The sequence below is a fragment of the Ipomoea nil genome, unplaced genomic scaffold (genome assembly GCF_001879475.1).
Source record: "Ipomoea nil cultivar Tokyo-kokei standard unplaced genomic scaffold, Asagao_1.1 scaffold0688, whole genome shotgun sequence".
Classification (NCBI taxonomy): Eukaryota; Viridiplantae; Streptophyta; class Magnoliopsida; order Solanales; family Convolvulaceae; genus Ipomoea; species Ipomoea nil.
In genome coordinates, this window is record NW_017617116.1 from 4,532,813 (window position 1) to 4,807,602 (window position 274,790).

The 274,790-nt window shown below is 34.5% G+C and overlaps 28 protein-coding genes and 1 long non-coding RNA gene across 39 annotated transcripts; 18 read left to right on the forward strand and 11 right to left on the reverse strand.

The window, feature by feature from the left end:
• The first annotated feature begins 512 nt into the window (after positions 1 to 512).
• LOC109176223 (CBL-interacting serine/threonine-protein kinase 1) lies at positions 513 to 4,773 on the forward strand. Its single transcript, XM_019325677.1, has 12 exons — positions 513 to 853; positions 1,251 to 1,313; positions 2,157 to 2,228; positions 2,325 to 2,432; positions 2,590 to 2,670; positions 2,768 to 2,947; positions 3,022 to 3,246; positions 3,329 to 3,436; positions 3,536 to 3,652; positions 4,056 to 4,121; positions 4,216 to 4,290; positions 4,399 to 4,773. Exons 1-12 carry the CDS (start codon positions 611 to 613, stop codon positions 4,510 to 4,512), a joined length of 1,452 nt encoding a protein of 483 aa, XP_019181222.1. The 5' UTR covers positions 513 to 610; the 3' UTR covers positions 4,513 to 4,773.
• A 2,022-nt stretch (positions 4,774 to 6,795) lies between these two features.
• On the forward strand, positions 6,796 to 10,393 carry LOC109175740 (50S ribosomal protein L3-2, chloroplastic). The gene is made up of 5 exons (XM_019325085.1): positions 6,796 to 7,275; positions 7,507 to 7,716; positions 8,072 to 8,176; positions 9,099 to 9,212; positions 9,917 to 10,393. Exons 1-5 carry the CDS (start codon positions 6,967 to 6,969, stop codon positions 10,088 to 10,090), a joined length of 912 nt encoding a protein of 303 aa, XP_019180630.1. The 5' UTR covers positions 6,796 to 6,966; the 3' UTR covers positions 10,091 to 10,393.
• Positions 10,394 to 10,486: 93 nt separating this feature from the next.
• Positions 10,487 to 12,741, reverse strand: LOC109175432 (probable pectinesterase/pectinesterase inhibitor 13). The gene has a single exon (XM_019324693.1). It carries the CDS (start codon positions 12,739 to 12,741, stop codon positions 10,708 to 10,710), a length of 2,034 nt encoding a protein of 677 aa, XP_019180238.1. The 3' UTR covers positions 10,487 to 10,707.
• Positions 12,742 to 14,643: 1,902 nt separating this feature from the next.
• LOC109175742 (rRNA-processing protein fcf2) lies at positions 14,644 to 17,359 on the forward strand. The gene is made up of 5 exons (XM_019325087.1): positions 14,644 to 14,955; positions 15,069 to 15,129; positions 16,558 to 16,635; positions 16,729 to 16,844; positions 17,030 to 17,359. Exons 1-5 carry the CDS (start codon positions 14,723 to 14,725, stop codon positions 17,136 to 17,138), a joined length of 597 nt encoding a protein of 198 aa, XP_019180632.1. The 5' UTR covers positions 14,644 to 14,722; the 3' UTR covers positions 17,139 to 17,359.
• A 155-nt stretch (positions 17,360 to 17,514) lies between these two features.
• Positions 17,515 to 20,197, reverse strand: LOC109175738 (pyruvate dehydrogenase (acetyl-transferring) kinase, mitochondrial). Of its 2 annotated transcripts, none has more exons than XM_019325083.1 (6): positions 19,649 to 20,197; positions 19,065 to 19,323; positions 18,756 to 18,936; positions 18,373 to 18,520; positions 17,981 to 18,203; positions 17,515 to 17,758 (listed from the first exon to the last, which is right to left on the reverse strand). In XM_019325083.1, the coding sequence occupies exons 1-6, from the start codon at positions 19,898 to 19,900 to the stop codon at positions 17,700 to 17,702; spliced, it is 1,122 nt and encodes a 373-aa protein (XP_019180628.1). In that variant the 5' UTR covers positions 19,901 to 20,197; the 3' UTR covers positions 17,515 to 17,699. The 2 variants fall into 2 exon arrangements, with proteins under 2 accessions (XP_019180628.1, XP_019180627.1); XM_019325082.1 differs by having other exon boundaries at positions 17,515 to 17,767.
• Positions 20,198 to 33,721: 13,524 nt separating this feature from the next.
• On the forward strand, positions 33,722 to 38,935 carry LOC109175741 (novel plant SNARE 13). The gene is made up of 10 exons (XM_019325086.1): positions 33,722 to 34,176; positions 35,823 to 35,915; positions 36,276 to 36,369; positions 36,843 to 36,880; positions 37,542 to 37,639; positions 37,773 to 37,852; positions 37,926 to 37,982; positions 38,067 to 38,159; positions 38,245 to 38,319; positions 38,520 to 38,935. Exons 1-10 carry the CDS (start codon positions 34,097 to 34,099, stop codon positions 38,622 to 38,624), a joined length of 813 nt encoding a protein of 270 aa, XP_019180631.1. The 5' UTR covers positions 33,722 to 34,096; the 3' UTR covers positions 38,625 to 38,935.
• Positions 38,936 to 40,133: 1,198 nt separating this feature from the next.
• Positions 40,134 to 43,463, reverse strand: LOC109175739 (pto-interacting protein 1). Its single transcript, XM_019325084.1, has 8 exons — positions 43,173 to 43,463; positions 42,330 to 42,454; positions 41,642 to 41,889; positions 41,434 to 41,560; positions 41,064 to 41,337; positions 40,834 to 40,966; positions 40,664 to 40,750; positions 40,134 to 40,538 (listed from the first exon to the last, which is right to left on the reverse strand). Exons 2-8 carry the CDS (start codon positions 42,412 to 42,414, stop codon positions 40,407 to 40,409), a joined length of 1,086 nt encoding a protein of 361 aa, XP_019180629.1. The 5' UTR covers positions 42,415 to 42,454; positions 43,173 to 43,463; the 3' UTR covers positions 40,134 to 40,406.
• Positions 43,464 to 72,603: 29,140 nt separating this feature from the next.
• On the forward strand, positions 72,604 to 78,478 carry LOC109175985 (squamosa promoter-binding-like protein 1). Of its 2 annotated transcripts, none has more exons than XM_019325382.1 (11): positions 72,604 to 73,907; positions 74,014 to 74,195; positions 74,644 to 74,810; positions 74,883 to 75,290; positions 75,447 to 75,521; positions 75,620 to 75,727; positions 75,906 to 76,023; positions 76,140 to 76,281; positions 76,379 to 76,535; positions 76,612 to 77,229; positions 77,793 to 78,478. In XM_019325382.1, the coding sequence occupies exons 1-11, from the start codon at positions 73,324 to 73,326 to the stop codon at positions 78,216 to 78,218; spliced, it is 2,985 nt and encodes a 994-aa protein (XP_019180927.1). In that variant the 5' UTR covers positions 72,604 to 73,323; the 3' UTR covers positions 78,219 to 78,478. The 2 variants fall into 2 exon arrangements, with proteins under 2 accessions (XP_019180927.1, XP_019180928.1); XM_019325383.1 differs by having other exon boundaries at positions 74,895 to 75,290.
• An 856-nt stretch (positions 78,479 to 79,334) lies between these two features.
• On the forward strand, positions 79,335 to 81,799 carry LOC109175257 (pentatricopeptide repeat-containing protein At3g06430, chloroplastic). The gene is made up of 2 exons (XM_019324493.1): positions 79,335 to 79,744; positions 80,200 to 81,799. Exons 1-2 carry the CDS (start codon positions 79,391 to 79,393, stop codon positions 81,346 to 81,348), a joined length of 1,503 nt encoding a protein of 500 aa, XP_019180038.1. The 5' UTR covers positions 79,335 to 79,390; the 3' UTR covers positions 81,349 to 81,799.
• Positions 81,800 to 83,153: 1,354 nt separating this feature from the next.
• On the reverse strand, positions 83,154 to 85,426 carry LOC109175945 (S-adenosylmethionine synthase 2). The gene is made up of 2 exons (XM_019325330.1): positions 85,319 to 85,426; positions 83,154 to 84,629 (listed from the first exon to the last, which is right to left on the reverse strand). The coding sequence occupies exon 2, from the start codon at positions 84,617 to 84,619 to the stop codon at positions 83,438 to 83,440; it is 1,182 nt and encodes a 393-aa protein (XP_019180875.1). The 5' UTR covers positions 84,620 to 84,629; positions 85,319 to 85,426; the 3' UTR covers positions 83,154 to 83,437.
• Positions 84,614 to 84,894, forward strand: LOC109175946. The gene is made up of 2 exons (XR_002053333.1): positions 84,614 to 84,704; positions 84,805 to 84,894. It is a non-coding gene; the product is annotated as an uncharacterized LOC109175946 (long non-coding RNA).
• A 12,112-nt stretch (positions 85,427 to 97,538) lies between the features above and the next one.
• Positions 97,539 to 99,424, reverse strand: LOC109175516 (ubiquitin carboxyl-terminal hydrolase 13-like). The gene is made up of 5 exons (XM_019324783.1): positions 99,329 to 99,424; positions 99,126 to 99,255; positions 98,874 to 99,043; positions 97,888 to 98,166; positions 97,539 to 97,622 (listed from the first exon to the last, which is right to left on the reverse strand). The coding sequence occupies exons 1-5, from the start codon at positions 99,351 to 99,353 to the stop codon at positions 97,555 to 97,557; spliced, it is 672 nt and encodes a 223-aa protein (XP_019180328.1). The 5' UTR covers positions 99,354 to 99,424; the 3' UTR covers positions 97,539 to 97,554.
• Positions 99,425 to 101,921: 2,497 nt separating this feature from the next.
• On the reverse strand, positions 101,922 to 103,760 carry LOC109175518. Its single transcript, XM_019324785.1, has 6 exons — positions 103,674 to 103,760; positions 103,445 to 103,574; positions 103,168 to 103,337; positions 102,718 to 103,096; positions 102,379 to 102,551; positions 101,922 to 102,252 (listed from the first exon to the last, which is right to left on the reverse strand). The coding sequence occupies exons 1-6, from the start codon at positions 103,693 to 103,695 to the stop codon at positions 102,092 to 102,094; spliced, it is 1,035 nt and encodes a 344-aa protein (XP_019180330.1). The 5' UTR covers positions 103,696 to 103,760; the 3' UTR covers positions 101,922 to 102,091.
• Positions 103,761 to 104,063: 303 nt separating this feature from the next.
• On the forward strand, positions 104,064 to 106,278 carry LOC109175519. Its single transcript, XM_019324786.1, has 6 exons — positions 104,064 to 104,117; positions 104,236 to 104,365; positions 104,749 to 104,918; positions 105,024 to 105,333; positions 105,415 to 105,590; positions 105,861 to 106,278. The coding sequence occupies exons 1-6, from the start codon at positions 104,093 to 104,095 to the stop codon at positions 106,034 to 106,036; spliced, it is 987 nt and encodes a 328-aa protein (XP_019180331.1). The 5' UTR covers positions 104,064 to 104,092; the 3' UTR covers positions 106,037 to 106,278.
• A 690-nt stretch (positions 106,279 to 106,968) lies between these two features.
• LOC109175366 (probable inactive serine/threonine-protein kinase fnkC) lies at positions 106,969 to 109,722 on the reverse strand. Its single transcript, XM_019324627.1, has 6 exons — positions 109,637 to 109,722; positions 109,317 to 109,443; positions 108,791 to 108,960; positions 108,420 to 108,696; positions 107,850 to 108,013; positions 106,969 to 107,483 (listed from the first exon to the last, which is right to left on the reverse strand). The coding sequence occupies exons 1-6, from the start codon at positions 109,659 to 109,661 to the stop codon at positions 107,278 to 107,280; spliced, it is 969 nt and encodes a 322-aa protein (XP_019180172.1). The 5' UTR covers positions 109,662 to 109,722; the 3' UTR covers positions 106,969 to 107,277.
• An 812-nt stretch (positions 109,723 to 110,534) lies between these two features.
• Positions 110,535 to 114,532, forward strand: LOC109175590 (methyltransferase-like protein 13). Of its 4 annotated transcripts, XM_019324872.1 has the most exons (9): positions 110,542 to 110,884; positions 112,467 to 112,580; positions 112,718 to 112,786; positions 112,866 to 112,885; positions 112,962 to 113,014; positions 113,129 to 113,159; positions 113,591 to 113,669; positions 113,931 to 114,067; positions 114,265 to 114,532. In XM_019324872.1, exons 1-9 carry the CDS (start codon positions 110,701 to 110,703, stop codon positions 114,307 to 114,309), a joined length of 732 nt encoding a protein of 243 aa, XP_019180417.1. In that variant the 5' UTR covers positions 110,542 to 110,700; the 3' UTR covers positions 114,310 to 114,532. The 4 variants fall into 4 exon arrangements, 3 of the variants coding, with proteins under 3 accessions (XP_019180419.1, XP_019180417.1, XP_019180418.1); XR_002053287.1 differs by lacking the exon at positions 114,265 to 114,532 and having other exon boundaries at positions 110,535 to 110,884; positions 113,129 to 113,199; positions 113,342 to 113,669; positions 113,931 to 113,969; XM_019324874.1 differs by lacking the exon at positions 112,467 to 112,580 and having other exon boundaries at positions 110,540 to 110,884.
• A 2,068-nt stretch (positions 114,533 to 116,600) lies between these two features.
• On the forward strand, positions 116,601 to 117,257 carry LOC109175591 (ubiquitin-40S ribosomal protein S27a). The gene has a single exon (XM_019324875.1). It carries the CDS (start codon positions 116,641 to 116,643, stop codon positions 117,106 to 117,108), a length of 468 nt encoding a protein of 155 aa, XP_019180420.1. The 5' UTR covers positions 116,601 to 116,640; the 3' UTR covers positions 117,109 to 117,257.
• A 9,612-nt stretch (positions 117,258 to 126,869) lies between these two features.
• Positions 126,870 to 131,868, forward strand: LOC109175585. 4 transcript variants are annotated; one of them, XM_019324866.1, is made up of 8 exons: positions 126,870 to 127,049; positions 127,507 to 127,650; positions 127,735 to 127,805; positions 127,928 to 128,147; positions 128,259 to 128,389; positions 128,679 to 129,212; positions 129,360 to 129,572; positions 130,428 to 131,868. In XM_019324866.1, the coding sequence occupies exons 2-8, from the start codon at positions 127,566 to 127,568 to the stop codon at positions 131,418 to 131,420; spliced, it is 2,247 nt and encodes a 748-aa protein (XP_019180411.1). In that variant the 5' UTR covers positions 126,870 to 127,049; positions 127,507 to 127,565; the 3' UTR covers positions 131,421 to 131,868. The 4 variants fall into 4 exon arrangements, with proteins under 4 accessions (XP_019180411.1, XP_019180412.1, XP_019180409.1 ...); XM_019324867.1 differs by having other exon boundaries at positions 126,870 to 127,003; XM_019324864.1 differs by having other exon boundaries at positions 127,928 to 128,389.
• Positions 131,869 to 132,657: 789 nt separating this feature from the next.
• On the forward strand, positions 132,658 to 136,424 carry LOC109175587 (hydroxyproline O-galactosyltransferase GALT3). The gene is made up of 8 exons (XM_019324868.1): positions 132,658 to 132,829; positions 133,101 to 133,924; positions 134,707 to 134,942; positions 135,050 to 135,328; positions 135,404 to 135,532; positions 135,618 to 135,794; positions 135,876 to 135,983; positions 136,064 to 136,424. The coding sequence occupies exons 2-8, from the start codon at positions 133,141 to 133,143 to the stop codon at positions 136,268 to 136,270; spliced, it is 1,920 nt and encodes a 639-aa protein (XP_019180413.1). The 5' UTR covers positions 132,658 to 132,829; positions 133,101 to 133,140; the 3' UTR covers positions 136,271 to 136,424.
• Positions 136,425 to 142,301: 5,877 nt separating this feature from the next.
• On the forward strand, positions 142,302 to 144,659 carry LOC109175589 (probable protein phosphatase 2C 49). The gene is made up of 2 exons (XM_019324871.1): positions 142,302 to 142,670; positions 143,393 to 144,659. Exons 1-2 carry the CDS (start codon positions 142,470 to 142,472, stop codon positions 144,377 to 144,379), a joined length of 1,188 nt encoding a protein of 395 aa, XP_019180416.1. The 5' UTR covers positions 142,302 to 142,469; the 3' UTR covers positions 144,380 to 144,659.
• Positions 144,660 to 146,492: 1,833 nt separating this feature from the next.
• Positions 146,493 to 149,543, forward strand: LOC109175588 (dihydrolipoyl dehydrogenase, mitochondrial). Its single transcript, XM_019324870.1, has 2 exons — positions 146,493 to 146,876; positions 148,067 to 149,543. The coding sequence occupies exons 1-2, from the start codon at positions 146,607 to 146,609 to the stop codon at positions 149,315 to 149,317; spliced, it is 1,521 nt and encodes a 506-aa protein (XP_019180415.1). The 5' UTR covers positions 146,493 to 146,606; the 3' UTR covers positions 149,318 to 149,543.
• A 1,137-nt stretch (positions 149,544 to 150,680) lies between these two features.
• On the forward strand, positions 150,681 to 151,280 carry LOC109175434 (pectinesterase inhibitor-like). The gene has a single exon (XM_019324694.1). The coding sequence runs from the start codon at positions 150,747 to 150,749 to the stop codon at positions 151,278 to 151,280; it is 534 nt and encodes a 177-aa protein (XP_019180239.1). The 5' UTR covers positions 150,681 to 150,746.
• Positions 151,281 to 155,548: 4,268 nt separating this feature from the next.
• LOC109175435 (pectinesterase inhibitor-like) lies at positions 155,549 to 156,073 on the forward strand. Its single transcript, XM_019324695.1, has one exon. The coding sequence runs from the start codon at positions 155,549 to 155,551 to the stop codon at positions 156,071 to 156,073; it is 525 nt and encodes a 174-aa protein (XP_019180240.1).
• A 2,176-nt stretch (positions 156,074 to 158,249) lies between these two features.
• On the forward strand, positions 158,250 to 158,949 carry LOC109175553 (pectinesterase inhibitor-like). The gene has a single exon (XM_019324826.1). The coding sequence runs from the start codon at positions 158,327 to 158,329 to the stop codon at positions 158,867 to 158,869; it is 543 nt and encodes a 180-aa protein (XP_019180371.1). The 5' UTR covers positions 158,250 to 158,326; the 3' UTR covers positions 158,870 to 158,949.
• Positions 158,950 to 159,756: 807 nt separating this feature from the next.
• Positions 159,757 to 161,080, reverse strand: LOC109175334 (stress-response A/B barrel domain-containing protein HS1). Its single transcript, XM_019324589.1, has 2 exons — positions 160,847 to 161,080; positions 159,757 to 160,153 (listed from the first exon to the last, which is right to left on the reverse strand). Exons 1-2 carry the CDS (start codon positions 160,996 to 160,998, stop codon positions 159,964 to 159,966), a joined length of 342 nt encoding a protein of 113 aa, XP_019180134.1. The 5' UTR covers positions 160,999 to 161,080; the 3' UTR covers positions 159,757 to 159,963.
• A 1,479-nt stretch (positions 161,081 to 162,559) lies between these two features.
• Positions 162,560 to 170,021, reverse strand: LOC109176085 (nuclear export mediator factor Nemf). Its single transcript, XM_019325506.1, has 13 exons — positions 169,676 to 170,021; positions 169,472 to 169,584; positions 168,700 to 168,796; positions 168,487 to 168,611; positions 167,427 to 167,958; positions 167,161 to 167,346; positions 166,630 to 166,923; positions 165,983 to 166,135; positions 165,158 to 165,312; positions 164,669 to 164,774; positions 163,654 to 164,559; positions 163,007 to 163,442; positions 162,560 to 162,894 (listed from the first exon to the last, which is right to left on the reverse strand). The coding sequence occupies exons 1-13, from the start codon at positions 169,778 to 169,780 to the stop codon at positions 162,710 to 162,712; spliced, it is 3,393 nt and encodes a 1,130-aa protein (XP_019181051.1). The 5' UTR covers positions 169,781 to 170,021; the 3' UTR covers positions 162,560 to 162,709.
• A 1,694-nt stretch (positions 170,022 to 171,715) lies between these two features.
• LOC109176075 (E3 ubiquitin-protein ligase UPL6) lies at positions 171,716 to 186,492 on the reverse strand. Its single transcript, XM_019325498.1, has 26 exons — positions 186,120 to 186,492; positions 184,854 to 184,951; positions 184,513 to 184,640; positions 183,813 to 183,924; positions 182,886 to 183,066; positions 182,578 to 182,757; positions 182,040 to 182,219; positions 181,470 to 181,551; positions 181,235 to 181,353; positions 180,824 to 181,128; positions 180,609 to 180,705; positions 179,616 to 179,759; positions 179,388 to 179,471; positions 179,195 to 179,281; positions 178,918 to 179,058; positions 178,683 to 178,808; positions 177,203 to 177,301; positions 175,907 to 175,974; positions 175,664 to 175,730; positions 174,025 to 174,195; positions 173,814 to 173,903; positions 173,211 to 173,291; positions 172,943 to 173,016; positions 172,523 to 172,594; positions 172,291 to 172,380; positions 171,716 to 172,159 (listed from the first exon to the last, which is right to left on the reverse strand). Exons 1-26 carry the CDS (start codon positions 186,276 to 186,278, stop codon positions 172,093 to 172,095), a joined length of 3,102 nt encoding a protein of 1,033 aa, XP_019181043.1. The 5' UTR covers positions 186,279 to 186,492; the 3' UTR covers positions 171,716 to 172,092.
• Positions 186,493 to 224,329: 37,837 nt separating this feature from the next.
• LOC109175272 (transcription factor MYB108-like) lies at positions 224,330 to 226,244 on the forward strand. Its single transcript, XM_019324507.1, has 3 exons — positions 224,330 to 224,704; positions 225,102 to 225,231; positions 225,327 to 226,244. Exons 1-3 carry the CDS (start codon positions 224,530 to 224,532, stop codon positions 226,018 to 226,020), a joined length of 999 nt encoding a protein of 332 aa, XP_019180052.1. The 5' UTR covers positions 224,330 to 224,529; the 3' UTR covers positions 226,021 to 226,244.
• A 36,232-nt stretch (positions 226,245 to 262,476) lies between these two features.
• On the reverse strand, positions 262,477 to 272,377 carry LOC109176274. Of its 3 annotated transcripts, XM_019325738.1 has the most exons (9): positions 272,196 to 272,377; positions 271,448 to 271,546; positions 270,974 to 271,014; positions 264,359 to 264,470; positions 263,829 to 263,930; positions 263,529 to 263,615; positions 263,217 to 263,447; positions 262,999 to 263,121; positions 262,477 to 262,905 (listed from the first exon to the last, which is right to left on the reverse strand). In XM_019325738.1, the coding sequence occupies exons 1-9, from the start codon at positions 272,352 to 272,354 to the stop codon at positions 262,726 to 262,728; spliced, it is 1,134 nt and encodes a 377-aa protein (XP_019181283.1). In that variant the 5' UTR covers positions 272,355 to 272,377; the 3' UTR covers positions 262,477 to 262,725. The 3 variants fall into 3 exon arrangements, 2 of the variants coding, with proteins under 2 accessions (XP_019181283.1, XP_019181282.1); XM_019325737.1 differs by lacking the exon at positions 270,974 to 271,014 and having other exon boundaries at positions 262,481 to 262,905; positions 264,359 to 264,511; XR_002053359.1 differs by lacking the exons at positions 262,477 to 262,905; positions 262,999 to 263,121; positions 263,217 to 263,447; ... (1 more) ...; positions 263,829 to 263,930; positions 264,359 to 264,470 and adding exons at positions 268,669 to 268,912; positions 268,998 to 269,123; positions 269,226 to 269,456; positions 269,535 to 269,618; positions 270,337 to 270,435 and having other exon boundaries at positions 270,868 to 271,014.
• Between the last annotated feature and the right edge of the window lie 2,413 nt (positions 272,378 to 274,790).

Genomic DNA, 274,790 nt, shown 5'->3' on the forward strand with positions numbered 1-274,790 from the left:
TGCCGAGAGCGAGGTCCAATTGACTAGGCCTTAGTACTTTATCCATCGAGCCCCTTGAGATCCAACGTGGCAATGAATAATACAATATTTGTCGAATCAAATAGTATATTCAATGAACTTAAAAGACTAATTAAATTAAATCCAAGTCCTGAAAATAAATGTAAAATTATTATTATAAATGAATGAATATTACATTTACTTTATTTTTATTTTGTAAATTTTGTAAAAGTGTAAAAGTGGGGAAATGGATGAAGGACTAAAACACGCGGGTTGCAACATGCAGAAAAATAGAAGAAACGGGTCCCGGCCTCCCGGGTGGGACCCGGTCCACGTTGCCCGCTTTCCCGCACATTTATATATAACGGGTTCAGATAGGTGAACCATTCTCGTGTATCAGAAAAAACCAGACTCTCCGGCGGAGAGAGTTACAGTTGAAATTGTCTTTTGATCTTTTCTCTCTCTCTCTCTCTCTCACACACATATATATATATATATTATATATATATATATACATATCTTCCTGACAAAAATAACCAGAGAGTGAGGAGATTTGTAGCTCGGGTTCTAGAAGGTTTTGGAGTGATCGGAGAGCGGAATCAGCAGGGAGGGAATGGTGCTAGTGCAAGGCGGTGATGCGAAAGGTCTAGAGAGGCTGCCGGCGGCGAACGGTGGAGTGTCGGCTAAGGCAGCGCCGAATAAAGGAATGCGACTGGGGAGGTACGAACTGGGGAGGACTCTAGGTGAAGGAAACTTTGGAAAAGTCAAGTACGCGCGCCACGTCGACTCCGGCGAGTCCTTTGCCGTTAAAATCCTCGAGAAGAACCGCATCCTTGACCTACGCGTAACCGATCAGGTTCCATTTCGATACCGATACGATTATATGGTTTTTCTCATTTTCTACGGAATTCGTATGCGATAGAGATGAAATTGTGAGGTCGTGATTGGTGAAATGATTAATTAAGTTTATATTTTAACTAATGATTCGTGCTAGTTTCCGAGATTTATGTTTCCCTCTCAATCAAGCAAGGATTAGCCCTTTCTTGTACCATATGGTTCCTACTTGTTCAACGCATATACACTGTTGCTTTTCTTTAAATTCTTTTTCCTGTAAGCTATGCTTTCTTGATTCGGATTCGCATCAATGATCAAAGAATTCGGTTAATATTCCTTTCTTTTAGGTGAAAACTAGAAAATTTTTAATGTAGTTTAAGAACTGTTAATTACAATTCCTTGCCTGCTTGTATTTGCAGATAAAGAGAGAGATCGGGACCTTGAAACTTCTCAAACATCCCAATGTTGTCAGATTGCACGAGGTAAATGTTTTTCTTAGAGCCATACTAATCTATCTTTGTACTGTTCTAGATAGGAATATTAGAGGTGTACACGCTAATGAAAGATAAGAAATATATAATAATGTTTAAAATTCAACTCTCTTTTATTCTACTTTTTCTTTTTGTTGTTTTTTCATGTTTACTTCTAAGACAATGTTTCCAACCCAACTTTTCCATAACTTTTTGTATTCTTCTGCTTTAAAACATATTCAGGCTTATGTGCCTCTTAAATTTTTTAGAGTTGTGAAGTATTAGCAAGAATACATTTTCTACATCTCTGTATGATGAAGTATACCCGGTGCTATTAATACTTCTACTTTATTAGATAAGGATAAAGTTTTTGTTTTGGTTTCTTAAATATTAAAAAATCTGAAATTAATTTTATGGTTGGCATTTTGGATATAATTTCCCTTTCTCAGATCTATTGGGTGGAATAGATTATTTAAATCTAATTTTTTCCAATTATTACCCATCTTTGCCTCTTTGGTCCCTGCGGGCGGCTTCTACTTAGCAATTGATGCCAGAATTGCTGTTGGTCCCACCTCAGCTCTGATAGTGGAAGGTGGGCCATCTTGCCATGAATGAACCAATCACTGAAAACATCACTTTGGTGATTGTATTCAATGGGATCTCCACAGATCCACCAGTAGTTTTTTTTTTTTTTTTTTTTTTGTTGCATAGTGATATTACAATTTTAGCTGTTATGTCCTGTTATGGGGGACTAAGGCCATGTTGCAGCAAACCATGGGATTTTAACATAAGACCTTTGTGTGTAATTTTGTCTGACCAAATGGCCTATTCTCACTCACATCAATGAATAACCAGGTCTTGGCAAGCAAAACCAAGATATGTATGGTCCTAGAATACGTCAATGGGGGAGAATTGTTTGACAGAATTGTAAGTACATTGTTTTTTCTACTAAGTTATAGTGAAGTAAATCTGAGATGTTCCTAATCTTCTTGTGACTAATATTCTCTCTTCTGTTTGCCTTAGGTATCCAAAGGCAAACTGTCTGAGGTAGAAGGCAGGAAGCTCTTCCAGCAATTGATTGATGGTGTCAGCTACTGTCACAGCAAAGGAGTTTTCCACAGAGATCTTAAGGTATTACTTCGTTTTCTAATTGTAAAGCTTTGTTACTTTACACAGTTCAGAAGAACTTCCAGATGATTGCATTATTCACTTCTCATTAATTCTTTGCAATTGTCCTTCAAAGGGTACCTATATATATTATTATCTTGATTCCCTTCTAAAAATGCAGCTAGAAAACGTGCTGGTTGATGAGAATGGGATCATTAAGGTTTCAGATTTTGGCCTCAGTGCATTGCCTCAACATTTTAGGGTATTGTATATGAACTTTAGTCCAGTTTTTTCTTCTTCACTTGCCATTGTTTTTCCTCCATTAAGTTTGCTTACTTGTTTCCTGCATACGAGTATAGGATGATGGGTTGCTGCACACAACATGCGGAAGTCCCAACTATGTTGCACCTGAAATTCTTTCAAACAGAGGATATGATGGTGCCACCTCAGATACCTGGTCAATCGGTGTCATCTTATATGTTATTCTTACAGGGTATTTACCCTTTGATGATAGAAATCTAGCAGTACTGTATCAAAAGGTTGGTACTATTATTTCACATAATTAATTAAGATCTTCCAGGACCTTTAATAACTTTTGAGGGAAATCAATCAGATATTCAAGGGTGATGCTCATATACCAAAGTCACTATCTCCAGGGGCACGGGACCTCATAAAGAGGATACTTGATCCCAACCCTAGTACCCGTATTACAATTTCAGAGATCAAAGAACACCAGTGGTTTAAACCAGGCTACAACCCTGCAAATCCTGATGGAGAAGAAGAAGATGAGGATGATGATGCATATAAAGATAATGAAATCCCAACTGTAAATGAAGTGGTATGGAATTGAACTTAGTTTATTCTTTATGTTGATTTATGTGATTTGTTACACATGACCACTGAAGTTAGTTTTCTTTCAGCCACTCGATGGAGAAAGAAATCCAGAAACACCACCAACACTTATTAATGCTTTTCAGCTGATAGGAATGTCTTCCTGTTTAGATCTTTCTGGATTTTTTGAGAAAGAGGTAAGAGTGATCCTAGGAAGACCAAAATCTTTAATTTTTGTGCTGTAGTATATGGGAACTTAGTTATAAAATGTGGGAACCTTGGTTGATTTGTTTCAGGATGTCTCCGAAAGGAAGATCAGATTTACATCTAACCTTTCACCAAAGGAGTTGCTTGTGAGGATTGAAAATACAGTAACAAATATGGGATTCCAAGTCCAAAGAAAGCATGGAAAGGTTAGTAATTTTCCGCAGATATTCATTATATTTGTAGTGCTTGCATAACATTGTTTTTCCCCCCCAAAAAAATTGATCCTCTTGTACTCCAATTTCAATATTCATATTTAGGACAAGCAACTTTCTTATTGTAATTGAGATAAAGAATACATGTCAGAAATGTATAATCATTTATACAGAGAAAGGAAATTGGGCTTCTATATTAGTCTGATTAATATAACTCAAAAAGAGGTGTGAACCAGAATTGTCTTGAACAGAACTGTTCACATCCAATTTTCAGGATAGTAATCGTAGTGCGGTTGAAAGCATTTATCACTTAGTGATTAAAACTTTTGTTTATACTATCATAATAGAGCAACCTGTGAATTTTCTGCTAAACTGGTTTGTATCTGCATTTATTTAGCTGAAAGTGACCCAAAAGCAGCACAAAGTTCAAAAGTGCCCCGGGAGTCTGTCAGTAGCCGCAGAAGTAAGTAGAATTTGAGAAGTTCATGTTAAATTATGGTTGATGACTAACCTGCAAAATCATGACCATAGTTTTCCCTTTACACAAATCATGGCAGGTCTTTGAAATCAGCCCTTCCTTGTACGTTGTAGAGTTACATAAATCCTATGGTGATGCTGCCGTGTATAGACAGGTACTCCTTAACAACCTTTTCTTCCTTCACTTTCCAGTTGAGTGTTATCATTATTTTTATTTTTTCGTACCATGCACTTAGACACACAAATATTTCATGGTCTTGCAGTTGTGTAAAAAGTTATCCAATGATTTGGGTGTCTCCCGTAGTCAAGAGCTCCTGACAACTGAGTTTAGTACTCAATCAGACGATGCTGAGACAACGGATGGCAGCGACAGCTAAATCTTTTTTTTTTTTTTTCATATAGTTTTGTTAATCCAGAACGATATATATTTTTTATAGAAATGTACAAATGGAATGGGAGCATATATCCATCCAATTATTAGAAAATAGAGAGAAGAGAGCTTTGTATTTAGTTCATTTGATTTGCATATCTCTTGGTAACTTTTGCTACCAGTTGCTAATTGCATATCGAACTGTCATCAAACAATAAATTCAAGCCTGCTATGAATGAAAAGAAAGTATATATTTTATGGAGTTTTTTTTTCTTTTTTTTGGTAATGAATGATATATTGCATTGTGGATTAGGGATGTTTTTGATATTGGAAAGTATAGCTGTGAATTTTCCGACAATTGCGCATAGATATCCTATGTTATCTTTATCCACTTGGGTGGCAAATGGCAATACAATCGAACGTATGTCACTTCTAGTTTACAAAAAGCTTTTGATTGTCCAATATTTTATGCAATCATTACTCTAGATTCTTTGGTTTCCTAGTAAAATATGATTCCCTATTTTACTTCACGAGTATGTTTCACGCAAATCCGGATATGCAGGCCTGCCTGCTTTGGTAATATTGTCAATCAATTCCATAATGAGTGCTGTTTTAGATTATCCACTTGAGCTCCCAGAATAAGTTTGGTTTTTACTCCATAGTGAACAAGGGCTAACAAATATACTTCCTACTCTACTTTAGTTGTTTCAAAAGTATTCATGTTTGTTCAAATTGATGTGTTCACGATTCCCGTTTATGCCAGCTATAGATTGACTTTGAATTTTATATTTTTAATCCAAAAGACTATAATAACAAATATTTTACAATGAATTATTATAATAAAACTCAATATTATATATCAATTATAGCAACTATATATTATACAAATATAAATATATTTAACTTAATTTATAATATTATATTTATAAGAAAATTTTAAAGTGCCGTTTGACCCCTATAACTCTTATATCTTGTGTCGTTTTTAAAGTAAATGGTGGAGGTTTTGAGTTTGTACCACGTACAAAAGACAACATTGTTGTAACATTTTATGACTTTTTTTTTTTTGGTAGAGATTTTTATGACTTATTATTATCCCGCTTCTCAGCGGTCGACATATTATCTCGCTTCTCAATGGTTGACATATTTCTATCCCATTTCTTAGTAGTCTACATCTATCTATCCCATTTCTAAATGGTTAACATATTATTATCCCGCTTCTTAGCGATCAGTCATGTTTCTATCCCGCTTCTCAGCGGTCAGCATATCTTATTCCACTTTGCAGCAATAGATCTTTTTAATCATGTGCAAGAAAGGTGGTAAAGACTAATCACTATGCTATTTGAAAGAGATGATAACCTTTCAGACCATGAGTCAAGACGATCAAGGCGTGCAGAATGTCAGGAGTGTTTATAATATCTTTGCCCGTCAAATACAACAAAAGAAAGTGGAGGACTTATGATGAAGTCATGGGAACCTTGGGGGCCCATAGCCCCATTTTATTGGGAAAGTACTCTTTGACGAACTACCCAAGTGGGGGCAGATTATTCAAATTCTAATTACATAGAGTTTATACCTACGTCGTATAGACTATTTGTTAAGATATAGTCTCTCTCTTTCTCTCTCACACACACACACATATAAACAAGAGTTTGAATCTGAAAGAGATGTAAATTTTCGATTTAATTGAGGAGTAATATAGAAAATAACAACTTTAGGCTATTCTTGAGAACTCAAGAATAACCTAATTCCTAGGGGGCCAAGAATCTCTATTCCCCTTGCAAGGGGAATAGGTCATTCCCAGGCAGAAATATAAGTAAATGAATATGCTTATTATTAAGAATGTTATTTCATTTCAGGCATATTCCACGAAACAAACGTGCCATTAGAGATTAGAGAGTGAACCAGGGATGTGTTTGGGTCGCACATGGGAATCGGAATGAGTATCAAATACTCGGTAATAATAATGAGTTTTGGTGAAAGTATTTTGCACGTTTGATAATATGGTGGAATGAGAATGATCAGCATTGCTGTTTGATTATGTATGATGATGAATAATGAAATGAAACTCTTATTTTATTAAAGAATGAGTTTTTCAAGGGGTAATCAAATTCATAATAGTGTTTTAAAAATCTGTCAACTAAACAATAACAATGACTTTAATACCCGTTCTTGGTAGTTAAACTTGACCAAACCACACCCCGGATATACTCGTAAATGATAGTTACGTGGCATCACACGATGTAGGTTGCATGGTAACACGCAAGAGCAGCGCAACACACAATCATCTGTGCAAAACCCTACACCCTTGGCTTTTGTCACTCCCGCTTCTCCTTTGCTCTGCGCATCGCCATTTCCCAGCAATACTACTACCTTCGCATTTGATTGTACCATGAATCTACTGCACCTGCTATAATACTGCTGCCTATACAATCGGAAAAACAAACAATCGACTATCTCTGTAATGTCGGCGGCTTCGAGAGGAGCTCTCCTTTCTCGTCTCCGGCTGCTCTCGATCGGTCGTCCGCAGCAGCCGTGGAGAGCATTGAGCACCGATGCTGTCGAGGCCGAGGTATCCGGTCGGATTATCGAGGCAAAGCCGCGAGTCATGACTCCCCAATCCAAACGCACCGGCGCCATCGCCATCAAATGTGGAATGACCGCTCTCTGGGATAAATGGGGCGCTCGTGTTCCCATCTCTGTTCTCTGGCTCGATGATAACATCGTTTCGCAGGTGAAAACGCCCGAAAAGGAAGGCATATCAGCTCTCCAGGTTCGCTTCGCGATATACTCTTTTTATATTTGATATTTGAACTGATCGAGCTTATGATGAAGTAGTAGTATGTATAAGAAGGTAGAAAATTTGTTTTCCAGTATTTTGTCTAGCAATTTGAATGAAGTAATACTGCAAATTAAGCACTTTTCATGGCATGTAGAAACAGGGTTAAGTTGCATTTGGTTAGATATGTTGATTGCTCACATTCTAATGCATTGTCTTAACTAGATTGGATGCAGCCACAAGAAGGAGAAGCATTTGACCAAGCCTGAAGTAGGTCACTTTAGAGCTCAAGGTGTGCCCATGAAAAGGAAGTTAAGGGAATTCCCCGTTACTGAGGATGGCCTTCTTCCCGTAGGGACTTCCATTGATGTCCGCCATTTTGTTCCTGGTCAGTATGTTGATGTCACTGGCATTACGAGAGGCAAAGGGTTCCAGGTAAATGGTCATCTTTTATCTGTCTGTTGCACTTGGCATTTATTAAGATTGTTTTCCTCTCTTTGAAAGCAAGATTGAAGCTAAAGCTTACTCATTCTTTTTGTATATCGCATATGGCCATTTCAAGCTGTTTTTGCCTGTTATTTGCTCTGGAATAGTACTACTATTTCTTGCTTACGTTTTGATATGCTTACGAATACTGGCTATTAGTATGCCTTCTTATTTTTCTAAGGACTCTTTGCCCTTGTGATCTGCATAAATGATTATATATTTTTTTCAGAACAAGTGTTTATTATATTCTTCAGGAGGATCAGACCTGTTAAAATGATATTTCTTTTATATGCTCAATATTTAGGGTGGGATGAAAAGGCATGGGTTCAAGGGTATGCCCGCATCTCATGGTGCATCATTATCCCATCGGAGTATAGGGTCTACTGGTCAGAGAGATGCTCCTGGAAAGGTCAGTCACCTTTGTTTACATTATACCTTTCATTTTAGCTTTTACAGTTCTGCACACTGACATATATAGTTATATAGACATATATTCATCTACTGGAACTGTGTTTCGTGATTTCTGGATAGTATTTGAATATCACATTATTGAACTTTTTTCCCATCCTTGAGGGCAATTTATAAAATCCTAAGTTCAAGTGACATTTTTGGATTTAGAGTTACTACCCTACCCACACTTTCATATTTAGTCAATTTATATACCAATTGGGTGTTATCAATACAGTTGAGGGATTTTTTAATGTTATGCCTCCATATTACTTTTGTTTTTTCCCAAATATAAGTGGTAAGTGATGATTTCATAGAAGCCTACACCTGGATTATGCCCTCACTGCATTAACACAAAAAAGTGTTTGGAGGTACCTTAATGAGCAATTTTTAGTTGTAAAAGGTGCTTGCTAATAGTTATCTGAATTAGGTATGGATCAATGAGTGGTATAGGTTGATCAAAAACTGTCATTTCCTACAAGAAAGCAAAATAATCAACCTCCTCCTATTGCCCTTGCCTATTGTGTGTATCTAGAATTGAAGAGAGAGGAAGAGTGAGGGAGGCCGGAGGGTGAGAGACTTTGGAACCTGGGACTTCAATTCTCTCTCCCTAGTGAAAAGAGCTGATACTCTAAGCAGAATTTTTGGTTAGTATTGCAAGGCCATGTTGGTCTAAGTCATTGGCTACATAAGGAGCAGCTGGTCTGTTGGCATTTAGGACATAAGACCTCCATTAGATAAAAGCTCATAAGAATGACCTTTTGCATAACATTGTTGAATAGTCTGCTATTTGAATATTCTAGTTCTTCAGACCTTTGGTTCGGATATACTTTTACAGTTTTACTGTGCAATGTGCTTACTTTTGCCATTTCTTTTCTCAACAGGTATTCAAAGGCAAAAAGATGCCTGGGAGAATGGGTGGAGTGCAAAGAACAGTGAAAAATGTTTGGGTTTACAAAATTGATCCTGCAAGAAACTTGATGTGGGTGAAAGGCCAAGTATGTTTTTCTACATCTTCAATCCTTTATTAAAAGTCTTCAGAACGTAACTTGTTCATTTCTCCTGCATACTTGTGTTCATACTAAATATGATTGATTTTGCACCCCTTTATTATGAATTCTAACCTGCCATGAAAGCTCTCCACACCCACTGTGCTAAAAATCTTCCTAATTCCCAACAGCCCTACCTCTGAAACCTATTTATGTCTTCTCTTCCTCTAGCCCCTAGCCAGCTCACATTTTCTCTGATCACAAGTAATTCCCTCTCAAGGATCACCACAGCTGCCCCTTTCCCTGTTTGTGCTCCCCTTTTTCAATTCTAGGCAGTTGCCACCCCAAAGTGCCATTGAAGTAAATACTTCTTGACAACATAATGCAGATAGTAAACCCCTGAATAGGCATATTTTGAGTTTTTGATCCATTTGATCAATTATCAATTATGACAGTGCATTATGAACCATTAGATCTTGATGTCTCAATGGTGATATGTTTTTAGATGTCAGTTCAGGAAATAGATACCAACTGATTTTCAAAATACAATAGAAGTACTTCTTTGATCATTCCTGAAAACTGTTTATGGGAAATTCCCAAAAGTTCTAAGCGTGCCTTGAAAAAACAAAGCAATTGACACTGATGCCAAAAATGCCTTTTATTTTGGAGTTCTTATCTGGACGATTTTCAGATTTGTTACTTAATTTTTTCAGGTTCCAGGTGCTGAAGGGAACTTTGTTTTTATAAAGGATTCGGTTTTCAAGAAACCAGATATATCCATTCTTCCCTTCCCTACTTACATTACCCCAGAAGATGAAAATCCTGAAGATTTGGAACCATTGATCGCCGACCTTGGTGATGCGGATCCATTCATGGCTGCTGATTGATAGGGAATCTTAGTATTGCGAAAATTTCGGCTTTGTTTCTTTTGGGGTTAAAATAGGAGGCTGAAGTGGTTGTTACTGCAAAACTTTTGTTTCTAATTTGACATATAGAGATGGTTGATTTATAATAGCTCATAAAAATACATGAGGTGATTAGCCCTTACTTCTTTTCTTTTATCACAATGGGTTTAGAGTGGCTATTGCTGAAAATTTACTTCTTTTTGTTGTCCAAAATCAAGGCTTAATTTATCAAGTAGAAACTGAATTCTTGCAGTCATGTTTAATTTGTTTAAGGAATTGTGTTTATAATGCTCCTTTTCCCCAGTCATAGCAGTTGCCCCTATTGTTCTTCTTCTTTGATGGTTTTGAGAATTGTTCTAATCACATGATCACACAAGATTTACATGAGAATACACAGTCGATTTTATTTCAGGAAACTATATTACAACAAAAAACAACACTTCTCAACAACATCGGACAACTCATTGTCTGCCGTCTCAGAGGTCGGAGAAACATACATTATACATACATTCATTCATACAATTAAGCTGGAACTTTCTATATATATACTCTACATTTCTATAGTCTGTCTATACTAGCGATGAAACTTAGCTAGCTTGTTACTTGCCTTTGAAGCCGACGTAGAATGGCGCTCCGGTGGCCGGAAGCCACTCGCTTCCTTGAATAAATGGATCAACGGTGAACTTCATAGCTTCATTGGAGTGCCTGAGCACGTGGTACCCCTTCCAATTCACCCTCCTCGACGTATCCGCCGCCGGGCCGCGGTTCCTGTACTCCGCATAGAAGAGAGTATCGAGCCCTATGGTTCCGGCCCACGGCATCCACCCATCCGGATGGATGAAATCCCCGATCGTCGACTCCATTATCACCGTTCTCGAGTACGGCTTCCACGGCCTCCCCAGGTACGATTTAATCTTCGCCTTCGCCCCTAGCAGGGCTTCCTCCGCCACGATCCGGCAGTTCTGGAGAACCAGCCCCGTCGGCTCCGCGAAATGCGTCCGCCCGTGCGCCGTCACGATGTTCTTCTGGTTGTCCATCGGCTTCCGCACCACGATCGTGCAGTCCTGGATGACCGCCGCCGCGTCGCCGAAGATGAAATCGATCGTGCCGGAGATGACGCAGTTGCTGTAGAATTGACGGTGCGTGTGCGCGTATAGAGTGTCCTGATAGCCGTCCATTCTGCAGTTGTAGAACGCCGACATGTCGGATTGTACTCTCAGCGCCACCGCCTGGTGCCCGTCCGGCCCCGCCGTGTTCTCGAATCCCATCGATTTGCAGATGAAGCCGTTACCGACCACCGAGAAAGGCGCGGTTCGGAACGTGGATACGCCGTCTCGGAAGCACTTTTTGCCAGTTATAACCGTCCTGCGGGGCCCATCTCCGTACATGAAAATATTAGTTTGTTTCTTATTGATAAGGACGTCTTCCTTGTAAACCCCGGCTTTCACGTAGATTACGTGTCTCGTTGAATTATCTTTCTTCTTGGGTTTATACGCCGCCAGAGCTGCGGTGATGGAGGTGAATTGTCCGCTGCCGTCTTTCGCCACCACCGCGTCTGGTTGCAGTTCTCCGCCGCCGCCTCCGCGTCCTCCTCCCTGCCTTGACTTTAATAATCTCCGGTCGGCTCTCGGCATCCATACCGGGAAGTGGTGACCGCCGCCGCCGCCGCCACCCATCGGACCGAAATGGCCGCCGCCGCCACCCATGTGTGGACCGAAATGGCCGCCACCACCCATATGTGGACCGAAATGGCCGCCGCCGCCTCCCACGTTTTGAGCGTACTGTCCTGCGCCGCCGCCACCGCCACCGTTTTGACCGTACTGTGCTCCGCCGCCGCCGCCGCCGCCGGCGTTTCCTCCGAAGTTTACCCCGCCCTGGGCGGCCATGTTTGCTTGGCCTTGGCCTTGGCCGTGGCCGTGGATATTTAAGCCGGCGAGGATCTGGGGGATGACGGTGACGACGGAGAGGGCCTGGCCGGCGTGCATAGTGGAAGCTTGAAGGAATTTGTGAATGGAGGTCTGAAGATTAGGGTTAGTGAACCCATCCATGCAAGTATTGGAGTAAGTGAGGACGGCGCTAAGCCAATTCTTGAGATCAACTAATCTCTGCATCAGAGACTTGATCGGACACTCGTTGACCGACGACAACGATTCCTGGAGCTCATCAATGGCGTCATTCAACAGCTCCTTACAATCATCCACCGCCATTTTATTCAGCGAATCCTCCGCCTGTTTCGACATCTCCGCTACGTTATTTATCGAACCCCTAAACTGCTCCAAAGACACGCGCATAAACGACAGGATATAATCCTTGGGCCTGGGAAGTTTAATGGCGGCTTTAACAATATCCCTATTGTGCTTCGCGAACCCTAAAGGATCCAAAAGATTAAACCCTACCACCGGAAGTCCTCCCTGAGTGGCGCCTCTGCCGCCGGTAAAGTGGGACAGAAGCTTTGAGCTCGTCGTCAGGTTGACGTTTGAGTTTTTGCTTTTGATTTTGCTTTTGCTTTTGTTTTCGCCGCCCTCGGCGGCGGCAGCGGCGGCAGCGGTGGCATCGGCCATGGCCATGGCCATGGTAGCGCCAATTGCCATGCATACAACGAAGAGAAGACTACCATATTTGCCACCCTGCATGTTTAGTTTCTATATATGTAATATATGTTTTGTGATTATTAGGGTTGAATGTTTGATATGATGATTAAGATTGTCTGATCTATCTTATAAGGATGTTTGCATTATATTGGGGGCATGCATGGATGTCCTTTAAGGTAGGAACCCTAATTGAGGTCAATACTAATTGAGCTATTAGCACCAACTGTGTTCTTTTGTGGACTTGAGATGTGTTGCATGCTCGAAACGGAAAACACGGTAATTAATGTCAAACACTTAAGAAAATTAAATAACAAAATTATATAATAATCCTCCACAGTTATTGTACAACATGGATTTTAAGATGTATGTGCCACTGTGCGGGCAGCTCAGTCACACGGTGAAGTTTGAGAAAAATGATTAGAGATCGAGTCTCACAAGTCATAGAGATCGAGTCTCACCAACCATAGATTTTAAGCTCGCTTTTAAATAGTGTAAGAACCTTTAATTTTCATCCAATGTCATTTCATGTTTGTATTCAATAATTGGGTGATAGAATAATTATATTGGCCTAAATTTGAACAATTATTTTTTATGGAATAAGAATATCTTTAACATATTGATCTGATTTAATAAGGTATCAGGTGAGAGGAAAATTGTCAATTATATTATCTTATCTTGTGAGTTACTTTATATGATAGTTTTTTTTTTTTTTTTTTTTTTTTTTTGATACATGAGGAAGGACGAGCGAGTCTGGTGACCAAATTAAACTAGCACTTATATAATAGTTCGTTTAATTTATCATTTAGAAGTCATACTTCCACTATAAAAGGATAAGCAATAATCTTGCAAAGGCAACTACTCTTTCCTAACTCCTTCATTGGGGAACTCTTCATATCTCTCACTTATAAGATTTAGGAGCTCTATGACTATCAATGCAAGGCTTCCTAACAAAGTCCTAATGGTACGTACATGTACATGACTGCTAGCTACAAAATAATAAAAATCCCTTTTAATATTATTTTATCCTGGATCATCAGAGCTCAACTAGTCAACTAACCCACGATAAGTTCATAAGTTTTATTTTGTTAATAGTTGTAAGGTGTAAGATTCGAATCCTATCAATGAAAAGAAAAAATGATGTATAAAAATTTGACTTTGTTTTGGACACGAGGCCTGCAAATTAATTGAGACACAATTCGCGATTTACCTCTCCTACCAATATTTAGGACAAGGCCCTTAAGTTTGGGGTCAACCCTATAAATAAAAAAGTTTGATTTTTTTTTCCCTTCGAGTATTCACCTTAAAAATGTGTCTTTGAAATACATATGAACTTTTTTTTTTAGTACTACTGACTCTATTACAATGTAGTATCTGTTCATATGGGAGAGCCAGAGCCGTTCTATTGAAAATAAGGGCACTGTCTATTTATAAAGACAAAAAAAATAATTTCAAAATACATCTGGAAAATAACAATAGAAAATTTCTATAACTGAGATAATTGAGTCTAAACCTATTTGAACTTTATGTTATTGTATTCTATATAAAAATAAAAAATATAATACAATATTTTGTCTAAATCTAATGTATAAAAATTCAACAACAACAACAACAAAAAATACAATACAAAATTTTATTTAAAAATGACATTTTAGTGCATATTTAAATAAATAAATAAATAAGTTATTTATCAAAATTTCAATATCAATTCTTTCTAAAAATTTATTTTCAATTACAATTAAAATTAGTCTATAATTTCTAAAAACATATTTATCAAATATAAAAATAATGACTTTATATATATAATATTTTCTAAAAAAATAAAAATAAAAAATTGAGCCCCAAAAGTTGGACCAAATTGATTAAACTCACCAATTCCCTAAATAAGGGTACGACTGTAATTCCACTCGGGCCAAAGCAGCAGCAGTGTAGCACAAAATCCATTTGGGGCAAAGCCCTACATTTGGGCGTATAACAAAAAATCAATTCTCTTTCCCTTCTCCCCAGAGCTCTCTCAGGATCTCCCATGGCGGAACCAAACCCTATCATCGGCCTTACATGGGAACCCAAGTTACCTGGCCTTCCAGCATCCGCCGCCAGCAAACAGAAGCCGCATCATTCCCATTCTCCTGAAACCAGCTCCGCCCTCTACAGGCCACGTTCAGAACTCATCGACGGCCTCTATGTGCCGCCCAGTGATCCCAAAAAGCTCAAAAAGTTACTCCGGAAAGAGGTCAAAGACACTGCCGGCAAGAATTGGTATTCCCCTTTCCTTTCCCCCCTACTTTCTCGCTTAGCTCATCGCATACATGGAGTACTAGTTATGATTATGAATAGTCTGAAAGTTAATGCTGGTTTCGATATTGCGATAGGTTTGACATGCCTGCCCCGACCATTACTCCGGAGCTCAAGAAGGATCTCCAACTCTTGAAGGTGCCATCTATTTCTCTGTTTGTTTATTTAATACAGAATGCATTTAATTTTATGGTTATCTTCGTGGTATATTTGTGCCATGGTGAATTTTGCTCTTATCTGATAGGATTACTTAGTAAAATATTTTCAGGCATGAGAGTGTAGATTCTATTGGAGTGCCAATAATTAGGGATTGTCTTTTGGCTCAAATTTGGTTAAAGTATCAATACACTAATGTAAATTGTTGTGTTGGGAGGTGTTTGCAATGATTAAAAGAATAATTCATATATTCATTGTTTTGAATGCTAAATTGCATGGCAAAATCCTTTATACATGGGGATCTGATCAAACTTCCTTTCATTTTTCCATTTATCTAACTTCCATTTTCTGTTTGATTCCCGTTCTTCCTGTCCGTCTATATATCTGTGTGTAATGAGATGTAGGCAAATTTTATTGTTGTGTAGTATTGGAGCACTGCTGTGAAAATTGCACTTTGGTAGATAATCCGTTGACATATTACAAATGAAAGTAAATTATTGTCAAGAATGAAATCTGTACCCTATTACTGTAGTTAGAATTACAGTAAACAAATTGATAAATGTATTAAACATTTGAAGTCCATTGGCTTGTGTAGAAGTGTTGAGTGAAATTGAGTTTAGCATTTTGGTCATGCAGTGTGGCTTGTTTAATCAATTTGATTTGCTTAACAGCTTGTTTGATAAATAATCTTACTGAATGAAGAGGTGTTGGTTATGATCTACAGTCTTGCTTCCTTACATTTGTGTTAACGAGGATCTGCACTAATTTTGACTGTCTTCATTTGCTTATCTGATGACTGCATTAATTGGTCTGTATGACTCACTAATGGTACTTAAAAACTCTTGTAATTCTATTGCTTGTTTGAAGCTGTTTTAGTAACAGAAGTATTACTTTTCTTATCAACCAAAAAATAGTTTCACCTTTGTTAATGAAGAATGGTTAGATCTTCTATTTATGGTCATATTAAAGGAATGTGATGACACCTAGAAGACCTGCCCTTTCACCCTGCGTTCCCTCTCAATCTCTTCAGATCCTCCCAATCGCATTGATCAATTTAATTGTACAGTAATGGATATAACTATGTTAGAGACACATTATAACGAGCAATCCAATGGATAGTATTCTTACCAATAGACGTTAATTTTTAGTCATGTTGCCACAGCTGGACTTGGACAATAAGTTTCCTATTTCTAGTCTTTCCAAATTGTTTCTGAACTCCTGTCTGAGCAGTGAGTACTATAGCCTATAGGGAAACCTCTTGCAAATGTGTGGGTATCGTGTCTCCATCATGGGAAAAGGGCTTGGACAGCGATCTGTACTTTCACAAACTTTTATAATAATTGATTATTCAATTTTTGGAAAATATTGCTTGGATGATTTTTTGAGCTATGATACTTTCTGTGGTTTCAGATGAGGGATGCTTTTGACCCCAAGAGACACTATAAGAAAGGTGATTCAAAATCAAAGACACTTCCCAAGTATTTCCAGGCAAGTGAATGGTTAACGATGCACTCTATATTACCACGCGGATTCTTTATCTTTTGGATGTTACAAATAAACAAGTTGTGTTTGTTGAATCAGGTGGGCGTTGTGATCGAACCAGCTTCAGAATTCTATTCTAGTAGACTTTCTAAGAAGGAGAGAAAGGCAACTCTTGCAGAAGAACTGCTTTCTGATACAAACCTTGTCGAATATAGGTAAGTCGAAAAAATTTGTGTCAAAAGGAATGATAAAAAAACAAGGAGCTCTCAAACCCAAATCAGGGATGCTCTCAACTTGCTAGAACAATTGATGAGATGAATTAAGGCACTTAATCTTGGTTTCAGTTCAAACTAGACGACATGCTATGCCTAATAATGCGTTTAAATTTCGTTGTCCTCAGGAAACGCAAGGTCCGGGAGATTGAAGAACAAAAGCGGCCAGGTGGAGTAGATAAGTGGAAGATAAGAGGCCAACAGTCCAGGAAACGCGCAAAGCATAGAAGACACTGATTGTTACACCCATTGCAAAGCAAAACATCAATGTTCTTTGATTCAGGCCCCTCGAATTGTCAAACCTGCACTGAATCCTCATAGCTTTGATAGATATGGGAGGAATCTCTAGCGCACCATAGTGGCTTATGATATATGTATTTGCCTTCACATGAAACAGTAAAAAATTTTGTGTACTAATGCTACATTTTTCTTTAAAAAAAAGCTTTGTAGTCCATTTTGTAAGTTCGGTGCTTTTCGTCTTTTCATACTAGGTACCGACAACTTTACAATGTTTACATACCAAGTTGTAATAGATATATCTTGCATGATTGTATCGAGTATCGAGTATGATACTTGATTGTAACAGATATATCATGCATGATTGTACCGAATATAAAAACTTATAGTAGGCATAATTTGTGAAGTTGGATATAAGCAACAATTCATACAACAATGAGAAATTGACAATTACAACATTTGAGTTTCCCATGTGAACAAGGGGTTGCAACTTGGTGTCTTAAATAACATATTTACAGCACTTAAATTATGCTAAAAATCCCAGTGTCAGCAGTAGTACTCTTAAGGCAATGGCTCCTGTGAATCACAAAGCCTTGACAAGTGAAGATAAGCATCTGTCCCTGCAAAATATGCAGTTTTTAAGCAAAATCCAAAATCAGGTGAAGTGTATTAATATCGATTAGGCAAAATGTTTGAACACAAACAACTTCATGCTAGTCTAACTATTCTTTGGACAATAAGAATGTCACGTTTATAGTATACCATATCATTTTATGACACAAATAGTTATGCTAAAGTCGGTGGTGAAATGAATGAGATGCGAGGTGTTAAAGCGTGCGTACCATATCCTTCCATGGAGATAATTTGCAGGTCTCCCCCAAAGTAGCGAGCATACAAGCGACTTATTGGCAGCCCATACCCATAACCAGCCAACGGGGACACAGTTGCCAGCTCAGTAGCACCGAGGTCTGATAGCTCATCCAATGGGTTTCTTGCAGTGCTGTAGAGATACGTAAAGATTTTAGGAAGGCCACTTCTTGGTATTCCACCACCTTCATCAGAAACCTATGAGGAAATTAGAACAGTTCAGCACTGGGGTAAAAAGATAAATGCAATTCATCTCCAACATAGTTACGAGACATTCTTTTGTAAACAACAATCGAAGGAGTAAACTGATGTCTCCATATCAAAGTCTCGCAATGAATTGTTTGAAATAAATTAAAAGGGAACCTGCCTTAATCGTAACATCTTCCAAACCATCAGCTACTATTAAGCGAACAGGAGGTGCAACCTTGTCCGAATCCATGTATCGCTCTTGAACAGCACGCAAGGAGTTCTTAACCAATTCAAACACCATCAATTGTAGATGTGTTGGCACATACCTATTATGAAAATAAAAAACAATGTAATTCAAAAGAGATGAGACTTTCTGTGACTTCTTTCCCTGTGTCATTCGTAAAGCTACAGTAGATCTTTAGAACCCAAATAAAATTATGACAGACTATGATTACAAGATTAATACAAAGGAACAAAACCCAGGTTACCAAGGAGAGTTAAAACTTAAAACAATGAACTCCAAGAATGAAAATGAAGAAACATCACAAAAAATTATCTTACGGGAAAGTGAAATTGGGATCTCCATAAATGCTAACTTCAGGTGCACTGCCATACTCTCGGAAACAAACACAACGAGCATCTTCACTGGCATTTCGTGCAACCTCAACTGGTGACATTTTCGTATGTATATACCCAATACAGTCAGGAAGAGGATTGGGATCATGCAAGGCCACATGCTGCCCTGAGATTGGCAGAAATAAGAAACAGGCCCGTAATTTTAGCATAATAAAGAAGTCTGGCATGAAAACTCATTTGAGTTAAGGAATAAAAGAATACAAAGCAGACATAACTAGACACAACTAAACTAACCAATAAGCATTCGAATCCCAATTCTTGACATGTAGAAGCGGTCCAGGAACTGGTGAATTTCGCCAAGGTCCTGATACCCAACCTTAGGATTCAGATCTTTCTTGAGCTGTTGAACTCCCAAAGCCATCATAGGAACCACATTGTTGTGCCTCACCTTGATCATCTTAATCATTTGCGTGAACTCCCTCTCATCATTTTTATTCTTTATGTCAGGGAAGGATCTAAGGTCACGAAAAGACTCCAAATACCAATCTCGCACCTAAACCAACACAGAATCTAAGGGGTAAGCTTCTTTCTTTCAGGGAGTATTAAATTAAATATTTAAATGCTCTGTTCCGTCTTTGGTCTTTGGGCTTTTTAACAAACAGCTAGAATGTTCTCCATACTACTTTTTCAAAAAAACAACAACTTTGAAAGAAGCATGCTGAAAATTGAAAATTACCCAAAGAGGGACGACAAGAAACTAGTGATTAAACAGGAAGTGGAGTAAACTGGAGGTTACTTAGCATGTGTACCATGTGAAGGAAGCATAATTACAGCAAATTAATGGGAATTGAAGAAGAAGAAAGAGCGAAATTCCGTACCTTGAGCACAGCGGGCTTGAGAGAGAGGCCGTAGGGGAGGTTCTGTAGGTCAATAGCACGGCGCGCAATCCGAATAGGGAGCTCTTTGTGGAGGAACTGGGAGGAGATCAACAAATTCCGGTCCGTGGGCCTCGACCCGAACTCCATCATGTACCTAAGACTCACCCCCGTCTGCTTCATGCCGCCCCATCGCTGCACCTCCTCCATCAACCCCTTGCAGATCAGCGATTCGTGCACCTTCTTCGCCGCCATAGAAGAAGAATAATAAGAAGAAGAAGAAGAAGCTCGCCTGCAGTCGTCGCAATTGCCAATTCTCCGGCGTGGTAGGTCTGGTGTAGCCGTCTAGGGCCTGTGTAAAGTTCAAGTGGAAAAGAGAGCGCCGCCGCGACGGAGAAGCGGAGGCTGCGCTGCGGCTTTCATTTCCTCCGCTGCGCTGCAATTGGCAATTGGAGTGAAGCACTATAATAGGCAGTGGAAGGAAATACACGATGATGATGAATACTATGAAATAACTGTTATCCACATTTCCCTTCAACAAAAATATTTCTTGTTTTACTGTAGTATTAGAGCCAAAGCGTGTGATGGCGTGTTGTGAAATGTGATATTCACGCATCTTACCCCCTCCAAATTTATATTATACATTCATTACTCAGTGCAGGTGGGTTCCAAGCAATACCTGGACCGATAAATCCTGATATCAAATTAAAGTATGTGCTCCATCTCAACTAAAAGTCTAAGCTAATAGTTGGATTGCACAGTAATAACTATGTGCTCACAACTACGTCAACAGTCTGCTGTCACTGAAAGGTGCATTCAGGTGAAGCACGTTTTGTGACATTACCTATTTGGTAAATGACTGTTAACTGTTAGTTGATTGAGTTAATTAGATGATATAACTAATTGATAATATTAACTGAGTGTATGAAGGTGTTTGATAAATTAGCTATTTATAAAATTAAATATATTCGTTTAATTTTATCAAATTATATAATGACCTTTTTTTTTTAATATTATCCTTATTATGAATACGTGGTAATTTGTTTATTAGTTTTTTCTTAAAAATTATTATTTTTCTTCTAAAATGATGGCATAGTAACAGGTGTAATTTTTATATTAATAAAAACTAGTATTAAATAATATGACATTTATAAATAATGCAATTAGGTTCACGTGGCAATGAGTGAGCAGTGCCATAGTGCCATCTATGTTTTAGCTTTGGTTTCTCAATGACAAAATTATTGGGTCTGACACCTCTTCTTCCTAGCCTTGTCGTATATGCTTTTCAACGACCCAATTAACAATTTAACAGTACTTTAAGTCTTTAACTAATTACTAAAAAGATTAGGCCAATATTGGAATCAGAATCATAATTGTAATGTATTATCCGAATATATTTTTAGTTTAATTGATTTTTGTTGTATTAATATTCATTAATCTAACTCTAATGAGACTGGTCCCTCTATCGCACTCAAAAAAAAAAAAAAAAAAAGACGAATTATGCTAAGTTGATTTATTCAGTATAATTATATATTTATTTAAATCATACACAAGCATTATATAATAATTATTATATAACACAAAAATAATTATATGTATAATTATGGCCGGTTACTAACAATTAAAATGAAGAGGATAAATTAAGATTGTTAAATATATATTAAAAAAAATGAAGAAGAAATTGTATCAACGAAGAAGATAAATTTAGCGTGGGCCGACAACATTAAAATATAAGAGATGCTGTCTCGGCTAATTCTCTTGTCTCTATCTGCTCTAGTTAGTCTGCTAATCATGAACCAACAACGAACCTAAAACATTCATTCCTTTTACAATATCTACTATACTAATAAAAGCCCAAGAGAGTTAGGCCTATAATGGGTAGAAAAAATGGCGGTCACAGATTTTAATCAAATGAATGGCTCAGATTGATTAAAAGATTGATCAGATTTAAATTTTACACTAAAATTTCCTAAAATACCCACACACCGTTACTAATTCTGTTAAAATTTTAAGAATTGCCGTTAGTTCACCGTTAACTTACTCATTGATTTCAATAAAAAAAAAAGGTCTTGAACCTCATCTCAATCAAAGTTGGCATAATTAGTACTCTATTTTACTCTTATTAAATTATATAAATAATAATTTAGTAGTTACAACAAAAAATAATACATATGCATTTCTTTAATTTAGAATTATGTGTCTACAATGTCTTTATTCAAAAAAAAAAATTATTCATTATCAATAAATTAAATAAGATAAATAATTTTATTAGTTATATTGTCTTTATTTTTCTTCAATATAAAAATTCATTATATTCAAATTTATTAATGGATTATATTCGCTACAAATGTCTTTATTCAGTGAAAAACAAATTATTAATTATCAATAAATTAATTAAAAGAAATATTTTCATTAGTTATATTGTCTTTATTTTTCTCAAATGTAAAAATTTTTACATTCAAATTCATCAATTGATTATATTCACTACATTATCTATTATCTTTTTTGTGCACTATTTTTCTAATTAAATATCAAAATTATAACATAAAATAATGCTATATATTTATTTACCAAGTATTTTATAATATCATGAAAAAAATAAAAAAAAATATAATTAATAAAGCCAACCATATTAACTACTTGAGAGATTTTGTGACAAAGAGAGTATTCAAATCACACAACAAGTTAGAACTACCTCGCAATGTCCTTGTTTGACAATCAGCAGTTAGCAGTTAACGTTAGCGGATTATACAAGCGGATTTGACCAGCGAATTTATTTAATTATTAACATTGGGTAGAAAAAATGACCGCCAAATTATTAAATCAAATGAATGGTTCATATTGTTCAGGTTTTAATTTTTTTTTTACTTTTAAGATTTTCTAATTTATCCTTAATTATATGATTATCCATTTAACTTTTTCGTTAATTCACCGTTAGTCTAATTCTAATATTAAAGTCTAATATAGAATTATAACTACACCATTAATCTAATTCTAATATTAAAGTCTTAATAGAACTTAACCACAAATCCTAATGTCGGAATCTCCTCAAACAATATTAGTATATATTTCATATTTTATGCCCTAATTTTTATTTGTTCTCCCTTATGTCCCGTATTTGGTTTAAATCATACCTATACAATTATTTTATTGACAATTATAATCAATATTGACTATATTATCTTGCATTTGTAAACTTAGAATTACCTATTTAACCTGCACGGGCTTAGCTCAATGGTTTAGTGGATAGTATTTGGGAGAAGAGACCAAGGTTTGAACCTCAGCGGCGGCAATACGTGAATTATGTCTAAAGTGGGCAGATTCCTTGTGCGTACCAGCATTTGGCCCTGTCTGCTGAACCATTGAGTCACCGTGATTTACAACTTCCCACAATGCTCTGTCGGGTCGGAGTGTGGGGGGCCCTTGGGGTTGGGGACTCAACCTTTGGGAGAAGAATTACCTTTTTAAATACGCAAATTCAACCTTCAATTATCTATGCATGAACAATTTCAATATAATCTTGCCTTAATATACTTTAAAGTACTTATTTAAAAAAAAAAAAAAAAAAAAAGCATTAAGCATTATCCCAATCGCGCAATACGCGTAAAAACCTAGTATTCTTATAATTCTTATTCTAAAAGTAACACTTAGCTAAAGGTTGGATATCCTTAAATTTTTACAACAATATCTCAATAAATAAATAAATAAATATTGATACATTCTTCTATGTAACTTCCACTTTCAAGTTTCAAAATATATATTCTTGTAATATGATTTATATTAATTACTCAAAAAAAAAATCATTTTCTACAATTATATTTTTTCTACAATTATGATGTATATATTTTTTCCTTATGTTTATTGATATATTAATTTTTTCATTTATGCCGGACAAAATCTTGAACCTCATGAACATGTCCCAAACTAGATATCTCTCTAACTCGATCAATCATTCTACCATGGACCATGATTCATATTATATGGTGGACCACTAACATATACTTTCATTTACCACACAAGTTGCTCTCTCATATTGGAGGTTGTGGGTTCAAGTCCCAGTGGAAGCGGTATTGACTTTTTGTGCTTCAGTATGTTGAGAAAGTAGTTATGAACAGATACCGTATTGTAATAGAGTTAGTAGTACTCAAGAAAAAGTCAAAAAACATATAGTTTCATTTTTGGTATATTGAATATTCATTTTCAATGCATTACGTGTTCATTTTTTGAAAGTTTATTTTTAGTATATTGCAATAATGCAGCTACGTTTTTAGTATATTACCTAAAAATGAACACATAATACATTATAAATGTGCATTTATTCGTAATCTACCTTGTAATGTGAACTATATATAATCTATAATATATATATTTTCTCTCTAACCTTATAATATAGTAGGTCAATGATAAGTGTATTTTTATAGAGTGAAATTTTTTTGCCACTTGTCATAATTATATTGAAAGAAGAAAAATATATAAATAAAAACTTTTTTTTTTTTTTGCTAAATCAATTAAAATATGTTAGGTGACAACAAATAAAATAAAACATAAAAAAGCAGGGTCACATGTTAGGTATCCTCACGTACATGACTAGAGAGAATACCTCATACCTTATGATAAAAGTAAGAAATTACTTAAAACATTCAGAGCAATGACAAAAAATTAATCAATCTCAAAAAGAGTGGTCAAATAGGTAGAAAATAATTTTTATATTAAGATATTACAAATTCATTTATTTTCATAATTATTCAACTAAACTCATCACACAATATTTCCATAATACAATTTACCTCTCTAATATTACATAAGAACAAAAGTATATGTATACTGTATGAGCTTCCCTCATCACTAAAGAAAGAAAAAAAAAAAAAAATCAATCGCCATCAATCATAAATCATGGGTACAATTGGAAAATGATATGTGTACTCCTATTGAGTATAACTCTCACTTCGCGTACAAATTTTATTATTAAGTAAATAAAAGTGAATGAATAAAAACAGTGACCCACTTTATAATTTAAATCAATCAAAAGATGACACTCCATTAGAGAATAAAACATAATAAAATAGAAAGTAAAAGTATAGATAGTCTATTCTTCTCTTCTTTCAAATAGTGCTCACTGAACCATTGAGCTATAAATAGTCTATTCTTATTTTATTTGTGTGTGGTTTTACTCGTCATTGTCAATGCAGCTTTTGTGAGAGGACCACCACCATTAATTCTCCAACAGGTGTGTTTCACATTTTCTAATAATTTCGTAGTTACTGTCATTTTTATTTTTATTTTTTACTGACTAACATATTTTAATTAATTAAAATCATAAATTTTGTTTATTTGTCTCCTTCTTCAATTAAACAAAATATATGATGAGAAATTGAGAACTTTACTCTCTATAAATATTCTTATCATATTTTTTCCTTCTTTTTTTTTTGCCTTATAACTTGGGTTCTGATTCATGATTTGTCTTGCATTATGTGCTTGGGATTGTAGATTTTAAACATACAATTGCTTAGTAGTGTGGATTTTAGCAATATTTTCAACTCCACAATAAAGAATAAAAAAAAAAAAAAGAAGAAAAGGTAGTCTGTAAATTATTGTGACATAGACATTTTAACTATGTAGTACACGTATTTAACAAAAGTTGTTGTAAGTTTAAATTAATACCCAAATTATATATAAAGAAAAACATGTTATGAACTAAAGCGTAAAACAAGTCTGAGATGAATTTAAACTTAGACAAGCTTGAATTCCGCTCGCTAATTTATTCAAATTATAAAGAAAAAATATGTATTAAATTAGGGATGAAAACGAGTCAAGTTAAATTCAAATTTAGATACTCAAATTCGGCTTTGCTAAATATATGAGGACTAATTATAGTCGATCATCAAGGTTCAATGGTTCATCAATAGTTGAAAATTTTTGTTTAAAAAATATTAATTTTATAATTATCACAAATTTTTAACTCTGTAATATTTATAAAATTGACATCGTCATTTTTTTCCTTATTTTTCAACAACTTATATATATATATATATATATATATATATATATATATATATATATATATATATATATATATTATGGAACGTGTTGTCTAACAAAACATGATTCTAATGGTAATGAGTTTTGTAATTATCTTCATTCGCACCGGCCCAATTAAAGAACAAAGTGCTGGCAGATTGATTTTTCATATAAGAGGGAGTTTAAACTCCCGACCTCTCTTAAAAGATGAGAGTGTCTGGCTACCCACGCCAACCAAACTGGTTAATGAAATATGATTCCTTAAGTATGGCCTATAGAGTATAAGTTTAAAGAATGAACATTAAGAAAATAATCCATTATGAAAATTAGGGGTTTCAGTTACGTCTATCCAATTAGTGGAGCGTTATGCCATGGAACCGTGTTCACCATGACCAACGGTGTTAGTACACCGTTATTTTTTTTTTTCTTAATTAATTGCGTGACTTTTCTTCTTCATTTTCACATTTTGCGGTTTCACTTTAATTTGAGGTGAACAATGATTTCGGACATTCATAAATTATGAATTCATGCATGCACATTCACTTTGGAACCATGCCTACACATTCCCGTCCGAAATCACGGACATTCATAAATTATGAATCCATGCCTGCACATTCACTTTGGAACCATGCCTACACATTCACTTTGGAACTATGAGATTATGAATTTTCTGTTATAAGATTATGAATTTTCAGTTATGAGATTATGAATTTTCAGTTATGAGATTATGAATTTTCTTATGAGATTATGAATTTTCTGTTATGCGATTATGAATTTTCTGTTATGCGATTATGAATTTTCTGTTATGCGATTATGAATTTTCTGTTATGAGATTATGAATTTTATGAAAATTCATAATCTCATAACAGAAAATTCATAATTTGATCAACGCGCGCCGTTAATTCTACATCCACGAAATTTTTTTTTTGCCTAAAAACGATGTCGTTTGGCCTTGTGTTCACCATTCTCGGTGAATACGTTACCAGGGCATAATTTGCTCCAATTAGTTAACTAGTTTCAAATTACAGTTAATATTAGGGATTGAATATGATGGATTATTGGGTGTTGGGCTAGCCCAAATAGCCCAACCAAACAATTGAATAAAGAAGTCCATTTGAGAGACTCAAAGTAGTGGTCCAAGTATGATTACCGTCACGGGCAAATTATTGTGTGGACCATGGTCTACACATTGTTATGTGGACCATAACTAAAACTATATTTTTAATATATTAAATGTACATTATATTTATACTGAATGTACAATATACAAAATAATGTACACATAGTACAAAAATAATGTACATCCTCTGAATACAATGTACATTATTTTTGTAATGAATGTACATTATTTTTGTATTGAATGTACATTATTTTACAATATGTAAAATATAGTTTACACAACTTGTATAGACTATAGCCCGCACAATAATGATTGACCATCACCCTTTAAATATAAATATTTATTTTAATTTTTGTAATTATTTTGTCACTCTAACTCGCCCTAAAATGTGTGTTTTCAGCAGAGTAGGTTGAGCAGCTGTACGCAATTATATGACCACATATAAATTATAATTTAACAAATGACAACATTCCTGTATTGTCATCATAATTCAAATCAAAATATAATGTTAAATCTCTTATTATAATAAAGAGAGGGGATTTTGCCAATGAGATTGCCCCATTCTCCCGCTCAGAGTTTTGGAACTTTATTTCCTTTTCCGATTTTTTTAATTAAAAATTAATGTCTTTAAAAGTTACCAATTTTCAATGTGGGAGATTTTACTTCCCAATGACAGTGACAGATAATTAATTGGTTACACTTAACAATGTGTAACTTTTACAAGTTACAATAAAAACAAGTATGCTACAAATAATCATTACAAATTATGTACACCACGAGAAAGCTTACAAAAATATAATAATTACATATTTTTGAAACTCAATTTTTATGAAATACTGGCTATAAATACTAGATGTTTCATGGTGAAACGCCAGATTTACACTGCAGAACAAGAGAAAGATCAAGAAAGAAGAGGTGATATTTTTCTTTCTATTATTTTAAATGAGCTCCATCTCACAAAACTTCCTGCTTTTAAAAATTTATACAGTGACGCTCATTTGAGTTGAGGAAAGGAGAACCGGGAGAGGCAAAGCCCTGCATAGAAAAAACGTTAGAACCCATTTTTTGAAGGGAATCAACAACATACTAAGGATTCTCATATTGATACCTGAAGTCAAGAGGTAATTTACAGTATGCACTTCTCCCATTTTTTACATTTACCATATGATCAAACTTCCTCCATTTTTAATATTTATGCAGTATAGAAGCTCTTCTTAAAAGGGAGGACTGGGAAAGGCAAAGCTTAGTATGGACACACATTTAGAAACACTTTATCGAAGTCTCAACAGCAGCATACCAAGCAACATGTAATCCTGCATTACCAAGGGATTTCTATGCCATTGAGACCCAAAAACATCAAAACAAAAAAAGTAGGATCATCATAGCAAAAGCTCTTTTGTCAAACCTGTGGGGAACCAAGGGTTAGATATGAGTAAGAAAATCAAAATACAGAGCACAAAAATGAGTAAAGTTGGAAAAAGGAAGCAATTGTAATCTTGCTCAAGTGGATTATGGTGGAAAAGAAGAGATATGAGACCTGTTGCCTCAACCAATGTTATGGTTCAGAAAATCCTTCCTTTGGATAATTGAACCACTTCATCACTTACAAAATCATGTAGCTGTGCTACAAACTACACCCCACCAACAATAACAGAACGAAACATTCTATGCTTCTCTTCATCACTGAGGTTGCAAATTGCAATGTCTTAATCAGAGAAGCTAAACTGGCTGTCACCAAAGTAAATGCAATTTCCAGTGCAAAGAAAAGATACAATGTAACCAATTCTTAGCTCACAAGCAATGCTCATATATTTTGATAAATATAAATGTTGTCATTAAGTTACAACCTGAATGTATTAGAATAGTAACAAGAAATCAAACAGCAAAAGATAAGCACAAGCCGGCTACCCTCTGCGGTAGGGACTAGGGAGCATCACATCTCCAAAGAGACGTAAAATAAAATGTACTCAAGAATATTGCTTGAGATCGAATTCGAATAATACCTCCAACACCGCCCCAACCCAACAGGTAGGACCTCCAGTGGCAAGTCAACGGCTACCGAACAGTCGTCGCCGGAAAGCTAACACCCCCGAAAGATTTTTCCCGACGTCGACCTTGGTGGACTCACTCCGACGCAACCGGACAAATATCGACCCCCACTCAGCCGAGTCTTCGTCAATCTGCACCAGAAAAAACGGGCCAAGAGAGGACAAACAAATAAACAACGAAATCAAAAGGAGGACGATGTAACCTGTCTAGATCCGACAGAAACAGCCGCATGCAATAAGAAACGCTCTTTCTATGTGTCTTCCCGGAGAACGAGCGGATGGTCACCCAAGCCTTTAACCAACTGGATGCCATGGATCTCAACACAGGCCGGATCTTCTTCAAACCTCGGCCAGAGGCGATGGACTCAACGCCAGAAATCTCGCCAAGACGATAGGGTGAAGAATTAATAACGATCAACTATTCCTAAAAAAAAAAAATTACGATTACACTCCTTCAGTCCTTCCCTTATTAATGTTGGAGAGTGTAATCGTTACTTTCTAGAATCTCAATGTCTAGAAAATCTAATACTCCGTAATTTAGTGTGGGCAAAGCATTTTTCATGGGTTGAATTTACAAGTCAGACATGGTTATTATTATTTTATATATCTAATGTCTAATTTATATTTGTAAAATTAATTATTTTGTAATGATGTAGGTTTAACCATATTAAATAGGGCTAATTTGTAATTATTTTAGGAAATTTTGTATTATAACTATAATAGTTGTTAATTTAATTATAAATAAATATACAATCGAATTTATTATTTGGTTAAAACAGATTGAATGTATGTGAAATTATTATTAGTTGTTCATATTAAATATATCATAATAATAATATACTAAATACTGAATTATAATTAAAATAGTTATTAAACGAAAATTTAGTTTTAACAATTGAATAAAAGTGATATCACGCTACAATTGTATTTTTTTATGCAATTACTACACAATTGTTTTTTTAAATTTATGCATCCATAAAATTAGTGGTGAATTATTAATTACTTAACTAAAATAATAATTTTGAAAAAATTATAGTCATTTTATGTATAATTTTAATTATATAATATGATTAATATTAATTTATATGATATGCAATTTATATCAAATTTTTATTCTTTATTCGTATCAAGTATACTGGAATATAATGAAATATAATTTGACTACTTTTGAAATGAATAATTGGTGCTATTTTAATTATTAATGAATATGAATTATAAATTATTTATTTACATTTAGGATTTTCTTTGGGTTATGGCATATAATGCAATAAATGTATTTAAATTTTAAGAGATTTTGATGTTAATATATCTAAAAAAAAAAACATTATGTGTAATATTTTATATAATTTGATATTAATTGTATATGTTTTATGAAATATTGTTGTGCATCACACGGTGACAATATATTACACATTTATAATAAAAACCTATACTTACAGATATTATTTCATTTACAATAAATATTAATATTAACACATAATTATTCATTTTCACTAAATGTTGTATAATTTTAAGAGAAAATATCATTTTCAGTCCCTTAACTATAATACATGTATCAATTTTAGACCTTGACTATTTAAATTTTCAAATTAATTGTATGACTATTTAATTTGTATCACATTTGATTCTTGACTATTAAAATTTTTAAATTAGGTGCATGAATATTTAATATGTATCACATTTGGTCATACCGTTAAATTTTCCGACCAAGTCACCGTTGACTGGCTAATTTATTAAATTTTTATTTTAAAAAGTATTTTAATAAATTTTAAATTAAAAAAAAAAACTAAAATAAAAACGCCGGTCACCCCCACCCTCCTCCTCCGTCTTCGCCAGAGGGCGGAGATGTAGGAGAAGGGGGTTGCCGGCGTTCTCTTCCCCCACCCCCTCATTCTTCGTCTCCGCCGGAGACGTAGGAAGAAAGGAGGGCTCCCTTCCTCCTTCGTTTCCGCCAAAGACGAAAATTTAACGACAGGACCAAATGTGATACATATTGAATAGTCATATACCTAATTTGAAAATGTTAATAGTGAAGGACCAAATGTGATACAAATTGAATAGTCATGCACCTAAATTAAAAATTTTAATAGTCAAGGACTAAAATTGATGTATGTATTATAGTTGAGGGACTAAACATGATATTTTCTCTAATTTTAATTATTTAATATTAATTTATATCAAATTTTTATTTTTAATTCGTATAAAGTATAATGGAATATAATGAACTATAATTTGACTACTTTTGCAATGAATAATTGGTGCTATTTTAATTTTTAATGAATATGAATTATAAATTATTTATTTAAATTTAGGGTTTTCTTTGGGTTATGGCATATAATGCAATAAATGTATTTAAAATTTAAGATATTTTTATGTTAATATATCTAAAAAATAAACATTATGTGTAATATATTACACATTTATAATAAAAACCTATAATTATAGATATTATTTCATGTTTTATAAATATATACGTAATAAATATTAATATTAACACATAATTATTCACAATGTTGTATAAAAATACTATAATTATAGATATTAATTTAATAAATGTTGTATTAAACTTTTAATTTACTTGCTTTCAAAAAAAAAAACTTTTAATTTACTTTTTATTTGTACTAAGAGTTAATACCATTTGAGGTCCTCCGATTATAATAGTTCTGTAACTTTAGTCTAAAATTTTTAAATCCAAGATATGATGCTATTTTTTTAAATTGTCATTATTGATTATTTTACAAAAATTGGAGGGAACAATGAATCAATGATAGCTTAAGTGTAGGCAATTATGTGTATATATTCCCATAAATATCATTATCCACCTTAAATTATGAATTCTTATTTTAATTGTAAATATTTATGTTCATAATTTTATTATAGCAAATCAACATATAATTATTAAATTAAAAAATTAAAAAAATAATCAATTTCGTATTGCCTTTTATATATAAAATTTAATAAAATTAATAAATTTTTAATAATATAACATGATTTAAATATTTCAAATATTTAGTCCGTGCATCGCACGGGTGGCATACTAGTAATATGAATAGACATAAGTAGTTATATATAGTGTGTTGATTTGTTTTGCTCAAAACATAGTTAAGTAGTTAAGTACTAATATTTCACAAGTCTTGTTTATAAAATGCAATGGTGATCGAATTTGTTAAAAGTTGACGGATTATACTTTTTTCTTTTCTCGGTAGAAATTCACAGTCATTATCTAAGTGTGTGCATCAAGTAAACTTCGCTTCTATGTAATAGTTAATAAATCATATGAATTTCACTTAGAAGATCATGTTCGATGCGCTCGACCGATTGAAGATAATTAAACTCATAAATGTTAGTATGAGAATCATATTACACCTATTCAGCCACATCTTTCGGGACGACTAAACTTATTTTGATAATTGACAAAAGGGTTAATAGATAGCCTTAGAAAACTGGTAATTGAAACAACATTTAAAATGCTCTCTCTCTCTATATATAGAGGATATGGTTGAAGAAAAACTTTAAAAATAAAAACCTACAAAGTTAATTAAACTAATATGGACTGGACAATATATGCAAAAATGATAGGCTTCATAGCTTCAAGGGATGATAAAAGTATAAAATCAACACAGGAGATTACATATTTACATAATTATCTCAGTTTCTTACTCACCTACCTACCTAATTATTAAACCTAATAATTTTCCCTTTAATATTTTTAATGTTGAAATACTATTAGTCACTCTAACAAATATATAGATAATTTCTGTTATTTAAATAATTATAATTATAGTAGCATCATCATCATGAAAATAATAGTTAGTGGGTTTAGTCAACCAAAGTATTAAGAAATAATACCCTAAAATGGATGTTAATGAAAAAATATTTTGAGTCAAATAAATTCAATAGCAGGTTTTTAACCTGGAATAACCAGTCAAAAAATTCTGGCGATATTTCCGACTATATTTTCGGCGACAACAAATTTAAAAAAAAAAAAAAACAACTTGCCGGAGAAGGCGACCAGTCCGGTCGTCCTCTCCGGTGGAGAAGTCGACCAGATCTGGCCGCCCTCTCCAGTGGAGAAGACAACCAAACGGTTGTCTTCTCCGGGAAGTTGTTCTTTTTTTTTTTCTTTTTTTTTTTTAATTTGTTGTCGCTGGAAACATGGTCGGAAATATCGTCAGAATTTTTTGACCGGTTATTCCAGGTGAAAAATTTACTATTGGGTTTATTTGACTCAAAATAACAAGTTGAAGGGCCTAATTGCACATTGTCAAAGTTGAAGGGCCTAATTGCTCTTTTGTTTATAGTTTAAGGGTCTATTTGACCCTTTTCCCAAAAAAGAATAATAGGTACCCGTACATAATATTACGTTATCTTTATCAATGCAATACTCTCTCACTTTAAAAAATGAGTCTTATTTCTTAATCATCAAATTTAAAAGAGTTTATAGTGCAAATTTAGATCCCAGTAATATACACAACAACACAAATCCACAACTTTTTACACCATAATCTCATTGCATGACGCTGTCATTTATAGATATTCAAATCAAAAAGTAATATTTATTTAGACTATCATTTTTAAATTAGATATTTAGACTATCAATTTTATAAAATTGCAAACATTTATTTTAGTGACAATTATAATAAATTTCATATATTATATTGCATTCATATACTTTGAATTACCTATTTAAATAAACAAATTCGACATTCAATTACTTAGGTATGAATTTTTTATATATAAATATAATTTTGAGAAATATTTATTTAAATATAAATATTAAGTATCACTATATCAGTCTATTCGTGTAATGCGCGTGTAAAATTAGTAATGAATAGCTAATAAATGCAAAAACATAGGAAAAATATAAATAATATAGAATAGGATTGGCAGGCTGTACTACTCAAGTCTCCGACCCACAACACCGAATGTCAGACTGTCTTTCTCTCTCGTATCTTCACAGCTTTGTCTCTCTTTATCCTTCTTTGATCGAAGAACCCTAAACCATCTCAAATTACAATTTTTTAAAATTTATTTTCTCTTTCTGTTCATCACAATCCTAATTCTCTCCTGCTTCTCGATTGTGCACCACAACCACTCTTCATCAACACAGCGAGAATGGTGTGAGTCACAGGAAACGGCGCAGTTTCTTCTCCTGTGTTAAGGTGTGTGCCGAGTTAGTTTTGATCTGCCGGTGAGGGTTTTCTTACTCCGGCAGTGGGTGCATAGCCGGCCGCGAGCGATTGGAGAAAGAGAGAGACAGCAATCATGGCGAATTTGGAATTGCGGATGAACCCTCAAATGGAGCAGATCCATGGGGAAATCCGGGACAATTTCCGAGCCCTCGCGTGAGTCTCCTTTTCCCTATCCACATTTTGATTGATGCATACATTCCCGTTTCCCGAGTGCCAATTTTGTGTGTGTATTTTTATTTAGAGGATGCGGTTTGATTGTAAATGTCGGATCGTTAACTACCAAGTTAGCATGAAAGTGATTATCTTTCCGGTTAAGCTAGGGATTTTATCTGACCTGCGTTGTAGTCTCTGAATGCAAGCAAATTTTAGTGGCCATATGCAGAAAGTTTGCTTGTATGTCAGTTGAGAACATGTGATGTTGAACATTGTCCAGATTTTCTAACAAAAGAGAAGGAAGCAATGCAAATTTACTTCAGTTCTAGGCTTAGTAACTTGCAAAATCATCAGAAATTGATGTTGAGGATGGTCATATACCGAAATAATTGACGCGTATTGATAAGATGCTTTTTTTATTAGTTATTTTAGTCATTAAGTTTATGCCCATTATCATTTGATTTTATCCATCCTATCTACTCAGAAAAACAGAGAGACCTATTTATCTAAAGCATTTGATTTCTTAACATTATGCATCCGAGGTGAGTTCTCAAAAGAAACATAGGTGAAATTAAAAGATCCTGCACATAATAAAATGGGAAATCCCGGCCTGGAGAATGATGAAGCACTTAAAACCAGCATCTACTGTAGGTCTAAGAGGACAGTCCCAGCCTGGAGGTTAACTTGACCACCAAAAAATATAAACATGAAAAGATATAACTGACAAGTGATAGATTCTGCTAAGGATCAGATCAAACTTCACACTACTGCTGGCATGACACATTGCTTTCTATGAGCTTTCATTTAAATTAATATTTTCACTTTAATTGAGAAGCAAGAGAAGTGAGAAAGGGGGTGTGAGGGACTTGTCACAGTAAAAAATCTGAGTATGCCCAGTAATCAGCAAGGGTTGATGAATCATGGGTGGCTTTGTTGCCAAAGTGAGCAGACTATGAGTTAGAGTCCATGCTGTTAAAAAACTGTGGCAAGTTTTTAAAGTGATGAAGAGATTCCAGATATCCAAAAAAAAAAGACTCCAGAAACTTCCAATCAGTATAACTGTAATGTGAGAAATATATGGGACAAGCACTTTCATCTGACACCCTAAAACAAAAGAATATAATAAATCAGCTTCTCAATTTCTGGCCTTGATCTTAATTCAGAGCAAGTGTAGGAACTAGGAACCAGGTACGGAGTTGGGGGAATTTTGAAAGATTTGGGGAATTTTTCGGATTTCTCTTCTTTCTGGTGCAGAAAAGGCAAGATGGATATTTAAGGTGGCAGAAAGGGAATGATAATAAGAATGAGCAAAATAAGAAGTCAGGAGTAAACAACAATGAGATCTGGAATAACTTGAAAGTGGGTGTCAATTTTGGAAAGGAATAGACAGATTAATCATTCATAATGAGTGATTATAGTTAGTTATCAGGAAAAAAAGAAGAGAATATATTAGTGACTGTTTGTGATTTCATTCCTCTGCTAATTGGACAATCATCCTTGGATTCATGGAGGATGACTGTGTATTGTTCTTTTCTCAATAATGAGTTGCAATGCTTCTCTGTCTATGATTTATGCATGCGCATATCTTGCCAGAATAATTTAGGCCTCTCATAAATCGCTAAACAACTTTTGCACATTGTTTGCAGAAATGGATTTCAAAAGCTTGATAAAATCAAAGACTCTAATAGACAGAGTAAACAGCTTGAGGAGCTTACTGGGAAGATGAGGGAATGTAAAAGGTACATATTTTTCTTCTCTGATTATGATTTTTACTTGGGCATGAAAGTGTTGAAGGACTGTGGGCCTGTCTTATGTGAATATTAGGCTGGCTGCACTGATATTATCCTTTATTAATATATAAAGAAAGAAAATCAAAGTATTAGAATACTTGGTTTTTTTGCAATCCCTAATGTGAGATCAGGCTCCTCTCTGCCTCAAAAACTTTACAACTACCTGTACCAATCAAATCAGTGTCATTTAATTACTAGTTGATTGCTGCTTGAACAAATATATTAACTCAAATAGCAAATAAGTTTTCCTTTTGTTGCGTGTTAGCAATCAGCCAATCTGATAATTTTACTTGACTATGCTCCTTTTAGGTTAATCAAAGAATTTGATCGTGAAATCAAAGACGAGGAGAGTAAAAATCCACCTGAGCTCAACAAGCAACTTAATGATGAGAAGCAATCGATGGTACACTTCTGAAATTTCTATTGTGACAAAATTGGCTTGGAAACTGTCAATTAATTATCAAACTGTTCATTTCCCAGCTCGAATGTCCTATGCTTCTTATCATGCAAAAACTACAGATTAATGTGTATACTTTTTTAATTACATGGTAGCTGAAATGGGAAATCTTAATAATTCCTAATTCTGTCTAGGTCATGTTCACTGAAAATTATATTTACTATAATTGTTTTATCCATGTACTAGATTCATTGGTATTTCATTCCTACTTGTGAAGCACCCATAAGTTGTACATAAGAAGAATGGGTGGGTTACTGGGTAATATCATTTTAATCATTCTGCATTGTCTGCTCAATGTCCTTGATATAGTCAATGTTGGTCCCACAGGACCAATTATCAGACATTTCTGCTAAAATGTGCCCATGCTTGCTGTGTTTACTATTTGTATTCCTGTATTTTAATGGTTTTAAATTTTGCAGATTAAAGAACTAAACTCATATGTTGCCTTGAGGAAAACGTAAGTTAATTCATTTGGTTTGTATTTCTAGATTTGTGCAGTCTCCTATTTAACTATCAGAAATGAACATTACCATTTGACATACAAAACTCTGGTCACAGTAAAATTATAATCTAAATCCAAAATTTTAGTTTGGTCTCTGATAGGCTGATTTGATCATGAATTAGTAATTGTTCTCTGAATAATTCTCTCTAACAAATCAGTAACATGCACACTGAATTTTAGAGTATTTCCACATTTGCAGCAAACAGGCTTCTCTGTCTCTCTGAGCTGATTTGTAAATTGTAATGTTCATTGGGGATCTGTTTTGGTAAATTTCATTATTAGGACTAAAATACAAGCTTGAAACAACAGATGGACTTATTAGCATTGACTCGTGATAAAAAATAAAACTTGGAACTAGATGCCTAATCTAAAAGTAAGCTTTGTATGGGGGATACTGAAGTTTCTAGTACTTGAGACCAAAGTAAGCAAAGTATGGTGTTATAAATTCCTGCATGGAAATACTTTTTATTTTTTATTTTTTTTAAGGTGGTGAATATGATGAAATCTTTTCTTTTTGTCTTGCCTCTAAGCCATAAATCTCTTATTGATGATGTTTTCTTCCCTTTCACTTGCCATCCTTTTTCTCTCTGCTACTAATTATATTGTGTCAATGCAGGTATATGAGTACTCTTGGAAACAAGAAGCTTGAACTCTTCGATATGGGAGCAGGTGGTAGTGAACCAACTGCAGATGAGAATGTTCAACTGGCATCAGGTGGGAGGAGTTCATTATTACAACCTGATTTTTACTTGCAACTGAAGACAATAGATGAAACTTTTGACTCTCTTCAGTTCCTTAAGTGATATTAGACGTGCCTTTTTACCTTCGCATGTTGTCTGTCCTTCAGAAATGTCCAATCAGGAGCTAATTAATGCGGGAATGAAGAAAATGGATGAAACTGACCAGGCCATTGAACGCTCCAAACAGGTGCCATATTTAACGACTTTGACTTTTTACTGCAGAGTTGATTGTATGCTAAACACTATACTAATATATGCAGGTTGTTCACCAAACAATTGAAGTAGGAACACAAACTGCTACTACCTTGAAGGGCCAAGTTAGTATCTCATCTCTGTGCCTTTTTTAAAGAACTGTTTCTGCTTCCAGATGTAACATTGTGACTTTGTGGTTTAATTGTTAGACTGAACAAATGGGCCGCATTGTTAATGAGCTCGACACAATCCAATTCAGCATAAAAAAAGCAACCCAGCTCGTGAAAGAGATCGGTAGGCAGGTTCGTAAACAGAGATTCCTTAGATCGTGGCTTCAACCATCTGTAGTCTCTTTCGTCCTTTGCAACTAAACGTGTTTATTTTCAGGTGGCTACTGATAAATGCATAATGCTTTTCCTTTTCCTCATTGTATGCGGTGTAATTGCAATAATTGTCGTGAAGGTAAGTTTCTCCTCTCTTTCGATCACTACCCTCAACATTCTTTACAGCTACTCTAATTTTCTAGCTAAGCAGACCAATCCATATCGGGATTCTTTAGATATTCTGATTAAGAGTATCACATTGTAGCGTTCTGATATTTTAGCGACATTACACATTGAACAATAAATACTCAAGAGTGCACTATGTTTCTCCCGTGTCAGATTGTGCATCCCAACAACAAAGACATAAGGGACATCCCGGGTCTAGCCCCGCCAGCTCCCGCGAGGAGACTGTTATATGTGAAGCCAGGTCAAGATTTCGAGTAATTTCATTGGACAGAGAGATTGGGGGGGAAGGGACATTTGTGTAACTTTGCAGACAATTTGTTGTATCTCTAGAGAGAAGCTGTGTTTGTTTGTTTGTTTGTATGGGTCCTTAGTCCTTACACATGAGTGTGCATATGGTTTGTGTAAATCACACGTCGGAGTTGTCATTACGTTAAAGCATTTTGGCTTTTGGTTCGGATGCCAGCTTACGCTTTGTTGACTACTGAGAGTGCATAGTTATATTATTGCGAAAAAAGAAAGAAGAAAAAAACAATATATTCATTTGTGCTGGCTATATAGTACATGTAGCATTGTAGTATTGTTTATAGAATAGAGATGAACATGACAGCAGGGACAAGAATGTCGCTTTACATTTGTCATTTGTTGTATTCTGGTGCTGATTGGTTGTCCGGTCCCATCTTTATAATGCGTAAAAGGAAGGTATGCCAGCGGATTATTGTTAGCTGGTGACATATTCAAAAATGCAGATGATAATAATTATTATTTTATAAGGCTTAATAATAATAAAAATAAATATCTTTTTTTTTTTATAATAATAAGCAACTAATAATCAAATAAAAAATTTATAGTAGCCTCCCTAAGAATAAGTTAATTTTTAAAGAAAATTCAGTTATTTTCTTGTCACTATCTATTTGGGTGAGTTCTATTCGGCTGCACCCTACTCTTACAAGAAAAGAGACTAGTGGTGCCTCTGTCATTGTATTTTTATAACCCAAGTTCTTATCTTTATAAACTAAGGGGTCGTTTGGTTCACGGAATGTCAGATTACCTTAGGAATGTTAGATTGTTGGGAATGTTAGATTACTGGGAATGTTAGATTCCTGTGTTTGGTTAAAATTGGGGTATGTAATATAATGATGTTTGGTTTAGGGTTATCTTTTATACACACTATAATATCATTAACATATTTTCATATATTTTAATAAATTTAAAAATTAAAATAAATAAATAAGATAACGGTATCATATATAATTACATAATTTTAAAATATTAACTAAAATCTTATACTTGAGAAACAAAATTATTTTATATGCTAACATAACATAATAAAAATAAAAAATATATATAATTACAAAAATAATTATATTATATATATATATATATATATATATATATATATATATATATATATATATATAATAATAATAATAATAATAATAATAATAATAAACTAACATAACCAAGGTTATCTTACATTACCTAAGATTTTGAAGGGAATCACATTCCCTTCAAAATCCTATGTGGAGGGAATGTGACATTCCCTGGGAATGTTAGATTCCCTAAGATAATATGAACCAAACATCGGAATGTGAGCTTTGGAATGTCACATTCCCTTGGTTATGTTATATAACCTGAACCAAACGCCCCCTAAGTTCTTATCTTTGTCAAACTATATTCTGGACTCTGTGAACCGATTTCAAGACATTAACCATTTGTATACAAGAATAATTAGGAGATAACCAGAAATATGAATACTGAATACAAGGGTTCAATGCTGAGTTGAAACTAATATTATATTTATAAAAATACAATACAATCTGGGAGGAATGACATCAATGCAGTTTTGGTCTTGTGCATCTACATAATAATAATAATAATAATAATAATTATAATTATAATAATTCTATGCATCAAAATGGTGGGGAAGAAAAACCAAACAGAAAGAATTGTCCCTGATTCACATGTTGCAGGATCTTCAAACACTTCATAACAAAATAATCTCAACCCTTAAGGCATTTGGGGTTAAAAAACAGGAGGAATTCACAGGTTTGGCGTGTCGCTGGAATGCCCAGCTCGAGCGTTCAGTAGAGGTTGAAGAGCCTTTACCACGATGCTCATATTTGGTCGGAAATCTGCTTCGTATTGCACGCACAAGGCAGCTACCGCAGCCATCTGTTTAGACAAGTCATATACACGTCTTCAGATTCTGCGTATCTTATCCAATGCAGTGTGTGTGTATCGGGTGAATATAATTGCAATTGTATTGTATTGTGACAACGCCAAAATATTACGTGTACCTTTGCAACTGCCTTGGGAGGGTATTCCCCGTTCAGTCTAGCATCAACGCACTGCTTCACTTTGTCTTCGCTCAACCTCGGTGTCGCCTAATGCCAATTTCAAGTACAAAAAAATGAATTGAAGGAATGCAATGTCCAAATAATGCGTTTAAAGACCAAACGAGCTATACCCATGTTACAAGACTCTGTTGTCCACGAGGCAAAGTGTGATCAACGGGTTTACGGCCAGTTAGTAGTTCAAGGAGAACGACACCAAAGCTGTAAACATCGCTCTTCGAATTCAATTGACCAGTCATTGCATACCTGCCATCCGAGAACGAACAAACAAATTATATCAGCATAGAGTCGTAAACGCTTAGGGTGAAACTACTTAGGTATACAGATTCAGAAAGCGACTTACTCAGGAGCATGATAACCAAAAGTCCCGAGAACACGGGTGGAATGAAGGCGTGCTGCCATGTCAGGGGCTTGGTTTGATAAGTCAAAATCTGCAATCTTAGCAACATCGTCGTCGAAAAGTAAAACATTGCTAGACTTAATATCACGATGAATGATGTGAGGCTGCGTCTTCTCGTGCAAGTATTCTAGTCCCTTTGCAGCACCAACCGCAATCTTCACTCTCTGGGCCCACGACAGCACGGGACCTGGCTGTGCACCTTTCACGCCTTTTCTTCCTGCAAAAAGAAATTCACATTTGACATGCATGCTAGCAATATCAAGCACGCAAATAAGAATTACCGTGAACAAAGAGAGTAAGTGAGATAACTTACCATGAAGAATATCATGAAGAGATCCATTTGGAGCGTACTCGTAGGCTAGTATGCGAAGGCCACCATCCACGCAATAACCAAGTAGCTCAATCACATTTTCATGCTTTAGTCTCGACACCATAGAAACCTGCATCACAAGGGAGGATTTTAAACCTAATTGTGTATGTGATAGGCGCTTGTCAATGTGAAACTAACTAACAGATCTCACCTGTCCTAAAAACTCTCGATCGGGCTGCTTACTGGAGTCCAGCTTCTTTATGGCTGCAGCTCGCCCATTTTTAAGAATACCATAATACACCCTTCCGTATGACCCCTCGCCAATCAATGCCTTTGTGCCAAAATTGTCTGTGACATCTTTTAACTCCTCAACTGGGAGGTCGGGGACAGTGATAGGCTGGATGTTCACAGGCTGTGTTTCTTTTTGTGCACTTTCAGTGGCACGCTGACCAAAAGCACCTACATTTTAAATTTTCAACAAGTTCTTTTTATAATGAAGGTCAAGAAACACTTTATGAACTCTAATTGAAGTTAAGTAGAAAAACTAGGGCACTGTGTTGTTCAAATGAGAACGGCATGGTTCCTATTTTAGTATAGGGTATAAAACCGGGGCAACCCTAGCCAAGTTGGTTAGGCTGTTGACTTGTAAACCATAGGGTTACAAGTTCAACTCCCCGAGAGTGGCCTATTGGCCTTCTTGGTTTGAGCTGGTCAGCTATGAGCAACCTAGACTAGTTTACCTCCTTGTGGTCCTTTCCCGGCTAGGGTAACAAGGCAGGATTTACCCAATGCACACCCTCGGATAGTGGAAATATAGGGTATAAAACAAGGCAGGATTTACCCAATGCACACCCTTTTAATACTCTAAGAAGAATTAGACGATGAAGAGGAAAATTAACCTGCAGAACTATGTGGCATGTAAGGTCCATTATCAGGAGTCTTTCTCATGTCATCTTCATCAGAGCAACATCCAAAGCAACTCATGGTTTGTATTCCCTCTCTTCTTTCCCACTTTCAAGAGATACTGAACAAATCATGAAAATTCACAAAGACACAATCAGTACCCAGTAATGCTCCACAGAGAAAGATGCTCTTTTGAGGAAAAAAAAATCCAGAAAAATAGGCAAGAAGAAGAAGTCCATTTTTGGCAGAAAGATATAAGGGAGTACAGCTCCCCACACATATTTGCATATATTCGCTTTCCTGGTTTCACAGGAAAAAAAAAAATGGCAACAACCATTCACTTTCTCTGTGATCAAAGTGGAAATAAAATTGTCTCTGGTTAATATATGTTAACCTATCAAAACAGAAGCAAAAGCTATGAAATGCAGAAGCCAAATGAAGCTAAAAACATCAGAGAAATTCATCTTTGCCAACATCAACTACTTAGTTAACACCAGAATTTAGTTGATCCACTTCACTTTCCATCAATCAAATAAATTTCCAAACAGGAAATACATAAACAAAACAATAACAACTCAAAACAGCCAAAATCACAACAAAATTCCCAACAAACAGCAAGGAACATCAATTCAAGGAAACACCCAATCAACAGAGAAACCAAAAATCCAAACTTTAATGCCCAAACCCCCCTGGGTATCCAAACAAATCAAAACCCATTACTAAACACTGATAACCCTGAAAGATTGTAGATAAACAAGGCGATCCCCAGTCATCAAAATGAATACAACGATAAACAAAAGAACCCAGAAAAAAAAAATTAAAAAATTGAGAGCCCTCACGTTGTTGAGCTGTATCCAAAACCGTGGCCGCTTTATCCGATCAGCCGCCGGGAGAAAGGGTTGGGGGTAGGGGTTTTGGGTATTGCACCGCTGATCTGAAATCAAGGTGTACTAAAAACCGCCTGAGAGGAAGCGCGTACGTTAGCCCAGTCTTATCTTAGAGCTCAGAATTCTGACCAAATCAGACTGTGACCAGAGAAAAGAGAGAAGTTTGGGAGTAATTACTGGTAGTTTGGCTTAGTTGATCCGTCTCCGTCTTCCCCCTTGACTTGTATTCATATTCTCTCTCATTCATACACACACCTATATACATATAAACGTGTACAGTTTCCGAATACATATATATGAGAATTTTACTGTGTTGCGGTAATGGTAACTGTGTCTTATACGGTTAAAAACAAGAACTCTTTCTTTAATATCTTTGTCAAAGTAAAATCTGAAACTTCATTAAATTACCATACGTTCAGAAAATGGAAGAAAGAAAGAACCAAGTTTTGACCTTTTCTATGGCTTTATTCTTCTTTTTGTCCACCCTGTCAAAAGGGTGAGTCTAGGAAGGTAAAACGGTAAAAGCCTAAGATATTTTTGTGTATTCTCTCACTTGAAGTCTCTAACTCACGAGATCCCCATATCTGATTCGACAAGATTATAAAAGATAAATCAGAGTAATTTATCCGCATTTTAGGTAGAACAATCAATATCGGGTGCTTACAAAGAACTTAACACATTAGACAAAACTTTCACAGTGCAATTATAATGACTCAATCCTGAGTCATCATCCTCAATTTACTACATGAGTATTATCTGAATTGTCCGTATAAACTTTTTTTTTTATTCGTCAAGAGGGAATAAATGTGTTGCAATGTGAGTCAAATAAGCACTTAAGAAAACTGTTGTACTAAATCAATAGTTCAATACGCATAAAAAAATTAAGGCGCCCTTTCATTGAACACGATTGGAGCGCTTTCTTGTACAATTAAAATATAATTCTAGATCGCCTAGTGGCCTTTTGACTCACCCAAAAAAAAAAAAAAAAAACTATAAATATTTACATTTATTACATACTATTATTTGAAATTAAGTTTGAATGGTATAAAGTCAAACTCAATTTCAAACAGTTTTAAGCATTGAAATAATCTTAATTCTTTCACTTCCATGAGATTAATTGAGTTTTTATGTGTTTGAATTTACCATTCTCGAGCTTGAGTTAATATCAATTACACTAGTTGAATTGAAACGACAAGAAAGTTTGAAGGCAGTACTTATATCATTTTGTTATTATACATTAATTAATTTTGATGAAAGTCTAAAATACCTGCACATATTTTATGTGCATGGATAATTAAGGAGGAATGAAATTATTTATAATTTAATTTAGTAATAAATAATCTGTATATATTTAAAAACTGCATAAGTGATTTTATTAAACACAAATTTTTAATCTAACGATTGGAAGAAATTGTTTAAGAAAATAAGTAATGAAAGAACATGCTAGAATTTTACCAAAATTCTTTAAAAATATTTATCTGTTAATTAAACATAATTATGTTGGTTAAAAATTTTATCGATTCAATTAATTAACTTAATTTTTTATCGAATTGTGTAGATCGTTAGATCAAATTATACGCCACGGCAGTCTCATTAGGTATATATATATATATTAATATTAATGATAATAGGTCCGCCGGAGTAAATATGTAATGCAAATATTTGACCGGGTCAACTATGTAAAAAATATAGGTTTTAGGTTGTATAAATGAATAATATTGACCGAGTCGATGAACTAAAAGTTGCATGGAAATGGACATTAGGTTGTGATAGTTTGGCAGCACATGGGGGCGTTTGTTAGAAGTATATAAAGAAATAAAGGATGGAGGTTGAGTTGAAGTGTTTGGACCGAGAAAGGGTGCCACATTATATTCATCCACCATACTTTATTCTATACAAACAACGACCAACAAAAATAATCTCTTTACATTATGGAATATTTATATATATCAAGTCAAATTATTGTCGGTATCATATAATAAGTATTTGAAGGAAATTAAATTATTTACGAGTCATAAATTGTTAAGAAAATCGCTCTTTTTAATTTTTTAATTTTTTTAAAAATACAATAAAAAAATTAAGTCCTAAAATATTATCTGATACAAAATATCTATTTTAGTAGTTTTTGTGTCATAAATAATTATAATAAGTTGAGAAAGTAGCTATGAACAGATACTCCATTGTAACAGAGTCAGTAGTATTCAAATGGAAAGTTATTGGTTCGAGTTTTAGTGGATGCGGTATTGACTCTTTGTGATTCAATAGGTTGAGAAACTTACAACGGTCTCTTTAGGAGAATCAAAACAGTAACTTTAATAGATGATTAAAAAGTACATCTACAATAATACCTTTTATATTTTAAAAGTGAAAATTATCAAACATTTTTTTTTTTTTGAACAAAAAAAATTATCAAGCGTTACTATATAAGCGATTGAAAATATTTCAATGTGATTATATATTTTGATTTCTAAAACATTAGCATTTTATAAATTCAATTCCTCTCGATCTTAATTGATCAAATTTTATGGTAAACTATTTTAATCTCTCATAGTTTCATGTTGCAAAATAGTAATGGTAAAAATAACGAAATAATTTCTTGAAAAATTAATTTAAAAATACATTTGTAACATGATCTTTTTAAAGACTAAATTTATTAAATTTTACTATTTTAGGAAATACAATTTTTTTGTTCATTAAGTAATCATTATAATGATTGCATGTATAGTTGTGAGTAATCATCGTCCATGATTCATCGGCAATGCGCTGGAAATGGCTGGATCTTCCATTCTTTTTCATTCTTTTTACCATTTTATTATTATTTTATTTTAAATATTTGTTAGAAAAAAAAAAAAAACAAACAAACAAACAAACAAATTCGTAATGCATGTTTTTATGCGTGTCCTGTGCTGTGTTACCTGTGTATGTACTCCTCAATTCATAATTTTAACATGGAAGAAATTTCACAATTCGGATATTTTTCTTTCTTTAAAAAATTCCTTGGAGTAGAGTTTCCTAGAAATGATTATGCTTTGCCTAGGTTTTGACGTTCATTGGGTCCGTTTGATTATGAATTGTATGACTACTGTCCGATACATAATTGTAGTTAATGGTAAGCTCACCAACCTGATTATCCCTCTTCATGGCATTAGACAAGGTGACCCACTCTCATTGTACCTCTTTATTTTGTGCGTGAAAGGACTTTCTTATCTTCTACAAAAACATGAAAGAGACGATTTTATTCAGGGCTGAAGAGTGGCAAGGGGGGGCCCGAGTATCTCTCACATCTTTTTCGCCGATGACGCCTTCTGCTATTTAAGACAGAAGAAAAAGAGGCTAGTGCCATCATTACTTGAATACCTACGAAGTTCTGTTTGGCCAAGCAATAAATTTGAATAAATCATACATCTGTTTTAGCTATAAGACGTAGGAGGCCACTAGAGACTTTGTAACCAGTTGCATTGGTGTTATATTGGGGCTTATCGTATACTGGTATTGTTATTAGGTATAGCCGTTGCTTCTTATCTAAACTTCAGACTTTTGCCGACCTGTTAAATACATTAGTAAATCAGTGAATGTGCCAGTTCACACCTTAACTCTCTGATTTTTGTAGCTAGGAGAATTTCCCATCATTATATTTATTCTTTGATTAATTTAGTTGATTTAAAAAAAAAAAAAAACTATTAAAACAACAACAACAACAACAACGTATATCATTTTTTTAATTGAATTATTTTTATCGGATTCATGTTGGAGCGGGTCACAGACTGACCCGTTAACAGCCCGATAAACAAATGACTTATCCCAACAAAGTAGGCCCAAATATTGTGGGCCGACATTGAACCATTTAGTTATGTTTGCCATTTCTGTCGTGTCGGATGTACATGCACTATATATATTTCATTATTTCTGCCTCTTTCGCAAATCCCTCGTTCTATGAGTTCCTACACTTTATATGACAAGATGATAAAGAGTAATCATGGTGGCTTAACGATTTTAGAAGATTAGTGCTTAATATTCACAGAGATTTAATCACATTAGATATAACTCATATACTGAAATGTTTTGGTCTTATGTTTTTACCTATAATTTAGACCTTAAATACTACTGAACTGCTTGTGAGGATATTATTTCTGTGTGTCCCTCTTTTTTATCGAACGCTAGATCGGAGTGGAGAAGTTTTTAAATTGTCATAAATAAGTGGCACTATATTGTCATTCTTTCAAAAAGGTTGAACTCCAACCCTAATGGCCCCCACACCCCCACTCGACAGAACATTTGGGAAGATATAAATCATGGTAACTGAACATGACAACCACAGAAACTAGACCTTTGCTCACTGCACACAAGGAACCTCTCATTATGCACTATATATTGTCATGTATTTAGTGTCGGGACACTAAATGTCATGCTTTTAAAAATAAATAAAGACAATCATAGCCAAGTGTCTTATATTTTTAATGTTGGTTAATTAAAACTTAACTTACATTATAAATTATTATGTAAATTTCTAGCGATTTTGAATGTCATATTTTAAATAACTAGCTAATAACTATTTTTATTTTTCATAACAGATGCTAAGTGCATCTTTTGTTTTTATTTTTTAAAATCATTGTTTAGGACGATTTATAATCACTATTAAACTACGTATAACAACATTAAATAGATTTTATATCGGTTTAACTCGTGTTACATACATTACATTATCGACGCTAAGTCTTTGTTGTTTTTTTTTTTTTTTTTTTTTTTTTTTTTTTTTTTTTTTTGGTTCGAAGCAGTTACTATCGTTTGTCAATTATAATTGATGCTAGATATTCCAAGTTACTATAGAAACTTTGATTATTTTAATTTAACCTGCTTTTTCATAAATATTAATGCTATCAACACACAATATGTATTAATTAAATCCAATATGCAATCGCAATCAATCCAACATTAAACCTCATTGACTAAACTCTAAAGAGTTGGCATATAGATATAAATCTTGTACACCCAATCTAAAATTAAAATGCCATACATTTTCAAAAGCAACTAAATCCAAATATAAATCTGCTCATAATTGTGGTTTATGACTAGCTCTGGAAAGCAATATAAGTTTGAATTTCAAATTTAATGATTTGATCCTCACCGCTCTTGACGTCCATGATAATAATAGAAGACATAAATTACGTGATGTGTTTCAATTGATCACAATCTTGCTGAATTTATATAAACAGAGTATCTTATTTTCTGGCTGAATTCGATCATATATATCTTATTTTTTGTACACTAGTGCCCATTTGGTGAAGATTTTCTTGAAATATAATGCTAGGTGACAGCTTTGCACTTCGTTTTCATGTATATGTTGATTGAAAATACAAAATATATATGACCCAATTCAAAATTAGATGCCTTCACATCTGTCCCCCTATGTTGAGGAAACATGCATGCATATATATATATATATATATATATATATATATATATATATATTATATATTATATATAGTGCCAACTACAATCACCCTTATGGTCCCCGGAACATACAATCCCTCCACAATTGCAAATCCGCCATGGCCTTTAATTAGCTGCAAGCTAGCTTAGGAGTCCTCCTCCATAGGCCGGTAAGCTATCCATTCTATCCCTATCTATCGCCACTTAACGAAACGCTTTTAATACAATAATATTTTTGTGACGCAATATATTTCAGAGGTTCTATTATTATATTCTTTTCGTATACCTGACTGCAGTATTATTATTGTAACACTAGTAAATTAATGAACGAGCTGAGAGTGGTAAAGTTCAGTACAAGTTAAGTTTTTTAACATGCCCCCTGCTTTTTACAGTAGTCAAATTTTTTATACTAGCCCATGCTTAGATTAACTACAGACTCAAAAGCCCCATTAAGTCCAATGAAGTGCTATGTACCGCTCCATATTAATTGCTCGAATTAACTCTTGCTCATGACCGTTACTGTTTGACTATTGCCCTTAATTTGTTTGACTCTTTTGACTGTTTCGAGTTTGACCAAGAGTATTCCAAGTTAGAAGGTGGCTATGGTGGAGGCATATATCTATAGAGTAAATTACACTTTTGGTCCTATGACTATAGGAGGCGTGTTAATTTTGGTACGTGACTTTTAAAACTAACAATTTAGTCCTTTAACTATGATTTTTTTAACAGATTTGGTCCTTCCGGCCAAATTACCGGTGAAAATTGGCCGGAAAAATGTAAACTTTTTAAAATTTTTTATTTATGGGGGGCAAAACGGTCATGTTACATTGTAAAAAAAAAAAAGGAAAATTATTTGTTATCACTGTTACGCTCTGTGTTACGCCCGCCGGCGAATAGGAAGTCCAGTTCGACAGCTCGAACTTGAGACAAGCAATGCTGAGTTGCGCCATGTCACCAGTTTCTAGAAACACAGAGCGTAACAGCAATCGCGATGGCTCGTGGAAATCATCTCAGAATTTTGAATATAGAAACTCGTCGACGTCGGTGAAGATCATCCATGTACACGAGCTATTAGCGTATATTGTGCTTCTTGAGGTGAAGTTCTCACAAATTTGAAGCAAAGATGGTCCTGAAGAAAAACGTAAAAGATAGTCCTTTTTTTTTTTCTTTTTTTACAACATAAAATGACCATTTTGCCCCCATGAATAAAAATTTTAAAAAGTTTACATTTTCCGGCCAATTTTCACCGGTGATTTGGCCAGAAGGATCAAATCTGCTAAAAAAATCATAGTTAAAGGACTAAATTGTTAATTAGTTTTAAAAGTCACGTACTAAAATTAACACGCCCCATATAGTCATAAGACCAAAAGTGTAATTTGCTCTCTCTCTCTCTCTCTCTCTCTATATATATATATATATATATATATATATATATATATATATATATATATATATATATATATATATATATATATATATATTCTGCTTACTTCTTACATGACTTATTTCAATTTGAATCTTGTTGATGCCATTATTCTCTCCATCCCCCCCTTCTAGGAAGCTAAGGCTAATTCCGTCAATTTGATTATTGTGGTAAATTTTGGCATTTTTAATAAACTTTAAGATAAGTGGGGTATTCAACATGACTTGGTCGGACCAGGGGCCCCCTTGAATATGTTGACTAAGAATTGAAGTTGACATACAAGTTGCAAGGCACGAATAAAATAATTGAATGAGGCAGGTATCGTGTCTTTAGCTTTTTAGATTTGTGTCCCTCACTTTATTGTGTGAGACTTTCACTTCAAATTTCAATATTTAATTTTTACTTTGCCTAGTTACCTTTATCTAAAAAATTTGATGAAATAAATCGTGACATATATTTCACTATCTCAAGTTTTATGAAGTATTTATTGTTATTAAAAAAAAAAAAGTCATGAGTTGGAATCATTATAATAATTTGTTATTGAAATGCTGTATGTTAGTGCTTGTGATAGTTGTTTGTAAAATTAATATTAATATTTAAAAATTAAAATATATCCTTGTTTAGAGTAAAAATAATAACAATAACGATAATAATAATTACTCCATATATATATATATATATATATAGCTTCGTGTACCATGATGTATTTTATGTATATCAATGGCTTTTCAATTATTATAATCGATTCCAACTCATGACCTTAGTCACCTTACAAGTTACAACTCATTTTCTTCGATTTGATGAATCAAGTTTTTTTGTTCGATGCTTATAAGAAAAATTCACAACTACAATTTAAAAATGTGTACTTAATAAATTTTGCTTCTACATAATATCGCGTAAACCACATAAGAGAAGTAAATTCAACTAGGTAGGGGTGAGCATCGATAGATTTTTTATTAATAACTCAAATAATCAAAATTTTAACCCGACATTCATAATCGACTAAAAATCGATCAACCAACTACAATAACTGATATAATCATATCGAAACTGGCGATTTTTGATCGAATAAATATAACTGATGTTTTTTTTTTTTTTTTTTGAAAATAGCCGATTTTATTTTATTTATTTGCCTAACGCTAAATGACTAAATTATTAAAGCAAATAAACAATATCTTATTAGTATTTGTAATCCATTAAAATTAACGTCCTGGAGTACAATAGTAGTTTAGTGGAAGGTAAATGGACTATATTTATACATTACATGATTAACAAATGCAATGCAATTCAATAGTTCATTAAAATTAATGTGATGGGCTATGAACTTGCAAAATGTAAATGAGATGATGTTAGAATTTTATTTTTATTTTTTGTTTCTTTAGATTAACTTTCGATTTTTCAATCGACTTTTAATTTTCTCTTGAAAAATCGAAAAAACCAAAAAAAAAAAAATTACCTTAATAACTGAAACTAAATCGAAAACCGAAATATTTAGGTGATTCGGTTTTAGATCGTCGATTTTTCAGTTTGTCCGTTTTTTCTCACACATCTACCACTAGGAAGACCCCGTGCAATGGGCTAGACTAAGAGGGTATTACAAATATAATAATCAAACTCGCGATAAGAGAATATTGACAATAATCAAATTTGTAATTAGAAAGTGTTGACAAGAACCAAATTCATCATCACAACGTTTTAAGACAAGACTTTTGATTATTCGAGTGAAATTTAATATTCAAGACTTGCATTCTTATTCTCTCACCATCAAAGAAAAAAAAATGAGACGGCATAACTCATGAGCCACCCGCGGGCATAGACGACAAAAAAGTAATTAGTCAAAGTGCAATAGGGAGTGGTTGTGATCCCCTTCCCTTGTTTGAAAACTTTATAATAATAATAATAATAATAATAATAATAATAATAATAATAATAATAATAATAATTTACTATACTGCCTGCTCCACAGTCCACACCACTGCATGTGCAATATACTACTATTCATGCCCGAGTCCCGCGGTGGTTTTGACACAAAGTTTTGGTTTTGATTTTAAATTGGCGGCCATTGTTTAAGAATAATTAGAATCAAAAAACATGAATTCTTTGTATTTTAATAAGTTAAGAAATTATGTATAAACAAATACTATATTATAACAAAATCAATAATATAAAAAAAATCAAACTTTATAGAAAAAATCTCAATTAGTTTGACTTCATGAATTCTTGATTCTTAGATTTTTTATAAAAGAAAAAATTATAAACCTCTTTATTATTTCTAATCTTCAAAATTGTAAATTTCAAGTTCCAAATTCAGTGCATGTGCCATGTATTATATATATATATATATATATATATATATATATATATATATATATATATATATAAAGTTTAGATCGAACTATAACTAATTTGTTGTTCCGATTAAAGTTTAATGTGTTTCATGTGTATAGTTTGGCCAGAGTCATGGTCATGTCTAAACCCATATCTTATTAGCTTGTACGGTGGTCTAGTTAGCGGTGAGCATTGGTTCGGTTAAGGTGATATCTGGAGTTTATTTCGAATATTAGAGAACGTTTTAGTTATTTTTAAAACTCGATATCTGAACCAAACTTAATTCAGATATGTTCCGTTAGTTTATGTGGAGTTATTACTAATTTATATGGGTTAGTTTAGATGCACCTGAAAATTTTAGTTTAAATTTTTATTATTTGTACTTTTTTTTTTTATGTACCATCAAACTAAAAATAACACAAAAACATTAAAAAAAATTAATTAAGAGAGGTTTAGAAAAAAAAAAAAAAAAAAAAAAAAAGTAAAGCCCATTATGATATGAACAACAACACTTCATTTCATGAGATAAAAATCAACTTAAATTCGTTGTTGTTGACAAGTAATGAAGCAATGACAGCCGAAGCTCCATAGAAGCCAACAAAACCGAACACTACAAACTTCTGTTACCATACATCACCATCAAGGCATCAATATACTTTTCTATATAGCTTGCTTCCTTAACACGGCGATTTCTTTTAATTTGTTACAATTTGATTGGACACCTTTAGGAGTAAACCAGGGCCACACAATAAGACATTTCTCGGGCAACCGATACATAAATATACACGGGTTATGCGGACAGTGTTTCTCGGGCGACCGATGCAGATTTACCATCAGGTATACATAAATGTATCATACAGTGTTTAGAAATACACGACACACTAAATTCAACATTTAATTTTATTTTTTTAAATGGTTATATCAAATATTTAAACTAAAAATAAACTATAATTTTTTGTTGGTTCTAATTCGATTGCAACGATAGACGGTTTGGTTTGAAATTTCCAATTCGACAACACCTCAATCTGTTCGAGTGTTCGACTTGACTCGTCACTCACATTAGTCTCTCATAAACTCAAAAGGAGAAAAGGAGGTTTATGTCCAAAGCAAATATTGGATTCCACATGTAAAAGTGTAAGAAAAATAAAAAGGGTAACTTTTTGAATTGAAATCAAATAACAGGTGTCCGAAGAATTATAAAGCTCGAGAAAAGGCATTAGTCTCAAACTCTATTGAGACAACTCATTAGAAACACTAAACCCTAACTTTTTTAAGAGGAATAATTAAATAGAACTTTTAAAACATAAGTGTTGAAAATGAAAATAAATCTAGTTTGAATGGACTTCTTATGACTAGTATCGGCCCGTGAAGAATCCATCACACCAATAAAAGAATTTCCTTTGGATTGAGTTATGTTTGACTTGATTTATGTCTGCATCAGTATATCACCTTATTCACGTACAAGTTAAATTGTTTATAGTTACATATGTGGGTGACATTTATTTTGATCATTACAGATATATGTATTTATCGAGAAACCACACAAATTCACATTAAAACATTACAATGTGTCGATAAAAGGCTGCTTATTAATCAAATTGAGATAATTTCAATCTCAATATCATTATTATATTATTCATTTTAATTTTAATAGAATTGTTATTATAACTCTATATAATGCAAAAGAAACAAGCCAAACCCCGTATTGTGCATACCCAACGTCAGTTTTGTGTTAATTAAACAAGATTTGTCATGTTTGTAATTAAATAACGCGATTTATGTTAAACAACATATAAAATGACGCAATAACTCTATTTTCTTTTTATAAAAATGAGAATTAAAATTTATTATCGACCAATCAACAAATGATAAGACGCTTTTTTTTCTTTTTCTTTAAACATTTTTTTTTTTTATAATCTCCTTTAAACATTTGTAGATTGCAAAATAAATTATGAAAAATCATTGTCGTCCTTGCAGATCGAATTAATTTCTTCCTCGAATTTTATGGTCACACGTACGTTATAGCCTAACCGGCCTTGATCATGGATTCATGGGACAACTTCGTTGATAAGTTTGGCATCTTCATAGTAGGACCAAAATGTTTGACAAAACTCCCTTTCCATCTCCATACCTACGTGTCACCTACATATATATATATATATATATATATATATATATATATATATATATATATATATATATATATATAAGTTCTAGTGCAGGTGCACGTTTCTCGTGCGGTTGTGCAGTGAGTAATATGCGTGAGTTTTGTACTTAAGGTATGTGGGTGTGTACTTAAGTAGTTGTTGAATAACTAAAGGTGTGTGAGTTGTTGTACTTAAAGTGCGTGAATTTTGTACTTAAAGGCGTGTAAATCTTGTGCTTAAAGTACGCAAGTCTGTGCTTAAGGTGTGTGAGTTTGTATTGTTGGATAATGCGTACTACTTTCCTCGCCATAATAATAATAATAATAATAATAATAATAATCTAATATATAGTACCTATGCGGTCCTCGTACTATAGTTTTTGTTTAATTTAGTCCTTCTACTTTAATTTTGTTCATATTAGTCCCTATACTTTAAAAATTGAAACAATTAAGGACAATAGCTTATGTGAGCAAATATTTATGTATTTATTTTGGACATATTAATGTAATATATTGGTAGTAAAAGTAATTAATTTTAAATATTTATAAAATAATATATGAGTTGGCATGTAAGTATGATGACATGGCATAGATAATGTCAGCGCTACATAAGCTATTGTCCTTAATTGTTTTACTTTTTAAAGTACAGAGACTAAATTGAACAAAATTAAGATAGAAGGACTAAATTGAACAAAACACAATAGTACAGGGACCTTATAGATACTTTGACCGACATTATATTGTTGATTATAAATGTGTGTATCAATAAGTGTAGCTATCAAAACGTCTTGTGGTTTAGGAGCAATTATCCCTAATCAAAATCAAGCAAGTTGGATTCCATGTGTCAACCTCTGCCGCATACCTTGTTTAATCACAAATTATATTGAATTATTTATTTTTCACATTTATCAAAACACATTATTGTAGGAAAATTATAATCTTATTGGCCTAGATATTTTACTATGACTGGAGTACATTTAATTTGATTATTATGTTTTGATTTTGTTTCATCTCAACCGTTATTGGTTTTGAGAAAATGTTTTGATTAAAAGATTTATAACTTGGATGATGTATTTTTATTTTTATTTTTATTTTTTTACATTTTTTGTAAATTTAAATATCGAAATAATGGATTGTGATATTTTACTAGTAGTGGTGAAGAAGATGAAACTGTGAAAGCCAATACTTTCATTATTATTTATTATTTTTAGAGTAATTTTTATTGCAAACAAAAAAAAAAAAAAAACAAAGACATATATAGTAAATTTGATCCACAAAGAAAAGGGACCAACTCGCAACAAAAATCAACTAATAATAATAAGATTTTGATCTTGATTCTTGGCTTTCTTGTTAATACCCTTTTGATCAAACATGTCGAACAGTGTCTCCTTAATACAGTTTACTTTTAAGATTTGATCTTGATTATTGGCTTTCTTGTGTAATTTTTGAATTGTTGAACATGAAAATAATATTTGATCATCATGTTGTAAATCTTAATTTAAGAGTGTTGCGTATCTAAATTGATATAGGCATTAATTTTAATTTTAGTGTCGCTATATTAATGAAAATACGAATAAAATACACTTAAAAATTCACTCACATGACATCAATCATTAACAAATACATGTATAACTACATAATGTTACTTAGGAGACACTCTCTTCCTTGTCCCATGTTAGCCAAAATGGTTCAAACTTCAAACACTTATTTTTTTTTTATTATTTATTTTTAAGTGTGAGCCACCCCACTAATTCTCCATTATTTGATGAGTGCCCTACAATTCTATAGTAGAGGGAACACGAGTCTCTCTTCTTCCCCCTCATTCGCAGAGCTTTTAGTATTGAAATTGCCTCATAGTTGATTTGATAAGTCTTTTTTATTCAATTCTTGACATTTAATTTTATACTTTATCTTTTTTTTTTTTGTTTAAAATTTATAAATAATATATTTATAGTCGACCCATAACATCTTAAAGACATTTTAATCATGTCCTAGAGAGGGTATTAATCAAGTATGTAAAGTATGATTTTCGTACTTAAAGGTCATGAGTTCGATTCTTACCAGCATTTTTTTGGCTGAACTTGTTGCACGAGGCCTTCTTAATGCATATTTTTCTCAACACACACACAAAAAAAAAAAAAAAAAAAAAAACATTTTAATCATATGATTAGCAATTTATATAAAACAAGATAGAAATTTTAATTAAAAAAAAATGTCAAGATTTGGTGTCAATGGGCGAAGCGACAAGATAATTCAGGGTAATAGAAAATGGATAGTGGTTTGATGTTATGAGAAAAATGTAAGCATTCAATCATTGCGCACTTCATTGGCAATGGCTCCCACCCAACTCAATGGAAACTTTATTCTCATTGCCACATTTTACCTTGTCATGCATGCCAGGTTTCATAATATTATTAGTGTAGTACGAATTGTTGTAACGCATAAAAAGGGTAAACTGCACTAGCTAAGAAGATTTTATGCATGTGATGAGCCCACGACCAAGAGAATATTAACAAGAATTAAATTTATCACTTTCAGCTAGAAAACAATAATCTTATATATATTTGCTACATACCATATTTTTTCTTAATTATGTGGTGTCTATTGTGTACTATTGACTCTGTTATAATACTTTTTCAACTTATCAAAGCATAAAGAGTCAATACTACCCTACTAGGGATCAAATCTGTGACTTCCACGAAAAGCTAAAGCTAGTACCTAATGTTGTCTTTGGAGTACTACTGACTCTATTACAATACTTTTTCAACCTATTGAAGCATAAAGAGTCAATACCACCACAGTAGGGACCCAACTGTGACCTCCATTTGGGAGAGTCATTTTGTGCCACTAGACTACAAAGTCATCATTGGCGAAAAGCTACCTAATAAGCTAATTAATTGAAATGAAAGTGTTTGGTAAAATTAATTACTGAATTAGCTGATAAATGTTAAAAAAAAAAACATAAAATGATAAGTTGAGATATTATGATTTTGATTAATGAATGACAAATAGTGTAATTTTTGTAAATTAATAAAGATAAAAAGAAAAATAAATAAAAAAACCAATAGCTTATTTTGAAACTCAAAATAAGCTATTATTTTAAACTGTTAATATTTTATCAAACAAAACTATATAACTTATTTGTAGTTTAAAATAAGCTATAACCTCTAAAATAAGCTCTACCAAATAGAGTCTTAGTCTTATAGTAATAGAGATACATTCTAAACACTAACACACACACACACACAAACAAAACTATATAACTCATTTGTAGTTTAAAATAAGCTATAACCTTTAAAATAAGCTCTACCAAATAGAGTCTTAGTCTTAGGCCGTCTCCAAGGAGACGGTAAAGCTGCGCCAAATGCCATTTTAGCGCCTAGTTTGGCGCTGAATCTACTCCAATGTAGCGCCAAATTAGGCGCTATTTTGGTGATTTGCTACAGTGCAGCGCCATATTTGGCGCTGCACTGTAGCATTTGCGCCAAAATGGTGTAATGCTTCTAATTCCAATTTTGACCCTGCTTTTTTTTATTAATTCCTTTTGTATCCCTATTTTATTTTTATAGATTTACATATTTTGTTAAATATACATACATAAAATTTGAATAATTAAAAATAAATTATATCATTTGAAAGATCACATCAAGACGATTAAAACAAGCCTAATATTATATATAGATTAATTAAAAACTGAAGTACATAAAAGATAGAGAAGCGCATTATGCACTTCGTAATGCATTGATTGAGCATTTGTGGCAACTATATGGTAATTCTGAAAATTAAATGTAATAGTTGTTATATGTTATATTATTGTAGAATAAAAATATTATTTGCATTACAATTAAATTTCATATTAAAAAATTGAAGTAAAAAATAAAAGTTATAATTTATGAGAAAACAAATTATTTTGTGTAGAAATAAATTTGGTGTAATGGGTTGGAGATGAATAAAATTTGGTGTGAGAATATTCTGAAAATATTCTTTTTGGTGTAATGGGTTGGAGATGGCTTATAGTAATAGAGATACATTCTAAACACTAACACACACACACAAACAAACAAAACAAAAAAAAACAAAAAAACAAAAAAAAACTTTACTAAATAATATTATATTTTAAAAACATAAAGTAACGAATATATATTTTATATGAATTATGTAAAATTGTAAATTAGTTTTTTTTTTTAAATATTACTGACTCTATTACATTGTAAATTAGTTAAAATTGTTCCAATTTTTACTCTTTAAATATAACGTTCTGATATGTAAAATTTTTCGTCGATTATTATTGTACCATAACTCACTAGAGGAACATGCAAATATAACAAGTCTTATTGTACCATAACTCACTAGAGGAACATGCAAATATAACAAGTCCCCACTAGGTATCTTCTCGTGCACATATTCAACTCCATGCCACAAAAGTACTAATTGCTTGAGTATGCATTTCTTGTAAAATATTTTATAACTTCTTGGTTGACTAAGTCGAGATTGGACATTTAAATCCCACTTAAAAAAAAAAAAAAAAAAAAAAAAACAAGAACATGAAATAAGTAAAATAAAATACGTTTGGGTACAAATCATATATTTATATGGTGTAAAATGCATAATGAGGCCATAATCAAAATTGACGGATATATTAGGAATCGACCCGCACCGACCCGGGGGCGCGGACAAGAACGGGTCTCGGGGCGGCGCCGCGTACCCGCCCCGCACGGGGCCTCGCCACGTGGCCCCGCACAGGCCACGTCGGAGGCCGGGCCGGCCTCTCCAGGAGGCCGGGCCGACCTCCAAATGGGCCCGGCCCGAGCCCATGACGGGCTCGGCCTGGCCCCCTAGCACGGCCCGGTCGCGAGACCGGGCGCGGTCAGCTCAGATCTAACCACCCCCCGCTTTAGGGGGTGGCGGTTAGGGGCGGGGGTCGTATAAAAACCCCCCACCTTGTCCAGTTAGGACACGATCTACTTTACAGACACACTTTGTACTGAAGAATCATTGTAATAGCCAATTCCACGGCATCTAATACAATATACGGTCCACCGCGGCCTTTACGATATCCCTCGTACCATTTCTTTATTATTCATATTCTCATTCGGGTTAGTTAAGTCGGACCCCCGGTTTAATTAATTCCATCAGTGGTGCTCTTGTTGAGAGCTGCTGTACAAGCTTAAGCGCTCTCTCCCCACTATTGTTCATCGACAGCGATGGCACGATCGAGATCCAGCTCTCGTCATACCAATGGTTCCCGCGGCACCCAGCTCGTCGCGAACGGGAACGGCCCCAACGGGGCCCCCGCCCCAGCATCCAACCAGCCGCCTCCGCCAGATCGGGGGAGGATCTGAGGGCCCAGCTCACCAACCACCGTAGTAGCGGTGCGCCACCAGCTCCCCACGCCGCCCCCGCTCCAGCTCGCGCACTCATCCAGGAAGGGGTGGCGGTCTTCGAGCAAGCTTCCACCGCGCTGGCGCGCGTCGCGGCGGGCCTCCGAGCAGAGGAACAAGCTGCCCTGGCGCCGCCGGGGGGGCGCCAGCGTCGCCTCCGCCTCCTCCTACCCGGGGGCGCAGCGGCTCGAGCACCCGACCGCCCCAGGCACCTGTCGCCCAGGTAGAGGTCAACTCGCCTCGACCATCAGAGAGGCGGGGAGGAGGAGATTCCCGCCGAGACCGTCTGCGTGACGACGATGGAAGGGCGCCGACCCAAACCAGGCCCGCCCTGGAGAGATTGGGCGATCACGTGACAGCCCGGGATAGGTTGGGTCCGAGGCCGGCCAATGGGCCACCGGCGGCGGAGTCATGCTACCGTCGGCCGCCACGACAGGGATCGGTCACTCGGAGGTCGCCGAGCCGTGGGCCTCGCGCCCCGCCGCGACACGAGGCAGCCTCGCGCGGGTCAGCAGGTCGGGTCCCCCGACTCCACCCGCGACGCGAGCAGGCCTCCCGGGTCGAACGATCGGGGGAAACGAAAGGTAGAGCTCCGAGCTCCCATCGGGGGGAGGTCGAGAAGCTGCAGAGGAGGATGGACGAGCTCCAACGGAAGATTGATGAGAGGGACGGGTCTCCGGAGCCCCAGGACGTGTTGGCCTCCCCATTCGCGGACACCATCATGGCAGAACCCCTACCTCGGGACTTTCGCTTTCCCACCATTAAGGCATACTCGGGGACCACGGACCCGCGGGCACACCTGACCAGGTATAGAGCCGCCATGATGATCACCGAGGCAACAGATGCCATCCTATGCAGGGGGTTCTTCGCCACCCTGGACGGGCAGGCACACGATTGGTTCGGATCCCTCCCGGCGGGGTCCATTTCCACCTTCGCGGACCTCACCCGGCAGTTCCTATCCCATTTCGCCACCAGTATGCAGCGGAAGAAGCAAATTGCCGACCTATGTGATTTAAAACAGGGGAGCTCGGAATCACTCGCTGAGTACCTCAGCAAGTGGAAGAAAGAGGCCATGGGGGTCGCCGACTTTGATGGGAAGTCGGCCATAGTGATTTTCCGGAACAACCTGAGGTCGGGCGCCTTTCACCAAGACCTCATCAGGTACCCCCCCAGGACCTGCAACGACCTGATGGACAAGGCAGCACGGTATGCCGACGCCGAGGCTGCCGAGAAGAGGAAGAAGGAGCAGGAGGAAGGACTTGGTCGGAAAGACAAGGCACCCCAGGAGGAGCGCAAGGCGCCGCGGCCGCACCGACGTGAGTACGCTGAGGGGCCCAGACTGAACCCCACACGCTATCTCACCCCGCTGACGCAACCAGTGGGTACCATCTTGGCGCACGCGGAGGACCAGGGAATCGTGGTGTTCCCGAAGGAGGAGTGCATGAAGATATCGGCAAGGGGGGACCCCAACAAGTACTGCAGGTTCCACAGGCAAAAGGGGCACGATACGGACGAATGCATCCTCTTGAAGCGACAAATCGAGGAACTCATCCAAATGGGTTACCTCGGCCAATTCATTAAAAGACCCAGCCAGGCGCAAGGGCAGGCACAAGGACAGGCGCAGGGCCAGAAACCAGGTAACGTATGGAGGAAGGGGGGTGGCCAGGCGCCATCCACCTCGGCTCCCCGCAAGAGGGACCACCACGAACACAGCTCCGAGGAGGAGGAGAAGACGACGGAGGACTCCCAGCCCTCGAAGAAGCGGACCATCTACGTCATCTTTGGGGGGCCCGAGGGAGGGGACTCGCCAGCCGAGCGGAAGAGGTGGGCGAGGAGCTTGTACGTGGGGGAGGTCACACGTACCCCCCACGAGAAGAAACCAAAGAGGGAGCCCATCATGTTCACCGACGCCGACCTGCCAGATGGGCCCCTCCCCCACCGAGACGCCCTGGTGGTTAAGCTGGACATAAACAACGTGATGGTGCACCGGGTGCTCGTAGACACGGGCAGCTCGGTGAACGTCATGTACTACGACACGTTCACCCAGCTGGGACTCTCAAGAGGACAGCTGGAGCAAGTACGGACCCCCCTGTCCGGATTCACGGGGGACTCGATCGAAACGGAGGGGTCGATCAATTTGGAGGTGGAGATAGGCACCCCACCGCACACCAGGAGGTGGGAGGTCGAGTTCGTAGTCGTCAAGATCAGCCGGCCCGCCCTAGAGGACCTCAGGTGCGTGATTTCTATGGAGCATCTGTGTCTCAAGTTCCTGACACCAAACGGGGTTGGGGTCGCCCGGGGAGACCAAAAGGTGAGTCGCAGCTGCTACCTGAAGGCGTGCCGCCAAATTGGTCAGAAGGACCTCCAGGTCCATACCATTGCTGAGAAGGCGTTTCGAGAGGAGGCAGGTCGACCTCGAGCCGAGCCCGTGGTCGAGACAGAGGAGGTCATCCTCGACCTCAGCCGACCTGACCGGGTCGTGAAGGTAGGGGTCGGCCTCCCGGCCGACCTCCGGGCACGGATAATCGACACCATCAGGAGCTACAAAGAGGTCTTCGCATGGGGCCCCGAGGATATGCCGGGCCTAAGCCGAGACGTGATCACGCACAAGCTGGCTGTCGACCCCACGGTCAAGCCAGTCCAGCAACGCAAAAGGTACCTCTCCGCTGAGAGGAGGGAGTTCGTCAAAAAGGAGGTCGACACCCTGCTAGAGATCGGCCATATCCGGGAGGTCACATACCCCACGTGGTTAGCAAACGTAGTCCTCGCCCCGAAGCCACCCACCTGGAGGATGTGCGTGGACTACACCGACCTCAACAAGGCCTGCCCTATAGACCCCTTCCCCCTCCCCAACATTGACCAGCTGGTGGACGAGACTGCAAGTTGTGCCCTTATGAGCTTCCTGGATGCGTTCCGGGGGTACCACCAAATTTTCATGGAGGAAGCCGACGAGGAGAAGACGGCCTTCACCACGCCAGAGGGGGTCTATTGCTACAAAGTCATGGCTTTCGGACTGAAAAATTCGGGCGCCACCTACACCCGAATGGTGGCCAAGGTGTTCAAGCAGGTCCTCGGCCGCAACCTCCAGGCCTACGTTGACGACATGATCGTCAAGAGCACCGACGCCGACCTCCACACGGACGACCTTACCGAGGTATTTTCGATTATGCAAGGCTTCAATTTACGGTTGAACCTCAAGAAGTGTACTTTCGGGGTACACGGGGGGAAATTTTTGGGGTACATGGTCTCGAAGAGGGGCATTGAGCCCAACCCCGACAAGATCAAGGCCATCCTGGACATGGAACCTCCGAGGTCCCCCCGGGAGGTCCAGCGCCTCAACGGTCGGTTGGCAGCCTTGGGCCGTTTCCTTTCGAGGTCGGCCGAGAAATCGTTGCCATTCTTTGGAGTCCTCAAAAAGACGAAGGGCTTCGAGTGGTCCGAAGAGTGCCAGAAGGCGTTCGAGGACCTCAAGACGTACCTCATGTCACTCCCCCCCTGGCCAAACCCGTTAAGGGGGAGGTCCTGTACCTCTACCTGGGCATCTCGCAGGCCGCGGTCAGCTCCGTGCTGGTCCGGGACGATGAGGGGGTCCAGCGGCCCGTATACTACACGAGCCGAGCTCTACGGGGGGCGGAGGTCAGGTACACACCCATGGAGAAGGCTATCTTCGCGGTAGACGCGACGGCGAAAAAGCTGAACCACTACTTCCAGGCCCACCCCGTGCAGGTCCTCACAAATCAGCCACTAGACGCGGTGCTGAGGGCCTCGGGGTCGGCCAGCAGGTTGGTCAGGTGGGCCATGCGGCTGAGCCAATTCGACATCCAATTCAAGCCCAGACCCGCCATCAAGGGGCAGACACTGGCTGACTTCATAGTCGAGTGCACCGCCCGGGAGGCCACGGGGCGGGTCCGGGAGGACGACGAGGAATGGTGGACCCTCTCAACGGACGGGTCCTCCAGCGCCAAAAGTTGCGGGGGTGGGGTCGTACTCATAACCCCGGAGGGATTCCGGGCCTACTACGCCCTCCGCTTCGCGTTCAAGTTGTCCAACAACGAAGCCGAGTATGAGGCACTCCTAGGGGGGCTCCGCCTCGCACTAAACATGAGGGTGGAAAAGCTCAAAATCCGGTGTGACTCCAGACTCGTCGTGGGACAGGTCACAGGTGAATTTGAGGCAAGTGACGAAAGAATGAGGAGGTACCGGGACGTGGCGCTCCAGCTATTGGGTCAGCTGATCAACTACGAGGTCCTACAGGTGCCTCGGGACCAGAATACAGACGCTGACATCTTGTCCAAGCTCGCCCAAGGGACCCCAGAACATATCTCAAAAATAGCTTGAATCGAGGATTTCGAGAGATCGAGCCTGGACGCCTACCCGGTCCTACCCGTGCAAACCAGGCCTCCTTGCTGGCTAGACCACCTCAAGGAATACAAGAGAACAGGTGCACTGCCTCCCGACGAGGCCGATGCCAAATTGGTGAGACGACGAGCCCCCACGTATGTAATCATGGGGGACACACTTTACAAGAGGTCCTATAACGGCGCCTTGTTGCGCTGCCTGTACCCGGACGAAGCCAGGGCAGTCATGGAAGAAATCCACGAGGGGACCTGCTCCGCCCACCAAGGGGCCTTCGCCATGTCCCGAAGGGCCATCATACAGGGGTACTTTTGGCCCAAAATGGCCAAGGAGTGCGCTGACTACGCTAGGGGTTGCGAAACCTGCCAGCATTTCCAGGTCACCCCCGGCCGACCCGCCACGAGCTACACCCCCGTCAGCTCGGTCATCCCCTTCTCCAGGTGGGGAGTGGACCTAGTGGGAGCTCTGCCTATGGGCACGAGGCCCGGCCTCGCGTACCAACCCCGACGGGAAAGCCCGATGACATAGTCCCCTCGAACTTTGTCGAAGAGGCTAACACATGACCAAAAAAAAAAAAAAAAAAAAAAAAAAGAGGATAGGCCTATCACGCCCCGGCGACATCGGGGCGCAGCAAGGTGCCGCCTCGGCCGCACAACCGGGGCGCGCCATGCTGCGTGTACCTCGGCTGTGCTGCCGGGGTGCACCATACTGCGTGCACCCCGGCCGTACCGCCGGGGTGCGCCACGCTGCATCAAGATCCCCGGCACTGGTCGGGCACTCAAAAAAAAGAAAAAAAAAAAAAAAACCCAACATGGTTACGGCAGCAGGAACGCATAATCAAACATAAGTCATAAACAGATAAAGAAGGTCCAACGTTCGAAGCATAACAAGATAAAGCAGGAAGAGTCATCAAATGAAACAAACAGCAAAAGAGGGCAAGAGTACACGTCTAAAGTCTAGGCCCGGATACACAAAACAGGGAAGGAGCTGAAACGAGCACAATCAAGGCTGCTCATCCGAACCCGGCGCGGCGGCAAGTGGCAACTCAGTCGACGGTGCAACAGCAACGGTCACTCCCTCGGCCCCCTCATCCAAGTCAGGAACATGAACGCTCAGCAAAGTGGGAGAAATAACTCCCGAGGAGGCCACCAACTCCACAGGCTCGTCGGCGCGATCAAGGGGTGATAGTGAGAAGCCCGCCGCAGGGGTCACTGGCTCGGGGTTCTCCATCTCGACCGGCAGCTTAAGGACGACCGGGTCGAAGGCATCTCCTTTCTGACGAAGGGCGGTGTAGATCTCCTGCTGCATAGCATATCGGCCCACCTGGAAGGCCATAGCACTCTCCTCCGCAATCGTCTCCTTCCAGCATCACTAGCTAGCCACGAGGTGACTATATCGCCGCTGCGCCCACGGACATACTCCTCGGCATCGCGCTCGAACTCATCCGACTTCTTGTAGGCGGGGATGACCTGTGCAAGCTCCTCCGCATGCCTCTTCCGCTCCGCCTCCAGGGCCTTCCGGGACTCAGCATCACGCCTGACCGCCTCATCGGCCCGCCTGGTCTCGGCCTCCAAAGCTCGCACCAGCTCACGAGCGCGACCCTGCTCATCCTCGACAAGGGCCACGGTGGACACGGCCCAACCCTGAGAAGAGACACAATCATAACAAAGCAACATCGAGGACTAAGTACAATAAAAGAAGTCACAAGCAAGAATAATGCATACCTCGATGGTACGGAGGGCCTCTCGAACGACAGGGGGCAAGTTCCGCGTCGCGTGCTCGGCAGGCGGCGACGGGGGCGGTACAGCCGGTGGTACAGGGGGGCGACTCGCCTGCGGCCGCGTCCCTCCCGGTGGGGGCGCACCAGGCTCAGAAGGGGGGACGCCAGACTGCGCGGTAACCTTCTGTCTCTTCGCGATGGGGCCACGCGCCACGACACGCTCAAGGCGCTCACGGAACGAAGACATGATGGGAGATCTCGCTGCAAAAGGAGGCGAGCAAGGGTTAATCCATAAGCCATATGTACAAACGATGGTCTAACGAAGGAAGGGTGACAAACCACGAGTAGAGGCACGCGAAGAGCCGACAGCGGACCCGGAGGACCTGGGCTCGGCGAAAACCTCGCCCGAAGATCCCGAGGATCCCGGGGACTGCTCTGGGGGCTCATCGTCTGACAACTCGATCAAGGGGCGCGCATCCGACTGGGGCGTACGCAGAAGGCGCGGGCGAATACGAGGCGGTAGCGGCCCATCCGACACAAAGCTCAGGCTACGCATGTTCTCCGGCGTAATCATCTCGCCGATGACGATCTCTCCCCGATCACCCCGAAAGGCATGGACGTCCCCGGGCTAAGGTGGCCGTCTGTAGCGGGGTCCTGTGGCGCACAAACCTGTTGTTCCAAGATAAGAACGGCCGACGATCACCAACCGAGACGAAGACAAAGTGCGGCTTCCAATCTCTGTTGGTCTGATTGAAGTCATGGAACGTCTTCATACGCGCCCGGGCCGCTATACTCACGAACCCCTTGCTAGCCTGGCCGGAGGACGAGGTGACTTGAAACAAACTCTGGAAGAGATCCATATAGGGCTTGACACGAATGGTGTGGCAGCGAAGCAAGAAGGCAAGAAGTAAGTAATGGGCATTCGGCACCAACTGCCCGGGTGCGATGCCGTAGTGGTTGAGGAAGGATTCGACGAAGGGATGAATAGGGAAGCGAAAACCAAGGTACATGGATTGCACGTGAACCCCGAAGAAGAGGGGTGTCGGCGGCTCGGTGACATTCCCCGACGGAGAAGGCAGGCGTACCTCGCCCGCAGATCCAACATAGCTCTTGGCCTCCTCAAACTCCTGCACAGAGGTCTGAGCCAAAGTCGAGGCCGCGATGAGTGTCTCCAGAGGAGTGTACTGGACGGGATCCTCGTACGGGACCGCGAGGGGATCCTCCATGACGGGAGGATGAGCGTCCAACGGACCCTCGTATGGCATGGTGACCTCCCCAGAAGGGGAATGAGCAGGAAAAGGAGTGGGGGGGTCGCTAGTTTCGTCCATGGGAAGGACGTGAGTGTCTACGGAGTCCAAAAAATCGTCCAAGGAACCGGAAGAAGTGTACATGCACCGACTAAACCTACGAGATAAAAAAGGAGGGGTGTAAGACCGGGGCGTGTTCAAAAACAAAAAAAAAAAAAAAAAAAAAAAGGGGGGGGGGCGATTTTAGAGGACCTCGGCCCAAGGCCGAGGTCAAGGTCGGCACACCGAGGCCGGGCCGACCCCGAGGTCAGCACGGCCTCGGCGTACGAGGTCGGCACGACACGGCCACGGAGGTGCGGCCTGTAGGCCCACCCCGTGGCGACGACGCCGGCGCACCGGCGCCGTGATGGGCGGCGTGTTCAAAAAAAAAAAAAAAAAAAAAAGGGGGCAAGGTGGAGGACCTCGGCCCTAGGCCGAGCAGCGGGCCGGCAGGGCCTCGGCGAACGGGGTCGGCCCGGCCTCAACAGGGCAGGCCGGCCGACCCGAGGCCGGCACGACCTCGCTGGGGCCTGAGCCCGGGAGGTCGGCCGGGGACCACGGGAGCGTGGCTGGCGAGCCGCCCCCGTGGCAGTGGCCGGACAGCGCCACCACGACGGAGCAGCCCGTCGCCGTGGCGCGACCACGACAGGGCAGCAGCGCCGCCGGAGCGGCCCAGCACCGGGGCGCGGGCAATGGCGCCGCCGGAACAGCCCAGCACCGGGGCGCGGGCAGCGGCGTCGCCGGAACAGCCCGACACCAAAAAAAAAAAAAAAAAAAAAAAAAGAGGAAGAGGGAGAAGAGAGGGATGTACCACGCTCGGGCCTACGGGGCTCGGCGACGGGGTAGGTGGAGGTCGGCCGGAGCTTGTTGCCGCGAACTCGTCGGAATCCGGTGGTGGCTCGCCGGAGGTGTCGCCGGAATCCGGTGGGGGGGCTCGCCGGAATTTTGGGGGAGAGGGGTGTGATGTTGGGATGGTGAAAGTGTAGAATGAGAGGGGAGAAGGGGTTTATATAGAAGAGGGGGAGATAGGAAGAGGGGGAATTTTAAAATTCAAAATGCAAAAAAGGGGGGGAAAGATGAAAAGAGGGATGTGATTGGTTGAAAAGGGGGGGATGTGATTGGTTGACTTGGAGAAGATGACCAAGACCTAAGAGGACTCTACTGTGTATGTGTCCTAACAGATGAAGGAGTCATATTCCGGAGGGAATTTTCTCATCATTATCGCGAGAAGTACACTTGGACGGCAACTATAGTGCAGGGACGCGGGCGTCTCGGGGTCGGCATTTTTGGAGGTCGGCCAGAGCGTCTACTCTCCTTCACTGACGATTACTCGCAGCTCGGAGAGTGGGGGACTGATGACGGATATATTAGGAATCGACCCGGGAGCGCGGACAAGAACGGGTCCCGGGGCGGCGCCGCGTACCCGCCCCGGACGGGGCCTCGCCACGTGGCCCCGCACGGGCCACGTCGGAGGCCGGGCCGGCCTCTCCAGGAGGCCGGGCCGACCTCCAAATGGGCTCGGCCTAGCCCCCCAGCACGGCCCGGTCGCGAGACCGGGCGCGGTCAGCTCGGATCTAACCACCCCCCGCTTTAGGGGGTGGCGGTTAGGGGCGGGGGTCGTATAAAAACCCCCCACCTTGTCCAGTTAGGACACGATCTACTTTACGGACACACTTTGTACTGAAGAATCATTGTAATAGCCAATTCCACAGCATCTAATACAATATACGGTCCACCGCGACCTTTACGATATCCCTCGTACCATTTCTTTATTATTCATATTCTCATTCGGGTTAGTTAAGTCGGACCCCCGGTTTAATTAATTCCATCAAAAATATTCTTTGTCAAGTTAGAAGGTCTTTCTAGTGCAGTTACATATCTTATTTGGTTGCATACTATATTATATATAAGTGCACACCTTCAGATACTATTGCTGATTTCTTTCGTCACCCGGCCCAAATAAAAAAGTAGGAATACAACAAAGAATACCAAAGCAATACGGTATATACCTAAAAATAGTGACACAAAATTAGTTAAATGGAAAGAAAAAGAGAACCCACACAAAACTAGGACAATACAAGTGCCAGACGAAAATGTGTGCAATGTTACAACATGGTTCACTAACTTAATGTAAGGTCGCTATTAACTTGTGGTCCATCCCTCTCCATCAATCTCCATCTTCATCTCCTATATACACACAATATAACGTAAGTTGGATTCGATACTAAATAATTACGTATTAAATTTCAATGAAAAGTAATTCGAACTACTATTTGATCTTATTCGAGAGATTTTTTTTTTTTTTTTCATGTATATCGCTTTATTTACAATGCTCGAGATCATTATTGTATTGAAATAAATTAAAACTTTTTTCCAGCTCGAACTATAAGTGAGATCATACTTTATATGTTCATGTCTTTTTATATGATATGAACAGTGTAGCTAGGTACAATGCACCATTCAACTTACTCCTTATCCTATCATATCTATAATTCTTCTTTCTGTTTTTCTTTTTCACCTTTTTCCCTTTTTCTCGTATGACAATTGTATTTTTCATGATGAAAAAATATCATATAAAATAAAGTGGAATTTCAATCTTATATATCAGAAATATATCTACAATTTTACACGTTTCTACTTTCTAGCTACAAATATCACATAATAATTTTTTAAAAAGACTTAAAAAAAAAAAAAAAACTAATATCTAAAAAGTTAATGTAACGTACATTAAATATTCTTAATTGGAGCATCATGCTGATGATTCTTCGTCTAGGGGAATTGAACATCTTCTATGGTTGACATAATATTTATAATTTAATTTGTTTATCTCCATATATTATATCACAAAATAAAACAATTACGTATTAAGACTAAATTACGAAATTAGATTGAAAAAATAAAAAGAGTAATTAAGAAGTGGAGAAATTTTGGCATCTTACTAAAAGGAAGGAACATAGATGAAAAATCGTCAAAAAATATCAGAATGGCATATACTAGGCTGTTCACTGTGACTTCAAAAGGGGTGGTCGAGTGTGTGGAATATGATTCTCATATTAGAATTGGATTATAAATTATACCAATATATTTTTTAAATTCAGAAGTAAAATTTACTCAATGCACAGTTACAAATAGAGATTGAAGGTGTCTCTCCTCACCAAAAAAAAAAAAAAAAAAAAAAAAAAAAAAAACTTATTCGAAGAACATATACCCAGATATGTCAAAATTTATTATTATTTTTTTCACTATTTGAGAATATGCATTAGATAAATTCTGTTAATGTGTAATAATTTACAAACTACACAAAAAGATAAGGTAACCATACTATAAAAATTCAATGTGACAAGCTTGACCAAGAGATAATATTGACAATATTTGAACTAATAATGACTATATGGACAGCTCAATTGATCGCAAATATGAAATTCATTACAAGAGATCAAAGATTGAATCTCACCAATGGATTGAGAGGTTCCTTTGTGCGCAGTGACAAAAAGTCTTTTATTTTTTATTCAAAACTTTATTTATTTAACCACACCCATTACAAATAGGGTTCGTGAATTGGTAAAAGTCAAACTAAACTTTTAGAAAGTTGGTTTTTAATTCACTTGTGTGTGTGTTTGATTGCTCAGTTTTACTTTTCTAAACTCCGAAATCAAAGGGTACTTAGCTAAAGTAACTCGTATTACATGGGACATTTCAATTTTACTTTCTTTATTATTTAACTATATTTGCAGTAACAATTTCGAGTTTCGACGAGCTACAAATTAAATTAAATTAAATTATTGTCAAAATAATTATACGGAGTAATAATTTGTAATAAATGGATACTAAACCAATTAAAAATTATTGTAAACCGTTATGACTGTTCAATTTAGGAAGTCTTCGGTAAATAATTGTAAGCTATAACAGTTAGCTGATTGAGTTAGTGAGTTTAACTAGTTGATATCATTAACTGATTGTAGAAAGATGTTTGGTAAATTAGCTGTTATCTGATAGCTGATTACATGTAAAATAATTTTCTAAAAAATTGATCGGAAAAGCCACATTGGTTGTCTATAGATGGAAATAGTCAAAGAACATCGACTTAATGACCGGTGGATGTTTTTAAAAAAGTAAAAAAAAAAATGAAATATAAATTTTAAAAATAATAAATTGTAAAATAAAAATAGTTTTTACAATTTTTTAAAAATAAAAACTAAAATAATTGTACATATATGATCTACAAAAATATATGATACCATGTGTTAGCATAGTTAGATCATCTCCAACACAACTTACACCAAAACACAAAAAAATTTCACCAAATGTCACATCAAAAATAATATTCTCACACAAAATTTTATTTATCACCAATCCATTTACACAAAATTTTGTTTATCTCCAACCCATTAATTAGTTCAATATAAAATATAATTTGTGATTAAAATGATCATATTTAGTATAATTTAATGTATGAGATGCTCTTAGTGCCACACCAATAATAATGTATTAAATAGTTAATAATATAATCTAATTACATTATTTTACTAATTTAAAGAATTTTAGTGTAAGTTTTTTCAATTAAAGAGTCCATTTGTACTCTTCTTTATGTATATTTGACAAAATATAAAATATCAATTTACAAAATATTTCCAAAATTAAAATAAATATTTATCAAAATTTAATAATTACGAAAATTTCCCTATAAATATTTTCAAGATTAAAATAAATATTTATCAAAATTCAATAATTACAAAGAATAATCTTTCCCACATTGACTAGTCCTATGAATCTATGATAGGTATCATAGAGAGACATTAATTATTATTGTACAATAAATTAATATTATATAGGAAGTACTTCCACATTTCAACTCCAACCATTAATCATAGTACTTTTGATGATAAAATAATTAATTTGTTGTTAATTAATCAAATTTTTATTTTATTTTCATCATGTCGCTGTCGGCTTTCCATTTTCCTATGCCCTTTTACTATTTTACCGCGTTCACACTGTGGCGAAGTAAATAATATGGTAATAAGAATATTAAAATTAATGTAATAGTTTGTCAAGATTAAGATTATTAACAATAATATTACAAATTTGATTTTTAGTGTGAGTAATTTATTGATAGTTAATTTATTTTTTGTGATCTTTTATTAGATTATAAGATAAAATTTACTCAATATACATCTTAAAATATTGACTATAAATTTGTAAATTTTCTTTTTTTTACAAACAAAAATTAACGTATCGACCGGTACAATTACAACTACCAATACGTATATGTGCATACATATATAAATATTTATTTTAATTAAAAAGAAAGAAACATTCTTGGATTTTCTCTCTCTAACATTTTTTTAGTTGGGTTGTCTGTAATTTCTATATCGCCGGCGATCTTTCGTGGAGCGCTACACGTTTTCCGATCAAATCTCGGTACCGACTGCTTCGGCAAGGTTTTTTGGTCTCTTCTTATCTTCTAATTTTTTGGGTTTTTTTTTTTGGTTTTTTTTTTTTTTTTGGTTTGTTGTCGTCTCCTACAATTACTGAGCTTGTCCGCTTGAAGCCAAGTAAAATTAAATACAGAGCGGAATAAATTGCGTAGATACAGAGACACTGTTGTCCGTACATCTACAGTGTTCGAAAAGCAGAAGCTTTATGGGTAGTTTTTAGAGCTTGAAGAAGGTTTGGCCTTGGGGAAAATGTAGTTGAGCTAAATCAGAATAAATTTTGGGTACGTGTAGAGCTCTTGTTTGGTTCCATGGATGTGTCGGTGCGGTGTTCTTCAATTTTTAGGGTTGTTTTTGGGTTGATTAGGAGGTAATTTCAGCTCAATTGGATCAGTTCCTGTATGGGCTTTGTAAAAAAATTTGATCTTTGAGTGATTTTGGGTTTCTTGTTTTGTTCTATTTCCCATTTGATGGTATTGTAACCTTTTTTCATTTTTTTGGGGGAATTTTGTCTTGTGGTCTATTGGGTTTGTTTATCTGGTTTTATTATTGAGGAAAAGTTGTGGATTTGTGGCTATTTACCTGGTAGAAGTGTTGATCGATGGAATCTAGGATTGGAGGGAAGGGTCATCATTTGTATGGCCCTGTTATTCCAGATTTAAAGGCAGTAGGAAAAAGGAGTATGGAGTGGGACTTGAATGATTGGAAATGGGATGGTGATCTGTTCTCGGCAGTTCCCATGAATTGCATCCCATCAGATTGTAGAAGTAGACAGTTATTCCCTGATGAATCTCAGATTCCGGCGAATAATGGAGTTCCCAATGGTTCTGATGAAGTAGTAGTGTTAAATGAGAAAGGGAAGAAGGAAATGGAGAAGCGAAGGAGGTTAGTTGTTGTTGAGCAGGAAGACCTTAATGAATGTGCTTCGCTTAATCTAAAGCTCGGTGGTCAAGTGTTCCCCATCACCGAAGGGGAGATGGAAAAGGGGGAAAGAAAGAACGGGAAAAAGGCAAAAGTTGCAGGCGGATCATCTAACCGTGCGGTTTGCCAAGTGGAGGACTGTCAAATGGACTTGACCAATTCTAAAGATTATCACCGGAGACATAAAGTGTGTGAAGTGCATTCTAAGGCCACCAAAGCTTTGGTGGGAAATGCCATGCAGCGATTCTGTCAGCAGTGTAGCAGGTCAGTTCTCCTTTAGAAATTGCCTTTAAAGAATTTTGTTGTGTGTCTATAAGATGGTTGGGCGTGATATAGTCATAAAGATCATTATTTCACTACGATTGGCCAGATTTCATGTTCTTCAAGAGTTTGATGAGGGGAAACGAAGTTGTCGTAGGCGCTTAGCTGGACACAACAGTCGGAGAAGAAAGACACATCCAGAAAATGTACCTAATGGAGCCCCCATGAATGATGAACGGGGAACTAATTATTTATTAATTAGTCTGCTAAAGATACTAGCAAATATGCATGGTAAGTGTTAATCACTTAATCTAGCTACACATTCCTTACCGTGTTTACTTCTCACTCTTATGATGTAACATTCATTGGCCAATGTGCTTTTCATTGCAATTTTTTTAATGATTTTGCAACTCAATTATCTATACTCTCTAAGTGATACTAGTATGTTTATCATGAATTACAAGATAGAATATACGTATAAAGCTGCTTTTCATGGAACTTTTGTTCAATGTGCATACACTGGCATTTATTTTGGTAGAGTGTGCCCCTCTTCGTTTCAAATTCTAAATAAGATGGTGATCTTGTTGCCCATAGCTGACTGGCTCAAACCAAGAAGGCCAATAGGCTGCTCCCACTGGGAGTCAAACTTGGAACCATATGTTAACTAATATTTTGTTGCTAAACGTTGGTGTTTGTGACATGGAGGATCATTAACTAAATAGCATTGCCTCTTTGTTAGGTGCAACAAATAGCTCTGACCAAACGAAGGATCAGGATATTCTGTCTCATCTATTGAGAAACCTAGCCAGTATGGCTGGCTCAAATGATGAAAGGAACCCGTCTGGGCCATTACCTATATCTCAGGATCTGCATAATGCGGGCACATCTGCTGGATCTCCAGAAAAGGTGCCAAACCTGATTCAAAGTCCAAAAGAAACTGTAATTCTTTGCTTCAATTTCTGATTGTATTATTTGCAGGACTCTCATCAGTTGGTAGGGAATTCTGCCAATCTACCTACACCAGAAGTGTTAGGGAAGAGTATGGGTGCAGTTAATGCTGAGCCTGGAGTTTCTCAAAATCCTTCTACACAGCCCGAGCTTATATTTCCTAGGAAAGATTGCACAACTTTCAAAGCAATTTCCACCGATAATTTGGTCAGACAGACAAAATTGCATAACATTGATTTGAATAATGTGTATGATGACTCTCAAGACTGCATGGGTGTACTAAAGAGTTCCGACCACTGTCAAAATCCTGGAAATATATCTTCTGCTTGTCCTTTATGGGTTTGCCAAGACCCTCATAAGTCAACCTCCACACGTACAAGTGGGAACTCTGCTTCCACATCGAGCTTCTCACCATCTAATTCCAGTGGAGAGGCTCAGGTATATATAATGTGAATCTGAATATCAATTTTGATGTTACCTAAAGCAAACTATTCTAGAAAAATTTCCTAATGTTTTAGATTGTGAATATGTGACCTGTTACATGTCCTAGAACAATTTTCCCCTTCTCATTTTGAGTTTTAATTGATTTTTTAGAGCCGCACTGATCGGATTGTATTCAAACTGTTCGGGAAAGATCCTAGTGATTTCCCTATTGCCATGCGGAAACAGGTAACAACCCATGCTGTTGTTGAAAATCTTTTAGAAATGTCATTGCAAGTTAATTCTGTCATAGTTTTTGTTGTTGTTATAATTATTTTTCCTTGTAGATTATCGATTGGTTGTCAAACAGCCCTACTGAAATTGAAAGCTATATTAGACCTGGCTGTGTCATACTGACAATATATCTGCGGATGGATAAATCCATATGGGAGGAGGTATGTTCTTTTTCATTTTCAGAAACATTTATAGCTAATCTCCGGGTGCAAATTGAATCTGCAAATTCATTCGTCTGGGTGGAATACACTCGTGCAAAAATATGATTGTCATGCTTAGTTTTGTAGATAAACTTTGTATGCAATTGCAGAAAATTTATACATTATTTCTGTTTTGCAGCTTTGCTGTGACCTTAGCTCTAGTTTAAGGAAGCTCCTTGATTCATCTTCTGATTCATTTTGGAAAACAGGATGGATATATACTCGAGTGCAAAACCGTGTAGCTTTCGTATTTAATGGTCTCTTTTTCTCTCTTTGTCGCCATCTATATTCCAATTATCACTTTGAATACACACACACACACATTTCATTGTTGACAGTTACACTTTAACATTGTCGATTTTCTTCTATACAGGTCAGGTTGTTTTAGACACACCTTTACCGGTTAAAGGCTACAACAACTGCAGGATATCGAGTGTCAAACCAATTGCTGTTCCCGTCTCCAAGGGTGCTCAGTTTTTAGTTAAAGGCTTCAACTTGTCTCGGTCCACCGCAAGGTAGCCAATATGGGTATTTGACGTTTTGGTTCTTCGTTTGTTAAATGGAGTATCTTTGGTTAATGTACCAACTACTTATACTCTTCCATTCTTTTAGATTTCTATGTGCACTAGACGGGAAATATCTAGTCCAGGGAAATTGTGGTGATATGGTGGAAGCTGATTCATTAGTGGATCAGAACGATCATAACGAGATCCAGTCCCTTAGCTTTCCCTGCAGTATACCTAATGTCACGGGCCGGGGATTCATTGAGGTAACGATATTTCCTCCTTTATTGTCTAGAAAATAGAAATCTTTAATCTTATCTTCCTATTCTTGTTTCTGGGTAGGTCGAGGATCACGGTCTCAGCGGCAGTTTCTTCCCGTTTATAGTTGCGGAGGAGGATGTGTGTTCCGAAATCTGTACACTAGAGAGCAGCATTGACGTTGCAGAAACTGCTTCCGACTCCCAAGAAGAACCCGAAAAATTAGAAGCCAGAAACCGAGCTTTGGACTTTATACATGATATGGGCTGGCTCCTTCATAGAAGTCACTTGAAATTTAGATCGGGTTCCAACTCGAGCCATTTCCCTTTTGACCGGTTTAGGTGGCTTATAGAGTTCTCAGTTGACCGTGACTGGTGTGCTGTGGTTAAGAAGCTTTTGGACATTCTGTTTGGTGGAATCGTGGATGCTGGAGAACACTCGTCCCTCGAGATGGCATTGCAGGATATCGGCCTCCTCCATCAGGCTGTACGTGGAAACTGCAGACGAATGGTAGAGGCTCTCCTACAATACTGTCCGGATAAAGGACCGGACAATTCGGAGCTTGTAAAAACACAACATGGTGGCCACTATATATTTAGACCAGATGCAATAGTAATCGGGGGCTTGACTCCGCTCCACATTGTAGCCAGTCAGAAAGGCTTGGAGAATTTGTTGGACGCCTTAATCAATGACCCGGGACAGGTAATTTTTCTCCTGTAATATTTCTGTATTGATATATACCAATGTTGAAAATATCGCTAGGCGCCTAGAGCGCTTAGGAGGCCGACCGCCTAATCGGCGCCTAGGCGCGATTTTTGCAACACTGATATATACACTTCTGCTTTCTAGTACTGGCGGCCTGGGTGTCGTCAGGTGCATCTATATGCAAAAAAAAAAAAAAAAAAAAAAAAACTGTGACTGCCTCTTGTTCTTCTTTCATGTTGGTTTGCATCTAGTGAAATTAAGAATACTATGTTTGGGGAAACCCCAGCCGGTCAGGTTGTTGGTTTGGTAACCACAAAGTTTTAAGTTCGACTCCCAGTGGGAGCAGCTTATTGGCTTTCTTGGTATGAGCCAATCAGCTATGGGTAACCTAGGCTGGTTTACCTCCTTGTGGTTCTTTTTCGGCTAGGATTACTAGACATGGTTTACTCAGTGCACACCCTCGAATAGTAATTGCAGGTTTCCCGTCACCCAAAAAGTAACTAGAAGTGTAATTCCCCCTTTCTTGAAATGCTAAATAGCGATGACTGTTCTTCTTTCAGGTTGGAGTTCAAGCGTGGAAGAACGCACGCGACAGTACAGGATTAACGCCCAACGACTACGCATCCTTGCGAGGCCACTATTCGTACATCCATCTAATCCAGAAGAAAACCGACCCAAAACCAGCTAACGTTCATGTCGTCCTAGATATCCCAGGAGACACGAGCCAGAAACCGAAAGCATCGAGCTTCCAAACGGAGAAGCTAGTGACGACGAAACCGAGCACGAGAAGTTGCAGGCGGTGCGAGCAGAAGCTGCAGTATGGAAGCTGCAGCACATCGCTCGCGATTTACAGACCCGCAATGCTGTCCATGGTTGCAATCGCGGCCATCTGCGTTTGCGTAGCTTTGCTGTTTAAAAGCTCACCGGAGGTCCTCTACGTGTTCCAGCCTTTCCGGTGGGAGCTTTTGAAGTACGGTTCGAGCTAACGTAGGTACAAAATAAGGCGAAGAAGCACCGAGGTGGGTGTTCCTCCATGAATGGAGCTTAGAGATTACTCAATTGATTTTTGTTGTATCTTGGTAGGTGTAGTTACATAAGAGCTGAAATGTTACTTAGAGATGTTATTTGGACCGTGTGTACTTGTGTTGTATTTCATTGCAAATGTATGGAAGCTCCTTGCGCTTGGTGGAACACTGCAAAACATTAACTATGAAATAGTAACCTCATCATTCAGTGTTGTCATATATATAGGGCTAGGATGAGAACATGGTAGTCTTGTAGAAAGTGAGGACTGATTTCAGCCGTTCATAATGTTCATTTAAAGGTTTTAGTAAAAAATAGAAGGTTAATTTTATAATTATTATAAAATTTTAAGAGTGAAGAGTTTATTTTATAATTATTGTAAATTTAAAATTTTAGTAATGATAAGATTTTAATTATTTTTTGAGGAAATAAGATTTTAATTATTGATTTCTCAAAATGAAGTGTATAGAATGTGTTTACACTTTTTACAGAAAATGTGTTGATGTTTGTGCTCTTTTCATTCCAAATATTTTCAAACTAAAGATTAAAGTGGCTTCATTTAATTACTTTTAGGCCCCGTTTGATAAAATAATTGGTCTATAGGTCAATTTTGACTTATTTGATCAGTATTAGTTGTTTGACTTGGTTTAAAAATCAATATAAGTGTTTGGTTAATTAGCTTTTTATATTTTAAAATGCTAAAATTCAAAAAGCTACTCAAAATAATTTTTTCAATTAGCTTTTTGATAAAAGAAATTATACCAAACAGATATCAGCTAACCGCTAATTTACCAAACACCTTTCTACAATTAGCTAATATTATCAACTAGTTATACAATCTAATTAACCCAATTAGCTAATATTATCAATTAATTATACCCTCTAATTAACCCAATCAGCTAACAGTTATCATTTAACAACCATTTACCAAACAGGAACTTAAATTTTTTGTAAACCAATTAAATATTTTTGATTTACTAAACCAATTTTACCTATTATATATAAAATAAAATAAAATATTTATGAAAATATGTTTCCATGGTGATGGGGGTAAACCAGTCATTTCAAAGAGAGAGTGATAAATCTCACGAAAAGACCAAGAGAGAGGTTTTCTGCAGCTTCTTCGTACCGGGAAATGACGACGTCGTTCTCGCTATCCTTCCTATCCTCACTCCTTCCATCTCCTCTACCCGACTCCTCCTCCGGCGCCGGCGCCACCAGGATTGCCACTGCCAGGCATCAGCCGTTCTTTATCCGATGCGCTACTTCTTCTTCTTCTTCTGCGGTGGCTTCGCCGAAGAAAAGGCATTGGAAGCAAGGGGAATTCCCAGCAGTTATTGAAACTTCAGACTCCGACAAGAGAAGAACTCCCATCAAGAACATAAAGAAGAAATTGAATAAAAGGAGCAAAGCCAAGGCATGGGCCAACACTGTCACTGAAGAGCTCTCCGACTGCATCCACAATAAGCAGTGGTTCCAAGCTCTTCAGGTCTGTGCATATGAATTGTTTGTGAATATTCAAATGTGGGATTTTGTTCCTTTTTCGTAATTGCTTCTTTGTTTTAATTTGAACTTGTTCTTTTGAAAAAAAAAAATGTTCTTTCCCATTTTCTTCTTGAGCTAATCTGAATTTTTCAATTATTGAGCTACCAAATTTATGATTATAGATTATGGCAATGTGTTTATTTCTTGGGTATTAACTATGGGTTTAAGAGTTATTTATGAAAAAAAAGTGTAATACTACTAAGTAATATACTTTTAAATCAAAATGTAGTATTACGGGTTAAAGAGTTACTTGTGAGAAAAATTGTAATACTTATGAAATAATCTTTGCCAAACATGTGAGAAGTGGATGAAATTTGTGTGCGAGTAAAGCTACTGCATTTTCTTCTTGGGCTATTTTCCAATGTAGTGATGACTGATGGATCTGTTGTTTGGTTCAAGGTTTTTGAGATGCTAAGGGAGCAACCTTTTTATCAACCAAAGCAAGGAGCATACATGAGGCTTCTCGTTCTTCTTGGACGATGTGGGCAGCCAAGTCAAGCTCAGAAACTATTTAACACAATGGTTGAAGAGGGGTTGGAACCCACAGCAGAGCTCTACACGGCCTTGGTTGGTGCATACTGTAGAAGCAATCTGATTGACAAGGGGCTTGCGGTTCTTCAAGAGATGACTGCACTGCCTCTTTGTCAACCTGATGTTCATACATATAGTATATTGATAAAGGCCTGTGTTGATGGTTCTCGGTTTGATCTGGTTGAGTCCCTTTATCGAGAAATGGATGAACGTTCCATAACTCCAAATACAGTCACTCAAAACATAGTCTTGAGTGGTTATGGAAAGGCAGGGAGATATGAAGAGATGGAGAAGGTGCTCTTGGGGATGCTTGAGAGTGAAACATGCAGACCTGATATATGGACCATGAATATCATCCTGAGCTTATTTGGCAACAAGGGCCAGATTGAAATGATGGAGAAGTGGTATGAAAAGTTTCGCGATTTTGGGATTGATCCAGAGACGCGAACATTCAATATTCTTATTGGCTCTTATGGGAAAAAGAGGATGTATGATAAGATGTCATCAGTGATGGAGTACATGCGTAAACTTTCATTCCCCTGGACAACATCAACCTACAACAATGTAATCGAGGCTTTTGCTGATGTGGGTGATGCAAAGAACATGGAGTACACCTTTGATCAAATGCGTACTGAGGGGATGAAAACCGACACCAAGACCTTCTGCTGTCTCATTAGAGGGTATGCAAATGGTGGTCTTTTTCATAAGGTAATTAGCACTGTTCAGTTGGCTGGGAAATCGGAAATCCCTGAAAACACGTCCTTCTACAATGCTGTTCTATACGCTTGTGCAAAGGCAGAGGATATAATGGAGATGGAGAGAGTTTTCAAGAGAATGAAAGACAAACAATGCCAACTCGATTCCATAACATACTCTACCATGATTGATGTATACAGAAAAGAGGGTATGACAGATAAGATCTATGAATTGGAGCAGGAAATGCAGATGATAGTTGCTCCTAGTTCTACTGGCAACGAGTCTGAAGAAGCAGAGAGTATTGCTAATGTAGAACTGTGAAGTCATTTCCTTCAGTTGCCACCCAAGTTTTGTACAGAAGCATTCAAGATGTTATTGGCTTTCTTTGTCTTTGAGTTGGAGGGAGGGGTTTTATCCAAGAAAGAGCTAATAGCAAGGTGGACTACAGGACCCCTGAAGCGATGAACATGGCTAACTTGCAGACTTTCTTGTGAGTTGCAGAAGATTGGTTTTCTGGTCTGTGTTCATATGATGCCATGATTAATCACAGTTTAGTTTGGAAAGTTGCAGCTTAGTTGCTAGATATGTAGATAATGCATTCCTGCGTTTAGCTCATTTCTAGGCATTTTTGGAGCTTTAAAGTCCCCATTTATGTTCTTTATGTATTTAATGCACAGTTCCTTGTGTTTACATTTTATGATGCATTCAACTCTGAGGAACAAGCTTCATAGACGTCTTCATTTTCATTATTATTATTATTGTTGTTGTTGTTGTTGTTTTGTTTTCCCTTTTTCTTTATTCTAGTTTGTTGATAAATGAAAATTTGTTATTTTCACTCTAAAAAAGAATGAAACTCACTGATTTCAAGGAAACAAAATTCTCTTGGAAAATAGTAATCCAGTGATTATTATATCATAAAAGAAAAAGTGTCAAATATGCACATTTTAAATTAACAAAATAGTGCAATTGAGTATTAATGTTATCTTTGGTTGTCTCATATGTCTAGAGTGACAAAAAGGACCATCTAATTTGGAGAAACAATCATGGCTATCCTATCTTATTTTGTGGACCGTCGTGGTTGTTGACTATCCAACATTATTAACAACTAGTTATCTTCAAGTAGTGCCATATTAAAAAAAAAAAAAAAAAAAAGGTTAAATAGGTTTTCGACCTTTACTCAAAAAATCAATTAGATCTTTAAACTTTTAAAAGTTGTAATTAAACACATAAACATGTTATTTTGGAGTATTGAAGTCCAAAAATCGGTTGGTGACCTGTGATTGTAGGTCATTAGAGTTCCGACCAATTCTGACAAGCCTTCGATCGATTTCTGGCAACAAAAAACCAGCGACCATTCGGTCGTCGGTCGGTCTACCTTCTCCAACCGTCGAAGAAGGCGACCAGTTGGTCTCCTTCTCCAAATGCGATCGGCGATCGTTCAGCCGCAGGTGTTTTGTTGTTGAAAATTGGTTGGAGGCTTGTCCGAGTTGATCGGAACCATAATGACCTGCAATCACATGTCACCAACCAGTTGGCTTCAATGCTAAAAAATACGGAGTAACATGTTTATAGATTTAATTGTAATTTTTGAAATTTTAATGGCCTAATTGATTTTTTGAGTAAAGTTCAGAAGCCTATTTGATTTTTTTTTTTTTTTTCAAAATAAAAATAAAGTGTACATTTAGGATTCATCACTTTCTTATTATTTCAAAAAGTATATGTTTGGTGGAACACTAATAAGATATTTCTTATTATTTCAAAAAGTATATGTTGGATAGAACACTAATAAGTGGTTAAAAGTCAACTACAAAGTTAAAGCTATTAAAGGATGCCAACAAACAAAGTTACGGTAGACGCGTAGAATATTTTTTATTCTCCTCCCAGTGGCATTTAACTTCTGTTGGTTGACATTATTGAGCGAGTAAAAGATTTGTTTTCCTGACATTGTGTTTGCTGGGAGTAAAGATTATGTAATTTCTGTTCTCTTCACCTTCACACGTAGAAGAGAATAAAATAAAAGCCTTCTGTCAATAATAAAAGCCCTCCGTTGAGCCTTACAAGCGACAACATTCTTCAAGTCGGAACTCAAAAGCTAGCTGCTTATAATAACCTATAGAATCGGAAAGTAAAATTTCAAAACACATTTTATATATTCGTAATAGTTATGATGATTTAACACCAATAGTATATAACCGTTTAGCAAGAAACGAATAACAAATGGGACAAATGGCAACTCTACCCCACCCCAGAAACTAAAATCACAAAAGGAAAAATTCAAAAAAAAAAAAAAAAAGAAAAAGAAAAAGAAAGAGAAAATTTAAACACATGGCCTGTCCATTAGGCAACATATTGGGGCAAAGGATTAAGCTAAATAGTCGGCATCGGCATCGGCATCAGCAACAATATGAATTTAAGCTTGAGGTTTGTCCCACTTGAGAGGCTTCACCACTTCCCATGTGAAGTCAGGGTCATCCCTACCGAAATGGCCATAAGCAGCGGTCTTCAAGAACCTGCTGTTGCCACCCCTCTTGAGGTCAAGGTTGATGGCGATCATACCAGGCCTGAAATCAAAGCTCTCCTTCACAATCTTGAGGATTTCCTTGTCGGGAATCTTTCCGGTTCCATAGGTATCTACGAAGACGGACAATGGTTCAGGCACACCAATGGCGTATGACACCTGCACTATGCACCTACGAGCAAGCTCGCTGGCAACAATGCTCTTGGCAGCTTGCCTCACCACATAAGCTCCACTTCTGTCCACCTTGGTAGGGTCTTTCCCTGAGAAAGCACCGCCTCCGTGAGCACCCCATCCACCGTATGTGTCAATAATGATCTTGCGGCCAGTGAGCCCAGCATCACCATGAGGTCCACCAATGACAAATCGGCCTGATGGGTTGAGGTGAAAGATGGTCTTCTCATCAAGGTACTTCTCGGGAATCACAGGCTTGATGACATGCTCCTTGAGATCACGAGCAATTTCATCATTGGTGACAGTCTCGTCGTGCTGAGTAGAGATCAGAACAGTGTGTACGCGGATAGGAACCATGGCACCATTGTCATTGTAGTACTCAACAGTGACCTGAGTTTTACCATCAGGTCTGAGCCAAGCGCAAGTCCCATCCTTCCGGACCTCGGTGAGGCGAGCTCCAAGCTTGGTTGCAAGGACATGGCTGAGGGGCATCAATTCAGGGGTCTCATCGGTGGCATATCCAAACATGTGGCCCTGGTCACCAGCACCAATATCCTCAGGTCGCTTTGTAAGATGACCATGGACACCCTGGGCAATATCAGGACTCTGCTGCTCAATGTTAACAAGGACCTTGCAGTTGTCGGCATCCAAACCAACATCATCAGACACAAATCCAATTGCACGGCAAGTGTCCCGCACAATTTTCTCATAATCTATTTCCGCCTTGGTTGTGATCTCTCCAAAAACCATCACCATGTTAGTCTTGGTGCAAGTTTCACAAGCAACCTTGCTCTCAGGATCCTGAGCAAGGCAAGCATCTAGCACAGCATCAGAGACCTGGTCGCAGAGCTTGTCAGGGTGTCCCTCATTAACAGACTCGGATGTGAACAAGAAGGTTTCCATATCTTCCGAGCTGCAGATAAGATCACAAATCAAAACACAATTCCAACAACAGATCAGAAACTTTCATCAACCCTAAAGCAAAACGGTTCACAATCCAATTTCCTAACACTAACAGGCGCTGATATGCTCTAAAAAACACACACATCATAACAGAATATATATTCAAGTTCGTCAAAATGGAGCAGAACACAATCCAAGTAAATAAGACAGTAAAATTCAGTCTCCTAACACTAACATGCGCTGACATGCTCTGAAAAACACATCATAATTCATAACAGAACATATACTCAGTTTCGTCAAATGGACAGCAAGTATCACGCTACTCAGATTAATTAAACGAGATTCAACTCAGATTCATGGACTGCAAGTATCACGCTAAACAAAACCGACAAAACGGACGCATACATTCGCAGATAAACTCCAAATCGCAGATCTAGCTGAAGACAAGCACGACAACTACAGATCTACACCGCCTATAACTTCAATGACAAACAAAACTCAACACACATCGCAGATCTAAACAAACAACATCAATAAATAAAAAAAAAAAAAAAACTATCAACTATAAGGAAACTAAAATTCTAACTCAGCAGCAGTTCCGATGCAATCTCACTCAGATCTGAACTATTAACGACAAAGCAAATGCACCGACACTAATTACGCGTATGTACATAGAGAGAGTAGAGAGAGGGAACTTACAGAGAGAGGATTGGAGTGCAGGGAATATGGTGTAGAGGAGGTATTGGAGGCGATGGGCAAGGAGAAATGAGATACAGAGGGGGTTTATATAGGGAAAGGGAGGATCCCTTTATGACATGATTCGGGCTATATTCATCTGAGAGAGTAGTAGTTGAGATTCCACGTCTACGGCCGACACTCCATTTCGGTAACTCCTTTTTTCAACCGCGTCCTTGGATAAGTCAAATCGATTTCGCGTTTACCAACCTGGCAACCTAACATCATCTTCCACTCTTATTATTTACGTAGTAATTATATAATAATAATAATAATATACTAATATAATATAATAATAATAATAATAATAATAATGCTAAGTAGTAGGTGGGAACAAAATTTGATGTGATATCACCCATTAGTCCTAAGCCAACTTCCTGTATATAGGTTATTGATAAGAAATTGTTTCTTTAAGATGTTAGCGCATCCTCAATAGTAGGTTATTGATAAGAAATTGTTTCTTTAAGATGTTAGCGCATCCTCAATAGTAGGTTATTGATAAGAAATTGTTTCTTTAAGATGTTAGCGCATCCTCAATAGTAGGTTATTGATAAGAAATTGTTTCTTTAAGATGTTAGCGCATCCTCAATAGTGTGAAGATTTTGGAAAAATTTTACAGTGTGTTTAGAAAAGAAAAAATGGGAGGGGAGAAAAAAAAAACAAAAACAAAATCTGAAAATAAAAAAGACTTACAGGCGCAACTCTCCTTCTCTCTTGTGGGATCCACTCACCAGCAAAGTCTTATTTTTGCTGGAGCAACTCTCTCCCCCTCTCTCTCTCTCTCTCTTCCCCCTCTTTCTTCCACCTCGTCCCAACTTTCTTAAAATTTGGCCCAAAATCATCCTTTTTGGGATGCTCTTAGGGAAACATATTTTATTCCGTACATATTATTTTGAAGTGGATGCAAGTTTGCTTTGTTACCCAAAGGTGTTAGGAGTGGAGTCTTGAGAGATTAAGATTTAGGAGGAAAATTTTAAAAGGTTCTATAACATCACTTTTAAATAATAATTTATTATTAATATTTATAAATTTATTAATATAATATAATTATAGAAATGACTAAATGAGTGATGTGGGGCGTTCCACATTGCCCATTTGCAATTTGCAAAGAAATGGAGCATGAGGTTGTCCTATAAAAGGGGAGCCTCATACTCACATTTTGGGAGTTACGCAAGCCCACTCCCATATTTGGGAGGTATAATTCACTCTCCTTGGTATACATTCTTCCAAAAGGCTGAACCCCAACCATAAAGGCCCCCTACACCCCGGTCCGATAGAGCGGTGGGAGGTTGTACTTTCCTTGGTATATATTTAATACCTAATGGCATTTACTCCATATTATTAGTACTAGCTTTTTCTATATTTCTATATACGGTACATACGTAAAATTAAATGTTTAATATTAGTATTTAATATTAAAATTATAATTATATTAAAATAGTTTTAAAAATAATATTATATAATTATTTTTTTAAAAGTAATAATTATAAAATTCATATTATATTAAAAAAGTATAGTTGATATTTTGGGCAATAATTATGACATTATTAATAACTAGTATTTGCGCCCGTGCGATGCACGGAATAGATTTGTTGTAATATATTACGAATATTTGGATTGATATATAATTATTTAAATTAGAGCATCAAATATTATATAGTGCAATTGAATATGTGATTTGAATCATTTATGTGTTTTGATGTTATCATTGCTTGAATTTGAGCAAATAATTGCTCAAATTAATAGATAATTTGTAGATGTACGCATGCGGTGCTGCAATTTTGAAAATTATATTTATCATCATTTAGTATTTTTTTTATAAATTAGGAAAATGTGCTCGTTCTCCAGCCACTAATTTATATGGAAAAATTGCTATCTTAATTCATTTGTATATATGGAAGATATATTTTTTTTGTCTAGATATATAGGAATTTTGTCATTTAAAAAAATATATATAATATCAACTATTGTATTTACACATTATTGAAATCTCTTTGTAGACGAATTGGTAGTAGCAACACAATCTCGTCCATCTTCGTCTAGAGCTAACACCTTTAGTCCATCTGGATGGGTGACTCTTGTGAAAATATATAATGGTAGAATATTAGTCAGTGATCCTTTTATATTTTCAGTCAATTAGTAATATCATATTCATTTTCAGTCAATTATTCTTTTTTATTTTCAGTCAATTAGTCAATTAGAATATTAGATGAAGTGATATTTTTACCTAATTTTCGTTCCATTTTTAATTGATGATGTATAATATTTTTATTGAAATATTTTCGTTATATTTTTAATTTACCTTTATATTGTTTAAAATATGCATTTACTATTGATGATGTAGAATATTATTATTGAAATATTTTCATCTAATTTTTAATTTTTGTTTCATTTTTAATTAAAATACAATGATATGCCAGTTTCTTTTTTCATTTTAGTCAATTAATCAATTACTCAATTAGAAGTATTATTGTTACCAAATAAGCTTTATTAATTTTTTACTAATTAATTAATATTCATATTAATATGGGCGGAAATGTTGAAAAGGAGGATTTTACTTTTATTAATAGTATAGATAGATTAATTTCATTTTGAAATCATTGGTTCACATATTTGAATTATTTTTTTTCTTAATTATTCGCATTGTAAACATAAATGATATTGCAATAATTAATTTATGATATTTATCAAGTTGTATCTTTTTTAAAATATAAAATTTTCACATGTTTATGTGTTAAAAAAATTTTAAAATTATTTTTATTTTTAAAATTTTTTTCCAGCAACACAAACACTCCCTTAGTCTCCCATCAAAAACTGATAAAGAAAAATCATTTTATTAAGGAAATTAAAACTAATTAAATTAAATCTAATCATGCTATATTTATTTGTAACTGTATATTAATTTCATTTTAAAATCATTGATTCACATATTTGAATTATTTATTTTTTCTTTAATTATTCTCATTGTAAACATAAATGATATTGCAATAATTAATTTATGATATTTATCAAATTGTATCTTTTTTTAAAATATTAAATTTTCTCATGTTTAGGGGTTAAATAATATTTTAAAATTATTTTTTATTAGTAATTATTTTTATTTTTAAAAGATGTTCCAGCAACCCAAACACTCCCTTAGTCACCCATAAAAAATTGATAAAGAAAAAAATCATTTCATTAAGAAAATTAAATCTAATCATGCTATACCAGGACTATGTGGTCTAATGGTACCCGGGTTGGACTTCCATTTGGAAGGTTGTAAGTTCAAGCACTGAGGCATTATTAGCTCTTTGTGTTTCAGTAGGTTGAGAAAGTATATGAACAGATACTACAATGTAATAGAGCTAGTAGCATTCATGCTATATTTATTTGTAACTGTATATTAATTTCATTTTGAAATCATTGGTTCACATATTTGAATTACTTTTTTTTCTTTAATTAATTATTATAAACAGAAATGATATTGTACTAATTAATTTATGATATTTATCAAATTGTTCCCAAAAAAAAAATTATAAGATCTGCACATGTTATGAGGGGTAAAAAATATTTTAAAATTATTTTTTATTAGTAAGTATTTTTATTTTTAAAATATTTTCCAGCAACTCACACCGTCTCCCTTCAAAAAGTGATAAAGAAAAGTCATTTCATTAATAAAATTAAAACTAATTAAAGTATATCTAATCATACTATATTTATTTGAAACTATATATTAATTTCATTTTGAAATCATTGGTTCACATATTTAAATTATTTATTTTTTTCTTTAATTACTATAAACAGAAATGATATTGTACTAATTAATTTTTTATATTTATCAAATTGTATTTTTTAAAAATATAGTGTTTTACCCGTGCGTTCCACGAATTGTTTTTGTTATTATGAATTTAAAACAAAAAATATTAAAAAAAAATGAAAAGATGTTAAAATGTACAATATAATAATATAATTGTACTATTATATATTTGGTCAAATATCTATTTTCATAACATACAAAATTAAAATTAAAATCTTGTATGTATAATATAATCTCTAATCATTTACATATTTAGATAAATATATAGAAAAAATTCACATAATTAAGTTGATTTATTTCTAATTATATTTCATATATTATAATTCTAAAGATATGAATAATAAATTAATAACTAAGAGAATTGTACTTAGACTTCAATAAAAAAAATGTAAATTCCAAATTTTGAATGAATAAATTTAAACCCTAATTCAATGCATTTCCTTATATGATTGTATAATTTATTGTATATACACATAATATTTATTAATATGTATATATGAAAGTTCTATAATATAATTTCATTAATTATAATTTATAATTAAAAAATTACATTTAAAAATTTAAAAAGTAACATTTAAATTTTGTATGATTATTATAATGCATAAGTGTATGTATGTATATTTTAAAAATTAAAAATATTCATGTTTTGTTAATTTTATAATTTCATTTCTTTAATTATAATTCATATTTTATTAATTGTAATTTAATGGAATTGCCACAAATATTTCTATGGAAGAAATCTTATATTTCTCAATTTCATTAATTATATTAATTATAATATTTGTTCTAATCTCTTCCAATATTTAAATACATTACCATAATAATTACACAAAAGAATGAAAGGAAAATTATCAGAATAGTTACCTTTAATAAAAATAAGAAAATTATATTAAAAATTAATTATATATTAAGATAAGTATAATTTATTTCATGCCAATAATATTATACATTAAGTATAAAAAAAAATATATATGTATATAAATTACCATAATAATTACATCAAAAAAGGTAACGATACATAATTATTAATATTATACATTAAGTGTGTGTGTACTTTTAATTTTATATTGATTACTATAGTCTATGTATATACTTTAAGAAAATATTCATTATTAAAAAAGAATATAATTTTAAAAAATAAATTATTAATTAAATTACCTAATATAATTGTTTTACTAATTGATTCTATGCTACTATGTATAATTCATATATTTGAAAACTTTTTAAAGCTAGATACCTATTAATTGCTTTAATAATTAATATAATTGTTAGTCAAATCAATATCCAATAGTACTAAAAGTATTATTTCAAAATTTTATACATAAGATATAAAATTATTAAACCGAAATAATTAAAAATAATGTGTCCATATTACAAAAGATTTTATAATAGTAATTTTTATTGCCTAATAGAATTTTTCAATTATTAAATATTATTTATGATAATTATTGTATGACATTTAAATTATTAGGTAGAATTTTTATAATTAAAGTATAATATTATTAAATCAAAATTATTAAAAATAATGTATCCATGATATAAAATAAATTATACTTGTCTTAATAATCAATTTTTTTAATGCTACTAACTCTATTACATTGAATTAATATAAATTTATAATAATCATTTATTAATATAAATTTACAATTATAAATTTGTATAAGGAAAACATAGAAACTTCTAGGAATAAATAAATAAATACATAAATAAAATCTCTCTATTTCATTTTTCTCTTTTGTCACTGTCACATTCCCACTCTCTTTAGAAAAAGACAAAGTAGGATGAGAAATGGCATCTATCTACAACGTCCTCACCCCTCAATTTGATTTAGCTGTTGCTTGATTGGTGTTTTGCCCAACGAACCACGTAAACTCTTAACGCTGCTTATTAAAAAAAAATATAGAAACTTGAATGACATGTACAAATTTCAAAGTCAACATACTAACTCTAAGTTTCATAAAATATTACAAAATTATCAAAATCACTGTCATTATCATCCTCGATCGCATCTCTGCGCTCTTCCATAAAAACTAAACCATTAGGGTTCTGTTACCAAGCATCTTCCTCCTCAATTTCCTTTTGCTGAAGCAAAGCCTCCTTAAGTATCTTAAAGCTCATACCAGACGATATAAACTGCAAAACATATTGAAGTACGGGGGAATATAGTTAGAAAAAGGTAGAAAATTAATAAAAAGAAAGAAATGATGAGATGGAGAACTAAAAAAATGCTTTGAATTTTATTTTGGTTTTTAGTGTATTCTTATCATGCTTCCCTTTGTATCTGTTTACATATAAAGAGAATCCGTCCCTCTTCAAACTTTATCCACTTGATGAGCAAGGAACTCTATTACTTCCCGATCAATCTTTATAGATCCGTATCTTCTCCACAAAAACAAACAAACAAACAAACAAACAAAAATATATCAACATTTTGTCTTAGGAACCACTTTTCTTATTTAAAAATCGGAAAATACAAAGAAAAAAAAAAACCAAAAAGAAAGAAAGAAAAATGAATCTAAGATAATGAAAACCTCACCTGTGCAAATCACGTATCAACCTCAACTGTGGAAGATCATAGGATAATTAGCAAAAGTCAATAAAATAATTAAGTTTAGTTGGGATTGTAGGTGAAGTTGATGGATTGTATATGATCATGTAAGGTGTATTTATACACAATAAATAAGATCAAAAGAACTTAGTATTGAAATTATAAAATGGTAAGAGATTTGAAGAAAGGTAAAAACTTTTAATTTCACACGGCATTCCATATACATATACTACACAGTAATTAGCACAGCATTCCATATGTACATATACTACACACTAATTAGCTTAATTAACAATAATCACCTTAATTACTACCTATTATATGAGTAACCTATACGTTAAGTACACTGTTCTAACCATCATTTCCCCTAATTATTTAATTAATAATATATTACTAATATAATTATTATTCCTAATGTATTTATTTGGAATTGTGTGTACCCAAGCTCAATACAATAAAATGGGTTAGGAAGATATCAGGTCAAACTTGTAGCTTAAAGAATATAATATAAATTAGGCAAAATAATTTATTTATTTAAGGTAGAAAATACTAATTTGTATTTATAGGTAGAAAATATTAATTCAAAAGGAAAGGATAAAAATTTATTTATTTAAGGTAATAACATTATTATTATTATTATTATTATTATTATTATTATTATTATTATTATTATTATTATTATTATTATTATTATTATTATTATTATATTACATAAATACCCCTAAGTTTTGGGGGGAAAATTTGGCTAAGAGGATTTTAGTTTTATATATATATATATATAGATGGTTAAAATAAGAAATTTAGATATGGAAAATGATCAAATATAATTATGGTAGTATTTAGGATATAGTAACTGAAGTTTAATCGTGTAAGGATAATTTTTGTCCGATAAATATTGATAGAACAATATTTGCAGTGCAATGTACAACTTAATAAGTATAGAAATACAAACATAAATCAGAGTACTTATATGAATTCACCCACGCTTATAAAATTTATATTTCTGAAATCAATCAAATATTGAAATACAATTTTAAGAGTGTTTCTTTTTATAAACCAAATAATGGAATTATTTGCTATTCTTCAAAAATTCATTTCATGAACAAAATTAAAGGAATTAAATGCATAATAATATGATAAAAAGAAAGAGCTTACAATTTTGTCGAATTCATATACCACGCAATACTCACTAGGATACAAATCAAGGTTGGCGAGAAACATGCTTTGAGTATACGTTTGAAACAAGTGGATATATAAAAATATACTATATTAAAAGCAAGCTGTCATTATCTGTTTTTTTTATGGCAATATTGAAATGCTAATTTAATTAATTAATGATATTAAAAAGTAAAATACTATTACGAAAGAAAAAAAACTTGGAAAAATATTTTCGTTTTGACTCTTCCTTTTATAAAGAATGGTCAGTAGTCAGATACAGCGGTTGGTAGGTCAAAACTGTCAGCCTTGCCATGAAAATAACAAGCTAGTAACCATATTTTTACTTGAGTTAAGTTTGATATATATGCAGCAGGAAAACGATTGAGATTTTGATTTTGTGTGGCTGGGATTTATTGTTTTGTATTTGATTTATTTTATCACGTGCCAAATAAATTAGAATTAATTTTACTTCAATTTTTGAAAATCAATTATTATTATTTTAATACTATCGACTCTATTACAAAGTAGTATCTGTTATATACTTTCACAGAGGTGCCATCATCATCATCATCATCATCATCATCATCATCATCATCATCATCATCATCATCATCGGTATTTTTTGACTTATATATAGATAGTGTAGACTTAGCCCCTCAATAATTTGATATGTAGCTTATAGTACAGTGCACAAATTTTTTAAAGTGACATCTTTAGTTGCTTATAAATAGATTGTGTTAGTGTATAATAATAAAAAATTGTTGAAGACCTTATTTTGCAAAGTTAATTTTGTTATTTAAACATCAATCTCGCTTTTACATATATTATCATTACTCCATTTATGTCATTTTTAGCTCAACAAATGTTAAAATTTATCTCGTGTGATATGGTAAAAAGATACCAATAATGTTATCCAAAATATGTGGTCCCTTAAGTAAAAAATGAGAGGGTCAAGTAAAAAGATGCATAGAAGGGAGGTGTTAGTATAAATGTGAATGTTATGACCGCAATGTTAAGCTCCTAATGGAATAATGCCTATGAAGAATAAAAATATTTTGAATCGCTTGGAGCTCTTAAAAAATATAATGTATATTTTTTTTGAATATATTATTACATTGTAGTATCTGTATTTGTTTGTTTATATTAGCTATTTTTAAGTTACAAATGAGATTATTACACGTGTCATCATCAATGCTCGTACCTTTCACAATCCACACTAACATCCAATCAACATAAAATTCATTGAGCACAACCAATTCTAACATCACCTTAGTCATTGGACATATGGACGTATGTGGCTGAGCCACCAAATCAGCTACTCGATTATCTTTATGACCAACTGAGCTGCTCATGCGGGCTCCACCATCAGTATTCATGATCGTATGTTTATATTCGAACTGTTGAAAGGAACTGCCATAACCTAACAACAAATGTTGTCGGATTTGATTTGGTAATGGTTGTTGCCTGATGGTTCGCTCATTTATGAATTATTATGTGGCATGTGAGATTGTTACGACATCTATTTCTCTTATATATATGCGACCAAATACTTGCTTTCGTACTTATGAATTTGTTACTCGATCTGATCTGTAATTTAAGATATACATGCATACCAACTACTTGCCTGTTGTATGTATTGATTAGTTATACACATTTTAAGCAATAAAATATATGTACGTAGTAAATATATGAATGATATTCTATAGTAACTATATTAAATTTAATATAGTACTTAATTAGGTAAATTATTTTATTTTGCCAAATAATGCACCCAATGTCGTCCAAGGTAGGTAGCATCATCTCCAATCCAAAACACCAAAAATATATAAATTAAATGTCACATCAAAAACAATATTCTTACACCAACTTTTATTCATCTCCAACCCATCACATCAAATTTTTACACTAAAATAATTTGCATTTACTTCCCACATTTGGTCTCCAATTATTAATTTTGTTACATTAAGTGCACAGGTATGCTTTTCTTTCCAAAAGGTTGAACCCCAACCTTAAGGGTCCCCCACACTCCGACTTGTTAGAGCATTTGGGAGGATGTAAATCATGATAACTCAACTGAACATGAACTACAGAAGTTAGACATTTGCTTACTGCGCACAATGCAAGGAGCCCCCTCATTTTGAGAGATTGCTCCCAAACTGCTGCTGGTGAGACTCGATCCCTGGTCACACACAAGTATGTTTTTGTTGTCACATTTGGTTGTGCTGACTAAATCTCCAGCAATCACTTACCAAAAATATAATTTTTTCCAATATAATTTTTCTCACATATATATGAGGTTGTTATAATGATAATTTTTTAGTAATAGTATGATGTATCTAAATTTGAATATATCATTTTTTGTTCTTTGTAATAACTTTATTAGAAAAAAATTATATTTTCTGACGAGTAATTGGAAATTTGATTGGTATCACCAAATATCAAATTAAAAGATAGGAGGAAAAATGAAAAAAGATGCAATGGTCAATAATAATTGAAATAATATTATAAAATAATTAAATGACACGATATAAAATGAAATAAAAGTTAGTAAGACGTGACACCCCTTGAATCCTTTGATTGATTTGGAAATATTTGTTTGGCACTTTGGCACGTTATTGGTGAATTGGCTTGGAGAAGCTTCATTATTTAATTTGTGATTTAATTATTTTTTAATTTCACGGTGGCTAGTGTCGGTGCGGGTCACGTCGCTTTTACCCGGATTTCCTGCACGGCCCTATATCTTGAGAAATTTTGCAATTTTAATTGATTATTTGTTGATGACTTGATTGCAATTAACATTTAAATTGTTTTTATTTATACGAATAAGGGTTAAATAAATTATTAAATTATATGTAAAATTATAGTTGTGTTATTCCAATCTAAAATCATGTAATTAAACTAAAAGTTATAAACTCTTTTGATTCTAGTTAATGAGGTGGTTATTTTCAAAAAAAAAAAGTTAATGAGGTGGTTATTAAGTTATTTCATTAAAAAAAATTAATTTTAAATATTTTAATAATATAAAATAAAATAAAATATTTTTTTGAAAATAATGAATAACCCAACCCCTCCCCCGCCTTTGCTCGAGGTGGGGGGAGGGAGGTTTTGGGTTTGTTTTTTGTTTTTGTTTTTTTTTTTTGTTTTTTTTTTCTTTTAAATTTTATTTTAGTTGAAATTATTAAATTAAGTTTAAAATTAATTTTTAATGGAAAATAATTGTCACGTCAATATGAAACATGATAGCAGGTCACCTCGATTTAATTGTATAATTTTAAATTGTTTAGAAGCTTAATTGAAATTTTTTTAAATTAAATGACCTAATTGTAATTGTACGTATAATTGGATGATTTATTTAAATCTTAATTTCTTTTTATTTCTAAATTAATTAGAATTGAAAATATTACATCAATTGTAAAAAATGAAGTAAAAGTAATTGTTGTCGTGCAATCTAATTATCAGCTTAGACTTTTAGTTGAAATAGAACACATACTTCAATTTGGTATCAGAGTCATGCGAAATGTTAAAAAAAAAAAAAAAACTAATAATTGGCTTGTACACGTGAGAGGATGTGTTGTGCAATCCAATTATCAACTCGAGATCAAAGTTCAGTACAACTCCTTATTTTATTGCCACATGCATGCGATTCTTTATTTCATTTTCAGCTGCCGAAAAATTAAAGAAAAACTTGTACATGCAAGTAAAAAGCATTGTTTTATGGCAAAATTTTGTGTGAAATCATCTTACGTATCTTTGTCTGTAAGACGAATCAGGTTAAGATGAAATGTAATACTTATACTAGCATAAATAAAATGTTTATTACTTATATGAACAAATGTAATACATTTACATTTTGATGTAAAAGTATTATATTTTCTTTTATAAGTGCAACATTATTTATAAAGAAAAATATGATAGTTTTGATAGAAAAAAAAAAGTCATACTTTTACATCAAAATATAGAAGTATTATATTTTCCTTATAAGCAATAAATATTTTATTTCTGATTTAGTATTACATTTGCATATTGATCCGTCCGATCCCGTCTTCTCTCACATAAGGATCTGTGAGACGGTCCCACACAAATGTGACATTTATTTTATTATATATTGATAGGCTCCTAAAAATGCTAACATTACGCTATATTTCATGGCAGATTATATCACAATTATTTTAGACAATATTAATTAGATTGTAATATAATACTTTTAGGTGACAATGCAAGAAAATCCACGTACAGTGTCACAATTTAAGCGTGTGTATCAAATAAATTTCACACAAATTTCATTCACATATAGTGTTACTATTTAAGAATGTGTATCAAATAAATTCGATTTATATGGTCAATATTGAAGAGGTGTAGTCTCCCCGCGCACTCTGACTTCAGCTTCTATTGTGCATTTGTCCTTGCACGATGACCAAAAGCCCGCCGATTTCGTCTTGAAATACTCCTTGGTTATCAACTTTGGCCATTCACAAAAAGTATTTTTGGGGCTGGAGAGGTCGAACCACCGACTTCCTGCAACAATTCAATATGTGTTTCATTTCAATTTAAAATTTAAATAGAAACCATAAAATTTATTATATATACCATACGTACCTTTGACAATCCAATTTTTATGGTGACGACGGTCGATTAGACGCAATGTGAACTCTGCATATATGCGAGAAGGAGTTGGCTCTTTGTGTTCACCACCCAGAGCTAGATGTAAAGACAAGGACACGTGGGTGCCCTTGCCGTCCTTCCCGTTTGGATATACCCGCATCTTCCTGTATGTATATATGTTGTAATAATTGATTAACATTGTGTCGATTTATATCGGGTATAACCATGGTTGAAAAAATCGCTAGGCGTCCTGGGGACCGCCTAGAGTGCCTAGGCGGGTGCCTAGAGCGATTAATCGACACCTAGAGCGTCTAGACGGACGCTTAGGTGGCTGACCGCCTAGCGTTTAGGCGCTGATTAATCGACGCCTAGATCCGATTTTTGTAACACTGGGTATAACTCAAAAAGTTTTGAATAGGAAATATATACCATTGTTGGAATATGGGGGAATCGTGGTAGGGCTTCTCGGGAACAAAAAAATTGAAGATTGTCCAAATATACTTAGTAGGATCAGGGTCTTTATCATTGACAAACACTCTCCTTTATAGAATCTCAACTCTTTATGCACATAAACCTCTGCACCAAACACGCATACATCGTCCACCACATATCCATACGAAGGATCATTGAACGTTCCGACAGGGATGACTCTGTCGAATCCCCATTCCGTCCTCGTCTCACGAAACCGCCTCCCTTTTTCTTGCACATCTGCATGCCGCCATCAAAATTGAAGCTTATTAGTTCCTGCAAATTATTAGCAATTTCTGACAAAGCTGTGGTGTACACGGAACAAATTTCACTTTATGAACATAACTGATAAAAAAACAACAATAAGGTAAATCAACCTTCATAGCTGACCAGAGGATCACAATGAAGTAAATAATTAAGCTGTTAAACTAGATTAGGTTACTCATAACTAACTAAAAGGAAGTAAGTCAGCCGATAAACCAGCTTAGCTCAGAGGACTACAAAGAAGTAAATAAGCTGACCTACTAAAATTAAGAAAGTCAATATTCTGCTCTCGGCTCTCGCTATAAATAAACTTGTAATTATTATCAAATTCACAACCTGACTAACTTGATTAAGGCCCTGTTTGGTAAAATGGCTGTTAGCTGATAGCTGTTAGTTGTTAGCTGATTGTGTTAATTAGAGGATACAAATAGTTAATAACATTAGCTGATTGTAGAAAAGTGTTTGGTAAATTAGTTGTTAGCTGATAGCTGTTTGGTATAATTTCTTTTCTCAAAAAGCTAATTAAAAAAGTTGCTTAGAGTAGCATTTTGAATTTTAGCCTTTTGAAGTTGCAAAAAGCTAATTAACCAAATCATCAAATAAGCCAAAATTGGCCCATAAGCCATTTTTTTACCAAACAGGGCCTAAGTCTGTCCCAAATTATAAGACATATATGCATCAACCTCGAATGAGCAAATAGGTATCGTTGTTTGGATGAAGCAAGAAGAGGCGGAACACGGCGTAGATTTCCCAGCCGGGTTGGAAACCTCTGGTATCCGCCATTGCTAGGTGCATAGATATGTGGTCTGTAACATCATTCCGTTTGTTCCCATTTGGGTAAAAAATCAACTTCCTGCAAATTAAAGTGCAAACACAAACCGGGGTGTAAGCGAGTCAAACTATTCAAACCCGACAAATTAATTAACACTACCGACCATTTGTAGCCTCCGGCTTCGAACTGAGCTGAAGTGCACTTGTTCACGTTGTATTCTGTAAGTAAAGACACGGATTGAATCTTGAATATGAAGTGACTGGGCGCCACGTCTGTAGTTGACAATGAAACCCCTAAACATATGACATGTCAGCAAACATTATATATCTATCTGCAAAATTATAATTAAGAACATGTGTGGGTTACCATCTTCCCTGACGAATGTGGCCATGGGAGGACAATTAAGGAAATTGTTGGTGGTATATAAACAGCTAGCGTAGTGGGTGCGATTTGAAGATTTGATTTGATTTGATATGTTAGAAAGTTTGATTAATGTGCATGGAATAATGGATGGATATATAGATGAGATGAGATGAAAAGGTACTGGAGATAAGATCAGAGTAAAGAATGATTCTTGACGTAATATAAAGTAATGATCCATTTCCATTCCTTTTTGAGAAATAGGGATGTAGTATCGCACAGATTCTGTGCTTGTCTCGCTCACAATTAACAATGCTAGCTTGACGCCAACCTTCCGGCTCCTATCCGATAAATAATTGAGGAAGCTAAGCTAAACGTTGGCTTGGGAAGAATTGGAGAATATCCGTTCGTGCCAGTCTATAGGGAGCAAAATCGGGTTGCAGATGCATTAATTAGCCATCTCTAGAGATTTCCAGCTGCATGACGCTTGGACTACCCTTAGAACGTGTTCCACTATTAGTGAAGAGGCCTCAACCAATTTTGACTTATTTGACTACTATTAACTGTCTCATGATTAAACAATCAATATGAGTGTTTGATTAATTAGCTTTTTAATTGTAACAACTTATTGCTCCAAAATGCTAAAATTCAATAAGCCACTCATAGCTTTTTCGATATGTTGTTTGAAAGAGTCATTTTGTATGTAATCAGCTTAGCAAATTTACCAAACACTTTTCTACCATTAATTAATGATATCAACTAACTCAATCACCTAACAGTCATTTACCAAACACTCCCATTATGTTAAACTATTGAGACATGTAATAATTAAATTAAATTAGGCAAAATTGGATTTTTCACAAGTATTACACTTTTACTCATATATAAGTAATTTTTCAACATTTAAATATTACATTTTGATTTAAGAGAATGTTTGGTAGTTAGGAAAGTTCAAACTTTTCTTGAGAATTTAAAATGGGGTCACACTTGTGTGAGACCGTCTCACAGATCCTTATATGTGAAACGGGTCAGGTCAATGTGCAAATGCAATACTTATAATAGTAAATGTAATATTAAATTAAGAATAAAATATTTGCTACTTATTAGGAAACACATAATAATTTTGAAAACAAATGTAATACTTTTATATATTGATGTAAAAGTATGTATTACTTTTTTCATCACAAATATTATATTTTCCCTTATATAATGTTGCACTTATAAAACAAAATTTAATACTTTTACATCAAAGTGCATGTAAAAGTACATTACATTTTCTCATATAACTAATAAACATTTTATTCTTCCAAAAGGCTGAACCCCAACCCTAAGGGCCACCCACACCCCGACCCGACAGAGCATTTGGGAGGATAAGTATTTTATTATTGATTTAGTATTACATTTGCTAGTATAAGTATTACATTATATTTCATCTTGACCCGACCCGTCTCACGGATAAGAATTCGTGAGACGGTCTTACATAAGTTTTTGCTTTTAAAATGTAGGAAGAATGCGAAGGAAGGTCTTAGGTAACAAATATGGTTAAATCTCAACCATTGATCTAGTTCAAATCAATAATCCAGAATGAAGAATTTTTTTTTAAAAAAAATGTAATAGCATTATGGTAATTTTGTGTAAGCAAGTTCAGATGGTCTTTATCTTCGAGTGCACATTTTTCCTTCTTCGAGTGCATATTTTCCCCTTCTCCGAGTCCATATGTTTCGTCTTAGTGCATATTTTCTCTCTTTGAGTGAACATCTTTGTGCCTTTGAGTGCATAATTTTGACCTTTGAGTGCACATTTATGTGTCTTTAAAGTGCAAATTTTGGTGTCTTCAAGTACATAATTATGAGTAAATGTTTATTATATCTTTCAATAACATATATAACTAAATTTCTAATAAAATTTGTGAGATTTACAAACGATTTGTAAGAATAATTGTTTCAATAACACTTATGTTGAATAACTCTCCTTTTTAGTACCATAATGGCTTCTATGCATATCTTTGTACCTTCGAGTGCACATTTCAAGTGCATAATTATGGGCACATGCTTATTATATTTTTTGTATTTTTTTTCAATAATGTATAACTAAATTTATAATGAAATTTGTAAGATGTTGAATAACTCTCATTTTTGGTACCATAATTGTTTCAATTGAACATTTGTGTGTGCATGTGTGTATTGTTTGCTCGCGGGTTGGCCTGCTGCCCACGCGGGCTTAGCTGTGTAGCCTGCGAGACCTGCATTCAACAGTTATGCCATGGACTCAGGTTTACCTTGCAATTTGGACCCGTATCAAAATACACAATTTATATATTGAATGTTCACAATTCAAATTGTGAACATTCAGTATATAAATTGTGAACATTCAATATATAGCCAAGCATCTTGTGCTCAGATGGCTCCCATATGGGAGGTTGTAAGTTCGAGCCTTAGTGGAGGCGTTATTGGCTCTTTATACTTCAGTGGGTTGAAAAAGTAGCTATGAACAGATACTACATTGTAATAGAGTATGTAAATAGTGTATTTCAGTACACTCTAACATTCCTACTCGTGACTCAAACCCCCATGCATGCCCGACAAAGAAAAACTAGTACACACTCAAGTGAAAACGTTGTTTTATTATTCGGATGAGGTGCCAAGCAAAATGATAACCTTATACATAACATGAAAGATCAAATCTGATCAAGATCTCAATAATTTTACACAACAATAGATAATTAGATTGTAATATAGTCTTCATTTTGAATTTGGCTTATATGCATGGTCAAGAATAATGAAGAGGTCTAGTCTCCCCATGTACTCTAACTTCAGCATCTATGGTGCATTTGTCCTTGGACGACGACCAAAATCTTGCCTTGAAAGAATCCATATCTATAAACTCTGCCCATTCACAAGAAGCTGTGGAGGGGTTGAACCACCGAGTTTCTGCAACAATAATCAACATTAATTGATACGATTTTATACGAAATGAATGATGCGTTATATGCACAACAATAAGTAAGAAATCACAAAAGTTAATTAGTTTATTTATTTATTTTTGTATTTACGTACCTTTCTTGGTATAATTTTTCTGATGACGACGATCATCGATTAAACGCAGTGTGAACTCTGCATATATGCGAGAAGGGGCTTGCTCCTTGGCTTCATTACCTAAAACCATATGTAAAGATAAGGACACGTGGGTGCCCTTGCCATCCATTCCCTTTGGATATACCCGCATTTTCCTGCATGGATGTTGTAATAGTTGGGCATTAGTTTAAATGAATACAATTGCAGTCCAATGGTACCAAGTTGAACTCCCACATAGGAAGTTGTGGGTTGAGTTTTAGTGGAGGCGTTACTGACTCTATGTCCTTCAGGAATGAAAAAAATGCTTTGGATAGATGTTACCATTGTTGGAAGGGAAACTCGTGGTATGATTCATCCTTCCTTTCCTTAGGAATGCGAGTTGACCTTCGCGGCTCGTTCAGGTCTTGGGTTGTATCATTGTAATGGTGCTTTGGGGCAAAAAAATCATCAATTTTCTTGTTGATGAGCTTGGCGGGGTCGGGGTCTTTAAACATTGACAAAGATTCTCCTCTAGGGAATCTTGTTTCCCCTTTTGGGAATTTAAATTCTTTGTGGACATAAACCTCTGCGCCAACCACGCATACATCGTCCACCACGTATCCGTATGAAGGGTCGTTGAACGTTGTTAGAGAGATGAATCTGTCGAATCCCCATTCCCTCATCGTCCCACGAAATCGCTTTCCTTTTCCTTGCTCTGCATCTGCGTCAAAATGGAAGCTTAGTTTAATTATATTCATGCAAATTATTAATCAATATGCATTAAACATGAACCTTGAACGACAAAATAGGTGTCATTGTTTTGATCAAGCAAGAAGAGGCGGAAGACGGCGTGGACTTCCCAGCCGGGTTGGAAACCGGCGGTGTCCGCCACCGCTAGGTGCATAGATATGTGGTCCGTTACACGCTTGCGTTCGTTCCCATTTGGGTAGAAAATCAACTTCCTGCAAATAATGCATTCAGATCAATCATGGGAGTATAATAACTCAAATAAAAGTCTAAGCTGATAGTTGGATTGCACATTAATGTTATATGTTGACATGGATAGTACCATTTGTAGCCTCCGGCCTCGAACGGAGCCGACGTGTATTTCTCTATTTTGTACTGTGTAAGCAACGACACGGATTGAATCTTGAGCATGAAGTGACTTGGCGCCGCATCCACCGTTGATAATGAAACCCCTAAACATATGACAGACATATGTGTCAGCAAACATCATTAATTTGCATGCAGATCGAATTATTATAATAATAATTTGTGTGCATGCATGTGTAGTTTACCATCTTCCCTGACGATCGCCATGGATGGGCGGACAAGAAAATCTTTTCTGGGTTCGAATTGAAGCTTTGATTTGATGGAAGGTTTGATTAATGTGGTTGAATATATAGATGAAGGAGATCGATGGAAAGAGGTTTAATGATATGAGAAGATCGAAAATTAAATTAAATCTTGTGGAAAGTAAAGAATGATTCTTGACGTAATGTAATGTGGTATAGTGGTAGACCCATAATTTGCATTCCTTGTTCAGAAACAGGGATGTAGTATATATCGCCCAGATTCCATTCCTTTAATTACATTACACTACGTCAAGAATCATTCTTTACTTTCCACAATTAATATAAGCTTTTCTTCTCAGTTCTCATTAAACCTCTTTCCATCTCCTCTTCTATATCTCCAACAACAGCTTTCTTCTCCGGCCATGGCTGTACTCGTCAGGGAAGATGGTACACAACAGACACATATATATATTATTGCATGTTCTGATCTTATAATTTTTGCAAATGTTGTTGTTAGTTAGTTACAGATGTTTGCTGACATGTCGTCATATATATATATGTTTAGGGGTTTCATTATCAACTACAGACGCAGCGCCCAGTCACTTCATGTTCAAGATCCAATCCGTGTCGTCACTTGCAAAACACCAAATACAGAAATACACTTCAGCTCAGTTCGAAGCCGGAGGCTACAAATGGTACTCCAAACATATATAATGCTTAGTTTTTTGAGTGATTAAAGAAAATTTGATTGATTTTTAAATTTGATGTCATTATTAATACCTAATTAAGGCTGTTAATTAGGCGAATTCTGCCTTGTGACCTCATTTCTTGAGGCTTTGCACTAAGTAAATTCTGTCTTTAACTTTAGCTGATCACTCCCGGAGATTGTGCACTAAGTAAATCATGTCTTATTCTTAGCAGACAAATGTATATAAAGAGGTAAATCAGGTTCAAACCAAGAGAGCCAATAGAATACTCTGGCTGAGAGTCGATTTTATTGTAACATTATGATTACCGCCAAGTCTGATGAATTTGACTGGAGTTGTCCCATAATGCATGGTTTGTGTTTAATTTACAGGAAGTTGATTTTCTACCCAAATGGAAACAACCGGAAGGGTGTTACAGACCACATATCTATGCACCTAGCCATGGCGGAAACCAGTTGTTTTCAACCCGGGTGGGAAGTCCACGCCGTGTTCCGCCTCTTCTTGCTTCATCAAAACAACGATACCTATTTGGTCATCCGAGGTTAATTCATGTCTAAAAACATATATAGTCGTAGCCGATGTCAATAGAGACTTCAAAATTTGCATATATGAACTAAGAACTAACCCTCCATTTTGATTCGATTAGACGCGCAGGAAAAAGGGAGGCGGTTTCGTGAGACGAGGACGGAGTGGGGATTCGACAGAATCGTCCCGACCAAAATGTTCCATAACGGTTCATACGGGTTTGTGGTGGACGATGTATGCGTGTTCGGCGCGGAGGTTTATGTGCATAAAGAAATCAAATTCCCAGAAGGGGAAACAAGATTCCCCAGAGGAGAGTGTTTGTCAATGTTTAAAGACCCCCACCTCGTTAAGTACTCATGGACAATTCCCAAAATTTTTGGCACTCTCAGCAAGCCTGATGACTACCACGAGTCCCCCACTTTCCAACAATGGTATTAAAAAAAAATAATAGAAACTTGTCAGATCAAATTTACCTTAAATAACTTGATTTTGAGGCTACAATATTCATGCAGGAAAATGCGGATATATCCTAATGGAAAGGAGTCAAAGGACGAGAATGGCACCCACTTATCCTTATCCTTACATATGGTTTTGGGTGATAAACCCATGAACCCAACTTCTCGCATATATGCAAAGTTCACACTACATTTGGTTGATCGCCATCACCGCAAAAATTGGATCGTTGAAGGCACGTATATACAACAAATTAACACTACTGGAAATTATGGAATTTCTGACCACCTGAAAATGATCTTAAATCAAGGTGAAAGCAAAAAGTGGTCGGAAATAGCAACAAAGATTTTTCCGAACACCAAAAGTGGTCGGAACAAGGCTTTCGACTTGATTTAAGATCACTTTCAGAATTTCCAGTAGTGTAAATTCATGATTTCTTACTCATTTTATATAAAATAATAATAACTTTTTAGTTGAAATGAAACGCATATTGAATCGGTTGCAGGAAGTCGGTGGTTCGAGCCCTCAAGCCCCAAAAGTAGTTTTTATGAATGGCCGAAGGTGATAAGTAAGGAGTATTTCAAGACGCATACGGCAGGCTTTTGGTCGGAGTCCAAAGACGAATGCACCATAGAAGCTGAAGTGAGAGTGCATGGGGTGACTGCACCTCTTCTATCTTGACCATATAAACTAACTTCCAAATGAAGATTATATTACAATCTAATTAATATTATCTAAAATAATTGTGATTGAATCCAAGTATATATCTTATATTTTATATGTCATGCTATATTTCAAGTAATAGTTGAACTCTAGAAAAACAGAGAAGTACAGAGAGTATTTTATGATTGTGATTTGATAAATTTGTGAACTTTGAGTTAGTTGTGTTTTAGTATTTTAGTCATTTTTTTTTTTAAATTTTTGCTTCATTTGTGTTGGGTATTCGAATTCTTGGTTAAAAATTAATTTTTGAAGACTGTGAGTTCAAATTCAAAATATTTTGCTCAATTGAACTCTCAAAGAATTTCAATTAACCACTGCTTATTTGCTTTCTCAATTTGTAATGAGAGCTTGTGAAATTTTGTTATGATAATAGAAATAATTTGGAATATGCACCTATATATATATATATATATATATATATATATATATATATATATATATATACACACACACACACACACACACATAATTAGGTTGGTGCGGTTGTGGAGTTAAATCTGAGATATTGATCTTGCTTAAATCATATTTTGCTTCTAAACTTGGGGCTTCAATTCTTGGAGCTGTTCTTTATTCGAAACAGAGGCAACTGTTAGTCGTAGCTCATGAACGCGAAAAAGAAACATCTTATTACGTAAAAATACTATTCTGCCCTCATGAAAAAAAAAAATTAAAAAGGTTTACGTTTTTCTGGCCAATCTCCACTGGTGATTTGGTCGGAAGGACCAAATCGGTTAAAAAAAGCATAGTTAAATGACTAACTTGTTAGCTTTAAAAGTCATGGAGCGAAATTAACACGCCTCCTATAGTCATAGGACCAAAAGTGTAATTTACTCATTTGTTAAATTAATAATAGTCTGGGCATCGCACGGGACACTTACTAGTATGGTTAAAAAAAAAACAAGAAATCAACTTATTGATATGTATTAAATTAGGAAAACTTTATTTCCATATATACAAATTTGCATATATGCTTATTCTTGGGAAATTTTGGCTGCTTACCAAATGCAACTGGACAGAGTAATTTATTTTTGTTTACAAGATAAATGCATAATGTAATTTTCTCGTGATTTTTTATGGTGCTACCAAATATGGTATTGACACTGATACTAATAATACTCGATACAATTAAATATGATATACATAATTATACCGATACTATGAGCACCAGAGACGATCAACACCATAGAAAATCTGGAGTTTCATGTTAAAATGATCTCTTTGCAGTCATGGGCTGAATTATTGGAGATCATAGCATCAGGTTCAGCCATCCCAAGCACTTTAATCTCAGCTTCTACTCTGCAGCTTCCGTTCACCAAATAGCCATATTCTGGTTTGCGGAACTCCTCGATGCTTATAAACTTTGGCCAACCAAAAGCTGCATTTGTTGCATTGAACCAACACTTTTCTGCAAGAATCGAACTCGTGATTATTAGGTACTGAAATTATACTCGTTTGATCATTTTTTTTGGGCAAAATAAAGTATATTTGTAGCCAAGATATTGTGGTCTAATGGCACCAAAGGTTGGACTCTCATACGAGAGGTTGTAGGTTTGAGCCTTAGTGGAGACAGTATTGTGGGTTCGAACCTCAGTGGAGACAGTATTATGGGTTCGAGCCTCAATGGAGACAGTGTTGACTCTTTGTGCTTCAACATGTTGAGAAAATAGTCTCTTTGTGCTTTAACAGATTGAGAAAGTAGTTATGAACAGATACTACATTGTAATAGAGTGAGTAGCATTCAAAAAAAATATATATTGGTACAAATATATACCTGGTTTGGACGATGAAATGTGATTGGAATTAGATTGATCAATCATGCGCACTATGAACTCTGCATATATCTGAGTTGAGGGTTTAGCCTCAGCCAAAGCCAAATATACGGAGACATGGGTGCCTTTTCCGCCCTCATACCCCTTTGGATATATCTGTATTTTCCTACACATATATGAAATAGTTTTATATATACATTCATTTTGTAACAACATCAACTTTAAATATTCACTATAGTCTAGAAGCATTCTTATTTAAGCCAATCAGCTATGAGCAACTCACTATTAGTTTGTCGATTATGGTCTGAAAATAAATTCTCATAACGAAAAAATCACGAGTTTCACTACCCAAAAAAAGTCTAAAATTTAGATATTTTTTATAACTATTATCCGAGGTGATGGTCTAAAAGTGGTCAAAAGTTGTTCCACTTTTCAAATGTGGTCGAAGAAATCTAAATTTGAAAATTCAATTTGATCACTTTAAAGACTGGTTTACCTCATTATGGTCATTTGCTGATTAGAATCTCTGGTTAAAAAAATAAATATAAAAAAAACACAGATGAAGTTGTTACCAATATTGCAATGCGTTGGATTCGTAGCAGTCCTTCCTAAAGTTTAAATCCTTAATTTCCCAGGAGAGTTTGTCTTCAACAGGATCTTGAATCAGTGTGAGACAATCTCTCCCTGGGAATTTTATTTCTTTGCGCACAGAAACCTCAACTCCAAACACACAAACATCATCCACAACATATCCATTGGAAACGTTGTTAAACTCCGTCAGAACAATGAACCTGTCGTATCCCCACTCCTCCTTCATTGCTCGAAATCGCCTCGTTTTTTCCTCTGCATCTGAAAAAACAATCAAATTAAACAAACATTCATACAAATTGTTATGATTAACGGTTGTGTTCTGTCTCAGCTAAAAAGCTAAACTGATAGTAACCTTGTACGACATAGTAGTTGTCTTTCTTCTGATCGTACAAAAAGAGGCGAATGACGGCGTGGACTTCCCACCCGGGGTGGAGGTTGCTTGTGTCCGCCAGTTTTAGGTACAGAGAGATGTGATCATTAACCTTCTTGTTTTTGTTTCCATTTGGGTGGATAACCAACTTCCTGCAAACGCAAATCAAACCAATTCAGACAGTCGGCTGAATAACCACAATGTTATAAGTTTAACTGTCCAGTGTGAGTAGTTATGGGACATTTTGGTTTAACCCGGTCACTTGAACAGTTATGTTGCAACATAAATTAATTTACCTCTTTGCAGTCTGATTAGGGTCATATGGTAAAGTTTATTCAGTGCACACCCTCTAATGTTAACTGCAAGTGGCCTATTGGCCTTTTTTGTTTATCAGTTATAAGCAACCTAAACTAGTTTACTTTCTTGTGGTCCAGTTAAGGTCACAAAGAATGATTTATCTGGTGTACACTTTCGGAAAGTTTGATGGTAAGTTAAGTTAGTTAATTACCATTTGTAGCCTCCGACATCAAAAGCATCTGAAATGTATTGGTCTATGTTGTTCCTGAGCAATGACACCGATTGAATCTTGACCACGTAGTGACTGGGGGGTGCGTCTGAAACTGTTTTCACAATTCCTGAGAAAATTTTGGTTAACATGTTAGCTGACATTGGCACCATTTCTTGAATTAATACCCAGAGAAATTCACCATTTTAACAAAAAATAAAATAAAAAAATATCCATTCACTTGGACGTTAATTTCTTCAATTCGAAAACAGAAAGTGGAAATAAAAATAAAAATAAAAAAATTGAAGTAAACGCAATTGTACCTTCTTCCTTTGGGGTATCAGCCATGGAAAATAATTACTTTGCTATAAATATATATTAATTGAGAGTTTGTGTGGTTTGAGTTTACAGAGATAGCAGCGGAAGGGTTGATATATATATACATAATTTGGGGGAAGGTTAATTACATGAAAAGCTTCAGGAAGGAATAATTCTTAACGTAATATACTGTGGTGATGGATGCATTTCGTTGTGAGAAATTAAACTAAGAGTACACCACATATTCTGTGCTTGGCTTGAATTGCTCACAACTAAATCTTGTAGGTGAAATAGTTGTGAAAATGTGAATCACATGGAATTCCTAGTATGCCCGCCGCAGACAACACAAAAGAAGTAAATCATACTAGAAAGATTATGTGTGCAGTGAGTCACAAAAATCATGCTATACCTACTCAATCATCTCTTTCGGAGATAATTCCTCTTGCACTTTAAAACAATCGGCGGTCGATGCCATCTCCAGCAGTAAAGAAGGTGACCAACTTTGTCGCCTTCAACGGCAAAATGCGACCGGCGATCGTTGACGGTCGCTGGTATTTGACATAGGTTGTTGGAATTTGGTCAGATGCTCGCCGGAGGATTGGCGGAGTTGGCTGGAACTCTAATTGACCTGCAATTACAGGTCACCAACAGCTTACTAAGTTTCATGGCTCTAAAATAACTTGTTTGTGGGTTTAATTATAACATCTAAAGTTTAAGGGCCTAATTGACTTTTTATATAAAGGTTATAGACTTATTTGATCATTTTTCTAAAAATAAATCAACACTCTATAAAAAATAAATAAATAAATAAATAAATAAAAAGAAGAAGAAAATATCAACAACAAACAAATGGAAAATAGAAGAGGAAAAAACGTCGTCGTTCTTTCATGTGATCAACATTCTTTTACGGAGAATTCGTTGGTGCCAGCACTTTCCTCTAGTGTCTAGTCTGGTAATAAACAGAACAGAAGAGATCGCCATTGTTGAGTGAGAGAGAGAGAGCTCCATACTTAAGAGTTACTGGAGTGTTACAGAGAGAGAGAGAGAGAGAGAGAATTGAGAAGGAGAAATGACACTAGGGGGAGGTGGAACAACGCAGGTGGCGTACGGAGACAAATGGTATTGGGAGAAGCGATACGCACAAGAACCGGTTCCCTACGATTGGTACCAAACCTATCACTCCCTCGCCCCCCTCCTCCGCCTCTACGTTCATCCCCACCACCGCGTCCTCGTCGTCGGTTGCGGCAATTCCGGTACTTCCAATTTTAATTCAAAAGGGCCTTTATTTTCTTCAATGTTTACATTATGGATATATTTACTGTTTGATCCGAATGTCTAGCTGTATTTGGTCAGAAATGGATATAGATCAGATCCCTAAAATGGCATTTTTTGAATGACTAGGCAAATCACACTCGCCAGGAGACTGTGTACTAGGTAAATCTCACATTGTGACCCCTAAATCTAGCTTAGGTTGTCATAGTTGATCGGCTCAAACCATAACATTACCAATTCAAATCATAGGTTGTCCATAACCTATTGGTTTAACCATAGGTTGTCCGTAGCGGAACGGTTCAAACCGTAGGTTGCCCACAGTTGAACGACTCGAATCAAAAAACTTAATAGGTCACTCCACTGTGACTCAAACTTAGAATCTTGTGATTACCCATTGAAGAGCTGAAGAATTTGGCTGGGTTTGTCCAAAATGGCATTTTTTGTTTTTAGTACAATGCATAGATGAGAATGAAATTGTCCAATCTTATAAATTAGAGTCTAATATTGGGGTAAGTCCATAAATAAAATAAAATCTTAAATTCAACCACCTATTGCATTATAAAAGCATTTATTTTATTTCTATCTAATTGGCACAAAAGTCTAAGGATTGTGCAATCCTGTTCTTGAGTTCTCATCTTTTGGATAAGCTAATAGAGGTGTCAAATGGGTGGGCTTGGGCCGGTTTGGTCTGGCCTGCCTATTTTTGGACCGGACCAGCCCAGTCCAATTAAAGTTTGGACTGGACTTGGCCCGATCCAAAAATAAACATTACTGTCCGGTCCATGGCCTAAAAAAATTAAAAATTAAAAATTATATATCGACTAATTTAAGTTATGTCTTCCTTCTGAATTAGTTTTACAAGTTCACATATTTATTTCCAACTATTTAACTTAAGAAATATTACAAGAAAATAAAGAAATTAATAATTAATAATGTAATACCATTAATAAGAATAATTTTACAAATTGCAACTATTAACTACTAAGTAGTAAAGGTAATTTTTTCAATTTGAAACAAATAAAATTTTAACTTTAAAATATTTTAAGGTAGTAATTACTAATTAGTATTATAGTTAGGCAATTAAATAGCTAAATAGTAAATACGACAATACCTAATAATTTAATAGGCATAAAATCAATATCACAGTTTTTAATGTGATAATCTCATGGGCCATTACTCTATTAGAGACTTAAAGTATATATGTATATTTTATTTTATTTTATTTAAAAGAAAAAAATGCACGGGCTAACGGGTCGGGCCGGTCCATGGACCACCAATTAAAGTTCATCCTTGTCCATAGTATAAAACGGGATAGCCCTAATCCGCCCATTGTAGCAAATGGATCAGCCCGCCCAAATGTATCGGGCCTGGACTGGATTTCGGGCTAACCTGTCCGTTTGACACCTCTATAAGCTAAGTTATATTTTTCTTTTTATTTATTTATGAATTGTATGAGGTGATCAGCTGTGATTAACAATGGCTCAGGGATTTTAAAATTATGTTCTCTTTCTTTACAAAGACAAATTGAAGAAGTTTGTGTATATGATATCTTCATGGTTGCAGCTTTTAGTGAGGGCATGATTGATGACGGTTATGCGGATGTAGTCAATGTTGATAGTTCCTCCGTGGTAATTGAAGCAATGCGGAAGAAATATTCCAATCGTCCACAACTGAAATGTATCGTTTTGTGCATATAACATATATGTCGATGAATTGGCTATTTTTCATTAGTATAAACTCTTTTTTGCTAAGAGATTTGATTTGGCATGTTACGTGTTTCATGGTTGAGTCATTGATTCCATAACATTAGGCAGATATGAACATGGATGTTAGAGACATGAGTGCCTTTGAAGCCGGTTCCTTTGATGCCATTATTGATAAAGGTAGTCTTTTTTTCCAATATCTTTTGTTCTTCAAATGTATGTACAGTTGATGATTGCTAATCCTCACATGGCCTTCCAGGAACTTTGGACTCCATCTTGGTGAGTACTTCACACGGCAAATTACATATTTGAATGGCTTCGTTGCTTATTTGCTTATGTAGGTGTTTTTCTGCAGTGTGGGAACGGTTCGACGATAAATGCTGCTCAGATGCTTGCTGAAGTCTGCAGGTAGATCGGGAATTTCGTGCATCGGTTTTTAAGTTGTTATTTTTCTTCCAGGTGTGTTGCCTTTTTTCCTTTTTGATCTCTTAATATATTGAAGCAGTTGATGGCAAATTATAGGGTCCTGAAGGATGAAGGAAAATATGTCCTGGTAAGTGTTCCTCGTCTTATCTTTATTTTTGGTCAGACCACGAGGTGTCCTTAGCAGATCCTAACTGTAGGAGGCAACTTTAAGCCCGTACCATAATCAGACTAATCCATGTTCGCACCGGGCCGGCCCAATTAAGGGGCTGGCCAGATTGGTTTTTCTATACGAGGGGGGTTCGAACTCCTGACCTCTCTTAAGGGATAAGAGTGCACGGCCACTCACGCCAATCAAGCTGGTTACCTATTCTCTATTTTTCGTCTACATTCATTTGAGTGGGAGTGGGGTTGTGTTGGGTGGCGGCTTGGAGAGCCGAGTCCAGTATCCTGCCATCGATATGTGGTGCTGACTGCTATGCAAGTATAAGAAATAAAGTTGCACCTTCGCTACTAGCTATAACTTTTGTGTTTCCTGATTGGTCCAAATTAATTCTGCAGATTACTTATGGAGCTCCAGTTCAGCGACTACCTTTGTTGAGAAACTCATGCTCATTGACAATTAAATTACATGTCATAGGTATTTTCAATCGTCCTATTTGTCTTCGTTGTCTTTTCTTGAACTGAAAATTATTTTTCGACTCGACTCCCCTCGCCCAACTAAGTGAACAACAACAATCTGTTTGAATATGATTAATAGATATCTTAGTCACGAAACTGTGAAGTACTAGATGTTTTGTTGTTCTTCATGTTCTGTTAACATAGGCTGCTCGCAAAGATTCCCTCGTAACTGCAGTTTGATAATTGACTTTATCCTTGTGTCTTGCTCGTATCGGTGCAGACAAAGTTCCTACAGGGAGCTCGCACCAGCAAAAATGGGAACTGACTTCACCCATTGCATTGGATAAAGATGTGAGCTCCGTGGAATCGGTTTTGGGGCCGAATCCAAGCGTTCACTATATATACGTTTGTGTTAAGGTAAACAGCCTAATCAATCTCATCTCATTAGTGTTGAGCATATAGCCATTAATGTGCAATCCAACTATCAGCTTAGGCTTTTAGTTGAGATGGAGCACATGCTTTAATTCGAATCTCAGCGCCACCCATGCTTCAATTATCAGTACACGATTTGCTTCTAGATGTTTAGAATGCTCATACAGAAATGCCCTTTTCAGGATAATACTTTGGAGTCCAGGCACAAAGCACAGATCAAGAATTGAAGGATGAAGCTGGTCTCCTTTTGCCCTTAAGTGGAAGGCCAATCACTCACTATATATACTGATACGGATTCCTTTGTTGCCCTCCTGCCCGGCATGAATCCCTTTTTTTTGTATCTATATCCCGCAAGATGATATTAATACAGTCGAACCTAAACAGCTCGATCCGATTTGTAATAATGTTCTATGGTGAGAGGCATGCTGGGTAAACTTTGCTGTTTTTGTCTGATGATAAAATGAATGAAATGAGGTTTCAGGAGACTCACAATTTGACTTTGCAATTTTTGCTCTCTATTCCAATACTTGGTTTAAGTACAGTGAGATCCTAAACTATACACACACATTATAGGTACCAGGTACAAGAATTTTAGTACTACCACGGATCTAATTGTCAATTAGGGTTTGGAAAAGTCGAGTATTCGATGTTACTTGACGATTCACATTCTTAGTTAGCACCAACAGTTGATACAATCATATAAATATAACTAATGTTTTGGATACTATTAGCTAAGTATGGTATAGTATGTTTGTTAAAATTGTACCGTTGCTATAAATAGAAAAAGGTTTGACTTTATCAAGTACAAATTACACTCACAACACTATTACGTACAAGAAAATGTTATTCGCAACAAAACTTGCATCATTTAACATAATTTGCAATAGAAAAATATTATTGCAAATTATATAATATTGACATTCGGTACCAATTTGTTCATGTAGTATTTAGTACTTGGCTGTTCCTGATACTATCAATATTTGGCACCATATAAAATATTGATAATAATAATTATTATTAGTAGTAGCATTGACCAGGGTTCACTTTGCAAGGTGGATCCTGGTCCTAAATTGTAATTTTTTAGTATTAAAATTGTGAACATTTAGAATATAAATATTTTTAAGTTTTAAAATTTTATAAATACAGTACATAATTATCATAAATTGTTAATTTTTGAAAGGTAATGATAAGTTATATAACATGGGTCCGCGTTTCCGTTTATAGTCGGGTCGGAGTCAAGCGGTTCGGTCTCGGTCTTTGGGTCGAGGTCAAATGTGACGGGTCAAACCCGCCACCTCCCTTGGGCCTATAAAAGGGCTCCTAACCCTCCAACTTAGAGAGGTTCCTACTCTTCCACTCTACACTCTCTCGCTCTCTCTCTCTAATAGTGTATTACTCTCTAAACACTCTCCCCTCTCTCTACAAACACACAATTATGAATAAAAGAGGATCCCTTTGAACTATTTTCTTATTGTCTACTCTATGTTATTCACTAGTGAAGGGCACGCGCTTTGCGCGAAACATCATGCCCAACAATAAATTATCATGTTCTAATTTTTTATTTTTTATTTTTAAAGCGAGCATATTCTAATTTTTAAATAATAATATATATAATTTTTAATAATTGTTATATGACAAAATAAATAAGAATACATAAATAAGTTATTTATAAACCAACATGATATACAAGAGTTGAATTAGGAACATGCGGGAGGACATTAGATTTGGTTTTGAGGGAGAGAATGAAGATGTTAGGTAGAATAATGTAGTGGTTTTATAAAAAAAAATGTTTAAAAAATAGAAGAAAAAAGAATGCAGTGTTGGAATGATGGAGAAAAAAGATGACAAAGATCACATCAAAACAAAGAGGAAGAAGACAAAAAAGTAATGGTAAAGTTGTTATTTCTTAAAAAATTGATGACAATTAAAATGAAAAAGTAAATCAAAAATTAGATCAAAAAATCAATGGTAAGCAAGGGTGTCATTTTTGAGGGGCAAATGGCAACTCCCAAATATAAGTATAGGGAAGATACATACGTCCTAGATACACTCCGGGTAATTATCCACATCAAGTAAATTATGTATTTTTGGACCTGAATCTACCTTGCAAGGTGGACTATTTGCCTTGTAAAATATGTTAGGATTAAACTACAATCATTATTGGTCCACACAAGTTGTGTGAACCATATTTTGTTTACTATAAAATAATGTACATTCAATACAAAAATAATGTACATTATATCCAGAGGATGTACATTATTTTTGTTCTGAGTGTACATTATATTATATAATGTACATTCAGTACAAAAATAATGTACATTTAGTATATTAAAAATGTACTTTTTCTTATGGTCTACGTAATATTATGTGGACCACGGTCCACACAATAATTTGCCATTAACCTAGATAATCAACTTCATAAGGCCCAAGAAAGTTCCGGACATTGAGCCCAAATTCGGCCCACGAATTTAGTACAGGGAAACCCTAGCCTCCCGGCATTTTTGTATATATATATAGCCACTTCCCCCAAACCCTAGGCTTCCACCACAAACGCAAAAATGCAGATCTTTGTGAAGACTCTGACGGGGAAGACGATCACCCTCGAGGTTGAATCGTCGGACACCATCGACAATGTGAAGGCAAAGATCCAGGACAAGGAAGGCATCCCGCCGGACCAGCAGCGGCTCATCTTCGCCGGCAAGCAGCTCGAGGACGGCCGCACCCTCGCCGACTACAACATCCAGAAGGAGTCCACCCTCCACCTCGTGCTCCGCCTCCGCGGTGGTGCGAAGAAGCGCAAGAAGAAGACCTACACCAAGCCGAAGAAGATCAAGCACAAGCACAAGAAGGTCAAGCTCGCCGTCTTGCAGTTCTACAAGGTGGATGAGTCTGGAAAGGTGCAGAGGCTGAGGAAGGAGTGCCCCAACGCCGAGTGCGGCGCCGGTACCTTCATGGCTAACCACTTCGACAGGCACTACTGCGGCAAGTGCGGTCTCACCTATGTCTACCAGAAGGGCGGTGATTAAGCGTCTCTTCCTTTTTAAAACCTTTACTTTTGCTAGTACAATTACAGTTGGAGTATCGAATTTTAGTTTTTTTTAATGGATTTCAATTGTCATGTGATGGATCTATGATTATTTAAGTTTTGAGTTATGTTTTAGACCCTTTATTACTTTTTCGCTATTTGATTTGGTGCTTTTTTATTATCCTATTCTGATATCTCTGTGGTGATGCTGAATTCCTGATTTAGTTGGATTTTGCAAGTAGTTGATTTCACTTGATGTTTCTGATTGGCTAAGCCTAATATTCTGTGAGTTGTTTGTTATCTTTTCTATAGATGATTTGTTGTTGTTTAAATGGTCTTAATATTCAGGTTTGCTCTGTAAGATGCATCTGGCACCTTTTTGCTCTAATAGTGTCAGTATAACAAGATATGATTTGCTTTAGATCTTTTTATTAATGTTTCATCTGTGTTTTTAATTGTTTGATGAATTTCTAGGAAGGTTAATTGTTGACTGGTCATAGAATGTAAAATTATTTGAACTTTGAAAATTTTTTTGGGGATGTCTAGAATGTAAAATTGTTTATATTCTTCTTTGCATTCATTTTTTTGAACATGTAGGATGAATGTTTTGGAGTTGTATAGTTTATATATCATGAATAAGATTTGTGGGAAACTGTCTTGCCCTGATATGTGATGTGCAAAGTAATACTTTCTATGAAGGTATAGGAGTATTATATTTTAAGGTATTACAAGTTTTTCTGAGATACTCACATGAGTACAAGACTTACTTTTATACCATTTGTTGTATTTGTCAAATTGAAATGGCAGGAATTGTTTTCTTGTATATTTGTGTAGTAGTTGCTTTGGCTTTCATTATTTGTTGTTAAAAGTCCAAGCTTGTGAGTAGTGACTACAAGTTTTTAAACACACAAAGTAAGCAACTTTAAGATAGATACAAAATGTCTGGGATCAATTTGTTGTCTTTAATATGCTGCATACATCAAATAATATATGCTAGTATTCTTGTGTAGATGCGTTCTTCACTGGTTTAATCTCAAATGTGAAAATTGTCTCCTTCCATCTCTAGCAACTCCTTTTAAATGCTGCTCCAGTTCATCTTGGTGTCCTGGTATAAGAAGGATCCAAGAACAACAATTTCTTATGATCAAATTATGAAATTCACCTTTGCAGTAGTGGGAGCTTCACTAGATGTGCTGAGTTCCAAACAGGTTATCCCACCTAATGGACCATTTGGTTATTGTGATTTACCTTTTCACTATTTATGAAATGCACTCTTCACTCTTTGCTGCTGTGTGATGAATATTCCTGATTTTTGTTTTGTAATTGTGTGATGAATATTCCTGATTTTTGTTTTGTAATTGTGTGAAGTATATTCCTGACTTTTGTTTTGTAATTGTTTTGAAGTGATTCTGAAATAATATCATAATGTGATTTAATGTGGCATTATACATTAAATTGTTACTTTGATTAAAGCAAACTGGATAAATAATTGATGCATTTAAAATCACAGTATATAAGCAGCCAATTATGTCCACAAATGTAGACCTGGCTCCAATAAAAATAACAATAAGGAGACGTATCACTCATAGATAATAAAACAAATACATAAAAATTTGAATCAAAGAGATGAATATATTATTATGTGGTAAATTTAATAGGTGAATGTATTACCTCTATAATAATAACAAAATTGGTAGAATGTGTTCTAAGTGGGTGGACCATTTTGAGTAGGGGTAAGTATTTCGATTTGTGTGTTTTTTTTTTTTAAAAAAAAAATATATATTAACCCAAATTTAATCAATTAACTATTCTAATTTATGACTTCTAATCAATTATTTTTAACATGATACATAAGTATATTTTCACTTATATGGTGTAAGCATGAGTAATTCATGAAGCTTTCTTCCAATTATATTTTCACTCATATGGTGTAAGCATGAGTAATTGATGAAGCTTTGTTCATGCAAGAAGCTCTTTCATAACTAACCAGACAGGCTAGCTATTCCTCATTGTGCAAATCGTTTTGCATGAGCAATTCAAAATCTCATAAAAACTTGAACTGACTGTTCATTTTATACACAAACATTCTCCATCTATAGCCAACATATGAAACCATTAAGCTAACTTCAAACACTCAAAACAAAAGAACATATGAAAACAAAATGAGGATAGAGATTGAAACAGGAAACACATTAAAAGAAAAAGATCTAAATGGCTATCAACACAAACAGCTAAACACTAAAGCTTTAAACAAAAATGTATGGAGTGAAATAAGCAGATTCAACACAAGAAAGATTAGATTTTTACACAAAAATATGAGAGATTAGTGGATTATTGCATGCAAAAATGAAGGGATTTGGCTGGTTGGATTGCGAACGGATTTCGCACCGGCATTAATGCCCACCAACTAAGTATGAAGAAATTTTCGAAAATGAGTCAAAGTTAAGCTCATGGCTCTTTTAGTATAGTGCAATGCCGATAGTGGGGACAATGCTGGCAATTGCTAGAGTATGAAGTAAAAAAATATAGATATAAATCAAAGATTCTTAGGCGGGTTGGCAGAGCACACCTGACTTACAGAGAAAGGTCAAAACTGCACTGCTTAATTCTGTGTATTTGCTAGTTGCTACATTTATAATATGTTTTTTATTCAAATCATTTTATCAAAATAATTATGTTCCATATTTTGTTTAGGATATTTTTTTTATAAAGCATTGATATATTTTTTTTTTCTCATATCTAACAATTATCATTTTTTTTAAATATTAATAATGAAATGTGTAATTTATAATGTAATTGTGTTCCATATTTTGTTATAAATATCTTTTATAAAGCTTGATATATTTTAATTTTAGTCATATATATATATATATATATATATATATATATATATATATATATATATATATATATATATATATATATATATATATATATATATATATATATAACGTGTGATTTATAATGTGTTTTCTATTTGAATTATTATTTTATCAAAATAATTATGTTTATATTTTTCTTTTATAAAATTTTGAGGCATTTTATTTTTGGTCAATATCCAACAATATTTATGGTTATACTTTCTTTTTAAAAAAACAATCTCCTTTATTAAAAAATTTCTAGGTGATTTTGCATGTATATATAGTCATATTCACTCAAACTGTAAGGGAGGTGTATTTAATTAAAATTCTTATTGAATTTGAAAAATTAAATAAAGATATAACGGGTCAACCACAACCCACTTTGTATTAAAATACCAAAATGCTCTCGTACACCATTTAAACATGTTTGTTTGTCACTCTAGCAATAATACTAGAATCAATAGGGGATGTTCTTTAAAAAGAACTAAAAGTGAAATGTTATCTAAAATTATAGAACAAAAAATGGAATTAACTTATTAATAATTGAACTATGATTACAATATATATAGGACCGGGCAAGATACCCTTACACCACTCACAAACTTGTCACTCCTTGATGTGACAAGTTTTAATTGGTTGAAATTTAAAATAAAAATAAAAAAAAAATATTAAAACTTGATGCAAAATGTCTTCGGATCAATTTGTGTGTGGAATATTCCTGACTTCTCTTTGCTTTGTATTAGTGGTCTTGTCTGGCAGAATTTGATGGAGCTCTTAGTATAGCTGCAGAAAACATTGTTAATCTGATTTGATTGTCTTGATTATAGCAAACTGGATAAATGTTGTGATGCATTCATAAATTACAGTATATAAGCATCTGACATTTCTGACAAGCATGCAGCATTCTCTGAATTATGTACTTGCTATCAAAATGACACTCATCCTATGAAATTTTTTGGTGTTCCTATGTAATAGTTTGCTATCAAAATGACCCTCATCCTATGAAATTTTTTGGTGTTCCTATGTAACTATTAAATCTGTGTGTTCTTATGTAATGTTTGTATTTTTGGGATGAGTAGGGAAGTGTGTATCCATTGATCAAACACCTTCAATCATCCTGAACCTTTCTTCCATTCATGTTTTCAGTGAAATTCAAAAACTACACTACTGCCTTCAATCATGACATTAAGTCAGACGACGAACCACCACGCTGAACCACCACGCTAAGTCCCGAGTAGTCTAGTTTAATCTTTATCCTACCACTACTCATCTAGGTGGCCTGCAATCAGGGGCAGAGCAGGGAAAGTAAAAAAGGGAGGCCAAAGCCATAGCACATAGATATAAGAACAACGATTTCTTATGATCAAATTATGAAATATACCCATCACTCCCTGCATCTGTGTGGATGATGAAAACAGAATTTTAGTGAGTGATGATGATGGAGATCTAAGTACAGTTCCATAAAACATTGTTCATCTGATTTAATGGTCTTGAATATGGCAAGCTGGATGAATATTGCCACATTCACAAATCACAAGATATAAGCAGATGACAAAGTGCTACATTCTGCAGATAGATATGTATGGCATAATAACAGTTTACAATGCATGAAGTCATCGGAAACAAAACATGATTGTCAATTGTTAAAGAAACTGGAAACAAAAGATTGATGACCATTTCTCCAGCTCAAATTACTAGAAAGTTATAAAACTCCAGCAATCTTTGTAAGTTGCATTGCATATACTTATAGAAATAATTATGCATAAAGATGTTAAAAGCAAACCAAAATGCAATTACCGATAAGACATCGTTAATTGTCTTTCCCATAGGCCATAGCAAAGCACAAAATGGCCATTTGTTATCAACTGCTCACACATATATGTGAACAAGGTTCCCAAATAGAGCCAAAGCAAAGAAACAAAGGTAATAGAGGCAATCAAATATAAGATCTAGTAAAAGGCTACACAATTGCAGTGCTTTTCATCCAAACAAAGGGCACCTTGAATGAACATTTAACTTATGGATCGGAGATGCCAGATTAAAAGCTCATAATTGCTCTATCCAGTTCTTAACAGTAGGCACAAGTAACCAACAAATGCATAAATAACTATACTTTCACAGATAACATATATACATACAAGTAATTGATGAACTTCATGCATTCAAGAAGCTCTTTCAAAACTTACCAGAGAGATTGGTATATGTACCAATTAAGTCACAGCCTATTCCTCATTGTGCAAATCTTTCACAACTTCAAGCAGTAAGTCACATCATTTTTGCATGAGCGATCCAAATCCCAAAATCCCATAAAAACCTGAACTGTTTTATACAGACATTCTCTAATCTCTAATCTCTATAGGCAACATATGAAACACACTAACAGCAAAAAGATCTAAGTGGCTATCAGTCTTATAAAAAAAAAATGAGGACAGCGAGGGTGGAGATCTAAGATCTAAACGAATATCAGTTATTCTGTGATGGGAATAAGAAGACAATAATGAAATAGCTTCATCAGTGTCCAATACCCAGAAAGGCAGAAAGCTAAAGATCAAAGCTTTACACACAAAAATTATGAAGTGAAATAAGCAGATTGAACGGAAAGAATAGATTTTTACAGGAAAATATGAGGTTAGAATGATGAGAGGATCACTGCATGCAAAAATGAGGCGATTTAACTGCTGGATTGCGAACCGATTTCGCACAAGGCATCAGTGCACACAAGCATAAAATCATTGCCTCCCGTTTAGTGTTCACCAAGATGAACCCTAGTCCCAAGCCCGATAAATTGATAGATCTAGTCAAAATATATAGGAATAAAAAAAAGTAATAATTATCTTTTTAAATTTAATTTAATGCAAAAGCTGGTGATTTCTGTGGACAGTATTCATGGATCTAGTCGGAATCTCTTTTGTAGTGCAAAAGCTGGCGCATTCTTTGATGCCTGCCCGGCCCGCCATGTGTCCCACCCACCTGCCAAAAGCTTCACAGAGGATAAATCAGTCATCCATCCTAACCAATAAAAACCTAATGGCATCTTTTTTTGAGATTTTTTCGAATCTTAAAATTAAGGTTGAGTTTTTACACTATTAGAGATTAGAGATATGATTTTTTCTCAAATTTTTTTCATGTTAATGTTAAAATTTTTTATGGATTTCAAAAGAGAGATGACAGAAGACTACCGCTTTTGTTCGTGTTGGCCACACATTCAGTGCTCAGCCAGGTGCGTGCAATGCACACCCTGACTAGCACATTATGTGCTTTGTTTTTTGTTTTTTATTTTCTTTTTTTGCGACAGACAATCAAACCTGTTTTTTTTTTTTTTTTTTCCTTCTTTTCTTTCCCTCTTCTTTCTCTTAAATTGGCACCTCAAAAACCATTAAAAACACAATTGCTATTGAGGATAGCAAATTATTGTGTGGATCGTGGTCTACACAATCGTATGGACCATGATCCAAAACAACGTCGTTGAATATTATGAGTAAGAATAATATACATTACATGTTAAAATATGAAACTTTTAGGATAATATAATATACATTATGGGTTATAAAAATGTATGTTGCAGCGATCGCGTGAGAAAAAATATACAAAACGATATCGTTTTTTACCGTGGTCCATACAATAACTATTGTATTGAAGATGCTTTAATAAATGGTTGATTGTAGTTCGGTAAATCAATTTTATCTGAAAATGTCACAAATTTTAATTGAGTTCATCCAGTTCAATAGAGTTAGTATGAAACCAAATGGGTTGGCCTAATTGACATCCTAATTATAGGGGTAGTAATTTCTTTCCAATTTTGTGGGGATATCCCATCCCTGCTCCAAGAAACACGGACCAAATTTGAGGAATAGGAACAGGGATGGGAACAGTCAATCAGTCATCTTCACCCCCTAATATAGTAATTGAGTTAATACCCAAAATCGTCTTCGACTATAGTGGTTTTTCTCAATTTTGTCCTAAACGACTTTGGTGACTTAATGTAGTCCCAGAGTTTTGTGTTTTTACTCAATTTTGTCATAGACTTTTGTGTTTTTGCTCAATTTAGTCTCCCATTTGTTATTCCGTCCATTTGTTGTTAAATAAATAGATAATTCAGTAATTTTAATATTGGCATCTCTTTATTCATAGACATGTAAAGTGTGAAATCCCTCTTTTTTTTACGAATTACTCTCAGAATCACTTCTAAAGCTGCGAATATAAAATTTGATTCGTAGGTCTGATAGTAACTCTGGGTGTAATTCGTGTAAGAAAGAGAGATTTCTCACTTCGCAGGTTGAAAGTAAAGAGATGTCAATATTAATATTATTGAATTGTCCCTTTATTTAACATCAATTTGACAGAATAACAAACGGAGGACTAAATTGAGCGAAACACAAAAATCTAGGACTATATTAGGTCACCAAAGTCATTTAGGACAAAATTGAGAAAAACCATTATAGTCGATGACAATTTTGGGTATTAATTCTCACTAAATATGTTGGTAGTGATATAGTTTAAGGGAATAAGTATATTTTAGTGTTTGATATGTCATTTTATTATTAGAAATTAAAAATGAGTTATTCTCCTATTAAATAAATGACTATTTGTTTCATATTAAACTATTTTTGAGTCATTAATTCTAGGATCATGAGTATTTAAAAAAAAAAATTGACTTTTAATAACATGTTACCCCAAGTCACATGTCATGCAGAATGCCACATAGATTAATAATTTTAGAACAAATATATTATTTTGTATTTATAATAATTATATTAAAAACAAAAAACAACAATGGTAATAATTTTATTTTTCTTCCAAATACTACCTATTAAATCACTGAGTAAAGTCCATATGAGCATAATGGCAACAACCTGTCATGGTAGCTTGGTTACCATGGATTCTTTGTCATGGCAGCCAAGTTATCATCAGTGTCATGGATTCTTTGTCCACGACAAAGAAATTTGGCGGGCTTCTATGTTCAGGTTTGGATGGAGAAGACATGGCTGCTTTCGTTCAAAATGGATAGAAAAAGCCTTGCCGACTTCTCACTTGTCAAAAATATTTTATTTTATTTGTTTTTTTTTTTTAATGAGATTCCATGTAAGGTGGCATGCAACTAAAATTGACCGGTTACATGTTGGTAATATATTAAATAGATTAATTGCACAATTTTAATAAATTTAAGAGTCGCTAAAGGCCTTGTAGTCGAGCGGCATAGTTGTGGCCCCTCAAATGAGAGATATGAACAGATATTACATTGTAATAGAGTCAATAGTATTAAAGAAATTAAAATTAAGAGACTTTTTTTTTTTTAAGTACAATTTAAGAGTTTTTTTTTTTTTTTATATAGAATATAAGATTTCAATGTTTGGTTCAGGTTATGTAATTTTTCATGTCACATAATCTCCACATTAATTGTATAGTCTAAGGTATATTCCCCTGTTGGACAATATAATACTTTTTCCATCCCCGTCCTTGCAACAAAATATTGAGGATGAAAAATCTTCGTTTCTAATCAACATTATGGTCAAACTAATAGTTTAATGCAGTTTTAGAGTAAAAGACATTTTTGGTCTTAGACTTATAGTGGCTTGGACAATTTAAGTCCTTCATAAAAAATTTTGCCATTTTTTGGACAGACTTATTGTGACGAGGACAATTTTCGTTGAAGGATGAAGGAGAATAAGTTGAATTGACACAAATAATCCTCATTTAAACGGTCAACTAACCACATAATAGACGGAAGACCAAAATTGTCCTCGTCACAATAAGTCTGTCCAAAAAATGGCAAAATTTTTTATAAAGGACTAAAATTGTCCAAGGCACTATAAGTCTAGAACAAAAAATGTCTTTTACTCACAGTTTTAATATTTAAGTATAAAATTTTTAAATGTTAAATTCTCAATTTAAACTACAAAGTTAAAACATTAGTATGTATAATATGGAGTATAAGTTTTTAATTATTCATAACTTCACGCACAAAACTCACGGACCTTAGGCACAAGACTCACGCACCGTAAGTACAAAACTCACGTCCATTAAGCATTACACACTCACGCACATTAAGCACAAATCTCACACATCTTAAGCACAAGACTCACGCACATTAAATACAAAACTCATGCACATTAATCACCCGCACAACCGCAAGAGAGACACTTAGCCGCACTGAAACTTAATATTATATATATATATATATATATATATATATATATATATACACACACACACACACACACACACACACACACAATTTTTGTCACATTTTATTTGTTTAGTTTATTATTTATGGATAAAACTAAATATTTTTTTTATTTTTTAATTATTTTTAAAAATTTTAATTTTTAATATTTAATAATATTTGTAGTATGTAGAGAACGTATGATATTTTGTTCATCAACTAAATTATTAAAAATATTTAAATTTAGATACATTTGATATTTGTTTCTAATTTGTCAAACGATTTACGAATCGTGCTGTCCACACTATTATTAAGAAAATTGACTATTATTAAGAAAATTGTTTATGAATCAGATTGTGATGAGTGGCTTCTGAGTCAGATTATAATGAGTGACTTTATACATCACCTTTATCTATTACGTATATTTTGATTTTGATTGATGATTTAATGAATTGATTTTCTCCTTTCAAAACAAATATTTAAAAATTAATGTACGGAGAATGTGGAGGGTCCGATACTCCAATCTCCAATGAGAAATGAATACAAATCCCTTCATTTAAAATGGGGAAGAAATTAGCATCCCCATTTAGTATGATGGAGCGTCTACGATTCGCCGTTAAAAGCCCGCGTTACTATCAAGTCAAGTGAGAGCCGGGTTGAATGATCCGGACCCGAACCCGGAGTTCTAACCGACTTGCGGAAGCTTCATGTTTCTTTATGGTCACTTCAAAGTTAAAACCTTTTAAAACTCTCTCTCCGCGTTTCTCTCTCTAGGGTTAGGGTTTTCTTTTCCTCCTCAAGAGCTTCATCTTTGAAAAATTTCCGAGAGATCAAAAGAAAAGACGAGGAATTCTCCCGTTTAATAGCTTGAGGTCAGCCATGGCATGAATTCAACTTTTTTTTTTTTTCTCTCTATCGGTAATTTCTACTTCTTTCTTGTACAGTTCCTGCTATTTCAGTCTGTTCTGTTTGTTTATTAATTGAAAAAGTAAGTGAGCTTTTGAGTTTGTAGATTTGAGTTTTTTTCCCCCCCAGTATTTTTCTGTCGTTTTTGTAATTGTTTTTAAACAATACTGCTTCGGACTTTCAGCCATTTCAAATTCAAAAGATTTTTGTTTTTGGGGGTCATGGGAGGTATCTTTCGGTTAATAAGAATTTGAAGGAATATATTTTCTTTACCTTGAAATTTTTCTTGGTTTATTTTATTCTCGTTTGGTCTTATGCTTTAATTGTAAGGGCACTCATGATTTTCTATTTTTATCATAACGAAATTGGTTGAATGTGTGAGATTTCTGCTATCTCATATTTTCCTTTCTTTTTGAGAATTGGATTTAATGGTAATTTGACAACAACTCTCTCCTTTCTTGGTTCCCAGATTGAAGTACTGAGACAAACCTCCACTTTACCAGTCTGATTCTTGAAAGGTTTGAAGCTATGTATAGTGAAGGTGTTCCTGAGTTTGTTATTGATCAGGGTTTGTATTATCCTACTGCCACCAATTATGGGTATTATTGTACAGGTTAGTACATATTTGTTTTAGCTGTGATCATAACATACCATGTAGGTCCTCATGTGTGTAACTGCTTGTTCTGTTTTTGTACAGGATTTGATTCGCCCGGCAATTGGGATGACCACCAAAGAGTTTTTGGTCTGGATGGTCAAGAAATTTATGCGGTAAGGACATATTTAATTGTTTATGCATTCTTGAACACTATAAGTACTGTAGTTATTTTCATTAATATGGATATTGTATCTTTTTTTGTTGTTGTTGTAAATATGTGTTTTTGTTTTTTCAGGGTGCACAAAGTGAAAGCTTTCCTTATGTATATTATACACCTAGCTATGGGTATGCACAGTCTCCATATAACCCGTATACTCCTGGTGCTGTGGTAGGAGTTGACAGTTCATATATGGGGACTCAGCAGTACTACACCATCCCCTCTTATGAAAACCCCGAGTCTACACAATCATATTTCCCAATGGTAGTGCAAAGTGAATCCGATATTGTGGCAAACAGTAAAACCCCATTCCTTGATAGTTCCTTTTCTACTACTAATTTAGCTGAAAGCCATGGTCTTAAGCATAATTTTTCTTCATTGTCTCCAATGTTCATCCCAACTTCATTAGGGCCTTCTTCTAGTCAAACTAATACTTTTATGAGGAGTTCAGATGGTTTTAAATCTGTTCCTGGGTCAAGTAAGCATCCTGCCCCGCATGGAGTTGTTCCTTCTGATTCTTTCTCTAATCCATCTTCAAAGGTAATTCAGTATCTCTCTGTTGGATTCATCCTGATTGTTGACAAATTTCATTCCTTCTGCAGTTGGCCTTTGTATTTATAAAGTTAATATTGATTGATCAATAGTATTCGATTTCTCTGTTGGATTCATCCTGATTCTTGACAAATTTCATTCCTTATGCAGTCAGCATTTGTATTTATAAAGTCAAGACTGATCAATAGTATTGGATTTTTCTGATTTTTTCCTATGAGGTTCTTGTTGCAAGTAGATTAGATTACTGTTGGGTTTTGACTTCTATCGTCTTTGACAGGGTAAAGTTGCTCAAGCTCTAGGAGGTGTTTCGCATGGAAAAGCACCATCTAATCATGCTCAGTTAAGGGTTTCACTTCCATCTGATAATGGATTGTCAAACTTCCGACCAATGCGTCATGATGGAGCCAGCATAGATAAGTTTCAGCCCAGGTTTTTGCATGGAAGAGTACCCAGTGATGTAAAAGTTAGTCCGGATGCATCTACCGGACAGAATCTAGTACCCCGGATCAACAAATTGAAAATTCCATTGGTTGTTAAGGCCTACACTACAAGGGCTGGAGATGTTGATTCACAAGGAAATATCACTATTTGTAGAGATCAGTATAATAAGGATGGTTTTCTGATGGACTTTGTGAATGCCAAGTTCTTTGTTATTAAATCATACAGTGAAGATGATGTGCACAAGAGCATTAAGTATAATGTTTGGTCGTCTACACCCAATGGGAACAAGAAGCTAAGTAATGCTTATGAAGATGCTCAGAGGATGGCTGCTGGGAACTCAAAAGGGTGTCCAATCTTCCTGTTTTTTTCAGTGAGTTGATATTTTAGCACTTGGTGCTTAGCAACACATTTTTAGAACAATTTTTACTTTGCTTTGTTAGTGGGTGATACCCTCATGTCACCAATGTCACATTTTAGGTATTTTTACTAATATTTTGCTTGCTTTTTGGAAATTAAGGTTAATGCAAGTGGTCAGTTCTGTGGTGTTGCGGAGATGACTGGCCATGTAGATTTCCACAAAGACATGGATTTCTGGCAGCAAGATAAATGGAGTGGTAGTTTCCCTGTGAAATGGCATATGGTGAAGGATGTGCCCAATTCCAACTTTAGGCACATCATTTTGGAAAACAATGAGAATAAGCCAGTGACCAATAGCAGAGACACACAAGAGGTATGGTATATTGCAGACAGCAATGTTTAAATTTCTTAAATCTTTTTGTTTAAAATAAACATGTGGTAGATTGATATTCAAGTCATCCCTCTTCTATTGATTTCTTCTGCATAAATCCTTTTCATCTTATTCTAGGCCCATTGCTTAAACTTCCAACATACTTTTGATGTTATTAGGTTGATAATGTTTGTAAATGTGCCCTATGTTAGGGATTCTTACAATCTATTGATCTTGAACTTTTAAAATGGTTCTGAAATCACCTTGCTGATGCTCGACTTTCTGGAATGCTTTTATTAATTTATTATTTTTAATATCTATAGGTCAGCTTATAATACATATTAGGATTGCTTATTACCCATTTTGTCATGTGGAAGTTGTTCTTCACGTTGTTATATCTAGGGATGGTTGAAGCTGAAGCTTCTGATGCAGCATTGGCAATCATGATCATTATTAAAAATTGACCTTTGATTTTTTTTATTTTTATTTTTCTGTTCTGTGGAAGTTCTTTCTTCTTCAACTGATTTGTTCCTTGGTTAGGGTGATCCTTGAACTGCATATGAATAACTGGCAGTTAATTGAAAAACTCTTTTACATGTAGTTTCTTTGTCTTTAATATTTCAAGAGGTAGCACTTTGGTTTGGTAATGAGATATAAACTTCTGCTTCAGTTGATCTCAAAATGTATGGAACTCCCACTTGATTTTTTTCCTTCTATTTGAGCTATTTGCATCTTGACATGATATTACTCAAGTCAAAAAGAAAGAATTTTCTGTTTTGGTGCATGATACATTGATCATAGTTGATGCAATATTGAGCTATTGTTCCTCAGTTCACTTCATTTATTGTATTTTTGCAGATACATTACAAGAAAGGAATGGAGATGCTTAAAATTTTCAAAAGTTTTGCATCTAGAACATCCTTATTTGATGACTTCTTGTTCTATGAAAGTAGAGAGAAGATAATGCAAGAAGATAGAGCCAAGATTCTAATCAGGAGCTATGAAAGTCCATTTCTTGTACCTGTATTAGATCCTCCCCGCAAGCTAAATTCCATTTTTGACATGCCCTCTAGTGGAGGTGAGAAAATATACAAGCATGTTGATACAAGGATGCCTGGGAGTAGTTTAGGAGCAGTTACTGAAGAGGTCATAGTTTCTACAATCAACAAAAGTGTTGCCAGTGAGAGTGAGAAACCTGTGGGAGATGAGAAAATGACCAGCAAGTCTGGGAGTAGTGTGGCGGCTGTTTCTGCAAAGCAGGTTACCATTGCAAGTGAAGGAGGAAGTGAAAGAAGTGTGGCAGATGATAAAATATCAAAGAACGGTGACCCCAAGAAATCTGGGAGTGGTGTGATGGCTGTGGCTGCAGAGCAGGCCCCTGTAGTTTCTAAAACCAATAAAACTGTTGCAAGTGGAAGTGAAAAAAGTGTGGTAGATGAGAAAATATCAAACCATTGTGATCCCAAAAAGCCAGTTAGTGATGTGTTTGCTGTTCCTGCAGAGCAGGGGGTTTCCGTAGTACCTAAAATCAACAAAACCATTGCAGACGAAGGTGAAAAAATTGTGTCAGGTCGAGGGACAGGCATTGATAGTGTATTGAAGATTGGTTCCCTCACTATCAATGCAAAGCAGCCCAAGTCCGAGCCTCATGAGTCTGTTTCTACAACTAATACTACCACAGTCAGCAACCAACCAGTTGATGTCGTCACAGTAGGGTCTATGCCCATCAAAGTAAATGCCTATGCTGAGCCTTCTGGTTTTCTAACAGTTGGATCTATTCAACTTGACCCCAGATCTCTCCGGTCTAATGAGTCTAGTAGTTCTGGAAAAAGTACATCTCGGAAAGTTTGATGCGTGCTACAATCTGTTAACTTGAATGTTGGCAAACGGGATGTGATGGGGTACTGCTTGACCCCGGAGAGTTAGTGCTTGATATTCACTTACCATCGGGGTCTATGGTTGTAGATCTTGAAATCTTCAAAACATATTTTATTTAGTTTTATTCTGAAAGGGGAGGGGCAATTGGCGGTGGATCTAGGTTGTTTTGGCTGCCATTGCTTAAACGGAGTATGAGTTTCTTTCACCTTTGGTTTTCCAACCATTTAAAGATACACCAGAAAACATGAAATGAGCAAGAAAAAAGGAAAAATTAGACTAGGTTTTGGCTTCCATATGGATATTGGTCTTTTGTTAGGTGGACAACTGATTGACAAAAAAAAAAAGTATACTTGGCTTCTTTTATTGGCAATGTATTTGAGCTATTGACTTATCATGAAAATTGAAATTCCCTTTCTGGTCTGCTTTTAGCCTTCTCTATGATTGTTGAGAAAGAGATGAATATAATGGTACTGTTTGGATGAATTTATCCTTGAAGTTTATGATTGTAGAATATGAAAGTAGCTACTAATACTAATTATACAGTCATTAACTTTACTCCCAGCAGTTATACTATGTACCCTGGACTCGGGTTTAGAAAATACAATTTACATATTGAATGTTTGCAATTTGAATTGTAAATATTTAGTATTTAAAAATTGTGAACTTTCTATGAATTCTGATTTACCTTGTAAGGTGGACTCAGATCCACATATTAATTTGTCTTTTATTCAATTATGGACAAGTAATTTTTCTGATCATTGATTTTTTTAGTTGAGATTTATCACGTTTAACAAAGCATTCTTTCATAGGTTCAAATTAATTAGAATAGACTGACTAACAAAGAATTTCTCATTATATTTTACAAAAATTATCAAATTTGGCCCCATTTATTTCTACAATTATCAAAACAATCATGATTCTACAATTTCTTTACCTAAGTTATTGATTTAGACTACAATTAAACTCACAAATCTCTTAAAGTCAACCAAAATATGTGAAAAATATAAGCAAATTAACTGTGAAATCGTAATAAGTTGACAATCCTTTTTAACATTATGATTGTGAGAAAGTAAAAATCTTAATTGGTAAAAAGTAAAAGAGAAACAAAAAGATGAAATAAAATAGGCAAAACACTCGTCCTAAAACGGCGCCGTAGGATGTGTGATTGTCGGCGTATCGGCGATGTCGCGCGTAATGTACTCCGATTCCGACAAAGATGCAATGAGGAAGAACAACACGACGTCGTCATCTCTTTTCCCTAAAGTTTCCTTCCCCCTTCAAGCTGAAAATCTTACTACACTCGGCTGAACTTCAGAAGCTAAGTTTACTCGGGATAAAGTTAAATCAAGAACCTGCCTTTTCTGCTTCTTTCAGATCGCCAGGTACTGTGATTTTTACTATATAAAGATCTGTTAAAGTTGCTTTCTGGGTTTCAACATTGAACAGATTGTTTCATATTACTTTTGAGAGTAGAAAAGGATTCATTTTTCTTTTTGTAAGTAGAAAGATGTTGTTATAGAGTTTTATCTACTTATGAACTGGAATTTATTTTAGTATGTTTGAGGTAGCTTTGCAGTATGATGAAGATTTGAGTGTTTGAGTGCGAGGTTTAATTGTTTAGTTAATTGCATGTTCAATTGTTAACAATGTTAGGTGCTAAACTCAGAACCTTTCAGCTGGAGTAGAAAAGGGAATGAAGAAATGGGCTGGAATCCTGCTGATTCTAGGCCTTGCTGTTATTTTGTTGATTCGGTATGGTTTGATGGAAAAACCGCTACGAAAGCAATCAGCTTTTGATTTTTTCAACAATCATCCACCTAGTGTAAATGTAGAGGATTATTTGAAGGATATTAGTGATGGGGATGGGGCGGAATTGCCTCCGAAAAAGGATGTCGATTATTCTGGTTTTAAGGAAAAGCCTCGGTTTGTTGATTTTGATGGGTTGGGTGATTTGTATAGCTTGAGTAATGTTTCCAAAGAAGAGTCGGGGGCTTTGCTTGTGTGGAGCCAGATGAGGGCATTGTTATCTCGATCTGATGCATTGCCTGAGACTGCTCAGGGAATCAAGGAGGCTGCTGTAGCTTGGAAAGAGCTGTTATCGACAATTAGAAAGGATAAAGCGTTGAATGTGTTGGACGATAAGGAAGATAAGGATTGCCCTTACTCGGTTAGTCTGTTTAATGCAACGTTATCAAGGGATGGGAGTATTCTTGAAATCCCCTGCGGTCTAATTGAGGACTCGTCCATTACGGTGATTGGCATACCTGACTCAGAAAAAGAAAGTTTCCAAATTAATCTTGTTGGTTCTCAGTTGCCTGAGGATCCAAAGTCTCCTATAGTTTTGCATTATAATGTTGTTTTGCCGGGTGCAAACTTGACAAAGGATCCCATTATCACTCAGAATACATGGACTAATGCATCTGGGTGGGGAAAGGAGGAGAAGTGCCCTGATCATGGCTTTTCTGACACACTAAAAGGTGAAATTTGCATATACTTTGTTAGTTAAATGGATTTCAATACCATTTGATTAATGTCGAAACTGAAACCCAATTCTTTGACCACAGTGACTTGGTTATCTCATTTGATATCGGAGAGTTATTTCATTAATCTTGCCTGATTCCAATCTAGTTATGTTAGGATCAAGCGCTTACCACTACGCCAAAAACCCAACAATCCCCCTAGCCACTTGGTGCTAGACTTGGCCCTTCACTTGCCTCTGCCCAACCATTCCCCCAGCACCTGTCATCCTTAACTGCACAATCCCGTGACCTAGCTCTGATACCACTTGTTAGATCAAACACTTAGCTTGTAGTGAAGACGTAACTTTATTTCTTTATACTGCCAGATTTTTGAGAGGCAAGGTGCTAGACTTGGCCTTTCACCAGCCTCTGCCCAACAATTTCCCAGCACCTGCTAGCCTTAACTGCACAATGCCGTGACTTGGCTCTGACACCACTTGTTAGATCAAGCACTTAGCTTGTAGTGAAGACACAACTTTATTTCTTTATACCGCCAGATTTATGAGAGGCAATGTGCTAGACTTGGCCCTTCAGGCCTTTGCCAACAATCTCTTAGTCACCTAGTGCTGGACTTGACCCTTTACTGGCCTCCACCCAACAAGTTATTTCTTGAAAAGTGTTGTTCTTTATTTTTGTGTGATGTTAATAAGACCTCAATGCTTGAGTTAGTGATTGATGCTTGCCATACTTGTTCGTAGGGATGTAATTTTTTTTTCCTTCTCCCTACTTTTTGTTTTCAGTGGATGGACTTGCAAGATGTAACACGAAAATTATCAGAAGCAATAGGGAAGATACTTCAAATGCTAGTCTTCTGGAAAGTGTGAAATTGACTAATGCTTCAAATGGGACAGCACATGCAAGTGCCAATTTTCCATTTGTCGAAGGCTACCCATTTACTGCAACATTATGGGTTGGTGTAGAAGGGTTTCACATGACTGTAAATGGAAGACATGAGACATCTTTTGCCTATAGAGAGGTGAGGTATGGTTTTATTAGCGATTTTGCAGTTGAAAAAATATGGTAATGTGTTGCAATTTACTCTAGATTATGTTCCTAGTATGACTACTACTTGCAATGGTGTAGAAACTCGAGCCTTGGTTGGTTAATGAAGTCAGGGTGGAGGGTAGCTTGGGCATCATATCCACCCTAGCAAAAGGACTGCCGGTTTCTCAAGATCCCGATTTGGCTGATATTGAGCACCTCAAAGCTCCGCCAATTAGTCTCAAGAAAAGACTCACACTGCTAATTGGAGTTTTCTCGACGGGAAACAATTTTGAGAGACGTATGGCATTAAGGAGATCGTGGATGCAGTATGAAGCTGTGCGTTCAGGGCAAGTGGCGGTCCGCTTTTTCATTGGTCTTGTAAGTGAGGAATTTGCTTAATGTAATCTCGGAAAAGGCGGGACTTGATTTTCTTTTGCTTAAAATTTCGTGCAGCACAAAAGCAGGCAGGTCAATTTTGAGCTTTGGAGAGAAGCTCAAATATATGGAGATGTTCAACTGATGCCTTTTGTCGATTACTACAGCCTGCTCAGTCTAAAAACCGTTGCAATATGCATTCTCGGGGTATGTAGAACGAAACGTATATATTGTATGTTATTGACATCATTTGTGTACTCTCGAGCTTATTATTATGTAAAATTCCAATCAGGTGAAAATCCTCCCTGCGAAATATATCATGAAAACGGATGATGATGCTTTTGTAAGGATAGATGAAGTGCTGACAAGCCTCAAGGGAAAGGGCCCCGACGGTCTGTTGTATGGTCGAGTATCGTTTGAATCTTCTCCCCACAGGGATAAGGAAAACAAATGGTACATCAGCACCGAGGTACTGCTATTCTCTAACTCGATTTAATTCCTTCCTTGGATATTAGCCTATTCTTTCTTCCCGATTGTTTCACTCTTGCAGGAATGGCCTCATTCCTCTTATCCACCTTGGGCGCATGGTCCAGGCTATATAATTTCTCGGGATATAGCCAAGTTCATTGTTCAGAGTCATCAAGAAAGGAACCTCATTGTAATACTCAGTTACTTCTAGTGGATCAAGTTTTTTTTTTTCTTCTCGTGATTGATTTTTGTTTTGTCTGTGCTGTGTAGCTTTTTAAGCTAGAAGACGTTGCAGTGGGCATATGGATCAACGAGTTCAAACGGAAGGGTCACAAGGTGCGATACATAAACGATGATCGATTCTACAATGCTGGGTGTGACACGGACTACATTCTTGCCCATTACCAGAACCCGAGGATGGTTCTCTGCCTGTGGGAGAAGCTGCAGAAAGAGCATCAACCAAACTGCTGCGAGTAATTAACCGAGCACTGTAAGCCATAGCCCAGCTTCACTTTCCACATTCTTTTGATGATCATGTCAAGATGTACACTGCTTTTTCTCTCTTTTTTACATTGATTATTGCAGTTTTTTTGGCCTTAAGATGCATATACAGTCTTGCTAACTTTGCTGACTTCTTTGGAGAAATCTGGTGCTTAGTGCTATGTAAGTAACAATGGTCTAGATAAAACCACTAGTTTAGAACCGGTGGTAAGCGGGCTGACTGTTAATGCAACTGTAAGGTAGAAGGATCAACGACTCTTGTATATGTACACCATCTTAAAGAGCTTTAGACCAAACTTTTCCTCGTCTAAAACAATGATCTAGATAAAACCAATAACTTAGAACAGTTGGTAAGTGGGTTGACGTACTGTTAATGCAACTGTAAGGTCAGCAGATCAACTCTTGTATACATGCACTATATTAAAGAGCTCCAGACGGAACCTTTCCTTGAGTAGAACAATTATCCTAGATAAAATCAATAACTTAGAACAATTGGTAAGCAGGTTGAGTGCTAATGTAACTGTAAGGTCAAAGATCAACTCTTTGTATATGTGCACCATGTTAAAGCGCTCTAGACCGAACCTTTTCTCGAGTAAAACAATGATCTAAATAAAATCAATATCTTTGAACAGTTGAAAAGCGGGCTGACTGCTAATGCAACCGTAAGGTCGAAAGATCAACTCTTGCATACGTGCATCATGTTAAAGGGCTCTAACTCTGACCTTTTCCTTGAGTAAAACAATAATCTTAGATAAACTTTCCTCACCCAAACCAATAATACCTTGAAAAATGCTTCACAAATCACCCATGATTTGCATATTATATTCCAAGGATTATCAAGTTGACATTATTTTATCCTTAAAACTGCTGGTTTTTATCTGTGAACATGTGAAAACCATCTCTTGCCAGTGGTAACTAAAACTGCTTTGATACTAAAAATGAATATTTAATATATTAAAAATGAATATTCCTTTATCTATTATTGGTTCAACTTACCATGTGGATATGGTCATACGGTATGGTTTGCCCAACAGTTGATGATCAAAAGTGTTAATTTTAAAGGCGATGATCAAATAGCCAAATGTGTTTTATTTCTTTATTTTTATTTTACTTTAGTTTATTTCGGAGTTGGGGGAGGGGGCAAAATTGATTAATATTGATCTCTACTTTTTACCTGATCTGGCATACACATGCATATCCTGCATGGTAACGTGGCACCTTTTTCTTTTAACAAGTTGTTGTCCAATGTCCACTCACTTTCTTAAAAAAAATCATAAAATTCCATTCTTTTTGACACATAGAATGACCTTATATGTATTTATATAATCAGGACAATCCAGTCAAGTTAGTTATACACACTCAGTAATCATAAGATTTTAAATTTAATTATTCGTGTGGGATGTCTATTGGTGTTTACATCATTGACGAATTATTGTGTGGATCACGATCCAAAATAAAGTCGTTTTGATGTTTAAAAAAATTCCTTGCTCCGCGGATGTGTTAAAATAATGAATATTTTGAGGCTGGTAAGATAACGTATTTTATGAGTTAGAATAATATACTTTATATGTGTTAGAATAATGAAATTTTTAGGATAAAATAATATATTTTATGGATTGGAATAATGTATTTTATGTGTTAGAATAATATATTTTATGAGTTAGAATAATGTATAATGTACTTTATGTGTTAGAATAATGAAATTTCTGGAGTAAGATAATATATTTTATGAGTTAGAATAATATACTTTATGTATTTTTGGACCGTGATCCACACAGCTGTGTGGATAACAGTCACGGTCTATGCAATAATGATTATACATTCTTGTGGTTCGGATCTTTCTATGTCCATCAAACGGTCCAGGTCATTCAGTAGTGAGAATCGAACCCGGATTATTCCGAAATTCTTCCCCACAAAAAGAGTTCATTTGCCACTTGAGCTACCCTATTGGGTTGAATCAAACCCTCTATATATATACATAAACTCACACGATAAGATTGTTGATATTATTAAGTTTTCATCTAAATCTTTGTATGTTGATTAGTGAGTCCAATTTGACCACAAAAACATGTCACCCGAAAATAAAATAAAACTAGTTATTTATTGGTAGAAAACCGAACAAAGATTGATTTGTACAAGATTTTGCAATGAACACGCGTTGGTTTATAGTGAAATAACTTGGGCACGTTAAATTTTTAAAAATTTGTGTTCACAATGACAACAACATTTTTATTTGTTTGGACTCTTATTAAACGTTGCCAGGTGTTGACGAGTTTGTTTGTATTGACTTGTCACCATCACTGCCCAACTATTCCTTTACGCACTTCTCCCTTTCCGTTCCTTCATCGCCAAGAATATTCCAACATTTGTCTTCCTATTATAGTGTCTCACATTTAAAAAAACAAAACAAAAAAAAAACACTTATCTGAGAGTGTATACTAGGTAAACTCATCTTGTGAATTATGACTCTAGCTGACACAGGACTACAAGGAGATAAATCAGCCTAAACTGCCATAGCTAACTAGCTCAAATTTAGAAGACAGCTTTTTTAAACCTTTATTATTGCTTTGACTCGTATGTGTTATAATCTAATTTTTAAGCCTGAATTCAACTCTAGTCTCTCTACATGCCCATATATACATACATATACAAGTATAATGAATTATCAATCTTTTGTTTTTTTCAAGATTTGATTTTGTGGTAATCTCAATTAGAAAAAAATATCTGATTTTCTTCTTCTAGCAAGCAATTGCTACTAGTCCAAGAATAAATTCAAAATTGGAATTATATGTGTGGGTGGTGAATATAAAGAATGGTGTATGGGTGGATATGATGGGCGACTAAGACCACTTGTGATAAAGGAAAGGAACATATTGGAGTATGAGGTAAGCTCTAATCTTATGGATAAGGCCAATGGTCAATATTTTTTTGGAACCAAAGATAATCTCAAACTTGTTCTATACGTATACTTAGCTTGTTTAATTATTATCTATGTCTATATCTATTTACCGTCTCATCTTTTGTTTATTTATTTTTGGTATGACAGAAGAGAAACACCGATTTATATGAACATAGACCTAATAATTCCTATCACATCCGTAGATTTAATTTGCCCACCAAGTCACCTTGAAATCAAAGATGTCGTCGCATGGGCATCTCAGTTGGTCACAGGGGTAAAGTTTGGAAACAATGATCCAAGATCAAGTCTCATCCGCGACAGTATAGGAGCAATCTCTCAAAGTAAGGAGGACTCCTTGTGCGTAGTAAGCAAAAGCCTAGCCTACGTGTTCAACCATGATTTACATTATCCCAGATGCTTTGTCGGGTCAGGACGTGAAAGCCCTTACGGTTGGAGATTCAGCCTTTTGGGAACAACAATGAAATCAAAGATGTGGTCATCTAATTAGTGCATATGTTTGATGTGTTTTCTTTAATTAAATTATATTGTTGACTTCATGAAATGATCTAAAACTTTTGAGTCATTTTGATATATATTAAATCTTGTAATTTGTATAATATGTGAATAATAATTTATTGGCAATGATTTAGATTATGTTAATGGACGAAGTGAATATTGCGTACTATAACAACTCAATAAGAAGAATGACCCGCAATGAAAGAAAAAAATTGTAAAACATAATTTGTCTACATTCATTTCCATTGATATCATCTTAAATTAGCTCTAGGGGCAAGGGGGTGGGGTGGGTGGGAGGTTAGTTAATTTTCAAGACATCAATGAATATAAATTGTTTTCAATCTTCTTAAATGAAATGTCAAGAGGTGAACATAAATATTAAGTTGAAAAAAATATCATTTTTTAAGCGAAATTTATTGGTACTTTATACATCTCTCGAATTCAACCGTAAAAAATTTATTTTATAGAGTTAGAACATGTTATCGAAGAGGAATAGTAAATGAAGTTTGAGAAAGGAGATCTTTTCCTATTCTCTTGCAGGCTCTTCCAACTAAGTGGGAGTTATGAACTAATTGCAACACTTCTAAGTTCTAATACTTTAAATTTGGTTAATTTTAGATAAAATTTTATAATATCAATTATAAAATAAGTGAAAATTACATTTTTGATTCCTTAATTGTGATTATAGTGTAGATTTAATTTAATTTCTCAAAATTTAGTGAAGTAATGAATTTCATCCTTTCTGAAATTAATTGCCACTTTACTAAGAATTAATGGAGCACTAAACATATACTACAATTATGACTGAAAGACTAAAAATGTCATTTAAAAATTACATTTCAAAATCAACCATTGTTTTTAGTTAATTAACCATTCAACAAGTTTTACCATGTTAACATGTATTTAATGACATTTATGGAAGCCTTGAAAGTTTACTCTATAGCTTTATTAACATTGCACTCAAAGTTTGTCACAAAACATATATGACCTAATCTATTTCATAACTAAATGTTAGGTATTTAATATTAGAGACTAGTCTTGGTCTCACACATTGCCTTCCAAATTTCAATAGCTTGAGATTATTTGCCCTGCATGTCCTTCCTTAAGATAGTCACGGTCAATCTACTATTCACTTTCATGATAATGTGGTGTCATAACGAATAGGTGGTACACACGACTAATACGTGCATGATCGAGAAATAACATGAATCAGAATTATAATTGAGGTATCTGTCATGTACAATTGTTTTAATCGACATGCTCCATTTCGTGGTACTAGAGTGTTAACCATATGTTTTCTAAGATTCAGTGATTATCACGTTTAATTTGAACACATTAGATTAAACGTACAATGAATGAAACATAAGGTCGAACAATATTAGAAACATGAATCGACAATTCAAATTAAACGTGATAATCACTGAATCTTAAAAATTATCTCAAACGCGATTGAACATATTTGTTTTTATTTTCAATGTTTTAATAGAATTTTTAAAAATTAGGAAACTAATTGCACTACGGTAAAAAATAAGGACTTATTTTAATTTACGAGAAATTTCACCACCACTACTAGAATGTGCCATATTGGTGAAGTCTGCATTTTGACCATAGCAAAATATTACAATGAGATAAATGATAAATCAGCCTAAGTAGTTCATAATTGACATGCTCAAATCAAGAAATTCAATAAATATTTTTCACAAAAATTTAACTTAAAATCCTGTGATTATCAACTAGTTAGAACATCTCTATCAGTGATTTTTGCTCAGCTTTTAAGGATACCTTGGTTGAAGTGGAAGAGGAAGAGAGGGATTGAGATCTCCCTAAAGAATTTTTTAGTCTCCTAAGTGGGCCCGACCAAATATGAAAATTGGTGCGTGAGGCTCAACAACAGTGCCCAGTTGGGATCGTTAAACTATATATATATATATATATATATATATATAGCTTTTTAGATTTTTTTCCTTTTTTCTCTCATCTTCTATTTCCTAGTCACACTTGCAAAAACTTTTCAAAAATTTATGCCTATTGAGAATGTGCATTTCTATTAGTATGATTTTTGCAAAGATTTTTGAGTGCCAACTAAGAGAGAAGAGTAGAAGGAAAAAAAATGAAAAAGCAAAAGAAAACAATTAAATAAGGGTGGTTGCCAGTTGTCGACAACCCTCAACGCAGGCGTTGCTGGTGTGCGTACAAGTAGTGAATTATTTTATTTTATTTTATATATATTCATTTGGTAGGCCCAATTTTGATCAATCTTTTTGTAACAATTTTTTTTTTCATTCTCTCCCCTTATATCTTTCTTCCGCCTCAGCCACAAACTCGGACAAAACCAAGCAAAATCTACAATGAAAAAAGCCAAGCAAAATCTACAATGGGGATGCCCTTAAATATAAGTACTCGTTTAACCTTTATATCACCGTAAGATTTAAAACATTTAAGCCCACAAAAACCAGCTTTTTCATGTGCCGCGTTTTGATACCACACGACGTTTATCCGAGTACGAGTAAGACTAGGACTCTCCATGTTTCCAAAGCCGCCGCTGTAAATATATACCCCGTATATATTTTTTTATTTCATTTCTATATATACCGCATGCGCTATTATTTCTCCTCTCAAAATCGCTCGCTCTTACAACCGAAGTTACAAAACCGAAGAGGTAAAACAAAACCCTAATCTCTCTCAAACACAGATTCATCTTCACAATCGCTCTACCTTCCCCGATTCAATCAAGAACCCAAGCTGCGCGTTTCGTTATCGATGATAGTGAAGAGGGGTTCCACCGCGGATATGGTTGCCGAAGCAGAGATTTTGTGCCAGCAGAGCGTTTCGGTTCAGTACCTCTGCGTTTCCAAGCCCGTCGACAACGACTTGGAGCTGTTCGACGTTCAGCCTGAGCCCATTTCCACGCCGCCGATCGAAGTCGAGGCCGTCGCCATCGATATTTCTCGCTCTGAGTCGGTGAGTTTTTTTTTTTTTTTTTCCTCCCATCTGAACGCGTTCTGGCTTCTTGATTAGTTCGAATTTTCTGGAAATTGAGGGATTTCTTTTCGTTTCTTGGGTTGTCTGTGATGTTTAAAAAATACCCGTATCTTGTAGTTTGTGTTTTCATTGAATCTTGAGATTGGGTTTTCTTAATCTATGTTCTGCTCAAGAAAATTAGGGTTTTGAGTTAAAATTGGTAGGATCATCTTAATAGCCAATTGATTAATCACTACTTTCTGATAGCTTTAGTATGCCTTATGTTCTTGGCTTTCTGCTATTGTTCTTGTAAGTTCTTGATTGATTTTTTTCAGACTTTAGATAGAATTTATTCACGGGTCAAAATAGAACTCGGGGTTGCTCTATTTATGATTAATATAGCTTGGAAATTAATTTGATTACTGATAAATCTTGGTTGGATCACCATAATAAATACTTCACAAATCAATAGTTTCTCCTAGCTTTGGTATGTATTATTTGATGTGATTTCTGGTGTTCTTGTGAATTCGAGATTAACTAGTTAAACTAGTGCTATTAGATTTCATATATTTATGGATGATGGATCTGAATAGAACTTATTGCTAATATGTATGACAATGGAAATTTAACTTTTAGATTGTGCCTTTTGTGTGACTGTTGGATCTATGATGATGGGCTGGATTGTTTTAATGTAGACTTTTCTTAATCTCTGTTGTTTTCAGGCTGTGACGTGCTCAACCAGTATACAAACGACCTTAATAGACTCATCAAGAAATACAAATTTTCTTCCAAGCATTCGTTCGGGTAGCTACACTGACATTGGAGCGCGACGATCGAATGAGGATGAGCATATTCGAATCGATGATCTATCTGCCCATTTGGGTCCTTTATATAGGTGGCCTCTGCCATGTTCATTTTATGCTGTCTTTGATGGTCATGGAGGATCTGCAGCATCTGGTTATGTTAAGGACAATGCATTGAGGTTCTTTTTTGGAGATGCTGATTTGCCGCAAGCATCTGTAGTTGATAAAGCATTCTTGGAAGAGTTGGGGCGTTCTCATCATAGGGCATTTTTACTTGCTGATCAAGCCTTGGCTGATGACTGTAGCATTGATGCTTCATGTGGAACAACGGCTATAACGGCTCTGATTCTGGGTAAGTATCTTGTCATTGCAAATGCTGGTGATTGCCGGGCTGTCCTTTGTAGGAAAGGAAATGCAGTCCAGATCTCTCATGATCACAGACCTTCATGTCAATTTGAAAGGAAAAGAGTTGAGGCCCTGGGTGGTCTTATAGAGTATGGATACCTAAACGGTGAAATTTCTGTCACTCGTGCCCTTGGTGACTGGTCTATGAAGCTTCCGTATGGATCAGCCTCCCCTCTTACTGCTGAGCCAGAAATTCACCAAGTTCCGTTGACAGAAGATGATGAGTTTTTGATAATTGGTTGTGATGGGGTTTGGGATGTGATGTCAAACCAGGATGCTGTTAGCATTGTCCGCCAAGAGCTTAGGATGCATAATGACCCTCAGGAATGTGCTAAGGAACTCGTAAATCAGGCCTTGTTGCGAGAAAAGAATGACAACCTCACCGCCATTGTTATCTGCTTCACTGCCCCTCCCGTTCCCTCACGCAGACCAAAACTACGATGCCTCACATTGTCTGAAGAGGCCCGCAACAGGTTGCGGAGCTTTGTACAAGGCAACTGATTGTTACGTAAGCAATTCTCATGCCTTGAAGCCCAGAGAGAGAGAGAGAGAGACATTGTACACAATAGAGGGTTATGTTCATTCTTAGGATTTTTAAATCTGTTTGAGGTTGCTTCAGATGATGAGAAAAAGCAACATGAAATTTTGTAGGGTTAGAGTTATCTAGAGGCGGATATATAATATATAGACAATGATGAGGGTATATTCATGTTTTTGGTAGAGTTTTCTGTCAGTAACTGATTTAATACATAACAAATTGACTATTCTATAGATTGTATTGAGATTTTCTTCAATTTAAATCCATTCTATTTCTTCATTATCTGTGTTTTCCCTTGCTAGCTTTGTTCAATAGTAAATGCTGAATCCCACCCCAAACAATTATCAAAAACTCATCATCTTCTGCCCATGAGACTTTGTGAATTTCTGGCTCTGCTGTAACACTTGAGACAGAAATTTCACCCTTTAGAGTTGAACTCTTTTCCTTTCAAGTTGATGAGAATGTTTATGATCATGAGAGATCTGGACTGCCATTTCCTTTCCGTACAAAGGACAGCGCAACAATTGCCAGTATTTGCAATGAGAAGATCCTTTTCGCGAACCAGAGCTTTTATTGCGGTTGCTCCACATGAATCACCAGTGCTGCAGCCATGCCGCCAACAGTCAGGGCTTGATCAGCTGGTAAATATGTTGTTCAAGAATGTTTTCATCCATTACAAATGTTTGCAGCAAATGAAATCCTCAGAGCTGCAAGCAGATCCACTGTAAGGATGTCCCGGGCCGCCTGGAAACCACAACAGAACAGAATATAACAAGTCTGCATCAACAACACCATATCAAGCAAGAAGTCACACAACAGGCAAAATCTCAATCAAAGTTTTTTTTTTTTTTTTTTTGGGTGGCCTAAGCTGAGGGTGGGTTGTTGTGCTTCCTTGGGGTGGGGGGGTGCATGGGACACAGTGACATCAGCTTGGTTGTATTTGAGCTCCAGTAGTTAATCAGAAACTGTTATGAATACCCATCATAAATGTTGTCTTGTTTACCTTCCAACTAAATTCTATCTATCTATCATATATTGTATTGTATCGTTGTGGATAGGTCTCTAGTGATGCTGCTCCTCTGCCTCATCTAGATAGCCTGTTCCTCAAATATGTGATGTTTGGCAGCCCGCCAATACATTTCCCTCCCCCCAGATATTGTCCCATATTTTTTATGTTCTACTCCAATAATTTATTTATTTATTTATTTTGGTTCTCAGCACACCAAAATAGAGTAAAGAGATTTGAATTCAAGTCTAGTGTAACATCTGCGTAATATATATCGACATATTAACACCAATATCTTTTGCATACTCTAAAAAAATATAGTAGGTGAGAGAAATCTACGATCACTATATGAGAATATGTACCAAGTAAATTGGCTTAACATTGTGACCATTAAACTAATAACTTGACTAACTTGATGGGAAGTTGAAACGGGTAGTACTATATAGTGTGTGTATATATGAATTTAAACAAATTTAAAAGGGTATATTAAATAAAAGTAGCACTCAAAAAATAAAAGAGCAAATACCAATTTTGGTCCCACGTGTATTAGTAAAATGATGATTTTTGGTCCCCATGTTTAATTCTTATCAATTTTCATCCACGATTAGTATTAGTAAAATGACGGTTGAGGGGGAGAACTACGAAGTGAGATAGATCTTAGGGCTTAAATCCCTTTATTCATGTTCAAATTGAGATCTTAATTTGGAAATGACAAAAATACTCTTAATAATTTCATATTTCAGCATATCTTAAACAAAAGGGTGACCGACGTGATGAATTTTGACACTAAAACAATAGTCGTGGATGAAAATCGGTACTAAAACAATAGTCGTGAATGAAAATTAGTAGGAATTAAATATGTAGACTAAAACTGTCATTTTGTTAATACTCGTGGACAAAAATTGGTATTTGCTCAAAAATAAAAGAAGGTAAAAGAGGAAATAAAAATATGGCATGCAACTCACGATTAACAATAGATCAGAAAATGTCTCGTTGATGGACGGGCAGGATGGGTTCTGACTTACCATCAGTCCACCAACGGCTGCGGAAAAAAGTAAAATAATATATGCTACGCTAAATCGGGTTTTAAAATATTAGAGAGAAAGGGAGAGAGAGGACCAGAAAAGCTCAGAAAAACCTAATCAAAGTTAGTGTTCCAGAGATTTGTGAATTGTAAAGGAGAAATGGCGATGGCGAGTATTGCTAGACGGAAGGTGTCGTCTCTTCTCTCGTCGAGGAATCTCTACTACAACAGCTCCAAGTACTACGCTTTCTCCTTGAGCAGAGGATTCGCGTCGGGATCTGAGGAGAACGACGTCGTTGTCATCGGCGGTGGCCCCGGCGGCTATGTGGCCGCCATCAAGGCGGCTCAGCTCGGCCTCAAGACCACCTGTATCGAGAAGCGCGGAACCCTCGGCGGCACCTGCCTTAACGTCGGTTGTATTCCTTCTAAGGTACTGCTACACTCTCACTCTTCTATCTTTGCGTATACCGATTGGAGTTTATATTCAATTTTCATGTTTCCATTAGCATTTTTTTTTTTTTTTTCATTTTCAGTTTTAATTAAGTTTCTTAGATCTACTGATTTTGACTTTGGTTGATTATATTGGGTTCTGGGTTCTATATCTATGTTCTATACCATTGAGAGTACTTGATGGTTGAGATTCTGTAAGCTTTTCAATATATGCGTTGGATTTAATATAATCTGCAGTGCTTTTACTTCCATTTAGAGTGATTTATGGTTGAGAAAATCCTTAATTCAGTTTATGATTTTGATTTCATAGAGTCTATTATGGTTTTTACTTCCACTGAGAGTAATTGATGACCAAGAAGAATTTTAAGCTTTTCAATTTAAAATTTGGATTTCATGAAACTTTGAGTGGCTTCATTTCCCCTAAAAGTACTTGATGTTCTACAAATTTGTAAACATTACAATTTACAATCTAGATTTCGTTAAACCTACCCTTTTTATTTTAATAAACTGTATGTTTGTGTATTCTATGCATAGTGAGAAATGATAGAACTCTACTATATATGGTTGTAGTGCTACAATCTAAAACCATCCAACTGCTTCTAGAATTGCACTAGCAACATTTTTGTGCAATAGAATTGAACTATCCTTTGTGCAGTTGTATTTCCTATTTGAACATTCTCAATCTCAAATATGATCTAGATATCCCTTCTCTCATTCTTGTTGAAATATAAAATTATATATAAATAGCAAGGGAAAACAGAGGTTGTAAATTGTAAATTGTAATCTTTGCATGATTTTAGTGTTAAATTATAGTGCTACTTTTTCAGTTTACCTGTTTAGTTGTATGTAAAGATCATGCAAAGAGTTGGGGTTCACATTACTTAATTTCTTTATTTTCTGCTTTTTATTCTCTTAATTCTGTCGATGTGTTGGGTAGGGTAGGGAACTACCACATCAAATTTTATTTATCTGACAGGCAAATTTGCCATATAGCATATTCAATTAAAATTTGTGGGTAAAAAGTATCAAGTATGCCTTTCTACCTGTCTAACTGGGAACTGTTAATGCTAGAATTATTGTTATTATTCTGGTTGCTTGTTACATATTAATCCAACTTTTTTTTTTTCAATGTTTATGTGTATTGGCCTAATGCTCTTCTGTTGTACTCAGGCATTACTGCACTCTTCACACATGTACCATGAAGCTACACACTCATTTGCCCACCATGGTGTGAAGTTTTCTTCTGTTGAGGTTGATTTACCTGCTATGATGGCCCAAAAAGATAAAGCTGTGTCTAACTTAACAAAAGGTATTGAGGGTCTATTGAAAAAGAACAAGGTGACCTATGTCAAAGGATATGGTAAGTTCCTCTCACCTTCTGAAATTACGGTGGACACTATTGATGGAGGTGAAACTGTTGTCAAAGGGAAAAATATTATAATTGCCACTGGTTCTGACGTCAAAGGTCTTCCTGGGATAACCATTGATGAGGAAAAAATTGTATCATCTACTGGCGCTTTAGCATTAAAGGAAATTCCTAAGAAGCTAGTGGTTGTTGGAGCTGGGTATATTGGACTTGAAATGGGCTCTGTCTGGGGCCGACTTGGCTCAGAGGTCACTGTTGTTGAATTTGCACCTGAAATTGTTCCTAGCATGGATGGTGAAGTTCGCAAACAATTTCAACGTACCCTTGAGAAGCAGAAGATGAAATTTATGCTTAAAACTAAGGTGGTCTCAGTTGACAGTTCAGGTGATGGTGTTAAGTTGACACTTGAACCGGCAGCTGGTGGTGATCAGACTGTTCTTGAAGCTGATGTTGTTCTTGTTTCTGCTGGTAGAACTCCATTTACTGCAGGGCTTCAATTGGACAAAATAGGAGTTGAAACTGACAAGATTGGTAGAATCTTGGTTAATGAACGCTTTGCCACTAGCGTACCCGGGGTCTATGCCATTGGTGATGTTATTCCAGGTCCTATGTTGGCTCACAAGGCAGAGGAAGATGGTGTCGCATGTGTGGAATTCATTGCAGGCAAGGAAGGCCACGTGGACTATGATATGGTTCCCGGGGTTGTGTACACACACCCTGAGGTGGCCTCAGTTGGAAAAACCGAGGAACAAGTGAAGGCACTTGGAGTCAGTTATCGTGTTGGGAAGTTCCCTTTGATGGCAAACAGCAGGGCCAAGGCAATTGATGATGCTGAGGGACTAGTCAAGATCCTGGCTGAGAAGGAAACCGACAAAATATTGGGCGTCCACATCATGGCACCAAACGCAGGAGAGCTCATCCACGAGGCCGTGCTGGCATTGCAGTATGGAGCATCCAGCGAGGACATTGCTCGTACATGTCATGCCCATCCAACAATGAGCGAGGCTCTTAAAGAAGCTGCCATGGCAACTTATGACAAACCAATTCACATTTAGAAAGTTGATGATATATTCTGTGTTTCTTGGTTTTGATATTTTTTTTGAAATGACATTTAGCACAGTTTTTGCTAATATGCCTCACCACCCAAGTAGATAGTGGTTGAACAGAAGTTTGCCACTTTCTTTGGGATTAAAAGTGCACTGATGTGGAGGCTTCTTTGTTTGCATTTCTGTCTCTATTCATACAAATAAAAATATGAGCTGATGTACAACTTTATGGTGATTTTTCTTTTTTTTCATCCAAATAAGTTCTTTTTATTTTTATTGGTGGTGACTGGTGAGTATTTATATATGCAGTTAAAAAAATATATATTTATGTATATCAAATACAATATTTAATATGCTAGTATAATACTAATAGTTCTCTTTCTCTGCCTTTCATCCACAGTTCAAATTGCTTAGGCCGCAAAATGTTGGTTTACGATTGGTTGTTGGACTGCTGGTTAATCTCTGACCAATCAAGTCTGGATTTGGTGTGCACAAAAATTTATGCTCAAGATTAAAACATTGATAAATATAAATAATATATATATATATATATATATATATATATATATATATATATATATATGCAAATAATATATGTATTATATAGCCAATGACCTTGTGATCTAGTGGTACGAAGTGACTCTCCCATATGGGAGGTCATGGATTCAAGTCTCGATAGGTTGAGAAAGGCTGACCACTTGGTAGGGGTACTGGTCACTTGTTATACCATGAACTAGGGTTCATATTGCATTGTGAACCTTAGAATATAAAAATTCTGTACCTCAGTTAACACATTTTGTACCTATAATTAGCAATTTCTGTACATTAAACAAATAACTTGATAATTGCTGATATATAATATGATAACTATAGGTACAGAATGTGTCAACTATAGATACATAATCCAATTGTTATTTTTTGACCAAGATGTACAATACAAAGTAGGCCATGGTCCAGGTACATTTTGCTGGTACCAGTACCCAAAGTGATTAAAAAAATAGAACAAAATGGTAGGAGAGATAATTTCATCAATTAGAATGTAAAGTAGTATTTTGGGCGAAATACATTCAATCAACCAATTCCCAAACACTGACTTTTTTCAAATTCAACCGATTGATACTTACCAATTAAGCTCATTCACATTTCAAAAAATAAAAAAAATAAAGCTCATTCTATATCCCAATTCCCAAGTAGAATATTTATCAAATATTCAAGTTTATCCAAAATCTAAAAATTAATTCTAATTTAGAAGTTTCATTGTATTAAATACTATAATAAACCAGAATAAGAAACCGTAACGAAAAAATAATATCCAAATGGAAGAGTATCAGAGTATGAAACGCACCAAATGTTTTTTTTCCTTATAATCCAAATATTTACACCTATAAATAAGAAACAAAAACAGACAAAAAAAAAATCACCAACCAACCAACACACAATGGCGTTTCCCCACAAACTCTCGACATTCTTCTTCGCTGTCTTGGTGGCTGTCGTCGCCGCCACGACCGTGACGGCCGACTTGGTCGACACCGTGTGCGGCAAAACACCGCAACCCGCGCTATGCACACAAACCTTAAGAGCCGATCCTCGTTCCAAAGACGCAGACCTTAACGCCCTCGGACTCGTCGCAATAGATATTGCGACGAACGAGGCGAAATCGGGACAGGCCCTCGTCCAGTCCCTCCTCAACGGCGCCACCGACCCGAACCTCAAAGAGATATACTCGTCGTGTGTGGAGCATTATACCAACTCCGTCAATAGTCTCGGGAAATGCCCGGATTTGTTGAGGTCCCGAGACTTCACCCGCCTGAACATTCAGGCTTCGGCGGCGCTGGATAATCCGGGGAATTGCGACGAAGAGTTTTCTGAAGGCTCCGCGGCTGAGCCACCGCAAGTGAAAGATACGAGTAGTAAGTTGCAGGAGTTTTGTAATATTGTTTTGGTTATTAGCAGTCTGTCGAAAGGGGCATAAGCCTATTACACATGTTGGTGTTATTATATTGTGGTCGGAGAAAGATGCATGCATGGTATTTAGTATCCATTATTAATAATAATGTTTCTAATTTTGGTCGTTAAATATCAACTTGTTCAAATTTGATTTATAATGTAGTGTACTACGTTGGTATTTTTATAATTTTTACTCCCCCACTCATATTAGGTTGAAAAAAAAAAACAAAAGATACAAAATAGAGTAATATTATTCACCCATACAAAATTTTTCTTCATGAGTTTACCTCGTGAAATGACATTATTTGTTTGATGAATACATTAACATTTTATTAAAAATTAGCGGGATTAGTCAATTCATATCATCTAATGATTATATGCTATGTCAACAGAGTGTTGAAAGTATTTTCCTAAAAAAAATAACATATTTTGGGATCAGAAGGGAGAGGAGACAAAGACAAAGTTCGTCCTCATTTGGCCCTGTGGATATATGGCCATAATTGTTTGTGGTAGCAACCACAATTATAGCGGACAACTAGTCAAATTAATCAGAATATTCACTTGATAATACAGAGTAATATTTACTAGTGATTGTGGGTTTTACTTATATCAAACATACAATAATACAAGTGGCTTCCTCCGCTCGGTATAAAAACCTTAAGAGCCAATCGTCATTCAAAAAACGCTGACCTTAAAGGCCGGATCGTCAAAATTTATGTTGCGACGAAACAAGCCAAAAAGGGACAAAGCCTCGTCCAATCCCTTCTCAAACGCGCCACTCTGAAAACTCAAAAACATATATTCGTCGTGTTTGGCGAAGTATTCGATCTTGTAATCTTAATAGACAAAGGACCCTAAAGAGATAAATCCTAAAGGCTCCCCACACCCAACCCTCAACCCTTATAGTTTATATAAGGAATCAAATTTGGGACATTATATTATTGTTACCAACATTCATCATGGCAGGTTAATTCTATTGTACCTGCACGGGCTTAGCTCAATGGTTTAGTGGGCAGTATTTGGGGTAAGAGACCAAGGTTCGAACATCGGCGGCGGTAGTGTGGGAATTATGTTCAAAGTGGGCAGATTCCTTGTGCGCACCGGCATTTGGCCCTGTCTACTAACCCATTGAGTCACCGTGATTTACATCCTCCCACATGCTCTGTCGGGTTGGGGATTCAGCCTTTTGGGGTAATAAGGTTAATTCTATTGTTTGGTAAATTGTGCCTAATTTATTCGCATATTTTTGTCATGTATTATAAATGTATCTAAATCCAATTTATGTCATGATTTTTTTTTTTTTTTTTTTTTGTGTGTGTGTGTGTGTATACGCACGCTAATAAAGGTATACATTTTATTTTAAATGTTGTACATCTCATTTTATTTGACAAAATTATCCTTATAATAAATCCATTGTATTGCTATTAGCTTACACATACATCTATCATATCATTTTTTCTTATTTTTAATTATCATTTATTATAATTATTATCATATAACAATTACTTTAATTGTAGATTATATTTTAATTAAATATCTATGAATGTTAAATCTTGTGTATAATATATATATATATATAGAAAGCGTCTAACACATAATACGTCATACAATACCATATAAAAGTACACACCAATACACTGAACGGAATGTGTGCATGTACACATATACCAATGTGCATGCACCAATACCCCCTAACCTTTGACGGCTATGGCAAGCGAATATAAATTTGGGCGTTAGGAAGACGGCGTTACGAGAGAGTCCAACTTACGACTCAGAAAATTAGAGTACAAAGATCCAACGAGAATTGCTCACCTTCCACTCACGTACAACATTTGAAGTTCCTAAACTAACCTTGCTCACCCAAAATAAAACCAAATCAGCGAAAAAAAGCTATTAAAAAATATTAAATAATATGAACCGTAGATTAAATAAAATAAAGGGTTTAGATTAGTTCCTATGTTCCTACCTAAAGATGGGTTCCTATATGATTGTAGTTATATATATATATATATATATATATATATATATATATATATATACAAATATATGTGGGTGTTAGTTTTGTATTTAAATTTAGTTGTTTTATAAGTATATAATCTATAAGTAAATTGGAGTTTATTAAACTTTTTAAAAAAATTAAGGGTTTATATAAATATTTTTAATAATTTTTTTTTAAAGATTTATTGGAAGGGGATACCCAGGTATTTTTTTTTTTTTAATAATTTGATAGGGTAATTAAATATTTTAAATAATTTAAATGCTTATTTGAGCGTTTCAATTCCCCTCGAAATTGTATTGATGTTTGACTAACTTAATGCATTAAAGTTTTTGTTTTTTTTTTTTTTTAATTGTTTTGTTTTGTTTTGTTTTTTTTTTGTTTGTTTGTTTTTGTGTGTGTGTGTGTCAATAAGCATAAAATTCTCAAACCCGTTTCTTGTTTGAACGTAGTACATAAACAACATAACTGCACCCTTCCCATCTATAATAACAATAATAAATGGCGAAATTGCCCGCATGGGTAGCTCAACTGGTCATAGAGGTGAAACTTTGGAAGAATGACCAGGGATCGAGTCTCACCAGTGAGGGGGGCTCCTTGTGCGCAGTGAGCACCGGTCTAGCCTCTGTGATTAATGTTGATTTACAACCTCCCGCCGGGGTGTGGGGGGCCCTTAGGGTTTGGAAGAATAACACCGGTCTAGCCTCTGTGATTAATGTGTTCAGTTGAGTCACCATGATTTACAACCTCCCGCCGGGGTGTGGGGGGCCCTTAGGGTTTGGAAGAATAGGGGCCCTTAGGGTTTGGAAGAATAACACCGGTCTAGCCTCTGTGATTAATGTTCAGTTGAGTCACCATGATTTACAACCTCCCATGATTGCAATCGATGTGTGATTTCTATACAACCTCCCACCGCTTTGTCGGGGGTGTGGGGGGCCCTTAGGGTTTGGAAGAATAATAAATGGCGAAATCCCATGATTGCAATCGATAGACACTGCAGCCTGCGAAAAAAAAACTATGGATAAATTCGGTCTTGTAATCTTAATAGACAAAGGACCCTAAAGAGATAAATCAACCTAAGTCTAGTCAAGAAAGTTAATAAACATCCCGCTAAAAATTGAATTTGCAAGTAAACGGTCTACCTCTCTGTTTTAATTTGGTCATTCTATTCTTGTGTATTATTGTCCCCTTTTGAATAGGTGTTAGAGTTCTGCTATCTGTACTCCCAAATTTTATTCCTAGGGACCCACATAATGAACATAGTCAATCTTTATTTGTCTCAAAAACCGGTATCTTTCGTGTCTGGAAAAGTACGATGAGTCCGTTGACCGTTGGGGAAGATGCCCTGAATTCTTGAGGAAGAAAGATTATGGAAGCTTGAACGTTTATGCAATAAATTGAAGGGATCGGAGCATGATAACATGAGACTTTAGAATAAAAATATATATTTTTAATATTGTTTCCAAAATGTTTAATTAAGTAAAATTAATTTGGAAGTTTTTGAAAATATATTGGAAAGTTCTTAGAATAAAATTAATATAATATTTTTAATATTGATTTTAAATGTTTAATTAGATAAATAAAATAAAAGGCATATTATTAATATTAATAAAAATTAAAGAGGTGTAGCAGTGTTTCGAATGGTATTCAATATTTAAATAAAACAAACAAAATATTAATTACAAGGCATTATAGTAAAGTGAATAAATTTTTAAAATAATATATAAATAGCATGGGCTCGATTCGGCCTTATTTATAATATTTTGATATTTTATTATTTAATAATTTAATAAACTAATTAACATTGGTAATATGTCATGGTGTATAATAAGGTGATACATACTTACGTGATGTGGCAATGATAATGAGAAAGAAGACAATCACGAGAGTAAAATTATATATTTTTAGAACTTTATATACACACATCTTTCTCTAAAAAAAGTGTCCGAATATTCCAAAAAAAAAGTTACGTTTTCATAAATATACTTTGTCTATCCCTAAAAAAAGTTTGGAAACTTAAAAAAAAAAAAAAAATTCCGTTTATAACTTAATTAGTTATTACCTAAAATATAAAGTACCCTACTTTATTAATATTCATTTATTACGGTTGCTATTTAAATTTTAAAATAAATAGTAATTAAAAATTTAAACATAAATACTGATTAAGATACCAAATATATTTGCTTTCTATATAGTTAATTTCCAGTCTTACCATTCTAAGACAGACCTCCAACCTATAAAAAGATGGCAACCACCGCGACGAATAACACAAAAGTTTTCCAGAAAACTCGTCGCAAATGGCTTTTACTCACAACCTCCGTTTTCTGTTCGCCGTCATTCTAACCATCTCCGTCGCAAACGTGACGGCGGATTTAGTCGACGATATCTGCGCGAAGACACTGCAGCCTGCGACGTGCACGCAACTCTTGCGATCCGATCCTCGTTCCAAAACCTCAGACCTCGTAGCCCTAGAAACCGTCGCAATTGATGTAGCATCTGTGCAAGCGAATTCGGGACAAAGCCTCGTTCAGTCGCTTCAGAGCGGCGCCACCGACCCAAAACTGAAAGAGATATACTCGTCGTGTTTGGAGAACTACGGCGATTCCGTGGATAGTATCGGGCAGTTACCGGGCTTTTTGAAGTCCAAGGATTATGGAAGTTTGGGGTCGTACGCCTCTGCCGCTCTCGACGGACCGGCAACCTGCGACGAAAACTTTTCGAGCTCTTCTCCCGAGCCGTCGCAATTGAAAGACGGTAGTGTGAAGCTGCAAACAATTTGTTCTGCTGTGTTAGCTATTAACAATAACTTGAGTGGACAGTGAAGTCGACGATAGTATAATTGTAAGGCCTTAGCTTGCTAGCTATATATATCTTGTTATGGCTTTATAATGATTATTATATATATAACGTTTTTAATTTGTTACCCATATTTCTTTTAATGATGGAATGATATGCAATTTTATTTAATATATGTTAGTTTTAATTAAAACATACAAAATGCATACACAGATAAATAAAATAATCGTTAACAATTTAAGTTACGTTGTGATGAGTACTACATAGGCAATCAAGCCAAGCCAACTCTAAACAAAGTTGCCCGCATGGGCTTAACTTAACGGTTGAGTAGACAGTATTTGAAGAAGAGATCAATGTTTGAATTTTGGTAGCTACAATGTGGAAATTAGGCTCAAAATGAGTAGAGACAATTATGTTCAAAATGAACATATTCATTAAGCCCTATCTGAATTACCGTGACTTTAGGATGCTCTGTTAGGTCGGTGTGAAACCCTTGAGGTTGAAAATTCAACCTTAGTCTAAACAAAGGTTGTGTTTGGTTGGTGGGTTTTGCACATAGGAATGGGTATGAAAGTGATTGTTGTTGTTTGGTTGATAGGTTTTTAGAACACTACTATGGGTTTCGAATACCCCATCAAAAAACTCATACCCAAATACATTAAGGGTTTCATCCCCTTATTCATTCTCAAGCACTACTATTAGTAACCATTCTCATTCCACCCTACTACCAAACATGTTAAATATTTTCACCAAAACTCATTACCATTACCAAGTATTTGATACCTATACCGATTCTGATTCCTATGTGCGAACCGAACACACCCAAAGTGTCTTTAATTTCAATCCCTCTGGACTCTCCTCTCAAAGTTTTAGTTTCGTTGAGGCAAAGTGAATTACTGATGACTCATGACGACACTCGTACCCAAATTGCTTTTTGACCACTTTTAATCATTTAAATTATGGATTCCGTGAATTCGTGACAATTAATTAAACTTATTTGTGAAAATATTACCATTTAAGAATAATCAAGAGAGCTTATGATAAGATTTTGTGGTCAAAGTGACATTAATTAACATTTAATTTTAGGTTAGGACGTCAAAGGTTCAATTCCAATGTATGACTTTTGTTGAATTTTACAGGGTGTTTAGTTGGAAGGAATTGCAATTTCTCCATTTTCGTGGAATTAAAATCCTATGTCCCCCTTAGATTTTAGGAAGAAAAAAGCTAGTGATGAGACAAAATTATCCTTCTTTTTTTTTTTAATATAAAATTAATACCACGACATTTTGAGCTTTATACTACTTATTCCCTTTCAATTCCCATGTATACCAAACATTGGAATTGAAATTCCCCCAGTAATTCTATTCCTATAAACCAAACACTGGAATTTAAATTCTCAATTTATTCCCAGTAATTCATCTTTTAGGAAATCGCAATTCCTTTCTCACGTAATTCCCCTTCTCCAACCAAACACCCTGTTAGGGTGTGTTTGGTTCATGGTTTTACATATCAGGAATGAGAATCAAAATTATAGTTAGTGTTTGGTTGATAACTTTTGAAAACACAAACATTCATAACTTTTTTAATAACACATGACTGTTAGAGACTCTTTGAAATTCTTAATCGAATATCAACCTCCTTTTAAAGATTGCCTAAAAAATAAAATTGAATACATCCAAACTTTCAAAATTCATAAACGTCTTTAAAATAAAAATCTATAAAAGTCATGATCGAATACACTCCTTAATTCTAATTTAGAGATTTCATTATATTAATAAGGGAAAATGGTAAAATAGATCCCTAAACTTTACGCCAAAAGTCAATTAGACACTCAAACTCTTTAAAAATACAATTAAATCCTCAAAAAGGTAGACCCGAGTCAACAGAATAATTTGCATGGACCCGGGTCCACAGAATAATTTGCGCTAGATACATCCCAAATTTTTACATGGTCACCCAGGCTTAGCACACTTATATTTATTAAAAGTTTGAAATAATAATTTTAGAAATTTGTTTGTCAACAGAATAATACGTATAACAAACGCGACGACATTGCCATTCGTCAACCTCTAGCATCCATGTTTGTAATCCATTCAAAACCTAAGGTGATACATGCACGGGAAAATCGTCAACTTTATTTCAATTCGTCTCTTATAAATCCAATTCAACTCAATCGATCAAAACAATTAGGGGGCATTTGCACTTCAAAAAACTCCATACATTTATACTCAATCGATCACATTCATCAACCTTATTTAAACCAAAAAACCGAAAGAAAAATGGCTTACATTCACAATTTAGTGGCTTCTACATTGGTAATTATTTTCGTCGCATTTGCATGCACAAATGTGACGGCGGCCAATTTATCTGGTGCCATCTGCGCCAGGGCGCCGCATCCTCCCAAATGCATGGAAGCCCTAAGATCCGATCCTCGCAGCAAAACCGCCAGCCTTGTAGGCCTGGCCGTCATCGCCATTGAAGCATCCACCAAGCAGGCCAAAGTCACGCGCGGCCTGGTGCAAACGCTGCTCAGATCGGCGAAGAATCCTCGGCTCAGATCGAGATACTCGTCGTGTTTGGAGAACTATGAGGACTCCATTGATGCGCTTGGGCGGTGCTTGGAGTTCTTGAAGAACAAGGAATATGCAAGCCTGGATTCCTACGCCTCCGCAGCTTTGGATTCTCCGGTCACCTGCGACGACGATTTTGAAGAACCGCCGGTCGAGTCTGGCAAGCTCAAAGCTGCCAGTGCGAAGCTGCAAGATTTTTGCGATGTTATCTTGATTGTTAGCAGCAAATTGAGCGGACGGAAAGTCGAGTAATATATATGTGTGTGTATATATATATTCCCAGTCTACATGTGAAGTGATATGATTACAATGCTATATTATCGCCAAATGAATATGAATACTAATGAATGCCTTTGTCATTAAAAGAGTATGATAAAATGTGATCTAGGGTAAGGAGTAAACTTTGCCTTGTGATTCTAATCACAAAGAGGTAAATCAGTTTTGTTCATATCTGATCAATGTTATAGAAAGTCTTAGTCCTAGTCAAGTCTTCACATGGCGCCTAGAGAAACAAAAATGTCCATGACTCCGCGATTGACATTTTGTCAATTTCTAGCGAGGTTGACCGGTGACGACAAGGCAACTCAACGTCTGTGACAACGAGGATGTGACTCTATGACAAAGCAACTCAACAATTGTGACAACGGGGATGTGGCTATATGACAAGGCAACTCAACAATTGTGACAACGAGGATGTGACTATATGACTGCGACAACAAAGCAACTTAGCGACTGACAACGAGGATGTGACTGTGACGACGATGACTCGGCAAGGCTTAGGTTTTGTGGTGCAAAGTGCAACTGTGGAGAGGGCGAGGGAGATTTGCCGTTTGCAAGTTTGGCAATTTTTCCGTCCAGGGATCAAAACGACATGCATCGTTTTGAACAAAACAAACCAATTAAGAAAAAGAAAAAACACTCCACCAAATTGGCCAAGTTGGGCGCCTAGGCCAGCTAGTTGGCCAGGCGCCTAAGGCCGGCAAGTTGGCCAGGCGCCTAAGGCCGGCTAGTTGGCTAGGCGCCTAAGGCTGAAACCCCCTCGGTCTAGGAACGCTTAGGCCAATTTACAACATTGTAGTTGATTGTTAAATCAAGAAGGCCAATAGCCTGATCAACTTGGCTTGGGATTCACTCCAATGTTCGAGAATTTTGCCGGTTGAATAACTAGGACAAATAAAGCCCATCAAATTATTAAAAGAGTAATAGAGCCAGAATCCATACAGATATTACACTAATGCAAAACACAGTCACCATTGAACTCAAAACAAAAGTGTTTCAAGAATTCCAAGCTTCATAGCTGATGAGAGCAAGCAAACCTCATATTCTCTTTCTGCAAATTACTCAACTCAGAGCTGGACTGGTGCAGGCTTGTAGTCAATGATGAGAACTTTCTCCAATTGCGGAAGGAGTTTGTTCGCGTACTCAACATGATCGGGGTGAGCAATGTACTCAGCAACACCTTCACAGCTCTCGAAACTCGATTCAAACACATGAGTGAAGCCTTGGTGAAGGTTCTCTATGCTTACATCTTTACCCCTGCAACAAACAATCAGACCCACATTAATTATATACATGCCATTTCATAACTTTGGTACATCTAAAGAAGAATAAAGGAATGCTATTAATTATATACATGCCGAGTGGAAGGACCAAAGGAACAATCTGCCTGAAATTCTCCATACAATCAACTATTTATGAATTTGTTTGCCATTAATTCATTTTCTGGTGTAGCAGGTTCAGAGTTTCCCCCATTATCAGGGGTTTAAAGAATTAAAGAGAAAAACAAGTCCTCTACTTGGATTCTCCCAATTATCCTAATTCTCCAGTAGAAATAATCAAGATTTCAACCTGGTCTTGTTTCTGATTATTAGAACATAACCACAAGTCCATCCAACAATAATATGATTTCGTTTTTGTTACATACAAATCTATTGACATCAGAATTTCCCCTTTTTATATAATCAAAATCAGTCACACAAAACCAATAAATCGTGCATCAAGATTGAGTGAATTTCACCAACAATGCTGGAAATTTCCAATTTTTAACCCTACCCAGAGAGAAAAAAAGGACTTTTCAATTTCCAAAACCAAGAAAAGGATGCTGAACAGAAATTAAAGTTGAGAAATTGAAAAGAACGAAAGAAACAAATCTTTTTTTTTCATTGTTTGAAGAAACAAAGTTGAAGGGTTTTTGATGAATCAAAAGGAGGAGATGGGATGTTAAAATACCAGCGGAAAGACTTCATGGGTTGGATGAGATTGACGAGATTAGCGTATTGTTTGATAAGCTGATCGATCTCTTCTTGGGGGATCCCATCTTTGAACTTGCCCAGCACAATGTGCTTCACTTCTCCTCCTTTAGATGCCTCACCGTCCGCCATTAAACTTCCCTTTCCCTCTTCTCACCGCAACAAGACTTTGGTGGATCGGAGTCTATCAAGTGTCAACCAAAGGGTTAGTATGGTTAATGGGGCAATTTATATCGTGCAATGTGCACCCAGACACAAAATGCGTATTTCATGCTGATGTCTTTACTTACGTCACTTCGTCCATCCGAACAGATCAAATTTCATTATGTGTATTCAGTTAAAAATTTATGTGTATTGTGTTATGAGTTTATGTGTATTCAGTTAAGAGTTTATGTGTATTATGTTAACCAAACTCCATTATGTGTATTCAGTTAAAAGTTATTGTGTAATGAGTTTATGTATATTCAGTAAGAGTTTATGTGTATTATGTTAACCAAACTCTATTATGTGTATTCAATTAAAAGTTTATGTGTATTATGTATTATGTAGATTATGTGTATTTTGTTATGAGTTTATGTATATTCTGTTATGAGTTTATGTTCATTCAAAACAAAAGATTTTTTTTTAACAACTTAACAAAACGACGTCGTTTTGGGAGGCGCGGGGCGCACATTGCTATGTGCGCCCTGGTGCACGGTATAACGATTGGGTTAATGGTTACCCAATTAAGGATTAAATAAATTCCCTACCAAATAAAAAATAAAAAAAATTAAAGATTGTTATAAAGATTAATTATTGTGGACATTATGAGGATTGATTGTGTAACGGTTAAATATTTATGTTTAGCATTATTGCTTTCTATTATTGCTTTCCGTTACAAGTGTATATTATATATATAATGTTGTAATATGTAGAAATAGATGATGAATCAAAAAATCCCTCTTCATTCTCTGTATTTTCCTTCTTCTTGCTGTTTGATTTTACAAGGATTAAATTGACCATAGATTTTATCACATGCTTTGCCACGTCAACGAGTTGAGCGGTTAAGATTGATGACATGGGAGAGGTGTGGACTGTGGAGGGAAGAATATGAAGTGGCCTGGGATTGTGAATTTGGAAGAATTGATTTTATTTCTATGGTTTTCAACTTTCAACCGTCACCCAAATAACATACAATATAATAGAAGAGTATAACACATAATTTAATGTAATATACATATTTTAATAATATAAATTTAACCGAGTCCAAGTAGCAGGTACTGATAACACACTATTGGTTTCCAATCCATCATTTTTGTCATATATCACCCCGAGTCCACCCTATTATATAAGTCCGTGTGAACAGATCTGAGTCATTGAATACTTGAAATCAATGACTTAAATTTAACCAACTGTGCAACTTCACAACCGTACTGTGCAATTCACTTGCACAGTTGGTAAAATTTAAGTCATTGATCTCAAGCATCCAATGATCCAGATCTGTCCACACAAACTCATATAACAGGATGGACTCATTTGATCACTAGTATATATATATATATATTGCACTGGCCTGTAGTTAGATTCAACAAACAACAAAAATTCGGAAAATTGTAATGATTGCTAATTGAACAACATATTATATAGTAACCCAAAAAAAAAAAAAAAAAAAAAAAAAAAGTATAGGCGAAAAGGCAAGAGAAATGGCACAAAATTAGTAACGAAACAAAAGCTGAGAGAGGCAACAACAGAGGGGACGAAGCAAAATGTTGAGCAAATGTAATCTTCTGCACGCATTCAAAACCCCTCACCTCATATTTGTGCCTATCTACACTCATTCTTTGCTGCGTGCTAACTAGCTTTCTCATTTGTTCGACTTTTTGTTTTTCTTTTGTTTTTGCTTTAGTTGAGTAAGACCAGCAGAAGTGATTTTCACATTTCCGATAATGGCTGCAACAAGCTCTGGATCTGTGCATGCCTTCATCAATTCCTTCTCTCTGCTTGTAGCCTCCGGCATATGATTAAACAAGTTCATTGATGTTTTTGCCGCTGCCAAAATATACAAACCAACCATATGCATGCAAGGATGATGAGTTGAATATTTGTAAAACAAAATAAAAGAGCAACACAGAAAAACTATATATTTGAAATAAATACCTACCTTTTCCTTTCTTAACAGAACCGGGAACTAACTTGACGCGGTATTTGTACGACTGGAGAGCGTTATAAGGTCCACAAACAGGAACAGCGTACAGGAGAATATCATCTGCCAATGGAATGCCAGTCAGATAGTCCACATCATTCAATTTCTCTTTCTCCTCTTCACCAATCTCATGAATATCATCCTCCTCCATCGGTATAGTATCTCTTTTATGGGCAGTATTTTGAACACCAATTTGGGAGAGATCCCCACCATTTGCAGTACTCTGTACAGCTTCATCTGGAAGCTCTTTACAATCCTTAGACAAATGACCAGCCTTCTTACACTTGTAACATATTTTTGGAGCATCATCGACCTGCTTCGGTTTTGTTACAACCTCTTTTGCAGCTTTTTCATCCTCTAATGCTTTTTCATCCTTTTGGACTTTCCCAGCAGGCTGAAACATTCATTGAAATGGTTAGTGCCTTGCATTAGAACTGATAAACCAATCAACAAGCATTATCTTCTAGTGAGAACTTATGTGTCGCTTGAGAGAAGTATACATGCCATGTAATCTTAAAGGACTAAACTTGAAAACAAAAATATCGAACATAAGATCAAACTGTACGGCTAAGTAAATTATTAGAGAGAATAATTGCAATACTTACAGCCAATAGAGCCATCCGAATGCTCCGTTCCTCCTCATCCTGATCTGCATATTTCTCTTTTATCTTCTTGAGCTTACTCTTTTGCCCCCGGCTGATTTTTGCGCCAACAGGCTTTGCATGGTTGGCATTTTTATGATTCTCTGTGCCAAGCTGCTCTTCTGCTTCTTTCCCATGCTCAGCAGGTTGATCCTCGGTGCCGTCTTTTTGTCCTTTCTTTAGCTTTCTTCTTTCAGCTTTTGAAACAAAGGGTTTATCTCTCAGTGTTACCTTTTTCTCTTCATTATTATGCTGCTCTGGTTCTGATGAAGAAGGAAATCCTTGCTTTTTAGTAGAAGATCCAATCTCAAGAGCTCTATCAATAAGATCCTCTAACTGTGGTGTAACTGAAGAAACCATTTTCCCAGCAGAAGCAGACACATCATAGTTGGTTTCATCGCCATTATCAATACCAGAGTAATGTGAATCACTAGGCTTATCATCAGACACATTCAGGCCATTACCAGATTGAGTTTCAGAAGACAACCCTTCGAAACTTGATTTATTTCTTGACAAATCTAAGGTATCTTTTGAATCTACTGCACCTTTGTCAGCTGAAACCTCCTCATCAGATTCAGAACCAGGAACTTCTTGGGAAGGTTCATCCTTATCAGCATCATTGGCTCCTTCCTCTTCACCTCTTACCCTCCTTTCATTCAAATGAGACCCTAAAGAACTCTCTTCCAAGCGAAACAATATTCCAAATCCCATAACAAGAGGGTGTGGAGGAAGAAAATTTTTTTTACCACGGATCATGAAACTTCCAACAGTAAGATATTCTCCAGTAGGAGCAGTTTTACTAACTTGATGAGGATAGACCCACCAAGCACTAGTAACTATTTTTGAGTCCCATGCCTGGCTGTAGCAAACCTGTATAGCAACACATATCAGTGACCATCTAACCAAAAATAGATCAAGAAAATTCAGGGACAAAGGGCAGCCATTCCGAAGGTCGAGTACTAGAAATTTGAGAACTTACAGTGTAGCATCCTGCTTGGTTCAAAGTGAGAGGAGGTATAGGAAAATCAGGCTTGTGATTCTTGATCACAGTGCTAGACGCTCCATGGAGATCAGCATGTACATACCTATATCATGGAAAATCATCAACCTCACAGCATAATAATGGAGAAAGGCTGAATAGCTCCCTAAGCATGCCCATATTCATGAATCAATACTAATACAATCACAAACAAGATATTAAACATCAAGTCACTATCTGAAATTTTCAGATCTTGTCTTTAAACATAATTAGAATTAGAAAAATTCAATTATCAATAAAAACTCAATCTGTCAAGAGGTATGGACAAATTAAGTTACTTCCTTTTTATACAATTTTTGTTTGGAAGTGTCAAAGAGAGTTTGATGTCTGACACATACCCCACTGAATTCTTGAAATTCTAGAGGCAGTATTTCATAGAAATTTACATTGGAAAGGTAGAAATTGTTAAGCAACATCAAATTTACTTACAAATCTCCTTTGGACATGTATCGCTTGACTATCATCTCATTCTGATGTGCATCACGACCACTTATAACCAAATAATTCTCGCTGCTAATGAACCAATTAAATTTTTCAAACCAATGAACTTTGCGGATATGTGAAATAGCAGCAACAGTTTTTTCCTGTAAATTTGTTTAAAGAAAAGGATCAAGCACTGAGTAGATAAAAAGACAAGCACTTGGTTTTAGTTGATTGTTTTTATCCTGCTTTAGAATTATTTTTTTAACCACTTTGATATTACCTTTGTCTTTTCCTTATGTTTAAGTCTATAAGGAAGCAGTCATAGATATTCAAGACACTCATAGGTCATTGGAGGAGCAGAGCAATTCAATAAACCATTTCTATGATTCTATCATATGTTAGCATAATCAAGCATCATGTCTAGTCTAGTATTAAGTAAGGGGCATATGTATGTGACTTAAAATGATGCTCTACCAAGCACACACACACAAAAGTTGCCAGTATGCAACTCCACTCCGCAATGCCCCCAGTTAGTGAGTTAGAGGAGGACAACCTCAACCAGGAAAAAAAAAAAAAAAAAAAAAGGAAAAGAGAGTGATAGCCCCACCAAATAAAAACAGATGGAAAGAACCATAGTGCTGTAGCCACTCAGGAGATTAACAACAAAATATTGTATGAAACAAGTGCTTACATGATAAAGCTTTTATGCCTTAGGGGAAACATAGCCAAAGTTAATGGAATGCAAAATCCCTTGGCAAAGAGGGGAATTTAAATAGCATATAACAAATACTAAGTCAATGACCCAACATTCCTAATTATATCTTTTGCTACCTGAGATAATTGTTGTCGCGTCTTTTTCTCAGCAGCCTTAAATGCTTTGTCATATGCAGTAACAGTTTTTTCTTGTTTATTCTCTTGCTTTTTCTTCATTTCATACCATCGCCTAGCATTTGCATGTGCCGAAAGTGATAGGTCAACTTCTACCTAGAAAAAGGAAACACAGTAATACAGCAATTAAAGCAAATTAACACAACAATCAATGGTTATCTTCTGTGTACTGTATTATGTTTTCTATGGGCTGAAAGTGGTAGATGAATTTCTACCTAGAAAAAAAGAAATTCAGTAACACAGCCATTAAAGCACATGAACACAACAATCAATGATTATGTTCTAAGTTTAGTTTTCATTTCTACAATTCCATTTTAAAGCTAAAATGCTGAGTGCTTGACAAATAATCTAGGATAATAACAGAAAATGATTTAATGTAAAATTATGGACCTTTCAAAAATATTTTGCTCAGCAACTCATGCCAGTATTCCTAAATTGATTAGGACTCTTAGCAATTCTAGTAACATCTACTCAGATAAACAGATATAGAAGTCATTGACTTTTACATAATATTACAAAAATGAAGATCAAAGCATTCTAAAAACACAAAAGGAAGCATTGGAAAAGCAGAGGGTTCAATCAAGCCATACTTTGTCCACAGGTTGTGTCTTTTCATCATCATCCATTTCATCAAGATTGTTGCTAAGAAGTAATGTCATGCAATTTCTTTCAAGATGCAACTTGTCAATAAGTCCTGCAACTGGATTCCCAGATTTCTTCTCCTCTTTCACCATACGAGCTAGATCTTCCCAACTCATTCCTTTTGCAAGTGCAACACGGACTGCTAAGATAGCAGCATCGACATCTTCCAAATTATATTCTATCAATTCTGCCATTTTAACACAATGCTCAACTTCGTTCTTCAGTGTTAAAACACGATTTTCCTGCAACATGTAAAAAAGAAATTTTTACTAACTGAAGTAACATTAAATGAAAATATCCACTGGTTCTAGTTTACCATATGAAGGAATATGCCAAATGCAAAAACACCATGCTTAATTGTATCAGAAAGTTGTTAAATTAGAATTACTTTGTCCACCATTATAAGATTTGTTCTAGTAACTGTTTTTTCATGTGAAGATATCTGAACATCCTCGAATTGTTCCTGTATTTGTGCAAACCTGGTCAGTGCGGATCTTACTGAGCTTCTGCATAGCAGAGCTTTCTTTGGCTTTTATTTGTTGCTCAACACGTTGACTTTCAATTTTAGTATAGAACTCATCTAATGCTGCATCAAATGTCTCAAACTTGGTAGAAACCCTTGACTTGAACTGATTCAGTAACAGTGGGCAGAATTCATCATAAATCTGCAGAATAAAAAAAAAATGTTCAGAAAGTAGGATGCATGTGCACATAGAGAATACAAATACAGGAAATAAAGTATAACCTTCTCAGAAGGTTCTGTTTCAGATATGGGGGTAGCCTTTTTAGCCAGAGTCTTTTGTTGCATTAGTATGTAACCTTCTGGAACTTTTTCACCTGATATAATGTCCTCCAACCAGTCCTCAAATTTTCTGACAGCCTCCATAAGAGAATTCAGAGCATCACATTCTAATTTAAAATCTTTCCCAACTTTTGTATTTGGAATTAAGCCAGCATCTAAAATCATATGTTCAGAAAGTGCTGGTCCATAGCCCAATGCCTCCCCAAGGATAGACTTTAAAGTTGCCTGCTTGGCACGGGTTCCATCATTTTTAGTAGATTCATTGATTTTTTTGCCTTTGCGGGCTGCTTTTCCTTCATGTGCATCAGAAGTATCAGTTTTGTGCTCAGTATTTTCTATAGATTCTTTTTCAGTAGATTCTGCAGAAAATAGCAAGGCAGCCTGTAACTTTTCACTGGTAGTCCTGTTAAAACTACGGCATATTTCAACTGGATAGTTGTGTCGTGACATAATAGCTAAGCCTTTATCATCATCTCTGCAAAAAGTGAGAGTTGCTGTAAGTCTGTAACTTATTTTTCATGTAGGAGAAAGCCTGATACACTAAACAGATTTTTTTTTTTTTTTTAAATTTTTGAAATAGTCACTATATGCTGCTTCTGAGAAAATAACAAACAGTAGCATCAGATCCACACTTATATATAAATGGTAAAAGTCAGAGGAAAGCTCAGAAGAAGCTTCCATAGAAGACGGACTTCTGAAGAGATAGGCTTTGGGGGGTGGGTAGATCAGTAGACCGTTGACTAGATGGCCAGAACTGAATAAAGCATCTAAACTTTATGTTGCGAGAAATCTAAATATCTAAACAGAGAATCTTGTGAAGACAAATTTAACGGTGGAAAAGGAAGGGAGATTGTGCCAGGTGCACATGAAAATCATGACATTGCACTTAGGCATGAATTGATACATCCTAAATATGGGCATTTCTGCCAATCTGCCAAAATCCTATATACGCAAATTCCACTAATAGGTGACAAGGGAGAAAAGATGGATGAAATAAATGTACCTGTGTGAACGTAGAAGTGTCAAGACCATGAAATCAGATTCTGTAAGAATGATATTTCCTTGAGCATATAGCTCTAATATTACATAGAAAGCATTAGCACCCAATCCAAACTGAAAGAGAATTATCTGTGAAAGAAGTGAAAGGCTCAAAACATGTAGAACCATAAAGTACACAGAGCAGACTTGAAATAAAATCACAAACAAAATGGCGTACCCTGTCATATCCAAGTTGTCTCACATCCTCAAGCCTTCTTGTTCTTATATGCTTCCTCAATTTAAGTGTAAACCCAGAAGGGGTGTTATTTTTTTCTCTACAAACAACAAAGAGAATTGCCAAGATTATACAATGTTATATAACAAGTGGTGCATGCTTAGTTGCTTTTTTGTCTTTTTACAGATATGTTTGCTTGGCTCTTTTTTGTTCTCTACAACAATAATTTTTTCCATAACAATTCATTGTTTTACTCATATTATATTCCACATTCCAATATTCTTATTTCCAGTTTCCTATGCATGTTAATTTGTAAACTTTGATTGAACTTCACATAAAATTGCTCTCCATATTTAAATTGGAGGAGGTGCAAAGACTTCAAATGTCTCCTCGACCTCAACTATGAGCAACTCCACCCCTATTCATTACCCAATTTTCCTACTCTAAACACATTTGAAGTTGTATATTTAAAGCATTAAGACATGAATAAGCTTCCTAAACATTAAACAATGGAAACAGCCGCAAAGGAATGGTCCTATATCCAGACAAAGGCCATCCTCTTGCCATCTAGTTTAGCTTATAGTTGTCAATCCATATTCCTTTTCATCAATCAAAGTCTCATACATCACCGAACAATTCAACTAAATCACATAACTAAAGGCTGAGATAAAGCAATAGTTTGTTTGCCAGTTGAGCTTTAAAAATGCAGAAATGTTGAGAAGCGAAAAGTAAAGAGCATGTAGGGAGAAGGAGAAGCAGCAGGTTAGGTTTATACCGGAGATAAGCAGTGGTGTGCAATCTGACCCCACTTTCCATCAACAACAAAACCTTCTCACTCTCCCCCGATTCCGTCATTCCGCTACTATTCGATAGCTTGAACACATAGGTCTGCAGTTGAAAAAAACCGCAATAGTTGGCAACATCCATACGGAAGGAATACCGCAATAGATAGAAAGAAATGGAGCATTGAAAAGTATACCTTGGGAGAGATGTCGTAGACGTTAGAGCAGCGCATGCCGATTAATCGGCGCAAGCATTTAACCTCGGCGGCCACATCGGCCGTGTTCATTCTCACCTTCACCATCGTTGAGTAATTATAAACTTCTTCTTCTTCTTCTTCTTTCTGTTAATAGAACTTTGATTCGATTGCGTATAGTTACGTATGAAGAGAGAGAGTCCTCCAATAAAATATCTAAAGTAAGGGAATTGAGAAACAACTTCAGCTCCCAAACATCAATCTCCCTCTCTCTCTCCCTCGTTCCTTTGTGAATCTTCGACCGTCAGAGGAAAGAAAATTCCCTACCGGAAATTAAAATTGGAAAAATATTTGCAGTTTGCCAGTTGCTGTTGCCTTCAGACAGACCGCCCGCCCGGGTAATTGACCTATTGTTGGACCGAGATTTTTACATGTGGGCTGAATTTTTGGGACTTTTAGTTGCTAAAAAGGGAAGCTGAGCCCAGTATGAGACCCAACTCTCCGTTTTGAACGCTTTAATGGTGCATACGGATGCAAAAACGACATCGTTTTATTAAAAATGCACGTCTCACTTAAAAAAAAAATTTAGAATCGATGAACTAAAATTCCAGAATCTATGAACTAAAATTTCAGAATGAATGAACTAAAATTTCAGAATCGATGAACTAAAATTCCAGAATCTATGAACTAAAATTCCAGAATGAATGAACAACATAATACTGCTGAAGGGAATCGAAACTGAATTTTTTTTTAAAGTGAGATGCACATTTTAATAAAACGACGTCGTTTTTGCATCCGTATGCACCATATGTTGCATACGGATGCACAGCATAACTATTGCACTTTAAGCCTCACTTACATTACAATATTACGCCCAACTTAGGATATCTCCAACCGGAGAGAAAATTCTTCTAAGCGACTTAGGAAAGTGATCAGTTAATAATCGATCCTTTTGCAACCCTTTTTTGTTAATTTAACCCATATTCCCTGGCTTTTGTTTTTTTTTTTTTTTTTTTTGGTCAGATCAAGAAATGTCCTGAGCAGACTCTAACTGTAAAAAATCACTTTTAAACCAGAATTGGCTCAATTAAAAGACAAAGTGCAGGAGAGAATTAGAACTCTCGATCTCTCTTAAGGAACAAGAGTGCGCGACCGTTCATGTCAATCAAGCTGGTTCCTAACTTTTGTTGTTGTGCACTCGCTGATACAATAAAGGAAGAGACAATAAGTCCTTTGTTTTATTTTATATTTTATAACGTTGAAAAAGAAAAGAGAAAAGGATCAAATAGGCCCTTAATGAACAATGTATTTTGATGCAATGAAGCCAAAATACAGATAAATGACCTGCTATCATAGGTCATTCCATATCCGATCACTTTCCGACACATTTTCAAACGAAAAAGTGACTGACGAACGGCCGCCGGTCACGTAGAAGGTGACACCTCCCAAATAAGACAACCCAGATCTGGATTGGCTTCTTCGGCGAGAAGGCCACCACAGAGAATGCAACCCAGATTCGGGTTGTCTTCTCCGGGAGGTGTCACCTTCTTCGTAACCGGCGACCATTCGTCGGTCACTTTTTTACCTGAAAATGTGTCGAAAAGTGATCGGATATAGAATAACCTATGATAACAAGTCATTTACCTATATTTGAACTTCATCGTATCAAAATGTATTGTTCATGGATGTAATTGCTTTTTTAAAAAATTGGAAGGCCTAATTGACTTCTTAGCAATAGTTTAAGGACCTATTTGACCCTTTTCCCAAAGGAAAATTCCTTGTAATGCCATTACCCCCACCAATCAGTATCTTAACAAATTTTCAAATTCTAAATCCCATTCAGTTTCAATTTTGACATATAACAAACCATAGGGAAAAATCCAGTCTTACATTCGCATTACTTGTAAATCCTTTCGGCTTTCGTATTACTCGTAGTATATAACCTTAGCGGGAAGACTAGAGAAATATGGAATATTAAAACCAATGCGAAAATTTTGTAATTTTTATATTCAAATGCAAGGTGAACCATGCACGGCACGTATTAGAACAATCTAAATTTTTCAGAATAAAATACATATATTAGTCAGATGATCATCAGCATCTAACTTCCTGTGAACTATGGAGAACTGAAATACTAAATCACTGCCCATAATAAAATTAATACAATTTGAGACCATTTTGTGCAGTGGCCTCGTATTTGAGTAATGGAACGGATATTTTACACTGCAGATTGCTGGCCTGCTTGGCCTGTGTAGATGTCCACTCAAGCAGGCAGGTGACCGATTCTTATCTTATTTACATTTGCTTGGGAGCAAGTCCTGAAGGCCTTCCCAATTCTGATGGCAGTCAAAAGAACTTAACGCCCGAATCACTTCCACGCAATGGGGATAATGCAATAGAAAGGAGATGCTACAACTCAATCAGCTCAAATCAAAACCCGCGTCAGCATTTATTGCGTATAGCAGTTTTTGCTCCATTTGTTCTTTGCTGATTGATATTATGTATATAAAAAAGACAGGGTAAGAGTCTAGAATGGGATGTGAAATCAAGATTCTGATACAAGGAAAAATGCTAAAAGTATCACAGTTCAGTAAATTGCTGGTCAAGAACTGACAAACCTTCTATATGGTGGCAGCTTTAAGAGATTCATGCAAGTTGCTGACGTTGGCAAACGATCAAGAGCTTCATCAGGCGTGTTCCCCGCAGCTCTATAGAAAATAAAAAAGGTTAAAGAAAATGAAAACTTGAAAGGAAATTTGCCTAGTCTAATACTACTCACCCATAGTCAGAATGTGAAACTCTTCATCCCCTACTGTTTTAAGAAATAAAGAAATATTAAAGCAGTCTTACCTCTGTATGCAGAATGAAGGTTCCAAGTATTTAAATCCAAGCAATGGTCCCCGAGAGCACCCTGTTACAAATCTAATACAGGAAATGTAAAGGGGACAACGTCAATGATAACATAAACATTAAATTTCCTTCTAAGTTTTCTATTACATGACCAATACTATTGCCAAACTTAAACAATTGAGAAATGACCATAATTCAGTATAAGACTATAATCTACAACACCCCACCCCCCAACCGGCAATCCCACCCCCAAACCAAAAAATAATAATTAAAAGAAAAAAAGGAGAGAAGCAAACAAACAAAAACCAAATGAAAACATTGGACTCAGGGTGCAATAATTGAGAAATGAACAAAGTTTTTAATCCCTTGGACAACTAATCACCAGTAGTTGGGAAAAAAGATGGAAATGGAAAGACTTACTTCAAAAATTTTCGCTGGTTTCCCAAAGAAAAGTTTTTGACAACCTCCCAAAACATCTCAATGACATAGTGATCCTGTCAAACAAGTGATGGTTAGTTGTGGACGAGCTGAAAAGGCCAGCTTCCTAGTATCCGACAAAAAGTAAATGTGAGAGCATTCTATACACAACTAATTTCAACAAATATCGAGTACAGATATTATCAACATATGAAACAGAACTGAAATCCAACTAGAGACTCTGAATAGTTATTCTAAACAATTAAAGTACCTTATGATAGCCACCAGTATAATTGGTATGAGCTCGAAGATTATCAACATCAATGCCATCAACTGACCCAGATATTAGAAGCTGTCAAGGAGGTAAAATGTTGAAATTAGTTAAGAAAATTAGAACTCTTACTCATAACATGAGCAGAAAACCTGGACCAAAACAAACATATTAAGCATTCTGGGTTACATCAATGAGAAGTATTGTTAAGAAAGTAGTAGTACTTGTCAGATTACTGATTAGGAATAGTTACAGCACCACTATGGTTCTCTATTGTATGATGTTAAGAAAGTAGTAGTACTTGTCAGATTACAGCACCACTATGGTTCTCTATATTATAGTATAATAATATAATATAGATATATAAGCCTTGTCTCATTACAAGACAAACCCTCTCCTCTGGTTCCAAAATGTGCATCAGTTATACTTATTTACTTTTGGTACATTGATTATATATATTGATAGCAATTACAACTGTATATCAAATTTAAACATTATGAATATAAGGGCAAGAAAATGCAATGAGAGGTCTACAACTTTAAACAGTACTCATATCTATTTTGCAAGACAGAATTCTAAAGAGAGGTTCACAAATCAAAATACCTGAAGTTCATGCTCATTAAACATGTCTATCCACTCCTTTTGTATTAAGACTTGGAAGCCCCTCAAAAAATGAGAACTTTGTTCACGTATCTGAAACATCATATCAATAAAAGAACATTATCATTCATTTAATCATTTAAGGATCAAACATCCAAAAGAAGCTCCAGTATCACATTAAGGATAAGAAGAGGAAGAAGGCAAGGAATAGCACCTGAGCGTTCAAACGATGGTTCGCTACAAGATGAATAAAGGTAATGACATTTTCATTAGTAACTCGCATGGTTCTTCCACCAGTAAGCAGCTCCTCCTCTCTTTGCTCCCCATATTCATTGTTAACCACAACAAAGTACAGCTCCAAGTCTGATAAGTTACCGTTGTAATGCTGTAAGTCAGAAAGAAGTGCAACAAAATGTGTTCAGAAAGATAATGTTAAAAGAGAAACAGGATCTAAGTAACAAAAGGAGGAAAATTTCAATGAGAAGTTCCTGAACAACCATTCTTCAGTTGAATACTATACATGAGAAGATTTATCATGTTTATAATTTCACAAGTCATAATGAATTTGATGTAGCACTTAGATGAAATTTACATACAAAGCTGGTGAATTCAACAACCCACAATGTCAGCTCATGGTATAGTTTTCTCTATACAACTAGGTAATAATAGCAAGCTGAAAAAGACATACAAGTTTGAATTTATCAAAAGAAATAAACTAACAAAGTAATCCTAGGAGACTCCACTTATAACCCCAAAAGATCCTTAAACTTGTCATAGGAAAACAGATTGCCCTAAATACTGCTGATTTCTTTCTTTCCAGATCATCAAGATTAAGGAAATAGGAGCCAGGCTTCATTCCTTTTTCCTCTTCTGTTATGAAAAAAATCTGAACCAGTCTTAACCTCTTTGATAATAGATGGAATGTCCCCATGAACACTCACTAATGACATAGAGCATGATCAAACATTGTCTTGCCCCATCACAATGGATGAGCAGATCACTCAGTTTCTTCACCATTGAGACAATTAGTGCTTCTCATCGACTCATCCAAAAACAGAAGCTTGTGGAGAACATTTTGGCTTTTAAGAGCTGACTGACAAGATTCCATTTCTTGATATAGTCCAGATCGTCTTGTCAACACCCTCATCATCAAACTTTGAATTGTAGAGTGTGGGCATGAAATTAAGAAAAGTTTCAATTATGGGGCAAAGCTCTTGTACAAACTACAGTCATTCAGTTCTGAGAATAAAAAGGGATATATTGTTTTACTGAGAATTTGAGATTATTATGTGCACACAACTCCTCAATTCTCTTTTCGGTCTTTATCAAGTTTAGTAGGTGTATATAGACGTTGTCCACAAGATGTTCTGTGAAGCAGCAAAAGTGAACATGACAGTTTGAGAAATATGATATTTTGAAACTTTGTGATCCTACCCTGCCATGTACAAATCGGCCTGCATGCTTGAGGCCTTCGCCTTTGTCATAAGGGAGACACAATTTGAGTAGGCATAATGTGTGCTGAGCATGTCATGCCTAACACAAGGCACTGCCCCTGCCAATAGTACTATGTGCAAACTGCAAAGTACTGACCATAACACAAAATCTTCCTTCATGCTATGTCCTTCATACACCACTACACTCAGCCAACCAAACCCTCAAAAGTCATTTTAAAATAAAAGAGAATTTCTTTAGCAGAAAAATGCCATGCATCTGTGTAATTACATATTACTAGTTCTTACTGAAATGAACACTTCTCTGCTTTTTCAATGAATAACTAAATGAAGAACAAGTCTTCATTGACCATAGTAGTATTAGGAAAAACTTGAATGAAGAAACAGTTGCAATGAGATCACCTTCAGAAAAATTAGATGGCGGTAGAGCTCCGGGTCCAATGAAGGTAAATCATTCAAATAGTTATGCCTGAGGAGCAATGTGAATGGGGAAAAATGAGCAAAACACAACAAAACAAAAACAGTAAGCGAAGTCTATATACTAACAAAGCAATTCCATTTCTATTTCTATACACAGTAAATAAATCAAATTATAGAGCACATAGAAGAGAAGGATCATATAAGAAGCATTTCAGAAATTCTTACTTTTGTTTCAATTTGCTCAGGAAGAATGTTGCAAATGGTATGTCAACAAGAATCCCTTCAAACATTGCCTACAATAACAAGGTTAAAAACAAAGTAAAAATCTTCTCCTTGTTGATAAAACATAACAAATAAAAGAACTATTATTAAATCTTTATAAGAGCAAAACAAAAGAGTAAATGAGTAAATCCACCTTAAGAGGAGGTTATAGATAATAATGAAAACTACTAAGGTGAAACTAGGTAAAGGAAATTACTAGGAAAGACATTCTGCAGTCCACAAACAAAGTAGAAGTCAATCTTTTTTAAGGCAAAAAGTGCACCAAAGAGATGGCTGGACCACCTTGCTTCAAAGTGCAAAGTGAAGCGTTGCTTTTGAAAAAGTTACACAAAATGACATTAATTTTATGAATCAAATTGAAATGTAAATGTTTTGTAATGCAACTTTGAAGACAAAAATACTACAATTAAGATGAATTTATAACAATATGAGCATATTGTTGCATCAATTATTAATGTAGTGCACCAAATCACTAATAAATCCGGAGTAGTTAAATCGTAAATACCACTTGAAAAGAGTTGGGAAGTGGTTTTTAGGAATGTAAAATTAGGGAAGGAGTTATAGGTGGGTGGGGAATTGGGTAATAGAGTTATAGAGGTAGGGAGGGGGCCATAGAGACAAGTGGTGGCTGAGGGCATTGGTTGGGCAAGGTGGTTACCAGTGTGATGGCTGGAACTTGGTTAGGATGAGGCACTTTGGAAAAGTGATATTTCTGTCAATAAAACATTTACAACTCTAAATGAGTATACATGTTTTACACCTATAAGAGTAAAGTCTTCTGCTTCCAATAGACCTTTTTTGTCCAATTTGGTTAAGTGAACAGCAAAAATTTGTAAATTATATTACACAAGTAACAAATAAAAAAGAAATTAATCCCATTCTATGTGAAGTAAATGGACTGCAATTCACTGATCAAATTAGGGTCTAATGACTGGAGTAATTCATAGTTTTCTCATGAAAGAGACAGGGCGAGAGACTCAGCCAGTGGTGATGCACACTCGGCAACCAGAATATAGGCAGTCCAATGCACAAAGCTTCAGTAAAGCATACAGTTCATTTGCTTAGTTCGAAGTTCAAATTAATTTAAAACTACTACAAAAAGAAAATGAGTTTTCATACATGTTTCCAAAATTGACGTGAAGATTTTCATTTTCAAAATAAAAACAATAATATGAGAAAGTGAACTTTCTCATGTGTTATAAAAAATGGCATGATGATTGATGAAAGTAAAGTGAATACCTTTGCAAGAACAGTCCCAAGAAAATTGAAGTATTGGAGATGTTGTTCATGAATCAGCCCTGATCCGGGATTCGGATATAGTAGGTGATCAGCCGTTTCCTGGATATATAAAGACAGATATGCATTACTGAAAATAGACACCCAAAAAACAAAAACCATGACAGATACAGCCTTGTCTTTTAATTCATATCAGAAACTATTGACCCTTTTATATGACTCATCCATGCAAGTTCTTTGAACATTTTGACAGGGAATAATTACAATTGTGAACCTTTGAGAAAATACAATACTTTTTGGATCTTAAATGGAATTAATTATTCTTTTCACATACTTAGGGTGCATTTGGGAGAGCTGTCAGAGCAGTTTCCATTTGGATGAATTGCAGTTGGATGATAGGAGTAATACAGCTTCAATTGCAGAAATTTCAGTACGAGTGGTGATTGGTGCACTCTAATCCCACCACTCTCCTCCCAAAGGAAGCCTTAGTTGTAGAAAATCAAGACAATAAACTAGATAGGCTTGAGACTATTTATAAATTGAGGGAATACTAATGAATGGAGTTATCAAAATTATATTATTGACTGTAAGCAAATAGAATGTGGATGTTCTTTAAATGTATTAAAAATATAATAGCACTGGTCAGTTATTTTTTCTGCTGTAACGCGCTATTGTTCATCCTTAAGTCCTTAACTCGGTTAAAGTACCTACGAGATCCCTGTACTATAGCATTTTGTTCAATTTAGTCCTTATACTTTTATTTTGTTCAATTTAGTCCTTGTACTTTAAAAAATGGTGCAATTAAGGACAATAGTTAACAATGTTAATATTATCGTTAACTTAGATTACGTGACGCTGATTATATTTATATTCCTACTAATATATTACTTTATAAATATTTAAAATTTTTTATTTTTACCACCAATATAGTAAATTAGTATGTCCAAAATAAATAATTACGACCATGTTCGTAATGAGATTTGGACAAATGTCCTTAGTTTTATCACTTTTTAAAGTAGAGGGACTAAATTGAACAGAATAAATGTACAAGGACTAAATTGAACAAAACACTATAGTACAGGGACTTCATAGGTACTTTGACCCCTTAACTCTCTATATTAATTAAAAAATTAATTCGTTTGGATTTTACAAGTTCAAAGTGGTATAATTTTTCCCGAAACCCAGAGACAATTGATTCTCTTGCTCTATGTACTCAATTCTGTTTCATTACATGCTTTAAATAATATCCTTATCTGTAATTTCTTTAACAAATAGATTTTATACATCAGATTCATTTTAATTCTATTCCTGTTCTATCTATAAATTCCTTTAGTTAATTCCCTTCCATGTCTATCAGCGAATAAAGGTCCCTTATCCAGCAAGTCATGGTAGGTGATAAACTAAGACATGAAAGTGAGCTGATCAGCCAATGCACAAATAATTAAAGACATGTACAGCAACAGTGAAAGTAAATGGGTACTACCTTAAATAATCCATATTGTACATCAAATGCTGAACGAGTAATATTCTCCATAAAGTCTTTGAAAATCCCACCACCATCTATACCAGCCTCTTCAACTCCAAATTCATTGATAAAGGTAACACGAATCTAGAAAGCATGAAAATGACAATTAGTTATAAAAGAAACAGACAACTAGCCTTCTAACGGAACAATACAAATTACAAAATCAATGATCAAAAAACAAAAAGGGCATCACCAGTCCACGGAGATCATCCTCAGATAATGCATTCAACTGATTAAAAGCATCTTCCAGAATATGGTCTCTTCTTATTCTGAGTCTATGCCTTGCAAAAACAGCATGATTCCCATTCCTTTCTCTGGAAGAAGCAAGCTTTGACTGGGATTTATTAAAAACCATATTAATAGCTAACTTCAATAATTAGACATGTTTTTCATAAATTAAAGTAGAAATAACTTGAAGAGGCTAGATCTAGTAAATTGAAGAAGAAAGTTACTACTGAAACACCACTCACGGTAAAAATTTTAGCTCTGCTGGTAAATGGCACCAAGAAGGGAGCTTGTTTTAGTATATCATTAGCTCTAGTATTTTCTATCATTGCCTGGAAGGAAAGTATTCAAATAAGTGACTACTGAGCTTTAAAAGAAAAAAAATTCAAAAGCAACAAAGAAAAGCAGAAATCAATTTTCAACTGTTAACAGTTTTACCATAGAGATGAAGTGCTCATTGACACCATCAGCATGGAAGTCAGTAGGAGATGTAAATTGCCTTCTATTATTCCAATCTTGCAACTACATTATTAACTCCATGTTAAAATAACAATTGCACAAGACATTTCATATAGATAAAAATAAAAATAAAATGAGGACAAGAAATAGTAACAATTACTACAGTATGGAATATTTTCCAGAATAGGGTCATACATACGGGCATACCTTTGAGAGGAGCTCAGAGGCCACAACACAAACCTTGTGCTGAAGAAAGTCCACATGATGCCTCTTCGTAGTAAATCTATCGGTAGTATATTTGTTGAAATTAGTTGGAGGCAAAGGATTCAGCCATAGAATTTGCCACAAGGCCTAAAGAAGAGAGGCAAAGCACACTTAAGAATTAGCACAAGAAGAAATGAGAGACTACACAATATTAACCTTTATCCTTGAGCACAATGTAAGGCAAGATTCCATCAATCTATAAGTAGTGGATGAGCAAGGGAGCATATTTAAATTTAAAAACTGAACTACCATAACACTAATTTAGTAATCTGAGGCATAAATAATTTAGTTAATGTTAACTCAAGTGTTATACAGCTATTATTGAATCTTAGTCATGTGAGGCTTATCCTATGAGAGGCTGCAAAATTAATTGATGTGGTCTTCACACAGTGATCACAATTCACAATGTTTCGAAACTAAGATTGTGAACAATAACCTTAAAATGTAATGGCCTGTGGATCACGTGTCAGCATTCATCCAAAAAGAATTAGTACTACATATTCCATGAACCTAGGGTGAATTAGTTATATGAGCCTTCATAAATAATTCACAAGTCAGATGAACATTTACTTCAAAGCTGATGAACATTACAATCATAAACATTGATCATAATTATGATGCACATTAATCACAATTCACAAAGACAAATGCAATTACTTTTTGTTCTGGCACTCTACATGCTTGATCACACAAGGGCTCATTATATCATATCCCCTCCATCCATCCTAACACCCTTAGTCATGTGAACAGAATAGCTAAAACCTTCTGCATTATTTATTAAGATGCTCAGTAACTATATTCCAATTGAAGCCTTTTATTTCTTCTTTTGCTGCTTTTCCAGTCTTCAGCAAAAAGGTCCTAGATTTTAACTAATCAACAAAAATATTGTCCCAGCATTCAAATACAGGTTTTTGACTTTGTTATTCTGTAATTTACCTGTCTTAGGATAATAATCAGACTTTTGATATCCTTCAGAGATAATGGCTTCTCCTGTTCATAGAACTCCTCATTATCAATTATCATAAGCATATGCCTGATCCACCACAGAATTAGGAAGAAAAATAAAAGTCAGCAAAGCTTACACCAAAAGTAAATTACCAAAGAGAATAGCACTCATATGGAAAGAAAGTATTGAAGCAAAGACCTCTTACTTGTAAACAGGACAGAAAACAGCCAATGGCAATAGCCAACCAGGTGCATCTACTGGCAAATAGGTTGACTGCTCTGACAGCAATGACCATTTCTGATTCTCGTGGCATTGCTTCATGAAGTTCCAAAGTGCAGGAACTAGTTCTGTCCGATAAGCAAGTACAGTCATAATTCTATCAGGGTCTAATAAATTGAAAGTCACGTGCAGGAAAGCACAAGCTGCACCAACAGCTGCCACATCTTTCTCATTAGGCTGGCCACTTTGTACACCATTGGTGGGTGTAGACCTCCCAAACAAAACATTTGTCTGTTCAATAAAATGAGTTTCTGTTTTTACTTGCTTTGAATGGAGAAAATGCCAATTTATAAACCAGTATATAACAGATATTAAGAAGGTTCATTAAACCACATACCAACTGTAGAAGAAAACTTGGATCAATTGCTTTGGATATTTGTTGTTCCAAGTCCATATTTAGAACCTCATCACTTTCTTCATCTCCAATACTCATTTCATCATCAGCCACTGAGAAAACTGAAGAACAGATTGGCATACCATTTTAATAAAAGGGTGGTCATCAAATGTGTACAGTGTAATCACAAAAGGCATGTTAATGAGAACAAGTACAAGAAGTATATTATTTGGCGTACTTCCTGTACTTCCCATGCTTGATTTTCTGAGAGATGGGAGAGCTTCCAACAAAAATGCAGCAACAGTTGCAAAATCAATAGCCTGGGGAGTTCAACAAATTAAAGGGGACTATTAAAAAAAAAAAAAAATTAAGCCTGAATAATATGAAAATATGAAAACAGTTTGATTGATTCTGAAGTTTAAGAAAAAATTCAGTTGAGCTAACTATATGATAGGAACTAATAAATGTTATGGCTAGAGTTCGAACTTTGTAGAAAAAACATCACATTCAAGTCTTGATTTACATTTTTAATTATATTTGATTGGATAATGGGGCATAATGTACTACGGAGTATTATTTAACAAAGTGTGCCAAACATCCGATATTGAGATGAAGGCTTTGAAGCGTTGAGTTGAGGTGTGTCAAACATACTGCTACTGAGAATGTTTAACAAACAGAATGGAATTACAGAACTTGACAGAGGGAATGCACTAAACTAAAGAATTAGCATCATATATCATCAGAAAGTGAAAGAACATCAAGAGAAAATGGAAATCATATCCAGGTAGCTGTGAAAAGCATAGCTAACCATATCAAATGAGTCTTGCTGGGTAAAAGCAAGGCTACCAACATCCAATAGGTTCCCCAAAAGGCATCCATAGCCAGGTAAATCAATTGCTGTATCAGGAGGTAGAACACTACTATTATCTTTGACACATAATGCCATCTGATGGATATAATGTTGACTCAGAGCTGGTGTTGCAAAAATCTATCCACACAGAAAGATGAACAGAAGTATTAAGTTAAAAGATATATGTGTGTGTGATAAACACTAAACCAATTATGGGACAGTACCAACAGCACAAGTCCAAGATTTGAAATTAAAACCAGAGCGATACAAACTGTATATACAACTTTTTTTCTCAATATGATGAGTAATCCAGCGCAATTACAACCAAACAATCAGCAGATGAATACACAGCAACCTCTAAAGCACAATTAACAATAACCAATTGCAATGCTCTACTCTAAATTAGCACAATCTACAACCACCCCACCCCCCCCCCCCCCCCCCCAAAAAAATAAAAATAAAAAAATGCATGAGTCAAACATTGTCATTGGATTACCTCTTTTAGGTGTGGGAAGAAACGCCACAAAAAAGGTATTGTAAGAATCTGAGAAGGGAAACTTGCTTGTGGGTCAAGGATAGGACAACTACAAGATTGTTGGCCCACGTGAGACATAATAACAGCAATTATACGCTCCAAAGAGGAATCCACCCCATTGGAAACAGGAAAAGCCCTTTCCTGAAAAAATTAATCATCAGTAGATAACACTTAGGAGTTGGAAATGTAAAATCCCACTGAGATCCCAAATCCCATTACTAGTACAAATTGCAAGAAAAACAAATGTAAATTACGGGATTGATTTCTACCTTCCCCATCAGAATAAGTTCTCTAAATAAAGAATATATATTTCTTTCAAGAAGATAAGTGACTGTGTTGCAGGCCCATGGAAGCCTTAGATCAATCAACAAAGCGACAGTGTCCAACAAGAGGATAGTTGGTGTCTGACTGATTTCAGATGCCACAAAAAGCTGGTCCTTCAACTCATTCCTGTAAAAAGATTAAAATAAGACATCTTCTGTCTGAAGTATTATAAAGTAAAATTAATTTGGAGTACTGAAAAAGATCCACTTTTAAATACACAAACAACAAAGTTCGGCTGTACTTATGGAGTAACAAGTAAACACTTAAGTGAAAGTACAATTGCACATGCATTTGCAAAGAAATAATGCTCAAAAATACCAGATCCCCAAAAGAACTACACTTAAAAACATTTTCTTCTTGAAGCACACAGAATTAAATGCAAGCAATTATGAAAATATAGAATCATGTACAGCCCATCAAAATTTCCTTTTACTCACTGTTAGAAAACGTAAGAGATATCCTGTCAATGTTTCAGTGATTTCATATGTAATAGAACAAACTAACTTCACAAAATCCTTAGGTTCCTGTTCTCACATTAAAGGGGGCAGAAGTGAGTGTGCAAGGCTCTTACATCAGGCAAGATCTGGGGCAGCAAGATGTACAGAATATTAGCTCTATCTTATGTAGGTTTATTAAATGACTTGAACCCATTATATGATATTCTAATTGTCAATGGATAAGCACTTGCCCACTACACTTTGCAGAAGCTTAGTCCTATTTTCGAATCAGTGAAACCAAAAACAAAAAACAAAAACAAAAAAACAAAAACAAAAACAAAAACAAACAAAAAAATCTATAAAGGACCATGAATGCAACATTCTGAGTGCTATATACAAACAATTCAAGAATAACTCAAAGATCTTGAAGCAAACCTGTTTGCATAAAGAGCCTGGATACAAGTATAAGCAAGTTTCTTGACCCTGTGGTCCACTAATGCACGGTTGGAATCATATTCCATTCCAGCAAAGATGCTAACAATATCCCCTGTATGGTGAATGGATAGATGTAACAAGTGCAAACTTATATAAAAAGTTAAAAGAAGAAATGGTGGAGTCATGAGGATGAATAAAAACATTTGGATTGCACAAGCATGCATCAATTTCTTCAAATAAAATCATTCAAATCCATTGATCTAACTCTCAATCCAAAACTAGTTGGGATCAGTACAAGAATTCAAATGTATTCCTCAGAGACTAATATTCACACACCCAAACTTCTAGACATATGCATGTACTAATCACTTTACAGCACCCAAACTTGTTATTTTATCATTTATTAGTAACCACATCAAAATTATGATTAAGAGAGAGGCAGAGAGTTTGTTTAGCCTTTCTAAAAGTAGTACCACTATTTTTATATCTTGGGAGTATAGCAAATGTATCCACCTGCAGATGAAGCAAAATACCTCCCAAAATAAGCACATCAACACCCCAACATATACAATTAAATTTTGGCAAACATCTATTCATCTTCATCTACAAAATATGCAGTTTCCATATTCAGAATCACACATCCCATGACTGATAACAAAAAAGAGATAAAGAAGGGGACATATTATAGTTGGTGACAAACCAGTATGTTGAACAAGTTCTTTTAACAAACAGCATGCTTTCACAATGACAGAAAAATCAGCAGCATCTGTAGGATTAAAGAAGAAAAGCAGCTGGCGAAGAAAGTCTGAATCTGGACCAAAGGACTGCCTGAGTGACACAGAAATAAAAGAAGATGATGATTACAATTGTAACAACAGTGAATAATATAATCTGATTTTCTGCTTATAAAGCATAAATAAATAAGAGCATTGCATACATGAGTTATATAGCATAAGATGTGAAATTACAAAAACTATGGGGATAGGAAAAGTGCAGTCAAAGCTATGTATTAAGATGAAAATAGGAAACAAATGGATCAACCTCTCAACATGTTGGCAGTGGTCCCCATAAGTATTGAAAAATGATTCACGCACTCTGGACTGTTCAGCTTTAACTGCCTTTCTTCCTCTGAAGCATTTCTGTAAATTTAAATAGTTAAGATCTGAAGTTCAACAAGAATATAACAAGTTCAAAATACTATAGAAAATCATTGACCCCAAAAAAAGCATTCACAAATAATTAAGGTACATACAAAATTAAAAGAAAAGGCAGCATAAATTAAACAGGGAGATAGAGAAAAGATAATGAGGAGCTATGATTAGATATTATGAAGTACTTTTCTTTGTTTGTAAATTGGGACTATAATTATAGAACTAAATCTTCCAACAGTTCATTGCATTAATGGGAAGATATCTTAGATAACAATGCAGACCTCAATCAATATCCATACCAGTTCTGAAACCCAACATCAACGTCATAGTTTTTGTCCTTGGACTCCTTAGCCTTTCCATTACATTGTTTACTTAAGAAAGTTATGAAAACTTATTACAAACAAGTAATAAACAACTTAAAATACCAAAGTTTAGGCAAGTCTCAAAACCTATAAGGCTAAAAGGTTACCAATCATCAACTACCCCAAAACCAACCCGTTACAGTATTCCAAGAAATCCAATCAGGTTTAATAATCAAGCACCCCTGAGAGTCAAGAGGAACCAGAAACTAGGTAAAGCCAATCCTATTGCAGCATTGTCTGAGGCACAAAAATTCACAGTTAAAAAGAACACAACAGCAAAAGTCAAATTAAAAACTACTCTCTGTGTCTAAACCTGCTAACAACACCATAAAAAAAGTCTCCATTTAGAAAAGATATCAAAAAACATAATTGCATCAATATTTTGCTTTAGCTGGTACCAATACAGAATGACTAATTGACTATTGCTTCTTAAGTTGCAGTGGACTTCCAATCTTCAAGCATTCCTTCTAAAACTGTCAGTGCAAGCAAAATGTAATAAAAGCGCCCATTCCTAACGGTAAAGGCCTATTTTAGCATTCGTTTCAGTTACACACTCGACCTAGGTAACCAACTTCACCAAAAGCTCATCCAGTAAAGCTAATTCAAACACAACATGAAATCGTTGCGGAAAACAATTACTCCGTACTATAATTTCCCCATTACAGAATTTTGTTGTTCATACTGATCAAGAGCACATACGGTATGCCACGTATAAATATATTGTAAATTGTAAATTTGTAAATACGAAACAAAACATCTCCGTAGAAATATGACATTCTCTTTTTTAGAGAAACCTGAATTTTGATGGCAGCCGAGTTCTGCTGACGCAAGTACTGCCGGCGATTACGCTCCTGCCGAGCCTGCTCCAGAAGCTTCTGTCGGTCGCGTTCCTTGGAGCTTCGGCCGCCTAAATCGACTCGCTTCCGCGACGAAGGATCACCGCTGAAAAACATTGTTTCACCTCTCCGCGGCGAACTCTTACCCTAATTCCACGCGCAATTAGCTGAGAACCGATTCTGCTGTAATTTGCGTTTGCCGTACACTGAGTTCCCGATCGGGAAAGGGAAACGAAAAAAGGCTCTCGACTATATAGACTGAATTGTTCGGTTTTCGTCTCTGCAGTCTACAAAAGTCCGCTTGTGCATTATGTATCATGAAGCAAAGTTCATTGCCTCAATTTCACATTTTCTCGCTAATTATACTTTTCCGACCCCGCATTCAAAAAAAAAAAAAAAAATACTTTTCCGACCCCAAAAAAGGCAACAAAATACTTGCAGTATTGTTTTAGTTTTCGTGACAAAGTATTTAAAAATAAAATGTTAAATATATTTCATAACTTTGACGGTAAGTGATAATATTAAATAAAAGATTTAATATGTTAAAATTTACTAACCAGGATTATGTGGTCTAATGGTATCCGGGTTGGACTTCCATTTGGAAGATTATGAGTTCATGCCTCAGTGGAGGCGTCTATGTAATAGAGCCAGTAACTTTCAAAAGAAAAAAAAAATGTTAAAATTTACTAAATATATATAATATAAATTTAATAAGAGTCAATTATGTATATAACACGAATTAAAAAATATTGATCTAATTATTTGTTGAAATGAATGATACATATTGTTTTGATTCTTTTTTTTACTTTAATTTTTAGAATTAGGTTCTGGTGCAGTTGGCAGTCCCATGTGCGATTGTAAGGTTAAATCTGAGTCATTGATCTTGCTTAAATCAAGGTCCAGGATTATCAATTTTTTTATATAAAAAAAATTGTGATGGCAATTTGGTAATTTTGCATCTAAGTCAAATTTAAGGTGCATGAGTTTTGTGCTTAAGGTGCGTGAGTTTTGTACTTAATGTGCGTGTGGTTTGTGCTTAAGGTACGTTGGGTGGTGCTTAAGGTGCGTGGGTTGTATACTTAATGTGAGCAGTTGTCGAAACTAAATATGCGTGAGTTTTGTGCTTAAGGTGCGTGAGATTTGTGCTTAAGGTGCATAAATTTTGTGCTTAAGGTGAGTAGTTGTTAAAATTTATGGTGTGTGGGTTCTGTGCTTAATGTGAGCCATTTTAAAATCTTAGGTGCGTGGTTTATGTTCTTAAAGTGCTTTGTATTGTGCTTAAGGTGCGTGGTTTATGTACTTAAGGTGAGTGATTTGTGTTCTTAAGGTGTTTTGTTTGTGTGCTTAAAGTGCGTGGTGATTTGTGTACTGAAGGTGCGCCATCTTAAGCTTAAGGTGCGTCCAACCGCACAATCGCACAGGAAATCATTCCTGCACCTGAACCCTTTCCTTAATCTCTATTATATCATTTGCATCTCTTAAATACCTCTGCATTCTATTGGTGTAAATTTTAATAACAGAATATCCCGTTAACTATTTATTGTTCTTAACTTACTCATTCCCTCCAAGGCAACAAGGAATAAACGTAGGGATAGTCCCCCATTTTAAAAAAGTCAAATATTAAAGAGTAAATTTCACTTGTAAGCAGGTAGTTATTGAATATTGTAGTATTGTCACATTTAACATACTATTTTAATATTTTGTATCATTATATTTAGTAGGAGTAGGTGGGGTTGTGGGGGTAACCCCACCTAAGTTAATTAGATTGTTAACTTGGTAATCATAATGTTACAAGTTCAACTCCCAACATAAGCAGCCTATTGGTCTTTTTGAGAGACTCAAAGCTCAAAAATAGATAAAAGGTGATGAAGACTCTTTGTACGTAGAGAGTGTATAAATAGTTGTGAAAAAAAAAAAAAACAGTACCATGAGATTTGCCGAGAAGTAGTGAACCGGAGCTGGGATATTGCGATCAAACAAACCAGGATGAAGATTTCAGCTGGCTTACTAGCCCTCCGAGAGAGATTCAAAGACACCTACGTGACGACGAGCTGGGGCTCTTGGATAATGCGCTAGCTGTGAGGATCGTCTAACGATCACGGGTGTCCCCCTCCATTTTTTCAGAAAAAAAAAACAAAAAAAAAAAATAGTACACTAATTGGATTTAAAGCAGTAATTATTATGGAAATTCTGCTTTAGTTCACATGGGCCATTGAAGAAAATTCACATTTATTAGGCCTCATAGTGTTAGTATCTACTGGCGGCCTATAAGTATTGGGCTCTGCCTAGGTCGAACTTCTAGCCCAACTTCAACAGTATCAATACGACAATCCACATAGTTGTGTGGATCACAGTCTAAGAATAACGTTATTTCGTATAAAAAAAATAAAAAATCAAACGACCTAGTGTAAGATACATTTTTGTAACTCATAATATACATTATTTTAAAGCATAACGTAAATTATTCTAACTCATAAAGTATATTATTTTATCCTATAAATTTCATTATTCTAACACATAAAAGTCAACAACATCGTTCTGGACCTTGTTCCACACAATAATTTGCCCTATAGTATTTATACTTATCCATTCTCTTGTTGGTTTTTTTTTTCCTCATTTTTTTTTTGTAATTTAATTGCATTGATATTTGCATCTTATAAAATGAGATTAATCTAGTTAAGTATAGATCAAGCCTATTAGAGCAATACCATTGACGTGAAATTTTAAAAAATTTGCCAGATTTTTCCCTTGTATTGAAAAGAAAAGAGTGATTGGTGAGATTCTACACCAGTCACCACTACACGTGCTTGCTGGTAACATTGGATAGTCGCTAACTTATGATCACTTTTTTTTTCTTCCCTTTATCTCTCATGTCGCAAAAGACTTGATCAATTTAAACGTTTTTTAGGGATAGTTTTCTCAAAAACGTTACTACATGTACATGATTTTTTTTTTTTTTTTTTATAGAGGAAAATGATGTAAACTTCCTAAAACTCCTATAATTCAAAAACAACATAGTACTCGACCATGTGAAATGCTAACTACCTCGAACCTAAATTGCACGTGGAATTGTGAAAGGATTGAATTTAAGTTGGTCTGAAATAATAATGATGTTGAACTTCAAATTTTATCATTTCCTCAACTTGCCTATATGCTTCAATCCTTACCCCAACTATTGGGCTGCTATTCCTGGATGCCCACAACCCCCCAATAGTCTAATACCATTTGTCATATTGTTCTTTACATCTTAGAATCAACTATGAATGATAGTGCCTATTCTAGCTAGCTAATTCCCTCAAGATTGAGATGGTTTTATTAAAACAAAAAAAAAAAAAAAAAAAAATTATGGTCAAAGATTCTACTATTCATGCTATAATAATAATAATAATGTTATTGGACTCTAATTAATCCAAAATCGAGTTACTGTAAGAATCTATAACGATCGTTATATCCTACACCACGGCGCACATAGCACTGTGCGCCGCGCGCCTCCCAAAACGACGTCGTTTTGGAGTAGTGTTGGAAGGCGCGGTAGGAAGTTGCTGAGATTATGTGTATTTGTTCACAACGTTATGTGTATTGGTTCATACAGTTATGTGTATTTTTTATACAATTATGTACATTCTTTTTATACAATTATGTACATCCGAATCAGAAAATTTGTGTGTATTATGTTAAGAGTTGATGTGTATTATGTTAAAAGTTTATGTTTATTATGTATTATGTTAGATTATGTGTATTATCTTTTAAAAAGAGTATGTATATTTTGTTATATAATTATGTGTATTCTAGTATAACATTATGTACATTCTTGAACAACGGTTTTTTTTTTTTTAAAGAAAAAACTAATGCCATTCACTGGGACGGAAAATTTCAAAAAAAAAAAAAAAATTAAAACGACGTCGTTTTGCATCTGGGCGCATAGTGCAACACGCGCCGTGGTGTAGGATATAAATTGCCAATCTATACAAAGATAATCCGATTCTTCCAACGACATTTATAAAGTCTGAACTCGATATTATTGTCAGATCTTTTTTTTTTTTTTTTTTTTTTTTTTTTTGAGATTGTAAAAGTAACCCCAATTGGCATGATTTTAAATTGTTATATAGTGGACTTTGTCTAGATTATGTAGATGCTGTTAATATATTGTGTACTTTCAGTTTATTTACAGTTATATAATTTTGTTACCTGAAGGTAAATAATATGTTACTTGCAAGTATATAATCTGAATGTCGTTTTGGATTAGGATCCACATTGCAATGTTGACCATTACATGATATAATTTGCACATGATTTTTTGACAATTTTTTTGTGGGCCCCAAGTTTGTACAAAAAAAATGAAATAAAAAAAATTTAAAAGGGAGGAGAATTGAAGTGGTCACCAGGTAACTACTTCAATTAGGGGTGTGCATTCGGTTAATCGGTCAATTAATCGAACCGAATTAATAAAAGCTATTAATTTTTTGACCGTTAACTGAACCGGAATTTATTTAGTCAAATTAACCAAATTGATTTTTTTTTTTTTTTGGTTAATTGCTTTACTAAAATTTGTAACTAAATTTTGAAATCTTTAAAATTATATATAAAAATTAACATTAGGGAAAGTGTAATCTATAATATTGTTTTAGACTTTTAGGGAAAGTGAAATACTCAACTTGGTTAATATTTTCAATAAGTTAATAATTTAATATTGTTGTTTAATATTTAGAAATAAATAAATAATATATCTATAAAATTTTGGTTAATCGATCAATTAACCCGACAATTTCAAACCGAATCAACCAACGACCGAAATTATATAAAATCCCTGACCATTAACCGAACCAAATTGTATCTGTTGAAAAATAGTTAACCAAAATTCTTCAATTCGATTAATTAACCGATTCTCTACCGAAATAGGTTTCATGCATGCTTGTTGGGTTTGTAAAGTAATAAACAATTGTGGCAAAACTTGGACTACATTGGAATGAAAGAAAACAGTTGAAATTGGACAACAAATTAAAGTAAAACATTGTCATCAAATCAACTTGTGCTTGCTAGCTACCACAGGCCGGAAGGATCTGTAATGGAATTAGATACAAGTCCACTCTATAGTTAATGTCAAACTTCAATTAGGTTTTGGGGCATTTTCACACGTACTGCAAAAATTTGAAATTCTTTTGCTCTCTCTAAATTTATAATTAAGCATCTTAGTTCTATTATCACTCTTCATCTTTCAAAGATTAATATATATGGAATCCATGGAGTAGTTTATTTATTTATTTATTTATTTATTTATTTATTTATTTATAATTATGATATACAAAATGGTCATAGTTAACTAATATGGCTATTGACTAATGAACATACAATGGCATATATACTTTAGAATTTAAATTAGTCAGAGAAAGGTACTTTATTTTGAGGTTAGTGGATTGTATTTTATACTTATAAAATTGCGAATATTGACTTTTTAATTTAAAGGATAAGGGTCAACTGATAAAAAGGACAATTAAGTCATTTCACTTCACAAAATTCAAAATCAACATTCACACTTGTAAAAAAAAAATGCAATTAAGTCATAGTTGTGTTCTCTCATCTCTTCTTAGTCGCTAACTGAATGTACGCTTTGCGTAAAACTCGTCTTGTGATTCTAACCGGTAAAGTAGTGCAAGGAGCAATTAGTTACTCTAGGTACATGCATGATGAAGACTTTGAATTGAATCATCTTACTAAAGAGTTCTACTACATAGACTCCCAAAATTCTACTTCCTCATTATTTATACTCCCTGGCAAATCAGGATTGGTTATTTTCATCATGTGGGTCCACAGAAAAAATGTCTACATCAAAAGCATGTGAGAGGAAGTACAAATTGGGAGTTTAAAATGGAAGTAGACCAAGTATTTTCCTTTTACTAATAACTATTTGTACAATTTATAACTATAAGTGTGTGTGTATATATAGATTGGTTTGACCTCCCTAGGATTAGGCACAGTTCTTATCAAATTATGCAATTAGCAAAAGTCAAATGGATTGTTATTTTTGACTTGATATACATACATAATTTACTAAGCATAATTGCCCTATTAAATTAATTAATCATAGTCCAAATTTTGACTAACAATCAAGAAATGTTCACAGCAGCTTTTTATTGTGGTTTTGGGCATCACAGATATAATTAATGACAAATCAAAATATTAATTAAACTCATGCATAGCAACTAACCTTTGAACATAATAATCTTTTTAATCTGCCCATTGGATGTAATAACAATAAAAATGATTCAAAGTGTTCATCATGCATGTACCTTGAAGCAAGATTAGTTTGGATATAATTAAGAATAATATCACTTAATTCAAGTCTTAAACATACATCTGTGCACCTTAATTAACTTATTAAGGTTGTGGCTTGGTGGGTTTTAATTCCTTGTTAAATAGTATTAGAAGCTTCCTTAGTTGACAAGTAAACAATTAAGGGATACGGTCAACTACAACCGATGTCTTTGACTCGGTAGACTATAGGAGTTGAAACCTTAGATCACAACTATTATTATGGCAAAGGAAAATTATAAATTTATAATTTTAGTTTTTTTTTTTGTTTGTTATAAGATACTAGTAATTTCCGTACTTAATTAACATGGACTTATAGTAGTAGCAACTAATCAGTCACCAAAATTGTGTGTTTAGTCCTTGTTATAATAGATATAGGTTCTGTTTGGTAAAAAAACTGATAATTGTTAGCTGATTGAGTTAATTAGAGGGTATAATTAGTTGATAACATTAGCTGATGGTAGAAATGTATTTGGTAAATTAGCTGTTAGCTGATAGTTATTTTGTATACTTTCTTTTCTCAAAAAGCTAATTGAAAAAGTTGCTTTGAGCAACTTTTTGAATTTTAGCATTTTAGAGTTACAAAAAGCTAATTAACCAAACACTTCTATTGATTTTTTAATCAAGTCAAATAATTAATAGTGGTCAAAAAACTAAAATTGACCTATAGGCTGGTTATTTTACCAAACAGGGCCATTATATAGTTGTTTTGGACATAATTAAATGTAAACAACAATAATATAGAAAACTTAAACATCATCTCGCGAGTTCTTACTACACATTGGAGGTGATCTTTATGAATGATTCGATCGATTTTGTATATAGAAGAGAGCATTTAATTTAATTTATTGGTGTTTAGGGTATTCTTAATGTAAGAATTAGAAGCGTTAATAATCAAAAGAAAGAGTTAATACCCAAAATCGTCCTCGACTATAGTGGTTTTTCTCAATTTCGTCCTAAACGACTTTGGTGACCTAATATTGTCCCAGACTTTTGTGTTTCGCTCAATTTAGTCTCAGACTTTTGTGTTTTTGCTCAATTTAGTCCCTCATTTGTTATTCTGTCCATTTGGTGTTAAATAAATAGACAATTCAGTAATTTATTATTGGCATCTCTTTACTCATAGACATGTGAACTGCGAAATCCTTTTTTTTTTTTTTTACGAATTACTCCCAGAATTACTCCTAAAATTGGGAATATAAAATTTGATTTGCAGGTCCGGGAGTAATTCTAGGTGTAATTCATACAAGAAAGAGGAATCTCGCACTTCACAAGTTGAAAGTAAAGAGAGATCAATATTGACATTACTGAATTGTCCCTTTATTTAACACCAATTTGACGGAATAACAAATGGAGGACTAAATTGAGCGAAACACAAAAGTCTGGGACGATATTAGGTCACCAAAGTCGTTTAGGACGAAATTGAGAAAAACCACTATAGTCGAGGACGATTTTGGGTATTTACTCTCAAAAGAAATATTTATAACTTCAATTGCAAATCATGCCGCTTAAATGCGTGTTTAAGCGGCTGAAACTCCTCTCACCTAAACTAGCACCATTTGATAAATTACAACTCTTTTAATTATATTGTGAAGGGACAGTAAATGTTTGTCGAGTTATACGTCAAAAATTAAAATTTAATTCTTATTGTGAACGTATTCAAAGATATTTTAGTCTCTCCTTATGAACTGTACTTGTTTTAATATCTTGTGGACAAAGGCACCTTAAAAGAGATTATAAAAGTCAAAAGTGAAACATGTTAATGACAAACACAAATTAAATATTTTCAACCAAAAAAAGTTATAAAAAAAATCAAAAAAAATCTATATTACTAACATATACGAATACCATTGATAGCTAACATATACGAGATGGAATTGCATAATATAATGTTAATTCATTCTCTAACGTTAATTATTAACGACGTTATTATATGAATGGTTGTATACTGTTAAGGAGTAATAAATTAATTAATTTTTAATGATGGAAGAGGTAGCTTAGGTCGTGATTAAAGAATGGTTTTGTGTGGCGCATAATGCAATTATTATAGGGTTTAGTGGGTAATGTTGTTGGAGCTTTTGACAACCTTATGTTTCCTATGTTGAGATTAATAAAGAAAAGTGTGTGGAAATCTTGTTTTTGTGTTCTCGTGGGGATTGATGATGGCTTGCTTGTTCATTTCACACTTGACATCCCCTTCTTCTATCTTTTCTTTTGAGAATTTTCACTTTTTAATTTTTTGTTTTTACAATAATAATAATAATAATAATAATAATAATAATAATAATAATAATAATAATAATAATAATAATAATAATAATAATAATAATAATATTATTATTATTATTATTATTATTATTATTATTATTATTATTATTATTATTATTATTATTAACAAATAATACTTTAAAAGATTTAATTTGTTTGCAAGTTGAATCGCGTGCAATTGTATAATACCAGTATTAGTGTTTAATTTGGAGGTTTGCAAATTGCAAATAATTATAGTGACATTTTATTAATTAAAGAGTATTTTAAATTGGATAAATATGGTTTTTAAGGTTGATTGCGTCGATGTTACATTCCATGTATTATGTATTTTTTTTTGTTATCAATTATATATGTTTTAAATTTAACCCTGTGTATTTGATGGATCATTTACACATTTTTAATATAAAATTTTTATTTCTTAATATGAAATTAATTAATATAAAAATTATACTTTTGCCTCGACAGTTCCCTAACGTTTTTTTATTTCTATTTTTTTTGAAATTTAATTATATTTTATGTTTAAAATTATATTCATTGAACGATTTCGTGTCATATATTTATTAAAAAATTTGCGTCATATATAATTTGGCAGCGCTCAATTGAATAAAAAAATATTTTCTTTATGTATTATATTTCTTGAATTGCCATTGAATTTCTCTAATCATAAAAATAATATTTGATTGTCTTGAAAGAAGTAACCGAGTAAAGCATGATTATTGTATGTGAAAGTCACGAGTTTAATTATTGCCCACACCCTATTTTTTTTTGAATGCGCCCACACCCTATTAGTTGTTCATATGTAGAGTTTGTTCAATATACACCCTTGAATTTTTCTTGTCTCTACAAATAATAATAATAATAATAATAATAATAATAATAATAATAATAATAATAATAATAATCAACTATTAAGATTATATTGTATACAAAATTAGCTGAGGTCCACGAGATGTAGAGCAGATAATATATGAAATTATGAATTAGGGGCTAAATATAGAGGTGCATCAATATGATGTGTAACATCACAAAAAAGATGATGAATGACCTACAAAAAAGCTCAAGAGATCAGTTTGAAAAGTCTTTTTCTCTTTATAATTTTATATATATAATTTTTAAATACACACATATATGTTGGTGCTTAATTACAGACCTTACAGTTGGCCTAACACAAATTATAGATTACTGTTAACTAACTCACATTTGTGAAAATATTGGAAATATAAAAATATGGGAACATTTTGTAAATAGTGGTCAATGGATTGTGCCTAGCGCAGCCTTCAGGTGATCCCACCAATACTCCTATCAAAGAAGTTGATAAACTTGAAAATAAGTTTAATTTCGGTCGAGTTTGTTGCATAAATTTTTTTAGTGTTATTATTTATTTTTTCAATATCATTTATAAGTTATTATATATGAGTAAGATTTATTTTGTACACATTTTAAAATAGTAGTTATGTATTTTTTTTTATTATCAACCTCCATGGCACGATTCAGTCAAAAAAGTAATTTATAAAATTAGATGATGATCCTGTTTGGTAAAATAGTTAGCCTATTAATTAGTTATTTTTGACTTATTTGACCACTATTAACTATTTGATTTGGTTAAACAATCAATATGAGTGTTTGATTGATTAGCTTTTTGTAACAACTTACTGTTCTAAAATACTAAAATTTAAAAAGCTTCTCAAAGTAGCCTTTTCGATCAGCTTTTTGAGAAAGTCATTTTGTATGTAATCAGCTAACAATTAATTTACTAAACGCTTTTCTACAATCAGCTAATAATGTTATCAACTAGTCAAAAATACTAACACAATCAGCTAACTACTATCAACTAATCGCGGCGCCATTTACTAAATACTCCCGATATGTTTCGTTTCAACTACAAGTTTAAATTAATAATGAGACTGCATATTATATATATATATATATATATATATATATATATATATATATATATATATTATGCTCAACATGTGTAAATTACTTGTTAGTCATGTTTATTATGTCTACTCAATATCCTTGTACGAGTCCACAATCACTACACGAGGTGAACCTTAGTTCATGCCCAAAAAGTTACAATTGTTAATTATTTTCATGAACTCTTGAATTAACTGCTTCATTGGGTATGAGTTTTGCATAACCGAGCATCTGTCAATTGGTATTGCTATACATTTATATTTAATACATAATCTCCATTCATGAATCATTGGTATTGCTATACATTTATATTTAATATTAATACATCAAAATTTATAATGAATCCATAGTATTATAATATTAGACTATGGTCCATGATATAATTTGTCTACGTTTATTCTTGGACTAGTTCAACTCAGGAATATTACGTATAAGCATATAATTTAAGGAGAAAAAGTGTCAATTTCTCTTGCCATTACAAAATATACACATGTATATTTCAATTATAAATCGTGAGTTCATATATGTAGATATAGTAAGAAGAAGTCCGCATGCATGAGCAGTTCAATTGGTTCTTGAGTGATAGATTATAGGCAAAGACATTGAATCGTGTCCTGGTAGTTGTAGTATAAGAATTTCACTCAATGTGATTGACTACTTCCTTATGGGCACCAGCGTCCTTTCATCTAATGAGTCACTGAGTTACCGTAATTTACTTTTCTACTATCCTATCCTATCGGATCAAGGCATAGAGTTAGAAAATTTCACCTTTTGTTGACAAGATATAATAATGGGAATTGCATGTGTAATTCATTTGAATCCTTTGAAACGTTTCTATCATTTACTTTGAAATTTTGGGGAAAAATGATTTGAGGAGCCATTACATCAACACACCAAATCAGGGCACTAAGCTCCAAATCTTGGTTACTTGTTGAAACACAATTAGTAGCCATGCCAAATGACACTTGTTTCATTCTCTGATAGATCATATCTACAAAAAGAGAAAAAAGAAATCAATTCAAAGATTAAAAGGGAGAGAGACTCCAAATCCAAATTAAACGTCGTTTTTACAGCGTGGACTATATCTTACAAACGGTGCCATTGAATCTGGACTGCACCTATTCACTCATCATCTCCATTTTTCTTCACTTCAATCTCTCCTAATCTCACATCTCATCTTTTCTTGCATCCTAATAAATTCTCTATACTTTCCATATCCATCACCATCGTACCTATACTGTTCTCATTCCACTTTTGTTATTAGTACTATATTTATCTGCGTCTTAAGAACCTAAGTGAGACTAATTTAATCGAGTTTTGATTGAATCCCATTCAGGAAGGATTCTTTTAAAGACGTTATTACATGTACATGAGTTTTGATTGAATCTCATTCAGGAAGGACTCTTTTAAAGACATCATTACATGTACATAAATTCAAACTCATGACTTTTGTATTCAATCAGCCTATCGGTCAGATCAATCTTCATGCACACATAAGAAATCAAATCAACACCTTTCATTATTTTAGGACTTTTCCCATCCATATTTTTAATGAGATTCGAACTTTGACATTGCCGCTCGCAAAACCCTGACATTAAATTATGCGATAAACCATTACGCTAAGCCCCGAGGGTTTCATTTTACTTTATTGAACATATATTAAATAGTCTCCACTCAATAACATCGAAAATTTTCTCTATAACAAAGGGGATTTGTTGCATAACTATGTCATGTTTGATTGGATCAGATATTGCGTACACAGATATTGATAATGGATGTGCTCTGTCTCAACAGATAGTTACGTTAGACTATATATTTATTTTTTTTAATGTCGCTATCTAGATGTGTACTATGGGTGAAGTCCACCTATTGACCCTAGCAGGTAAAAGATCAATAGAAAGTAAACCAATCTAGGTTGTTCGTAATTGATAAATTGAGAAAGTCAATAGACAACTCTTACGGAATCAGAAATCAAATTACGAACCTTATTATTACCAAATTAATTGTCTAGTCGGTTTGCGAAGAATATTTATATAATATATGCTCGGAATAAGGTTCAAATTGGTCACTGAACGTAACCTGAAAATACAATTAGGCCACTGAACTAAAAAAAAAAAAAGTGCAATTAGGCGACTGAACACTCCAAATGTATGCAATTTCACCGGATAACAGGTTACCTGCTTACATGACAGCTGAGTTAGCATTTTTAATAATTTTTAATAAATTTTAATAATAAATTTATAAAAAAATTAAATAAAAAATAAATAAATAAACCCCTTCGTTATTTTAAAAATTTTCTTTTTAAAATTTTTTAAAAAAATTTATTAAAAAGTATTTAAAAATTATTTAAAATGCCAACTCAGCTGCCACGTCAGCAAGTAACCTACTATCCAGTAAAATTGCATACATTTGAAGTGTTCAGTGGCCAAATTGCATATTTTTATGGTGTTCAGTAGTCTAATTACACGTTTTTTTTTTTTTTTTCGTTCAGTGACCTAATTGCATTTTCAGGTTACGTTCAGTGGTCAATTTGAACCTTATTCCTATATGCTCAATAAACTAAGAGGTAAAAACTTCATTAATTAATGTATCAATTATGTGTATTGGTGGAGTATTAATCTAGCATGGATTAACACGCAAAGGTATATGCCAGCTGTAATTTACTACTCTACCATACATACACTCATGACTCATCTATCTAGAGTTTTGAAGAAGCATCACCACTATAAAAAACTATAAAAAAAGGTTTCACAATCTTCGTACTTTGACACTTAATCCATACACATATATGGCATCTTGCATCTAATATTGTTATTTGTCATTACGCTGTCTGGCTAAGGTTTCAAATTAATTAGTGTAATTCGGAAAATATAAGTTGGATTAGATTTTACTCAGTGACTCAAATTCTTCCTTAACTTTCACCCTTATGACCAGTTGAGCTGTCTATGCGGGTGATTTTTATAAATTCAATATATAAAACATATTATCTTAGATAAGTTGTGTACGTAAAGTATCTATAATAAATATAGGTAAAGAGCAACATGTGAGAATTGACATTATTGCGCACTGTTATTCGATTGTTGTTTGACATCCTTGCGCATAGTATGAAGGAAAGTTGGAAATGATTATTTGATTAGATTATGAAATCGACCATCCATATATGGTCCCCTCTTCTCCAAATGTCCTAGCTAGGCAGAACGAGGCATTCATTGACTACTGTACAATGAATACCTTTACTGAAAATATATTATTAAAAAAAAAACTAAATATACTTATGCAGGTAATCTCAAATTGATTGGACTGTTAACTTGATAACTACAATATTACAAGTTCGACTCTTAACATGAGTTTTCTATTGACTTTCTTAATTTGAGCCTATGAGCTAAACATACTAGAGATACCGTCATCCGATTAGCAGCTGCCTAGAATGTTTTTAATAAAGTTATGTTTTGCTGTTGAGATTTGGGTTCCTAATTCAGATAAAAAACCATTTACATACTAATTATGTCCAAGTTGCAGGTACGACAAGAATACCTACGTGTCGATCGTTAAACCCATTAGGGTTAAAGATTAGAGTCAGGCAATGTAAAATCTTCATGTAACAACGTAACATATTTTTCTTCAAACCAACAACTTTAATATACAATTAATTACTCTTTTTATTATTATAATTATTATTATTCTGAGTAAACTCATCTAAGTGCTTGGGTCTTCTCCTTGACGGTCTAGCAGCCGAAATTTCAACACGTGAGAACGCCACGTCACCGTCGAGATTAGATTAGTCATATCTTCTCTGTATAGTATAGTCTTCTCCCACCTTCCACAGTATTGGTCATTAACACCGTCCCCAAGCATACATTCAATGGTCAATTCTTGGACTTATATCAATCAATTAAACCCTAATTAATACTAAAATCATATTACAGTCAAAGTGCTAATCATATTCTTCTTTCCAAACTAATCAAAGTGTTAATCATATTCTTGGCCAAGAAACTTGTGGTCTAGTGGCACCAAGTTACTCTCCCAAGTTGTGGGTTCAAGCGTCAGTGAAGGTGATATTGACTCTTTGTGCTTCAGTAGGTTAAGAAAGTAGTTATGAACAGATACTGCATATATTGTAATATAGTTGGTAGTACTCAAGAAAAAAAAAAAAAAAAAAAAAAAAACAAGCACCATCCCCAAGCATACATTCAATGGTCAATTCTTAGCCTTATATCAATCAATTAAACCATAATTAATGCTAAAATCATATCACAATCAAGGTGCTAATCAATTTTTTTTTTTGGTACTACGAACAAAATCTTTAATAGTTTATAAATCTTTGCTCTTCACGTAGAGCTAATCATTTGTTAATTTAATGATTAATCGATAATCTCATCCATAATTGGATTTCTATTCGAGTTTGATACTTATAGTATCAGCTACAACTTGAAATTGAAATTTGAATGACAACTCAATGGTTGAAGGTGCAGGCAGAGGCTCCCGCCATGGAAACACATATGAAAGTAAGACTATTGAGTATGTGATGCCAATTCCCAATCCTATCTACTCGATCAACCTTCATATTGTGTGAACTTTAATTAGGAAAAGATGAGTGTCATTAGGGTGGGGCCCAAAGCGTAGGCTGAATAATCAAATCAAGTAGCTAAACAATAATTAATCTGTGCCCAGTGCTCAAACAGCACGCTTAGCTTAATCTTTTAATCATTTATTTATCTAATACAAAAACCATTAGTTGCACCAATCCCAATTTTATAAAATATACAACTTTTAACAAATCCATGATCATATTACTCGCCAAATAAACATCAATCCAAAATTCAACTCTAGCGCTTTTGACCCTTGCTTATATAATGCATGAGCTGAAATTCGACATTAAGATATTATCATTCTCAGATAAATATTTGATGAATACATTGGATCTAGCCTAGATAATCAAGATCAAGGGCACAAACTCTTTTCTTAAAAACACTTATAAATCCTTGTAACATATATCAATGCAATTAATAACAATTTTGAACAATTTCTTATCCTTTTGGTCATGTTTGATAACATAGTTAGTTTATCAGTCAATTTTGATTTGTTTGACTTGGTTAAACAGTCAATATTAGTGTTTGATTTATTAGTTTTTTATAATAGCTTATTACTCCAAAAAGTTAAAATTCAAAAGCTTCTCAAATCAGTTTTTTGAGAAAGTTAGTCATTTTTGCATGTAATCAGCTATCAGCTAACACCTAATTTACCAAACATCTTTCTACAATCAGCTAATACTACCAACTAGTCAAACTATCTAATCCAATCAGTTAACAACTACTCCGTATTTACCAAAAAAAAAAAAAAAACCCGGTTTTAATTATTTCCATCCGTGCGCGCTTGGCGTAATGAAAAGTTGTGCAGAAATGACATTAATTAAGTAACAAAACACGCACGTCTTACGTTGCAATTTTGTTTTATGTACAGAGTGTAATTCGTGTGTAGCTGGAAACCAACAACAAGGTTACGTATACCAAGCATAGAAGGCAAAGCTTATGGGGGAACATTAGTGCATAATTTAATGTTAAAAACGGCTAATCTTTACATTAAACAAAGACTTTTAATTAGGGAGCGTGCGGTCTTCTGCGTATTAATTCGGACTATGATTATTCTTGTTTTTAACTTCACTTTAATTTTGACGGCTCTGCTTTCATCTTAGCTTTATAGAATTGGTGCGTTGTAGGGCACGATGAGGAATGGGTGTTTTTTTTTTTTTTTTAATAAATGTTTTGTTATGGATATGTTCCCATTGGAGATGGCAAAAGCACTGTTGTAAAGTATGGTTAGGGGAACATACGAGAAACAAACATGACGGAGAGATTATAAATTCTAAAAGTTGTGAGAATTTTTGGGACGTAAAAGTATAAAACGTCCCACAAACTCAATGCTTAAGAACATTTCGAGATTCTTTAGATTTGGCTCAATTCTTCAATACTATTGTGAACTGTGAAATTTGAATTATGTTAGGAGATGTGTTAAGTATTTTTTTCATGAACTTAAATTAGACATAATAAGAATAGATTACTTGTGATCTTGTATCAAAATTAAGTCTGAGTAATTTGTAAGTTTATCGATAATATAATTTTATTTTACACTATATTTATTGTAAATGGGCACATTAATAACTCAATAGAGTCAAGGCAAGTGAACTTAATGTTCAATCAAACGAATTATAAAGCAACATAAATCATGTATAATAATTTAATGTGAACCTTTTATATATATATATATATATATATATATATATATATATATATATATATACACACACACGTGTAAATATAAAATGAAAAATTAATAATTATTAAAAACATCTGACAAAATAAAATATATAATATAATCATCAAAGAAAAATATATTTCAATTATATTCATATATAAAATCATTCACTACTTAAACTTATGATATCAACTTTTTTTAAAATTTTACTTTCAATTGCATAATACTAAACCCATAAATTGAGTACAAAACTAGGAGGGGCATCCTCCCAAGCCAAGCGACCAGACTAGGAACCAACAACAACTTAAAAAAAATCAATTCGTTGAATCTAAAAACATAATTATTACAAAGTATAAAGATTATAGTTTATACGGAGTATATATTTTGGGTGGGCCCCCAAAATATTGGGGGGCCTTGTACAACAACCATGATTTTCACAATACCTATGTGGTATAATTAAGTTGGCACCCGACCGGAGTCTAAAACATCCCAAAATTGAGTTTACATTATGTATTGTAATAATATTATTTTACTATTAATGTTGAAGTTTCTGAACATGTTTGTTTTGTGATTAGTTATAAATATACTACTATTATCGGTGTGTCGTTCGTAACATAAATCATGCCTCAATGTGAATGGATAATTGAATGTTATAGGAGTGATCTCTGGCTAGAGACATCAAAAACATTTCAATTCCAACCTAAAATGAATAAAAGTTTTGTCATTAATGTTGCAGCTGCAATTCAACAACTCCCATCCACCAAGATAACATGCATTGCATGAAATTTGAAACCCATCCATTGAATGTTCAAAGTCCTTGGAACCTTAATTTCTTTCTTTGTAAATTATGTATCCCACAAACATCATTTCACAGGTAGGTGCAGCAAATCAGAGGTGAAATCACTATGATTTCATCACACCCAATCATAATCATAATCTATCACTCACCAAAAGATCTTTAATTGCATCAAATTTCAAGTCTATGGATATCCAGCCATGATCGGTGACAAGACTTGCTTGTAGACCCACGCTGCACATGGACTACATCCTAGCTATTTTTTTTTTTTTTTTTTTTTTTTTTAATGGATCTTCAAGAAATTAATTTAAAAAAAAAAAAAAGTTTTTTGGGAGTGTTAGTTATCCGTTACGGGGTAGGTACTTTTGTTATTCATTATTAATTTTTAGAAATTCATTCTTCTAATTGTTTCTAACATCATCAATCTAGTGCTTGATTAATTTATCATCGATGTTCATGAAATTAATAAAATGAAAACCATATTTTTTCCATCAATTGCTGTCGATTATGTAATTTAGTCACTCATTATCAGTTTATAAAAATTCCGCTTCAATTATTCCTTTGATTTACATGAAAGTCCGAATCCGCTAGCCAAATGTGTGTTTTAGGTGAAACGCGCCTTTAGACCTTAGCTGACAATGGACCAAAATGAGATAAGTCAATCTAAGTTGCTATAGCTGACTCACTTAGATCAAGAAAACTAATAGATAGTTCTACAGGGAATCAAACTTGAAATATTCTTATTACCAAACCAAACGTCCGACCAACTTGCCTGGAGTTGACCTCATTTTTCAATTATTACTAACATTATCAATTTAGTCCTGTAGACACTTAAATTTTGATAAATATTGATTATTTATCAATATTAGTATATTTGAATATATTTTTGATAATATTGATATTATCTAATTTGTTAATTAGATAATATCAAAAGAGTTTGAACCAATCAAAAACTCTTCTATCCTACAGCTATAAATAGGACCTTTCATTTCTATGTATTCAGACATCCTAGGAAAAATCATAGAAAGAACTCTGAAACTTATTCAGAGATCACAATAAAAATGTGATCCTGAAAGTAAAAGTCTCTCCTCCTCCATATGTTGATACATGTTATTGAAGATCAAGCCGTTTGAACCCGGAGGCCCTTCAAGAAGAACAAGCTATATATACAAGCTCTTCTTTGAAGATGAAGCCACTTGAAACCCGGGGGCCCTTCAATGGTGGAGTGCTCAAGACATCAATTGGAGAATCAGAGGATCATCCAGAGACTTGTACTCACACCCCCTTGATACTTGATATGTAATTCAGAATTTTGAATATTACAATATATATTCAATTTTCTTTGTTCAGAAGTCCTTTAATTAATTTATCATTAACATTCATTTCATTTTTGAATTTTTGTGTGGGGTTTTGAGAACTTCCGAAGCATCTCCCATGCATAACTCATAAACGATTTTCACTAGTAAAATTGGAAGTTGCACGTGAAATTCTAAAAAATCACCCACAACCTTAAAATGAATAAATTATTAACGACAAATTAATTGAAATACTAGATTAACAATGTAATGACGAACTGAGAAATTAAATTTTTTAGAAATTAATATAAATAAATTAAATCGATAACGAGTATCAATTGAAAGACCAAAAAAAAAAAAAAAAAAAAAATCCATTCTTCACATTAATAAATATGGTTCTTCTTCAAACCTTTGACTCCAACCTATACAAATCCTAGCTAGCTAAATTACCTAATTTGTCATATGTCCACACAAGAAAACTTTAATGGATCCCAAGATTCATGAATAATGTGTATTTAAAATATTTCGTAAGATCATGCGCCTCCCTATCATGGAAAATTATAAAATTTAAATTTCAAAATTTTCTTTATCCTAATCATCAGGTGGGATATACACCAATCCAATAAACCACAAATTTCTATACCTAACCGTATATTGGTTGAATTATACGACGCATGCTTGGGGGTGGGATGGTATGAGAGGTCAAAAAATTAGGGATTAGAAAGAGGGGTAACATCATCTATCTATCGATCTAGCAATTTGGGTCAAAGACGCTTCACAAAGAAAAGAAGAATAAGAACAAAGAGAATATTACTTCTACTATGCATGTACCATTCATTATTACAAGTCCATTGTTTATTTAATATCTTTAATTTCTTATTCAGCCTATCTTATTTTATGTATATACATAACAATAACCTTGTTGTAAAATGATGAGTAGGATAGATACAATTTTTCAATGTAATATATATATATATATATATATATATATATATATATATATATATATATAGGTTCAAATGAGGACATGACTCCCCGTGCAGCCGGAGAGGAATGCACCATTAGGTATGCATAGATGCACCACACAGTGTTCGAAAATGCACCAGACCAAAAAAATTACACCACACTTAATAATGCATTTTCAAATACTTTGTGGTGCATTTATGCGGATCTAATGGTGCGTGACCATTTAATTTGATACTTTGATGTATGAGTATATGCAATTTTTTTTTTTTTTTCACAATAGAATAATAACTTGTATACTCTTGGTTACATATTCAAACGTGAATAACTACCATCTTTGAACACATTAAACAATTCAGAACTAAATTATCCACAAGTAATAGTAAAATTAAGATATCTCACAAAACCACACTTTCGGTGGATTCACTTTGGGTTATGTCATTAGATGGTCTTAGACTCAACTTACATGGAACAAAAATTGTCAAGGAAAATGGATTGTATATATACAAGTGGGAAAGAATTTGTGCGAGATTATATTGTTTCACGAATTCTTGTCGGTAAGATATGTTGGGTCAAGATGAAAATATAATATTTATATTGAAGAATGTAATACTAATCAGAATGAAGTGTTTATTACTTACATGTGAAATTGTAATATTTTTAAAGAAAAATGTAATGCTTTTATATTTTAATTTAAAAATATTACATTTTTCCTCAAAAGCATTACATTTTCCCTTAATTATAAGCTAAGTAATAAATATTTTATTTTTAATTAATATTATATTTTTCAGTATAAATATTACAATTTCATATTAATCCGACTTATCTCAAGGACTCACACAAGTCTGACCTATACAAGTGAATACTAATTGTTTCAATGAAAAACATCATGAGCACACAACATATACTCGATCGGTACTTAATGAACAACGTTGGTATGTTACTATTTGTGGGAATCAAATTTGATTCCAAAAAAGACTAATACTACGATTAACAAAGACTAATAAGATGCAAGTATTCTTTTCACTTTTTAAAGGATGGGAAACCCACAATTAGTCAAGTAATTGACTTGATAATAACAATATTTTAAATTCAATTTTTTAATGAAATTAATTATTGACATTCTTTATTTAAATTAAGTAATTATGAACATGATTTATTAAATCGCTATAGACACATATTAGTAAGTGTCTTGTACGATGCACGGAATATTATTAATTTAACAAATGAGCAAATTACATGTTTGATCCTATAATTATAGGGGGCGTGTTAATTTCGTTCCATGACTTTTAAAACTAACAATTTTGTTCTTTAACTATGCATTTTTAGCAGATTTGGGTCCTTCCGGCCAAATCACCGGTGGAAATTGGCCGGAAAAACTTAAACCTTTTTAAATTCTTTATTCATGAGGGCAAAATAATCTTTTTACGTAAGCTGCTTCTTCTTCTTCGCGTTCATGAGCTACGGCTAACAGTTGTCTATGCTTCCAAGAAAGAACAGCTCCAAGAATCGAAGTCCCAGGTTCAGAAGCAAGGTATGATTTTTACCCTCAGCTTTTTCTTGATGCCACTACGCATTTCTTGATTCATCTTCCTCAGATCGCACGGTATAAAGCTCTATAAGAGATCTAAACTCCCAGAAATATTCTTCTCCCTATTCTATCCACAACCATCCTCCCAATTACAGCCACGACCAAAACATAATTGTAGTATTGGTTGTGGTCCTGTGGATGATGGTTTATTTATAGTGTTGAAGTAGGTGTATATGTTCATGTAAATATTAATTCTGAATTTTAAATTTAATTATTTATGATCATTGTGATTATGGAAAAATTTTTCCTAATCATTTTGCTTTAATATATATAGAGATAGAGATAGAGATATAGACATAGAGAAGAGAAGAGAAGAGAAGAGAAGAGAAGAGAATAGAAGAGACAGAGATATAATATATAATATATTTTATAAATTAATGATATAGACATGTTATGTTGACTAATTTAATAATTATGTTGATGTTGATTTAATTTGTAATTAAAATTACATGAATTTATAAACTAATGTGAATACAATAAATGCTTCTACACTTTGAAAGGAAAAAAAATTTCCTAGCTAATCATTTTGTTTTAATATATATAGAAATAGAGATATAAATTTTTTAATAACAACTGTGAATTTTTTGATAAATCAAAGTTTTCTAAAGGATAAGGTAAAAAAAGATAATGAACACCGCCCAAGGGAAAAATGTCATGAAGATGCATATGCCCGAAAAACCGGGGCCATCCTTTGACGGAAGACCACTGTAGAGTCGCTCTCAGAGGAGCAAATCAACAATTCCCATCTCTCATTTTCTATCTTTCTTCTTCTTCTTCTTCTTTTTTTAATAAATAAATTTTATAGCTTTTACGACAACGTGACTCTATTCTTCTACAAGAAACCAATATATTATATAATAATACTGGCACGATATTATATCTCTTCGGTAAAAAATTATAAAATGATATTCAGTGTTAAGAGATTTTTTTCACATGCTCGATTAATTTTTGGAGTTTGAAATGAACTCTTTCCTTGACTTGATTGATGCTCTTGTTAAAACAATAATCTGTAACAGAATGAACCGTTCTCGATCACCTTCTCAACAGGGCGGTCAGCAAGAAGATCTTTCATCGATAACTTTCTAATCTAAAATCATAAATTGATATCACTCTACCAAGACGCGATGAGTAAATTAAGATTACAATTGTATGATATATGGAATAATATTCAGCACTATCGGTACCATTAAAAGATTGGTAATATTAATAAACTTTAAATTAAAATTTCTTTGATACATTTTAAATGGGTAAAGATTGAACCTGTAACACTCTAATCTATGGTCATAAGTTGATACCACTCAATCATGTTTTGTTGGACATATATATATATATATATATATATATATATATATATATATATATATATTTTCTTGTAGTCTCGAGTTGGGATCTATTGATTATATAAAATATAAAATATAAATGTGTAGATTGACTTTCAGTGTAGCCTTTTGTTATGATGAAATACATATTTTAATTTAATATAATAACTAAATTTATGCAAAAGACAACATGTGAATCTATTTGAGAGAGCGAATTGAACCTATAGTATTATTTATTAGCTTAGACTGATGTAGTAAATACGAAGATTCCTACAATGCGTAAGGTACTAGGGTCGGATCGTATGGAGGTCCTATTCTAGTATTCTTGTTGGTTTAAGTCTTTAGGCTCGGATGACGTAACAGCGTTTTAGATCAGAGGTTTTCGAGCTAAAGGTAGTATATTGAAAATGCCAAAAGTCCCTTCTCCTCGCATTTAATGCGGCATTTATAGGAGGTGCGAGGGGGCACATGCTAGTCGCTCGGCATGTGTGGCACGTGGAATGCATGCACCGGGCGAGGTTGGGGCCTAGCTGATCCTCCACGTGTTTAGAGATTCCTGATTCCAACGGAACCACCACTACTGAATTTGGCTCATAGGACTCCACGGTATCACAGGTCGGATGCTCGTCCCGACCTAATATTATCGAGGAGAAACAACGAATACTAGACTCTACTATCTAGTGAAAATTATGCTCAGTTGGAGTAAGATCAGACAAAATTCGTAACCAGATCAGCCATGCTCGAGTCCAGCTCTACCGGGTGAGTAGACCCAATATTGATCGGATATACGTTACAGGTATGACCGGGGATAATCCCTATCATAGACCATTAAAATAAAGTTTGAATTTTCATTATCAATGCACAGTAATTTTGTCTCATATGTGGCTTGATTGGGTTATTTTTTTACTCTATTATTCAACAGTCATGTCCCATTAACCTTTGATTGTGGCCTAAATTCTAAAATAACGTTTGGGTTTATCCAAATTTGTGTAGCCCCGTTAGACGCCATTATCATCGGCACTGCTAGCAGTTTGGCTTTTACTTTTAGCTATGCATTTATTTTCTTCATAGATGCTAGATGCCTATACATATGTTAATTATATATATACTATTTGCTATGTTGCGATTGGACCAAAGAGCTCAATTTTCAAGCTTAGGATAAAGACATTTTCTTCTCCTTTAGCTTCAATTGTTTCAATGTCAAAACTTGCTCAAAACCGTTGGCAGCCATACATTGTATACCATATATGCTAGCTTCAACTTCATCAAAGAAACTTTTAAAAAATAATAATAAAAGACACAAAATTTATGAGTTCTAATTACCCAAACTTGATATGAGTGTGTTAATGGCCATGCTAACTGATAGGGTCGTAACTGATTGAGTAAAGAGGGCTGAAATTAAGATGTCGTGAGCTCGCTTGTTAAAAAATATGTTCCTCAATTATTTTGCTTTATTCATAGGATAAGAGAGTGTGTGTGACTATATTGCAGGAATAGATTTTTTTTATGGCTTATAAACTATAGTGGGTCTTATAGAAAAAAAAAAAAAAAAACATTGAGATTGGAGTGCGTTTAATTGCTTTTTATGATTTTTTCCTTTTGTTCTATATTTTTAGTTTTTATTTTTTCCATCTTTCTCATATCTCTCTCACCTGACAAGAAAAAATTTGACAAAAAATTCAAACTGTTAGAGTTGGTCGTAGTTGTATTATACTATTACCATTCCGAATCTACAAAAAAATATGTTACTGGTCAAGATTCCAATTGTAATGAGTAATTGGTCGATCTATTTTCATTTCATTTTGATTTATATTACTATTACTTTGTATCAACGACATATTTTTTTGAAAGCAGCCAAGCGAAAAATTTCATTACTGCAAATGCATCTGAATAAATGCAACGTAATACTCTGGTCAGAGACCCTTGAAGCTAAAGTATGAGCAATAATATTTAGACGTCTAGGAATCAAACGTAGAACACAATAGGTAAAGCTAGTCATAATCGCCCTACAATCGTGAACAACAATGTTAAATACAAGCACGCTTAAATAAATGATAAAATAGTGGAATTCAATTATTCTTGATGGCTAATTAAGTTAGTCTGACCTTAATTATCAGGTTTATGCATTTTTTGTTTTGTTTTGTTTATATTTTTTGTCGTTTGAGAAAAAAAAAAAAGGACTAAATATCCAAAGAAAGAGTAGCTGGAAGATTTGACACATAACATTAGTATGGGTCAAGTGAAGGTCCTTTTCACACGTAAAGGCAAACTGGCATTCGAAAGTTTGAATTAATTACAGTACAATGGCACATCAGAAAAGAAAGCTTCACACTTGTTTGAGACCGTCTCATGAATCTTTATTAGTGAGATGAATCGAGTCAGATCAGTATATAAATATAATATTTATTATAACAAATATAATACTAAGTCAGAAATAAAATATTTGTTAATTACTTATAAGAGAAAATGTAATACTTTTAAAAACAAATATAATACCTTTATAATTTGATGTAAAAATATTATATATTTTTTTTGTCAAAAATATTACATTTTTCCTATTGCACTTATAAAGAAAAATGTAATAATTTTATTTTTGATTTAGTATTACATTTGCTAGTATAAGTATTACATTTAATCTTGACCTGACTCATTTCACGGACAAGGATCCGTGAGATGATATCACACAATTTTTTTTCCAAAAAGGAAAAAGAAAATTCAAGATTTGAACAAATAGAAATGAAAAGGAAAAAAAAAAAATCAAATTTGCTATTAATTAGATAATGGCATGGCCATATATCACTGGCGAAGTTGTCACGGCCAGCTCACAGTTAAGATCCTTTGGTGGGGCAAATATTACATATATTAAAATTATTTGTATTATTTGATTTGATTGTATATTACTAACTCATCACATGTTAATCAACTAGTCAAGAATATATAGAGATAATATTTGTCAAGACTTGTATCATTGATCGTATCTTAACTTTTATCTGATATGTTGATTGTAACGTATAACTGATTAAGAATATTTCACTTTTAAATACTAGTATCAATACGATTTAAGTTTAATTGCTACATATCTTTAGTCTAATAAGTTAAAGTTTGTTGGATGGAGGACGAGAGGACCAAGTCCGGTATCCTATTATCGAGACATAATGCTTGCTGTTACATAAGTATAAAAAAAAAAAAAAATAAAGTTGTATTTTTACAACTAGTTATAATTTTTTGTTATTAGCTTTATTCTTCCAACCGAGTTTGTCAGACACTTTTGAATTAAAGTAAGTGATGGATTCGAATAGAATCTTATGTCAATAACGATCCTTGTAAATAATAAATTAATAAGAGACAAATTAAGTATATGATGGTGTAACTATTAAGTTTAATTATCCAGCTTGTTCAAGTAAGCTAATTTTGTTTGTATTTGTGAATAATTAATACAAATCCATACACTTAAATTTGTGTTAGTGAAATTAAGAAAAGAAGGGCAGGGAAAGTTGTTTAGTGGAATTTTAGTGACCAAGGTTTTAGTATTAATTAATTGTTTGTGGGGAGGCATTAGTCATTGAATAGAGTATTCCTAGTTTGTTTTTGTTGTTTGCTTTCCCCCCTCCAAGTCTCCTCATAGGGAGTAGATAATCACTTGGAATCTCTCTAGAAGCATAAATTATGCATAATTATCCTTTATTCATCATGAATATCAAGATTGAACTTTACAATTATGTTAAAAGTTATAATTAGTACCGAATACATAATTTTACTTCTGTAAATTGTACAATTATGTAGCAGTCAATATCATTTTTCGATGACAGGATACTGGACTCAACCCTCCAAGTCTCCGCCTAACAATGCATAATTATGCCAACGAGCTGAGCTAATTGATTTAAGGCAAGAAGGAATTGATTCCTCTTGAATATTGTTTCGAATTTGAACTTTGTGAATGAAGTAATAGATGTGAAGAGCTCTTCATAATGGGTCCGATTAAAACTAAAATACAAAAAAAAAAAAAATTATGGTATTAAAGATTATCGAGATAGTTCATAAACTGTAGGGTTTAAAAAAAAAAAAAAGACATTCCTCATTAATAATTTAGTAATAAAAAAATAAGTAAGAAATGGCATATTCTGCTGCTTTTTTCCTTAGCATACTTGGCATCCTATCCTCCCCATAAAATTACACTAACAAAATTACACTATTATTTATTTCACAATAGTTCAATTGATTGGCTAATTCAAAACATCTAATATGTTCACTTTTTTTTTTTTTTTTTTTAAATAATGAAATTGAGTTTATTGTGGACACATACCTATACACAGTTAAGACATAACTTACTATTTATCTATTCTATTGGAGAAGGAGCAATGAAGACTTTTGAAATTGTAGTGCAATTTTTTAAAAATACAATATTATATTAACAAGGATATATCGATCTTCACTGTTTCTGCAAGTGAGCTTAAACGTGTATGTTCCATCACCTTAATATTTTAAATTGGGATGAATATATTCCACTACCTACCATTGCATTGGTTGTTTATGGAACATTGCAATCATATGTTATTCCAAAGATCACATCAAACATTTCATAAAGAAATCTAAGTAGATTTTTAGATTACGACGAGTCAATAATCGCTACCTAGCTAGCTTCACTTATCTTCATAAAAAACTAACACTACGTAAATCAATTCTCACTTTTAACTCCATCTTTTATCCATTACTTATCTAACATATTTTGAACGATCAGACAAAAAAAAAATCATCATCATTTGCAGTTTTAATCATTCTCTTTTAATTTCCTCTTTCAATAAAATCTAAACACGTATCCAAACTTTACCCCTAAAAGTACAGTTATCGTAAAGAAATTAGAAAAAACAAAAGGTCTTTTCGCAGGGTTTCACAATCAGTGAAGTATGGTGCATGCATGGTAGTGGTTGATGGTAAGTGTGGTCAAGATTTACAAAATAACCAGACCCCAACCACAGGAGATATGGTACTAATTTGGCTTTAGTAGTGAAGTGACTTTAAGGTGTTGAATGAAGAAAAATAATGGATTTTGATTTTTGCAGGAAAATATGTAGCTTGCTAGCTAGCTAGCTTAATTAGCTTGTCAAAATGGAAGAACGACCTCGATGGCGACTTCGAAGCTTGAATTGGTAAGCTCATAATTAATATTAATTATTATTGATTTTTATGCCTGAATTAGGTTCTGCTTTTCTGGGTTATTCTTGCTTTTACTATACAGTCAAAGATTCACTCACTGCATTCAAGAGTTCTTAAATGTTAAGATAAGCGTGGAGGCTATGGCCGGTGCATCAATTTGATCACAATTTTATTTTATTTGTTTGAATATATAAGAAGTTAAAGGGCAACTCATAAAAAAGAATGGGAAAAGATATGCCATTTTCAATTGAAGCTTCCCCATTCGAAATTGAATTCTTGATTTGATGCGTCTTACATAGTTATTGTGAGAATCTGAGATAATATATAAGATTTAGATGGAATTAACTCATGAAATAATTTTTATGGTATAGTTAAAAACTGATGTGTTACTATAAGTTGGTATTAGAGCCACGTTATTTAGCTTAGTCGAGTGCTTGCCACTATGTAGATCGATAAGAGGTAGATAGCGAGGATACATGCCACATCAGTGATTTGGATGCACACTAGTCCAAGTTAGCTCGCTCCAACATGAAGCGAGGTACATGCACTTGTAGAACATTGTGCACATATCAGGAGTGCTAGATCGGTTATTATCTTTTGTGATGTAGTTAGGATAATGTAATCTTATTTAATACATACAATTACATATTTTTATGTTCCAACAAAGTAACCATGCTATATAGTCACTTACAATAATGGTAAAATTCACAAAGATTAAACGCACTCAATAAATAGAGATCATATGTGAACCGATCATTCAAGTAATATGCTTTTTGGAGTTAGACTCAAAGGTAACTGCCAATGCTGTCAAGATTAATTCGGATCCAACAATATATATAATTGGGGCTTCTTCACTTTTAATTAATTGCAAGAGGATACTATCCCGTATCACATTGAGGAACTTCTAAAGTCTTTCGTCCTTACTAAAGACAATAAATATGTTGACTATGTTATTAATCTTGGCCCAATTTTGATTAAGACACCAACAATAGAGAGATGCTTTGGGTCCCTAGATGCGATGAATTAAAATCTAAGTGTTTTGGTTCCCCCTTAGTAGTTTGCATTTATGTACCAAATAATAATAATAACAATATATGTTTCAAAATTCAATCTCTTGTTACCTTCCTCAAACCATGCCAAGAGTTTATTTACCCCATGTAATTAATTAAGGTTAGGGTTCAAATAACATGTATCTAAAATATAATAGAGAAATTCTTTATTAAACAATGCAACATTACAATAAATAAATAAAAAATTACAATGCCAAATAATAAGAATGTTGGACTATTATAAATAAAAGAAAATAGTAATGTTTTTGTAAATAAAAAAAATAAAAAGTATTCTAAACATACACGTGTCCCAATGGGAAGTGCTTTCTTGAGTTGTACATCTACCTATCTAATTGATTAACTTTTAATTTATTTATTTTATTCCTTAGCTTCAACATATTCTTGCGTGCATGTATGGTATCATTTTATTGTGGAAAACAAAATAAAATAAACCCAGTATCTAATTAAAATATTCACATTAATATAATCATATAATGTGGAAAACATTTTTTAAAAAAATGTTTAGTAGGACCATATATATCTAAATTCAATTTTATATTGAGAGCTTCATCCCACTCCTCAATACAGTATCTAGATATGCATAAACAAGTGTTCTACAATATGATCCATATTTCATGTGCATTATTTGAAAATGTTTGCAGGATTTAAAAATATTTCAAAAGTATTTAACATCGTTCATGTGCGCCTGAAAATGTTGGCAAGATTCAAAAAATATTTTCAACGTGCTACCTTATCAACATACCAAAAATAAAAATAAAAATACAGCTAGTAAAACAAGAGTCACAATTCTAGATAACAGAATGGGGCATTATATAATCTTTGACCTTTGTTATATAAATTTTAAACGGTTGCGAATTAAACTTGCAAAATCTTATATATACCCTCAAGCTGATATGATTCTCGTCTGTTGAGATAAAAATATAAAAATATAATAATATCGGCCAATAATTAAACTAGCTAGGTATCTAGTTAGATGACATTGATCCGTGATGCAAGACACAACCCAAAACTAAAGGCAAATAATGGACAAAACCTTTTCATAAAGGAATTAATAAAGAGTTTAAAACCACAAGATTTATGCATATATATAAAATGGAGTAATTATTAACAATTTTGCAACTATTATTAACAAGTAAAAGGTTCACACTGATTGGTCCCCTGAGTGGCAAGAAAGGAAGAACCCATTGGCCAGAAATGCACAGAGGGAATGTCTGATCGATAATGGAGGTCCCTTAATGATATTAAAACAAATTAAATAATATATGTATAAAAAATAATGGTTTAATCCTTTAATTTGGTGGCAATTGATATAATCCACCACAATAGTTGCATCACATGAAACATCATGTGACATAAAAGGATAAAAAAGCCTGACAAGACAAAGACAGTGTAACATAAATATATAGACAAAAATGAAGTGCACTATATCTAATTAATCATTAAATTAATTAATAGATTAGCAAGCCATCTAATGATAATAAGCCATCTATATATCGTCATTAACATATATATATTGAACCTCTAATGCATCCAGGATTTCGTTTTTGGCTCACCACACCACGTGATTATCATGCCCCGACATTTCCTTAATTATCTCAAAACGCGTCGTCTTTTTTTTTTTTTTTTTTTAAACAATGTTTGATTGGAAATTATATTAATAAAATCCAAATAATTAAAAATTTATTGTATGAAAACGAATCTAACTGATACAATTTTATAACTTTGATCTATGAAAAATCCACGACTATTATTTGAATGTGCGTTCTAGGTGAAGCTCATTGTTTGACCCTAACTGATAAAAGATCACGATGAGATAATATAAATCATACTAGATTGCTCGCTCGAATCGATAAGACTAATAGGCAGTTCCCCAAGGAGTCGAACTGAATTCGAACCTAATACTCCGTGTAATTTTATAATTGCTCCGATCCACATGTAAATTGATACTTAAACTTGAGAAAATCTTTCATATGGTTGAAAAGAGTTATTTAGAAGAGGGTAACTTGGTATTAAAAAGATCGAGTCTAGAAGCGACTAGGCGAGAAATGATAATAAGATCCAAAGGGAGGCAAGAAGAGTCTCAAGTACAAAGCGTCTAGAGTTGGCTATCGGTATGTCACCTCCTCAAGGGGTGAAAAGTGCTATGATCTCACATCAGCCTCACACTAAATTATAAAGTGTCACCTGTTTGACTAATATTTTAGGATAAACTTTTCCATGAGGCTGAGTAACGCGTGGTCCTTATCCATCAATAACCTATGATCAAATTAAATCATAAATCCAGTTTTAAAGTGCATAATCTGATTAATTTATGGTTAGGGAGAACACATACATCTTGGCTACTTACACATTTATTTTTATGGGATTCATGGTTTGCAGTCTATTGTAAAAGTAAAAGTAAAAACTAAAAAATAAAAAATAAAAGCGTAGATAGTTGAATTTGAAGAGGTTGGTTTGGTGCACGCAATGGGTCTGATGGTCTGAAATAATTAGTGGTCCATGCTAGCCGATGAAGTATTAAAGCATCGTCCATTTTTTTCCAAATTCTTCAGAAATAGTGTTATAAAGCTGTGGAAAAACTCTACAAGAGAGGAACGTGATGAAGGTGGGCGTGGAGGGGGACATGTACGTCAACTCTATTACTCGATGCACTAATTGTTATATTGTACTCTTCAATTTAGACTATAATACAATGTTGTTATTTAAAAAAAAAAAAAAATTCAATAACATTGTACAACACAAGAAACTTAATCTCAACCACAAATCAAATATTGGTGGTTTGAATCCCCATCCTATTGTTTGAAGAGAGTGGTTCGATTTCCCATCCTATTGTTTGAAGAGAGTTTAACTGTGTGTGGCGCTTATTATTTTTACTTTTTTGTCATTCTTGGTGAAATTTAATTGAATTTTTTCACATGACTTGTTTTCTACCAAAGTTTATGTGTTTGTGAGTGTGTGTGTTGCGCGCGTGTATTATTTTTACGTTTTTGTCATTCTGGTGAAATTTAACTGAATTTTTTCACATGACTTGTTTTCTACCAAAGCTTATGCGGAAAAAAGATGAGTATTCACATGATAGTAGAAAGTGGGAAATCCTACCAAAGTTTGTCACACATTTTTTTTTTTTTTTACCAAAGATTATCGACAAAAATGTCTAGTCGAATAATATGCTATTGTAGAAAGTGTGATATTTGTACATAAATTTTGGTTATTCACAAAATATATGACAAATCATGTAAGATTTAACTGGATTTCTCTCTTAAAAAAAAAAAAAAATCAAAAGGGAGAAGAAACAAAAGTTGTGCACCTATAATGACAAGCTTTATGGTTGTGAATCAATAGTAAAAATGCTACGAAACTCTTAAGACCAAAATTGTTAATAACCCTTAATGATTAAAAGCGAAGATCGAGTGCATGTTTGTCAAATACAAAACACATATATATCAATTTTTTCAAAAGAATATATTCTTTAGAAGCATTGTTGTATCAATTGGCTTTGAAATTCATATAATTTTAATCTCCAATAAATTAAATATTCAACACATTATGATAGCATAATTCCACATATGGTTCATTGAAGTTGACATCCACTGTACTTAATTAATAAGTTAAATAAAGATTTAAGTTTTGAAAAAAAAAATATCTCAAACAAAAATGCAATATAATATTGAAGTGAATGTATAAAAATTAAATAAAATAATTAATATTGCTAAGGTACCTAGCTTAATGCTATTTAGATGGCTCATGGGGCCAAGCTACCATCAACCAAAGTATAGAGGGATCAATTGAAGTTACAGATATTTATTGCATAATTAATTGACAAAGTACACTTTCTATATACTAATTTAATTAATTTGTACTTTAAACTAATTAATTGAACTCAAAATTTCTTCAACCTTTCACATCTTAACTTCTACTTGCAAAAATTAAAAATAAAAAAATTAATATGTGATAAAGTATACTACAAAAAATTCTCTATAATGACATATTTGATTATTAGCAATTAACTTTACGTAGTTTGCATTTGTCAATGACCTTGTGGCCTAGTGTCACGAAGTGGTTCTCCCAAATGGGAGGTCATAACTATTAAGGCAGTTGTTTAGTATTTAGTTACTTTAATTACTCTCTAACTATTTATGGTTCCTTTAGAGTAGGTATTATTTTTGTTGTAACTGCATGCTATTTCTTTTGTACCGTGATCTTCTCCTCTGATGTACTATATATTTGTGCTCAAAGCTCAATAATAATCATTTCATTTATTTATACTTTACATGGTATTAAGAGCCTAAATACTCCAACGAGATTTTCTTCCCCTTCCGTCATGGCCATCACCACAGAAAATGCCATTATTCAACTCAATGTTCCAACACACTTGAGAATGTAGTTATTTATAGATATTATATTGTAATAGAGTTAATAGTACTATAAAAAAAAAAACTTAATATGCATTTAAATATGTTAACATTTTTTCAATGTACCGAATATTTTAGTTAAAATAAATGGCGTTAGTGTAGAAAACATAAAGTTAGCCCTCGAGCCGGGATGAAAAAGTAGCGCCTTCCAAATTTTCTCTGGTTTCTGTATTTAATATCATTAAAAAGAGGTTCCATTAAAATTTTATATTATGCTCGAATTGATTAGTATAAACAATAATGTAAAAATTCTTATACTATGAAAAAGCTAGTGCAAACCCTTTTATGATCTTTGTCATATGGTAAGAGTTTCAACACCGAGATCAATAGTATCTAATACAATTAAATATGTTGTATTTATTTTTAAAAAGAGTGAGTTCTTTAATTATACTCCTTTTGTCACATTTTATTTGTCTGGTTCAATTAACGGGCTTGATTGGAGTTATTTCATAATATTAAATTTAGTTTTAGTATATTAAATTTATATATTTAGAAATAACATTAAAAGTACTATTAAACACAAAAAACAAAATTCTAAAAATAATTAAAATTACTAAATAAAATAAGCAATGAATAAAAGAGTTAGTTTGACCAAGTGGCTTGTGGTCTACCGGTATCGAATTGCTCCCTTAAGTGAGAGGTGATAGGTTCGAACATCACTTGAGACAAATATATTAAATAAAAATAGCAAAATGGGACAAAGAAAGTAATATTTTAAACTAAAAAAATCAACACGGTTATTATAACTTTTTACTCAGTAATAATTACAAGCAAGAACTCATTATAATTATTTGAGAATTAATCGTATGAGAATTATTGTCATTTCAACTAGTTATATATAATTTCTCTTGGAGGAATACAACTAACTATAAGTTTAAAAGTTTAACTTCGACATCAATACTCATATACAATATATTATGTGAACGTTTCATACAAAAATCCTCCCAGTCATTATTCGAAGTTGCGTTTCGAGATTATATGATGTGAAGTTAACATGAAGTTATTTAATAAAGGAGTTTGAATGCTAATTAAACTATATGAGAGTGGTTATAAGCTAAAATAATTAGAGAAGCCTCTCATTAAGTTCATTAAAAATATCAAAATTGCCATGTGTGTACGTGTATGTATCATTTTCCAATTTTACGGTTGTAGGTAGAGGCTTAGATCAAAAGTATTACGGACCATTTTTAATTTAGTGAACGAGTTGCTTTAGTTTGACAAATTTATTAATGTGTTCTAGTGTTCATTTGGTTGAGTCTATCTATTGAACATATATAATATATAAACATAAATGGGTAATCTAACTACCCGTTCAAGACTTTTAGTCGAAATGAAATATATGCTTTAATTTGGTATTCGAGTCGACCCCATGTCAAATGTTATGAATTTGGATCTTCGCGTGACCCGATTAAAAAAAAAAAAGAGTAAGACTATAGTCAACGTGTTGCTTTGAGCCCATAAAAAAGTAACCCCGCACACATGAGGGGACGTGTTGAACATACATATATAATATATAAATATAAATGTACAATTCAATTACCAGCTTAGACTTTTTGAGATACTATATATTCTTAAATATTATATTCTCTATGATTGATTAAACATTATAAAGCTATTTTTAAGTGTAAAATAACATCTCATTAGTAAAAGGGTCAAATAAGTCACAAAAGTATATCAAATAGTACAATTCAGCCCTTAACTTTTTTTTTTAAAAAAACACTCAATTGAGATATTTTAAATCGGTAAAATAGTGTAAATTAAGTCATAATTTTACTTATTATGCAAATTAATATAGATATGCCATCATATCGGCTTACCTTTTATGTGTGCTATATTTTGATGTGGTGATTACTTGACATCTAACTTGACGGTCACTTGATATAATTTTAAAAGAGTTAATACCCAAAATCGTCCTCGACTATAGTGGTTTTTCTCAATTTCGTCCTAAACGACTTTGGTGACCTAGTATCGTCCCAGACTTTTGTGTTTCGCTCAATTTAGTCCTCCATTTGTTATTCCGTCAAATTGGTGTTAAATTTAGGGACAATTCAGTAATGTCAATATTGATCTCTCTTTACTTTCAACTTGTGAAGTGCGAAATTCCTCTTTCTTGTACGAATTACACCCAGAATTACTCCCGGACCTGCAAATCAAATTTTATATTTGCAGTTTTAGGAGTAATTCTGGTACTAATTCGTAAACAAAAAGGGATTTCGCAGTTCACATGTCTATGAGTAAAGAGATGCCAATATTAAAATTACTTAATTGTCTATTTATTTAACACCAAATGGATAGAATAACAAATGAGGGACTAAATTGAGCAAAAACACAAAAGTATTGGACGAAATTGAGCGAAACATAAAAGTCTGGGACGATATTAGGTCACCAAAGTCGTTTAGGACGAAATTGAGAAAAACCACTATAGTCGATGACGATTTTGGGTATTAACTCAATTTTAAAAACTATTAGTAAGAATTTGTATAAAAAAAATTCAATTTTTTTTTAAAAAATATTACTAGTCCCTACACAACAAACAAGGGGTTGCATCGTCTTAGATTGGACGAGGGGTGCCCAAGCCACCCCTCACGTGCCAGGCGGGAACTAGCAATCTGCATCCATTCATTTTTTTTTTTTTTTTTTTTTACACTTTTAAATTTTTTTTTTTACTTTTTATTTTTTATTTTGACACTAATATTTTTAAATTATATCAAGTCACTATTATGCTGGATGCCAAATAATCATCCCATTAGAATAATAGTACATATGAATACCAAGATAACACCAAATCAGCGATAACTTGTTGAATAAGTAAAATTAGCGTTCAAATGTACTTTTCTATTAATTTAAGAAATCTTAATAACGTTTTTTTTGTTAGTAGATGATTCAATTACACAATTTGATCCACTTAAAAAAAATTTAGTAAGTTGATACTTTGAGAAAAACTTATTATTATTCAAGAAGCTCTACTGAGGCAAATAAATACTCAACGACAGTTCATCACCAATTCACCATCACAGGTGGCTTGAGAAATGTTATGAAACCGTGCATATGCTCCCGAAAGGGTATATTCCCAACTTGATAAGTTAATACTAAATTTAGTCCTTTCAATTTTTGTAAATTTTTAAAAGATTTGTTCAAAAGTAATTACGTTTAACTTTCATAATCTTATGAATTTAGTCATTCATCATATAATTCGTCACACTATTGTTAATTCTATGGAAAAATTGTAGTCATGCCATCATATAATTTAGTCATTCATGATTAATGCTTAAAATTTGAATGAGGTTAACAATATAATTGCTCTTGATACAAGATATTGCATTTGAAATTTATAAATTTGCCATAGATAAGAGTTAATCCCACGGGAATATATTATAAAATAGAGAACTAAATTTGACAATATCAAATAAGTCAAGACCAAAATATATCAAAATTATTATAGATATGCTCCCACATCTTTTAATACATCTTGATCTCACACCATTGATTATTGAACGTGATGCACAAATTTAATTTGTTCTCATTTTTTTACGCTAACATCAATAGTCACACCTTGCCTTTTAGGTGTTGCCCCAACTGTTGTTTTCAATAGTGGTGGTCTCAACTCTCAATTTCAACCTACATAATATGAACGTAGATTATTCATTCTGTTTGATTTTTTGAGTAATGTTAAGTAATTGACTTATTTATGATTGATCTTTATCATTGAGTTGTTGAACTTCAATTCGATTGTGCATTATAATCTTAGATAGTTTGACACAAAGTAATTTAATTATACAGCGTGAATGCAACTCTACATGGAAATTTAGCGACTTATGGTGTTGTCCTCCAGGATCACTGTAGGATCTTTATGGCGGCTCGCAGTGGTAGGTTGCCTTGTAGTAATGACCCGTATCTGGCGAAAGCTTTGGCGTGGATGATCGCTCTGCTACTGACTATATTATAGAGTCAAATTGTTTGAACTTTTGTAATAGTTTCAATTCTACTAGACATGACTACTCTTACGTTGGTTTTGTTATTATGATGGCTAGTGACATTGGGAACGCTTTGGTTCATCATGTCAAAAGGTCTTTTTTTTTTTTTTTTTGGCACAAGTGTCAAATAGGTCCATCTACCACTGCGAAGTGCTCAATCCCCACCACGAACTAAATTAAGTGTCAAATAGGCCCATTTAATAAATAGGTAACCTGTAAAAAAAGTTAATTGAACGCCTATTTGACAATTTAGTTCGTGGTGAGGTTTGAGCACTTTACAATAGTAGACAATCTATACCTACACCAAGGCTCGAACTCTAGACCTCTCATATAAAGAAGCAACTGGATACTAGTAGGCTACAAACCACTTATTCTTTGAAAAGTGGCTTCTAACCCTTACAGATTGTATTGCTGAGTTATTTTAATATAATCATTTCATTGGTTTTCAAAAAAAAAAAAAAAAAAAAAAGGGAGAAAAAGTAAAAAAGAAAAATGTACGTGTTATTGTGTTAACTTGTGCAAGCTAAGCTATAAAAGTGGAAAGTCAAAAGTTCAGTGACAAGTTGTATATTGCGAGGTTTTTAAAATAAAAATGGAAATTATAAAAAAGAAAAAGAAAAAGAAAAAGAAAATCCGTTTCCACGGAACGGAGATGGGATGGATGGCGAGTCAAAGTGTCAAAACTTCAAAGTCATCCTAAAACGCCACAACTAAACTAATCATCGACACTTAACAATATTAATAATCGAAATTACCACACAAAAACGAGTTTAAGTCTTATAATACACTTCCCTGTTTGCGGCTTTGTGCCACCTTTTTCACAGTTCTTCTCTCTATATAAAGCCCCACCACCTTCTCTATCCTCTCGTGCTCTCTCATCTTTCAATCTTCTCTCTCTCTCTCTCTAAAACTCTCATATATTTCTCTCTCTCTCTCTCTATATCTCTCTCCGATCAAACATAACAATCCATCAATCAACACTACGCCTTTTCATATCCTCCCTCCGATCCATTCCCTGTCAACTTTATATATTGTACTTTGCAATTCCATGGATCACGTTAAGGGCGGTGGCGGCGGCGCGTACAAGAACGTCGTCCAGCAACAATCGGAGGACGACGCCGACCTCCGGCGAGGTCCCTGGACCGTCGAGGAAGACTTCACTCTCATCAATTATATCGCCCACCACGGCGAGGGCCGCTGGAACTCACTCGCGCGCTGTGCCGGTGCGTGCGCGCGTGCGCCTTTATTAACTTATTTGAATTTGATTTTTTTTTTTTTTTAAATTTGTTTAGAATAAAGTTGAATAATAATAATTCTGGAGGAACCAATGGTATTTGGTTCATGTGATATGGTTTTGTGTTCCTTTCCGTACGTGGATATATATGAGATATATATCTTTTTGGTGAAATGGAACTTATCCAATAAAGCTATGGGGAAATTGAAATGCCAGGATTTCATCCCAAAAAAAGAAAAGAAAGTGGAAAAGTGAAATTGGTCCTTTTTATTTCAATTTCCCACTAATTTTTAGCTTTTAATCTCAAACTTTACCAAAGCCCAGCTTGCTTTAATTTCTTTCTGGTATATATATATTTTGGCTAACCGGCTTGATCCTTGAAACAGGTCTGAAGCGTACAGGAAAAAGTTGCAGATTACGGTGGCTAAACTATCTCCGGCCGGACGTCCGGCGTGGGAACATCACTCTAGAGGAGCAGCTCATGATTCTCGAACTGCATTCTCGTTGGGGCAATCGGTGAGTTTTTAATTCCGATAATAATGTTACATACCGTTTTGATTTGATTTGATTTGATTAATGAAATATTAATGAATGGTGGTTTTGGAAATTAGGTGGTCGAAAATCGCACAACATTTGCCGGGGAGGACCGACAATGAGATTAAGAATTACTGGAGGACTAGAGTGCAAAAACACGCTAAGCAGCTGAAATGTGACGTGAACAGCAAGCAATTCAAGGACACCATGCGCTATCTATGGATGCCGCGCCTAATGGAGAGGATTCAGGCCGCCGCCAACGCCGCCTCCTCCACCACCACCTCCACAAACTCCGACTCCGCCGCCGCCTACCCCCACATCCACAACCCCTCCGCCACGTCGGACCAGGCGGCGGCAGGGGTGCAACACCCCAACAACGCTGCCCCCGCGATCCCCGACTACAACGCCGCCGTCAACTTCCCCTCCGACAACTCCAGCACCGCCGCCTCTTCCGACTCCTTCGCCACGCAAGTCTCCCCCGTCTCCGACCTCACCGACTGCTGCTACAACTTCCACCAAGTCAACCAGAGCGCCACCCACGACTACTATCAACCCAACAATAACCACTTGATCGGCGGCTACGGAGATTCCTTAACAAGCCCCACCGCTTTCTTTAACCAGAACCTCGACTTCCAAATGATGGAGAACAACAACAACAACAATAACCACCAGTGGATAGACGGCGGCGCCGATGTCGTCTCCGACAACCTATGGAACATCGAAGACATGTGGTTCTTCCAACAGCAATTCAACAACAATAGCCACCCTTGAAAGCATAGTTCGATGTGATCGAGAGACAACAAAAATACAGATTACGATGATGAAATGTAGAAAAAAAAAAGTTTAATGAGGTCGGAGATCAGACGATACACACACAACCAAAAAAAAAAAAAAAAACCAGTATGGTCAATTAGAACACATGGCCGGTGTAGAATTTGTGGAGAGACACAGGTCTAATTTATTTATTGTGGATTTTTAATTGTAATTTTAATTTTCTTCAGGTTGTATTTTTTTTTTTTTTTACTCTTAGAAATCAAATTTTATATTTATTTTTCTCTGAAATTAACGCCCCACTTCGTATCACTGGACCACAATGTTATTGGCTGGGGAATGATTCTTTAATTTGTTTATATTATAAACAAAATAAAGAAGAATTAATGAAGGAATAGAGGGAAAGCATGATATTTAGTTAAAAAATGACAATAAGAATAATAAATAAAATATATATAGTTGGAGGAATGAATAATTGGTTCCACTATCTAAACGACTCATGAAAAATGTCATTGTTACTTGTTATTCTAATGTTATTCCATGTCATGGAATTTCCGAAACATAGGCTATGGGGCCTGAATCAGATTAAAATTAAAGAGCTTTTCATTGTTCTTTCTAGATTAAGGGGAGAAAAGTTAACCCAAGCAATGATTTAAGGACGTGGCATATTCTAATCTATACATTTATTATTTTTATTAAATCATATTATTATTTAATTAATTTAAATAATTGTTGTTTTAAAAAAAAAAAAAATTACTTTGATATATGTGTTATGATACCGTGTGAATGCCACCTGAGTGGCTTCAAATGTCACTAATGAGATAATCCCCCGCAAGACATGGCATTATTAATTTGCTTGCCGTCGTACGAACAGAGTGTCCTTGAACCCACTAAACTCGACATAATCTTTATTCCTAGTAATTTTTATTTTATTCTTTGTTGTTTCTAAAAGGTTGAATTTTCTATTCAATGGTCACCACATTCCCGATAGAACATTTAGGATGATTTAAATTATGGTAATTTAATGTTGATGTCGATGTACACCAGGGATCTATCAATTTTTGATATAATCTTCACACTGTTGTAGCTGAAGTTAGAGGAATGGAAGTGATTATTATGGTGAGTTGAAGATAAGGGATAATAATAGGAGATTGGGAATTTAATCTTGGATGTTTTGTATGTTGTATCATGAATCTTTCATACCCATGTTGCCAATCTTTTCATTAAACTTGTCATCAAAAGATTTTTTACAAGAAACTTAAATCATCATGAATTGACGAATTGTTATAAAATAAATTTGATGGGTTTTAATTTGTTTATAGTTATAATGTTAACAATTTTGATAAGGTCATTATATAATAACATGAATATAGACTCAATGTGAGACAAAATATGAGAGTATCTCGATCCAATTAAAAAAAAAAATTGACTTCACCTTAGTTCTTCTTCCTCCGACACTCCAAAATAAAAAAACTACCAATATCCAAACTATACAATTGAGCAATATATTGGTAGGCTTTTTAAAAAGTAAAAAATAAAGTTGAAGATGATGTCTTTGTTGTTCTTATTGCATGCTTGCGCCGAGTAGACACGTTAGAGTTGGAGGATAGTTGTCCGCCACTTCTTATGCTATTTTCTTTTAGTTTTTTTTTTTCATTTCTAAATTCATTTGATATATAGTATGATATAAATAACACTAGGTGATATGCAAAAATAGATAAATACTTAGTTAATGATGCAAAGAAAAAAATATCATGCATCATACCCATTTATAGCCAACTCTTTTAATCTTTTCCTTCTTTGCTCTTCTCAACAAAACTTAAAAAACAAGAACCAACTTTTGATTTCTTTCCTGCTAGCCACCTTTTGTTTTGTCTTTATGTCGTAGGTATGTGTTATGTGTGCAAATAAACTATTATAAGTGCATTGGAGATGGTGTATAATATTTTTTTTTTGAAAAAGATGGTGTATAATATTATGTTCCGTGGTGTACATACATTTGAATGCATTCACATGTGTTCACACATTACTCGAATATTCCAATAGTATATATACGTACACACACATAGATACGTAGATACACACATATGTATATGTGCATATATATGCACATGTATGTACATTTTCTCAGTATACACCAATACGGATATAATAAGGTCCACATGGGCAGCTCAGCTGGTCATAAAGGTGAAAGTTGGAAAGAATGACCAAGGAGGTCGGGAGCTCTTTGTGAGCAGTAAGCAAATGTCTAACCTTTGTGGTTCATGTTCAGTTGAGTTACCATGATTTACATCATCTCAGATGCTCTGTCGGACCGGGGTGTCGGTAGGGGATCCTTAGGGTTGGGGTTCAACCTTTTGAAAAGAATAAAGATATAATAAGTCTTGGCATGGCTTTCTCGGCTAAACTCTCAAACCCAACCAAACCAAAAAAAAAATAAATAAAAATGGCAATATGTTTTTTAATGAATTGCGTTGTAGAATATTTCTTAATTATATAAAGTATACTTCCACGTAGATTATTATTGTACGTGTTGATACTTGATACACCAATATTTTAGTTGGATTAAAATTATGGCATAATTTAAAAGTCTTAGCTTCTTTCTTTTACTTTTTTACTCCATATTAATTAGTGTAATAGTACGTTTCCAATAAATAAATGATTGCACGACGTGTATACGTGCATCTTTGAATAAACAGATTTATTTACTATGTGACTTTATTTCATTTGATTCTTATACGTATAGAATTGATAAAGATAATTCATAACTAAATTTAACACCGTTAACTATATCTATTAAAATTACTTACATGTCTGTTTACGTGACATAAATTAATATATATTGATATAAACATGCCACATAAATATATAATATATGCAAATGTGATGTTATTATATATAAATATAAATTGCGTTAAAGTAAATAATAAATATATGTATTGCACATGTTTTCTATATTCCTCTTCAATAAAGAGGAAAGGAAAGAACGGTTTTTATTCTTCTTCTGGGAGAATGTAAATCACGGTTACTCAATGGTTAAACAGACAAGGTCAAATGTGAGTTAGAATTACATAAATGTAGAAAAAATACTAGTAAATTACAATTGAGATTATATAATGATTCACTTTTAAGTTTTAAAAGTAAAAATGTAATTTTTTTTTTTTTTTTTTTGGTTTTACCTCAAATGGTGGCAGAGTACCCATCGTGAATTTGAAACCAATTTCATTCACACTTCATTGATAGTGAAAGTGTATTTTATATTTTTATGATTATAGATAACCTTACAATCAATTACAAATTTGAATAACAACATTGAAATGTCGACTTAATTGTAAAGCTAATAGGCCTCCAAACAAAGGAAAGAGCCACGACGAGAATAATTAATAATCCAATTTCAAGTTGAATTTTCAAAACAAAATTTGTCATTTTCATACAAGTATTAACTTAACCAGACTGGAATTAGTTCGCAAACCCAAAAAAAAAAAAAAAAAAAAAAGGAACTTGATAATAAATTATTATAATATTAGGAAATGAAAGCGTGTCCAATACAAAGGAATTTTTTTCTAAAAAAAAAGAAGAAAAATACGAAGGGAAGAGAAAACGTGATTGAAATAGTGTAGAGAGAGAGAGAGAGGAAAGGCGGAAACGTGGTGGCTTTGGCGGCGGTGCAAATTGTAGGCGCGTGCGTTTTAGAGAAGCCATCAAAAATGGTCCCCAGGAGAGGAGAGTTAAGAAGGCTCCACGTGTACAGTCTAAAAGTGGCGAAATAGTAGTAGTAATAGGATAGGCTACCTCATCCTAATTCCTAAAGCCGAAACCATTGAAACCGCTCCGCTCCGTCCGATCCTCCCTTCTTACCGTCTTACGCCGCCACGTACCGCCGTTCTCCGGTTTTCCCACTTCTTGTCCCTGCCTCTACATTTTTTTAAAGAAAAATACTATATATATATAGTCATGGTTGCAGTAGGCGCTAGGCGCTAGTCGGCCGACTAGCGCCTAGACAGCTTAGGCGGCGCCTAAGCGGCTAACTTAAAGAAAAGAAAGCAATGTACGTGTGAATGTGTATATATATATATATATATATATATAGAAAAATTAGCAAGGCCGAGTTATCAGGTTAACTCGGCTAATTCGATCGAAATGGACGAGTAAACTCGGCCGAGTTAGACGTTAGCGGCTGCCTAGGCAGCCAAGTCAGCTGAGTTAGGCGCTATGCAATCGGTTGCCTAGGCGAGCGCCTAGGGGAAAATCGCTACGGTCTAGGGACGCCTAGACTGATTTTTGCAACAAGTGTATATAGTTTCAATTTTTATTTTCACACACAAGAGTTTGACGTAGACATTTGTATTGGGACCCACAAAAAAAAGTAGCTTATCAGTGTCCGTCGTATTATGGAGTAAAATTTAGAGATCGAGTAAGATAATTTAGAGAGTAAGATTTGGGAGTACACGTAGTAAAACTTTATTTAAAATGCCCAATTACCATTTTTTTTTTCTTAAAAACAATGCACATTATTTGTATATTGACAAATAATAAGCTTTCAGTACAAAAATAATGTACATTTAATATATAAAAATATACAGTATAAGATATTCTTAGATTATAAATAAAAAGGGATGGTCTTAAAATGTCTATTGTCTAATATATTTTCTCATATTCTTCCATACGTATTAAAAGTCTCATATATGTACCCTTATCTCTATACAGATTTGTGTGTTGTTGTTATTTTAGCGGAGTAGATTATTAATTGTCTTCCGTTAATTAATTGGAATGAGTTGGTGTTAATTGTTGACTTATTTCATTCGGATAAGTGGATGTAATTAGTCAATTTACAGACTGAATGGAATTGATTTAAGTATAGAATTCAAAGCATGGCTCTTGAGACTGAAAATTGGAAAATTACAATCAAAATTTCTTTTCATCATGTGGAGTGGCCATTAGAATATAAAATGGCAATAATTTTCAATGCAGAAATGTATTTAGAATATATTCAGCTTATTATATACATAATACAGGGCGACAACTGTACATTTGTCAAGGACATGAGGGGCTAAACTCTTTTTGATTTTTGACTATCTAGAAAATTATATCCGCTTTATAATATAGTGAAATATAATATAAAAGGGACAACCAAAGCTGATTTATCTCATTGTAATCTTTTATTGATTAAAGTCGTAAGACAGACTTCACCTAAAACGTATCTTTGAGTAACAGTTGAATTTCTATATAAAAAGATTTTTTCTTTCCGGTTTCAAGGGATGGGGTAAACCCAACAAATGACCAATCGTCCAAAATCTTAGCAACAATGCTCCAACAACAATAGCTGAAGAGATCGCGAAGAAATGTCAACTCAATGAAATTTCTGCACATCCGCAAAATGTTTCAACCAAATGTTTTTTTTTTTGTTTTTTTTTTTTTTTGTTTTGTTTTGTGAATATTAATTATGTAACATGGAGGGAGATTAATCTAAAGTTTAGTTGGAATAAAAAATCGTGTAGATATTACCAAAAATGATATCATATTTGAGTTAGTAATTATGGGTAGTATACTGTTATTAACACGACTTAATTAATGGAATACTTTGTCAAAGAATGAGGCTGGAATTAGTAAGCTGCTAGACTTTAACAAGACCATATGTTTAAGGATGCTTATTAAATTTGACTCATAACTCCTCACAGTAAATTATAATTCAAGGAATATTCTACTTTACCCTGTTGAATCGACATCATTATACATAAATATATATATAAAGAATTTTTTTTTCTAGCCTTATAAATAATGTTACATTTGGGAAAGCGATTTTTTTTTTTGTAGGAGAAAAAAATATTTTATTTTTCAAAATAAATAAAATTCTCCAAAAAAAAAAAAATTCCAGTTTAAAATTATAGTGTCAATATTTGTTATCTTACCCCAAAAGGCTGAATCCCCAATCCTAAGCGCTCCTCACATTCCGACTTGACAGAACAGTATTTGTTATCTTATGCATATGATTAGAATCTTATAATCTATATTTACATAAAATAAATTTTTAGTCTTAGTTGACGTGTTATAAAGTAAATTCTAAGTCTTATTAGATGACCTATCAATGAGAAAAATTTATTATGACCTCCTTTTCCTTTTATTCTCTTTACAATTAATCATCCTTAAAATCCTTAATAGGTCAAACAAAAATCTTTTATTTGCATATCAAAGGAATATTTTGTATAAATTTTGTGTACACTGTGATGAGACATTTTTTGATTAATCGATGATGAGATGACATACCAATGATTATACTCCAACTCCCCACTAGTTGGAAAAAAAATTAAAAAGAAAAAGATCAAAATCATTGATTTTTCATAGACAAAATTTTATTACATGAAAATTCTAACTTTTATTCTTTTCGATTATTTTTTAATTATAAATTTAGTCTATTATTTTATTTTTACAAAAAAAAAAAACAAAAAACAAAAAACAAAAAACAGTTGTATGTGAGAAAATGCAAAGCCTTCGTCCACCCAAAAAAAAAAAAAATCACCACCAATATATATATATATATATATATATATATATATATATATATATATATATATATAATTTGATTATAACCACAACCACAACATCACCCAAAAAAAAAAAAAAAAAATATTGCAGGGTTTAAGTCTACTAAGAGATTCTTAATTATATATTCTCATTTGTATTTACAAAAAAAAAGTATCATTCTATGATCCTCTCTTCCTATATTTCTATATATATGGACTTGAAACCCATCTTGTTAAAAGTAAAGATTAATTTGAACCGCATATTAGGGTTCATCAGTGGCTGATGTTTTTAGTAAAAAATAAAATAATATATAGATTAATTTTATAATTATTGTTGCAATATTTATAAAAATGGGTTCCCGTGTGGTTGACCTTCTCAGGTTCAGTTGTGCGATTGCTAAGGTGCGTGGTTTGTGTGTTTAAGGTACATCAGTGTTGAAACTTAAGGTGCGTCAACCTAAAGTTTAAGGTGTGTGGTTTTCCTTCTTAAGATGCATTGTTTTCATTCATAAGGTGCGTGATTTATATGTTTAAGGTGCATCAGTTGTGTGAAACTTAAAGTGCGCCATTTTAAAACCTTAGGTGCATGGTTTGTGTACTTAAGGTGTATCGACCCGAAGCTTTAATTAGGCGCGTGTGATTTGTATTCTTAAGGTGTTTTGTTTGTGTGTTTAAAATACGTGATTTGTGTACTCAAGGTGCGTCAACCGCACGAAAAACTATACTTGCACCTCAACCCTTCCTGATATATATAATTCTCTCTTAGATAGTTAGATTTGAAGTTTGATTAATGTGGGGTTAGCTAGGCTAGTGAAGTTCAAATCCGCTGACTTGAATGAAGTGTGAGATGAAGGGGGGAAATGGGATCGACATGAAATAGTAGACCCACACTCATTATGGTGATTGAAATTTGATGCAATTGGTGACTGATTTTTGGACCCACCTAAAGTCCCAATTAAAGGACCACTGTGCTTTCTCTACTATAATTCACTCTCTAAGCCATCAAATCCCCATGCTCATCTCAAACCTTTCAGTTTCATCCAAAAGTATGTCCCTTACAATTTAATGCTTCATGGGACCCTATCTGGGCTTTCTTCCACCTTTACTGTGTCTACTTTACATATATCACTCTCTATTCTCTAATTTCATTTTTTTTTTCTTATTCCAAAATAATGATTCTTAATTAGTTGCATCTCCATGTTCTTGTGTATCTAAACACATTATTATTGATAGGATTAGTGTAATTAAGGTGGGTGTTGTTGTTGTGGTTTTGTTCCCTTGTTTCATTGAAGAATTTGGTGATGATTGGGTTTTTGAAATGAATTAATTTGTTAATGTATAATCTCATTTTATGGATATCACTATCCTTGATATGATACATGCATACATTTCACTTCAATATATGGAGCTAGCTAGGTAGTGCATGTGTTAGTTGTGATATGATTATAATTCCACCTTCTTTAATTTTCTAATATCACATAATCAAATGGCTTAAAAATAAATAAGTTAAGATTTATTTTACTTTACTCAACACAGGAAAATAATTATTTTGTATTATTGTTAGTCTATCTTCTAACTCACATTTGTGGTTAATTACCTTGTGCTCAGATGACACCTCTGTAGCTCCCTTTGAGGAAGGTTACAGGATCGAACCTCGGTGGTAGAGATCAAAAGTAGCACAGATACTATCTTGTAATAGAGTTAATAATATTCGATTTTTTTTAATCTTTTGACGTAGTAATAAAACTCTTTATATTTTTGTCCATAATTTTTTTGTCCATAATCAAATACTAAAAGATTTAGTTGCTCTTTGGATTGCCCCCACCTAATTTAAAAAAAAAAATACTGAAAGGTTCAATTAGATAGTGTCACATTAAGAGATGAAAATTAAGAGGGGTGTATATTATTACTCATTTTATCTTGCAATTTAATAAAATTTTGGCATTTAAAATTAATGTTAAGATATTGTAGGATTAGTTGATTAGATGCCATTTTGATTGTAATAATATCTCATCACAATCATTAACGACATGATTAAATTTTGATTGATTGGGATTAGATGGGAGTTACTTCACTTAACCTAGGCCAGCAAACTAAACGTGAGATTGTAGCCTTGTACCTCATAATTTACAAACAATGCTACTCTATCCTTAAGTGATGCTTGATTTGATCGATATATATATTTTTAACGTGATTCGCGATAACTGATTGATGAATACTTGTTAATTAGTTTGTTTTTTATGTGTTTATTAGTTAAAGGGAAAATGACACTTTTTATCCCTGAGTTATATATTTATAGTACTTTTTTTCCCTCAATTATTTAGGTAAGCATATTAGTCCCCTCAATTATTCTAAAAGTGGTGTTTTTCCCCCCTGATATATTAAATTGACATTTATACCCTTAAAGTAAACATTTTATTTATTTTACTACTCCAACAAATTATTGCTTATACGTAGGGATGACCACGGTTCGGTTTGAATTGAACCGGATACTAAAGCAATCGAATTAATAGTTTACGGTTATAATTCAGATCTAAAACCCAATATTTAAATGTCAATTTATTAAAATTATGTATCAAAAAAATTGAATCTTGAACCGTGAACCGACGGTTCCGGATCTGATTCGCGATTTTGAACCGTCTTTATTTTAAAATTGTATTTTTTATTTTAAAATAGTCTAAATTCAACAATAAATGTATTTTATTTTTTCAGTTCGGAACATGAACCGTCCGTTCCGGTTCACGATTTTAACAAACTCTAAATATCGAATTTCGATTCTAAATTGTAATTGGAATATTTTGGTTTGGTTGCTATAGTGTTTGTTTAGTTTGAACCAAATTATGGTCATAATTTGTTGGAGAAAAAAAATAAATTAAATATTTAGTTTAAGGGTAAATATGTCCAATTAACATTTGGGGAAAACAACCACTTCAATCATTTAGGGGATAAAAATGCTATAGGTATATAACTCAGGGGAAAAAAGTGTCATTTTCCCTTAGTTAAAAATGATGATACTTATTGACTATTGAATTATTTGTATAACGCAAATAAGAAATAGCGCATGAAACTAACATTTCTGATTTAAGAAGCCACTGCAAAAAGAATTGCATATCTTTGCATTTGGCTATGACTAGCTAAACTCATATTTTATTGATAGACAAACTTTTTGATTGTTTTGGTTAATGGAAAATATACATGTTTTTATGGAAAATGACTTCCCATTTTTTTTTGGGAGAAGTCATGCAACCACTAGCCATTGTTGTCTAGGCACTTCTCGACAAGGCACAACCACTAGCCACCGTCGTCTATAAGCCAATCAACCAAAAGTGTAGTCCGTCGTCACTGATCGCTCCTTCCTGGTGGTCAAAACAACAAATCTGAGTGGCGGCTGCTGGCTAGGAGCGGTGGAGGTGACAAAGCTATGTCGTTGTAGGAGAAACGACGGTGGAGGTGAGGACTACGTGATGGAGCTCTGGCTGTTGTCTGCTGTGGTGAGAAACGTCGGTGGAGGTAGTGGTGGCTGAGCTGTGAGAAATCGATGAGATTTGGGTTATTTTTGTTTGTTAGAATACAATTAAAATATATAATCTTATTTTTCAAAAAATTAACCAAACACATCAAAGACAATTTTCTAGAATGTAACCAAACACTGAAATAAAAATATTTTTCATAAAATAACGTATTTTTTAGAAGCCATTTTCCTGATTTCTAACACACCTTTAACAAAAATTCATGCAAATGCCCAATCAATACGCCGTAATCTGACATAGCAACTTAATTTTTTTATTCTTTCTATAAAGATAAAACACACGAGATGAGAATATTCGAACATTTATAGAAGTGTTATCTCCCCATGTGTAATATCCGCACATTTGGGTATGTCCATACAATGATTGGAGTAGGAGTACATACAGTGCATGAGCCAATCAAGGCATTAGGTAATGTCCAATTTGGGTTTTAGATTTCTTGTCAGATCATCTCATTCAATTCGTACTTCCATACATACACATCCTATCCTATTTGAGTTTACTAAATCACAGTACTCGCAAATATATATATATGTTCAATTCCAATTAATAAGGATCGGAGGAGGTTTAGCCAGCAGGGATGCATTGCATGCACCTCTTATATTTCCCTGTCATGGGCGGACTAGATAGCTAGCTTAGTTTAGCTGTCAATATAATATAATGCAATTCCCCAAGAGCAAATTAAATTAACACCAGTTTATGTATACAGTGAACAATACCACGTGCTCCATACCTATTAGGTGACTTCAATTCGTAATGGTTAACATCTTTCTTTCTAAAAAGACTGAACCCCAACCCTAAGGGCCTTCCACACCCTGACCGGTTGTCAGAGAATCCAATCGTTATGCGTTGGACCCGTGTCCAGCATGCTTGCTGGACACGGGTAACAGTGCCGTTAGGCACTGTTATCTCCTTCTTCTTTTTTTTTTTTTTTTTTTTTTTTTTTTTTTAAAATTTCAGACTGCTTCGTTATAGGAGTATATGTTCATAATTTTATTACTATATTATTAATAACTGTACATTCATAACTCCATAACTGTACGTTCATAACTCTATAATTGTACATTCATAACTCCATAACTGTACATTCATAACTCTATAATTATACATTCATAATTTTCGAAACTCTATGTTCACAATTTTAGAGCTCTATGTTCATAATTTTATCACTATATGTTCATAATTGTAAGTTCATAATGTTAGAGCTCTTTGTTCATAATTCGATCAATAAATGTACATTCATAATTCCATAACTCTAGATTCATAATCTCATAACTGTAGATTCATAACTCCATAACTGTAGATTCATAACTCCATAACTGTAGATTCATAATCTTCGAAGCTCTATATTCACAATTTTAAAGCTCCATGGTCATAATTTTATCACTATATATGTTCATAATTGTAAGTTTATAATGTTAGAGCTCTGTGTTCATAATTTCATAATTGCATAATTGGACATTCATAACGGCATAACTGTACATTCATAACGGCATAACTGTACATTCATAATCAAAAAAAAAAAAATAACGCCATTAACGGCAAAACGTGCGTGAATTTTTTTTTTTTTAACTAAATGACGCGTTTTTTTTTTGAAAAACGACGTCGTTTTGGGCCCGTGTCCACAATTCACCTCAAGGAGTCCCCTCACTTTGAGAGATTGCTCTCACACAGCCGCTGGTGAGACTCGATCCCTGATCATTCTTTCTAACTTTCACCTCTATGACCAGTTGAGCTGTCCATGCAGACTTTCGCACCAATTTATTGTAACTATAGTATATAGCTACTAAATCTAGGTTGCGCGTAGCTGAGTATGTAGTTCAAACCAAAAAGGTCACTAGACGGTTCCTGTTAAGGATTGAGTTTATAACTATATGGTTATTAAACCAACTTGGCTAGAATGACTTCTTTACTTTGTATTTATCAAATTTGATTAACGAGAGAGAGAGAATAAATGACAGATTACTAAATTTGGAATTATTATTAAAGTTACATCAAATTATTAATTAGTAAAATTAAATTTAAAAAGTCAATGTAGTTGAAGATTAAATCGAAAATAAACTCGATCTTATTAGAAAAATGAAATGAAAACCCAATTCAAAAAGAAGAGCCTCACAAAATCAAGTGACTTAACCTTTTAGTTTTGATCACTATAACAGTTGAAGGATAGCAACTGATGTGCTACACCCAAAAAGAAAATTTCCTCAGAGTCCTCATCGTATATAACTTTTAAATTGCGTGAAGGTACATATATGTTGAAAGGGAGACTCATTAACTATGAATGGTCTCTATTTCCATTCATCATTTCCATTTTTTTGTACATTTCCTTTCCTACCCGCAACGCATGTTGCAAATCCTCATTATTGCATCCCACTATAGGTAACAACTAGTGTGTGTATGCGGGCGCACATGAGATATATACAATCACATAAACCAAAGACATGATACACTAACACGATCAGTTATTACATACCAGGAGAGAGGACACGAACATATGAGGGTCGGTTGTACGTTCAAGATGTAGTATCTGTTCATAACCACTTTCTTAAGTTAATATTTCCTCCCGTGGGATCGAACCAATGGCCTCCAATTTGGAAGAGCCGCTTTATGCTACTAGAAGATCATTAGCATTTATTCTTTGTATTTAAATGTACTCCATTATAATTTTAAACACATGGAAATATCTATTTATATGTGAATAATTGGTTAAAATTGATTTGGATATGTAATCAAAAATTAACATATAATTTTTTTTTCTACTTGAGACAGTTGAGGGTATGTATTGGGTAAACCACGATACCGTATAATACTTCGTAGATCACATAAGAAGAGAGGTAAACAACACTATCAAACTCTTAACTTTTGGTACAAGAATTATGTTTCATCCATGCAGCCACTCTTTTTATGGCTACCATCTATCTAGCTATTTTTTTTTTTTTTATACACATGGTAATTCTTTATGTGATCATTGTGCAAAATTATGTGCATATTTTATTTACTCATATATGTGTGAACATTCTTGAATATCTACTCCAACATTTTATTGTTCTTAATTTGGCATTACTATATGTTTATGTACATACATATGTAGACGACTTTAACTAGTTTTGCACAAAATTTTGATTATTTCTTAACAGCCACCTACTACAACTATATGGGTAATGACATAAAATAATCCTAGTCTCAAATTAAATTAAATACTACTAGACACATTTTTCAAATTAAATAAAATAGTCTAATTCATTCAATAATATATAAAATGGCACATCTATATGAGACAAATAAAATATTGTACAAAGTGATATGTTTAAGGTTTTGTTTTTTCCATTAAAATAATAATCACAACTAATTAAAGAGTGTGAATCCACTACAAGTTACATGGGGTGTATTTCATTAGGCCAAAGGACAAGTCTTGATCACAAACCCAAGCCATGTGCTTGTCAAATCTACAACGTTTTATCCACATAATTAGCCAATAATTTCACCCCACAAAAATTATCCCCCAAAAAATGTAAAAATAATTATTATGGCTAATCTTGATCATTATACTTCACACATGTATAAATGCGAGTTAGGTTACAGTTTCAGGTGCCTAACCACGAAATAAAGCTGTAATGATGGTGCATAATTACGTGCTAAAAGTGCATGCCCCTTTAATTTGTTATGTGAATGTTAAATTAAACCACTAAAAATTACATGTAATTAATCTGGAATTTAATTAATTTTTCTTAATTAATCCTGACCACTTATTAAGGAGCATGGGCCTTAAAATGGCAAAATGTTAGCAAAACACGCAGGCCGGACAGCTACTGCACATGCAAGAAGTCACAACAACCCTGTTTGGATGTACTTTGGGAAGATTAAGAGCCAAACAATGTTTCTTAATGCAGTGTGGAATTGTGCAACTTCTAGGTTTGGTAATTCAAAGGTTATCTTAAAACCTACGGGAGAGCGAGGTGTAATGAAAATATTCCTTTTTTGGGTTGTAATGAAAAGAGAAATAAATTTGTCCATGTTTGGGTGCAACTCCAATCTCTACCCACATCTATCTCTTTTGATAACGAAAGGCAATTAAGAGTGGTTTAGTGTGGTACGTTTATCGTACTTATCTGCTGCTTTAGAGGATTAGATTTTAATAAAACATGACTTAGATAATAAGATGTGCACGACAAAATGAAAGTGCGTCGTGTATTGCGATACCTAGTTAGGGTACGTTGTTCTGAGTAGAGATTGATATGATCTCTTAGCTAGCCATGGACATGGTTTTTGAACTTGACAAAATTTTTATTGACGTGATTAAGAGGTGTTCAATCAATTAAACTTTGCTAGACATGTCACAAGGTCATTACCATTTAGCATGTTGATTGTTGTTAGGGGAGTTATCTCATTATCGTGCTTAGAGGAGGCAAGTAGGGATGAGAATTTCACTAAATTCTAATAGATTAGAGAACCTAATTTCCCATCTTGACGGGGATAAAATTCGAGGAGTGGGGATGGAGAGACCCCTCCTCGCTATGCATCAACAAAAAGTATAATCATCACATTGAACAATTTTCTAAATTCGCTTACTTTGCAACACTGAATGTTTGGGGATTGTTTATATATGGTTTAGGGTATTTTGTGGGAGTGTAAAAGTAGCATAAGGTAAGAAGTATATCATAGAACAAAATGACATAATAAATGCACCTTAACTAACAACAGGAGAACATCTTGCTTAGAATTAACTAAGCTCCCCAAGGATAATCTCACAAATACATATAATATGTTGTGCAATAAGTTTATTTATTCATTTATTATTGTTATCATCATATCATTATTGTATTGTTACATTCTTTGTCCTTGTTGGATCGGAGCTTTCTCGATCTCACTTTGTCATTTTCATGTTTTTTCCTCCATCTTTAGATAACTATTTATTTTCTTTTCAAATTCGAACAAATTATATACAAATTCAAGAAAACTTGTAACATTCAGCATAAATCCTAAATTTGACCCCATAAAAAATGGTGTATCAACAATATAATTATATTCTCAAAATCCACCAAGATATAAGCTATAAAGTATAGGCCTCCAACAATAATCCGAGGTGCGTACATAGTAATTCATAATTAATTCAAAACAGCTAGATTATAAACCCCACCGTCACTAACAATTTTTTTTTTATTTATTTGATGATTAAATTATTCATAAATAAATAAAATTTATAAAATTCACACAAAATTTATTTAGATATAATAAATTGAAATCGTCTCACAACAAGACAATAATACGAGTACTTTTTAGTTAAATCAATAAATTAAGAAGCTTTTTAAATATTTTTTTAAAAATAAAATTATTGTGCTAAATTTTCTTTGGGGATAACGAGGTGGATGTTAGTCAAATGTTTTTCAGAGGATAAAGTCCACACGATCGAAGACCGCTACGTTAGCAAAAACGTGGGTTTAAATCAAACCTACTTTAAAAAATAATTTTTTAATTAAAAAATGATTAGCAGCCTAAATCCTTGAATACAGCTGATTTCTGGAAAATATTATAATACATGTATATAAATATAAAAGAAAACACAGGCTTTCAAGTTCAACTCTACGTGAGAACGATTTATTAACCTTCTTAATTTGATCCGATAAATTATAAATAATCTATATTAATTTATCTTTTTATAATTATTTATCAACTAAAATCACAAAACAAGATTTATCTTATGCACATTTTTAAGTAATAACTGTAAATTTTTAATTTCTCCTCATAAAAAAAGGAAAAAAAAACAAACCCTTTGGTCAAGATAATTGAAGTATTTGTATTAAAGTAGGAATTTTGTATGTATGTAGTGCTGAGGCTTAAAAAATGTGATCATTGCTTACGTTGTTGAAACTTGGGACGGTGTTCAACGCCAACATATATATAGGTTTGACTCCACAAAATGAATATTGTCGAAATATCCAGAATTATATATTAGAGTAAGTGGATTGGGGAATGTTTTATTTTGGATAATGGCTAGCTAATTAGGGATTAACCATAGCTTAATTAAACTAAGTTATCCCCACATACCACTTGCAATATAATGTGGATATTTTGCAAGTTGTACTGTTATCCCCACTTATCATCACTTGCAAGTTGTCGGGTTTTCTTCCCCCGAGCTTCGCAGAGGGAGTAACTTCTGGAGCGGTTGGAGGTGGCATGTAAATGGGAGGATATATTGGTGGCTTCGACAAATATGGATAGGTCGGTGATAATTGTGTTTATGTCCATGATTTTATCTCATATATAGACTTATTTTGAATTAAAGATACTTTGATTTTATGCAAAATGTGTCTTAATTCATTTGATTTTAACATAGAATTATAGTACGAAGAGAAAAGTAGAAAACAATATATTTTTATTAAAAAGAGAGATTTTTTTTAGGAATTGAGCGGGAAGTTAAAGATCAAGATTATATATATATATATATATATATATATATATATATATATATATATATATATATAGATTACTAATAATAATAATAATAACAATAATAATAATAATAATAATAATAATAATATTATTATTATTATTATTATTATTATTATTATTTTAAAAAAAAAACCACTTGGGCTGCTCCTATTTTATTTTCTCACTTTTCCCAACATCCCACATCGGTGGGAAATGTGAGAATGGAGCCTTCCAAATTAGCATTTCGTTCCCTTGGGTAACAATGAGGAGCTCAATGAGGAACTTCTCGTGTAAAGTCTTTTTTTTTTTTTTTTTTTTTTTTTTTAAAAATTCCGCCCAAAAGACGCATATACTCTTAAGGGTTGTGTAATATTATAAAATACGATAATACAATACCTATTCGTACTACAATTGTACATTAAAATATGGTAATACAATTTCTAATACAATATATTATTTCCTACCTTCATATTCCTAATACAATTCTAGATTAAAATTACTAATTTATACTATATATAAAAACAAAATCCTGGATTTTAACTTGCCGACCAAAAGACTCTTATACTATTATAGGGCGTGTGGTTGGAGAGGGAGAATTACGTGGGAAAACAATTGCAATTCCATGAGAGATGAATTACTGGAATAAAGTGGGAATTTAAATTCTAGTGTTTGGTTTACAGGAATAGAATTACTGTGAATTTTAATTCCAATGTTTGGTATACATGAGAATTGAAAGGGAATAAGTAGTATAAAGTCAAAAATGTCCATTGTTGTTAGGTATTAATTTTAGGTTAAAAAAGGAAGGGGTAATTTTGACTCATCAATATCTTTTGTTCTTCCTAAAATCACAGGGGGAACATGGGATTTTAATTCCATGAAAATGGGAAAATTACAATTCCATGGAATTGCAATTCCTTTCAACCAAACAAGGGAATTTTGTAGCCTTTGGAATTAGGTGGGAATTAAGGGGGTGTTTGGTTGGATGGAAAATATTTTCCATGGAAAATGTTTTCTTCAAAGTGAAGGAAAATGTTGGTTTATGTTGTTTGGTTGGATGGAAAACATTTTCCATTGGAAAATGGATTCCTCAAAGTGGAGGAAAATGAATTCTTTGCAAAGGGGTGGGATTTTGTTTTCCACAAGGATTGGGAAGAAAAATAACATGAGTGGACCATTTTACCCTTATGAAAATTTCTTAATTACATAGACACCCATTGGTCTTTATATTCATTATTCCTTATCTTTCTAAACCCAACCAAACAATGGAATCCATATTCCCAGTAATTTCATTTCCACCAACCAAACAATTGAATCAATTTTCCTGGAATTCATTTTCCATGGAATTTCAATTCCATTTCCCTTCAAATATTTTCCAGCGAACCAAACGAGCTGTAAGTGTAAATTCCCTTGAGTGAATTCCATTTTTGGTCCTACTGTTATAGGGGTGTTTCTAATTTTAGTCCACCGTTAGTACTTCCATCAAGAGGCAGTGTAATCTAGGGGTATTTTGATCTTTTCTTCTCATCCAAGACTATGTTTGACTAAAAGAAATGAGAACATTAAAACCAAAAACCTAAGAAACCTCGCTGGTCCACGTTGGAACGAACGAAACGATGTAGCTTTGGCTTCCCATTCTCGTTGTTCGAAGAGCCATCTTCGAATATCGGAGGGGGAGGACGAAGCGCCTGGATTAAAAGAGAAGAGACAACCATAAAAAGACCAAAATACCCGTGGATTATACGGCTTCTTGAGAGAAATATTAACGGTGGACTAAAAGTGGAACACATTCAATAACATTGGTTGTAAAGTGGCAAAAAAAATTAAGGGTGGACTAAAATTGGAAACGCCCCTATAACAGTAGGACCAAAAATGAAATTCACTCAAATTCCCTTCAACCAAACACCATGTTAAGGTTTGCGTAATATTGTAAAATATGATAATACAATTCCAATTCATACTACAATTGTACATTAAAATATGGTAATACAATTCCTAATACAATATATTCTTTCCTACTTTCATATTTCTAATCTATACTATATAGGCTATGTTTGGCAAACCTAGTTGAAAAGGGATCTGAAAGCTTAAAAGGAGCTGGAAAGCTATAAGTTAGAAGCTGAAAACTGAAGAGTCGTTAAACTAGCTGTCATGCTTTAAAGTGTTCGGAAAAATTAGCCTTTTGATAAGTTAATAAATATAAAAAGACAAAAAATGACATCTTTATAAAATTTAAATTAGTTTGTTTACATATTAAAATTTAACATTTTGTCTTTAAAAAAAAATACATTTTAAAATAAAATTATTAGCATAATCATGATCTAGCATCCCATAATGAAAAAGAGAAAAAGATTTTAATTGGGAAGGATAAATGATGTCATTTCTTTAAAATAATAAGGATAAAGATGAAAAAAAAAAAGTTAGGAAGCTCCTCCCTTTGACAACAGTTTCACCTCCCTCAATAGTGTTCACCGTAATTTCTGAAGGTGAGAGGAACTTACCATGATGAATGTAGTTGTATTGAATAATCATAACTGAACTGTTACACAAAGGATATATACATCAGATAAGCAAAGGTAGAATCCTAGTCTATCATGTACAAGAGTAGAGTCCTAGTCTACCGTAACTACAAGTCCTAACAACCATATCCCTTCACATTCACTTTGTTCTTTTTGAATAGACCCTCAATACCTTTCGTTAAACTATGATTGATATGATGCAACGCAATTGAAGAAATTCATTCCAATCAGAGTCAGTAGTACTATACTACATTGATAAGAGTTAGTAGTACTATATTACATTGTATTAGTGTCAGTAGTACTACTACATTGTATCAGAGTCAGTAGTAATGAATGCAATATGGTTGTAGTACAATACGTGGTACTCTAATACAATGAAGTATAGTACTACTACTGACTCTGTACAATGTAGTATAATACTATTGACTCTGATACAATGTAGTATAGTACTACTACGGATGTAGTATAGCACTACTGCTAACTCTGACACAATGTAGTATAGTACTACTGATCTAACACAATGTAATATCAAATGCACGTGGTTATTCTTTATGTCATCATTGTGCGAAATTATGTGCATATTTTATTTACTCATATGTGTGAACATTCTTGAATATCTAGTCCAACATTTTATTGTTCTTAATTTGGCATTATTACTATATGTTTATGTACATACATATATAGACGATTTTAACTAGTTTCACACAAAATTTTGATTATTTCTTAACAGCCACCTACTACAACTATATGGGTAATGACATAAAATAATCCTACTCTCAAATTAAATTAAATACTACTAGACATATTTTTCAAATTAAATAAAATAGTCTAATTCATTCAATAATATATAAAATAAAATGGCACATCTATATGAGACAAATAAAATATTGTACAAAGTGATATGTTCAAGGTTTTGTTTTTCCATTAAATAATAATAATTATAATAATAATTATAACTAATTAAAGACTGTAAATCCACTACAAGTTATATGAGTGTATTTCATCAGGCCAAAAGACAAGTCTTGATCTATGATGAGACATCATATAATCAGGACCGAATGTGCATTCGTTTTCAAATCACAATCTTCAAAAATTTCCTAATACATTAAAGAAAAGCATTATATTTAATTTAATAAATAAATAAATACAATTTTTAAAATAAATAAAAATAAATAAATATATAAACATATAAATAAAGAGCTCAAGCTTCCGTAGACGACTAGAGGCAAAGGTCTTCCCTACTATTTGGCACCTCTTTATGGCCTCTAATATTTTTTGTCCATCCTCTTGTTGTTTTAACTCCAAAAACTTTTTAATCTTAAGTTTTGGAAACTGCAAAAAAAAAATGAAATTATATTAATTAGTTAATTAATTAAATAAATTTGTACTTGCTTAGTGCTTATCATATCTGTGCATCAGGTCCCATTTGTCCACGATCAGTTTCTTTGTAAAGACCAACATGTTTTATATATTTTAGTGCTTTTGAGTATGTTTTAGGAACAGTCGAATTATCATAAAGTTCATTGGATGATAATTGGACGTGGGAGGGATATAGTCCCTCTACAACACATAAGGCTCTGATCGCCTCTGCCATCGACAGTGGAACACAATTGTTTAAAATAATTGTAAAAAATTAAAATTAAAATTGATGGTATCAAATAGTATAATATTGTATCAGAACATTGATAAAATAAGACAGGCTCTGATACTATCCTATGGTATCAGAGCATTCATAAAATAAAACAGGCTCTGATAAGACCTTGTGCTCATGCGGCATGAAGTGACTCTCCCAATTGGGGGACAAAATTTTGAGTAAGAGGTGTAGGTGGCTGATCAGTATTGCGCGTTCTCCTTTGTATGGGAGTAGAGATTTTAGGTTATAACTTGGGTAACAAGGAATAAAATTGATTTGTGTTAAAATGGGTCTTTCTATTCATTTAAAACGCTAACATGCTTTAATAAATTTAATTAAAAAGACATCAGGTCCACAATATTAAGTCTAGGTCCACCCATTGACCATATCAATCGTTTAAGGGATTTTGGGCCAAGTTAAATCCCTTTAACTACTCTTAATGAAAATCATTAAAATAATGATGAGGCAAATAATAATTAATTAAATGATTAATTCGAGTTTAAAGATAAATTTTCGGAGTGTCATATATTGTCATTGTCTTCAACAAGGTCCTGCTTTTGGAGATTCAATAACCGCTGAACTCATCACAACTACGTCATGTATGGTGTGCCTGGCTAGTAGGGCATATCCATTTGTATTCCATTTACTCCCAGTTGTTCTTTATTTCATAGTAGGGTATGACATCTATGATGGCATATCCTATAATCAGGACCGAATATGCATTCGTTTTCAAATCACAATCTTAAAAAATTTTCTAAATACATTAAAGAAAAGCATTATATTTAGTTTAATAAATAAATAAATACAATTATTAAAATAAATAAATAAATACATAAACATATAAATAAAGCTTACATTAGGCTCAAACTTCTGTAGACGACTAGAGGCAAAAGTCTTCCCAACTATTGGGCACCTCTTTATAGCCTCTAGTATTTTTTGTCCATCTTAGCTGTCTTTAATTTTAAAATTTTTTTAATCTTAGGTCTTGGAAATTGCAAAAAAAAATAAATAAAAATACAATTGAAATATTATATTAAAATTAGTTAATTAATTAAATAAATTTGTATTTGCTTAGTGCTTACCATGTCTATGGATACAGGTCCAATTTTCTCATGTTCTAAGTGTTATTATTATTATTATTATTATTATTATTATTATTATTATTATTATTATTATTATTATTATTATTGTAATAGTGCTGACTTAGTATAACCTGATTGTCAGTAGTAGTTAGAGTTTGGTTGTGATATAGTTTGTATCTTGATATTCTATCTGAACTGAATGAATTTATTTCTCTAATCCTATAAACAATCGAAATATCATAAAGTTCCTTGGACGATAATGGGACGTGGCAGGGATATAATCCATCCACAACACATAGGGCTCCGATCGCCTCTGCCATTGACAGTGCAACACAGTTGTCTAAAATAATTGTAAAAAATTAAAATTAAAATTGATGGTACCAGATACTATAATATGGTCAGAGCATTGATAAAATAAGACAGGCTCTCTGATACTATAATATGGAATCAGAGCATTCATAAAATAAGACAGGTTCTGATAAGACCTTGTGGTCAAGTGGCATGAATTGACTCCCCAAGTAGGGAATGAAATTTTGTGTGTTCTCCCTGGGAGTAGGGATTTTAGATTATAACTTGGGTATCAAGGCATTAAACTGATTTGGTTACAAGGGACGCTTATATCTATTTAAAAGACTAAATTGTTTTAATTTAATTAAAAAGCCATAAGGTACACTGTATTAAGTCTAGGGCCACCCATTAATCATATCAACAGTTTAAACCTCTAGTAGACGACTAGAGGCAAATATCTTCCCTATTATTGGGCACCTCTATATAGCATCTAGTATTTTTTTGTCAATCCTCGGCTGTCTTTAATTTCAAAATTTTTTTAATCTTATGTATTGGAAACTGCAAAAAAATAAATAAAAATTCAATTGAAATATTATATTAAAATGAGTTAATTAATTAAATAAATTTGTACTTGCTTAGTGTTTACCATGTCTGTGCATCCAGTCTCATTTGTCTACGATCAGCTTCTTTGTAAATTACCGTAGACGACTAGAGACAAATGTCTTTCCTACTATTGGGAACCTCTTTATAGCCTCTAGTATTTTTGTCAATCCTCAGCTGTTTTTAATTTCTAAATTTTTTTAATCTTATGTTTTGGAAACTGCAAAAAAATAAATAAAATACAATTAAATTATTATATTAAAATTAGTTAATTAATTAAATAAATTTGTACTTGCTTAGTGCTTACCATGTCTGTGCATCCAGTCCCATTTGCCTACGATCAGCTTTTTTGTAACGGCCAACATCTTGTATATATTTTAGTGCTTTTCAGTATGCTCCAGGAACAATCGAATTATCATAAAGTTCCTTGGACGATAATGGGACGTGGCAGGGATATATTCCCTCCACAACACATAGGGCTCCGATCGCCTCTGCCATTGACAATGCAACACAGTTGTCTAAAATAATTGTAAAAAATTAAAATTACAATTAAAATTGATGGTACCAGATACTTATAATATGGTATCAGAGCATTGATAAAATAAGACAGGCTCTCTGATACTATAATAAGGTATCAGAGCATTCATACAATAAGACAGGATCTGATAAGGCCTTGTGGTCAAGCGGCATGAAGTGACTCTCCAAGTAGGGGAGGAAATTTTATTTTAATCTTAAATGATAATTATCTTTATAATCAAAAAAATATTTTTTTTAGTTAATGAATATACACAAATCTTTCAAAATATTAATATTTGCAATAAATAAAATATTTTTAAAATAATCATTATATTGATAATTTTTTTTTTTTAAGACAAAAGATTAATTCATTAGATCATGGGCAAGACAAACAGCAAGGAAACAAGGAAGAGTATCAAACCACTCTCTGCAACCCGACTCAGAAACGGCTTCCCTAGTAACAGTGTGGGCAGCACGATTCGCAGATCGCTTAAGAAAGTATAATTTAACATCATCAATCGTAGATGCTAACTCTTTAACGTCATCAACAATCTGATTTGGTGCGTTCAGTTTTTCCAATTGTAAGATTGTGAATAGTTCTTAGTTTTCTCCTATAGACTTGTTCTCATATGATCCAATACATACATACATACATAAACTAATAAGGGTAAATGAAGGTTATTATACCGTTCATTTATATTTGTTTTTCCGTTACATTTTTTAGTACATTATCCTATGAGAGTAGTACTTACAATATTTTTGGACAAGCATACCATATTGTTAAAATTTCTGTTATCTTGAGGGGGCTCCTTGTGCGCAGTGAGCACCGGTCTAGCCTCTGTGGTTCATGTTCAGTTGAGTCACCATGATTTACATCCTCCCAAATGCTCTGTCCGGTCGGGGTGTGGGGGGCCCTTAGGTTTGGGGTTCAACCTTTTGGAAGAATAATTTATGTTATCTTATCTACTATTGTTACCATGCACATGCATCCACCATATAATTTCTTATCTTCTTCAATAATAATAATATATACACATTATTTATTGAAATTATATGTTAGTTATTTCCTAAAATATAAAATCAAATTTATAAAAAAAATACATTATTATTATTGTTGTTGTTGTTGTTATTATTATTATTATTATTATTATTATTATTATTATTATTATTATTATTATTATTATTATTATTATTATTATTGTTTACAAATTACAATAATATAAATATCTATTGTCTAAGTTATTGGAATGCTTTTGTGACTTGACTATCTTTTGGCTATTTTTGATGAGTGGGAGTGACAGACGTGTCAACTTCAAGCTCTTAGCTGTTAGAGATAGTACTTAAAGTTAACTTATAAAGAAGTCCTGGAATATAGTTAGCATTATGCTAACATTAAGAGATCTTTACTTAAGGCATGCTTATAAAGTTTTAGAGATCATACAGTGTACTCTTTTGTATAATTTGGATGCGTTTTCTCCTTCAGTTGTACACATAATGTATTTTGAGAAACATCCCTTAAGGTACCGAGAATAAACATAGGGTTTGTTCATTAAGGACCTAAGTTGGAGAATTAAAATGCATGTGACCATAATGGATACTACTATGATTAAATAGAGGACATATCACTATGATTCGTGTGTTTTGTTTTTTGATGATGGTTGTGCTAGTACTTGCACCAAGTGGGAGAATGTAAGATTTTCCCTAAAAGTTAAATATAATTGTGAGGTAAAAAACAATTGCGGCAAACAACAAAAGTGCAAAGTAGAGAACAAGTAATAAAGAACTCAAATAAAAATTTTAAGAGGGATACCAATGAGAATATGAACTAAATGGTAGAGCAGGCATCAAGGGCCTACCACCATGCATCGATTTTTGGGCATGGAAAGAAAATGTGACCTAGCTCAACTGCAGCATATTCAACCTAAGCTTCCTAAAAGTGAAGCACGTATATGCTCCATTGCCTCCTGCCCATTTCTTTCATTCTCATATGGCTTCTTCTTCAATTTCATTTAGTCGTCACCTAGCTCAGCTGCAGGCAGTAGGTATTCAACATAAGCTTCCCAAAAGCGCAGTGGGTATGCCACATTGCCTCCTACTCATTTCTTTCATTCTCATATTGCTTATTTTTCAATTCCTCATTTGCTCTTGATCTGAGTTACATATATCACTCTTACTATCAGAGCCATTAGAGCTAACCTATGTAACTAAGTCTCTATCAGAGCTATCAGAGCTTATAGTAAGGGTGACATATGTAACTAAGCCTCTATCACACCTATCAGAGCTTATAGTAAGGGTGACATATGTAACTCAGATCAATTAGAGCTTGTAATAGGGGTGACGTAGGTAACTTAGAGTTATCAGAGCTTGTAGTATGGATAACATATGTACTGAGCCTTTACCAGAGATATCAGAGCTTATAGTAGGGGTAACAGTTGGGGTGACATATGTTTAGATGTGATATATATAACTCAGATCTATCAGAGCTTATAGTATGGGTGACGTAGGTAAATAAGCCTCTATCAAAACTTATAGTAGAGGTGATGTATGTAACTTTGACATAATAGAGTATATTAGGCAGGTTAAGATTACCTTAAGTTTTAGAGAACTGATACAATAGACATCCACAAACCAAATTAAACAATTTTACAGTCTGTCCAAAGAGGAATTGAAGAAGAAGAAGAAATGAAAGAAATGGGGAGGAGGCATAGCTTAGGTTCAGCTGAGCAAGGTCATTGAGAGTAAATTGTGGTGTATAAATGCTTTGAAATTCCCACACGCAAAAATAGTGCATGGTGGTGCTCGTACAGCAGCCATATTCGTCTTTTTTGTTTCTATTTGCAACGGAAAAGATTTTTAATTTAGGGTCTGTTTGGAAAGTAAAAATTGACTTCTGCAAAATATTTTTCTTTTCAGGTGAAACATGGGGTGAGATTAGAGTCGTTGATCAAATCTAGATCAACGGCTCAAATCAATAATAATTTTAAAATAAAAAAGAAAATGCGTGTTGAACTGGCGCACTTAAGTGTTAAAATGACGCATCTTCAGTGTTAAAAGTGAGACACCTTAAATGTTAAATGGTGCATCTTAAGTGTTAAAAACTTAAAATGGTGCATTTTTAGTGCAAAATGGTGCATTTTTAGTGTAAAAATGATGCATCTTTAAGTGTAAAAATGGCGCACCGTAAGTGTTAAAATGACACACCTTCATTGTTAAAAATGACACACCTTAAGAGTTAAAATGACGCACCTAAGTGAAGAACTGACGCAACTTAATTAAATGTTAAAATTGTGCACCTTAACGGTTAAAATGATGCACCTTAAGCTTTATAATTCGCACCTTAAATTTTCAAGTGTAGAACTGCCCGCAGCTTAAGTGTTAAAATGACGCACCTTAAACTTTGAAAATATGCACCATATGCTTTCAACAATACACAAAATTACTATAATACCACATCGTTTTTTTAATTTATGTTTATTTTGGGCGATTGATCTGACAAAATCAATGGTTATAATTAATCCGTATATTTTACCTAGAGACCTCCTTTGCATTTGATATATATATATATATATATATATATATATATATATATATATATATATATAGTATTCCACGAGCAGATAAAAGGTTTTACTAATACACAGTAAAAACCTAAAAATTACCTCATATATAGTAATAATTTTTTTACAAAATATTTTTTTATTAAAATGTATAATAAGAAATAAAAAAAATGTATTATAATTATTATATTATAGTTAAATATATCAATTATTTTTAGTTAAAATTTAAAAACAGAGGTTTAAATTGATTGAATAATGTATATATATATATATATATATATATATATATATATATATATATATATATATATATATATATATATATATTAGTGTAAACTTTCTAATTTATTAAAATTGAAATTTTAGAATATTAATTTAAAAATGTCAAAAATTTTAGGTAAACTTGCTGAATAAGTTTAAATATCTCGATGTTTTAAAATTAGGGTCAAGAATTTTAAACCCCGACAAAAAAAAAATATAATTAACTCGAACGGATAAGTCATGCAGTTCTATAGGAATCGCCCAAGATCAACCAAGTTGGTGTAATTGACGTCCCAACACATAAAGTGATATACTCATATGGGGCTTGGGCTGCCCATAGCTAGGGGTGTTAGCGAATAGAGCTTTCGGCAAACTACTCGTGTTTGTGTTCGGTAAGTGTTCGTTTGTTAAGGTAAACGAACATTAACAAACAAAATTTAGAGCTCGGTTTATAAACGAACAGAGCTTGAACAGTTGTAAGCTCGTTTGTTAAGAGATCGTGAACAAGTTCGTTTGTGTTCGTTTACTAATGTTCGTGAACAAGCTTGTTTATGTTCGTTTAATAATGTTCGTGAACAAACTTGTTTGTGTTCGTTTAATAATGTTCGCGAACATGTTCACAAACATATATATTATATTATATTATATTATATTATATTATATTAGTTATGTAGTTGTATTGTTTGTTTGATTATTGTTCGTGAACGTAGATTATTTATTGTTCACATACGAATTCTGATCATGAACATGTGCATGTGTTTGTTTATTAAGTGTTCATGAACATAAATACGTTCATGAACGTGTTTGTTAACGTTAACGAACACGTTTGCAAATGTGTTCACGAACGTTAACAAACATGTTCGCCAACATGTTCGTTAACGTTAACGAACACGTTCGTGAACGTGTTCGCGAACGTTAACAAACACTAACGAACGCTTAACAAACGAACATGAACAGGATTTTCAAAAACCTTAACAAACGAACACGAACACTCCAAATTCTTTAACAAACGAACACGAACAACCTCCGTTCGTTTATGTTTGGTTCATTAACAGCCCTACCCATAGCGCCAGTTTTTTTTTTTTTTTTTTTTTTTTTTTTTTTTAAATACTAAAGAGGGGAATACACCCAGAAAAACAGAGAGGTTCAATAAGCAATATTTACAAAACGCCAAGAGGCAATGCCAACTAAATCATCTTCCAGCAAACCAAGGGCTTCGTCCGGAGGGTCACCCAAGATCCGAACACCACTGGTGTGCTGCCTCACGAGGGTAGCCTGAAGGTCAGCTACCTAGTTCTGTTCGCGATATATAGCATCCAAACGCCATACCTCGAAAAAACGCAGCTCCTTCTTACAAGCTTCCAAGATGTTGTGGGCAGCTATGGACGGGGTTCTACCATCATTGATGTAGCTGACGACTTCGTTTGCATCACTGTCGATTATGATCTTTCCAAACCCCATATAAGCAGCGAGCTGGATGCCTTTCAGTAGAGCTCAGGCCTCAGCTTCTAAGGGGGAGCATTTTCCAATACTGTAGGTGTAGCCTTGTTTCCAATTACCACTACTATCGCGAATAACACCACCGCAGTTTGCTTTGAATGTATTGAGGCACACTGAACCATCCACATTTATTTTAACAAAAACTTCATGTGGTGAAAACTCTGTCCATTTCCTCAAACTGTGGTCTGGTCCGTGAGATTTTAAAGCTGAAAGGTTGAACCTTGTTGTTGAAAACGACCTCGTTCCTCCACTTCCAAATCCAACAAAAGGTTAAGCCGAATAAAGAACTTGGGCTACCGTGGCTCTTTCCACCTTTCGTGATGCCCCTCCTCAAGCCAAGCCGAGAACAAGGATGAACTGGTGCCAGTTGTAGCAGAAGGTAGAATGGATCTCCATAGTTCATCTGCTGCAGGGCACTTCCACAAAACGTGTTCTACATCTTCCACCAAGACACCGCACTTCCAGCACTTGTCGCATGTCGTGAAGCCTCTTTTTGCTCTCATACTATTTGTCATGATCCTTCCATGGACAACCAACCAGATGAATGAGCGAACGCGGTTTGGAACCTTAGTTTCCAAATACTATTCTATTTAGCAGCTTCCACCGAAGTTGAATCATCAATCGCAATATCGTAAGCTGAGCTCACTAAATATCCATTTAGCGCCAGTTTGGTTGATAAGAAAATAAATTTTAGAATTTGAATTTATAAAATAAGTGAAAAGCTTGTTTTACCATCTTTAATTGAATAAAGAATTAATTCGTTGGAATTTCATTTCTCAAAATTTAGGAAAATACATTTTATGGATTATCTTTGCCATTTTAAACTTCACGACATTTGGAAAGAAAAATCCAATAGATTGAGATTAGGGGTTAGCCAGAACTTTCCGTAAACTATTTGTGTTCATGTTCGGTAAGCGTTCGTTTATTAAGGTAAACGAACATTAACAAAAAATAAAAAATAAATAAAAAAATAAAATAAAATTAGAGTCCAATTTATAAACGAACAGAGTCTGAACAGTTGTAAGCTCGTTTGCTAAGAGATCGTGAACAAGCTTATTTATGTTCGTTTAATATTTGTTTTTATTCCCTCTGTACTTGTGTTACTTGTTTGGTTATTTTTCATGAATACACATTATTTCTTGTTCACGAACGAATTGTGATCATGAACATTTCAAATGTTTGGTTATTAAGCATTCACGAACGTGTTTATTAACGTGAACGAACATGTTCGTTAATGTTAACAAACATGTTCGTGAACGTGTTCGTTAACATTAAGTATTAACGAACACGTTCACGAACGTGTTCGCAAAAATTAACAAACACTAACGATCGCTTAACAAATGAACACAAACATGATTTTTAAAACCTTAACAAACAAACATGTAACCTCCATTCGTTTATGTTCAGTTCGTTAACAGCCCTTGTTGAAATAATATTACACACAAATTTTATTAATAGCACCTGTTTAACTTATTATTATTTGTTTTCAAAAAAGATTTTTATTATTATTTGATAGTGTACTGAATTTCGAGATTGGGTTAGAGCATAATAAATGTTGAACCAAGAAAGAAGAGTTGGGTAGAAGAAGATATGGCGCGCAATAATCCATAATAATGCATGATATGATGCATTGATGAGTCCAATGAATTGAAGTAGGAATGTGTGTCAATGTCATTCACACACTTCAACTTCTTGAGGGCAAAGTCTCAATAAACTACTCAATGGCGACTTAAAAGCAGTATTGTAGGTGCTTAGCACATTCTGCAATGACCTTATGGAAAAAAAGAGTTCACAACCTTTACGTGCATATCCAGATCGCAATCATCACTATAAGCTTTAAAGGTTGCAAGAGTAGCATCGGCCTTCTTTTCCGCATGAAATATAAAAATGCCTCCAACGATACAACGTCTCGCCATCTGTTATCTCCACAAACTCATAAGCTTCTCCTGGCTAAAAATGTAAGAAAATAAATAAAAATTTCAGATAGCATACGAGGCAAATTGATTTGGGCAGGAAAGTACAGTTGATATACATACATGGAGCTCCTCATAGTAGGTGAGGGCAGATTTGCAGAATTCAACAATTTCATCTTTCTGGAGCTCTCTACGTTTTAGTTCGTAAGTTAGGCTAGTCTCCATGCTCACCTTTTCCTTAATCTGCAAAATAATAATAATAACAATAGTAGGATTTGAAACAGATAAGAATAAGAATTGAATTCACACTTCACATCAAATTCAATGGATAACACACAGAAATCATACATTTTCATCCATTAGCTCCACCTCATCATCTTTCGGTAAGACACATTGGTATACACTTAATTTTTCATGTGTATCAAAACTAAAACTACGGGCATCCACCAGAAAATTTCGTATAGAATTGCCATCTGCCCTTTTGCCATAAAATTGAAGGTGATAACTATTGCGAGCAGAACAACCATGGTTCGCCTGGTAAGCCTCATGCACGCTCTTAAACTTCCAACACTCTCCTGGCTAAAAAGTAAACAAATTCAGGGAAAGTAATTTGATGGAGAGGGAAGTAAATAGCATAAAGATGCATACATACATTTTCTTTCTCATAAAGACAAAGAGCAAAGTCGGCCAGTTCCTCTGCTTCTCCATTTACCAGAGGGCGAGCTATCCACTCACAACCCTAAAATGAACAGATAATGGATTTGAAACAGATGCCCAATGAAATCACGTGAAAGAAATAGTACTAAAAATTCGATTATAATTACTCATTTGATAGCAGATTATAGGAACAGAAGACGAATTGAAAAATTATAACCCTAAAATTAACAAATAGTGGATTTGAAACAGATGCCCAGTGAAAGAAATAGTATTAAAAATTGAATTATAATTACGACAACGAATGACAAATTAGATAAAAGGATGCGTACAAAGCCTTCATCATCACTAGTTTCGTCTTCACTAGTTTCGTCATCAAATCCGGTAGTTGTCTCCCCTCGTTCAGGGGACATCGAAGTGTCTTTTGTCTCCGCCGCCTCAACTTTGGTTAGATACGACCAAAACATTCCAAATTTATAACCCTAGAATTAACAATAATGGATTTGAAGCTGATTAGATAACAGAAACGAATTGCAAAATGAAAACCCTAAAATTAAAAATGATAGATGGATTAGAAACAGATAACCATTAAAATCACATCAAATCAAATACGGAGTAGAATGGAAGAAAAAAGTAGTAACAATTGAATCATAATTACGACATTGAACAGCAGGTTAGATAAACAGAAGACGAATTGCGAAATTATAATCGTGAAATTAACGATTATAGATGAACTTGAAACAGATGCCAAAAAAGGACAAATAATTGAATCGAATGGCAGATTAGATAAAAAAGATGCATACAGAGTCAGCAGTAGATTCTTCGTGAAATCCGGCACCCGTCTCCCGTCGTTTAGCGTACGTCTCCGCCGCCTCATCTTTATCTCCGTCATCCAGTTTCCGTTTTGGTGACCAGATTCCGGCCATGAGTATTCCACGGAGCAGACGAAAGGTTTTACTAACATACAGTAAAAACCTAAAAATTTCCTCTCATATATAGTAATATCAATCTTAGTTCCAGACTAGGGCTGGCCCAATAAAATTAAGTCTGAAAAAGCTATCGAATGGGCTAATTTAAACTTTAGTTAGCCCGCTCCATAGTATAAATTATTTATTATTATCTACAAGTGATGTAAAATACAATATACATGAAATTTATATGTAAGTTTTATATTTCATTTTTTTATATTTTTAAATAAAAATCTATGACTTTCAAAAATAAAAAAATAACAATTCTATAAATATATTAATGATTTTTTTTACAAAGTAAAATATTTTTTTTATTAAAATGTATAATAAGAAATAAAAAAATTTATTAGAATTATTATATTATAGTTAAATATATCAATTATTTTTAGTTGAAATTTTTTTAAAATAAATGAGGTTTAGATTGATTGAATGATGTATATGTACATTTTTAGTGTAAATATTCTAATTTATTAAAATTGAAAGTTTAGAATATTAATTTTAAAATGTCAAAAGTTTTAGTTGAACTTGTTGGATAAGTACAATATTTCGATGTTTTAGAATTAGGGTCAAGAATTTTAAACTCGACAAAAAAATATAATTAACCTGAACGGATAAGTCATGCAGCTCGATAGGGATTGCCCAAGATCGAACAAGTTGGTGTAATTGACGTCCCAACACATAAAGTGATATACTCGGCAAATTATGTTGTGCAACCGTGTGCACCATGCAAAGTGCACACGGTTACAAAAACGATGTCGTTTTGACGTCCGACTTTTAAAAAAATTAGTTTCGATTGCTGTTAACGGCGTTATGTTGTGCATAATTCAAACAATATATCCAGAATGAATGAACTATATATCCAGAATGAATGAACTATATATCTAGGAGAGGAAAGCGTGAAAATGGTGAAAATCCCGACGATTAGAATTTTAATTAAAAAAATTGATTGGAGTTAAACAGTGCCACTAACAGCACTTTACTCCACCATAGTGAAACGACGTCGTTCGCAATCGTGTGCACCATACATGGTGCATACTGTTGCACAACATAACGCTCCGATATACTCATATGGGGCTTGCCCATAACACCTGTTTGGTTGATAAGAGAATAAATTTTAGAACTTGAATTTATAAAATAAGTGAAAAGCTTGTTTTACCATCTTTAACAGGGCGTTTGGTTGGAGAGGGGGAATTATGTGGGAAAGGAATTGCAATTCCATGGGAGATGAATTACTGGGAATAAAGTGAAAATTTAAATTCCAGTGTTTGGTTTACAGGAATAGAATTACTGGAATTTCAATTCCAATGTTTGGTATACATGGGAATTGAAAGGGAATAAGTAGTATAAAGTTAAAAATGTCCATTGTTGTTGTTAAGCATTAATTTTAAGTTAAAAAATAAAGGGGTAATTTTGACTCATCACTATCTTTTCTTCTTTTTTTTTTTCTTTCTGAAATCTCATGAATTAAAATACCAGGGGGACATGGGATTTTAATTCCATGAAAATTGAGGAATTGCAATTCCTTCCAACCAAATAAGGGGATTTTGTGGCCTTTGGAATTAGGTGGGAATTAAGTGGGAAATGAATTTAAATTCCCTTCAACCAAATGCCCTATAATTGGTTAAAGAATTAATTCGTTGGAATTTCAATTCTCAAAATTTAGGAAAAAACATTTTATTGATTATCTTTGGCATTTTAAACTTCATGACATTTGGAAAGAAAAATACTATAGGTTGAGATAATATTACACACAAATTTTTTTTAATCGCACATGTTTAATTTATTATTATTTGATAGTGTACTGAATTTCGAGATTGGGTTAGAGCACTATAAATGTTGCACCAAGAAAGAAGAGTTGGCCGGGTAGAAGATATGGTGCGATATAATCAATAATGCATGATATGACACATTGATGAGTCCAATGAAGTATTCTTATTTTTCATGTTGATAGGGAAAGTTATCATAAGAAGTAGGACTATGTGTTAATGTCACTAGAGATGTTAACGAACAGAGCTCTCGATAAACTATATATTCGTACGTATTTGTATTCGATAAATTTGTTTATATTTGTTTATAACGATCAACGTATGGACAAAAATTATTAAGACTATATAATTGTGTTAGACTAGAATGGGTATGTGGCCATGAGGATACATCTTACGTGCTACTAAATTCACTTAAATGTCAGTAAACACCCCCTCCCCCACCCCCACCCCCACCCCCATAAAATGCATTGTTGTGAAGTCCAACCGGGTTGGATTACCATATGATCATATCAAACTTTGGGCATGCAATATGGGTTAAAATGCATTGAAGAATTGGCTTATTTACAAATTGGGCAATAGTTATGAATCATTATTTATGGGCCAAATTTTATTGTAGAGATCACGGTCTACGTAATAGCGTCAACACTTATGTCATGGCAAATTATACCGTGCACCAATTGTGCGCCTGGGTTAAAACGATGTCGTTTTGACCATATTTTTAAAAAAAAAAAAAAAATTATGTTTCCCATTTCTACTGTTAAATTCAAAAAAAAATAAAATTGTTTCGAATGTATATAAACTCATAAGTCATAACAGAATACACATAATCTAACATAATACATAATACACATAAACTCATAATAGAATACATATAATCTAACATAATACATAATACACATACACTCATAACATAATACACATAACAGAACACACATAATATAACATAATACATAATACATAATACACATAAACTCATAACAAAATACACATAATTTAACATAATACATAATACACATAAACTCATAACAGAATACCATAAACTCTTAACAGAATACACATAAACTAATAACAGGATACACATAATCTAACATAATATATAATACACATAAACTCATAACAGGATATACATTATCTAACATAATTTATAATACACATAAACTATTAACATAATACACATAAAATCTAAGAAATAAAAACGAAGCCATTTTGGTCAGGGCGAACAACAGCACAATGCATTGTGCGCCCTAGTGCACAGTATAACGATTGGTTATGTCATGGACACAGGTCCACATTGCAAGGTAGACCCGAGTCAAAATACATAATTTATATACCCAATGTTCACAATTTGATTATTGTAAACATTTCGTATGTAAATTGTGAACATTTAGTATATAAAATTGTGAACATTTAGTATGTAAATTGTGAAATTTAGTATGTAAATTATGAATATTTAGTATATAAAATTGTGAACATTCAGTATATAAATTGTGTGTTTTTGGACCAGAGTCCACAGAATAATTTGTCGTAATCGTGTAGACCATGAAATATGTATCATTTAAATTACACTTCACACTAGTTTAATTATAATAATACTAAATTAAATCAGAGTATAATCATCACATTGAACAATTTTCTAAAAGAATGGTAAGCGCTTGCCTTAAAACATTGAATGTTTGGGGATTGTTTATGGTTTAGGGTATTTTGTAGGAGTGTCAAAGTAGCTTAAGGTAAGAAGTATATCAGAGAACAAAGTGACGTAATAGATGCACCTTAATCAACAATAGGAGAACATCTACTGCCTACAATAAGTGCACCATAGTGGACTAAATTCACATATATGATATACCCACCGGTTAAAGTTCGTACACATATAGGAAAACAGAGCATGCACATTAGTTTATTTTATTTGGTTTTTACCGATGAAAAAAATCAAAAGTGGATTTTTATTTTATAATATAGTGTTGTATTATAACGTCAAGAAATTATTTATGTTTCAAAAATTGGAAACTCATTTTGGCTTATTTGCAGGCATATATAGTTGTATTGACGTAGATTGATAAGATTTTGAAAATAACTGAAGAAGGTAAATTCGCGGTTTAGTATCTCATAATTTGAGGTCTAAAAAGAGTTTATGACTTAGGGTTTCCTAACTTTACAAATCATATCCAATTCTACTACCGAATGCAATTTGTAATATTCTTATGCTAATACAAAAAATCTTACAAAGTATTACATTTATTTCATCTTACTATTTTACCCCTATTATATTATTTATGTGAACTTAATTGGTTTATACATACCATAGGTCAATTAGTTCCATCATAGATAGATAGATAAATATGATCAGTCTCACTTTTTACTTGAGAATATGTTATCATTTGAACCCTTCAATATCTGTCTATTTTTTTTTTCTTATTGATTGATACAGATGGACGAATAAGATTATTTCATATTTTTACAATAAAATGTACTTGTATGACATCTGAAATTATCATTATTGTGATACTAATTCAAATTCAGTTCGAGACATGCCCAAGAGTTTAATTGATTCTAATTCGTGGAAACTCTTGGTCTAGAACTATACTAGCTGTAATTGTAATATGGAACACCATTTGTAATTGTATGAACAATCCATTGAGACATCAGATCCACGTGACATAAAATAAAAAACAAGTAAATACACAATTGATATCCTCGTTTTCAATGGGCTCACCATCACCCCGTGTCTTACACACATAAACCTTCCATTTGTCAATGCCTTGAAACATAAATAGGATATACATAAAAGTTTATTCCACATTATGGATTATCCATAACAGATGTATAATTGTGCTCGGCTGGTTACATGAGTAAAATTTGAAAACATTTTTAGTGTGTAAACCCATGAACCAAAGTACCAAACACACCCTTATAATGTCCCTTACCCTTGTTGCACTTCCATAAACTACTTGAGGGCAAAGTCTCAATAAACTACTCAAAGGCGACTTAAAGAGCCCACAACCTTTATGTCCATATCTAGAGCGCGATCATCACTATAAGCTTTAAAGGTTGCAAGAGTAGCATCAGCCTTCTTTTTCGCATGAAATATAAAAATGCCTCCAACGATACAACGTCTCGCCATCTGTATCTCCACAAACTCATAAGCTTCTCCTGACTAAAAATGTGAGAAAATAAATAAAAATTCCAGATACCGAACGAGGCAAGTTGATTTGGGCAAGAAAGTAGAGTTGATAATTGATATACATACATGGAGCTCCTCATAGTAAGTGAGGGCAGATTTGCAGAATTCAACAATTTCATCTTTCTGGAGCTCATTACATTTTAGTTCGTAAGTAATTAGGCTAGTCTCCATGCTCACCTTTTCCTTAATCTGCAAAATAATAATAACAGTAGTAGGATTTGAAACAGATAAGAATAAGAATTGAATTCACAATTCACATCAAATTCAATGGATAGAAATCATACATTTTCATCCATTCGCCCCACCTCATCATCTTTCAGTAAGACACATTGGTATAGCGTTAATTTTTCATATGGATCAAAAGCAGAACAATCGGCATCCACCACAAAATTTCGTATAGATTTACCATCTGCCTTTTTGCCAACAAATTCAAGGTGATAAGAAGTGGCACAAGAACACCAATGTTCCGTCCGGTAAGCCTCATGCACGCTCTTAAACTTCCAACCCTCTCCTGGCTAAAAAGTAAAGTAGACAAATTCAGGGAAAGTAATTTGATGGAGAGGGAAGTAAATAGCATAAAGATGCATCATGCATACATGTTGTTTCTCATAAAGAGAGAGAGCAAAGTCGGACAGGTCCTCCGCTTCTCCATTTTCCAGAGGGCAACGTATCAACTTACAATCCTAAAATGAACAGATAATGGATTTGAAACAGATGTCCATTGAAATCACGTGAAAGAAATAGTACTAAAAATTGGACTATATTAGATAAACAGAAAAAGAATTGAAAAATTATAACCCTAAAATTAACAGATAGTGGATCATTAAAATCAATAGTATTAAAAATTGAATTATAATTACGACAACGAATGGCAAATTAGATAAAAGGATGCGTACAAAGTCGTCTTCACTAGTTTCGTCATCAAATCCCGTAGTTGTCTCCCCTCGTTCAGGGGACTTCGAAGTGTCTTTCGTCTCCGCCGCCTCAACTTTAAAACCCTAGCAGATTAGATACGACCAAAACATTGCAAAATCATAACCCTAGAATTAACGATAATGGATTTGAAATAGATGTTCATTGAAATCACATGGAAGAAAAAGTCTAAAAAACTGAATTATAATTACGACATTGAGTAGCAGATTAGATAACAGAAGACGAATTGCAAAATTAAAACCCTAAAATTAAAAATGATAGATGGATTAGAAACAGATAACCATTAAAATCACATCAAATCAAATAGAATGGAAGAAAAAAGTAGTAACAATTGAATCATGATTACGACATTGAAGAGCAGGTTAGATAAACAGAAGACGAATTGCGAAATTATAATCGTGAAATTAACGATTATAGATGAACTTGAAACAGATGCCAAAAAAAAGGACAAATAATTGAATCGAATGGCAGATTAGATAAAAAAGATGCATACAGAGTCAGCAGTAGAGTCGTCATGTAGTCCGGCACCCGTCTCCCCTCGTTTAGCGTACTTCAAAGAGTCTATCGTCTCCGCCGCCTCATCTGTATCTCCGTCATCCAGTTTCGTTTTCGGTTTTGTATGGTCGGCCTCGGTGACGGAAGAGACCTGTGAGCAGATGCCGGCCATGAGTATTTTACGAGAATATACAGTAAAAACCCGAAAATTACCTTAGTAAAAGAGTTAATTACATTATAGGTTTGGTAACGATTTCAAATTTAGTTTCATTTAATATTTCAGATTATTATTTTTTGAACACTTTTAATTCTTCTCATGACTTTTCTTATTTTTAGTAAGGGTATTTTCGTCACTTCACATTTTTCTTTTCTTATTTTTCCGATTTCTATCGGTTTAATTAATTTAGCACTTTACTAAAACCGGTTGAAAAATATGATTACTAAAAGAAAAATATGAAAATATAAAAATGTCCTCATAAAAAATAAGAACAGTCATGAGAATGACTAAAAGTGACAAAAAATAATAGTATGTGATGTTAAATGTCAAAAACAATAGTCTGAGATTAAATTTAGAATCGTCACCAAAGAAGAATTAACTCTTAAAAAATATTAAAAAATATCAATCTTAGCTCCAAAGTAAGGCTGGCCCAATAAAATTGAATGTTATAATTGTTATTTAGTATGGACATTATGAGTGGATTATATAACTACTGTAACAGTCGGCAAATTATGCTGTGCATGGTGCATACGGATGCAAAAACGACGTCGTTTTATTAAAAACGCGCGTCTTCCCTTTAAAAAAAAAAATCATGTTCGATTCCCAGCAACAACATATGAACTATAATTCCATAATCGATGAACTATAATTCCATAATCTAATCTATGAACTAAAAGTTTCAAAATGAATGAACTAAAATTCCAGAATGAATGTTGTTGCTGGTAGGGCTGGGCAAATCGGTTCGGGTAGGGTTACCCGAACCGAACCGGATAGGGCTGGGCAAATCGGTTCGGGTAACCCAACCCGAATAGGGCTGGGCAAATCGGTTCGGGTAACCCGAACCGAACCGAACTGAACCGAACTGTTCGGTTCGGTTCCTACCCGAAAATCTGATCGGTCCTAGTTTAGGTGAAACCGATCGGTTTTCTATTTTTTTTATTAATAGATATATATATTATATTAAATGTTTAAGGTGAGGTTTGGACCCTTACTCATTTGGTTATAAATGAAGAGCTTTACCCACTAAGCTATACCCACATTCATGTCTATATTATATTCACATTTGTATGCTAATAAGGGTATACCCATTATACCGTTATTACACCGTTGTTATTTAATTATAAAAATTTCATAATTCTATCATTATTATCATACACCTATATATATATATATATATATATATATATATAATTAACTATGATACATGTTTCCTATTCTTTAATTATCATTTTATTAAAATTATTATATAATTACTTTAATTGTTGATTATATTTTAATTAAATTTCTATGTATATAAATATTTTAATAATTAATAATTTTAACTCCTCAAGTCCTCAAATCTCAACTCCAAGTTGTAAGTCCAATTGGTGTTTTAGTAATTTTTATTTTTCAAATATTAACTATAGATGAATGATTTTTCATCTTGTCATCAACAAAACACTTCAAGTGGCACTTCAAGTGAGCCAACTGAACAACCGGTCAGGCAAAAAAAGAAACGTTCAAATAGTAGACTTTCACCAAAACCGAACCGAATACCGAACCGAACTTTTCAAACCGAAACCGAACTCTATTTTAAACCGAATGGTTTTATTTTTTTAAAACTGAAAAACCGAAACCGAAACCGAAACCCGAAGTGCCCAGCCCTAATTGCTGGGAATTGAACCTGAATTTTTTTTTTAAGGGGAGACGCACGTTTTTAATAAAACAATATCGTTTTTGCATCCTACTTAGTTGGCTCGTTCAATAGTCATAGTATTTATAACTACTCGTAACAGTCATAGTATTTATGTCTTCATTATTACTTTTAAGTTACATTTGTTATTATATATATGACCTTTTTGATGATGTTGGAATAATAAAATCTACACTTACTCTCTCTCTCTCTCTCTCTCTTCTCTTATTCTTGTTTCATTTGTGTTTATTGTTCAATCACAATAATCTATTTCATCAGCGAATACTAGGAGCTAAAGGAAACAACATACAATAAAAACTAGTCTGAAAAAATTATCGAACGGGATAATTTAAAATTTAGTTGGCTCGTTCAATAGTATGAATTATTTATTATAGCCTATGAGTGATGTAAAATAAAATATACATGAAATTAATATTAATATGTAAGTTTTATTGCATGGGAAAGATTAGGTGTTCCAAAATTCCATGGGGGAATGAACTTTAAAAGTTTAAACATATTCAACATAGCTCTACTTGCTAAGTAAGAGTGGAGACTTTTAAATGAATAGAGTTGTTTCTAGAGTCAGGTATGTTGTTGCTAGGCTTTTAAATGAAAGTGATAGCATGCAGCCATGCATGAGGATATTGTTGCAGCTGACTTCATTTCGACTAATGTACCTACAGCGCAAGACGTAGCTAAGGTTTATGTAATGATTCAAATCAAGCTTTTTATGGTATTGTGATTATGGCCGAGGATGACACTTTTATGGCGGCAAAAAGTTGACATTTACGATGCTTAAATGATTCCCATCTTGCTTAGGCTTTGGCGGTGATCGAAGAAAGCACTATCCTGGACAAAGGAAAGGGGTCTTAAAAGGATTCAAGTCTTCACTGATTGTCAGATTGTGTGCGACTTTATTAATGGTACTTTATCGGATTTATCATATGCGGGTTGTGTTATTCGTGACTGTCGTGATCTTCGTCGACACTTTGAAGTGGTGTCTTTCAATTATATTTCTCGTTCAGTGAATAAGCTAGCTCACGCTCTTGCGCGTGATGCTCGTTCTCATACTGACATTTCTTGTTGGTCTCTTACTATTCCTCTTTGTATTCAACATTATTTAATTTAATGCAAGTTGTTTCCTTTGGCCGACCCCGGGGTGGTTCGTCACTCTGTGTGCATAGTAGCCGGGGACCCCGTGATAGGTAGACCTCTCCATGGTCTGTCCGGTCGCGTGCGTAGTCCACTCGGTGCCGGCTGTGATTCGCTCTATATTGCTTCGCTCTGAGTTCGCTTCGTAATTATTCCATCATCAGTCCCCCACTCTCGGGGCTGCGAGAAGTTATCAGCCCAAGAGAGTACCAAAGCCGCTTGATAATTACGGACCCCCTCGGGCGCAGCTGGGGGCCGAGATGAGGGTCGCAAAGAGTTGGAGGCGGCGCACAAGGCCATGGGGAGCAAGCCTGCGGCATTGGAGGGCAAGTATGCCAAGTTAATTGCCAGTCATGCGCGGGAGCGCTGGGCGCATGAGGAGGCTTTGAAGGCAGCCGTGTCGAGCTACAAGGACTCCGAGGTGGGCTTTGAAGGCAGCCCTGTCAAGCTACAAGGACTCCGAGGTGTTCATCAAGGATGTGAAGGCCCACCTCGCGAGCATGCGATGGAGACCTTTGGGGACCTTCTATGCAACCCATTGGGAAAGAGCTCGTGGCTGTGCAAGGGTTGCAAATGTACAATGTAGGAGAGTATGTGATGTAACCTAGTGTTTAGTTCGTTCTTTGCAAGAGAGACGAGAACCTCGACCCCATGGCGTGGGGTCTCCCGGCTGACCTCAGGAACCAGGAACCCGGACTCGAATGAAATGTTACTGTAAAGTCTAAAAGAAACATTAATTCATAAAAAAAAACAAACATTGAAGCTGTAAAAAAAAAAAAAAAAAAAAAAAAAAAACCTTTGCTTACCATATATTGGCAAGGTATTACTGCCAAACCTTCGAAGCCCCATGAAATCGTCGATGATACTTTAACTGCTTCGTCAGAATCGTCGTTTAGAACTTAAAGTTTGTGTAGTTTAAAATTTAGGATTTGTGTTTTTTATTTGGGGTTAATCTCTGGCATTGAAGTTGCAATAAGCGTGAAGTCAAACATATAGAAGTTGCAATAGGCTTAAAGCTACTAAAGTTACCAAAATGCCTTCAAAATTGACGGTGACTTAACAAAAAACCTAACGGAGGACCAGATTGGGAGTTTATAAAAGTTAGGGGCCACATTGGGTGCAATTAAAAGTCGAAATACAAAATTGAGAATAATCAAAAGTCAAGGGACCATTTTGAAAAAAAAAAAAAACTCATTAAAAATTTAAACATAAATATAAACACTACAATAATCATCATATTGACTATAAAGAATAAATTAAAATTAAAAACAAAATGCAATAAACTAAAAGGCAACTTAAAACAGTATTGTAGGTGCTTAGCGCCTTCTACAACGACATTGTGTAAAAGAGCCCAAAACGTCTATGTCCATTCGTTGAACACGATGATTAGTATAAGCTTTAAAAGTTGCAAGAGTAGCATCGGCCTTCTTTTTCGCATGGAATATAAAAATACCTCTAATGACAAAGCGTCTCGCCGTCTGTATCTCCACAAACTCATAAGCTTCTCCTGACTAAAATGTGAGAAAATAAATAAAAATTTCAGAAAACGTCCGAGGCAAGTTGATTTGGGTAGAAAAGTAGAGTTGATATACATACATGGCGCTCCTCATAGTGAGTGAGGGCAGATTTGCAGAATTCAACAATTCTTTCATAATCTTCCTGGAGCTCTTTAGGTGAAAGTTGGAAAATTCAACCAGTCTCCATGCTCACCTTTTCATTAATCTGCAAAATAGTAATAACAATAGTAGGATTTGGAACAGATAAGAATAAGAATTGAATTCACATTTAACATCAAATTCAATGGATGACAAACAGAAATCATACATTTTCATCCATCGGCTCCACCTCATCCTCTTTCAGTAAGACACATTGGTGTACTGTTAATTTTTCATGTGCCCCCAAAAGACAACAAGGGGCATCCACCACAAAATTTCGTATAGAATTACCATCTGCCTCTTTGCCAAAAACTTCAAGGTGATAATGATCCGTAGATGTAAACCACTCGCTCCACCGGTACCCCCCATGCAAGCTATCAAACTTCCAACACTCTCCTGGCTAAAAAGTAGACAAATTCAGGGAAAGTAATTTGATGGAGAGGGAAATAAATAGCATCGAGATCAGATGCATACATACATGTTGTGTCTCATAAAGAGAAAAGGCAAAGTCGGACAGTTCAACCACTTCTCCAATTTCTAGAGGGCAACGTATGGTACCAACCTAACACAAGCAATAAGTTTCAAAATTGTAAACCTAAAATTAATGATTATTGATAGATTTGAACCAAATGCCCATTGAAATCGCATAAAATCGAATGGATTGGAAGACAACATATTAAAAGTTATATAATAATTACGACATTGAATTGCAGATAGAAGTTTAGATCAACAGAAGACAAGACAACCAAAACATTGCAAAATTACAACCCTGAAATTAACAGGTAATGGATTTGAAACAGATGTCCATTGAAATCACGTGAAAGAAATAGTATTAAAAATTGACTTATAATTACGTCAATTAATAGCAAATTAAATAAACAGAAGACGAATTGAAAAATTCTAAAATTAACAGATAGTGGATTTGAAACAGATGTCCATCGAAATCACGTGAAAGAAATAGTTTAAGAATTGAATTATAATTACGTCACCAGATAAGACAAATTGCAAAATTATAACCCTAAAATTAAACAGTATAGATGGATTAGAAACAGATAACCATTAAAATCACATCAAAGCAACTAGAATTGAAGAAAAAAGTAGTAACAATTGAATCATAATTACAACATTGAATAGCAGTTGGATATAAACAGAAGACAGAATTGCAAAATTATAATCGTAAAATTAATGATTATAGATGATTTGAAATAGATGCCAAAAAAGACTAATAATTGAATCATAATTACGACAACGAATGACAGATTAGATAAAAGAATGCATACACAGTCGTCATCATCACTTTCATCAGATATGGTACCCGTCTCTCCTCGTATAGTGGACTTTGAAGTGTCTTTCGTCTCCACCGCCTCATCTTCATAACCCTAGCAGATTATATACGACCAAAACATTGCAAAATTATAACACTAGAATTAACCATAATGGATTTGAAACAGATGTTCATTGAAATCATATGGAAGAAAAAGTCTTAAAAATTGAATTGTAATTATGAAATCTAATAGCAGATTAGATAAACAGAAGACAAGAGTTGCAAAATTACAACCCTAAAATTAAAAATTATAGATGGATTAGAAACAGATAACCATTAAAATCACATCAAATCAAATAGAATTGAAGAAAAAAGTAGTAACAATTGAATCATAATTACGACATTGAACAGCAGATTGGATAAACAGAAGACGAATTGCAAAATCATAATCGTAAAATTAATGATTATAGATGAATTTGAAACAGATGCCAAAAAAAAAACGACAAATAATTGAATCGAATGGCAGATTAGATAAAAAGATGCATACAAAGTCATCACTAGAGTCGTCATCAAATCCAGCACCCATCTCCCATCGTTTAGCGGACTTCAAAGAGTCTTTCGTCTCCGCTGCCTCATCTTTATCTCCGTCATCCAGTTTCGGTTTTGTATGGTCGGACTCAGTGACAGAAGAGACCTGGGACCAGATTGCAGCCATGAGTATTCCACAAGCAGATAGAAGATGCTTTTCAGAGTTTTCAGCTAGTTAGGATTTACTTATACAGGCTTAAAAACCTAACAATTACCTCATATATGGGTCTCCGTTTGGTCAATAAGAGAATAATATTTAGAATATCCCTTACGTTTACCACCAATCATTATACAATGGAACATATGCTATATAATAAAATATACCACTGGTATAAAATTCATTTTTAATACATTGAAAATGAATATTTGTACATGACCCAATATGATTTTCCATTTACCACACACACTCTTGATGCCACATTTTGTAACGAGTTGAAATTTGAAATCCAGAAATTTGGTGATTTTTGTAGAGTGGAAAACATTTTCCTCTTTGGAATTTGAATTCAAAAAATTGGAATAGGATAGAGATGCATACATACATGTTGAGTCTCACAAAGAGAAAGAGCAAATTCGGACAGTTCAGAGAGTTCTTCAACTTCTTGAGGGCAAAGTAGTTGAGGGCAAAGTCTCGGAGCACCCTAACACAAGCAAATAAATTGCACAATTTAATTATTATAGATGGATTTGAACGAAATGGCCATTGAAATAGACAACATATTAAAAGTTGAATAATAATTACAACTTTGAATTGCAAATTGCAGATTAGATCAACAGAAGACAAGACAACCAAAACATTGCAAAATTATAACCCTAAAATTAACAGATAATGGATTTGAAACAGATGTCCATTGAAATCATGTGAAAGAAATAGTATTAAAAATTAAATCATAATTACGTCATTTAATAGCAGATTAGATAAACGGAAGACGAGAGTTGCAAAATTATAACCCTAAAATTTACAGATAATGGATGTGAAACGCAGATTAGATAAACAGAAGACAAGAGTTGCAAAATTATAACCCTAAAATTGACAGATAATGGATTAGAAACAGATAACCATTAAAATCACATCAAATCAAATAGAATTGAAGAAAAAAGTAGTAACAATTGAATCATAATTACGAGTGACATTGAATAGCAGATGACGAATTGCAAAATCATAATCGTAAAATTAATGATTTTTAATGAATTTGAAACAGAAGCCAAAAAAAAAAAAAAAAAAAAAAAAAAAAAAAAAAAACGACAAATAATTGATTCGAATGGCAGATTAGATAAAAAGATGCATACAAAGTCGCCATCACTAGAGTCGTCATCAAATCCGGCACCCGTCTCCCATCGTTTAGCGGACTTCGAAGAGTCTTCCGTCTCCGCCGCCTGATCCAGTTTCGGCGGTTTTGTATGGTGGAACTCGGTGACGGAGGAGACCTGGGAGCAGATTGCGGCCATGAGTATTCCACGAGCAGATAAAAGGTTTTACTAATATAAGTAAAAACCTAAAATCACCTCATATATATTAGATTAGAGTAAATATCACTTTTGGTTCCTTGACTATCATATCTGAAACATTTGAGTCATTTTTATTGCTTTTTTCAATTTAGGTGCATGACTTTCTAACTAGTATCATTTTTAATCTTTTGGTTCAATTTTTCGACCACATATTACCGATGTTCTAATCGAAAAAATATTGTGTTGTAATTAAAAGTGTATTTTGATCCTTTCAAATTTATTTCATTTTCCTCTTTTATTTTTTTATGTCACAAAAATAATGTCACGGTTATTCTACCCAATTTTGTAGTTGTGTAATTGAATAACTATGGCCGCGTATCCCGTGATCAAATGTACCTCCACTTCAGCTCATTCTCTTGTGCACACCGGTATTTGACATTATGTGCTTAGTCAATGCTCTATCGGACCGGGGTGTGGAGCCAATGGGGTCCTTGGGGTTGAGGAAGGATTCCCCCTTTATTGGAAAATTATTTGTGTGTCCACGGCACAATGCATAAATTCGTGAGAATGAATTTCTCCCTCCTCTCTTTATCACTTCCTCATCTCTTCTATCATCTCTTAACATTCTCAATTCTGCCCTCCTTTCCCAAACTTCTACCCAAATATTTAAATCATTATATATTTTTTACCCTCCACACGACGAGACAGTGATGGTCGGAGCGACAACGGTAACGGGTGTGAGGCGACAAGCGGGTGATGAAATTAGTGGAATTGTTATACGTAACGTGTCGATTGTATATATGAACACGATTGCAAAATAAAATGAGAGAGTAGAGAGAAAACTAGAACAAAAGATATATCAATCTCAAAAGCTCCCATCTTATTAAGCCTTTAGCATATTTATTTACATATATAACAATATATACAATCCTTCATTTCCTAACATAGTGAGGGAGTTGAAGATCCGGCACCGAGGGGACTACGCACGCAGCATAACGAACCACCCCGGGGACGGCCAACATGAGTTCGGCACCCCAGGGTCTGCCCACGTAGGCTCGGCCACCACGGGGTCGGCCAACATGGGCTCGACGCCCCGGGGTCGGTCCACGTAGGCTCGGCCACCACATCGTACATCAACATCCCCTGCAAAGCCACACGCTCCCTCCCAGTGGGCACGCCCATAAGACTCGCAAAGGTCTCCTCCATGTGCTCAGCAATGTAAGCCTCAGACCTTGCAAGGGTCCATCAGACCTTGCAAGGGTCCTCCAGACCTTGCAAGGGTCCTTCAGACCTTGCAAGGGTCCATCAGACCTTGCTAGGGTCCTTCAGACCATGCGAGGGTCCATCAGACCTTGCGAGGTGCTTCGGACCTTGCAAGGATTCCTTGCAAGGGTGCTTGAGACCTTGAAAGGGTCCATCAAACCTTGCAAGGGTCCGTCAGACCTTACACGGTCCTCCAAACCTTGCAGGTATCCTCCAGACCTCGCAAGGGTTCTCCAGACCTTACAAGGGTTCGTCAGACCTTGCAAGGGTCCTCCAAACCTTGCAAGGGTGCTTCATACCTTGCAAGGGTCCGTCAGACCTTGCAACGGTCCTCCAGACCTTGCAAGTGTCCGTCAGACCTTGCAACGGTCCTCCAAACCTTGCAGGTATCCTCTAGACCTTACAAGGATCCTCCAGACCTTGTAAGGGTTCTCCGGACCTTGCAAGGGTCCTCTTAGGGGCGATACGAGGTCCAACCTCGCCTATCGCCAAAAGAAAGAGCTTTTGGGTCCAAGTCAAAGGACTTCGACCCAAAATCGCTAAGCACCCTAGGGTCCCGAGGTTCGACCTTGCCTATTGCCGAACGGAAGAGTTTTAGGTCCAAAGTCGAGTGACTTAGACCCATAACGCTAACACCCTAGGGGCGATACGAGGTCCGACCTCGCCTATCGCCGAACGGAAGAGCTATTGGGTCCAAACTCGAAGGACTTGGAAAGTAGAAAAATGACTTCTGGAAAACATTTTCCTTTTAAAGTGAAACATGTGGTGAGATCTACATGTGCAATGTGTGAGATGGTGAATGAGGACACAATGCATGCTTTAGTAACATGTAATTATACTAGTTCCATTTAGGGCCAAAATCTCACCTTCCAATCCTCATCAATACGACAAATGTTTTTTATACTTGGTTTAGTGATCTATTAAATGTTTTAGACACTAACCAGGTTATCCACGCAGCTGCAATTCTATATTATATTTGGAAGGTCAGGAATGGTGCGGTGTGGGATGCATGCTTACTACGCCTGCGGAAGGTACTCGCCTCAGCTGTCGCCGTAGTACATGAATGGAAACAGGCTCATCCCTTTCAAGATCACACGGCAGTGCTGCCTGCCCCTGTGCTGTCGAATGCTGATGTAGGAGACGCACAAATACAGAAGCAACTGGACGTAGCCG

Excerpts from the sequence above, each read along its gene's own strand:
- LOC109176223 (XM_019325677.1), top strand. The coding sequence starts at position 611 with ATGGTGCTAGTGCAAGGCGGTGATGCGAAAGGTCTAGAGAGGCTGCCG. Across the intron at positions 3,437-3,535 it reads CTGGATTTTTTGAGAAAGAG|GATGTCTCCGAAAGGAAGAT; the intron begins GTAAGAGTGATC and ends GATTTGTTTCAG. Across the intron at positions 3,653-4,055 it reads TCCAAAGAAAGCATGGAAAG|CTGAAAGTGACCCAAAAGCA; the intron begins GTTAGTAATTTT and ends GCATTTATTTAG.
- LOC109175740 (XM_019325085.1), top strand. The coding sequence starts at position 6,967 with ATGTCGGCGGCTTCGAGAGGAGCTCTCCTTTCTCGTCTCCGGCTGCTC. Across the intron at positions 8,177-9,098 it reads AGAGAGATGCTCCTGGAAAG|GTATTCAAAGGCAAAAAGAT; the intron begins GTCAGTCACCTT and ends TTTTCTCAACAG. Across the intron at positions 9,213-9,916 it reads TGATGTGGGTGAAAGGCCAA|GTTCCAGGTGCTGAAGGGAA; the intron begins GTATGTTTTTCT and ends TAATTTTTTCAG.
- LOC109175432 (XM_019324693.1), bottom strand. The coding sequence starts at position 12,741 with ATGCAGGGTGGCAAATATGGTAGTCTTCTCTTCGTTGTATGCATGGCA.
- LOC109175742 (XM_019325087.1), top strand. The coding sequence starts at position 14,723 with ATGGCGGAACCAAACCCTATCATCGGCCTTACATGGGAACCCAAGTTA. Across the intron at positions 16,636-16,728 it reads CACTTCCCAAGTATTTCCAG|GTGGGCGTTGTGATCGAACC; the intron begins GCAAGTGAATGG and ends TTGTTGAATCAG. Across the intron at positions 16,845-17,029 it reads ACAAACCTTGTCGAATATAG|GAAACGCAAGGTCCGGGAGA; the intron begins GTAAGTCGAAAA and ends CGTTGTCCTCAG.
- LOC109175738 (XM_019325082.1), bottom strand. The coding sequence starts at position 19,900 with ATGGCGGCGAAGAAGGTGCACGAATCGCTGATCTGCAAGGGGTTGATG. Across the intron at positions 19,324-19,648 it reads TCAAGCCCGCTGTGCTCAAG|GTGCGAGATTGGTATTTGGA; the intron begins GTACGGAATTTC and ends GTGTTGGTTTAG. Across the intron at positions 18,521-18,755 it reads GATCCCAATTTCACTTTCCC|GTATGTGCCAACACATCTAC; the intron begins GTAAGATAATTT and ends TTTTCATAATAG.
- LOC109175741 (XM_019325086.1), top strand. The coding sequence starts at position 34,097 with ATGGCGAATTTGGAATTGCGGATGAACCCTCAAATGGAGCAGATCCAT. Across the intron at positions 34,177-35,822 it reads GACAATTTCCGAGCCCTCGC|AAATGGATTTCAAAAGCTTG; the intron begins GTGAGTCTCCTT and ends CATTGTTTGCAG. Across the intron at positions 38,160-38,244 it reads TGAAAGAGATCGGTAGGCAG|GTGGCTACTGATAAATGCAT; the intron begins GTTCGTAAACAG and ends GTTTATTTTCAG.
- LOC109175739 (XM_019325084.1), bottom strand. The coding sequence starts at position 42,414 with ATGAGTTGCTTTGGATGTTGCTCTGATGAAGATGACATGAGAAAGACT. Across the intron at positions 40,967-41,063 it reads TTTGGTTATCATGCTCCTGA|GTATGCAATGACTGGTCAAT; the intron begins GTAAGTCGCTTT and ends CTCGGATGGCAG. Across the intron at positions 40,751-40,833 it reads AACAGAGTCTTGTAACATGG|GCGACACCGAGGTTGAGCGA; the intron begins GTATAGCTCGTT and ends AATTGGCATTAG.
- LOC109175985 (XM_019325382.1), top strand. The coding sequence starts at position 73,324 with ATGGAATCTAGGATTGGAGGGAAGGGTCATCATTTGTATGGCCCTGTT. Across the intron at positions 75,728-75,905 it reads ATAAATCCATATGGGAGGAG|CTTTGCTGTGACCTTAGCTC; the intron begins GTATGTTCTTTT and ends TCTGTTTTGCAG. Across the intron at positions 76,282-76,378 it reads TTGTCTCGGTCCACCGCAAG|ATTTCTATGTGCACTAGACG; the intron begins GTAGCCAATATG and ends CCATTCTTTTAG.
- LOC109175257 (XM_019324493.1), top strand. The coding sequence starts at position 79,391 with ATGACGACGTCGTTCTCGCTATCCTTCCTATCCTCACTCCTTCCATCT. Across the intron at positions 79,745-80,199 it reads AGTGGTTCCAAGCTCTTCAG|GTTTTTGAGATGCTAAGGGA; the intron begins GTCTGTGCATAT and ends GTTTGGTTCAAG.
- LOC109175945 (XM_019325330.1), bottom strand. The coding sequence starts at position 84,619 with ATGGAAACCTTCTTGTTCACATCCGAGTCTGTTAATGAGGGACACCCT.
- LOC109175516 (XM_019324783.1), bottom strand. The coding sequence starts at position 99,353 with ATGGCCACATTCGTCAGGGAAGATG. Across the intron at positions 99,044-99,125 it reads GAAGCCGGAGGCTACAAATG|GAAGTTGATTTTTTACCCAA; the intron begins GTCGGTAGTGTT and ends TTTAATTTGCAG. Across the intron at positions 98,167-98,873 it reads TACCTATTTGCTCATTCGAG|ATGTGCAAGAAAAAGGGAGG; the intron begins GTTGATGCATAT and ends GGCGGCATGCAG.
- LOC109175518 (XM_019324785.1), bottom strand. The coding sequence starts at position 103,695 with ATGGCGATCGTCAGGGAAGATG. Across the intron at positions 103,338-103,444 it reads GAGGCCGGAGGCTACAAATG|GAAGTTGATTTTCTACCCAA; the intron begins GTACTATCCATG and ends CATTATTTGCAG. Across the intron at positions 102,552-102,717 it reads GAGTTTCCCTTCCAACAATG|GAAAATGCGGGTATATCCAA; the intron begins GTAACATCTATC and ends ACATCCATGCAG.
- LOC109175519 (XM_019324786.1), top strand. The coding sequence starts at position 104,093 with ATGGCTGTACTCGTCAGGGAAGATG. Across the intron at positions 104,366-104,748 it reads GAAGCCGGAGGCTACAAATG|GAAGTTGATTTTCTACCCAA; the intron begins GTACTCCAAACA and ends TTTAATTTACAG. Across the intron at positions 105,591-105,860 it reads CAAAAATTGGATCGTTGAAG|GAAGTCGGTGGTTCGAGCCC; the intron begins GCACGTATATAC and ends AATCGGTTGCAG.
- LOC109175366 (XM_019324627.1), bottom strand. The coding sequence starts at position 109,661 with ATGGCTGATACCCCAAAGGAAGAAG. Across the intron at positions 109,444-109,636 it reads TGATACCCCAAAGGAAGAAG|GAATTGTGAAAACAGTTTCA; the intron begins GTACAATTGCGT and ends AAATTTTCTCAG. Across the intron at positions 108,961-109,316 it reads GATGTCGGAGGCTACAAATG|GAAGTTGGTTATCCACCCAA; the intron begins GTAATTAACTAA and ends TTGCGTTTGCAG.
- LOC109175590 (XM_019324872.1), top strand. The coding sequence starts at position 110,701 with ATGACACTAGGGGGAGGTGGAACAACGCAGGTGGCGTACGGAGACAAA. Across the intron at positions 112,787-112,865 it reads TGATGCCATTATTGATAAAG|GAACTTTGGACTCCATCTTG; the intron begins GTAGTCTTTTTT and ends ATGGCCTTCCAG. Across the intron at positions 113,160-113,590 it reads ATGAAGGAAAATATGTCCTG|ATTACTTATGGAGCTCCAGT; the intron begins GTAAGTGTTCCT and ends TTAATTCTGCAG.
- LOC109175591 (XM_019324875.1), top strand. The coding sequence starts at position 116,641 with ATGCAGATCTTTGTGAAGACTCTGACGGGGAAGACGATCACCCTCGAG.
- LOC109175585 (XM_019324864.1), top strand. The coding sequence starts at position 127,566 with ATGTATAGTGAAGGTGTTCCTGAGTTTGTTATTGATCAGGGTTTGTAT. Across the intron at positions 128,390-128,678 it reads TCTCTAATCCATCTTCAAAG|GGTAAAGTTGCTCAAGCTCT; the intron begins GTAATTCAGTAT and ends CGTCTTTGACAG. Across the intron at positions 129,213-129,359 it reads CAATCTTCCTGTTTTTTTCA|GTTAATGCAAGTGGTCAGTT; the intron begins GTGAGTTGATAT and ends TTGGAAATTAAG.
- LOC109175587 (XM_019324868.1), top strand. The coding sequence starts at position 133,141 with ATGAAGAAATGGGCTGGAATCCTGCTGATTCTAGGCCTTGCTGTTATT. Across the intron at positions 133,925-134,706 it reads CTTTTCTGACACACTAAAAG|TGGATGGACTTGCAAGATGT; the intron begins GTGAAATTTGCA and ends TTTTGTTTTCAG. Across the intron at positions 134,943-135,049 it reads CATCTTTTGCCTATAGAGAG|AAACTCGAGCCTTGGTTGGT; the intron begins GTGAGGTATGGT and ends GCAATGGTGTAG.
- LOC109175589 (XM_019324871.1), top strand. The coding sequence starts at position 142,470 with ATGATAGTGAAGAGGGGTTCCACCGCGGATATGGTTGCCGAAGCAGAG. Across the intron at positions 142,671-143,392 it reads ATATTTCTCGCTCTGAGTCG|GCTGTGACGTGCTCAACCAG; the intron begins GTGAGTTTTTTT and ends TGTTGTTTTCAG.
- LOC109175588 (XM_019324870.1), top strand. The coding sequence starts at position 146,607 with ATGGCGATGGCGAGTATTGCTAGACGGAAGGTGTCGTCTCTTCTCTCG. Across the intron at positions 146,877-148,066 it reads TCGGTTGTATTCCTTCTAAG|GCATTACTGCACTCTTCACA; the intron begins GTACTGCTACAC and ends TGTTGTACTCAG.
- LOC109175434 (XM_019324694.1), top strand. The coding sequence starts at position 150,747 with ATGGCGTTTCCCCACAAACTCTCGACATTCTTCTTCGCTGTCTTGGTG.
- LOC109175435 (XM_019324695.1), top strand. The coding sequence starts at position 155,549 with ATGGCTTTTACTCACAACCTCCGTTTTCTGTTCGCCGTCATTCTAACC.
- LOC109175553 (XM_019324826.1), top strand. The coding sequence starts at position 158,327 with ATGGCTTACATTCACAATTTAGTGGCTTCTACATTGGTAATTATTTTC.
- LOC109175334 (XM_019324589.1), bottom strand. The coding sequence starts at position 160,998 with ATGGCGGACGGTGAGGCATCTAAAGGAGGAGAAGTGAAGCACATTGTG. Across the intron at positions 160,154-160,846 it reads CCCATGAAGTCTTTCCGCTG|GGGTAAAGATGTAAGCATAG; the intron begins GTATTTTAACAT and ends TGTTTGTTGCAG.
- LOC109176085 (XM_019325506.1), bottom strand. The coding sequence starts at position 169,780 with ATGGTGAAGGTGAGAATGAACACGGCCGATGTGGCCGCCGAGGTTAAA. Across the intron at positions 167,959-168,486 it reads ACACTTCTACGTTCACACAG|AGATGATGATAAAGGCTTAG; the intron begins GTACATTTATTT and ends CACTTTTTGCAG. Across the intron at positions 167,347-167,426 it reads AAACAGAACCTTCTGAGAAG|ATTTATGATGAATTCTGCCC; the intron begins GTTATACTTTAT and ends TTTATTCTGCAG.
- LOC109176075 (XM_019325498.1), bottom strand. The coding sequence starts at position 186,278 with ATGTTTTTCAGCGGTGATCCTTCGTCGCGGAAGCGAGTCGATTTAGGC. Across the intron at positions 183,067-183,812 it reads CAGGCTCTTTATGCAAACAG|GAATGAGTTGAAGGACCAGC; the intron begins GTTTGCTTCAAG and ends ATCTTTTTACAG. Across the intron at positions 181,129-181,234 it reads CAAGTTTTCTTCTACAGTTG|ACAAATGTTTTGTTTGGGAG; the intron begins GTATGTGGTTTA and ends TTTATTGAACAG.
- LOC109175272 (XM_019324507.1), top strand. The coding sequence starts at position 224,530 with ATGGATCACGTTAAGGGCGGTGGCGGCGGCGCGTACAAGAACGTCGTC. Across the intron at positions 224,705-225,101 it reads CTCACTCGCGCGCTGTGCCG|GTCTGAAGCGTACAGGAAAA; the intron begins GTGCGTGCGCGC and ends TCCTTGAAACAG. Across the intron at positions 225,232-225,326 it reads CATTCTCGTTGGGGCAATCG|GTGGTCGAAAATCGCACAAC; the intron begins GTGAGTTTTTAA and ends TTTGGAAATTAG.
- LOC109176274 (XM_019325738.1), bottom strand. The coding sequence starts at position 272,354 with ATGGCCGCAATCTGCTCCCAGGTCTCCTCCGTCACCGAGTTCCACCAT. Across the intron at positions 263,122-263,216 it reads TGGGGCGAATGGATGAAAAT|ATTAAGGAAAAGGTGAGCAT; the intron begins GTATGATTTCTA and ends ATTATTTTGCAG. Across the intron at positions 262,906-262,998 it reads CTTACTATGAGGAGCTCCAT|TCAGGAGAAGCTTATGAGTT; the intron begins GTATGTATATCA and ends TCACATTTTTAG.